At 34.8% G+C, this 210,773-nt stretch overlaps 9 protein-coding genes, 3 long non-coding RNA genes and 1 pseudogene across 15 annotated transcripts; 6 read left to right on the top strand and 7 right to left on the bottom strand.

Annotated features, from left to right (window-relative positions):
* Positions 1-1,584: 1,584 nt before the first annotated feature.
* LOC119067331 (neuroglian) lies at positions 1,585-33,247 on the top strand. 3 transcript variants are annotated; one of them, XR_005085917.1, is made up of 8 exons: positions 1,585-1,747; positions 5,860-5,989; positions 22,706-23,598; positions 23,725-25,974; positions 26,040-26,250; positions 26,340-26,446; positions 26,742-26,949; positions 27,886-33,247. XR_005085917.1 is itself a non-coding variant. In XM_037170235.1 (7 exons), the coding sequence occupies exons 1-7, from the start codon at positions 1,687-1,689 to the stop codon at positions 28,017-28,019; spliced, it is 3,786 nt and encodes a 1,261-aa protein (XP_037026130.1). In that variant the 5' UTR covers positions 1,585-1,686; the 3' UTR covers positions 28,020-28,279. The 3 variants fall into 3 exon arrangements, 1 of the variants encoding a protein (XP_037026130.1); XR_005085918.1 differs by having other exon boundaries at positions 26,742-26,942; positions 27,884-28,017; XM_037170235.1 differs by lacking the exon at positions 26,742-26,949 and having other exon boundaries at positions 27,886-28,279.
* Positions 33,248-39,821: 6,574 nt separating this feature from the next.
* LOC119067277 lies at positions 39,822-45,262 on the bottom strand (annotated as a pseudogene).
* A 2,690-nt stretch (positions 45,263-47,952) lies between these two features.
* LOC119067332 (cohesin subunit SA-1) lies at positions 47,953-53,211 on the top strand. Its single transcript, XM_037170236.1, has 14 exons — positions 47,953-48,214; positions 48,285-48,371; positions 48,941-49,271; positions 49,342-49,815; positions 49,898-50,331; positions 50,399-51,023; positions 51,101-51,311; positions 51,379-51,551; positions 51,618-51,803; positions 51,864-52,020; positions 52,093-52,223; positions 52,302-52,478; positions 52,571-52,782; positions 52,845-53,211. The coding sequence occupies exons 1-14, from the start codon at positions 48,210-48,212 to the stop codon at positions 53,074-53,076; spliced, it is 3,435 nt and encodes a 1,144-aa protein (XP_037026131.1). The 5' UTR covers positions 47,953-48,209; the 3' UTR covers positions 53,077-53,211.
* Positions 53,212-55,993: 2,782 nt separating this feature from the next.
* LOC119067335 (protein yippee) lies at positions 55,994-56,957 on the bottom strand. Its single transcript, XM_037170240.1, has 3 exons — positions 56,733-56,957; positions 56,487-56,646; positions 55,994-56,291 (listed from the first exon to the last, which is right to left on the bottom strand). The coding sequence occupies exons 1-3, from the start codon at positions 56,848-56,850 to the stop codon at positions 56,189-56,191; spliced, it is 381 nt and encodes a 126-aa protein (XP_037026135.1). The 5' UTR covers positions 56,851-56,957; the 3' UTR covers positions 55,994-56,188.
* Positions 56,958-58,371: 1,414 nt separating this feature from the next.
* On the top strand, positions 58,372-59,621 carry LOC119067334 (NIF3-like protein 1). Its single transcript, XM_037170239.1, has 4 exons — positions 58,372-58,646; positions 58,701-58,832; positions 58,902-59,287; positions 59,355-59,621. The coding sequence occupies exons 1-4, from the start codon at positions 58,447-58,449 to the stop codon at positions 59,558-59,560; spliced, it is 924 nt and encodes a 307-aa protein (XP_037026134.1). The 5' UTR covers positions 58,372-58,446; the 3' UTR covers positions 59,561-59,621.
* A 1,205-nt stretch (positions 59,622-60,826) lies between these two features.
* Positions 60,827-63,195, bottom strand: LOC119067333. The gene is made up of 7 exons (XM_037170238.1): positions 63,082-63,195; positions 62,670-62,840; positions 62,503-62,597; positions 62,213-62,417; positions 61,970-62,141; positions 61,712-61,906; positions 60,827-61,635 (listed from the first exon to the last, which is right to left on the bottom strand). The coding sequence occupies exons 1-7, from the start codon at positions 63,082-63,084 to the stop codon at positions 60,893-60,895; spliced, it is 1,584 nt and encodes a 527-aa protein (XP_037026133.1). The 5' UTR covers positions 63,085-63,195; the 3' UTR covers positions 60,827-60,892.
* Positions 63,196-65,844: 2,649 nt separating this feature from the next.
* On the top strand, positions 65,845-71,877 carry LOC119067330 (cytoplasmic dynein 1 light intermediate chain 1). The gene is made up of 8 exons (XM_037170234.1): positions 65,845-66,135; positions 67,678-67,868; positions 67,946-68,149; positions 68,212-68,408; positions 68,565-68,794; positions 68,874-68,985; positions 69,062-69,217; positions 69,302-71,877. Exons 1-8 carry the CDS (start codon positions 66,056-66,058, stop codon positions 69,542-69,544), a joined length of 1,413 nt encoding a protein of 470 aa, XP_037026129.1. The 5' UTR covers positions 65,845-66,055; the 3' UTR covers positions 69,545-71,877.
* A 4,169-nt stretch (positions 71,878-76,046) lies between these two features.
* Positions 76,047-99,170, top strand: LOC119067326 (NADPH--cytochrome P450 reductase). 2 transcript variants are annotated; one of them, XM_037170232.1, is made up of 9 exons: positions 76,047-76,771; positions 84,167-84,340; positions 84,412-84,604; positions 84,672-84,818; positions 95,948-96,072; positions 96,141-96,699; positions 96,770-97,306; positions 97,392-97,549; positions 98,562-99,170. In XM_037170232.1, exons 2-9 carry the CDS (start codon positions 84,174-84,176, stop codon positions 98,704-98,706), a joined length of 2,031 nt encoding a protein of 676 aa, XP_037026127.1. In that variant the 5' UTR covers positions 76,047-76,771; positions 84,167-84,173; the 3' UTR covers positions 98,707-99,170. The 2 variants fall into 2 exon arrangements, with proteins under 2 accessions (XP_037026127.1, XP_037026128.1); XM_037170233.1 differs by lacking the exons at positions 76,047-76,771; positions 84,167-84,340; positions 84,412-84,604; positions 84,672-84,818 and adding an exon at positions 95,486-95,874.
* On the bottom strand, positions 77,090-78,355 carry LOC119067328. Its single transcript, XR_005085916.1, has 2 exons — positions 78,262-78,355; positions 77,090-77,259 (listed from the first exon to the last, which is right to left on the bottom strand). It is a non-coding gene; the product is annotated as an uncharacterized LOC119067328 (long non-coding RNA).
* LOC119067327 lies at positions 86,629-101,616 on the bottom strand. Its single transcript, XR_005085915.1, has 4 exons — positions 101,604-101,616; positions 93,117-93,124; positions 92,421-92,422; positions 86,629-86,757 (listed from the first exon to the last, which is right to left on the bottom strand). It is a non-coding gene; the product is annotated as an uncharacterized LOC119067327 (long non-coding RNA).
* Positions 101,617-103,063: 1,447 nt separating this feature from the next.
* On the bottom strand, positions 103,064-124,434 carry LOC119067325 (mycosubtilin synthase subunit C). Its single transcript, XM_037170231.1, has 8 exons — positions 124,003-124,434; positions 107,588-108,192; positions 106,364-106,513; positions 105,657-106,175; positions 105,172-105,567; positions 104,769-105,114; positions 104,230-104,493; positions 103,064-104,167 (listed from the first exon to the last, which is right to left on the bottom strand). Exons 2-8 carry the CDS (start codon positions 108,180-108,182, stop codon positions 103,840-103,842), a joined length of 2,598 nt encoding a protein of 865 aa, XP_037026126.1. The 5' UTR covers positions 108,183-108,192; positions 124,003-124,434; the 3' UTR covers positions 103,064-103,839.
* Positions 124,435-142,158: 17,724 nt separating this feature from the next.
* Positions 142,159-169,802, bottom strand: LOC119067324 (G1/S-specific cyclin-D2-like). The gene is made up of 5 exons (XM_037170230.1): positions 168,980-169,802; positions 153,948-154,184; positions 149,436-149,610; positions 144,831-144,976; positions 142,159-143,075 (listed from the first exon to the last, which is right to left on the bottom strand). Exons 1-5 carry the CDS (start codon positions 169,217-169,219, stop codon positions 142,866-142,868), a joined length of 1,008 nt encoding a protein of 335 aa, XP_037026125.1. The 5' UTR covers positions 169,220-169,802; the 3' UTR covers positions 142,159-142,865.
* Positions 169,803-184,174: 14,372 nt separating this feature from the next.
* On the top strand, positions 184,175-206,472 carry LOC119067323. Its single transcript, XR_005085913.1, has 3 exons — positions 184,175-184,295; positions 190,470-190,475; positions 206,463-206,472. It is a non-coding gene; the product is annotated as an uncharacterized LOC119067323 (long non-coding RNA).
* The last annotated feature ends 4,301 nt before the right edge of the window (positions 206,473-210,773 follow it).

The following is a 210,773-nucleotide window of genomic DNA, read 5'->3' as shown; positions in this document are numbered from 1 at the left end:
GTTTTCATTACCAGAAGAAAATTATTTTTAAATATAAAACTGGAAAAATATAATTCCTTAAATCGCATCGGCCTTTCTATGTTTTCGTTTTACTACTTCATTTTAAGTGGCAGACATTTGCTAGGCCCACCGAAAGGGCCAGCGACGAAGTGATCGTGCAATCAACGTATTAAACAAAAATTCTTTTAAGAACAGGTCATTAGTTCGATAGTTGCCCATCTACGAAATTATATTCCTTGTCTATTAAAAAAAAAGTTTCCAATGTTGGTTCAGTTTTTTAAGTAATAGAGCAATCAAGCAATATATTAATTTCCATATTTTCAAATTTTTGCGAAGATTTCGTTCATTTCACTTAAAATGAACATAAGACCGATTTTCTGACGTAAGACCTTTGACTTTTATTACAATCATGGTTTATGCGCCCGAAGTGCCACAAAGAGGTCCAGTTTGCACTGCAACTTTTCAACTACGCATCACTTTCAATCAACAGAGAACGCACCACACTAGAAACAGCGCTGGTTTGTTGATCCTAAATTGTCAGCTACCCCCTTTAAAGTGAGGATAATCGTTATATAGACGGGAACTATACATTTTTCGTATCAAATGAACTGTCACCTCCGGATACCTTGTTATTCCAGTTTGTACCACCGCTTTTTATCAAATTACCGCTTCCGCTTCCGGATCATTGCAAAAAAAAAATAATTCAATTTCATCGTCGACAATTTCATTAATGCTGGCAATCATAACTTTATCAGAAATGCAATACAATCCGCAAGATTACGTGACAGTGTTCCACAAAAGTTATGAATTAAACTGAAAATTTTCAAACAAAAATTCCATAGCCAAGTCACATTATTACGGGGATACATTTTCATTTGTAGTAAAACGTCGACCCAATACGACAGTATGACACCATTTGCTAAATGAAACTTTGATTAGAATTTCTATTGGGTTGCAGCTGAAAATTGTGCACTGAAACGTGAGCGTGCTATTTTATTGCAGAAATACGAACTCAGATGACCCATCGATGCAATAGTGTTTTCCATAATATAGTTGAAAGTTTACAGTACTGTTCAAAAGGCCGTTTAAACTAAATGAATTTGAAATTCTTACTTTGTTGGACGGCTAGAAGTTTCTTCTAGCTCTGATTGGTACGAGAGACCTCAGGCCGAGGAATCATCACGGAACATGGCCTATATTTCGTATCCTTTTTTCATTTAAAAAGCACTTGTTAAGCAAGGTCAGGAGCGCTTACCTGAATTTAGGAATAGTGGAAGTATTGACAAAAAATCGTTCTACATTGCAGGTCGATTACCCCTGATATTATCATATCTTTTATAGTTAGTCTGTTGTCAATAATTGATATTGCCTGTGTTGGTGTGTTCCTAGCTGCGTTCTTAGTCACTTTAATATATTTCTGTTTTGATGGGAATCGGTTTCGCGTCAATAAATTTTATTGAATAAGTTCGCATATGCACTGTTCAAGTCTGTGAAATCATTTTTATAGCTAATGAGATGTACAAATCAAACATACAACAACAACATGAACCAAAAAATTTTTAAATAATTTTTTTTCCGTCTTTTATCTTTCTAGGATTCATTTGCCAACATAGAACCGAGTCATCGGCAAATTGTATATCTACGATATACAGAGTGAAATATCAAAACATATATAAAACGAAAGAAATGTGGCGACACTCATCGTTATTGGTCATTGTTGCGTTGGCCTTACAAGCTCAAGCATTAAGTGAGTATACGAAACTTTTTTTAAAACGTTTATACCATCGTGTACACACATTATATGCATATAAACATAAAATCTTATAACAAATACAAAATGCAAACGGTTTTCAAAAGCGTTTAAAAAATTGCGCAAATATTGGATGGTATATGAACATGTCTCGGCAAAAAAAATCTTTCCTTTAAATCGAGAGTTGAATAACCAAATTAAAGACTATTTTGTTGTGCGGAATTTATTCTAATTTTCTTTTCTATTAAAAACGAAACATTTTGTTCAGAAAAAGCGGAAAAATCAATTAACGTCTTCGTATATGTACGTACTATGTAACGGTTCATGTACTGTGATGATGGTAAATACATATATGCACATTTGTGGGTTTTGTTCAATCTGACAACGTTTGAACATTTTAGACAAACAATTAACTTCAATTTATGCCAAATTAAGAACTTAACTTTGTCTGGAATCTTTCTTTTCTCTCTCTCTCTCTCTCTCTCTGTGTGACTAGTGTAATTTTCGAATTTTTCAGTTATTGCAATGTCAACGGAATTTGACCATGATTTGTGGGATATTTTTAACTTAACGATTTAATATTTTTAGATTGGTGTTGATGGTGGAAATTTGGTAGTTAAAAGTTGTCGGTTTTTGTTTATCGCCCTCTGTCATAGACAGTAAGTGTGGGACATAGATTACTTTGCTGAGAACATCGTCGCCACCAATCACCAGCATTTAATACTTTACATTGCATGATGAAATGTAAATGGCCTGTATAGCCTACCAATGTAAACTATTGGACGGTTCCCAAATACAAAAAAATATCCGTTTTTTATTTGAGATCCTACACGAAGGACAGTCATTGTTTTTACTGAATTTCTGACTCTTACCTTTCCGGAAATCTTCTCAACTTTTCTAAAGTCATCCAACTTTTTGCCTGATTTTCCAAATTTTTTTTTAACTAGGAAAAACTTGAGAAAATGTGTGAAAATATGGAAGATGTTTTCCAAAAAATAGTCTCTGCATACCACTCCGCTCTACACATTTTCAATAAAAACAACATTAAGTGTTCATAAGTGTAATTAGTAATTAGCGTGCTTTTCCAAACTCTTCTGTATCTTCTCTTGAAAATCTGTCATTTGTTCACGACCTTTTTCGGGAGTTTTTGACACGTTTGGCAGGAATGCCATTTTCTTTAATATTTAAATTTTTACTCTCAGATTAGGTGTAAAATTTAGACAATAGGTCGTATAAGATTCAACTCCATATGATATCGCAAGAGAATTGATTTTAATAAATTCCATGCAGACGACCTAAATTGTTGTAAAGATTAATCAAAATCTAATTTCAACTGGACCAAAAGTTTGAATTGCGTGTACCTTTATCTAGTATAATAGTTAAACAACAACAGCACCTAAATCCATCAACGTCGTTGTTTAATATTGTTTTCGCAATTCCGGGCCATAATCATCACCTTTCCATGCATCCATTTAATGTCGTTTTGAAGGTAATTATTTCACAGTGCGTTTTTGATTATTTTTTTCGCACTTGGGCACACAATTATACAGAACGTATTGTTGAAGCGTACATACTAAGCATTGACTACTTGATTTTATTTAGTGCGTCTCTATACATCACATTGCAATGTGTATATAGTGCTGGTTGCTTGATCGTTCAAATGAATTCATGTTTGCATGTGAATGTTTGTTAGAAATTTTGGTAATATTTTGCATTGGAAAGGTGATTATGGCCCGAAATTGCGAAAAACGTTGTATCTACCACGGTAGGTATGCCGGTGTTTTTTCGCACACGACGTCTTGTCGACCTCGGCTTCGCCTCGACATCTAGTACGAAAAAATACCTTCACACCTACCTTGGTAGATAAATAACTATTTCACATTCATTTTCAAAACAGTGATTGCTTGTGCCTTATCCATTTCGTAGGATAGGTTTAATAATGTATGCGCGTCTATTTACGTGAACATTTCGTATCATAACAATACAAGTGTGCATATTCACACATCACGTAATATTGACATGAAATTGTTGGACCCATTGTTGATGTTTAAGTTTTTATTATTGAAATTTCTAAGTAAAAAACAGAACATTTTTAGGTGCAATTTTTCTGTTTACACAGAATAAGGCGAGCCAAAGGTAATAGGTGCATTCACACAGGCAAGAGAAACAAAGATTTCCTAAGAGTTGTGTACAAAACTTTTGCGGCAAAAGTGTCGAAGATGGTCACACTCAACTCTCCTTATATCAAAACAAATACAGTAGGTTAAGGCCAACAAAATAACTCCAACCTGTTGATATGTTGACTCTATGCTGTTGGCACGAACAGACAGTATTCCAAATTTTAGCAAAAAAACTGGCCTAACGCGAAAGAATGCGAAAAATATCTAATGCCAAGAACACCTTATTCGAAAAACACCTAATACGAAATAGAAGTTTATTTTGTTTTGTTCTCTGACATTTAACTTTTAACAAATTTCATATTAGGTGGATTTTGCATCGTTGCATGTAACCTTTTTATTAGGGGAACGTCCTTCGTTGATCTTACTTGGGTACTGATCGGCTTATTGAGCAACAAGTAAAATAAATCCAAAGTGGGATTTTTTCGAAAGTGGATATATTTTTTAGCGACTTTTTTGATTACATGCCCAATTGTCTGAAACCGCAATCGTGTAATTTTAATATTCTTTTATCGGCTAGTGAACTTCCACCAAAAGTCGAAAGAGGGTGTTTTTGTCCGTTATTTACTGCCGCTACAGGCTATGGACATACAGGTGTGTGGCTATATTGGATAGGTATTGACCAGTAGATACGAGGATACAGATATCTTACATGCTCTGTACGTTTGTTCGAAAATGACAAAAATAATGTTTCAGTCAAAGGCCGCAAATTTTGGTGAGCTTCAAAAGGGAATTTCTAGCACCTGACGAATATTTATCTTTAGATCAGTAGATATAGACATCGTGTATTTTTCTAAAAACAATATTTTGCGATCGAGTGAAGGAACATCAATCACTTTGTACCCAAAAAAGTATCCTGAACCTGTCAGTTCTATGGGAAGTGGGGTATCATTGTAAAGCTAGGTCAAACCTCTATCAGGGTATCCACTAATCTAAAGATAAATATTCGTCAGGTACGATATATCACCGTTTGAAGCTCAATAAAATTTCCGGCCTTCGACTGTAACGCATTATTTTTGTTATTTTCGAACAGGACAGGACTGGTAAGATATCTGTGCTTGCCCCGTATCTGTTGGACAATATTTTATCCATTGAACCCCCACACATGTATGTCCATGGCCTGTAGCGGCAGTAAATCACGGACCAAAAAACACTTTTTCGACTTTTGGTGGAAGTTCACAAGACGATAGAGGATATTAAAATGAAACGACTGCGGTTTTAGACTATTGGGCCTAGCGCTATCTGGGCATGTAAACAAAGAGTCGCTAAAAAATAGCTCCGACGGAGCCTGGTCCACTTTCAAAAAATCCCTTAAAATCTCTTTAAATAAGAAAAATAAGCACTTGGCGGTCGTGAAAGGTTTCTATTATCTACTCTATACATAATTTGTCAGAAATAGTTACTTTCATATGTGAAAGGAGCGATTAACTGTTTTTCCACCAAACAAAAACGTCAATTACACCATTACACCATTTTTCAAAACAAAAACAAAGGTGACAGCTCGGGAAAGAAAATTACTATTTTCTCCTTTGTCAAAATAGGAGGAAAGGAAACTTACATGTTCCGCCCCGAACTGTCATCCGACGAAGCGACAACAGACCATCATTTTCTCATGGCCCTTTCAGTGGAGTAAATACGGATTATCACACCGCGCAAGTGAAAATAGATATCCATTTTTGTATTTATCTTTAAAGAAGCCTTCATTTTTCAGTCTTCTGAATCCTAATATTTATTTCCATTAGAACATCCATGTGTGCAGAAGTTTAAACTTGAAACTTTTACCAGACTTGTATTCTTTCAAGGGATGGAAACATACCCGAAGACCAAAAATTCCAGTGTTTATACTTTAATGTTGTGCCTTCATCAATAAAACTATTGTGTTGTTCAAATGTACTTAAATGACAAAATATCTTTTTTCTCGTTTCCGTACAGTTCATTCACCACCACGAATCATCAAACAACCCCCAACAGACGAATTGCTCTTCCAGGTAGCACAACAGGCTAATGAGAACGACAAACCATTTATTGTAGAATGTGAAGCTGAGGGTGAACCGGCTCCAAAGTAAGTTTCCTTTTTCTATAAAATTGTCTTCATTTTCCTGATGCAAATAAAATACATTTCACCAACGAACGTTGTGTCAGACAAAAATTGATTGAGAAAATCTGTTTGGCAATATCCCTTGTGCTCAACATAGTGTTTTAAATCGAGTTTTTAGTTTAGTGAATAATTTTCAAAGAAAAGAAGAAGAAAAAAACTGTCGAACATTCCAAATCACCCACAATTTTTTTCATTTCCAATATTATGTAGCACATGGACTGTTATACTGGTTCTGTATGCATTGTAGTCATAGTCTATAAAATAATTCTATCCAACATATGTTTGACACAAATAGTTTCTTCTATTCCTATATCAAAATTTATAGCTTTGTAAATACTTTAGTAAGCGTCTGACACACATATTCTGATGTGTTATTCGATTTTCGCTGTGTGTTGTGCTCTTTATTTAATATTTATGTCGAGTTTTTTTTTTGCTGGTTACACACCACCAATGCGATCTATGCTATTTTATTTTAATCTCGCGATTTATTTATAAAATCAAAGGAAGGAATAAAACGAAACACAACAGGCAGAAACGAGACAAAGAAAGAAATAAAAGAAAAATCACACGCATAGCCAATGTTCTTTTTGGAGAGAGAGTGTGTTTCAAACGTAAAAAAACATTAAATTTAGAATCAACAACGACCACACTATTTGATTGGAAAATTCGTTTGAATAAAACATTCTTGCACACTATGAGGTGGTTGTGTGTTTTTGTGCGTGGTGTCAGGTGTTGAAAAGCATTGTTTAATTTGTACTATACTATCTATTGAGAGAAGAAGAAAAAAAAATCGGAAAACGGAAAATGTATTCTGCATCATATGGCACAGGAAGATAAATTATCGAATGTTATAAAGACAAAAACGAAAAAGCAGGGCAAACGAAATCATTTGATGTTTATTTATAACTCATTCGTGTTTTATTTCCTTCATTTCGGCTGATTAAGTCCGTGGAATTTTCGTATTTAATAAAAGAATACTTCAAAATCGAATGAATCACCGGACCACCTATACAACAATCGCACAGAACTCGAAATTTCAGTACAAACCATTTTTCAAAGTCGAATTTTATTATTTTAATTTCGATGCATGATATCATCATCAACTGTGAACGCATCTCTAATTAATCACATCTGAATTTTATCAATGTTTTCCGAAGCACACACATCATTGGACCAAAGATCATTTAGGTCAAATGGTACACTCAGATATGCAGTGCACTATTTATGGTTATAATGCTATTCTTGTAATTATTTATGATGTACCACCGCTTATCCTTAATAATCCACAACTGAAATCTGAATCGTTGGAACGTACGGAAGAAGAAGTCAGTGTGGTCATTCTAAAGAACATAAATTTAGTGAGCGCGTTAGGGTTCCAGATTTACTCCGATATTGTTCATTTCACCCTTCGGAATAGGTACAGTGGGAATGAATCCCATGAGCGGGAAAGAAGAAGTTTGCACATAATTTCAACAGAGGTTGACTTGTCCACTGAAATTTACTAAGCTTACGTTTACGACTGCCCGACGGGCACAGGAAGTACAATAATTGTTCACTCTCTCTCTCTCTCTGCCTGTAGCTCAACACGGGCCTGTAATTGTTAAAATAAATCTGCTTGCTTCAAGTAACTTTTCATGGTCAATGACTTATTTTCGTAAATTTTCTTTTTTTATTCTGTTTTTCAATGAAGTAACGCAGAGAGTATAACACCTTTAAAATTATGATTGCTGGTTGGTTGCGTAACGACAATATATTGTTTAACAGTTACGTTTTGTGTCCCTCTTCTGTCCGTTTAAATTTTATTTGTTAAATTGTTAGAAATGTTGGTGTGACATATTTCCTTCGTCAAAAATGTAAACAAAATTATCGAATCTTTTGTAGATGACGATTGACGACCCTCATGCTCACATGACACACACACACACACACCAATTTACATCAATTGTAATGACTGTCCTTATGCTATTTTTTATATAAATACAATGCTCCGGATAAATTGAAAATATAACCTTGTCGTCTTCTGCATAAATTGCACATTGTAGACGTAAAGTAAATGTATTATACGACATAACGAACTGCATAATAACGTATAACGTGCAGCAATATTCTTGTCGCTTAAGGATTATATAGAGAGACGTTTGAATTCAGTTTAGTTTACTTTTCAAGAATCATGTTGTTCTTGGGATACAAAATAAACTTACAGAGAAGAATCATGATGTTATTTATATGAGCGAAATAGTGGTTTACATAGCTAGGGATAAAGTGTCGAGGTTTAGTGGGAAAGTTTGTTGGTCCGAGGCAAAGCCGAGGTCAATAAAAACACAAAAACGTCACTTTTTTTATCCTGAATTATGTCGAGTCTTCGTGATAAGTTTGTTGATCCGAGGCGAAGCCGAGGGCAATAAAAACACCAAATGTTGACTTTTTTTAATTGCTGAAAGTGTGGAAACTAATGATTGAATAGTGAAAAGTAGTGTTTTTCGACTCATTTAAAACAATGACGGCGACTGCCCTACTTTGAAGAAAATAGTCAAACAAACAAAAATAATTAACTTCCGATTTTCTGTTGCCATAGAAACGTGTTAGGTGAGTGTAATTAAAAGAAAAAAAATATTTCTTAGATAAACAAGCGAACTCCTTTATTGATTTAATAAATAGAATAATTTAGATACAAAACACCGACTCACACCAAGTCGTTGTTACTCACATTTATTTTAAACGATTATGTAAAATGTTTCGCTGTTCATTGCTTCATTGAGATGTTGTCTCTATAATAAAATATATTCAAAGAAATCTTCACTGAATATTCAGCATTTAAACTCTGTCTATTCTGATTGTATGACACCATTTTCATTTACCTTTTTTTTCGCTTTACAAACGAGAGAGACTGGTTACACTAAACAACACACATAATATTCTGTGGTCACTAACGGCCGAATGATTTATTGCCAATCGTCAATAGAATTGTGACTTTTATTTTAGAGATTATGTGTGTGCTGTACGACATCTTATGTGTATCAGAACATAAAACGACATAATAATTAACTTAATACGTTGTAATGATATGCTCCTAATTTCATCGTATTCGTATGATAATTCAATTCCAAAATCAGAGTTAATAAAAATCTCAATCTATGACCCTAATGGTGGTTTAAAGTTAATTAAATATTTGGTTACACGAACTCTAACACACTGATGGATCGCATTTTCTTTTTGAAAAAAAAAAATTCGCTTTTCTGTCTCGCTCATCATCATATCAACCAAAGCAAACGCACAAAGGCCCCCACAAATCAAATTTAATCAGAAGATTTTATTTTAATTTTCAATCAACTTTGTGCTATATATATACAATTTTGGGTTTCGAAGAAATGGTGTGCATATAATATCGTTCCATTGGCGATGGGATGAATGTTTTCAAAATGTCTAATAAATTCTAATGAAATTAAAGCACTTCATTTCGGTGTTTAACCTTGGCTTCAATTTTTTCTTATTAATAATGTGTTATGGGCCATATATGAATACACAAAGCGATAAGTGAAGTAAGTAGAGAAATATTTTTGCATTATAAAGTATATATTGCTGACGCTGTGTACGATCACAGGAGAACATTTTTTTTTTCGTTTCGATTTTATATTCGATACGGACGATACCCTTTTATAGAGTTAATCAATTTACTCGTTTATTCCAAACAGCATTAATTGTTATGTTTTTACAAATATTGGTATGTTTAGCCTTAAAAAAATGAAACAAATGAGCAGTAGATATGAAAACGTGTGTTGCTAATACTCACACTACACATCTGTTGTTTCAGAAGGAAAACGTACAACAAAAACGTGTTAGATTCCCCTAAAAACAAAATTTTGTAATTAAATATCAAAATCCTTGAACCGTAACGATAAATAAATTTAGGGAAGTAGCCTTACCGAAATTAAAAATTCAAAAAAGTGAATATGTTAACAGAAAATACGAAAATTCATTCACCGCGATTATGCATCGGGCTTTTTTTGTTTGTTTGTTATTTCTTCGTGTGAAATGGAATTATTGCTGACAAAAGCATAGCTCTGCTGGTTGAACTTTATCAATTTATTTGCAAAGATTTGTTTTTTTATGAAAGTTTGTTCAGATTGAAAGTCTTTTGGTTGTCTGTGGGATCTCTGCGGGACATAATTCAATGCCTCAGTAGTGACGAAATGAAAAACTTTCGTTGTCTTATTTTGGAAAATCATTGTGTGCAACTCAGTGATAAATGATTTTGTAGGTACTTTATGTGTATTGTTAATCGAGGCCGCAGGCACATATCTAGGGATTTATGCAGCCGAAAGATTTTCATAAATTTTCTATAACAAAGGCAAGAACAGTTGTAATTTCCGTCATTGACTTGTAAAAATAATGTTTACATGCTTATGTACGGTAAACTGTACATTACATCACTGTTTCAAACAGTCTGTTTGTGACATTGAAAATGCAGTTACCGTGCACAAGCACGTAATAGTATATTACTTCCGAGGTTCCAAGTTGTGTATTTGATAAGTGGGGTGTTACAGCAATGGAAATGAAAATGAAACATGCCGTAACACGTAAAATAACTTTGGTTGTAAGTTATTGTTTTGGCTTGGGTGATTACTTCACTCGTCTTCGGCTCGTTCCGCAAAGCTTACACTTGCCAAAACAACAGAGCAAGCAAGGACGTAAACTATTACTTAAAAACAAGAGGTAACGTGAGGCTTACTTGACGGGGCGAAATTTTAACTCGAGTTTTTGATTAAAATACCTCACTCGACATTGGGACAAATGATGGAAATGACTTCTTGTGTATTTCGCCTCGCCATTAGTCCATAATTTGTCCCATTGGCAAGCAATGTACGACTGTTCTACCGACGAAATAGCGTCATCACTGTGCCAAAAGTTAGTGTGCTGCGATGTGTGTTCATTATTTCGTATGGAAAAAATGTGTCCTGCGGGAGGTTTACAGTTTCTAGGGCCTCCGTTCCGTGTTGTCCTACATTTTCCCATGAAACATCTTTTGTAATGTGATATTGATTGATTATATTGATTAGGCAGATTCATCTCAACATGTATCTAACTTGAACGCTTAATGTTCATCGAGAGTATGTACGTCCATTTCCGCCAAATTTTCCGAAAAAATTTGGTTTTCCAATGAGTTTTTATGATTTGACAAAATCGTGCGTGTAAAACGGGAATTTCTGTAATGCAATCACAACATGCACGTTGCTTATTTAGTATGAAATGAATTTACAATACTAACACTCTGTATGGGTGTGTGTTTAACCTCTGTATACGCGTCCATAAACAGCTACTAAGCGATACCATGTATTGTGTGTGTAGCAGAGTTAAAAAAAAAAACGGCGATAGATTATAACATGAAAATATATAGTGCTACGAAAAGTGTTTATTTTAACTTTTATTTCTATTCCCTTCTATGCAATAAACACAATGTAGCATGGCACAGTCTTGTTATTATTTAATTTTTTTTTTCCAACTTATGTTACTCGGTCACGTTGGTTTTTCCATTGATGTCATTGAACTTCTTCCATAATTGATTTGGAGGTGCGCGAAAGGTATATATTAATCAAATAATGTTACTATATTGTGTCAAGCAATAAAAACGAACAAACATGAAAAACCGCTTCGGGATGAATGAAAATCGGTTTCTATATTCAGAATCCAGTGACTAATTTTGTGGAAAATATTTCCCCAAGTTTTCTCACAGTTTCATAGATTTTCCCGGATTTTCCAATTGTTTTGATAAAATTAGAGAAAACTTAGGAAATTTTTGTAAAATTTTTAATCTTAAAAATAGTCCCTGGCAGAACATCTCAATAATTAGCCGACGATGTAGAAAAAAAAATCACACAAAAAACGTTCTCTCATATTTCTAAATTGCTAAACGTTTCAATTTTGTACGGACGAAATTCCCAACGAAAATTGTTATATACGAACAAACAGGTGTTAAAAATTTGGATATGTAATGGAACTGAGCGGTGCATTAAACTTACAAAATAAAATTTAATAAAAAGAAACAAAACGACGTGTGGGCAGTATATATGGTTTCGGTCACGATATATTTACATGTGAATATATAAGTAGCATGGGATATTACAATTTAAGGCTCACATTTCGTAATGTTATAATTCAAAATGTTGGATTCAATAAACAGAGTGAATATAAACGTAAATAAATTTCTAATAGAAAAAGCCATCTGTTCTGAAGATAAAAACTATACCAAGGACAATACTTTACACAAACAATATTCCCAACATTAAAATTTCCCATACGAAAACCGAAGAAACTAAATAAACCAAAAAATCATTGGCCGTTCAATTTCAAAATAATCAACGCGCATAAATATAAATAAGATCAAAAATACACAACAAATTTTTCGGTGTGTAAAAATGTGTGCTTAATAAACCGATGGGAGGATTTTCATCATCCGGTAAATATACAATTCCTATGCCAAAACGACACGTTGTGTTTATGTTCCCATCGCAAAATCCAATCGTTCGAGAGAGAGATAGAAAGATGGTCGGTAGCGAGTTGTCCAAAATAACAAGAAGGAGAGATACGAACGAAAATAATATTAAAGTGTATTATGGTAGTTAGGACACACAAAACGTTTGTAAAGACATTAAAAACAATTTTTTTTTGGGAAAATGAAAATAATAATAGAGTTGATTTACTACAAAATTTTTGTTTATTTTGGCAGAATATTTGAAGCCATTTGGGAATATTATATTGTTTGTATAAGTGTGAACCGTAGCTGTTATAAATGTGTGGGCCGGTCGGCCGTATAAACTCTTCCACGATTAATAATATAGGAAAATCTAAAAAAAAAAAATATTTTCGCTGAAATGAGACAATTTGATAAATTTAAATTTCTGTCATAGTTCATTTTCCGAACACGGCTAACATTTTGGACATAATTTCCAAAACATTCAACATGTAATCGAAAAGAAAGAAAAATTAATGGCTGAACAGCGTTCGATATACAGCATTCCATAGCAACAAAATCGGTTGGAAAAATAACATTTATAATAAAGTGTATTTCTGGATGTGATATGTCCAACAGTTTTGTTTCTATTGACTACAAAAAAATCCAATTGATTCGTCTTTCGAAATATGTTCTGCGATTGTGGATTCAGTAAATAAACTTTTTCTTTCAAAATGTATTTGTTGTGTCATCTGTGATTTGTTCCAGAAAAGTTTTGCCGAAATTTTCAAATTTCTCGTTTAAATGTTTCAATGTTAAATGAGACGTTCACAATCGTCTTTCATTTCATTCTAATGCAAAACTTTGATTTTTTTTTAGTAGTAACGAACCACGGCAGAGTAAAAGTAACCCAGGCAGGAGCGCTTGTTTGACTAGCGACCTGAATAATCTCTAAGCCCTATGTTTTTTGCGAATTAAATTTTTCAACTTTTGCCAATGGACATTTGAGTTCATTTTCATACAGTGTATTAGGTCACTCATTTGACGTTTCAATAATGAACCGCTCCTGCCAGGTTTACTTTTACTCTGCTGTGAACGAACCAAATCGATAACAATCATTACACCAACTGCTAGTGCACAATTATGAAATCTGCTACTTCGTTTGTTTAACGTATCATCTAGTGTTTGAAACAAAATCCTTTACTTCATTTGTTTTGACATGCGATTTGATACCACTGTGCTCACTGCTCATCTCTTATTTTTGCCATGTTGTAGATATGAGATGACCTGGTTCAGTAAATGCGTCGGAATAGAACCACGAATAAAGATAATAAATTGGCAGACAAAAAGTCTTCGTTGGAATGTTTACATTGTTTAAATATTGCCGTTTTTTTATAAACATTTTGCAAAGGAACTCGACAAAAAAAAAACTACGAATCAACCCTCTCTACATGCGACACGATGCATAAATTAGCAATTTCGATTTCGAATTTGTTGTTCTTTAAGCCTGAAAGCTACACTTTACTTTTACCCACACACACACACACAAAGCAAAGATCCTCCCTGCAACCAATCTAAATAATAAAGTGAATGCGATACAAGTTGAAAATGGGGGAATGTAAGAATGCCAATAAACCACCGAACACCATACCGATTCATTCGCAATAAATTCTATATTCGGTTTACCAGCAATGATGATTAACCCCTTTTGCGACATTAACCGTTTTTGTGCAGGAACAAAAGCTTTTACTTTTCTTTCTGCTCTGGTTTCCTGCTTTTAGGGTGTTCGGCAATGAATTCGTCTTTTATTTTATGATCATAATGAACCCTCTGTTTAAACAGAAAAAAGCAGCACCACACAGAATGCAATGAAAAGATTTTTACAATCGCAAATGGTTTTTTTTCTCTCGGTATGAATGAAATACCATAGTGGCCACAGTGGAACAGTGTTTACGCAAAGCGACTAATAACATCACTATTATTAGACCATTCATTTGTTCAAACCATTTTATTTTCAGTATAAAAGTGAACTCAATATTGTTTCTGGCAATAACGCACTGCGATTTCTAACATTTTGTGTAAAATATGTCGCGTGCTAAAATTTCAATTGAATTTCGATATTTTCGTTTATAATACATAAAGGTATGGAATGGAAACCGTAAATAATGTAATTCAATATTAATGGGACATACGCAGCTAAGTTGTATGTTTATTCTAAACACACATTTGGCAAACAACATTTTGGAAGAAAAATTCCCTCATTTTGGATTCTTCCCTGCTTTTGTTTTACTCCGTAGATGTGTGTACTTATTAGCTCGATTTTTATTACAGTTTAGTGGCAAATATCATTAGACACATGACATTGCAGTTAGACGATATATAGATACTCATATACGTTCATTTTGGGGGGTCCCCACCAAACGTAAACAAATTATCAACGTTTAACACGCGACATCATTCGCTAACCATGTTAAATAAGAGGGAGAGACTTTACACAACGATTTGAGAAATGGCTTTATTTTGTCGTTTTTACGTCGGACTGAGGGCATAAGTCTAAGAAAAAAGGCTCCGTTCTTCCAAGTTCCGTTTCAGACTTTTTACGTGCGTTGTGCGTTCGAAAGGTAATTTCCCATTGCATTTTTCGACACGCAAGTCTGAAATAGGAAGAGCTGTCCAATTTTCCCGCAGAATAAATTTGTTGATGGGAAAAATTATGCGAATTGCGAGTCGGTATTTGTAAATGGAAAATAATTGTTCATTGCGTGTTTTGACTTTGAACTGCAAACAGGCATGTTACGCCCAGTTTTTTTTTTCAAACAATTATATCAGAATGCTCCAACCGAGAATCAGATAAATCGTAATTCCAGTAGTGGAGAGCTGGTAATTCAATTAAAGGATACTCTGGGTGCGACCGTGCGACTACAATATTTATTGTATTTAACGCTAGTGCTTCTCAAATTTTTCGTGTTTTGTTTTAGTAATGAAATGGATGAAATATGACAATGGTTGGTTCTTCATGGAATTGTCTCAGACAAAATGTTCCTGCGGATACACAAAACTCAATGAGCCTTCAACATCAACAATAGAACCTTACTGTCTTGCTGGGACATTTTTTGTTGAGACGTGTGAGAAGGTTGCTTTTCGAGCCTAGGGTTAGGAATGCAGTCTACATACCTCAAGGAAAAATTTCCCAGCAAGACAGTACGGTACTTGGTTGTCTTGTGACCAGAAAATGCGAAAACCCGGTTTTGAGCAAGCCAGTAATGACGCATTTTCAAGACAACAAAAATTGTTTCATTTGCGAGTTATAGATAAAGTCAGCCTCACACATCAAACCAACCATGGTGAAATCAACGAAACTTGAGCAACGTAAAAGGGTTGGCAAAAGCAACATGAAAAAAGAAGAGTAAAATCTGAAAACCACTTCTAACCGCATTGCACGCTCTTTAATCCTTTAAGGAAATGTAATTACTCATTTCAGATGTGCGGTTAGTATCATTACATTAGCTTTGAATATAATTGTGCGCTCACATGAAACAAGATCTCGTAAATGAAATAACATTTCCGACCGACTCCTGTTTGTTTGAATCCGTATCCAAAACGTTAAATTACAAACCATTAATCCTTAGCGTATATATACTTGATGAAGACAACATCATTGAATCGAAATGAGTTCCGTTCTATTTCTTCATTTTTTTTACAACTTTTTTCTTCAGCGAAATGAAAACATCAATCAAATTCTTTGGAAATGTTTCCACAACTTTCGACCGAAAAGTACACAATTCACATTTAATATTATATAAATATGTATACAATACACACAGTCTGATGAGTTTTATATATTGCATTTTCGGAACAGACAAACATAAAATTTAATTTTAAAGCAATCACGGTGTAGTCTCTCATGTTATTTCAGACAGAAAACGGTTTTCACATTATTCGACAAAGAACGAGAGAAGGAATTAAATTCGACTAAGCAAAACATTTCTGGTGGATTTTTGTTTTTTGCATTCAGATTTATCGGAACATCGATCGTCAGCGTCTGGATTTTTTTTATGCATATCGACAATAAATAAGAGGGGTCTTGTTATCAGTCAATCTATTATTGATGTTAGGGTGGGATGCTTGTATTTACATATCTCGAAAAAAAGGAAGAGCACAATTATGTTGCAAGAGAAATAGGTTCTCAATAATAATATTTCAATCTAATGCCTAGTCTTGCAAATAGAAGTCTAAAAAGTCGTTGAATAAAGGAAACTTTAAAAAAATCTTCCATAAGCCTAAATACACACTGGAAAATTAACGATTTCTCTCACTTTTCTACATAAAAAGTGTAGTACTTCTCACAGGGTGGTACAAAATTCATTTGAATGTTTTCCCATATTTTCTCATGTTTTCCGATTTTTTCTCAAATATTATTTTTGGTAAATTTTGAAGAAGAAAAAATTATGAAAAATATGAAGAAAAAAAGGGAAGAGGTCTTCCCAAAAGTAGTCCTTGAATAGTCAAGTTTATTCTCATGGATGGATGAATCTTTCTTGGAATAATTCCTTGGTTACATTTTCTCACCATAGCTGAAAAACTAAGTCCTTTTATTACGAGACAGTCCAAACAATTTCAGCGGGAGCTTCTAATCCAAACTTCCTACTTTGAATCACCCTACATACTAAACATCACATCATCGATTCTATGTATATAACGATAAAGGATATGGCTTACGGTTCCTAACCAACAACTAAAAACTTTTTTTTGGTTACTTCGCTATAACATTTGTGTACGTAGATACATGTGTTGTGTGTATATATACGATCAATACTTTCGTCTTTTCAAAGCGAATACAAAGTTCCTTTCTTGTTTTTCGAAACAAACGGCAATTTGGGAAAATTATACGTGAAAAATTACAATATTTTTCCGGGCGAAATGAAAAAGAAAAAAACAGAAAAATAAAATTAAATAAAACTCCAGCTTTTTCTGCTCTGCATACAATAAGGTCAACGTTCAAACGTACATAGTGAAAATTAATTTTCCATTTCTTATGTTATTTCCTATATCCCTTGGGCTGACTGGTACATATACAACATGTATATTCGTAGAGGGACAGCAAAGTGATGTCATTTTCAATGTTGTCAATGGGAAGTGCAAAGTTTAACGACTTGTGACGTTATGAATATGAAGGATATTAAGGTAGGAATATTATAGTGTAGGCGAAGGTGCGCGCTGTTTATATAGACGCTAAAGTTTCAATAAAATAGTTTTTTTGTGCCTTTTATGAGTCAAAGAGACGGAACGGATGGGGAGCGAAAAGGTGAATTGCACGTTTTCATGGAGTGTTATTCCAATATAATGCAGTCAAAATTCCATTTCTAATGGCCAAATCGTAGTAATAACGCAAAGGTTTTTTCCTTTCTTTCTTATTATGAGTCATCCAAAGTGTCTATATCATTATGCATAATCTTAACACAAAAACATACGAAGGAAAAACCTTGGGAAAACGTTGCACGTGTTTGATTGTAATTTATTCTCGATTTTAATAAAACGTCAATTTATTGTAATGCCGTAGAATAAATGCGATGCTAAATAGACAGAGGTGGATGGGTTTAAATTATGAACAGGGTGAGTGAGGGGTTACATATTTTAGTCAAACACATATATTTCACTCGCATGTTTGACGTAAAATTAATGGTATAGAGCGGATCAATGGATGTATATATCGCTCACTATTCGAAAAATGTTGAACCGTTACATTGTTAATCCACCGATAGTTCGCAGACTGGCGATTATTTACTTTTTCTTTGTATAGCCCTCTAGTCCTCATGAACTTAGTCATAACATTTAAGGATGTCTTACAACTGGTATGGGTTCTATAAAGTCATTCAGTCAATTAGTCACCGTTATTTAATTGAGTTTATCGAAGTGGAAGGAATGATACGCAGAACGAACGAATGATGGTTGATTCAATAAAACAGAAAATTATTTTTGCGAATTTTTAATTCAATTCCGCGAAACTTGAAAGATTCATTACGGATTCTGTTTGAAAATATAATTTTGTAAAATTCGTTTGGATAATGACAACCGCTTTTATTACATATTCTGTTTCTGGCAATATCTTTCGCTAAATGAAGAAACGTTTTACTTAGTTTGTCTAATTCTTCAGAGCCGCGACGAAAGGATAATGAAGGTTGTTTTAGTCGGTGATAAGTCAGCACATTTGTTTATTGTGTAGAATGAATTTTGATTGATTGATTACACACCAACTTTTGTCCATTTTCTCGTGGATGAAGGAACTTGAATTCCGAGACAAAAAATAACCGTATTTGCTCATAAGGACTATTGAGTGTCTAAGTATAAGACTTACATTTTTGAAATCACTTGCTCAGCTGGCTGGTCAGTCAGGCAGAGAGAAAGTATTCTATAATGGAATTTTCATTTTTTTTTCATATGAAAATTTAATGATCGCCATGGAGTCTAGACGATTATTTCACATAAACTGCTTCTTCCATGTACATAACAATTTTATACAGCCTGTGCAATGCATACACATTTGTGATAATATATATTCAATAAATTGTATGTATAGCGCACGACATTGCAATGCTATACAATAATACACAGAGGACAATTTTCGGGCTTTGATTAAAACCTTTTTGAGAAATTATAATCGGAACAATGTCTACTCCTCGTATCACATGGTACAACTTTGAGTGCCAACTATCATTTACGTTCTGGAGTCTGCTACTACTCTTAGAAATTATTATTTTTTATTTTCCGTCATACATCCACTAAAACAAGGACATTCTCTTGATCGTTTTGATTGTCAATGAATTCAATTTTCTTGCGTAGTATGAGAGTGGATTCTAACGTTTTAACTTAACATTTCTGTCGGTGCTTGTGTATCATATCTATATCTATATTCTTATACTGTTTACATAGGATAACGAAACGCATCGCCTCTCGCCTATACATCATTGTTTCGGTCGGTCTTTAATCAAATATTTATCGGCACAAAATTTTATATTTTATGAATACGAAAGCTAATGTCAGAATAAGAATTTATTGCGACAAATGAATGAATCTTTATAAATGATTGTACCGTATTATGCGTCCACGAATGTTTTACTTTTTACCTAAATTGTTGTCGAAAAAAAAAATGCCGTCCACAATAAACAGAATATTGTTTCGGTGCCATATCAGGATTACAAATAGGTATATTATTGTGTACACAATAAAAAAATGTTTGGCTAAAATTATATTATATTTTGTTGTCGAAACGTATAGCATCACATCCGGACCATCTGTGTGTATTAAATGTATTTTTATTCCATGTCTTTGTCCATCTAGAATTATTAATTGTGCAATGGTTGCTGCTACTATGTAGGAATTGTCGACGAATAATCAATCTATTTTAAGTTTTTTTTTTAAATAATGACTCTGCCACCAGCCAATATATTTCACGTTATTATGTACGTACGTTATATGGTAACGAGCTTGCAAAATGTTTAAACAATTTAAGCGAATGAAAAAAAAATCTGCTTCAGTTGAGATTAATGAATACACTCGCGGCTATGGCATCACAGATTGCGGTTTACTATTAAGTTTTATTGTTTGTTTAGTGTTTAATCAGGTATGATTAAAATGGCAAATGGACTTAACGAAAGAGTAATAGATTATGTAGTGGTGCAGAAGGCACTATACAAAAAAATAATAGAAAACGTAGGCTCTACAGGAACATTGTTATTAATAGTCACCGCAATTTATTAGAGCGTAGCGAGTTGTACTGCTTCCTTCAATGGTCAATTTTTCATCGATCTCCAAATTCTATTGAAATAGGCTGTAGAAACGCTGATATTGTTTATGCCACTTGCAAACTTTAGATGCCTGTGGCATAAAACGTTGTATACATTTCGATGCAAAGAACTTTATTAGGCTCACGGTGTTCATTATGACCGTTACATATCTAGAGACTAGTAAAGTACTTTGCACTTCGATTGTATAAACAACTATTTCACTTTCTTTAACCTGTTACAGACGGCTGTCATCTGTTATCGACAACGACAAGGTATGACAGATAAGGTCTTATATAGTAAAAAAAACATGTTCAAAACGAATGAAGTAAAAGATTTCTGAAATCAATTTCTCGTCGAGCAATTTTGCGTTGATTGGATCGACAATTATGCTATTTTTTCCGTGGTAATCCAAAATTCACTACAGGCTATGTAGAACGCATGGCGGTCGCATCAACTCAAAATTGCTCGAGTGGTTTGGGCCCAAATTAGATCAAAATATTAACCAAGACAACAACCACTTTCAACAAAAATGTGAAATTGAATTTTAAAACGAAATTCCATTGCAGTTAAGTAGCAATTAATGTCAACAGCGGAAAATAAATTTTCTCTTGACTATTTTTAGAGCGGAATTCAATTTCTTACATTTTTACTCGGCCATTATTTTTCGGCTGCTGAAAGGGTTGAACAGAAATTTCTATATCTTTAACACGATTTATACTAAGTAGATAGATAGATAGGAGTTTTGGAGGGTCCAACCATCGGTCGAACAGGAACCTGGATCTACGATCCTTTGTTCCAAGCCCCCTTTCCTTCGTTTATTGAAAACAAAAGAAAAGTTAAATTTTACATAGTTTGACAACAAAATAGGTATTTAAAGTTAGCATTCCTGTAGAAATAGAGTCACAGTTTGAAAACAATTAAATTAATTAGAGTTAAAGTTAGATATAAATTGTATGAAAATCAAGTCAAAGTCAAAATCATAATCCAAATCACAGCCATGGTAGAATCGCATAGGGTTAAAGTCCAAAAGATCATGGGTCGTCTTCAACCATTACACGTCGTCATTTGCCATACAGCATCGTATCGTATCCTGTCGCATACCTTTCAGCACGCAAACCTCTGGGTTCTCTTAAGGAAAGTGGCCAGATAGCTCATGTTTAAATTGCTGAGGAACAATTCTTCACCTTTGAGAGACGGTTTACCAAAGAAAGTATTCCTAATAGCCCTATATCTCCGGCAATTACCGATCACGTGCGATCCTGTTTCATCGTCCAAACCGACAATTATGCTACTTTTTCCGTGGTAATCCAAAATTCACTACAGGCTATGTAGAACGCATGGCGGTCGCATCAACTCAAAATTGCTCGAGTGGTTTGGGCCCAAATTAGATCAAAATATTAACCAAGACAACAACCACTTTCAACAAAAATGTGAAATTGAATTTTAAAACGAAATTCCATTGCAGTTAAGTAGCAATTAATGTCAACAGCGGAAAATAAATTTTCTCTTGACTATTTTTAGAGCGGAATTCAATTTCTTACATTTTTACTCGGCCATTATTTTTCGGCTGCTGAAAGGGTTGAACAGAAATTTCTATATCTTTAACACGATTTATACTAAGTAACGAGTTGCATTCTCAGTTCTCAATACATTTATTACATGAATAGTCAGTTCGTATACCACTTACCACAGCCCACTGTTTGAGGAGGTGTTTATTCTCGAAGTAAATAATAAGCTTGTTCGCTTCGCTCCAAATTAGTTAATGAAATTCCCAGTTGCAATGAAACCACACTATTTTCTTTTGCATTGCATAGAACAACAGGGAGCCATAGATGTAAAATACACCTTCGAATTGCTTTTATTTCTCTATAATTCATGGGAATTTAATGGAATTTATTAATCCATCAACTCACATTAATATCAACATATTTGTCACTGATTCGATTATATCTATGAAATATAACCAACAGAAAATCACATTACAAGACATAACCATGACTCTGCCACATTATATACTTGAAGTTACATTCCCTTTGATTGCATATTTAGATGATAAATTGGGTGTGTGAATGGAACGTTGTTCTTCGGTTTGAACAACAGAGAATACAATGAATGATATTCGGTTGTCGTTTAGAAAGAAATTAAATTTATTTTAACTGAAGATAATTAACGCATCGGGTCATTGGATAATCATTAATGGAGTTTAGACGATTGCACTCTGAGTTAAGGCCCTTTTACAAAATAGACAAAGGTTCGAAATGAACGTAGTTACGTACGGGAACAGATGACGGACCCGATGCTTTCTGTGTGGGATTTGTTGATCCAGAACGTAATATTTGAGGTTGAACTACCCGAAAAATCTCTGTTTTTCTATCAATGTTATGATTTTTTACAAACAAATTTAGTGATTTCGGCTGAGGCTAATTTCTCGTCATTGATTCATTTCAGATACCGATGGATAAAGAACGGCAAGAAATTCGACTGGCAAGCATATGATGACCGAATGTCCCAACAGCCCGGCCGCGGTACATTAGTCATAACCTCACCGCGTGACGAAGATTTGGGTCAATATCAGTGTTTCGCCGAAAACGAACACGGTGTGGCTACATCAAATTCAGTGTTCGTACGCAAAGCCGAATTAAATTCGTTTAAGGACGAACTTCCGAAAACGCTCACTGCCAACGAAGGTGATCCGTTTAAGTTACAGTGTCAACCGCCAGATGGTTGGCCGAAACCAAATGTTTATTGGTTGATTCAAAGCACGGATGGCGGCATCAGAAGTATTAACAATTCTCGAATGACCTTGGATCCAGAAGGAAATTTATGGTTTTCCAATGTGACACACAACGATGCATCGAACGATTTCTACTATGCGTGTTCGGCGACATCGGTATTCCGAAACGAATATAAACTGGGCAATCGTGTACTGTTAGACGTTGTCCAAACGGGCATATCTCCAACTCAGAATAGACACGCACCGGTTCGTCAATACGTAACAAGGAAAAATGAAGTGGCACTGCGTGGAAAACGAGTCGAACTGTACTGCATTTACGGTGGTACGCCGCTTCCGCAGATATTATGGTCTAAAGATGGTCGAGCTATAAATTGGGGTGATCGCATAACGCAAGGCAATTATGGTAAATCGTTGATTATACGGCATGCAACATTCGAAGACGCTGGTAGTTATACTTGTGAATCGTCGAACGGTGTCGGAAACGCTCAATCGTATTCCATCAAATTGGAGGTATTGGCTGTTCCCTACTTTACAATTGAGCCAGAAATTCAAAATGCTGCCGAAGATGAAACTGTTGAGTTCCGTTGCGCTGCTACTGGCTTCCCAGGTATGTGCATTTCATTGCTTTTATTCGTTTAGTGGCAAAGTAGGAACGGTGTGCCTTTCTTTTGCATTGTCACTCTGCGACGTTACTAGTTCCAAATTTATCACAAAATTCTCAATAATCTTCCAGAGCCCACCATTAAATGGATACACAATGGAAAGCCAATTGCTGAATCACCAGCGAATGATCGAAGAACAGTGAGCACAAATAGCATTGTCATCAAGAAATTGAACAAAAAGGATACGGGAAATTACGGTTGTAACGCAACCAACTCACTGGGCTATGTGTACAAAGATGTCTACTTGAATGTGTTAGCACTGCCACCAGAGATCACCGAGCCACCGCGCCAAGAAGCTACCGTCGATGGACGAACTGTATCGATGATTTGCCGTGTGTTCGGCGCACCGAAACCTGAAGTGAAATGGATCCGTAACGGTTTGGAATTGACCGGTGGACGATACAAAACACAAGAGAATGGCGATTTGTTGATCACACAAGTGGGTTTCGCCGATGCCGGCGATTACACGTGTCATGCTGAAAACAAATTTGGCACAAAGGAAGCGAGTGGTAGTTTGATTGTGAAAGAACATACTCGTATCACCGACGAGCCACAAGACTATGAAGTGGCAGCCGGTAATCCAGCCACATTCCGCTGTAATGCCGTTGCTGATTCGTCACTGGATCTGCAGATAAAATGGTTGAACGATGGCGAAGAAATTGACTTTGAAAATGAGCCACGTTTTGTACGCACAAATGACTATTCTCTGACTATCTCTAAGACTGCCGAACTCGATTCGGGTATTTATATTTGTGTGGCTAGCACTGAATTGGATGAAGCCCGAGCTCAAGCTACATTGATCGTTCAAGATGTGCCAAATCCACCAAGACTGAAAGGAGTACGTTGTAATTCTCATGATGCTGCCGTTACATGGGAACCGTTAGGCGACAATCGTGCTCCCATTTTGCACTACACCATCCAATACAATACCTCATTCACACCAGATAGTTGGGAAGTAGCCTTCGATAAAGTACCCGCAACCGATTTTACATACACCGTTGCAATGAGCCCGTGGGCCAATTATACATTCCGAATTTTAGCTTTTAATAAAATTGGACCATCACTTCCGTCCGGACACAGCGAACAATGCTCAACTCAACCAGACGTTCCATATAAAAATCCAGATAATGTTGAGGGTAAAGGTAACGAACCTACCAATTTGATCATATCGTGGACACATATGCCAGAAATCGAGCACAATGCTGCACACTTCCAGTATCGCGTTTACTGGAAACGTGACATACCGGCTGAGAAATGGAATACCGAAGATATTTGGGATTGGGAACAGTCGAACATTTTAATCAGAGATCAGCCGACGTTCCAACGGTACCGAATCAAGGTGGTTGCAATTAACGAAATGGGAGAGTCAAATATGGCAGCCAAAGAAGTGATTGGATATTCGGGCGAAGATCGGCCGACGCAGGCACCAACGAACTTCACCATGTTGCAAGTGACCGGCAGCACATCAGCAGTTCTTAGCTGGAATCCAGTACCGAACGAAAGTGTACGAGGCCATTTTAAGGGCTACAAAATTCAGACGTGGACAGAACAGGATGGTGATGAAAACTACCGTGAAATCCACGTTAAAGGTGATTCCAGTCAGGCATTGGTGACCAAATTCACACCAGACGCAAACAATTTTGCCAGAGTATTGGTATACAATAGCCGATATAATGGACCGCCGAGTGCAGTTATTGACTTCAGGACACCAGAAGGTGTGCCCAGCAGTGTACAAACATTTGAAGCATATCCATTGGGTTCGTCGGCGTTCTGGTTGACATGGAAGAAACCATTGCAACCCAATGGTCAACTGACCGGTTACAAGATCTACTACGAAATGGTGAATGGAACCAGATTGGAAGCGAAACAAGAACGTGAACCACACATTAATGATCCACGTATTACCGGAGCGAAACTAGCTGGATTAGCACACAGTACAAAATACCGAATCCATATCGCTGCCACCACAAAGGCTGGTGAGGGTGAAGACTATTTCATCGAACAAAAAACTTTGTCTGGACTTTCCGTACCACCAGATGTTCCCTATTTCACAACCGAACATTTGCCCACTGAGAATGGATACGCCAATGTATTGATCACGTGGAAGCCGAATTTAGACGGCAAACCCGGCTCACATTTCTTCGTCAAATATCGCATTAAAGGCGAAAGTGTATGGATAAAAACCGATCCTGAATTGCAAGAAAATTGGTTGGTTGTGCGACCATTGGAACCAGACTCGACTTACGAATTTGTCGTCGTTGCTGTCGATGGCGAGTATTTGACCGAAAGTCCAATCGAAGAAGTTAGCACTTCTGGAAGCGGTAAGTTGTCATTAAAGACACCTGAACGAATATCTCGTTTTACTTATTGGATTATTCGGTTGCAGAATCCATATTAAAAGTGCCAAGCGAAAATGTAGCGACAGCCGGTTGGTTCATTGGCATGATGTTGGCTATTGTATTCCTGTTGTTGCTTTTAATTTTAATCTGCATAATCAAACGCAACCGCGGTGGCAAATACGATGTTCATGACCGTGAACTGGCCAATGGTCGGCGAGACTACAACGACGAAGGTGGATTCCATGAATACTCACAGCCGTAAGTCATTTCGGATGAAACACAAAATACAAATTAGTCTGTTCAGAGTAGCAGCTTTACTGATTGGAATTTGTTGTTGGTTGTTTTAGTTTGGACAACAAAAGCGCAGGACGGCAATCGGTGGCATCAAATTTAACGAAACCTGATCACGAAGACGACGCCGATTCTATGGCTGAATATGGTGAAGGAGATACAGGTAAGATTGTTACGTTTACTACGTTTGGTAGTATGGAATTGTTATCCTCCGTTGAGACTGGATCCGCACCATAAAATTGTCAAATTTGTATCCGGAATTTTTACTAACTTCTTTGTTGAAAATCATTTACTAACCCGTGTGGTTTTCGAACACTTGCAACTAAACGAACACGAGTCCCGCGTATAATTCTAGTATGTGTTTTGTGTGGCTGGTTTTGTTTTTGAATTTTTGTTTATTTTGTTTTTTGTTTGATTAATTTGATTCATTTTGTTTATCGTTTCTTAATCATATTCAGGTCAATTTACGGAGGAAGGCTCATTCATCGGACAGTATGGCAAGAAGGGAAAGCCTTCTTCGAATTCACAAGCGTTCGCAACGCTTGTATAACAAAACGCTCGACATAACTTTTTACATAATTTTTTTTCAACGTTTTTATCATTTTGTTTTTTAAAAAAAATTTACCTACCACTGCTTTGATGTTTTCTTGCTAATATTGAATTGAGGTAAACATTTTTTTCGTTTTTTGTTTTAATTTTAAGTTTAATGGTTGCTGAGTCGTATCAATGTCTTTATTCTATAGTCCGTTTACAACTCGTTGTCGGAAGAATTATCACTTTTTGCTTTCCTATTTTAGCCCTTACACAGGGCTTTTGGGAATTTTATTTCTAAAAATTCGGAAATGAAGCTGTGAACACCTAGAAGTGGCACTGTATTATAAGTCACTCATTTGTTTCATCAACTGTATGTGTGGAACAGAGTGTATTAAATTTCCACTTCTCATTCTGCATTGTAAATTGAAAATTCTCAGTGGCCTTGATACGATCGATAGCTCGGTAAAATTGACGAAATTCGGTTCCGAAGCCTTTACTGGTCATCTAGGCACATTTACTGTACCTACAAATGCAAGTGCTGGAGGATCTGAAGGCCAGTTATAATATTTCTCAATTAATCCTTTTTACGAAATTTCTGCACTTGTCAATAACGCTAAAGCAAAATCATGCGACGAATTCACTTCACTCAAGTGAAACACAAACAATTTGTGACATTTCCCTCATTCACACAATCTTCAAATTTGTCTAAACCGCCGTGCGCACATCATCAATAATAATAATGTTTCATTTGTTGCATACAGTGGACGTCAGTGAAATTTAGATAGGAATTTCCTTTTGCTTTTTTTCAGCTGGTCCACTCATACTTAAACAAAATTGGTTAAATATTTGCGTTTATACGGTTGTAACAGTTACACGACTGTGGGTGATAGTTTAACAGTTTTGATTGTGTATGAGTGAGTGGATCAGCTGAAGCAGATTGCTGTCTAAATTTCACTGACGTCAGCTGAATGATTTTACCACCGAATTGAACACGGCCCATTACATCCGTCAACAACCGAAACGCATCAGCTAGCAGTGCACCTAATTCCATGTCTGTGTCAATTTTAGGTCAATTCACCGAAGACGGCTCGTTTATTGGTCAATACGTACCTGGTAAACCGCAACAACCGGTCAGTCCTCAACCGACTCCACATAATTCAACGCAACAGCCGGGCGCCAGCTCCGTTGCTACGTACGTATAAATGAACACAATTATTGAAACAGAAAAAGTGAAAATTAAACGGAACAGAAAATTGAGTTTAAAAAAAAAGAGAGATGAAGGAAAAGAAAAGTAAAATACAAATGGAGCGTTTGAATGTTTACGTAAAGAGACATTTCAATCGGACTAGAGTTTCTTTTAAAATTAAATAATGAAAAAGTTTTCTTTGTTTTCTTTAAAATCCGAGTAACGTAATGAAATGAATCTCAAAACACATGAGATTCTTTCTCTCATTTTATCTTTTAATTAGAAATTTTATAACAACTGAATCTGAATTAAGAAATTACGAGAAATGATCGATGGATATCCTGTTGATCGGATTCATAAATTATAATTTTTCTTTTGATGGTCATTTTATGGAAAATATTTATAAAGAAAAATTGAGGAAGGAAAAATTAATTTTAAAAAAATTATAATTAATCTCTCAAACTTTAAGTGTATTTGAAAAATATGCTTTCAGTGTGTGATTTTTAAAGAAAAGAAACAAAAAAAAATTGAAAAAAAAATTCTTTTTTAAAAAAACAAACTATGAAAACTACATATATTCTGCTTAGCCGATGAAAAAATGAGGAGTCACTGTCTTGTTTTTAAATTTTTTTATTTTTCTTTAATTTCAAAAATCTAATTCACGCATTAAATTATTGACAAAAAATGGAAAAAATGTATTTGATAATTTTTAAATTATTGTCGCGACTTTGTTGTTATAAAATATTAACGTATTATTCACATGTTCTGTCTTATTATTATAAAAAAATCGTTTTGTATTTTGCCTTAGATGATTTTTAAATATAAAAATAAATAAAAAAGGAAAAAAATGGTAAAGAAAAATGAGTAGAAAAAAATTTAAAAAAAAATATTTTTTTTATTCAAATGATTGTGTTCAAGGAAAAACTACGGACTTTTTTTTCGTTTTTTACTGTTGTGAAAATAATTAATTTTTCTGTTTTTCTATTTTTTTTCTTTTCTATTTTCGGTTTTTAACCGCAACATTCAAGTAATTCAATCTTCAACCGAACATTCATCCCCCCAAAATGTCACTTTTCTACTGTGTGAGCATAATAATACAAATTTATTCTCACCGTCCTCCACTCTCCCCACGAGGGAGGAATCAATATGCATTCATTCGTCCAACAATTGTATTGATATATAAGAAACCAGCATTTTGTAATAACATTGTCATCGATCAGACTTCAATCCGAGGAAACACCGTAAAATCACGATGAACCAAGAAATCAATCGAAAAACCTATTCAAAATCAATGTAACGAAAAATTGATTTTAAAAAAATGTAACAACGAACCATGTCATCTACAGAGTAATTACTGCATTTGCTCTTGTTAGTCATTGAAGAAATGTAATTCACATTTCTCATGACCGATAAGAATAATTTGATAATCAGAACATTGAAATTTTGTCTAATTTTTTCGATTTCCAACTTTTGGATGCGTTCACTTTCTTTATCCAAAAGAAATTTGATTTGATTCGAAAGATCTGAATTCGATTAAAATATTACAGCCAATTGATCAATTTTAAACACCTCTGTGTCCGTGGATCGAAGTCTGAGTCGAAATCATTCAAAAGTACAAAACTTCATTTATTATGTTCACTTTTTACGTCATCCGTTGTATCTAACGGTTTGACGAAAACAATCAATAATAATTCAGAGGCGGCTTTTTTTTGCAAACAAATGAAAGTTTGACATAATGTTATCCAATGACAGCTTTATCCCTATCAAGAAGATCCATAGGATCGATGGGATACAAAACTTAGGATTTATTTATTTATCAATATTTATATCAATCAATTTGTCGAAAGAACAGAATCGTTGGCGCCTTTTCCCTCCCCTGTAAAACATAGAACATAGATCCAAGAAAAGCTAAAAAGAAAATTATAAGAAGAAGAAAAGAACCAACTTCCGCTGTTGATATATCATCAAATAAAAATAAAATCATAAATTGTTATGCACAAATCAAGTACGAAACTTCAGAATGAAGTACCAGACGAGAAAATTAAGTGAAAAGAAAAAAAGAATTTAATTTTTTTACAAATCTAATTTTTTTAAGGAAATAAATTTCGTTCTCTCTTTTTTTACGATTTTACAATAATAGTTTTTATATTTAAAAATTCAATTGAACGGCCCTCGTTCATTTTTAATATTATTCAAATGATAATTACAATATTTTTTGCGGTTAATGATCTGAGAACGTTCTTAAGTGTAAGTTTTTTTATATGTAAAATAAAACACAAAGTAAATAAAATGCAAGCAAATCACATATTTAAGGTTATATTTTAGTGCTTAAATCATTAAAAAAAATATTTTTTTTGTTAGAAAACAAAGTGTAGCCAGGTTTGTCGGTAGAGTTTTTTTTAAGTCCAATTTGTGGAATTTGTGGGAAAAAACTCTACCAAGAAACCTTTTACCTTGAAATTTCCGTCTTCATTTTTTTTTAAATCACATCGTAAGTTTTTATTATTTTTTATTTAATAGAAAACGAGAAGGAAGAAGGATCTTAAAGAGCACATTAAATGTAAATAATGGTAATGATAAAAAAAACAACAAAGAAAAAGAAGAAGAAAAAACCAATTTCCTAATTACGATTTTATAAGTTTCTTCATCGAAAAGTAATTTTATGGAAGCAAATTATGAAATTGACTGGCATGGAAATGATTTTAACCGGAACACTAATTGTTGCCTTCATTGCAAAAAAAAACAAAACGGTAAAAGAGAACTGGATGATGCTCAGGGTTCCGGTATTCGGGCCGATCGCGATGTGTTTCTGAAATCGTTTGCAGACTGGGCTCTTCTATGATAATTTTAGTTCTGAAAATTCCGAAAAATTCCTAGGAATATTTTCAGAGTTTTTTTTTGGAATCGTCACAATTAAAAATCCCAAAATTAAGCCCTGCAGCCAGTATATACCTTCACGTGACTTTAGAAGTGACTTACGAAAGCCAATGTCAAAAATGACACAATGTCATCATACAATCCGCACACGCTTCGTTCGTCAACCTAATTTCATTCAAGTTGATCTAGACACTAGTCGAAAATATAACGAAAAATCATGGAGGACACTACAGTACATTCGGCATTTTTTCTCTATCATCCTTCCATTTACTCTGTTTGTTACATTAAAGAAACGAAAACATTTTCCATTTGATGTCGAAAACAGTCAATCGGGCTCCATGCAATGCCTATATACCTAATTAGGCCACCGAAATAATGTCTGAACTCGCAATTGATTAGAAAAAATCTACCTGTTTGTTTGAATGGAAATTTGCCGACTTAGGAGAAAAGATTGGAATGATATGCTCTCCGCAGACTTCAATTAGTGTTGGTTCATTTTCATAATTTGGAAACCATAATTGAAATTTCGAAAAGATTTTTTGTTTATTTCAAAATGGGATCGCACGTTTTTTTAATGTAATTTACCTGCATGTCACGGAAAGAGGAAATAAAATTTGAAGGAAGATAAACTGCAAAAGAAAGAAAACAAATTATATCTAACTATAACGCTGCTAAGACATCATCATTTTTTTAGATTTTTTTTTTCGTTTTGTTCATAATGCATTTTTACACATACACAAACAAAGGCGCATGAAAGTAGAAATTAGGAAGAAAAAATTTAATTAATTTACCGAACGTATCGACGAAAATGCGAATTAATTCTGTTCTTCTTTCAAACAGTGAGAAGGACACAAGATTTTTAATAAAATAAAAAAAAAAAAAACAGAGAAAAATTGGAATAAATAAATTTAATTATTTTTAGTTTACAAAATTTCGTTTTATTTTTCCTTTTTACTTTTATAATTTTGCCACCAAAAATAGTAGATTGTATATGCTGTGCATGGGTGGAATGGCGTTCGATATACACTTTTTTTGTTCTTTGTTGATATGGAGAAGAAAAAAAAAATTGTTTCAAAAATCCACGCATGCGGATATTTTCAGCAGTGATCATCCGAAATGACTAAAGTATTCTACGTATACCATCATGTCCCCATACTGTTCAATGAAAGTTTAGTGCTCTAGCTGGCAAATTTGGTTTTAGTTGGTGTGATCAAATGGAATCAAATGAGTGCACACAAAAAAAACACAGTTGGTCTGGTGCAGGGTCGGACTGGCTACCAAATGGCACATCGGACATTTGGCAACACGCTGATCAGAAAGCGTAAAAATTAAGTGACAGGCGCCAGTATAAAAATTTTAATTGATTAAACCAAAAGGCGCGACCGACCTTCCCCGATTTCACCATTATCAGGGCGGATCTGGTGTACCTATACAATTACCCACAAAGGTCCTAAAATTTTTGGAGAATTTCGAGAAATTGGGATTTTTTGAAAATGGACACAAACAAGCGATCGAAGTCCATGGAATTTCAATGGAACTGATTCGTTGAACACTTAAAAGGCTCACATGCACAGAAGAGCCAGTTTATTCAATGGTAAAACCACTTACAACGATATCTAGTGAGCTGTATACACGGTAGGTATTTTATAGTTCAGTACCAATTTGGCAATTTCTACCACATAAGAAGTGTTGACAAAATGCACCTCACAAGAATGAACATGCAAAACTATAAATGGTCCTATAGATCGCCGTATACTGATTCTGCTGCAGCTATATTTGAACAGGTAACAGACTTTTGTTTAAACGTAAAAATTGCTTATTTGCATTCCCATTATCAAACAATTCTACATAGCGGACGGCTTTTCGCTTTTTCTTTATTTTTATAATTCACATTTTGCTTTTAAATGTCGATTAAGCTTGCGAATAATACAGGGTTTGATATTTAATTTTTGTTATGATGAATAGTTATTTATGAATATGGCAAAGAATAGACGAATAAAATGTAAATGAAATAATAAATAAATGGCAGATGGAACGACGGTGAACGATAAGCGGGTTAGATGTCTTGTATTGTCAGTAAGAAAAGGATTTGAATTCCATTTTTTTTTAAATCAAATTATCTTTAATGCATTTGATTTGGTGTTTTCGTAAAAGAAACTAAATTAGAAATGATAAGGAAATTACCAAGAGATTCGTTAGCATATTCAGTTTATGGAAGGGTCAAGAAATGGAAGAGAGAGAGAGAGAGAGAGAGAGACAAAACCATAAAAAAATTTAAAAAAATGAAAATTAAACAAGAAAATGGAAATAAAACCAAATTGAAATTCTAAAAAAATTGTCTGACACAATTCTCTGAATTTTCAACCAGAAAATACTTAAAATTTCACTGCCATTACAACGTTGCATTTACAGCCAAACAGTTTTCTAACTCAAAAATATAGAATTTTTTCAATAAAAAACAAAACATTTAAAAACAAAAATTACAAAAAAAAAAACAAAGTTCTGCTTTTAGTGATCTATATTAAACATAAAAATTGTGAAAACTAAAATGAAACTTGCTGGAAAAAGAAGACTATATTTAGATAAACGATTGCAGCGGAGGCCAAACAAAGGTTTCCCGCTACAATCATAGTTTGCAGAACGAGGTCAGAGACGATCTGATATTGCGCACAAAAGAATAATTGGCAAGCAAAAGATAAGTTTGATCGACAGGGCTTGCAGTATTGGGTTTACTGGATGCAGAATTTATATTCTTGGCAGATCTACATTTCCTTTGTCATGTACCATGAAAATGACGTACCTCTAGGCTAACTAGTCCTAAAATAAACTTCATTTCGATACTAACGCCACTAATGCTAGAATTCAAAGAAATTAAACAACTCAAATTTCGTTACTAGTATCGAAAATGGCTATTCCCGAGGGACAGTAATCGTGTATTTTGAGAGCAAAAGGGTTTTCTAAAACAAAATTTTCAAACGATTTTCCTCTGATTTACAAGCAAAAAATCAAGGAAAGAAAGCGTAAGAAAAGTTTTGTTTGATTTTCAAAGTTTTCCTTTGATTTTCAAGGATTTTGTTTGATTTACAGATTAATTGATTTTGAAGGATTTTCTGAAAATTTAAAAGAATTTTTGCTACTCGAAACTAAACATTGCAATAGCCATAGTTCACCTCTTATTTTTGAATTGTTGCCCATAACAGATGACGAACCGTTTATAACAGGTTTGTCTGAGAATCGCACAAAAATATTGCATCCAATCAGAATGAAAGCCTCTACTCAAATAGCCCTAACATCCACTATGTTTGTCGTAGGTCGCTTATCCGCTGCCTGCCTCGTCGAAACAAACTATACATAGTTTCAGTATGTAATTGTGACCGAATGTAAAAGAATTATAAAATTAAATAAGCGTTAGATGAATGTAATTTATAAAGAAATCAAATAATTCTTATAGTTGATTCAAGACAATTTCAGTGTAATAAGAGAATTTTTAACCTAAATACAAATTATAAACAAAACATATTTATCCACAAACAATTTTTAAAACAAAACAAAAATGAAAATATTTATAAAAAGAAGAAAATATATTAATGCCCCTTGGATATATATAATGCTTTATTTGATCGCAAGAACTATTATTAACGAATATTATATATATTGTGTTCGAAATATATTGGATTTTCTGTTTAAAAACAAACAAACAAAAAATATTTAAAATTAAATTGCGTTTAAGTAGAAAAGAACAAAAATGAAAAAGAAAAAACGAATGAGGAAGAATATCAAATTAAACGTTACTCACCTATAACTCCCGATTTAAGTTCATCAATGAAAATTAATAATTAAAAAAGGAAATAAAACAAAAAAGGAAAAGTGAAAATAATAATATATTTTTGGACCGTATATTTTTGTACATCGTAAATTACAATAGATGTGTCATTTAAATTCTCAATTAAATATTTGATAGACAAAAGAAGACGAAAAAAAAACTATTTGAAAACAACGTAATTTTTTTTTTATTGATAAACTATCCAAAATCAAATTAAAACAACAACAAATAATATCATGATAATAGTCTGGGAATATTTTTAATTGAATGTTGTAATTTTGTGAACAGAATTTTTACTGAGATGTAACAATCACACGTGTAGCTGTCCCCGTATCCTGCACACCATACGTTTTTTTTACACATCTCATACAGTGGTGTAATGGATTTTCATAGATATATATTTTACAACCCTAGGGCTGTAATGTGTCTATTCGTAGTTCGTGTTCAATGTTGTGTACATAACTAGGGATAAAAATGAAGAGTCATGTTTCTGAGTGAGTAATGGACCTTGACCTCGTCTCATGATCAAATTTCACACGTGAACTCGACTTGACAACTTTTTATCCATAGTATGTTTAACTATTAGATTATGGAATTTGTTCATGTTGACAAGTGGATCGTCACCAGTTTCGAGTAGGGTTTGATTTTCGTTTTGTGCACGTTGTTGACAAATTCAAAATTTTTTTCTTGTTTTGTGAAAAAGGACTTCACCTAATTCACCAAATAAAGAACTTGGACAATGCAATGTGTGCAACATATAGAAACTAGATTTCAAACCCCACCGAAATCCCATGCACCTACATAAAAAAACTACATACCGAACGAGCTAACCTTAATCTATGTTATGAGTAACAGTGGCGGATCACAGTTTTTCAGACTCATTGGCAAAAATGTAAATTTTACGCCAAGATTCCTTTAAAGCTACACAGTACACATGTTTTGAGTACTAAATTTAAAAAAAAAATCCAATGAATTCAGCAAGATCACAACTTAAATGTAATGTCCAATTCATTCCGTCACTGTGGATCAATGAGTTAAAAAATCATTGACTGTTTTCGTTGTTAATATTCACTTCAAAGTTTCCAAACCCTTTTATGACACCGACAAACTGCTTGTATATATTTTTTACTAAAAATCGGTTGCGACCGACCTATACCCAGGTCACAGTGACCGTCACACTAGCACAGTTTGAAAACCGATTTAAAGAAAATGAGTATCCCCACCAGACACAAAACCTCCGCATTAGTACCTCAATCAGGGTCCACAGAATTTTCATATTGTAATGAACATAGAGAATATTTACATTTCAAGACACTTAAAGTAATAAGCCGGGTATACAACACTGATTGATATGAAATGGTTAAACACGAATTTCTGTCTCTCGATGTTGTATACGGGGCTTACCATACAGTAGAGTTAGAAATACCTAGAGAGAGGGTTCGGAGTGATGTTATTTTTACATAAATCTCGAAATAAATCTTTCATTTCTGTAATTTTTCAACGTAAATCTTTTTCTATCTTAAACTGTGTATCCTTAAAACGGAAATTTATCTTTTTCCTGACATTCTTGGGAAGAACCTCATTTGGATGTGAAGAATTCAAATCGAAAACTTTACATTGCTATGAAGAACAGAAATTTTAAGATCGTATGCTAGAGATTTATTCGTTACAACCCAAAGTGTTTATGTCAATCATATAACTTTGTTTTTCAAATTTACAACTTTATTTCCATTGATCCTGTTAATTAATTAGACTTAACCCATGTCAAACAAGCCTGAATTCATTTAGTTCGTCGATTTTTCTTTTCTTTTTTCACCAGTGAAACGCTTACACAGCTCGCTTATGATCATGATATAAATTGAATTAAAATGAAAAAGAAAATAGAAAATAATTTTATCATTCCAACATGAAGACGATGGAATGGAAATTATATTTAAATAAAAAAAGAAAATTATGATAGCATATGCCTAAGGGAGTTCTGTTAAACGATAAAATTGAGGAAAGGAAAATAAGTTTTCTGTTGTTTAGAAATCGCTTCGTAATAATCCACTAAGTTTAAGCTTTAAAAAAATATGAAAGTGTAAAAAAGAAACAAACAAAACGTTGAATTTATAATTGTAAAATTTTACTACAGAAAAACAATTTCTCTAAAACTAATCTTTTATGCTTATTGTGGTATAACCTTGGCATTTTCTTCCCATTTCACTATAAAAGTTGACCCCCCCAATCATCACAATATAGACACACAAACAATGTAAAATGAAATTTAATATATTTAAGATAAGAAAAGGAAAGGAAAACCATAAATTTAAACTAAGATGGAACATTTGCAAAGACACATTTGTATCTTTAGACGTTTTAAATTTGTCTCTTCTTTATAATTATCTATTCCTTGAGTTTGTGGAACAAATCAAAGAAATTATTATCGGACTGGAAAATTACAACCGATCAGTTCATTATCTAATTATAAATTTATGAAACATTTTTTTTGTAGAATTTTTGTTTTAAGTTGCCTATTGAGAAAATAAAATTTAAGAATAAAAAAAAACTGTTTGGAAACTAAAGCTTAATAGCTATTTTCATAATAAGGTAGTAAATGGGATTGTTTTGCGCACTAGATGTCAGATCTAGTCGCTTCGCTCGTATCGGCAACACATCGTGTGCGCAAAACCCCCATTTACTACCGTGTTAGGAACAAGGTTTTATCTCCTGTAATGTCATAATCACCATAAAAAACAAATTAAAAAAATCAAACTGAAACATAAACACGCCATGACACCGTCACTCATTCATATTCCCTACAAATAAAACACACATCTAGTGAACTGTCAAGAATTTGTCAATTTTCAGTGAATAAATGAGAAATTATTGAAGTTTTCCGTGAATAAATGTGACATTATCGAAGTTAGCCGTGCGCAAATGACCATTTATCGAAGTTTTCAGTTAATAAATGTACGTTCTGTGAATGCACGGCAGAGTAAAATAAACCAGGCAGGAGCGGTTCATTTTCGAAACGTCAAATAAGGGACCTAATATACTGTGTGAAAATGAACTCAAATGAACACTGACGTAAATTGAAAAATTTTATTCGCAAAAAATTTAGGGCTCCTAGATTATTCAGGTCCCTAGTCAAATCAGCGCTCCTGCCTGGTTAACACTCAAATTGTGAATATTATGACATTACAGGAGGTAAATGAAATTATAATTCTCACCTTCCTCATAAAATTACAAATGTCAGCGTTCTATTATTTTGTGAACCAACTTCCCTGGAAATTTCATGGATTTTATTTTAGGCGAAGGACCAGTTAGTTTAACATGTGTTAAGCTTAATTCGCACTTCACTCCGTTTAAAAACAACAATGGAAACCGCTCTCTCTCTCTCTCTCTCTCTCTTTCCATTATTTTTCCTTTAACTGTAAACTTCCCATGACACCCGAAAATTAGTGTCGGCAACCAATTCACACCATAAGTCCGCTGCAAATTCAAATGAAACGCACAGAAACCAAATCAAAGGCAGCGTTGTGTTTGGTCATTTTCATATAAGAATGCGTTGAGATTTTTTTTTTTAAATCTTCAGAATTCTCTGCAGTTCTGTAGTTCTAGGGTAGGGAAGACAGTGGACCATGAAGACGTGATTTATTTTTAGGAACTGACCTCTGGTGACTTCAAACTTGTTAAAAGTTCAAACGTCAGCCGAAAAAAATGCCAAAAACGTGAGATATGTCTAGTGTCTAGAACAAAGAAGAGCTAGAAACGTAAGGATTCGACAACATTTTGGATGGGTTACTCCATAAACAGTCACAAAAATTATTTCATCCTGGAACGGGACCAATAAAATAGTTATGTCACACGAAAATGCTTTCGTAAAGTAAATAAATATTTTCATAGGGAAAACCATCAATAACATCCCAAATATGGAACTTCCCATAATCCTTGAACCGAAATCAAGGAGAGGGGAAGTAGTGACGAGTTGTATGTATAAGAAACACTGGAATTAGCATCCCAAATTATAGCTAACTATCTTTTATTGATCTAGAAAAAACTTGAAAAATCCTTATATGGACATACATGACTTTCCCAGTTCATATCCCAGGCTCCCGAACATGGATCATGTCCGGCCGGCTGAAATCAGAAGCACTTGAATGTAGCTTTCGAATGTCACCACTTTTATGAAAAATAAATTCGAAATGGCCAGGGAAAATGGCTTCAAAGTTGATGAATTTTCCGGGACACTTTTTAGGTGAACCCTAATAACGACTCCATTCCAACTCCTCTAAAAAAAGTTCTTCCATGAAATATCGGTAATGAGCCATACCTTCCAGAACAGAAGAAATTTTTCAAAAAAATATTGTATTTTCGGAGATATTCGACTTCGAAGGTTTTCATATGAATGGCTTTTCCGGCCGGAAAAACGATTTTCCATTTTCCGGAAAAAAAATTTGTTCCACAACGTTTCGTGGCAAACAACATGGAACAAAGAAAAATCTTAAAGAACTTTAGGCACACGGAGTTACACAAGTACCTGAACTAACAAGCAAAAACGGCTTGCCGCCCTGTACCTAGTTCACACCAAGTGGTCTAACTCACAGAAAACGTTGAAGCACTTGTGGGTCCCCAAAATCGCCCATCTTCGACTTAGCCTCACTATTTTGACTATCTTTCAGGGATTTTTTTTTTTGAAATCGGATTTGATTTACTCAAGATATTGACGTGACGGACAGACAAAATTTTTTATGCGGATTCGTCATCTATGAACATAGGTAAACACTTTGCCCTTACCGTCTGCTTCGAATTCCATCAATTACACACGGCATCGTAATCCTATAAGCCCCTTCGTACTTCGTATGGGGCTAAAAATCTGGAATATGTGACCGATGCCATTTTCCAAAGTATCTGTCACACTCATTTTTGTCTTTACTGTTGATGATTCCATTTTCAGCTACATTGAAGTCGTACAGGCATGGAACGGTTATATGGTTAATCGGGTAATAGCAGAAGGGTTTTTAGATTTTTTTTTTGTATGAACAACAGGATTTTCAAAGACTTTCGTCCCAAAGGGTCTTTAGAGAGTCAGTCCGAATAAAACAATTTTCCATTTTTTTTTTACTTCACCGTCACATGAATACTTTACTTACTTAAATCTTAATCTCGTTAAAAATGATTATTTTCCGTTAAACTCTCCTTATTTCTACATTTAACATCTCTCCATCCCTTCTAGTTTATCTTTATCTCTATCTCTTTACAGTTTCGATTTCGGTGGAATGACCACATCCTGCCACCAGCTGGCACGTTCCAACGCTCCTTGATTTGTCATAAATTCGTGCTGTAGATTTTGGTTCAACTAAACGAAACGAACAGGGACAATTAGGGGGGGACGAATGAATGGAAACTTTTCCAATTCAGCCTACCAATCCGTCTGATTTTCCCAATACTGAATTCAGTGCAAAGTCTGGTGGTGCCAATACATCTACAATCGATACCGATACGTCCTTGATGTCTGCGCAACACTAAGGCAAATTGTTTCGAACCACCGGTGGCAAAGTTTCCCTGAAAAGAAAAAACAGTTCAGTTAACAACATGGACATCTATTGGGGCTAGAAGTTCCTCGACAACAAACTGGTAAAAATTCAATGATCTCACTCACTTGTCATATGTTTATCTATGCACCAGTATCCGTAAATGAGGAAGATGGTATGCAAGTACGGCTGCAAATCCGGAGTAACATCACTCTTCGTCAAATGTTTTCTGAAAATCAACATTAACGGACAACCGTCAAAGACACCAATTTCAACGACTCATAGGAAGCTTTTCAATGCATAATACTCGGCGTATGCACGCGTAAAATCTCTCGCTTTGTACACTTGCACATTGTTTCGGGCAGCGAACTCATGAACGTCCTGCTCTACCTTTTGGGCCATTGTCTTTGATATGTTCTGCAGCAACCAGCACATAAGCCATTCATAGCAGCAGATTATAACTAAAACGAAATAAGCTCGGTCAACAGGTCCATGGATCGGCGGTTGTATTGACTTACATTCGAAACTATTCACGTCGCACTTCGTCAAAATGTTCTCGAAATTGAAGCCAGAAATTTCGTTGCGATTTTTAATGAAACTGGTCGTTCCAGCTGGACTTTCAACGCCGTTTTCCCATTGTCGAATCAACCAATTGGATGCCTGTTGACCCAACACATTATGGTCTCCTTCGTCTGTTACGTATGCGTCGTGATTTTTTCCCAATTCACCCAAAATGGCCGCCTTCAAATATCCGTGACCGCCACACGCTTCTCTTTAGATTCGAAATAGTGGAAATTAGGAAATCGACTCGAATCGGACAACCTTGTTTGCAAAACAGTTACCTGGCTTCTTGAATAGCATCTCGGGCGGTCCAAGTCAATAGTGGTTTCGACGATGAGACTAGGGCATGGATCTCCGACACTTTTTGAGTCTGTACGGGTACTGTGGTTAGCAAAGAGGGAACATTTAGGATAAAAAGAGTCTTACCAGCAACTATAGGCCGTTGGAATCGGCCTGAGATTTCTCTACCGTTTATAAGTACATGTCAGTTAAGGCGAACACGGAGGCTCGGAACACACAAGCAGCAGCAAGATATGGAAATATTCTCCATTGCTAGAACATAGTGGACCGGCTGTTATGAACTTATCATCCATTGGGCAATCAAATTTCTCATTTTTACTTACGCGCAGCTGATACTCGATAATTGGTACCTCAGGTCCACTTCTATCCGGACCAAACTGTTTCCGTAACGCTGCGTACCGAATCAAAATAACGGCGGCATGTGACAACGTTCCCACACTTTCTTGCATAATTCCTAACCGACCAGCAGAGAATGACTCCAGCGCTGCACCCAACATTTTACCTGCGATGCTTTGTGAGCTTAGCTGTGCGTTAGGTAGCAAAGCAGGAGGATTAAAGATCTCACGTTTTTGAATGATTAGAAACGTAGGCTGAATCATTGCAGTGTTAGGCAGCTAAAAATGCTTTCAGGATTATAAACCGCTCATTTACATATCGACCAACACCTACACACTCGACGGTTGATTGAAGAGTTATATTTTTAGCCGTCAAGTGCTTACACTTAAATGCAACGTACAGACAACATTCCAATGTATGTTAACAATCGAAGACATCCCGAACTTTGTTTCTCACAAAATCACCAATATTTCGCAACGGAAAATTCAAAACCAGACACTTACTTCTTACTTAACAGCCGGAATCCAGTGTTCGCAAGCACTTTTCGTATGACGATCGGCGTTATTGTGTGAGCTTCCATTTGAGAACTTTTCTGATAGCTGCTGGCATCGCCGGACCCTTTTCAAGGTGATCGGCGAACGTAATATGTGGAGGCACGTATGGAAAAAGGCTAGCCGATAGTGGGCCGGATTCGGGTCGACAGATGGTTTTGGTGATAGTTTTGATATTGCAACGAGTGTGGGTGAGAGATGATCGGACAGTAGTGAAGTTTTTGTTTTGATTTGTCAATAAAAATTTTGTTTTTGTTTTGACTTTTTATCGTCGTCGTCCGATTTTTACAATTTGCTATTCAGTCGAAGTGCTGTTTATGTTCATTGTTTCGTTGGATTGCTTGAATGGCGAATTATATTTATAAGTTTGAGCGCTAATAAAAGCGGCGATCAACGTAAAAATTGAAATTGAACTAAAGAAACATAAAAAAGCGACTAATCCATAAAAGTTACTCTGTCTATAAATGCGTTTTATAATTTTGGACCACTGATACATGTAAAACAGGAAACTTATAAGAAAAGTTACTACTTTTGAATGATCGGGAATTACAAATTTTAAAAGATCATCCAAAGTATAAATAACGGCAAACGAACTGCCGAGATCTTTTGGGAAAAAAGGTGCTAAAGTGTAAGTGAAATATTTGAAAACTTTAGAAAACTTACGAAGCTTTAACGAAGAACACGCATTTTGAGAATCGCTCTGCTTCTCAAATCTCTTGTAGAAATTTCTCACATCTTCATACTCTAATGCATTTCCATCAGCAGCCAGTGGTTGTGAGGAAACAGCGTAAAATGTTCGATTCTTTAAGTTCTCAAAAGTTGTGTTATCCAAAACTCTTCTTTTTTTCCAATCTAAAATAACCGGCATTTCCTCATCTTCTTTAAACGGGCCAAAATCGCTTATCAGGCTTCTTAGTTGTGTTAAGTCCTCAGCCATGATGACCCATGCCTCGTAGTTATTGATATATACCTCACACCCATGTACTAAAATTATAATAGTTGAAGGAAGAAATCGTGAAACATTTTTCATCTTGTGAATACAAGAAAATGCTTACTTTTCCGATTGTCGTCGTTTTTCTTTTGCACAATATTTCCCATATCTTTCCGGTTAGAAAAGCTAGGTTAGGAAGAAAGACGAAAAATTTACGTTACTATCGCTATCGAGCAAAATTTGAATATTTTTTCGGATATAAGCAAACAAAAGTGTTTTTCGACATTTTTGACGAAATGCTTCAGTATTAGTCATCTATCACAATAGCACAACTATTTTTTCTCGTCTTGTAAAGGATGTGACGACCAACTGGTATTCATACTCCTGACATTATTTGATATAATTTCTTCACTTGTAGTGAGTATGAGAATAGTCTGCATTCAGACTATTGCGAAGTTTAAAAGGAAAACACGAACGGGATGGCTCAGTGGTTACGTACTAGCCTTCCACCAAAATTATCCGGGTTCGAATCCCGTGTCAGACAATTCCACGTGGAATTTTTATAGCCATTAAATATATCGCATTGGCAACGTCCTAAAGTTCACTCAAGCTTCATAATTTAGGTAGTTGCAGTGTGTTTGGTGGCTGCAACGATGTACACACCTACATTTAGGCGAGATATCAATTAAACACCTAACTTTCCTCACAGAGTATTTTACAACCTTCGAGGAGTGGTTCGGAAGTCACGTTAAGCCGGTGGTCCTGTTATTGACAAACCAAAAATCAAATCAAATATGCATTCAGCGAAGTCAATGACCAAAGAGTAGCTACATTATTTCATTGGGGAGGTACCGATGTGTGGGATATATCTTACGAATTTTACGCACTCTCCCTAGCAACTAACGAAAAACTTAGATTACATTCGCCATTACAAATGACAAAAATTGCATTAATATTAATTCTGATTCCACCAGAAAATCATCAAAGTCCTCGGACAACCATGGCACGAAGACCATTTTGTGTGCGGCGGGCCATGCATGAAACCGATGTCGGGCGAATCATTTTTCGAAAGAGACGGAAAGTCATACTGTAGAGAAGATTTCGAGAACATTTTTGCTGCCATTGTTGCTTTGGTATTGCTTTAAATGCAAGGTATGGTTTGTAGTTTGTTTGTTTATTTGCTAGAGAATTCTAAATATAATTTTCAATTTTGATCAGGCTTGCAAGGAACCAATTACGGCTAACACATTTACACAACCAACCGTTATGTACATCATGTGCCTAAACTAATTATTAGCATGCTTTTTAACACGAAATGGCTTTCCGATAAATTTTCAATTCAGTCAAAAATTATTATTTTTTTTGCACTTTACCACTTTAAATTTAAATAAATATTCTGAAACGGCCTTTTTGTTGTGAAGACGAACTGATAAATAGGATTTATCTATCTAGAACGATAATCTCGAGCTTATCCCTCTAGGGAGTTTTTGTTTATCTCGATATATCTTTTCTCGACAGATAAAATATGGTATGCACCTATTGCCAGACTGTTATTTTGACGTGTAGACATTATTGCCCACGGCTTCGGCTCTGGCAACAATGTCCTGCACATCAAAATAACAATCTTGGCAACAGGTACATAATATATATTAGCTTATAGTAATGATAAGCTGTAAGATAATGTGTTGATGCTTGTCCATGCGCAACAACTCCTTTAATTCCTTGAGTTTTAAGAAATAACTTCACTCTGGCAAATATCTATGACATGTCATAGCAGTGACGTCGGTTCACAAAAAAAATAGAGCGCTACCGTTACGAAATGTAATAGAATTGTACAAAAAAATCCATCTGAGCTGTCTCAGCCTGAATTTAGTCGTTAAAATAATTTTGGCGATTTCTTTCTGTCATCATTTTTTCTTCCAAAAAATGCAACTGTTTGCGGTAAGTAAGCTCACACTTGAAGCACCTATTGTAGAATGTATAAAAATTTATTGTTATCAATGCCGCCAGATCAAGATAATGCTGTAAGAATAACAGCTCACAAAAGGATAGCTAAGCAAGTATTATGTACCAAAAGATAGGAGGGCAGACTGGCGGAAAAATGGTAGAGAAAAGATTTGATAGATTTATTGTGGGATTTAAGGCTAGCAATTGAAATGTTATAATCATCACACAAGAAATCACATAAAATTCAATTTCATTGATGAAAATTTCATCATTTTACGGAAAAACAAAAATCCAATTCGATATTTACCTTAGTTAAAATAAATTAAATTTGTCTAAATCGCTTGCTGTTTCCGTTTGGATGTTTTTAGTTCACGATTTTGATCGTGTGTTGATTTTTTTTTTTGTTTTCAACGACCCAACACCTAAAAAACACAAAGCACTTTTTCACGATTTTCCTCAAAGAATGAAAAAAAAAATTATTTGTCCTCAATTGAGTTACAAACAATTATTTTTTTTTATTTTTTATCGATGGAGAACCTAATTATAAGACACTTTGTCTCGTATCATATGCCAAAAAAAGTTAAAACTTTTTTTATAAATCATTTTGAAAGTCACTAAAAACACGAAAATTCGAATCGAAATACAAAAATTTTTGATGACATACTGTATTTCTATTCGAATTTTCGTGTTTTTAGTGACTTTCAAAATGATTTATAAAAAAAAGTTTTAACTTTTTTTGGCATATGATACGAGACAAAGTGTCTTATAATTAGGTTCTTCATCGATAAAAAATAAAAAAAAAAATTGTTTGTAACTCAATTGCAATGGACATCGTTCGAGTACCAATTAGTGTGACCACTTTCTTTATACAAAATTTACTGTTTCAGTACAGATTCGATGCGGCTACTAAATTAAATTAATTTACAGAACTTTTGTTTGCGTACTGTTTGTTCAAAAATGAAATGCACAGTTTTTAGTATTTCGAGACAGTTGAAAATTTCAATCTGTCAGATAGTAAAGGATGCGTTTAATTAACCGGCGCATTAACTGATTTGAAATTTGAATGGTTTTTTCCACAGCTACAGATTTTTGCATGTTAAGTTTCTTACATTTTTTGCAAATAGCATTTTAATAGTAGGAAATTTAAATTTCGTCAGAAGAATTTGCGAACGGAAAAATGTAAATTTATTTTTAGTCTGAGTATTGTTCTACATCTATAATTTCTCTTAGATCGTGTCTTTATTCAAAGAAATCGATGGTGTTGTACAGCGGCTAACTGTTAAAACCCAGCCACTATTGAGAATTTTAAATAAATCCAAACAATCCAATCCACAATACATTCCATAACTTTTAACAGTTGTCAAAAATACTATAGCTGCATATATTAGCGACTCTTTTTCAAATACCGAATAAATTTGCTTCAAGTCAAGTTCAATTTTTGCATTGATCAACTAGTTTTGGTGATCTTTCTAGTAATTATTACGCACTACATGGGAATCATAGAGTTGAATTAACCTATACTTAACACACATTTAATAGTTGCTTTTGTTAAATATTCAATACACAAAACCTATTCTACAAAATCAGTCCACTGAGCCAACAACATGTATATCTCAATTTTAGTTTTCATTTCCATACTAAATCGCAAAACGAAAAAACTGACAGATCCTAACAAAGGAGAAAAAAGCTCTCTATGACGTATAAATTTATACGACTAATGGCGTGGATTCTTATGATCTGGAATTTTTTATATTTAAAATGTTTGTCGATTTATTTGACTGGGTTTTCGGTAGGTAATCAAAATTCCAGATAATAAGAATTGTTCTGCTCGTTCCAAAGTTTTTTTTAGACCCGTACGAACTACTGGGGTCTTATAGGTTTACGCATACGTTTGTAACACGTCGAATTGGACTCCCTGAGTAAGGGGAAACCTATTGTGGTTGTCTAGAGATGCCAAATCAGTGAAAAAAATGTCCGTCTGTCTGTCTGCACGATAACTTGAGTAAAACGCATCCGATTTTGAAAATTCTTTTTTTTTCCGTTTGGTTATGTCAAAAGACAGGCCAAGTTCGAAGATGAGTGATTTTGGATGGATCCCTCCCGAGCTGTGGCCCAATAAGTGCTTTACGGTTTTTCGAAGATATCTCCGGCCATTTAAACGTTACACTTGCAAGTGATTCGTCAAATAAAAGGTATTTACAATACCAATCGACAAAAAAAAAAGATTTTGGAAATCGGATGACCGACTCGTGAGTTAGACCCCTTGGTGTGAAACAGGCACAGCGCGGCAAGCAGTTTTTGCTTGTAGGTCGGCCACATTTGAACATATTTCGTCTGTTTTAGCTTTATTAGATAGGTATTGACCGTACCAATCAGGAAAAAAAAAGTTTATGAAATTATGTTCTCCGGAGCGTGAGCTTCTTGGAGTGACCTCTTATCTGGCTACTCGGCCGTACAGTGAACGTGGAGTAATTTGTCAATATCGCGAGTATATTTTGACCGAATTTCATGAATTTTTTTTTGTTTGAAAGGTATTAACGAATGTAAAGCGACGGCACTATTTCCGGTCTCCTAACAAAATGGCTGCCGGCGGCCATATTGGATTTTAGTAAAAGCGATATAAAGTGGGAAAATTTGTACTTAGATAGTTTCTGTATAATATATAATAGCATATGCATTTGTGGAATGTTTATTGATAGTGAAATATAGGTAAATATAGCGGTATATAGCTGTTTAAATAGGAATTTATGAAATTTGACTACGTACGAGGCTGTCTATATTGCCTCCGGCAATTTATTTGTTGATGATAGCAAGGCAAAGAGTGGATAATGCAAGTGATTTTAAAGCTTTAGCTTTTCAGCAGAGAAGAAATGAAGAGTTTCACAATAAAGGCTTTTGATACGAATAGGTGTTTCGTACGGGTCGGCGTTAGCTATGTTTTACAAAAAGAATCAGATATTAATTAATTAATTTTTCCAACCCATATGTTAACCAAATTAATTAATAAAATGTTTTAAAAAAAATTAATTTCGCTGGAAGCTTATATATTCGACGTTATTATGACAGCACATTATACCCGCCACCGGTTCGAAATCATTTCGGTACATTGGTGGTATTGTCGGTAATGAAATGAAAGGTATTACCGGTATTATACAGTTTGTATATGGAATTTCAACCTAACAAACACGAAAAGTCTACCAGTCGTTATACCAGAAAATTGCGTTCGAAGTGTCACACGTCTGGCTCATATTGTTTTTTTTGATGGACGCTTCGTGTGTACAAACATTCGATAAATAAACAAAATTTGTGAACAATTGCCGTAAATCATAAATTCAAACTATTCTCAAAGTAAACAAACTTAATCATGATGTGAGTATGCTCTCCGCATTTCGTCGAGAAACGAGTGAATAAGTGAATTGAACTAAAAAATTGCTTTCAGGATGCCACGGAGAGGAGGTGGGAAAAGAATCCGAATGGATGATCCCATTCCACCTGATTGTGAAGACGAACCATTCCAAATGCCGAGGTACGTTTCAAATATTTGCGTGAAAAAGTTTTGGTTTGGCTGATTGTTGAGGGTAGAATTCAACGAAATGACAATTTAGGTTAGGCGCGGCAGTGGATTTGTTATACAATTTTCTTGTATGTTTGTTTACAATGGCGAAGCGAATGTTTCTGAAAGAAAAAGTTTTGTGGAAAGTTCGGGATTAGGAGAAAAAATCGGCACTAGTAAGAGCTATCATTCTAATGACACTATGTCATTGATGTACTGGGGCTAATCGGTAAACTGTGTTGTTATCACACAAATTTCACGATAAGTTTATGAATGTGAGCTTCGGGATCGGAACTAGCTTATGCTGGACATTCGGTTTTATATTTCATAAAAAGTGCATCAGTCTTGCTAACCCAGAAACGAAGCAACTACAACTGAACTACACTGTTCAGGCAGTTCAAATTTTTTTAATTGCTGTCACGATACAATCAAACTCTAATTTCTCTCCTAAACAATAATGGGTCCGGTAATCCATTCAATGGATGCTTCCGAACTGCCAAGCCAAATTCGTTTTGCTAAAATTTTGTCACATTCATTTGCAGCACAAGCGAACCACAATTAAACGAGAGCTTCTCGGACGAACATGGTGAAGGCGACTCACCCACAACGAAAGCCGGTCGCATGACTCGTTTGCGAGCACGAGGTGGTGTCCGAGATCGACCGCCCATCATTGACGACGATGACGAAGATATGTTCCGTGTTGCTCCGATAGTTGTTCGAGCAAAACGTAAAGTGGGACGCAAACCGGCTGCCGAAAAACCACCGAAAGAACCGAAGGAAGTTGTCGAAAAGGTTGTGGACAAGGAGCGCGATGTGACTCACGACGAGTCCAGTTTGTACTACATTGTTCGACATTCCAAGTCGCCGATTACCGTAAGAGTTTTGTTGTCAAATGTATCATCGGTTCATCACGCCATAAGTGTTTTCGTTTCATCTTTCACAGAGCATTGTCGACGACTGGATTGAACAATATAAATTGGATCGACAGAATGCATTGTTGAATTTGATGCAATTTTTCATCAATTCCAGCGGATGCAAAGGACACATTACCAGTGACATGCAGGAGTTCATGGAACACACAGCAATCATTCGAAAAATGACCGAAGAGTTCGATGAAGAGAGTGGCGAATATCCGCTGATAATGCCCGGTCAACAGTGGAAAAAGTTCAAATCGAATTTCTGTGAATTCGTTGAAACGCTGGTGCGGCAATGTCAATATTCGATAATCTACGATCAGTTTCTGATGGATCACGTCATATCCCTGTTGACCGGATTGTCGGATTCGCAGGTTCGAGCGTTTCGTCACACAGCTACGTTAGCTGCAATGAAATTGATGACTGCCCTGGTGGACGTCGCACTGCTTGTCTCAGTGAATTCGGACAATGCCAGTCGGCAATATGAAACGGAGCGACTGAAGGTGAGTAATCCTAAAAGAGAGAAGCGCTTGATTTTTTGAAGACCCCGAATCTAACCAATTTCCGTCTCCAAACGATTTTCAGACTCGCGACAAACGGGCTTCCGAACGTCTCGAATCACTCATGGCCAAACGATCAGAACTGGAGGAAAATATGGAAGAGATCAAAAGTATGTTGACCTACATGTTCAAGTCGGTGTTCGTGCACCGATATCGTGACAGTTTACCCGATATCCGAGCGATTTGCATGACAGAGATCGGTGTGTGGATGAAACGTTACTCCAAAAATTTCTTGGACGACTCGTACTTGAAATACATCGGTTGGACGCTACACGATAAGGTTGGCGAGGTGCGATTAAAATGTCTGCAGGCATTGCTGCCGTTGTATGATGACGAAGTGTTGAAGGGGAAACTGGAATTGTTTACGTCGAAATTCAAAGATCGCATTGTTGCGATGACGCTTGACAAGGAGTTCGATGTTGCTGTGCAAGCCGTTAAGCTGGTTATAAGCATTTTGAAGTAAATACATGAGAATCTAAACGGAGTCGCTTGATCGGTGTACTTATCGTAAATTTCTCATTTCCAGAATTCATCCGGACGTTTTGACCGACAAAGATTGTGAAATCGTCTACGAATTGGTTTATTCATCCAATCGTGGTGTTGCACAAGCAGCTGCTGAATTTTTGAATGTTCGCCTGTTCCGTTTGGAGGAAGGCATCGAAACAGTACAAACTAAGAAGGGTAAAGCACGCCTTCCCAACACTCCGCTCATCCGGGATCTGGTCCAGTTTTTCATTGAATCTGAGCTCCATGAACATGGCGCCTACTTAGTGGACTCGTTCATCGACAGTAATCCCATGATCAAAGACTGGGAATGTATGACTGATTTGCTGTTGGAGGAGCCAGGTCCGATGGAAGAAACATTGGACAATAAACAAGAGTCGACGCTGATTGAATTGATGGTTAGTGCGGTGAAACAGTGTTCGTCTGGCGAACCACCGGTCGGACGTGGAAATAATCGAAAGACTGCACTGACGACAAAGGAAATCAAACAAGTTGCCGACGATAAGCAGAAAATGACGGAACATTTCATTCAACATCTACCGGATCTGTTGGAACGTTACAGTGCCGATGCCGAAAAGTTGACCAATCTGCTGGCCATTCCCCAGTTCTTCGAATTGGAGATTTACACGACTTCGAGACAGTTGCATGTAAGTTCCCAAAATTCTATTTTGATTTTTTGCTTAATTCGACCGGGTCAACTCATTAAATTCCTCGGCATTCGCAGAAATTGAAAGCGCTGCTGGAAATTCTTGGCAAAATAATTTACGCACACACCGATCCCGATGTGCTGGAGACTTGCGCCAAAACCTTGGAGTGTCTGTGTACCGAAGGAACGGCCATTTATACAACTTGTGATATTGAACGATCGAACATAATTGACGAATGTGTCAAACGATACATGGAGGCTATTGACGAATGGAGGAATCTCATCGAAGGTTTGTGAATAATAATAGATTCGATTCCGACAACACCGTTCCAACGGAATGCTTTAACAATTTGTAGGTGAAGAAATTCCGGACGTTGACGATGTATCGAACGTAACCATCGGTCTGCGTAAAGTGTCCATTCTGTATTCGTGTCACAATCTGAACGCTTGCGGTCTATTCAATTCATTGTTCAAAGACATTGACGAATATCGATCTGGTGTGATTGGCGATAAAGGACTGTCAGCTGATGTAAGTTGCACCGCTTCAGTGTTGCGAAAATGGTTTTTTTTTTTAAATAAAATGTATTCGAAACAGGCACTGGTCTACTGCATCGACTCCTGTTTCTTTTCGATATCATGGGGTCTCTACTATCTGGAAAACGTTTGCGAAAAATCGTCCTTCTTCGACACAATCACCGAACTTCGTACTAATTTGCACAAATTTATGAGCACGTGCACGGAGCTGGTCCGAAGTAGTCAAAATGCTCAGATTCAAGCGGCTGTAAGTTGGACGAACAGTCAGTGTTCCGGTTCGGTACTTAATATTTCTTTCGTTGTCCAGGCTTTCAATTCCATATGCGACCTGTTGATCACATTTTCCGATCAATTGAGTACGGACAATTTGGCACTCAGGGATCTCGAGTACGTGGCATCGGTCAGTCAGCAACAAGTTTTAAACGATTTTGTGCAGAACAATGTTTTCTCAACGCAACAGGAAGGTAAAATTGACTGGTGACAATTCTGCTGGGAACCTGCAATGCTGAACTGAAATATTTCTCGTCCATTTTCAGACGGGCCAGATGAATCTCGAATCGAGAAATTGCACAAAAGGAGAAATTTTCTCGCTGCTTACTGTAAGCTCGTCGTTTATAATATGATTCCAGTGAAAGCTGCTGCTGGCATATTCAAGCATTACGTGAAGGTAATGGACGAACCGCTACAGCGAAATCGATCTTTTTGTTAGCTTTGAGTTCTAATTTCCAACCAAATAAATTTCCAGTACTACAATCAATACGGCGACATAATCAAGTTCACCGTGGGAAAAGCTCGTGAAATAAACAAAATCAATTGTGCGTTAACAATGTGCATAAGCTTAGTGTCAACGTACAAAGAAATCCAACAGACTTACGATTCCATCTACGTTTCGAAGAGCTGTCAGGAATTCACCGATTTGAAGGTATGGGCTCTGAACAGCCACTGTCTCATCTAGACGAACTAGTTATCGGATAATGTTGTAAACATCTTGGCTTTTCGATCGATTTCTACTAGGAATTGGCTAAGCGATTCGCTCTGTCGTTCGGACTGGATGCGATTAAAAATCGTGAGGCGGTCATTGCACTCCATCGAGCCGGAATTTTATTCGCCGTTACGCATAGTAATGAGTCAGTTGACGATCCGACATCATCACCGCCGTGCCTACTGTTTCTGGAAATTCTGAATGAATTCACCAACAAGCTGTTGAAGCAAGACAAGCGGGTGGTGTAAGTTTCTGGAAATTGTTTTTCGCTCGTCCGCAAGTTAATTCCGACGTTTCCGATTACAGTTTGAATTTCTTGGACCGACGCGTTGCATCTGGAATGCCATCCAGTCGCGGTGAGGATTGGCAACCGCTGGTACTGTACCGAAATTCGTTGTTACATGGTGAAACCGATCAAGTGCCGGTGACATCGAAACGAGCCTACACTCGAAAGCAAAGGAAAGATCATCATAATGATGATGAGGACGACGACAATGACGATGATGATGCGGATGCAGATCCGGATTTCAGAGGTTAGGAAGAACCGTAAAGGCCAGCATTAATTTCGTCTATTTATTACATTGTACTAGTGTTCTCAGTCAATAGACCAATCAAGTGTCGTTAGATATTCTTTCGTGTAATTATTGAAAACTCTACAATAAATGTAATTTCACTAAATTGGTCTTTGCCTTTCCTGTCCTGAAATCAGATCGTCACGTAGCGACACAATTCGTAATCGAGCGATACTATTTGAAACCATCATTCCGGAAAGGCTGATATTTTCTTCGGCATACGTGTAACACGGCCTATTGCAGAGTCCTCAGGAGTTTCTTCTACAGATTCTCTTCAGGTGGTCCTATTACGAATCATCGCGGGCAGCAACTCTCGCACACGTTTACATTTTTTTTTACTTTCTCCTCTTGTAAAACAAATAACTATTTCCATGCGTGCGGTGTGATCAACCATATTTTCTTCCCTCAATAGGCTATGAGAAAATTGAGTTTGGTTGACGAATCTCTCCATCTACCATCCAGCATAATTCACTTTCTCACCCGCATAACTCGTATAAATTCACTTATCGTATGGCGAATTAATGTTTTCGTTTCGTGGAGCAAAACGTTGTGTTCATCTCTGGGAGGAATAGGAAAAAGGAAAGTCCAACTCTAGCGAAATTGCAGCCAGAGCGCTCTCGTTGGAATTTCCTATTTCATTTCCTCCACTCGTTGAACAAATAACTATTTCACATCTGTAGCCATTTCTGAGTCTAGGATATTCCGTTACTGACGCTGATATAGATCTTCGTCAGCTGTGTAATTTTTTCGGATTTTTGATAGCCGACTACGTCTCCTTCGAGCTTTTTCAGTTGACGGTTGACAGTGCGGTGATACTGTTTTACGTATTTGACCCGACAAATTACCGAAACGTATAGAAAATTTAACTGTCTGCCACCTAGCCTTACTTCGGACGCGAATGGATGCAACGAGTCTGAAAAACTGATCTATAAATTTTCAAATCGGATGTGAATTTGAAGTTATGTGATCTGATCGCATTTATAGATTCAGTTCAGGTTGAGAACAAACTATGTCGGGCTCCAATTCTTTATAAATGCAATAGTGCATTGTGTGAAAGACTTTTCAGTTTTGCGAAATTCACTCTGAGAGCTGATCGTTGACACTTAAGTATTGAGAGCTTCAAAACTCAGCTAATTTTACAATCTAATTAATTTCGACCAATAAAAAAAGGGAAATAAAGTGTTGTCGGACTCATGACTAAGTGGAGAAACTCCAGCATTTCCAGAACTACCCAACCCATTTCGATGATTTTTTTCCGTGCAAGCTATTCAGGGTTAGTAGTAGTTAAGTATGATCGAAAATATATAGATGAAATTTGATTTAACTAAAATTTTCAATACAAAAAATAATCCGAGCCCAAGAAGCTGGATAATGAATGTTACGCCGTTACGGTCTCCACTCTCCAGTTAGATGTTTGCTCCTGCTGAAGCTTAACCTAAGGGCTAAGTGAGCTGAGAGCAGGAGCAGTGAAGAACGCTGCGAAGTGAGCCCTAGAACGTTTTGAAGGCACAAAATTTTGAAAATTTCTCGCTTACTCCGCTCGCCATCATTTATATCCTGAGCGATTCTTTTGAATTTCGACTGACCGAAATCGGCTCTACTTATTCCGGGACTCTTTTATGTATACCTAGTTAGGCCTTGGTGTCTAGGCCCCAAAACCAATCTCAGATATTTTTGATCTTCCATACTTGGCTGGTTGTAAGTGGCCAAATGTCGAAAAATGGGGTTTCGTAGTCCGGATTTCATATCCGTAAGGTGGCGAGGACACGGGCGTGTATATGTTCGTTGAAAAGCTGATGTCGAGTACTACCGGGACAAATATTAATTTCAAAAAATTTGATGATAAACGGCCGAAAATATAACCTCCAGAAAATTTCTCAGAATATAGAAAATCTCGGTGAACTTTGATGAGAGCTGTGGCTAATGCATAATTATTTGATTAAATTATTACTTATTTTGAATGTGGAGTACCTCAGATTTACATCGATACCCATATTTAGTAGTTTGGCACATCACTACGTAACAGATGAAAACTGTGTGTTTCACTCTGCCAAACTACTAACTATACGTATCGCTGTAAAGCTGAGGTCCTCCACATTCATAACAAGTAATAATTTAATAAAATAATTGCATTAGTGAAGTCACAGCACTCATCAAAGTTCACCGAGGTTACATCGATTTTGAGAAATTTTCCGGAAGTCATATTTTCTTCCGTTTAGCACCAAATTTTATGAAGGTAATATTTGCCCCAGAAGTATTCGAACTCAGCTTTCCAACGAACCTATACACGTCCATGTCCTTGCCACCTTAAGAAAATGACATCTGGACTACGAAACCCATTTTTCGACATTTGGCCACTTGCAACCAATCAGTTATGGAAGATCAAAAATATCTGAGACTGAGACTGGCCTAGGCACCAAGGTCTAACTAGGCATATATAAAAAAAGTCCCAGAATAGCACCGATTTCGGTCAGTCGAAATTCAAAAGAATCCCTTTTTGCTTAATATCAATTGCTCAGGGCGCTGAAATTGTTATTCCAGCCCTGAGCCAAAGAAATACATAGGAGACACAATTGCATAAACACTGTTGCAGCACCTATTAGTCGATATGAGTAACATTGGCAAATCCACATTGACACTGCCAGCCAAAGATTTCTTAGAAGTAACTTCTTTCTGTGAAAAATTCGTTTTTACAAGAAAACTACCCAAATTACAAGGTCATGATATGTGCTAGCTCCTCTTAATACTGTCCAGACTTTGTAATGGTTTTCTCGAGTCAGACAGGATTGGCCAGAAGTCAACCCTTCGGAATAATAAGGATGTCCATGCCAAAATGTCGAATTGGATTGAAACTCAATTTTATGCGATGCTTAATGCTAAGTAAAATTTCATTCAAATTTTATTTCGTCTCGTTATGATTATAAAAGTTTTGATTTACACAAAGAATAAGAAAATGAAATGAGGGGGAAAAAATGAGGAGCAAAAGAAACAAAGGATTTCAACATAATGAATGATACACAAGATTTACGGTTGTGCCAACTAATCGGTAAACTTAATATCTAATGTGTGTGTGCTTGCTTACTGCTCGTAATTATTTCGACTCGGCGTTGATGGTAAGTCCTGAAATCCTTCTGATTCTGTGATTAGAGCGTGTTCTAAAATCACTTTGCCCTCTTTGTATCTGCAAGAAAATAGAGAGAAACATGTTTAAACGAAGCCAGACACTATGACCTAGTTTTGGAATATTCAAGGAAATTATCGTTCACACATTCAATAAATATGTCTCGAGCACAGTGTCCATCCCTTGCTGAACATATTTATACAAATTGTCCCAAGCATACGGAACGATTTTACAAAATTCAAACTTTTTGTTTACCTTTGATTGTCCTCGGTAGCAAATTCGTACATCCATCCCAATTTCGCTCCACAACTTTTACACATAACATCTCTGACCATATGCCGTCCCGTCAGCATTACACGATCCTGGACATTGCTATATGTTAAATTGACAACATATTTGAATAGATAGGCGCGTCCTGAAGGAAAAAGTAAAAATTAAAAACTAAATTTATCGAAAGAGTCCATTCAAAATGGTAGAATTTCGTCTCTTTTCTTCACCAACCAGTAGCACCAGTAAATCGTGTACTAATCAAATGGCCTTTATTTGTCAGATTCGTGTCGCAGGCAATGCACGAGTAAAGCTTAACGCCATTACTGTGTTCCAGGAAAATTTTTCCCATCTTTTCCGTTTAAAATGACCAAAAATTTCTTCACTTCTTTGTTTTGAATGTCGATTAGATCTTACTTCGTCTTATTTACGAATCGAAAAACTATAATAACACGCGTCAGCTGCTTTTGTGTTTCCAATGTTTCAGTTTTTCAATGAAAATGAAATGCGTGACGTTGGCAACATTCACATTTTAACATTCCTTCACAACATTTTACGAAAAACTGGCGCTAAAACATTGTGAGTGTAATATAGGTCTTCACAGCACTGCTCCTAGCATGAACACTGAGTTGACAAGTGTCAAGTTTGGAGGCTTTAGTGATAAGAACCACTGCTTAGGATTGTTTGTATTGCATGTTTTAAGGCTTGATTAAAGTACTCCGTGCGAGAGAGATAAAATTGAATTTGTTTAATTTTTCCTTGTAATTTTAATTTTAAGTAATTATGACAGATCGCTCTCTCACGGCTCTCACACTTAGTACTTTTTGTTGAGTGGAAACCATACTTAAGTTATGCAACGAAAACAATCTATCTTTACAAAAGTAACGCAGTGCCTACTGTGATTTCATCATCCTCCCAATATTTTCTGTGTTCATGCTAGAAGCAGTGCTGTGCCTTAGGTGTCGTTTTTTTTCTGGCTTTGCAAGTGTTTCATGACAAAGCGCCTGTGAGAGAAACAATTGCTTCATATTGGTCCCCACTGCGGATTTGGAACGCCGTGAAGAGAACAGCTATAGGAAATATCCCATATTTCGTTGGAAGGGCTGACATTTGACCATTTGAGGTTTAGGAAAATGCCAGGACGCTGTTTTACTTGTTTTACGTGTTACAGCATGTTTCATTTTCATTTACATTGCCTAATCACGTAAAGCATTGTACTTACGAGGTTCCAAGTTGTTATTTGACAAGTGGGGAATACCCTTCGGGTCAGGCTGTAACATCCCATTTATCAAATACACAACTTGGAGCCTTGGAAGTAATATACTATTACGAACTGATCAAAGCCCTTCGATGTAATGTGCAAAGACACCAGCTTTGTTTTTTCACACCCAAATTTAGTTGCAAGTTAACTGATGCACTTAAGCCTCAATTCGGATACCCCACAAGAGGTGGACGTTCTTGAATTGAACGTCATAAGATTCTTAGATTTGTTTTGATGGGCCAATTAGAAGAATTTGTCTTTGTTAGAAGGTTCAATGCAGTCAACAGTTTCCATCTGTCCCTGGATGCCTAGAATCTCGAAAGAGTAAAGTATTTTTTAAAGGACTATTCATCTAGTTGCTTCGTCAAATCGACTGCTACTGCCTGGTTAACTGTCCGATTTTAGTGCTCCTAATTTTGTAAACGATGGTTGGCTAGAGCTGTTGTTATCAATCATCATCTGAGAAATAAGTTAATTTACAAATTACAACAAATGTAATAAATGAGGGGTCTTCAGTCAAGAAAAGTGCGGAAACATGATGTACATCAGTATGTACACCTCCACTCAGGAATTATTTTTGAAATTACCCCCACTACACTCATTGATGGTTTATGATACAGAAACTTCATTCATTCACGAGAACATAATCTGCCGATCTGAGGTTATGTTGTGACAATAAATACAGAAATGAGATATTTGACAACACGTCTATCGGCAATCGTTAAACCTGTCCTAGCTAAATCGCGATTTATACACAAAGTCATGCAAGACGAACCGAAATTTTTTACTTTACCGGAAATGGTTAGAGTCCTCGAAGAGTTTGCTCCGCTTAGTTTAGCCGAAAAGTGGGATAATGTGGGTTTATTGATAGAACCCACCAAACCGAGGTTTGTGGATGATTCAACAATTCGGTCGGATCGCAACTAATTTCTCCATTTCAGAATCGTGAGATCTGCGCTCGTTGTAAATGATCTGACGGAAAAGGTACTGGAGAATGCCATCAATTCATCAGTTGATTTGATAATATCGTATCATCCGCCAATATTTGTTCCTATGAAGAGAATTAGCCAAAGGTGGGACCATTGTTTTGTCATTGTGAGCACTGTTCGGCACTGACTTTTGACTCTAATTTTTCACTCTAGCAACTGGAAGGATCGTATCGTAGCAAAATGTTTGGAGAACCAGATAGCTGTTTACTCTCCTCACACTGCCTGGGATGCTGTCGATGGTGGCATTAACGACTGGTTATGTTCGGTCATAACTGGGAAAGGTGTTCAGTTCGACAGTCGTCCTATTACTCCAAACATAACCGATCCGAATAGGGGTGCTGGTCGTATCATTGAAATGAACCAATCGAAACCTTTCGAATCGGTTGTGGAAACCATTAAAGCCGGATCGAACCTCAACCATGTACAAATTGCCATCGGATCGAATCAAAATATGTGTAGCGAAATTAAAACGATAGCACTGTGTGCCGGTTCGGGCGCTTCTGGTCTTAAAGGAGTGCCAGCTGATTTATACGTTACGGGTGAGTGCGGAAACCAATTTCCCGTCCATGTGTGGAATGAATTTTTTCCCTTGTCCATTTTCTGTAGGTGAGATGTCGCATCACGATGTGCTCGATGCCGTTCACCGTAACATTAGTGTAGTGTTGATGAACCACAGCAACTCCGAGCGGGGATTCTTCGAAGTATTTCGATCCGAGTTCTACAAACGATTTTGCAGTGACTCTAGTGATCCTAAGTTGACGAAAATTTTGTTAGATTCGGTAGACGATCAGGATCCTTTAAAAACCTACTGATAGTTGTCGTGTTGTCGTATTCATTAAAAACACATTTTGAACAGAAGTTTTCGTATGTAGAGAAGCGATTATATCAAACGTAGCGTAGCCACCAAAAATTAGAAGATTTCTGTCTGTCCGAGGCTTTTGGGGTAAAAACGTTTTTGCCAAAAAGAAATTCAAATTCAAAGTGTTTCATAGAAAAGCTCACTGATCAACGCATTTCGTTTCTATGATTTTTCTACACCAGCACCATACTCATTTCAATGTACATTAGAAACGAAAACAGACTTTTCTGCATTTTTCTATTTCTCGGGTAAAGACAGAAATTTTAAGCACGTAAAGCAACGGGGTCTCTAAGCCGAGGGGGAAACAACAAGAGCGAATGGTGGGACAGGCTACATTCGCCATCGGAGCGAATGACTGGAACGAACGAAGGTAAATTATGAGCGAATGGAGGCAAAAAATGGTCGAACGGATGGAAAATATAAGCGAATGGAGGGACTAGATGGGGGACAGGATTTTCCGTTGTTGTTTCCCCCTCGGTCTAAGCACGGTTTTCTGTAAGGAAGTCAAGGATTTGCCAAAATTTTGTTATGAAAACTTGGGGCTTTCTCCAATGTTTCTCGGTATTTCGATCCAGTTTCTGTTCTCTTCCGATTTCGTCCAAAAGCGTCAAGGTAGAAGATTTTACTTTTGTTTAATTATTGGTTTCTGTGTCGTCTAATCCGATTCACTAGGCAAGAATCGAAATTTCAGTGATAGTGATGGTGGCAAAATGTCTTACATGAGTCTCGATTTAGAAGAATAGCCGGGTACTTTCCAGTGAAGAATCACCAAGAAAAATCGGCAAAGTTTGAAGAAATGCCGAGAAAAAGTGCCAAGGTGTGAAAAACGTCCAGAAACACAAAAAGGAATGGAGTCTTAATGACGTTTCTTCACGTTCTTCACACTGGTAATTTTTCTTAGCATTTCTTCACACTTTGCCGATTTTTCTTGACATTTTTGGCTGATTTGTTAAATCGCCAAATTTTGAAGAAACACAAAGAAAAATCGCCAAACGAATGGCAATTTGATTTTGGGAATACTTCACGGCTATGCCGGGTACTGAAAGCTAAAAAAACATCCATTGATCGGGACAGTATGTGTCCAAGTCCTAAATTTACTGTTATTCGAGTCCACTCGGAAAATTTTTCGAGGTAAAACTTCCGAACCATAGAAACGGATGATCAAGTTCCAGTGATCTTCCCCTGCCCATCCCTCAATGCAATTCAATACACGTCTCTCTTATTTCATAATTGTATATTTTCAACATTAAAATCCATGTTTGAACGTCCCAGTCACATATCAATATCAATTCACGCGCGTCAACTGGAATACAATCGCCCGAATCAAACCATCCCGCACCGATTCATTCGGTGAACCAACATTGAATGTGAAGCATACATTTTCGCATGTAATCAAGGGCACACAAGTGCACATCGGATACCAGCCGGATTTGTTGAATGCCACACCGATTTTGTAGACCTTGTTCCGTATAATGTAAATGGGTCGATCGAACGAAATTTCCAGCAACGAATCGAAGCGGACGCGCGAAGAGGAATGTGTATACGTTAGCCGGGATCCTTGTGAATCGAGCAGATGAGCGTACAGTAGTTCGGAATATCTATCTGGTATCAGTCCAGCATGACAGATTTGATCGCCCAGTACCTGAGTAGGTACTTGGATACCCGTGATGCATATGCTTCGGTCGACCATAAATGTTAGAGAGCAGTCCGACACGCTCGTGTTGAAATAATCAATTGATTCGTGCTGGCGAATCGTTCGTGTGGCGTAAAATTTTCGGGTTTCCATTACGTTTCGTGACGCTTCCAACGCACTACGTGATGAGGTCGGCTCCCGCAGTCCATTTTGTGTTAATGCAATTTGCTCTTCGCTGAAGCCGTAAAACGGCTGCACACGAACGACGTCCTGCGGAGGTACGACCGCCAAACACGGTTCGTACGTTCTCGGCTTTGTGCTTAAACTAAATCCGTCGGGCATCGGACAAATGTCATGTGTTGGACTGGATATGTTCATTAGAATGGCGAATGCCTCTGATTGGACGAAATGAGAAGCGTTAGAACATTAGAAAATTCGGTTGACTGTGCATAAGGGTTGCTTGACAATTACCTGATTGATTTAGGATATTTGTTCGGACAACATTTTCGGCAAACTGTTTGGGAGTGAGAGTCAAAAAACGAATTTTCCGAATTGCTTCTCGAAATGTTGTATGCCGGTCGTCGACATTGTTACGCATTTCATCCTGTTGTTGGCTGGTCGAAGTACCTTCACCAGCATTATTGAGTTGTTCTTCTTCTTCTTTGGCTGATGGATTGGAGAAAAGTCCATTAACTGGATTCGAATGAAAGGGGTGCTAAATTTACTCACTAATTGGTTTCCGGTAGTCATGTTTGTCGGCATAGTGCGCCATTGCGTTGAATAAGTCCAATTCAGATTCGATGTGCAAGTATTCTTGGTCTAGAATGGTCAACAATGTTGATAGTTCGATGTCCTCGAAGCTGGTATCAGACAGAATGTCCATCGTTTTAGAGCAAATAATCTGAATGCGTGGGAGAAAGAGAAAAAGCTTACAAATTCCCAGTGTTAATAGAATACACAGTCGGTACAAACCTGTAGGCATCGTTCAGCTAAACGAGGCTCTTCGAATAAATTGGCGAATTCGAATGCTCGGCAAACATTTTTCGGACATAAATCCGACCACAAAAATTTCGTACACACTTCGACCACGTACGGAATCATATACTTCTTCGCCACATAACACAGATCGAACGCTCTATCCACGCTGTTGATGCTGATCTTGTCGGTGTAAATGTACCTGAGAAATGGATTTTTTTTTTCATTGTCGAGTGTTTACTCTCCCGCCACAATCTTTAGTCAGCAATTTGACACAAACAACTCACTCCATCAATGATTTGAATGCCTCAGGCTGCACATCCAATATTTCGATTGGATCATTCTTTTCAGGAAGTCCGCCATTGAACATAGCATCGAAAACCTTTGAATGTGAAAAGGATCATTAATGCGACACGTTTGACACAAGAAAAACTGAAATGCAAAAAAACATTACGGGTGATGCCATTGACATGATGAGTTTGTGTGCGGGCAGCATGATTTGATTCGGTTCGGCTCCGACCAAGAAATGGCAATCGGCCCATTTGCCACTTTTTAGCAAATGTTCACCTCGGTCTTTCAGTTCATGGCAAGATGTTTGCCAGTCGATTGTTGTGTCCATTGCAGCCTAATGAAATTTAACCAGAAAATAAAGGCTCGGGCAACGTTTTTGTTGTTTTCGTTTTATCAATTTTTTTGATTGTCAACAGTGTCAATAATGTTTTGACAACCTATTCGACAGTAATTTGGTTACAACAAAATCCATCTGGAGATGTTTTTGTTTAGAATTTGTAAATTAAGAGAATGGACTTTCTAACCGTTCCACACAAAAGACTACACATTTTACACAGAAAATATGGCAAACCTACCATTTTATAGATTTTTATTTGTTGCGACTCATTAATCGCTTTGATTTATTCCGACCGATTCGTACGGAGGAGCTGCTTTTGGATAATGGTAACAAATGGATAATTGACTGGGTATAATATTTAATCATCCAAAAATAAAATGGTACGTATAATGATAATTAATTTACAAATGGGTAATTTTTGTTTCCTAGTTAAATGCGTTTCAAACGTCTGCTCTCTCTTTTTATTTTAAGTGAAAAATAAAAAAAATCTTTTTGACAGCAGACTACACACACGCAGTGTTGTCGTCAATAAAATAAAAGAAATCAAAGTGCTTATTAAGCACTGCCAGCACTGCTTAGCCAATGTCATCAATGAAACAACAACTTCATTATAGTTAAGGTATTGTGAAATCATTCGACTCACAAATATCACAAATTTTATGGAGCGGATGCGTTATTTCAACTCGCCCTCAGACGAACTCATTTTCATTTAAATTTCACCAAATCTGTCCAAGACTCTGACACTCACGAAGGCGGGTGAAACACAAATTTTAACAATTTACACATGTTTTAATAAACACATTCATCATAGATTGTATGAAAAGAAAACTTTAAGAAACAAATTTATTTCTATCAAGTTGCCATTTAAAACAATCTGTAATGAGCGTATTTAACAAAACCTGTCTAAATTGTTAAAATTTTGTGTTTCACCGCCTTCGTGATCAACTCAGAAGTGTCTTAAACTGTTCTTTCAGAACCTTGAATCTATCGAGTTCAACAAATACTCACCTGCATAAAATTGTAAATTGTAAATATTTGTTTAATCCTGAAACAATTTAATCTGCAATAGACAGTTTGCGCAAATGACGTATAATGTATAAACAAATAAGTTGGATATAAAAGTCACATTTTTATACAAGAAGTACTGGAAGGTTACTTATAATTTCCAATGAATTTTTTTATCGAATTGGATCTATAAAGACAATTTTTCTTTCAATTAACTGCCAATATATTTCTTCTTTAAATCAATGACATTATCAGAGCTGTTACAAGAACATTTTTAATTACTAATTTAGTCTAAAATTAATGAAAATCGTACCTAAAAACGTTTTTTTCAAAGAATGTCATTGTGAATTCGCAATGACACAATGAAATTCTCAGAAAAATTTGACAGTGAGACATTTGAAATGTCAAAGACTGTACATCTTAACAGTACGTCAATACAACAACCAAAATTCGGCACATGATAAAATCTTAAACAACATCGGAAATTTAATCAATTTCAAAACCCGACCACTCAAATTTAACACACACTATACTTACAATTATGTGCTTCGTCAATAAATAATTTGAAAGGATTCTACTTGAATAATTAACTAAATTAATTTAAAAAAATTTCTAGGAACACTTTCATGCATTTTTTTAATGTCTTTTAGGATTCATGTAAACGAACACCAACTTGATACGCTTTAAGCTTGATGTTGCTTTCAGTAGATTGTTATGATCAGAGCGAGAGAACCGAAGACTAGTTAGTTATAACTTACCTTGGGGTACTTGTCAAAACATTGCTTTCTCTTTCAAGATGTTACGTTGAGAGCGAGAGGACCGAAGACCAGTCTATTATAAGTTGCCTTGGGGTACTTGTCAAAATATTTCTTTCTCTTTCATCATAACACTCTGTTGAAACAAACTAAACTTGTCGATACACCGATTTTTTTCGTTTATTAATGCACGTAGGATTCTTCCTGATGAATAGTAAAATTTCCAACTTATAAGTTGACTTATAAATTAAACGTCATTTGCGCAAAATTTCTAATGTTTTTACTTAAGTCTGTAATGAGCATACGCGATATACGCTCTTTAATAGGGAGACAGTGAGCTGGAAAAATTTGTTTACCTTTTCAGCTGTTGAGGCGTAGAAAATTAATCACATTTAAAATGAAAAGTAGAGTCTAACGCATCTCAGAGCTTATTTTAAAGGAAACGTCGGCCTGTAGAGCAGTTACAATTTTTTCAGTACTTCATTCTTTGCGCTCTATTTTCAGGTGATATAACTTTTTTCTGGTAAAATATCCTTGAAATGGAACAGCAGAATTAAAAGTAACTCTATGCCTTCTTGACAAATCGGTCGATTGACAATACCTAGCATCGGTTTCGACATAATGTGGATGCAGTTTACAGCTAGTTTATTCATTCAATCAAAATTATAAAACACGTTGCCGGTTATTGCGTCTTGTCCACTTTAGGCACACCGGAAAGTGCTAAGGGAGTCGAGCAATACCTCCAAATAAATTTCTAAAAATCAAAAGTCAAATTTTTGATTTTTAGAAATTTATTTGGAGGTATTCCTCAACTTCCTTAGCACTTTCTGGCGTGCCTACAGTGCCTGCTCGAGCATTATCCGTGCATTAACGTGCAGAAAAATATACTTTGTAAGGGATTTTTACATAATTATGAGGATGTCAACACCATAAGTGCTGGATTCGGGGTACGTGGACAAGAAAAAGAAGTCTATTGTCTAGGCATGCACAAAAAATCAATGATCAATATCTCACTCGTGCTGAAATTAGTTTGATCAAAATAATGAGTGCGACCGAGTTAAGGAATCAGCCATACCTGTGGTTTGTATGTACGTTCATTGCAAAAAATTAGGCAAATTCAAAGAAATTTCAATTTGATGGGTTTTATGTGAATTGACTGTCATCACTGTCAGCACACCTGAAAAATCTTCATTATAAAATTAAATGCTACAGTTGGCTGCGCTGCACTGTCAAACTCTCACAGAAAATGACGTCATAGGGCCAACTTCACTCCATATAATGAAATGAATGACGGTGCCAAGGAATACGCAAAATATTCTTGTGTGAACTAAATTTCTAAGGAAAAGTATTTTCGACACACCAGCACATTTGTGAGAACATTAATAAAAGTTTTGTGTTTGGGAAAGTAGGAAAGGGAACAAATTGTTTGGAAATATTTTTTAAGTGAAAATAATGGAAATTACATCACAAATGAATAATAATAATGGAAGTGCACGGAAAAAGGATACAAACGATGCAAAGGAAAATTTGTGGTAAGTGATTATGGTTGTTGATTGGGGGTTTTTGTGCAAAATGTTTTGGCACCGCGATTAGACTACCACCGGGGGGATCGTGGCTTGTCCAAATATGCTCTCAGGTTTTGTACGAGTTGTGCGTGGCACTTGAACGAAAAAATTCATAATCCGCGGATGTCAGAGCGCACCTGAACTCTAGTGAAATTTTTATTATTATCCACGAAAATGCTGCTGGTTGACGTAAATAGTCTTGTCTCTAATTGATTTTTGACAAAAAAATATGGGTTGGGTAGTAACGACCGAATTGAGTGATTTTCGACTGATTTTGTTTGTCTAATATTTATGATCTCATTTTGAACATTTTCCTTGACAATATTATACACCGTCGTCGTCGGATGAATTAATATTTTGACACATTCTTCGTCTATATGTGTTCTGTGTAAGGTGGGACATGAGTCATTTTCAGAAATTTTGTATTATACAAATGCATTGTGTAAGAAAAATGTGAAAAATTTGTCAAATCTTTGATCCGACAATTTTGCTTAGCCATTTTTTTTATGTTGTTAAATTGTCGACTCGGACTTTTTGTCTGCAAATTCTTGCGAATTGCATTTAACCATTTTTCAAGTTCCGTGAGACTTTCTTGACAGCACACACACATAATTTATTGAACAACAACAACAAAACAATGCGAATAAAATGCATTTTTATTGTGCACAAAAATATAATTAATTTCATGTTTTACGCTATGCATAATACGCTGCCGCTTTATCAATTGTTTTGATTAAGTTAGGGTCAGAGTTAGGCTGGAGATTTATCTGAGGATTTAGCTGAATGCATTTCCATGACATTCGGACGGTTTCGCTAAAAAAAATCAAATATGTGCGTCCTGTACAATCGGGATATTATGTCTATAGTAGTAGTAGTAGGTAGATATGGTGTTTTAGAAGAAGCGGAGTTTTTACTTGAAACTTTATGGGCTTAATAGAGAAGACAGACCTAGTATCCAATAAACAGGTGACCTCAGTTGTGCAATGAACCTATGCCTGCATGTATACCTAAATTCCGATAGCAAAAACCTTGAAGGCTTTCTAAGGAAAATATTTCCGAATCCTCAGCTCTTCTGCAGTTCGAGTAGCGCTGACATCCAACCAAAACCGATTTTTTTTATATAAATGAATATAAGTCAGTCGACTCGACTTGGCGCCTCAGACGGTCATATGGTCAGTATACACAATTTGCTCATAAAAGCTGTTTGTGAATGAATCAATGAATAGTTAAGAGTGCTGTGCCGTCACACAATATTATTAATCTAGCCAAACTGAGTCACGTCAAGCCGACAAACTAAAAACAATTGTCAGTAATTTTCACAGTTCCGCATATTCCATATTCTTTCCTTGCTGTCTCCTCGGTTTTTGGCGACTAAAAGTAGGTATATTCGGTTGTAGCTACGATTCTCGAATTACTTTCATTTTTACTCAACCCCATGCTGTGTGTACACATACTAGATGGTCACTGTATTGAAACTTGTTGGTAAATAAAAACCCATTCCATTCACAGGTCCGAAATATTGGCAGACGTGCAAAATCAAGGCAGCACAAAATTACCGTCAAACAAATCAGTTCTGGTGTTAGGTGACAATTCTTCCGGTAAAACAACGCTTATCGCAAAATTGCAGGGTGTTGAGGATCCGAAAAAGGGTTCAGGACTTGAATACGCTTACATTGATGTCCGAGACGAGTACAGAGACGGTAAGTCTATCGCATAGTTAACCGGCAAATGGGACGGAATTTCGTTGCTAAATTTTTACTTTAACTTCACCGCACAGACTTAACTCGATTAGGCGTTTGGGTATTGGATGGTGATCCAGGCCATTCCAATTTGCTGAAATTTGCCCTTAACGAATCAAACTACGCTCACACATTAGTAATACTCACAGTGTCAATGACCTCACCGTGGAGTTGGCTGGATCAACTGCAAAATTGGATGAAAGTTTTGGCTGATCATGTGGACCAATTGAAAATCGACTCAGGTCTGTCAAACTATAAGAAACATTGATGATCAGTGGCTGAAATTTTTCTTTTTCTAATTTAGATGACAGACAGGAATCACGACAGCGACTTGTTACCGCTTGGCAAAATTATTGTGAAACGGGCGATCATTTAGATCCTAGTTCACCGATTAAGCGAACGGTTCGTATTCCGTCGGTGGACGATGAAGATGTCTTACCACTTCCAGATGGAGCGTTCACGACAAATATAGGCCTGGATATGGTAGTTGTTGTAACAAAGGTGACTATTGCATCGACTACAATTGATTGAAGTGACGGATCTTACTGTTCCACTTGGAAATGGGTTTCGATTCAATCATTTTTGGTTCAAGCTGTTTCATTGTTTCAATGACTAACTAGTACTTAACGATCGTTCATTACCGTTTCCACCCATTAGACTGATTACATGACTACATTGGAAAAGGAGTATGATTACAAAGACGAACATTTCGATTTTATGCAACAATGGATCCGACGATTTTGTCTTCAACACGGAGCGTCGCTATTCTATACCAGTGTAAAGGAAGACAAAAATTGTGATCTGCTGTACAAGTATTTAACACATCGAATTTACGATTTACCATTCCGGACACCTGCCTTGGTTGTGGAAAAGGATGCGGTTTTGATGTAAGGCATTTTTGATATGAAAAAATCAATTTTGGTTTGGCTCCTCCCACTGAATGTGGATTTCCAATATTATTTTTAGACCCGCCGGTTGGGATAACATGAATAAGATTAGTATTCTGCACGAAAATATGCAAACCTGTAAACCAGACGAGTACTACACAGATGTGATAACGGCTCCACCAACGAGAAAGGTATACTTTTGAGTCAATTGATTCTTTCGACCATTGTTTAACCCAAAAACAAACTTTGTGCCACTTCCGCATACAGACTGTCTCGAATCGTGAAGTCGAAGTGCAAACAGAAGATGAGCAAGCATTTCTAGCACGACAGCAACAATTACTTATGCAAGGGCAAAGTCCATCAAGTAGAGGCGAATCGCCGATGCGCACTCCCAGTGGTCCAAAGTCGACGCCTAGAGCGCCGGTATGTCCCAATTTTTTTTTATTTTTTTTAATCAGAATTTCCGAAAATCATTGTCACGCTAACCATACGGTTCAATTTTTGCAGATTGACGGCAAATTGAATTCCGGTACGCCTGGCGGTGAAGGGGTCTTAGCGAATTTCTTCAATTCACTGTTGAACAAAAAAGCTGGATCGCCTGGTAGTAGTCCGAATGCGGCCGCTTCTCCTCGTTCACTGAATGGAACCGTAGATATTAGCGATATAACGGCAATGCGATCTGATGCGGCGGCTGAATTAGATCGGTTGACGCGTAAGAAAGAAATGGATTGCACACAAACAGATTGTTGAGGCAATGGGAAGTTATTGGTTCTGTTGGATGTGTGGATATGAATTCTTAAGATAACCGTACTTGATGGCAACAAAACAGAAAACAAAAAGAACAAACAATAAAATATGCCACGGCCAACCGATCGGGTATAGATTTTCTTCCGTTTAATCAAAATGCTTTACGGCTTTCTGTTTTATCCTCATAAAAACTACAGAAACGAAGAATCTCTTCTTCGAGTTGGCTATTGTGATTCTCTGCTGTAAGTTTGTTTCTTCAAATATTTTTTTTTAAATTTTTTCTTTTTAAGTTAGTGTTGTGGTTGATCTTTTTGATTTGAAAATGGAAATTGAAAGGGGAAATTGTGCGAGTACTCACCTATTTGGGGTTAATGAGCCAAAATGTTTAAAATTGATGAATAGATTTGATTTTGTACAAATTGTCTTGATTTCTACATGAATGTCTACTTTCCGTCACTCCATAATTTCCAAGATATGGGTTGTTTCCACTTAACCTACTTCTGAAGTAGAACCGATTTATGGTTTTTCGGGATAAGACAATTTTATTGAACCAGGGCGTTACATTTTTCTGGTGTCTCTGATACAGAAGAGAATATTTTTCTAATCACGGAACGACGAAGCACGACAGATTATAAATCATTTTATTCAAACAACTTTTCAGTCAACTATTCAAAACAGTTAACTTAAAAAAATTACCAGTGAAATTCAGTGCCGTTAACTGTATAACAAATGATTTCAAAGTATTGTGACACCGTTGCCTTCAATTGAGAGAAAGGTTTACTTCTCTCAAGTTCTGTCTCTTGTTTGCCATAAAAGAAAAACCGTGAGGGGGAGGTGTCATATCATTTCGATAAAACGTCGTCAAATGTTTAACCTTTCAGAGACGGTTAGTCATTATATTGTCGACGATGTCGACGATGATGTGAAATCACCTCTCCCTGCGTACTCCAAAATTTATGGAGAAAATTTCAAAAGTTTACCCTTTCGTCAGATACAGATACACTGTGAAGCGTCGGTAGTTTGTGCATGGCGTCTTGTCGTTTCTGAAAAGTTAAAAATTGATGACACGATTTTTTTTGCTTTGTAATCACCTGATGCAAGCAAAAATGAACGCACGGGTAAATTTAGCTGAAACAAACTTGCGAATTTTTTGTTTGTTTGTGGAAGAACTCAATTTAATATTTAAAAACAAAGTCCTCTAACATGCATTTAGCGATTTATTCTGCTTATCCAGTGATTGTCGATTATGATTTATGACAGAAGAAAAATCTTTGCAGAAGAAAAATCGGTGAACAATTGTTTGACTGTTAAAGTTCTTCGGTTAACATGTTTGCCGAAGACATTACTTTCGAGTTCGCTTTCAAACCATAAAGTGCCATTTAACGGGAGAATTTTGTAATTTTATTTTATTTTTTCCTTGGAAAAAGTCAATTTTCCGAAAAATTTTTATTTCTTTTCGAAGAATGTTTTTTTTTGGCATACTGAGAATTACGATAACGAACACTTTCAATTCAATTTTTGTTATTCGTTCCACATGCGGAATTCTATGTGTAAAGTGGGGCCTATTTTTAGGAAATTTTGTTCCTCAACTTTCTTAGAGTTTCCTGACTTTCTAAAATTTCTAAAAAACAAAAATCTCACAAATTTCTCCTTTTTGAGAAATTTGTTAGAAATTCAAGAAAATTTTAGAAATGAAATTGCTGAAAAATAGGCCTTAGTGAAGGTAGAGTGTTGGCATACCAAATGTGGATATATCGCATGTGCAAGTTGGATGAAATGAACATTGGATGTCCAGGATATCGTTATGTTCTCACACTGTATAGCCATCGGAAGAGTCACACGCTTTACCGTAATATACCAATGGAATCAATAACACGCTCATTTTATATAATTTAAATGCAAAATACACAAAAGTTTTAATTTAAAAAGAGTATAAAACGCATAAATCTTAAAAATATTTTTTAATTTATTTGTCAAGATGAAAAAAAAAGAAGAAAAAATTAAAAGCAAAAAACAAACGAATTACGTGTTTAGAAAACATCAAATTTTTGTTTTTAAGTAAACGAAAAGGGAAAAAGTTTCTAGTTACTTTGTTTAGACACATATTGAACTTATAGGACACATAAAAGAGAGAGAGAGAGAAAGTGTGGTAAAACTTAAATAACCAATTTATTAATTTGAATAATGTTATTTATGTGAAGAAAAGGAAGAAAGTTTTAAGTAAAATGCAAAGATAAGAAAGTTAATAAGTAAAACAGAGGAAGATAATCGTGAAGACGAAGAGTACTATTCTATAAAAATTAGTTAATTAATTAACATTAAAACAACAAAAGAAAGAAAAAAAAAGAAATGAAGAAGAAGAAAACAATGTGTAATATAAAACAAGAAAAATTATCCCTAACAACAAACAATATTTATAAAAATTAAGTATTTTTTAAGAAATATTTTTCCAAAAAAGAAGAAGACAAACAAACAAAAAAAAAACTCTTAACCCAATGAATTACTTGTGAAGTCAATAATTTCTGTTTTACAAGCTTACAAGCTGACATCAAGTGCCGCTTTAAAATTATGAGTCAATACAACAGCAAATTTTCCTTCTATTTTTTAGGCATACGAATTTTACTCCAACTTACATTAAATAAACTGTTGTTCAATGTGCCGCTTATACACTCAAACCGCTTTCATTTTTAATGAATTATTTGATGCTGCAATAAGATATGGCACTCGAATCTAGTCGTAAAAAGCTGCTATATGAGTATAGAAGCAATTCAAATTAAAAGGAAAACTTTAAGAGTAATCATCAGAGCACTACAACAAGCTCATATCAACATAAAAATATAGGAACATAAAGGTAAACACCCAGACCCGACGATAGAAGTCATCCAGTTTTTGGTGTTCGAAACTATCAAATTACTTCGCCATTGACCTGTCACAGGTGTCAAGCATATTGACAGTTCTACTATCTATTACTTCATTTGATCGAAGATTTTCAGAGATTGATTTCAGAAATCTTTTACTTTACTGGTTTTGATCATGCTTTTTGCTATTTAAGACCTTATTAGTCAAAGCTTGTCGCTTATTATTCATGCCGTTGTCGCTTGTAACAGGTTAAAAACTGATATCTGCATCGAAAACCGTATTTTCCACGTTTCAGGCAATACTTTCAACACTCTTAGCATGTAAAATCCATTACCTAAAGATTAAAAGTCTCGTCTTCGCAAGATCAACAAAATTCACACGAAAATTTTGCTGGAACCGCCACATTCGCTAAGAAAAATTGCCAATTCAAGTTCAAGTTTTTAAAATATTTTGGAAATAGAAACTAAACAAGACAGATCAGAAGTGTTTGAAGAATGAACTGGCTACCATGTTGATGTTGAGCCGGAAATATCATTGATTATATCGGAACATATGATCTAAAAAAAAGGATTGAAAAATCAAGCGGAATGATAGAGAGGAATCTGTTTCGGCAGTTGCGTCACTTTGAGAAGACTGCGCAGGATCTATCGCAACTTCGCCTCTATTGAGCCTGTTCTGCATAACATAAGTGGCCTTTTTTCGAATGAACCGTTCCTCACACTGGACAGAATCCATTTTGTTCGAAAAACGATGTTTGCAAAACCAGTTTGAGATTCGGATTTTAATCATCTCAAGCATGAAACAGATTGTTAAGCGTGATCAACCAAACATATAAATCGTTTTTCAAATTAATTGTATCGGGTTGTGGTGCCTACAATTTCGGATATTTTTTGTGTGTATATTTTCGCCATTTTGTGAATGTTAATTTCTGCGCCCGGGAGTTAAGTGTCTGAGTTGGGAAATTGAACAGACGAAAATGCTTTTTGTTTTGCTGGTTTGATCAAATACGTACAGGAATTGCTAATTTCACTTGAAGTTCATGTAAAACTCTATGGCTTTCATTGGATTTTTTATTTGTTGTTGAAAATGTTTCGATTTGATTGATTTGATAAAATAATTTATTTTTTGCTATTCTGCTAATCAAAAATTGAAGAGAGGTAAAATGAATATAAATTTACTCATTTTTTTGTAAAATCCTAATGGACAAAAAAACTATGAATTCAAAAAAAAAAAGAAAACAAAAATTACTGGAAATAATTATATCATCAAATACAACTAATAAAAGACAGTTTTTTTTTCAAATGTGTCTCATTCCTGCTTTTGACGTTACCATGGAGGATCCCGTTTTTTGAAATTCGTTTTTGACGGTCGTAAAACGTTATCTTAAACAAAAATTTGTTCTACGATTTGCCGCTAAAATGCACCAATTTTTATATAAACTTAATTGAAAACATTAGGTAACGTCAAACGTCAGATTTTTCGACGCTAAATGCAAATACGGTAACGCTAACGCTCATATCCAACACAAAATCTCAGAACTACGGTGAAGTAATATAGTTTAAAATCAGATTTATATTTGTCGAGAGATAAGACTTAGGAAAACCTTGTTTCTTCATGATTTGAAATTCTTATCGCTTAGCAGATACAAGTCAAATGGAAAAACTAATTACTCGACCGTAGTCCTGAGATCATATTCACTGGCATTCTGTTTGATCAAAATCCGTCGAGTCAAAATTTAATTATTTTTTTAATTGACAGTTCCACTGTCGTTCATTTACATTTAACGTTGGATGAGCGTTAGCGTTCCCGTCTTTGCATTTAACTTCGAAAAATCTGACGTTACCTATTAATTTTACCGGAAACGGTCAGCCGCCCACGACAGAGTAAAGTTAACCAGGCAGGAGCGCTGATTTGACTAGGGACCTCTGAATAACCTAGTAGCCCTATATTTGTTGTGAATCAAATTTTTCAATTTATATCAGTGTTCATTTTCATACGGTGTATTAGGTCACTTATTTAAAGTTTTGAAAATGAACCGTTCCTGCCTGGTTTGTTTTACTCTGCCGTGTCATATTCTACGGGAGGCCAAATGTATTATCAACAAACATCAGAATGCAAACAAACAAACACCAAACATTACCAGCTGCTTGAAATATATATAGTCTTTCACATGACTAGACATAAAAAGATGAAAATAAGAGATTTCGTGTGAGCTTTGTTGATCCGAGGCGTTGCCGAAACACGCGAAACAATACTTTTCATTTTTATCACGGAGCTGTGCTTTCTCATTCCGTACGATCTTTGTGATGATTTCGTAGACCCGAAAAACCAATTTTTTAATTAGACAATGGTGCGGAACAACTACAGGTGAAAATACCTTACATCTAGATCCAGACTAAGTTTAAATGGAGATCCTAAACCAATCACAATTCATTTGAATCAAAAAGATTTTTTCAAATTCACGTGAAAGGAAAACAAAACTGAAGAACCTTCACCACCCGGATGACCCGTAGGTAAATTGATGGCATATAACAATCCTATTCAATATAGAATAGAGTTAGGAGACTTAGGTAAACGTGTACGTTTCGTATCGATCACTGCTCCGCACTACTACTAACAAACTAAGACTCGGAACAGGTCAGCTATCCCTTGATCTAGAATCTCAATTTTAGGTCGATCTGAGAATATTTCAATCTGAACCTACAATCGCTAAAAGTTTCTCATATGCAGAATGAGCACCAGTACAAACAATAGTGTTTTGTATTGTATACAATTCAAAGACAACCTACACACAGTGCATTTCTACGTTAACGTCATCTACGCGCAAATAACACGTATGAATAAAGTAAACACATTGTTAAGAATGTGTTTTGATTGTTTATCATACAATAAGTGTGTGTTAACAGATCCAGCTGGTGCTCATTCTGCATATGAAAAATATTTGCAGGCTGTACCTGAATTTACCTTATATCTGGAAATTAGTTAAAGTTCAAAGGAATCAGATTTCAGGTATATCTGGGATTTTTTCAGTTATACATGAAATCTGACCTTGTTTACTTGAACTTTTACTGTTTCAGGTAAATTCAGGTCGGGTAAAAAATTTCACTTCAGGTTCAGTTGTAACCAAATTCAGATAATCTGGGCTTCAGGTTGACTTGACCCATTCCAAGCCATGTAACAAACAATGATCAGTAGTTTTTCCAATTTTATATTCTGTTTCATTTATTTCAACACGTTTGTTTACAAATATTATTCTTCTACTTATGACAGTAAACAGTAAAAAACTGAGAAAAAAAAATCTTTAAGAGTAAGACTGCGCAGCTCCAGTACTAGTACGCAATTTTTACGATTCAAAGGAGCTACAAAAATTGGTTAGTTTCAAAATTGCGTTGAATGGAACAACAAACTGTAACTTTCAGTTTATTTAGCGATCACAATCTAAATTCAAATCAATGACCAACTTGACAAAAACTAAACTATACCACTCTAAGCGGTTGAAGTGTCAAACCGGTGCACTATTATAATACACAGTGTGTACATCTCGATGTAAACACTAATTATTTAAAGAAAAACACCAACACCAACACACACATTCACATAACTCCGAAGAAATACCTACATAAAAGTATCATTCAAATATTGATATCAGTCAGTATCCATATTCCAATTAGATTGAAATGGATGGAACAGCACTCACACACTCGTCCAGCAAAATATTATATTCCATTTCGATTTTAATTTCGTTCTTTTTTAATTTTTTTGTTATTTCTACTTTGACTTTTTAGTTGTTCGGACGTGTTTTTCCACCACAATAAAAACTATACCGAGAGGGACTGGATTATGATAAAAGTGTCTTATGTTTTTACACACAATTGTTCGTACTCATATGATTTGATTCGGATTTTGCCTCGTCATTAATATAAAAACTCTGTCGAAAAAGTGTTCAAAATTCCAGTATACAAATATATAAAAGTTTTGCCATTTTTTTTCTCTCTTGTGTATTTGCTGCTGGATTACAATAATGTGTCCACAGAGTGTAGTATGAATTGTGTGTTGGTTTTTTTTGTTTGAATAATAGTCCAAAGTGTAAAATTCATTTCCATTCGTTGTTGTTGTTTTTTTCAACTGGTCTGTCAAAGTGATATGAATGTGTTTTAATAGTGCAATTCAAATCGTTCATCAGTCCATTATTGATTTATACACGTGACATTTTGAACGTGTCATTTAATATTCGTATTTCGTATAAATACAACAAAAATAGTGCTGTGGTGGCTGTGATTAAGGGCAGAATTAGAAAATCAATCCATTGAGCGATTTTAATTGAATATTCGGATACGAAAATTTAACAGCGAAATATAAATCAGAGAAACGGTACGTATAAAGGCCACTTTCGTTATTTAATACATAATCAAGATCAGTTTAGTCATAAGTGTAGTCTCATAAGTATAGTCTCATGGAACACATATATATATTCTCAATTGCGCAATAGTGTTCGTTGGTTGAAGACAAAAAAAATCAACCAGATGAGATTTCTGTATACTACACTACAGATACAAGTCGTTTTTTTTATTATGTGCAACACATATGATGGATTAATGATACATTTTTACTTGACGAATATGTGTGGATTTAATCGTCCAATTGATTACACTTTTTCATATATTCGTAAATTATCATTGTCTATCGGTCAGTCTCACAGAACTTGACTTGTACTACACTATTAGCCTTTCAATCTCAATTAAAAAATTTGAATTTTGTTTATTCATTAAACATCGTCCATTGAAACTTTTAATGTTTCAATCATTGACAGAACGCGTGTGAATGCGTGTCGCTGTGTGTGTGTGTGGACCATGTTGAAGCTAAAATAAATAAGAAAAAAATTCCAAAGTAAAAGAACGAAATTTAAGTGAAAACGTGTCTCTCTTGCACGGATTATACTTCAACATGAAAAATCTTCTAAAATCGTAAATGAAACAAGTGGTTTTAGGCAATATTAATATTGAATATTGAATATTAAAAAACTAGTCGTTCAGTTTGAAGGGATGCTGGGGCAGTTTAAAAAAATCAAAAATGTACTAGTCGGCAACAATAAAATTTGTTCTAAGTTATTGCGACCAGGCTCTCTTCACTTTATATATGGGCTGACAACAAAAGCAAATCGTCCCGAGTACACCACTTGACAATGTTAATTGGAATGTAAATTCTTTGCAAATTCACTCCATATTCACTCGTTTAAATATTCATAAAATTTTAAACCTTTTCCAGAACTGCAAATTAGACCTAATAGGCAGAATTATTCATATTGCACGTAATCTGCAAATAAATGAAACAGAAAATTCCTATCAGTAAATTGGAAATTGTGATTAGGAAATTCGACTGACAAAAGACCCTCTGCCTATTTTGATTCTACAAAAAAATAAAATTCCTAAAGTTAAAGGCAATGGCTTAAATAATTAATTTTATGCAATCGGTGTCATAATAAATGCAATTGTTTGTACCAAGGTTCTGAAAGAACAGGTTAAGACACTTTCGAGTTGATCACGACGGCGGTGGCATCAGCATTTTCCTGTGGGTCTGTGAAACTTTTTATGACGATTCAGCTTTATATGAAGATTTCAACCTATCAAAAAAAAATGGTTTTCAAGTAATGAGTGCGTTTAACAATTTTGATGTCACCCACCTTCTTTCAGAACCTTGAACTGAACGATCCGATTTCTAATTTTTTAAGAAATCGAAATTTAGGCAACATCGACTGTCATAAAATAGTTCTCTTTACATTGGTCAATGGCCAAAATTCTGTGGTATTACATGATATCTAAATGGTGTGTTTTATGTCAATTTCTATGTTGAAGTGTTATTACTTGTGCGTCTTAGCCTCCGTGTAATAAAACCGCTTACGTGTTTACTGTCGATTTCAGTTTGAAATCAAAATATGTCACGCAAAACATTTCTCTATATTGCTAGTCATCCACTGTAAACAGTTAAGGTAAAAAGGTTAAGTTCAGGTAGAGGCTCCATTAATTTTCTCGATGCACTTGATAATGCACTAACAAACACACATCGCGATCAACATTGAAACGAATTTACTGAATTTGTTGAATGGAACGCATTTCTAGGTGTGTTTCTAATCGATTTCGCTATCCAGAATATACAATTGTATATTGCTACTAGCTATTACTACACAATTTTTCGTGTGTTTTTCGGATCATTTGGCAGTAATATCTCGCTAAAGATTCAGAAAAATCTGCTTGTCTTACCAAGCAGAATTTTAGCGAAAATCGAAATTATTCTCAAATGTGTGGAACGATACAAAAATCCATACTATAAATGAAATTCAATCCATAGAATTGTAATTTCAAATGATTTCCTTTTGGATTGGTATTCAATTTAATGGAAGAGATGAACGACCCATTTTGTTGACATTGAACAGCGACAGAAGCAGTGAATTATTTTTGAAGACATTGCTAGTCGCATTTTTGATTTTTAAATAAAATTGAACCGTCCAAGTTTTCACAGCGACAGACACGTTAATGTTGTGGTACAGTTTTCTCGATTATAAATGTTCGATCAACAAATTGAGGTAAAGTTCAATTTGATTACTATACGATAGGACAGTCTTGTATGTCATAATCATAGTCAATCTATGTGAGGTTTTAGCTTCATTTTTACATGGGTCGTCAGTGAAAGTTAGACATGAATTTCATTCAAATGTTACACAGCTGGTCCCTTCATACAAACAAAAGTGCCTATACTTTTCTATACGGTTGAATAGTTACACGCACGCGCGTGGTAGTGGTAATACCGTATGATAGCGTATAAACAGTTTTTGTTTGTACGAGTCGATCAGCTGGTCGCTGCAGTCGGATTCCATAACGTGTTTTATTCTCACGGGGATTTGTTTCTCTGTAACGACGGTTCGAAATAACCTTCGACGCGATTAATAACGTAATGGTGCAAGTGTGAAGATTCTCGGTTGATGTGCTGTACATCCCGGGCTGAAATCTCGTCAGATACTTGAAAAAATTTCTACATTTCTCGATTTTCGCAATGTAATGAAAATAATTCCTGAAGGATTAAATTTTAATTCCAAAGAAGATTTGATCTCGTTCAGGTAATCTGTGTCAGATACAAATCTAGATCTTTGTTTTCTATCTCTGTTATCTGATATCTGACTACAGTTTTTCTCGAGAACTATTATGTGAGGTCTTACAATAGTCATTGCGAACATCAAAAATGCCCAACGCAGTGGAAAAACGGGTTAAATGTTAATTGATAGATGGTGAGTGTTTTTCGAGTTTCAAAATTCTTCTGAAACAGCAATTCCTAGTTCCCACAATGACATTGTTGAACTTCTCACATTAATAACTCATATTATGGAAAGTTTGTTGCATTTATTTATTGATATAGAGTTAAGCTCAGACAAATCTTCTTGTTGAATATTTCATGAGTCGAATATATCTTTGCAATGAAATACAATTACATACAAAACGTCATTGAAGCGGAATCTAATGCACTAACCTTGGCTGCTACCAATTACTTAGTCATGCTTCCTCCAATAATTGGAAGTCAATACACTTCCTATACAATACTGTGTGTATAACTGTGATGGAAAATGCACGCAACTAACAATTTTTTAAAGTGAGCTAAATTAACAATTCGTATTATCACACAGCAGCGTCTGTTCAACTTTTTCATTTGTAATTTGTTTAATTACCGATATGGCATACACATCAGTGTATGGTGTAAGAAGTAGAAATGTGTGCGCCAATGTGCAGTGAAAGCCATTCCTTACAATAGTTTCCAAGATTATTCAGCTGAAACCTGACCCTTAACTTTACTCGACTATTTACCCTATGATCGCTAGGATAGTGAGAGAGATATAGAGGTCAAACGTGAGGATAAACAAGGTCAGACGTTAAACGTGACGTACACCCACAGACAGCAGTATCAATATGAATGTGCTTAACATGTACGAAGTACGTACATGGCATATACGAAGTCTTTTTTGTGGATGGGGAAACTGTGGTATGTAGAGGGAATAAAAGTTTATAAGTTAAAATTTTCGAGTGTAACCTTATGATCAAAAGATAAAAACTGAAAGAAACTTTAAATAATTCTGAGGAAAGTAAAGCAACAAACCCAGTTCAGATTCAGAATTCAGAATTCAGAGAGAGAATATCAACAATGTGTTACACACTTGCTTGCAAACCGAATGATGTGCTTACATGTAACTGTGTATTCACCATCCTGGGATTATAGCCCAAGCCGAAAAGGTTCTAGGAATTTTATCAGGATTTAGGATTCTGCAATGGACGCAAGGGGTAAATCACTTTTTTTGACTAGGATTATGTGGGTATACCCCTCGATAGGGCATATTTGCATGGAGATTTGGATCAGCTGCTTCCCAGCTGATCCACTCATACAAACAAAACTTCTTTACAAGGATGAAATAGATCCACACATTAGTTTTGTTTGCATGAGTGAACCAGCTGGAAAACGGCCGAATAAAATTTCTATACAAACATCACTGACGTCCACTGTAAGTTGTAGAAATTACAGAAATCTATAAAATTTCTATAAAATAGGTGCCGGCTTTGGTTATAATCCTACAAGTCAAAACGGTAAATTTACCAACAAATACATAACTTATTGCTACCGCTGCTGCTGGTAATATACCTTTCTAAGTTACCATAAATAAATGACAAACTTTCCATAATTAATTACGTGTAGAGTCTTTGTTCCGACAGCCGGGTTGTGTGAATAAACCGTCCAATAGATATGGAATGGGACACTATTGATGGAAATGATCCTATTTGTGTGAAATTTAATCCGTAGATGCGTAAGTTACGCTACGTTAGTTTAGATTAGAGTTTTGGGTGGTTTCTTGGTAATTACACAGACACTAAGATTGACTAAAATAATCAACCAATTATTTTTGACAGAGAAGCCATTATACACTGAATCTCTAATTATTCCTACACAAAAACGTCCGGTTGCATTTTTCAGATTAAATTAAAGTAAAAGTACCTGGTCACAATTGACCAATTAACTAATTAATTTAAAATCATTTCACTTTCCCGCCACTGTAACCCATTGTTTGTCTAAATGTATTGAATTGCAATATTATACATTCATGTAGGTCAAACAACGAACTTTACCGTTTCCAACGGGCCCCGTGTAATCTATCGTTCACAATCAATTAGAATAATTTTAATTTATTTCGTTTCTTTCTTTCTTTGTTTTAATTTAATCGATCGTGGGCTTACTAACGGCAGCAAGTCAAGACGGGCAACCAATGTAATTCCAGGTGCGCGTTTTCTTTGTTTTTACTAAAAATAACCGAAAATAAAATCTTCGCGTCCGTGCAAGGATTATTGTAAATATCGACATAAGTATACAATTCGGACATAAATTCAATTTTTGTGTTTTGTTTCATACTCTCGTTTTCATAATATATTTCAAAATCCATGCTCAAATGTCGTTGTTCTTCACACTAATAAATCTAACCTTCACTCAAATCGTTATTTTTATAGAAGTGTGAATGGGATTCGTGAAATAGTTTATTCCTAATACAATAACGATATTTTCGACTGTAAACAATTTGCAATTCAGACGAATATAATTTAGTCAAACATTGTTTGGTTCGCTAGACTGATACGAATCGTTAACATCAGAACAAGTGAGTTCAAGTGAACCTGAACGAGGCCTGTATTATATTAGCAAAAATTTAGAGCAAATATTTGATAGGAAAAGCTGCTCTCTTTAAGGCTTAATTCTATGGTCCAGGTCAAGATCAGAAAGTTAAACATGAACCTTATCCGACTATCAGTATCTAATAAAAGACTATAGACAGACAAGCGCTGCTTTTATTTTCACCAATGGCTCAGCGTGACCTCCGAACCACGCCTCAAATTATGCAAATACTCTCTGAGGAAAGACAGATGCTTAATTGATATCTCGCCTAAATACAGACTGGAAATGTGCACACAAATTCATCGCATTTGGTTTCGTCATATGAGTCATGTAGTGTACATTGTTTCATCGTGACTACCCAAATTGTAAAGCTTGACAACTCACTTCAAGCAAAAATCGAGGCTGTCACATAGAGTACTAATTTGTTTCTAGCAAGCTTTTGTTTTCTCTTGGGTCGAAAGTACCTTATGATACAACTAGGGCAAACCAGAAAATTGATTTAGGTTTCAAAAGGATGTGAAATCCATTTTACATAACTCGGTATGAAAATGAAACGTCTCGTTTTCGTGTGTTCGCCTCGGATCAACAAAATTCACACAAAAACTCTACTTTCCAGCTTTTTATCCCTTGTCAGTTCCAGTACCCTATTTAGAGTACCACTCAACTCATGCTTGAGTAAAGTTTTAGGACGTTAGTAACGCAATATAATCGCTTGACAAATCCATATCTAATTGTCTGACACAACAATCGAACCCGGATCATTTTGGTGGAAGGCTAATGCATAACTACTTCTATTGAGCCATCCCGTGGTGTGACTAACACACACTATTATACTTTCCGAAGAAAACTTAAGAGGTATTTTTTTGAAAGTGGACCAGGTTCCGTCGGCGCTATTTTCTAGTGACACTTTGTTTACATGCCCAGATAGCCCTTGGCCCAAATAGTCGAAAACCGCAGTCGTTCAATTTTAATATTCTTTTATTGGCTGGGGAACTTCTACCAAAAGTAGAAAAAAGATGGTTTTTGTCCGTGATTTACTGCCGCTACAGGCTATGGACATACATGTGTGTGGGCTCATTGGATAGGTATTGCCCAGGAGATACGGGGCAAGCACAGATATCTTACATGTCCTGTACCACTGTTCCAAAACAACAAAGATATTGAGTCAGTCAGAAGCTGTAAATTTTGATTAACTTCAAAAGGTGATATCTCGTACGTGGCTATCTATGTATGTAAACAAAGCGTAGCTAGAAAATAGCTCCGACGGAGCCTGATCCATTTAAAAAAAAACCCTCTAACCCATTTCGATTTTTATTGAAAATTTAGTTAATTTTTTACGTCACCATCAACATGAACTGAACCTTAGTCTAAAGACTGAACCAGAATTAAACTAATGTTAAGTGTACACATCACTGAAAAAAATGCCAACTCGAAGTGATGGCTCTCAAAGCCTGAACATTTTACCAGTTTTTACGAGCCCATCAACTAGCATTGAAGATTAGAGATACTAAGCGCAAGATTGATGGGTTTACAGTGAAGCATATGTTATGTTGTCGTAAATTTATTGCTTATACTCATTCAAGAATCAATGGTAGACTCAACTTCACCGTGTTGTGGTGCTTGATGCATCCAAATCGTAGACACGTTGTAGACGATCTTGTTTTAGTTTTCTTTTTTTGTTATTGATGCGTTACTAAAAGGTGTAATTTCGAAAGAAAAATTCGATCTGTTGAATTCGGCATGACCCTCACACATAAAAAAGTCATTAATTTTACGCGATGCAGCGATCCAAAAGCAATAATTCAAAAATATTTGACTGTTGGCCATTCAGTTTTTTTTTCGTTTCTCTCTCCATTCGAGATCAGAATATTGCGTACATTAAAAATAAACAAACAAATTTCTGTCTGTGATATAACCTTCTCGTGATGACTATCAATTTAAATATGTTTGTCTCACAGTCTAATGTACAATGTACATTGTACATGACACTACAATATTGCGTTTTACGACTGTAAGACAATCCGTTGGCTAACCGCACCATCATTAAATACATTTTGCCTTTTCAATTTCCAGATAAAAAATGGATCAAAAAGAGGAAGACGTTTCCGCCGTTCCCGCAGCAGAGGAACCATATTTAGGCACACTAGATATAATTCTACTAGTTGTATTATTAGGTGGAGCAGTATGGTATCTGTGGAAAAAGCGAAATCAAAAAGAGGTCCAACCGGAACGAACATACTCGATACAGTAGGTTTTACATATATTTCTGTCGAATCAAAACCATTCAGCTACCATTCCACAATTTACCAAACTTCCAGACCAACAGCCATAAACACAATGCAAATATCGGAGAATTCGTTCATAAAGAAACTGAAATCGTCCGGTCGAAGCTTAGTGGTGTTCTATGGTTCACAAACTGGAACGGCCGAAGAATTTGCCGGCCGACTGGCCAAGGAAGGTATTCGGTATTCGCTGAAAGGCATGGTCGCCGATCCAGAAGAATGTGATATGGTAAATATATCTGGCAGAGTTAATGAATCCCATTTCGACTAATGAATGGTGTGCGTTCCGGATGTAGGAGGAACTGTTGCAGTTGAAAACAATTGAAAAATCGTTGGCTGTATTCTGTTTGGCCACATACGGTGAAGGTGATCCAACCGATAATGCTATGGAATTTTGGGAATGGATACAGGGCGATCTGGATTTGACTGGACTGAACTATGCGGTGAGTGACTTTTTACAGTCGATAGTAAAATTGTTATTATTTTATCGAACGCGTAGTCTTACTGTAACCGAATTTTTCATTTCTTTTTTAATTGAGATAAAAAAGCCCATCAAGGTTGACCATGTGTGTGTGTACGGTTTTATGACACATAACTCTGGTGGATGAGATGTGTAAATAGTAATATTGTAGAAACTCATGCAACATACACACTATGACCGCTCAATGTGTTATGTCAATTTTAGAGCTACCAAGAAATCAACTTGCGCGCTACACTCTCACTTTCACATTTTATTATGAATTTTATTTTGTGTTTTTCGTTCGAGTGTGTTTCGCAACACTCTCCGGTTGGTTGTGCTATTGTATGATGGGATCGATGTATCAACAATTGTGAATTAAAACACGCGCTAATGCATTGCAAGTGTCATTAAACGGGATTTATTATCGTTAATTACGACACTTCGGCAGATATTTCATATTTTTGACCTCTGCCGTATTTTTTTAGCCAACATCAATGATCTTGTAACATTTCTTGCACTGACTGCACCGCAGTGCAATCGTTTCAGATGGATTGAGTTTCATCTTTGTATACTCGGTTGTAATCTTACATTTCGTGGCCTTTCTTTCGTGTCGAATTTATTTCAATTCCAAAATTGATAAACAACCCATCCCACTCACGTTCTCATACCTACCTTATGTACTGACACGAAATCATTCAGAAGCATGTGTTCATTTAAGTTCTTTTTTTTGTTGAAAAATGCCAATTTAACAAAGCGACGTTATCTCGCACTTATTAGTGTCGTTCGTATCTCGTTTCTTATCACGTTGAGCCACTGTTGTTGTTTCAAATAAATTGGCATTCGAAGCAAATTTACCATGAATATTTATTGTTTCGTTTCATTGAGTATGTTCTTAACCTACATTTACTGTCGAAAAGTGTGCATTGTCATAGTGACTTTGAATGAAATTGAAGAAAACATGTAATCGTAATCTGAGCGCCTGAGTACCATCAGCAATCGAACTATCAACAAAGACAAAATGAAACACTTCTCCATCCATTCTCAACATTCCAGTTTCGATAGTATCGCACAGAATCTCCCATTTGTCATTTCCAGTAAAACCGAAAAATTTCCAAAGAATCTGACACATTTCGAAACTGGCAAACACATTCTATGTCCTATGCTAACATCGTTGATAAGGTGGACATTATTTGCGTGCGTCTCTGCACTTCACTCGTGATTTTAAGGGAAATATTACGCTTCTTTTGTGAAACAATTAAAACTTTAGATTGATAACTAAGTAAAGGCTTGATCCGTTTATATCGCATGTTGATTGAATAACATGAATCGAATTGTATACGTTGATAAAGTGTGACTCCTTTAAATTCTCACTCTGTGAAGTAAAACCTAAAGTTATTTCTGATTTTTTGAGCTTCATATAACGTCAATCTGATCTTTTAGTTGGAAAGATATAGTCGAAAAACCAAGTGTGATAACCACTGACGCACTGAAGAGTAAAAATCAACTTCTCTTAGTCCAAATTAAGAGAGACAACCCACATTTTGATATTTTTGACAAATTGCTCGTCATGGATTGCGATTTTTTGCGCAAGAGTGATTACGACAAAAACATCATTCTTCATTGAGCAATAATCGACTAATATCAGGGATTATGTTGATAGTGAAAAACATTGAATTTGAAAAGAAAAATTTGGTTCACGGGTAGGGACCGAACCCACAATCTTCAACTTGCCGGGCTGATGCTCTAACCATTGAGCTACCGTGGACATCTTCTTTTCAAATCCAATTTTGAACCGTTCTTTCAAATACTACGTCACAGCTCGTATCGTGTGTTGTACACAAAGCTGATCAATTGTCGAACTTTCTTCAACACACACATACTCAACATGTAACGCTGTCGTTTTCCGTACATACGAACATTTACTGTCTCCTGCATTTCTCCGGTTCAAAATTGGATTTGAAAAGAAGATGTCCACGGTAGCTCAATGGTTAGAGCATCAGCCCGGCAAGTTGAAGATTGTGGGTTCGGTCCCTACCCGTGAACCAAATTTTTCTTTTCAAATTCAATTTCATTCCAATACAGTTTACGATTTCTGATAATTATTGTACCAGTTCTAGTTACTTTAACTAACCATTAGTCAAAAATAATGAAAAACAGTTTGTTTTACTCAAGTTACGACAATGGGGTGTCGTCGAAATTTTTTCCGTTTTCTGGCAACATCTTCCGAACCATAAGTGATCCATGGAATTAAAGAATCACAAATAACCAGAAAACGTATTTTTGTACATTTATCCAGAAATATTTTTTTTGGAAAATTAGGGAAAATATGAAAAAAGTTTAGGGACACGTGGTGAAATTAAAGAAAATATGAGAAAATGTTTTCCCAAAAATTCCCTGAAGGGCGTAACTACCATAACTCTGGAACTACTCAACCAATTTTCTTAAAATTTCAAGTAACTCGAGCTTCAAATGAAAAAAGGTATAAGAAAATCGGTTGAGTTATGGTATTTAGTTACGCCCCTAAGCGGTGTTTCCCTCGATATGATATGTCTTAACTCGTAAAACTTTTTGTAAAAACTGTGGTGTTTGCTACTTATTTTTTTATGTTTTTGAATGACACCTTTGTGAAATGAAATAACAACACGTCGATTGTCGGATTGCAAATAATTTCTAAACTATTTTTGGAAGAAAATTTTTTTTTTTTGCCAAAAGACGACCAATCAGTCCCACGACCTGACCCATTTACATAAAGCCATTCAAACCATCTAAGTCAATAAACCGAACCTAATATAGCCATTGCATTAATAATATCGATCACATTTTCATTGGAAACTCGCTCAAAGCTACCGAGTACAAGAAAAAGTATCTCGATTTTATTTTAGCGACATATCTTATCACATCCAATTATATAAAAGTATTTTCATACTTGTGCTGTGTTGGAATTGTTGCTAAGGAATGGATTCTCGGCGGTGTTAATCGATGTAATAATCTACAGTATTATATTTGTGAAAGTAGTTAACGATGTAATCCATAAAGATAATGCGTGCGCTAACAGGTATCAAATGAATCTGATCGGTCGGTCGAAGATAAAAAAGAAATGCAAGCAGCAGCAGCAACAACAAAAAGTGAGTCGGAATGATGGCACATATAAATTTGGAACGAATTAAAAACAATTTAAACGAGATCAAGTTTATCATATGGCCGCTCTATGATATAATATGCGCTATGATATATAACGCGATGTTTTTGGATGATGATTTTTTTTCCTCGTTAATGCGCAAAACAAAATATAAATTACATGACCATGGACTATACGAAAATTTTAACCTTTTCCTACGCAATCATTTCCGTGTCTGTATTATTATAGAACCCGTCTATTATCTCCGAAAAAAATATAATTTGTGAACATCAAAATGTTTATCGGTTCTGTTGTACCTTAAGTCAAACATAACAGTCGATAAGATACTGAAAGTGATTTTTTTCCCTTGAATATACAATTCGATAACACATCAGTGACTGTTTTGCGGGCATCTCGCAAACACTTTGGTTTTTATTTTTTCCTTTTTTTCTCAGATCTCACTAGTGTGAATGAAAATGAAAAAAAAAAAAACGATTTTCTATGTTTGTTGTTTATCACACGAATGTAAATAATCCACAAAGTCTTAATGCTTATTTTTCGCCTATGTCATTCAAGTTTGTCATTTTAGTTAATGATAAGATATCGGTGTTTTAGTTATCAGACGAATTTCAAGATCTTTATTTATTTCGCATAGTAGAGAATGAGAAAATCTATTGTTGTACGCTTGTTAATGTTGGAACAAAGTCGACGATTCAGGAAAAGAAACAGCACTATGACTTGACTATTTCGTTAGACCAACTATATTCGATATCTGAAATTCACTTTATCTCTATACTGTTGACGGCAACAAATAAATGAATTACTCAGAAACGATTATGTGGTCTTTCGGATTTCGGTCAAAGTAATAAATTTTTGTATTTTTCCGGGGTAATCAACGGTATGAAATGGATTGATAGTTTGATTGTTCCTTGTCCACCTGAATGAAATAGTTCGAAATTGTTATATCATTTTCTCCTTTACGTGATTCTTTACTTGACCAAACTCAATCGGAGAAGTAGTTAGTCACTATGCTGTGGAATTTTTTTTTGTCCCTTAGGAATCTAATGTGAAATGGACTTCTTAGCAATGGGTTCAATCAGGTTACCTAAAGCCACATTTCCTTGTGAGACCGCCAATAATTTTTACTTTGGTGTGTCTATACAAAAGACGTGTTAATGAATTGTAATATGGAATATAAATACTTGTACTTTTCATACATACATCAATAAGTTAAGGATACTTGGAGGCTTCATGACAGTGTAAGTTAAGGAAAATATGTTTCCCAAACTGGTCGAGAAAATACGAGCCGTGAGTAAAATTCATTCCACTTAATCGATCTCTACTTGGGACATTAAACCTTACTTTGATTTAGACTAAAATTCCGGTCACAATCTTAATGTAATTGCCCAAGAGCAATTTATTTTGTTTTGCGTTCACTTTGGAATTCTGCAATTTGGTTATTACACCGCAAATATTTCATCTGAGACATGTACAAGAAAGATCTTTCGAAACAAAAAATAAACATTTTGACCGCGGGAAATTCCCGAAATGGTTTGCTGTTCGATTTCGATTGAATTTTTTGTTTATTGCTTTTGTGAATATCGCACTTGCAAATATTATTATAGTAGGATAGTAGGACACACCGAAACCTATGTTTTAGTTTTAATTTTCTCAGGCCTTCGGACGACTATACAAACACCGAGTTTGGTATACATTCAAGAAGTGTCTCTAAAAATCACCGTTTCATTCAATTAAAACTCACACACTGATCCAATTTCTAATTTCACAATGAATGGGTCAAATTATCGAACATCGTTACGAATGATTCTTAACCTCACCTTCGACAAAACACCATTTCCCAGCAAGACACCCCATTTCGATCTAAAAATCACCTGGAAATAATTGCACTTGATTTGACCTTGGCCTCAATTGTGAAAATCGTAAATAGTTCATGTAAATCAGGCAGGGACTGTTTTCAGGGAGTAATTTTCTTTAATTTTCACGAAAATAATTTTTTTGGAAAATCGGAAAAAATAGGAAAAATTTAGGAAAATATGGAAAAATGATTTCAGGTGATGTCTGATCTGTTACCGGTTCTAAAGTTAGAAACTATTTTTTATGATTCGATGACTCTTTCATCCACAAATAATTTCGTCCTAACATGAATATATTGTCCTCAATGTCCTAGATTTAATGTCATGCCGTCATATCTAGTGCTTCAAACTCTAAAAGATCCATGCTATGTAGGTGTGAGCGAAACCTTGTAGAATTTATTTAAAAAGAAGAAAATCGTTTCTACTTTCGTTAACTGTATGCAATCCATAATGTACGCAATGTTTTATCGCATTTCAATTGCACAAAACTATCCAAGCAACGAAAGAACCGATTCTACTAAATGCTGACGATTTGCTTTAATTTCCTTTATTGATTGGTTCAAATAAGCCATAATGCAACAGGAAAGGAAAGCGTATATGCGTTAATCCAAGCAGTTTGTTGCAGTCGATTTTTTACTTTAAATTAATTTCGGAATAAAATTATAAATATTTTTTAGGGTTATAGGTCGTTGTCGTAAGTTCCCATAAGTGTAGTACTTACAATGGCACTGTTGATTAATTCGATATTAGATTGTGGGGAAAAGAGTTAACGTATGAATTCGATTGAGATTGACGTCTTGCATGCTGTTTCACATTGTGCCGTGGAGCTGAGCCGCCAACTTTTCGTTTTTTGATGATTGGTAAAAATTAATAATTACAATCGAAAAAAAACTGATAGCTCATCGCAATATAATGACATCTTCGTGACGCAGGTTTACATGCAGTTTGATAAGTAGTTGTAAAAAAATTCAACAAACTTTTGAATAAAGAAACGGTGATAATTAGGGTCTGTTGTACGTAGACTTTTTGTTTTCAAACGTATTGTTTGATGACGTTAGCTCATTTTATTAGCATGCAGACTCTCAAAAGTACTCTAATAACAACAATTTTTTATGACTTTTTGTCAGTAACAGTCAGACACATCGTTTAGCTGTTTCGCAATTTCGCGAGAAGATTTTATTTAAAATTTTCTTTTTAGAGACTTCTTCAGACATAAACACGAATTGGTTTGAATTGTTGTTTAGGTTATGCCAAATTTTGTTGAACATATGTCCAATTGGGACAAGTGGGTTGGCCTGAAGAGGCGCCACAGTTTTTTCGTAGTACTTCATTCTCTGCGGCTTATTTTCATGTGAGCCAACAAATATCACCATATGAAGTTGGTTCACATGAAAATAAGCACAGTGACAGCAGTAATTTTATGACAGAATGTACTAAAATATGGGAAAACTCTATTACATTTCTTCTTAGTTTCTAAGCATCATTCTCCTATTAGGAGAACATTTGTTATGTAATGACAAATGTGAAGTTGGTTCATTTGAAAATAAGCCGCAGAGAATAAAGTACTACGAAAAAACTGTGTCGCCTCTACTGGCCAACCCACTTGTATATTCTGTATATCGGTAATTCCAGCTAATTTGACACTTTTCGAAATATTTTCACCAAATCAAAACCGAATTCAGTAAACTTTTTTTTCCTTGAAAGCTATTAACCAGACGCATCTGGGGGAGATACCACGATAAAAATTTATGAAACGTTATGAAAATTCTAGTTTATTTCACGAAACCTGAAGCGATTTTTGCTGAAAGCTATTGACAAGACGCGTAGTTTGACACGTCTCGGGGAGATATGACCAAAAAGTTTTTTTTTTGTATTCGACTTTCCAAGATATTCACAATAAATCTCAAATGATTTCTATAAACTTGTTTCCCTGTAGAAATGTACGCTATAATTCCACAATTGCACCAAATGACAGGTTACAATATTTTTGGTTCATTCTGCTTCGAAATAACATTTTTTCATATAAAAACTGAAGATCGGTTTCATTCGAAAGCTACAGCATATGACTTCACGAGAAAAATAACTTTGGCTCTATCAGGTTAGTTGGGTGAGTGAAGCAGGTGAAATCGGCTTCCCAGGGGTGATATGTGTCATCCTCGAATTTTGACTCGTCGAGACGAATTTTGACTCGTCGAGGTTATCTCGAAAAATTTTGTAACCATTTTTTTAAACGGTTATGACTCAAAGCAACATTTTCCGTGGGGCAACAACCAAAAATTTCGCAAAAAAATATTTCTGGCTATTAATGACCACCAAAAAATATCATTTTTATATACATATCTACCACAAATTTTGGGCTACCAACCTCATATTTGCCTTAAACTGACCATACCTTTCAGGAAAAAAAAAAGTTTACCGAAATCAGTTTAAATTTGGTGAAAATATTTCGAAAAATCTCAAACGCAACTAACCGCCGACTTCTTCAAGTCACACTTCGCAGGCTAAAAATTCCAATTCTTGTTGGCGTGAACTGGGTCTACTGAGTATTAGAAAATTTACAGACTGATTTGTTACCGCAAAACATAGCCAACACAGCTCACTTTATGCCTCAGAAATGACGAAATAAAGCAACTAACCCTGGAGTTAACCATTCGTATCGAGTCAGTAGTGCTTTCGTAATTGAAAGGAAGTCCTTAATATACGTTGAACGAAATATGGAATCCATAAACATTAGCCGCATCAACTTCCAGATAAGAAAGATTTAAATTTTCTGCTGATGAAGCAAAATATTAAGGGATTCCCCGAATTTAATTTCCATGTTGCTTCAGTTCAGTTTTTTTTTATTGTTTCTTCATCACATTGAAAAATATAATATTTAATGATCGTGGGACCTAGAAAATCATTCAGTGCTATCATAGCACATATAGATCTGTTTTTATTCATTTTACTGAGACGCAATAGAGTGCTACACAAAGTCAACGGTTGTACCGGTGGGATTTTAAGTGGAATTTTTGAAATGTTAAAAGTATTTAGATTTTAACGAGTCCTATCAAAATCAGGACTTCTGTAAGCAAGTCACTTTCATAATAATAGCAATCATACTCAATCCTGTCCTGTCTCTTTTGTGATTTGAAATTCTTCTTGTAGATAGAGCAAAAAAAAAATAATCTACGTGATTCGTAACGTGAGGAATGTACCCAACCGATTCTGGTGAGCTCTACCACCCCGTCGCGAACTTCCATTGGCTGAAACTGCCGTGTGACAATTTCACCAAATCCGCATCTCTCACGAAGTTCGCTAAATGGAGAGGAAAATGGATCACGTTTCATGATTAATAACAAAGCACTTAACGTGTGATGAGAGTGTACATGACAAACAAAGAAAAATCATGAAATTAGTTCTAAATTGGGCATTTCGTGCAAGTCATTGTTTAAGTGCAATCGATTGGTTTCTGATAACAGTTGAGTTCACAATGTCATACTCATCTCATATTGAATTGAATGGTGTTACTGCCTTACAACTAGCCTCATTTTGCCTCATTTTCGACCAACATTTCGTAATATTTTATTAATTTCAATTTAAACCTTCTTATCATTCGCGATTTGAGTCACTCATAGTCATAAAAAAAAACAAATTTAGCGACAACACATTACACTCTTACCTTAACAACAAATCGACACCGTCCGCACTCGTATAAATGAGTGTTAAGATCAATATCCATCCGTCCACAAAGCTATGCAATGCGCAGTCATTTTCGGCTATTTCTTTTCAAATTATATTTCGTTCGGTCAGCATGACTGTGCCAATTTTGGTGTGGATATTACGTACGTACATTAATATGCCCGTAACATTGTTCATACACAAACACACATAAACAAATGAAATCTTTGGATTCTATTAAATTTTTATCATCATCAATTTACGTATTACTTTCCATTGAAACGTAAAATCATGACCATTGATTAAAGGCAATTTGTAGGTAACAAATATCGAATCAGTTTCAATTTAAGGATTCGTCAATTTTAATGGAATCTAACAATAATTAATAAATAAATTAATTCGTAATTGGTTAGGAAAAAATTTAATTCAATTAATTGATTCGCAAAGCCTTATCAAAAATGAATTTCATCATTTCGGTGTAAAAATTGTCTGACCATAAAACTTCAGTCGACATATTTACATGAGTATAGTAACGCGATGATTCGTATGTTAAATTGGACCTTGTAATTTTGTCAAATAAACCTGTTAGCCTAGTAGCTTTACTATAATCAGAATCCACCAACAACAAAATCGTTGATATCTCAGCTGGTTTTGTTCAAAATGTTTAAAATTAATCGGAATTTCAAAAGTGTTATGTCGGCGATTGAACCCCATCGTTTCTGTGTATTTTTAATTGTCGTCAGTATCGTTATCAACGAAAAATGTTAATAATGGAAAGAAAAGTGCTCTGTGTTTGTCTTACGAGTGAAGTTGACCGTGACAGGATGTACATAAGATGTAGGTATAGCTTTCAATAGTCGACCCGTGATGGACATGCTTAATTACGCAATTTTTTTTATTGTTCTCTTTATTGAGAATTGTTGTTTATTGTTCTGAGCGTCGGAGCAACGAACCGATACCGCAATCGGTATAATTTTTCATATATATACCAAAATCGGACAGTGTACCATACACCCGACTTACACTTATAACAAGTCATGTCTCGTTATATACTTCATGTAGCTGTAACATGCTGTTACTCACTTGCCCCTGGAAATAAGTCATTACTTCATTGACAATGTCTACTTGACGAGTGCAATTAAAACTCCTTTTCAGAGACCTTGTGAGTAAAATATCTTAGGTAATTGTTTGGAACTTTAGGTTGTGCCTTGTGTGGTTACATTCTTCGCCTTCGTCTAGATGTTTGTCCAGTATTTGGTTTCTTTACAGATTCTTAAGCTTATTGCGCAAATGAATTCCTAACCGAATCGAAATTGCGAAATAGGGATCACTTAACTGGAAAATTGTTCCATTTGACGATTACATTCCTCTTTGTGCATTAATCAAACATTCAAATAAATTATTATCTGACACAAATAAATATCAGTGACGGCTTTATTTCATTAATTATTCATTACGATTGACCTAAATTGTCTCGGAACAAATGCAATATAATGCATTTTATTGTACATTGTTACTACTGAAGGAAACGTAAATTTAGAACAGTACAAAAAAAAACTGTCTAAAATTAGGTAACAATACGATACGACGGCAGTTCAAGTTGCCTTCTTTGGTTGAAATTTGACGTTTCGAAATGACCTCGGCCCAAACCTTTAATCAAAGTGAACTAGACTTGTGCTCAGAGAATGTGTAAAATACATGGGATGAATAGTTCTATTCCAAATAGATCTCTGCCACTTACCATTAAGCACATTTTCTTCCAGTTCTTTCAGTTATTGCAAGCGCAGAAGTAGTCCTAATCCACTTTACCTACCAATTTTTATTTGTGAACTTCAGGCCTTTTATTGTGATGTGAAATTGAAACTCTAAGAAGCTTAAAGCTAAATCCGTTCTCGCACCATCAGAGTTATGTCTCTGTTCAACAGAAAAACGGACCATTGTGAACTGAACTTTTTGTGATGTCATATGAAAAACTTCAAAGTTCTGTCATCACACCACAGAGATAACACTGTCGGTATGTGATGATGTTTTCTGCGATGTAAATAATTGTAAATTTAAAAATGATTTGCACATCTAGGCTAACAATCCAAGCCGTAACGAGCTGCAATATTTTATTGTGGACTTAGTGGTAGAGCTTTCTGTTTAAATCAAATTCGGAAAATATATTGTTTGCATCACCAATGTGCTAGGTTATGTAATGTAAATTCGTTTACACATTTCGCGTTGCTGTTCAAAGTGTAGAAATGTTTCCACTTCGAAATTGTGAAATGATGTTACATCGAATGATTTGTCGCGGTTATCACTGCTTGAATTTAAGTGACTCGGTGTACAACAGGTCAAATGTGACCTATAGCTTCGTAAATTACATGCGACAGAACATTCCTCCGGTACTTAATAACCATAACAAATGACATGAGTGGATACCTTTCCGTTTTAACTAAAATCGAATTTTATTTCCAGGTTTTCGGATTGGGCAACAAAACGTACGAACACTACAACAAAGTAGCACTGTTCGTGGACAAACGTCTTGAAGAATTGGGCGCAACGAGAGTGTTCGAATGTGGTCTAGGAGATGATGATGCCAAGTGAGTAGTGCAATGCAAAGGTAGAAACTCAGGATTTTCTGACTGAAATTTTCTTTTCGTTGAAACAGCATCGAAGATGACTTCATCACATGGAAGGAACGTTTATGGCCATCGGTCTGCGATTTCTTCAATATCGAAAGTACCGGCGAAGATGTGCTTATGCGCCAGTATCGATTACTGGAACAAACGGACGTAGCTACCGATCGAATTTATACAGGCGAAGTGGCCCGACTACATTCGCTGCAAAGTCAACGTCCACCGTATGATGCCAAAAATCCCTACCTGGCTCCAATCAAAATCAACCGAGAATTGCACAAAGGTGGCGGTCGCTCGTGTATGCACATCGAATTCGATATTGAGGGATCGAAAATTCGTTACGAGGCTGGTGATCATGTGGCTATGTATCCGGTCAACGATACCGAATTGGTGGAAAAACTTGGCAGATCGTGCAATGCCGATTTGGATACCGTGTTTTCGCTGATCAACACCGATCTGGAAAGTAGTAAAAAGCATCCGTTCCCTTGCCCGACCACATATCGTACTGCGTTGACGCATTACTTGGAAATCACTGCACTGCCACGTACCCACATTCTGAAGGAATTGGTCGAATATTGTTCGGATGAAAAGGTAAATTGAACTTGAATGCATTCCAGTGCAACGTAATTTCCACTGAGATTTTCATCTTATCCATCCACAGGACAAAGAGTTCCTCAAGTTGATTTCGTCAACATCAGTGGAGGGCAAAGCCCAATATCAAACTTGGATTCAAAATGCATCTCGCAACATTGTGCACATTTTGGAGGATATCAAGTCGTGTAAACCTCCCATCGATCATATCTGCGAATTGCTGCCCCGTTTACAGCCACGCTACTATTCGATATCGTCATCGTCCAAATTGCATCCGACTACTGTACATGTGACAGCCGTTCTAGTTAAATACGAAACGCCAACCGGTCGCATTAACAAAGGCGTTGCCACAACCTTCCTAGCGGAAAAGCGTCCGACGGATGGTGCCGATCCGCCACGAGTGCCAATTTTCATTCGAAAGAGTCAATTCCGATTGCCCACACGCGTCGAAACGCCAGTTATTATGATCGGTCCGGGCACTGGGCTCGCTCCGTTCAGAGGATTCATACAGGAAAGAGATTTAAGTCGCAAAGATAATCAATCGGTCGGCGATACGATTCTGTATTTCGGTTGCAGGAAGAAGGCCGAAGATTTTATTTATGGCGAGGTGAGTTTGCTCGTTTCGAACGTTGCATTTTCAACCGGCGTGGATGACAATAATCTGATGTGCATTTTTGTCCGTTACATTCTAGGAACTTGAAGACTATGTGAAGAAGGGAACCTTAAATTTGCGAGTTGCTTTTTCTAGAGATCAAGCCCATAAAGTCTACGTAACGAATTTGCTGCAAGACGATGCTGATCTGGTATGGCAAATTGTTGGCGAGAAAAACGGACACGTTTACATTTGCGGGTAAGTGACTTTTTAGCACATTTTACTGTAAAATGAAGCGGGACAGGCAATATGAGAGCGACTTGTAGAATGCTTGCTACTTGGAACTGTTTCAAATGCAAAGTCGTTGCCTGGACGATTTTGTATAACAATTTAATTCCAAAACCGCATCCAATTTTATTTTACGTTAGCTTAGAAAGATCATCCAGGGCTCTGATATACGCAGGTACTTTTGACTTCTTCTTGATTGGTAGCACCTGTTGGAACAAGAAGACTCCCTAAAAATTAATTTCTTTCTCAAATTCAAGCAAATACCCGATTTTTCACTAAATTTGTCGAACAGATCGCATTGAATCGATTGCTTCTTTCATTTAAAAGAAAATCCTCTAGTGCATCTACTACTTCATTCATACCAACATATCAATATCTGCGCGTACCCATTAGGGTGGATCGATTTAAAAATTTTGACATAGTGTTCCATGACCGTTAGAGCCTCCTGATCATTTTCTAGAAGAAATTTTTATGGATAAAAATTAGAATTGCCCATTTAAGTGTACAACACTGCACTTTAACCATTGAACAAATTTCTAGACATTGGTCTCAACTCGGCTTCATGACCAACTGTTAGTGACCAAAAGTTGACCGATGGGCAGATAATCTTATTATTTAAGAAAATCCTGAAATGATTGTCTAGGATTTTCTGAGAATTTTCCATGACTTTTTTTGCGACTTTTTTTTGAAGGTGCAGTTTCTTTGATTTTCAAAGGAGTTCCCTGGTCTTTGAACAATTTTCTAATGATTTTCTGCCACCCGACTATAATAGTAGATTACAGCAGAGACCATGTAAACGGCTGATTAAATACATTAAGCCATTGTGGAGCAAAGTCCGTAATTGCGCTTAATATAATTAGGTCATCTATCATGGTCTCTTCTATACTGTCCTTTAACGTGAGTCGAGTAATGTTAAACCGTCAAATCTAAGCCAACTCCCCGTCGAATCGTCTGTGTATAACGTTCCATTGTTTCATTTTAGTGATGCAAAGAACATGGCAACCGATGTGAGGAACATTCTGATGAATATCATCAAAACGAAAGGAAATATGTCGGACAGCGACGCTCAACAATATCTGAAAAAAATGGATGCACAAAAGCGTTACTCGGCTGATGTTTGGAGTTAATCGAATCGTGGTCGCATTTTTATTTCGGTTTCGTTGCGACACACAGACACATCCACACACACAAAAAAAATGGTCGTTTTCTTTTCTAAATCAATTTCCTGATCAAATATATTGAAGTCAGTTAGTGGAATCGAACAACAAACAGACATTTTTGTTTAAATTTTCGCTGAAAAAACATTTGCTGCTAGCTAAATTCAATCCAAAACAAAAAATTTAAACTAATTTTACAGAAACGCACTGTTAAATTATTATTCTTATATAATCGAGTCATAGCCTAGAGATGAATGTGAATTGGATATAATATTGTGTTGATAACGTGAAAAGTGTCGCATAATTTTCGCCTAACACAATGGATTTGTGTGGGATGTAGTGCCTTTTCAATTTTTTAAAATTTGTCGATAAATTTGAAATTTAGTTGGATCTGTTTGGGCTGCACAACACTTTGAATTATTATTAAAAAAAAATTAATTATTTATTTCATCATTTGTCTTGTTGGCAGTTAAATTTGGATTTTTTTTGTCAATTGATTTTTTTTTTCTTTCTTTTAAAATCAATTTGTAACTGTGCCGTGTGAATAATATATTGCACATGGGGGAAAGGAATTCTTTTTTTTATTTTTAACAATTTTTTTTTAAATTTTGTCGTTTTAAAGTTTAAGTCATGTTATGAAACCAGATTAAAAAAAAAAACATTTTCCGTTTTAAATAAAATCTTTTTGTTTTTAGTAATTTTTTTTTGTCAGAAAGAAAATGGTATTTTTGTCAAGATTTTCTAGGGAATCAATTGGTTAAGTTTATAATATAGCAATTATGATCGCTTCGCGATTTAGATGTTTTTTTCAAAATAAATAGAAATTATTTTAATTACAAATTCGAATGTCGTTTCTATTGGCCAATTGACCTATTTGTGGCTGTACCTATCAATTTCTAGAATATACAAGATGCCCTGCATGTCATGTAACTCCATTTAATTAGGTGAATCGTTACGCTTCGTTGAAAGAGTGATCGATCACGAAGGAAACGTAGGACGACGCGAATATAAGAAAGCAGTGGAGACATGACATACGCAATAAAAATCACAAAATCGATTGGAAAAGTTCAAAAATAACTATAAAAGAAGGTTTTTAAGATTTTATCAGTTAGGACCGACCATTACTGATCGATGCACACGGATCCTTTGTACTACCCTGTCATCATTAAAATCTTGAGGTCCACTGTGAGACATCATCTCCTAACCCTTAATCGCATTAATCACTGGTCAATAACAATCACAGAGCCTGTAACTCACACTCATAGTCCGCTCATTATTGACTTAGTCCAGTCTCGAATTACGCAAGGCTAGCTCACACATGATCATTTTTCCAAAATTCGAATAACGTAGCAAATATTGGTCCGATTGAAAAACTAAGTCCTGAGATCATGCGCTATACGCTAACACTTTATTTGACTGAAATCCGCCGAGAAAATTTAATAATTTTTTTTTTCTACATATTGCTAACACTTGACCTGATATGTTCGCGACATAGTGAAGCGTTTTTCTATTGATAAGGTAAAAGAATAGTGGCTGTAGAACCCCCAGAAAGAAGGATCGGCATTTTGGCACCAACATTTTTCCAAGACTTGCAGCACAAAAGTACTGGGTTCATTTATTTGTCGGACGATAGTGTGTGAGGCCAGCTACAACACCCCATACTCAGTTCCGCAGAACATCGATGCTGTAAGGAAGGCGGATTCTCCGAACTTTCACAATATTTTTGGTTATAACTCTCGTGGATCTACTCGCACACGGCAGAGTAAAAGTAAACCTGGCAGGAGCGGTTCATTATTGAAACTTCAAATGAGGGACCTAATACACTGTATGAAAATGAACTCAAATGAACACTGACATGGGGCTACTAGATTATTCAGGTCCCTAGTCAAACAAGCGCTCCTGCCTGGGTTACTTTTACTCTGCCGTGACTCGCACCAAGCAGTGCGTATACTCTACCTGTAGTACTTTCCAAGGCCGACATTCGTACAACGTTACAGTAAATTATAATAATGTTTTCTTGAGTTATTGCCGAAAAACTGTTTTCGGTACACTCTGACGTGTACTCACTTTTGAACACTTTTCAAGGAAAATATATTTTTTTTAAATAATGGCAGATACGTGTTCGCTATAATTGAATGACGAATCGAATAAGCTATCACTCAATAAAATCAGAGACCGCTTGTTCCCAAAGTTAATAATAAAATCACCTGAAAATTCACGAGAATAAGGCAAAAAAGCACAATAGTCATTTGTGTACCTGTTTTGGACGATTGATTTTAGGCAATTTCGCGGATTGTAGGCCGAACGAAGTGAGGCTTACAAGCGAAAGTGCCTTAAATCAACCGTCCCAAACAGGTGCACATGTGAGTTTTCATGCAGAGGGCCGGAAACCCGAGAAAATTCGAAAAATTGCCCTCATTTTCGGCCCCGAAGCATGAAAAAGTAATACTAAGGCAACAGCACAAATATTTTCATGTGTCGGGGCCGAAAATGAGGGAATTTCGAGATTTTTCTCGGGTTTTCGACCCCTTACATGAAAATTTTTTTGAGTATCTGTTTTGGACGATTGATTTTAGGCACTTTCGCATGTAGCCCTCACTTCGTTCGGGCTACAACTCGCGAAATTGCCTAAAAACAATCGTCCAAAACAGATACACAAATAACTATATCACTTCAGAAATTGCACAAAATTAAAAATTTCGGCCTGATTTCGCAATTTTCACAGTAGCTCAGCCTACATGCCAACGAGGTTCACTTTACTGTGGTCGACGTTAAACTTTAAAAGAAAGCAACCACCATCTATGAAACGAAACCTTGGCAATACAACATTAGATTTTTTGAGTTTAGGAATATGCCTCACGAAGCACACGATTTTGTGGCCGTCGCCGAACTAGCATTAGTCTGGTGGGGAGAAGACTTTTGTTTAGTTTTAAGGTAGGCTCGGACTACAAATCATCCTTTCTTGCATTGTAGGTTATGCGTATTGTCCATGGACGAGAAAACCTATGTAGAACGCATTTATAATTTCGCATAGGAATTTGAATCGAAAAGACTATCATTGGGCGCTTTTTTATATATATTTTTCCCCACACTCATTTAATGATGAAGTTGAGATGATTCAATTGTTCGTCGAAGTGATTTATTTGGCTTTGTTTCTATTTGAATTATCGTATGCAGAAAATGTTGTTTTCGTCAGAAAATACTATAACGTCACAAGGGACGAAAGAATTAAAAGGTATAGTATTAAAATAGTGTGTTCATACATCAGGCTTAGGAAACGAAGCATGAATTTAGTACTGTTTAATTCGGTCTTTGCTCGAGTGGCACTCTCAATCGACGTGAACTGTACAAAGGATATTCCGAGCAAACGTAATTTGCCGAACGAGTAGACCTGATCCGAGTTGTCGCAAGTTCGAAATACGCCAGTTAGGTCTTTTTGTAACATTTCATTTGATCAACGCACTTCAAGCAAAAGTGGTACTCTAAATAGCGTACTGAAACTTGACAGTGCTGCAAACAAAATTTTACACTGTAAAAAGAGTGGAGATAAAATTTCATACAAAAAGTACTCTATTTGGCGGCTGTCATAAATAGCACTTTTGCTTGAAGTGCGTTGATTTGATATATGTTTCGGTAAATTGCCAACAAAAAGTGTTTTGTGATTATCACTTATTCCAATTGTTAACAATGAATATGGATTAATGACCACGCTGTCGCACGATCTTCTATCCTTAATCTGTCATCACCTTCAGACCATCAAACACCTCAAATCTAAATTACGTCGTTCTTTCCCATTTCGTCGAGGTCTCGCAAAAATGAAAATAACATAACACTAGACAACACAGGTTTAGTACAGAAATGGGTGACATGGTGGATAGATCTCGGTGGCTTGAGTACAAAAAGCATACACATCCATTGGTCCCAATGCTGTCTGAAGTTCCGCTAAAGCCGCTTTACAAAAAAGAGTTTTCGTATGAATCCTGTTGATACGAAGCGAAGCCGAGGACAATTAATACACGAAAACGAGACTTGATTTTTTTTAAGATTTTTCAGATTTTTATATGTTCAGGTCGTCGAAAGAAGTACTTTAATCATGGAAAGGCCAAAGGACTCAAGTTCCTGCACAAGACGATGTCGCACTCAATAGTAAGCAACTGGTTTCGGTCTCTGAGACAAGATAGGAACTTCTTGAATTATATTTGTGTATCGCATCGATGTACGCCTTCATCTCATTAAAACAACTTCAATTCGAATTAGATAAGTAGAGTTCTTCTAGTGCGGGAAAATCGTTTCAATTTCTATCGGAGTAAAATAAAACGTCTGCCGATTATAATAAGAATAAACTTGTAATTGTAATAGGTTTCTCATAATACAGATGAGCTTAAACTAAAATCTCTACTTATAATTCTAGTTAATTCTAACATCTCCATTTCCTAAATGTGCAGAAATTACATTTTTGATGTCACTTATTAATGTTAACACGTTAAAGCCTATCAACCTACCTAAATTCACGCTTTTACAAATCCTGCCTTATTGGCGACCAACTGGACAAAACCTAAATTGGGCATATTCAACGACTGGAATGATTTTGCTTTTGCAGGGCTGTCTTCAATCGATCCAGAAAAACATTTCAAAGAAAATGCCTTGTGGGTGGATACCACGTAATTTTGTTATTTAAATTACAGTTGATGTCAACCGAATTTGTGTCTAAGCTGCTTCACCAACTGCTCCACTCATACAATCACACTACTTATACGTGCTTATGTGGTTATACCGCGCGCGTGTGTTTGTGTATGAAAGGACCAACTGTTAAAACAGCTGAAGCAAACATTGACACAAATATGGTTGACATCAACTGTACGGAAGGCTGAGACAAAGAATTCTTTGTCGATTCCAAATTCTTTTTGGAAGAAATGGTCAAGCACTAAACTCAATTAGAAAGATACCGTTCCACAGCGGTCTACTTAAAATTAAAAGGAAATCGATCTATCTAATACTTCCGGAAGTTCTGCATTCTATGTACACAATGTGTGGTGCTTGTATGTTTAATAAATAATCGAAAGGTCATGTGTGAAGTTTGTGACAATTTTTTTTCCTTTTTTTTTAATATTTGATTTCCTTCCAATGTACGATAGCCCGTTGTGAATCCGGTGCCCTGCCAAAGGGTTTACTACCATCACGATAAACATATTGATTCACTTGATAATCTAACATCACTTGATAGTCGAAAATATCGGTGCCCAGCTGTTGCGTCAACGGATTCGTGTTTGTTGTCAGAATTCCGGCGAATTTTTTGCGCGTAGCCAATTTCAACACTTCAGCCTCCATAAAACGCATTACGGCGATGTTCTCTTGGGCCGTTAAATGGGACGATGTGCCCATCATAAATGAATGCAAGATTTTGTTGATGCCTTCGGGAAGTTGATTATCTCTGCAGGAATTGAGAAATGAAAAAGGATTTTCTTCTGTTGCACAAAAACAACATTCGTTTACCTTATCGGCCCCTCGACATGTTCCAGAAATTCGAAAACAATTATCATTTTACTGGTTACCGTCAGCTCAGGTTCATCTCTAGCGTCAAAGTTAAGCGCAACGCCTATAATCTGATTATTCTCGTCCTTTACCACAAAACTCAGGTCCTTTTCCACCATCAGTTCCCAGATTTCTTCAATGATGTCTCCATAATCGGTGAACAGAATGTCTGGCTTCAACCACTGTTCAAGGTCGGCTTTCTCAAAGAAACTCGATGTTATAATCCTGCAAAGCAGAGGACGAACCAATTAACATATTTTAGTCAAATAACGATTACCGGCCTAATTTTCCAATCTTTAGACAAATTAAGCTCCGATCAGATTAGTTTCAGGTTGAGCTCAATCCGATTGGAACCCTGAGATTTTTCAGTTTTGTTATATCGGGATCTGAAGGCTTCAAATAACCTGAGCTGATCTGAACTGAATTATAGATTTCTTGAGAGCACTTTGTCTCTATACTCGGGGAGCAATAAGTTCCTGCACACGAAGCGACAAACTTACTCAATCGTTTGGTTCTTGTGATGTAGCGCCAATGGAGCAGCCGCTAATTGCATGAATTCTTCGTCAACGAAGTCTTCGTTCATTCGATCCAAAACGTCCTCGAGAGTTTTTGCTTTAAGGAAATCCGTTATTCCGATTTTGTAGCCTTTATGTCGCAATTGTGACACCGTGAAAATTGAGTTCAACGAATTTCCGCCCAATTCATAGAAATTGCTTTTCGCAGAAATGGTTGTACGGGTGGAACGACCAATCACTTCACCGATTGTGTGGAAAAGATCATGTGCCAAACTGAGTTTGTACTCGGAAATGCCCGAAAAGTCATAGTCGATGACGATTTCAGTGTCATCTAGAAATTGATTTGATAATTTTGTCATCACACCTTTTAATCAAACAGCACACTCACCGTTATTGTTCGTATTCTCGTACATTTTCAGCAAAGATTGACGATCAATTTTACCATTGACCAGCAATGGAACCGAATCGATTATTATCACTTGAGGTACCATATAGTCGGCCAATTTCGCTTTCAAAGCATGTTCGAGCTGCGCCTCTTGCCGTATCGCTGCATCGTCGGACAAGGTGACAAACGACAACAATGCCTGATCTATCTCACCCGCATGATAGCATAGAACAATAGCTTTGTCGATGCCTTCGATGGAAAGGACATTTTTCTCGATTTCCGTCAGATCGACACGATAGCCTCGAATTTTGATTTGTGAATCTGTTCGACCCTCGTAGATGATGCAGCCACCCTTTCGTACTGATGCATAATCACCAGTTCGATACAGGCGATCGTATTCTAGAAATGGTTTTAAATAAATGAAATCGTCTGTTTCAGGATGGCCACTGACCGTTCAGTTTTCGTAAATTCAATCATTTTGAACTCACTTGGGTCACTTGCCAGCGGATTTACGATGAATCGATGAGGATCTCTGCCATTGACATACCCATCAGCCAAATTCAATCCGGATACGAACATTTCTCCTGTCTCGCCAGCTTTGACCGGCGTTAAATCGTTGTTTAATATGTAAATCACAGTATTGTCCACTGGGTATCCGATAGGAACCTTATCGAAACATTGGATTTGCGCCTTGCTTTCACAGATGAAATATGTTACATCGCCCATTATTTCGGTGGATCCGTAGAAATTGCACAAAATGTGAGTTTGTTCTTGGAAATAATCAAAAAACGATTCCGCCAAAATGGTGGACAGAATTTCCCCCGAACAAACCCAAATCTTGAGATTGAACAGAAGACCAGGCTCATTTTTCAATTCAAGATACATTAAAATTGCTCGTAGTAATGTGGGCACCAGAACCAATCGCTCGATTTTGAACTGTTCCAGAGCAGCCACTAATCTTTCTGGATCTTTCGTAATTTCTTTTGGGATTACTAAGATAGCCATACCTACAGGAAACGACAGCAACCGAATTGTAAATATGGTAAGACGCTAAGCGACAGACAGGCACCATTTTTTCTTAAATATTTTCCGAAAAAATTTTCCAAAGAAAATTGAGGGAAAATATTTTTTCACAAAAAATGGTCCCTCCAACACATATCTCCACTTATTGAGAGAATTAAAATTGTAGTCATACCGTTCAGTAATGGGCCCCATATCTCTGAAATTGAGTCAACGAACGTCAGAGCAGTTTTAAATATTCCAACTTTTTCGCTATCTGAATACGGAAATGTTTTCCATTGCCATTGCAGTCGGTTCAGAATAATCGAATGCGGTAGCCGAACCCCTGAAACATTTATTTTAGCATTATACAGACACCAAAGCAAAGCGAATTAACTGGACGGCAAAATCATGTTTTTTACTACTTCTGTGGTTGGATATGTTTGCATCAGGTGTACTTTCACTTTTTTCCGTTTGCACAACACTCGTTACTGACATTCGAGTCTTAAAAATATTTTATATATGGAACGTTAACCTGCGTTCTAAAGTTTTTCATATTCAAGAAAAAAACGAATTCGTATTTGATACACTCGGTTGACTTAAGGCAAAATGCAACCGGTGATTCTAATATAAGAGAAGCAAAATTTATTCTCGAACATTTCGAACGATGCACTTAAGGTGAAACTTCTTCAACTAAATTGTGCATTTCGGGTACAGAAGATATGACTTCAAGAGTGGTCTTTGTGACGCATGAATAGGGCAAAGAAATAAACTACCGTGAATCCTAATTTTTTTCCAAAGTCCAAAATCCAAAGTTTTTGAACTCCCGACAATTTTGTAAGTTTTTTGAGTAATTAAATTCCTAAAATTAGACGAACAGTGCTATTCATTTCATTCATCACTGTCTTGCTCGCAATACATATCGAGAATATCGACCGCTGTAGAATGATTTGTTCACGAAGGATGTTTATGCTTACGTGGAATTTACTCGTTTAAATAAATGTACAGTTCCGATTAATCAGAAAAATGATTGTTGCTTTAGGGTGAAACATATTATCAAATCCTCGAGCGAGTAGTCACCTCGGTCCAAAATTTTGCGAATTTTTTTTTAGAAATAATTCCAAAGAAAAAATTGTCGAAAAATCAATTGTTAGAGAAATACACCGGATTCACATGGTACCAACGATGTGTGTTAGTCAATCAATTCAGTCACCGTCAGTAATAGTATATTACTTCCGAGGTTCCAAGTTGTGTATTTGATAAGTGGGGTGTTACAGCCCGACCAGAAGGGGAGGGCTGTGTTCCCCACTTGTCAAATAACAACTTGGAACCTCGTAAGTACAATGCTTTACGAGATTAGGCAATGTAAATGAAAATGAAACATGCCGTAACACGTAAAATTCACTAAATTTGAAAATACCTTTCGGAACACCTGTCGATCCACTTGTGTACAAAATAATAGCGATACCATTACCATCCTGTTTCGTTAAAGCGTTTCCATCGCGGATGTTCTCGTCATTACAGGCGACTGATTGCGTGATCAATTCATTGAACGACACATAATTCGTTCCCGAAAATACCGAACAATCATCGTAACGGTCGTAGATAAGCAGTATTGGTCTAGCCTCGCCAATGATATGCTGGATGCGATTATGTGGAAAGGTTGGATCAATTGGAAGATACGAAGCGCCCGCTTTCCACACGGCCAATAGAGTGGCAATCAAATTGTCTGACGGTGTCATACAAACTGCAACGATCCAGTCGCCATCCGAATTCGGTTGACCGTTCGAATGGTGGATCGTTTGTAAAATGTATGCGGCTAAACGGTTGGCGGTTTTATTCAGTTCATCGTAAGTGGTTATGCGTTCGCCATCCACTGAATCGCTATAAATTAACGCCGTTTGGGTTTTATTGTTTGTGTTTCGTAGATTTTCCTCAAATATTTTCTGTATGGGTCTCAGGCTCAGTTCGCGATTGGCTCCTTTCACAATTGATAACTGTTGCAACGATCCCATTTCGATTTGTCTGCGGGGAAGAAAATTGAAATCTTTGTCAGTATTTTCGTGCAGAGTTCTGGTGAACTTTCGAATTGGCAATTTTATGGAACTGACACACAATTAGTGGCTTTGGATAATTTGTTTTGCTCTAGAATATTAAAAATTCCATTGCACAACAGAGTAAATCAATAGTTGCAACCAGTTTAGTCGATATAAGACATGTTTTACGTGACAATAAATTTGAGTTGGACATTAATTTCCATTTTCAATAAACTACGCCTGTAAAACTACTTGCGTGCACCATACGAAAAGAATTGGCTTGTACATTCAAATAGCATGATATCATGAAAAAGAGTTGACAGATATCCGTTTCCAAGACATCTTTCTGCTAATTTCATATCATTAAACATGATCTTTCAATAAAACCTTAGACTGATGTCACCAAGACTAAATGTGTCCTAGAGAGCAAAATGGAAATAAGATTCAATTAATCAGATAGAAGAAACTTGTAGGAACAGGTGTTAGCTTTATCTGGGGCTACTAAAATTCGTTGAGGAGTTCCACCCAGTCCTGATCCAAACCCAATTAAAATATTCTGTAAAAATTCATTAAGTTCATTGAAGTGTTCGATTGTTTTCATGGAATATCGCTGAATAAACGCTATGTTTGGATCTTTGGACCCGGTTTTGGAAGGGTAATTAGACGTTCACTTCTGCTATGAAATTATATCTGAGTCGACAGACTAATTGCTCTCAACGAGGCCGACATTTTCAAGATGAAAATTATAATTTTTATTATGCGCGGGGAAACAACTAAAAGAAGTGTGGGGTCCAAGGATATTTTCCAACATTTTCCTAAATTTTCACACATTTTTTTAATAATTTTCCCAAAAAATGTTTCCAGTAGTATTTGGAAAATGTGTAGGAAAATTCGGGAAACTCTACGAAAATGTGAGAGTACGTTTTCCCAAAGAAAAAGACAAAATAGAAAATGGAAAGATTTTTCGAATTAGATAAGGAAAATAACTGAAATGAGCATGGAGGTGGGGAAACTGCCGGAGACGTTATATTGCCCCTCGATTATTCAGCTGAATTATAATTGTAAATCGATTTTAATTACATGAACTGTTTCGGTGCATTAGCCCGAAGTAAAGTAAATTTTCCAACTTCAACTGCATTGGTTTTTAATGCATTTTTCTCCTCATAATTAATACATTCAAAATGAGCGTATAAATTTTCATTAATGTAGCAGTGACAGCTTAATTATCATTTTACAGACTAAATTTGCTATAAAAACGATTTTTTCCTAACGAGGACAGTATCTTTGACACTATTTCAATCTGAGAAATACTTGCAAAAAAAAATTTTACCCACAGAGTTACGTGGCGTTTAAAGAAGGCTGCATGAGGTAAAGGTCATACTTAACATTTGCAACGACTCTCTATTCACTGTTTAAACGTCACTCGTATATTACTTCCAAGGTTGCACAGACCATCATTTTTGCTGTGAGTTGGAAACTTTTTGGAATATCTCAGCCGGATGACCAAAAATGCAAGTATTTTTTTTTTTAGGATACTATTAACAGGAAGAAGAAGTGTGTTACTTTAACGAATTATAAGAAATATGACATTATCTTGTCACTGCTTCTCAAAAAGGTTAAAATTATCGAACTATTCGAAACGAATTAAAGTTAATGAAATTTCATTTTTATTATAATGCGCTAATGTGAAACATGTCCCCTTTCTACATTTACCTATTCACATTTTGTACAGTATATTTTGGTTGCAAAACAATAACTTTGATCCATTGCGAAGAGATTATCCGACGACAATGTGAGTTTTCATTTTTATTGTTTTGTAACCGTAATGATTGAGTCATCAAAAGTTTTCACACAAAAAAAAATAATAAAGAAAAAGGTCGGTCTACGAACTGCACACATATAAAAATTGGACTATGCTCCGTCTATAAAATCTCTAAGGGGGAAACTTAAGTAAATATCGAGTTGCTGTTGTTGTAAGTATTAGGGAATGATAGAAAAATACTGAAATGCTCCGGTAAATTCGAGAACAATCAAAACTTAGGCGTGGGGTAATTTGGCACACAGTGCTAAAAGAACGCATTTTCCAACTACGTAAAAGGTGAACTCGCACACGATTTTTCGATACCAAAATTTCGTAAAAGGAGTCATTAAGTCGATGACATGGCTAAAAATTATTTGCAGCAATAACCTTGCGCGTGCGAGTTCACCTTTAACGTAGTTTAAAAGTGCGTTCTTTTACCCGATACCAAAATTTCGCATAGGCTCCGAGCCTCTGACAATAACTACCCCTCGGTTAAACCACCGCCGGCGTTCAATTGTTTCTGTAAAATTTACTAATTTCCATGAATTCGCATAGACTTCACTCAAAAGTATAAGAAAACCGTGAAAATTTGAGGAAAATTAGGGAAACATTGTACTATGACAATGAAATTAGATGAAAAAAACAATAAACGATCGGTTCTGAGCAGCATTCTCTTAATATAATCATAAAACAATGTTAAATCATACACTATGCAATAGCAATATACTTGAAACGAAACAATTCACAGATTAAATCGTTACATATAACGATAGGCTTGCCGTTTGAAAAGGTTAACCCGACATTTAAAATTGATATTTGTGAACTGTTCTCGTTCTATTTTACTACTGTGTGGTCATCTAATCTATAAAATAGTACTTGAGAAAAATAGAAGCTCACACCTCCGATTCTGCCGCCAAAAAACCACATAATCAAGAATGTATTTTGCTGTGTACCGTAGAAGCTACAAGACAATCTATATCGCGCTTCCTATCACTATACGAAACTAGTCTGTACAATAAGTTCTTTCAGGCAACATACTGTACAGCACAAAACGAAACCATAATATCGGGAAGTGTACGGTGAAATATCATTTCCGTAATCAATTTACTTAAGCCAAAATTGGTTGAGTTTTGCTACGAAGAAGTTTTGATTGAGTACCACTCAAGCGAATTAAATAAATTGATTTTCATGAGCACTACGAATGGCTTTATAATCTGCAACAACATGTTAGATTTGTACCACATATTCATACTCATACAGCATTGTGTGTATCTCATTGAAGTGGTGTGGTAGGTCAGGCAATAAATTATTGGCAATTTCATCATCACTTTTAATGCATACACATACTACGAATAAGATTACGTCTTGTTTATGTTCTGCATACGGTGCGGTATAGTTATTATTATACCTGTTTCCGATGTCGTTGAGGAAAAGACAACATGTTTTTTCCTCGTCTAATTCAGAACTGTTGCAACACTTTTACACATAAATTCAGTGGAACGGCATAGCTAAGAGTTTGATTACTTATTACAAAATCAACCGCACCATTAAAAAGTCTTTAAGCGCTCTGACCATTTAAATGAGGCGAGTTTAGTGCGCCAAAAACGAAGGAAAAAAAGTTAATTGGTCGACAGAATGGCATTCTAAAAAATGAAACTGATCCATCATCGTTACATTGTGAATTTATGTTTCAGTTTTGAAAAAAAAAAACAAATTGCAAATGCATCAAGTGCAACCTTGCTAGTAAAAATTCGCTTACAATTCATAAAGAAGAAAAAATAAATCCGCACCCCACATCAATCACGTTTTTAGTTTAAATTTCCTTATTAACATTCATCTAACGTTTTATAGGTAGGAACATTCTCATATTGTCGGACAATTAATTAATTTGTTGCTCTTTTTTTCGTTTTCAATTTCAACAAACCAAACAACAGCTTAACTGTCCGTATAACAAATATCTATCTATGCCATATACGTACCACTAGTTGTAGTTCATCGCACAGATTTCAATGTCGCTTCAAATTACAATTATGTTAAGCGAATTGTAATTAATTGATGTTTAGCAGTTAAAAAAAAAATCAGTCTTAATTGATATAATTTGTTGTAAATATTTTCTTTCCTCTCAATTAATTCTTTCCTTTTGCTTTTGTTTGGTTGGTTGTTGTTGCTGCTGCTGCTGTTTCTCATTTCGATGGCACATATTACCTTAATCTGCCTGGAGGTGTCTATTATTGTATAACATGTTTGATGATTGTTTGGTGTACGTTTCCTCTCTCTCTCTCTCTTTTTCAATCTATGTTTCAATATCACTCTCTGTTCTTCGTTATCTTATAAGTTGATCTTAATTAAATTTACTTTTTTATATATACAATTTAGTAACCAATTTTGCTATTACTTTCAATTGTTCCATTAACATTCTGTGCAAATTTCCGCTCGGATTTGATTACATTGTTTAATTGAACTTTAATAATATCGAATTTATATTGCTCATTGAAAATGAAATTAAAAGTGGGTTTCGTTTCAAGATCTCGGGTCTGCATCAAGTACACTACACACTGTCGATCCATGCTTGGATTATTTGAGAAAAACAAACTTTCTTTGGATATTTGTTCTAAAATCATTCTTCGAGCTATCTTTTAACCTGTTACATAAGCATATGATCAGTGTTATTATCGGGTCTATTACTTCGATCGATCAACGTATTTTTAATCTGTTGATTTCAAATCTTGTACTTCAATTTTTAACATGCATTTTTACTATATAAAGTACCATATTACCCAGAGCTTGTCATTTGTCATCGTTTTCGATAACAGATGACAGGTTACCGATTTCGTTAACTAGTCCTTATACCATTGACAGATAATAAAATATTGCGTTTCTATGGACATGATAAATCGCGAAGGTCAAAATTAAATTATTTTCGAAACGTCAAAAGACTATTGTTACCTGCACACGGTTGGTTTGAAACGAGATTAAATAGGGACCGCCGACCACCAATATTTTTTTTTTCATTTTTATAATGAGTGATGGACAAGAACATCACACAGGAAAAAAATAGCTCGAACCCTTGAGCCGTTTCTGAGAACCAGTGGAATTTCGTTTTCGAGGGCTCCAGATTTGCGAGTAGAGTGACTTCGATTGAAAACTGAATCATCAACAGCACTTGTTGTGGATGTTTGGTATCGTTGAAAAGCTTATTCATCAGGCTACAGTAATAGGCGCAAATAAGTTTGAAATAAGGCTACCAGAAAGGTACAGAAGTGGCCAAATTTCACCGAGGGTAGGGGAAAAATTAACTTCTCTGAAAATGTAACTTAAAAGAACATTTTCATTTTTTTTCGCCATTCGAAAGAGCTTATTTACCGCTAGAATCAATCTGGACTGGCTGGTTCGGTCACTTTGTCAAGGATATATCACTCTTCGAAAATGATGAAATTTTGACTTTCAGCTGTTATTGCTCAGAGAGCAGATGATCGAAAGAAATATTTTTTACACAGTATATCTTAGAATTGTTCCCTCTACCGATCCCCATTAAAATTTGTGATCAGGCTGTGTCTAGCTGCTTGTGGTAGCGCATCCACTGGTTCTCAGAAACGGCTCAGCGGTTCGAGCTAATTTTTTCCTGTGTGATGTTCTTGTCCATCACTCATTATAAGTATGAAAAAAAATTATTGGTGGTCGGCGGTCCCTGTTTAATCTCGTTTCAAACTAACCGTGTGCAGTAAAAGAATGCGTGCAGAATTTCACCCAAGTTTTAGCCCCGTGAATTCAAAGAATAGCTTAAACTGAAGTAAATTGTATAAGCAGACACCAAACTCGGTAGTCCTTTATGCTGATTTGTCTGCAATGGATGTTGCTTCCATTATTTTTTTATTCATTTGACTCATGGGTCGAAAACTAGAGGAAAATATTCATAGAAAATCAATCCTTTGTCAAAAGAAAATCCTTTAAAATTTTACGAAAGAAAATCCTGAATTCGTAGAATACTCAAGAACATCCACGAAATCATAAAAAATCCTTTAAAAGGGTCCAGAAAATCGTCTAAATAGAAAAAAATCATTGAAAATCGAAAATATTATTTGAACATTCATCAACAATCAGTAAAAAATCCGAGCTCGAAGAAAACCTTGGAAAACGATAGGAAAATTCTTTAAAATCATTGGAGGATTTGTCTTTTTGAAAATCATTTGTAAACCAAATTTACAAATATCTGCCCCTCGACCATCCGTACGACTTCAACTTCGATGAGTGTCGCTCGATCCATACATACACTAGGCTTGCCTTCTATAGGACACTTCTAAGCCTCTCAAATAAAATTGTTGGAAATGAATGATTTGCGTGTGAATTTTCGCCCAATTTATTAAAACTCAGTCAAAAATATAAATTTTTGGTATTTTCTGTCATTTACGTCGTCTGTTTCGACTCTAAAATCGTTCAATTGGATTTTTCCTTGTTACGAATGTCTAGAATTCATACCAGCGCCTCTGGGCTTAAGAATAAAGCGACAAAAAAATTTATGAGCAAGCCCATTGAAAAAGTCTTTGCCTTATTAAAATAGGCATTGTTTTAAATTGTTTCTTATTGCAGATGCATAGAATTCATTACGGCGCGGCGCGTCTGATCGCGATCAATAGGTTATATGATCTGAAATTTCAGGTCAGGTGTGAGAACAGATTTCACTTCGACCTGCATTTTTTTAGACATTGTAATTAAAATTTGTGTAAGAAATGTAGGCTATTCTAAAATCTGACCTGACATGTTGACTTTGTTATTATATTTCGACATGTTGACCTTATTATTATATTTCGACATGTTGACCTCATTATTATATTTCAGATATTAGGTCAATGCAGGAAAGGTCAAAATTTATTAAAACATTTTTCAAGTAAAATTCTGGTTGACCTGTCCGGTTGCAAACTTTACTATTTGGAAGATCATAGAATTTCACTGAACAGTAATATCTTTTAAAAATATGTGGGTTTAAGTTCGAAGGTAGACGAGTGTTGGTAATAAATTTCAGAGAGTGAGTATAAATCGGCAGCGCGTTACAGGTCCAATTTTTGCTGAAGAAAAATAGAAACAAACTTCAGGAAAATAGTTATCAAATCAGAAAAATGACTCCCCAAAAATTGACCTGAGGTCGCTGTTAAGAGATTTTTTTTAAATGCAAACCATCTCATGTTTCAAAACTATGCTAGAAGTAAAACAAACTCAACAAACTGCTAACAGCAACAACAATCTTAACGTTACCTTATAAATATATAAGCCTGAGCTTCTATGGAAAAACTAATGATCCAGATCCCAAATGATAAAATATGTTTATGAAAGTCTCATTTCAGTTTTTTTTAATGAGTCACCTTGCCTCGTATACTTGTTTCGTATTTTAAATCCTAACAGCGAAACAATTCACATTTGTTTTCATTTAGTAGATTCGATGAAGAGACAAGTTCAATTACCATATTGTACTCACACATAATGAACGATAAAATCCTTTTCAATGATTTCAATTAAGTTATTCATCTTCAATCGTGTTAAATTACCGTGAGTGCACCTGTTGCAATCATTAATTTTTCTTTCTTGAATACATTAAATTGGACATTGATGTGTAAAGAGAAACGAGCCCATTCATAAAATGCAAACCGTAAAGAGAGGCAACTACCAAAAAAAAGAAGATAAACCAAAATATACCTATATAGGTATGTCGGAGGTATCCCAATAACTATGACATGCAACGAATTTGTTTTCCTTTATTAAGTGATTAACCTTGCCTCATTATGTGTAAAAAAATTGCTATAAAACGTATTATATGTAAATATAACAGTTTCAAGTGTAATTTGAGGAAAGAAATCTAATTTGTTTTGTGTTTTGTTTGTTCTTCGGTTAACAAGGTTGATTTCATCACATTTACAGCGATTTCTTATTTAAAAAAAAAACTGTTTGAATGATCACATATGAAAGCGAAAATCTATAAGTGAATCATAAAACCGGCGAAAAATGAATTATACAATTGACTGTAACCATTTTATAATTCAATTGAAAAATAATTATGTGAATTACTGGGTCACATTCTGTAATGCCGTGTAATTATAATGCACGCGGGAATACATATATTTCATACGTCGTCTGTGCATCACCTTTGGTAATGCCCCCCGAAGGATAATTATAAAGCGCACGGGTACTAATATGTCACAAGTCGGTGCTTATGCAAATACTAATTAGAACCCACCGCTGTTGATGCGCAGATTGATGAAGATTTTTTTTTTTGGTTTTATTTAAAATGCCTGATCTTGTCTTCATACGTGTACAAACTATAAAAATTTATCACCTCCAGGCTACGGTCGAATGCAATTCGTTGACTTGATATTTCAATTTAAAAAAAAACCTAAGGAGAACACTATTTTACCATAAGCGATGTTTCGCTACTGCAGTCACTCTACCGTAACTAGAAAATTGATAATATAGTTATAACTGAACAGGGTGCGCAGTCATTCGGGACGACAGAAGAAATAAAAATAATTAAATGAAACAACAGTGAAATAAAACTATGGCGCTCGTGTTATATATAGGTTGTCGGACGAACTTTGAATCCAATTTTTTGATGTTGTATAACTTGTACTCGATCCAATAATGAAACAAGAAGTCTTAAGAATGCTATTTATTGTCATCCTGGCTCTTTGAATATACAGAAAACGATGTCAATGAATCGATATCGAGCTGAATGTCGACTAATTTTTTTCTAACATTTTTTCGCACTAGTGTGTTAAAGTGTTTTTTTGTAGTAAATATGTTGTGATTGTCGATTTGTTCTGCCTGTCCGTGGCTCGTAATAACAGTCTTATATTTAGAGTGCAAAGCAACATCGTCTCGATACTAACTTTTTCCTAGCAGAGACTTCTCGGGAAGCCCCAGCAATTTATTTATGCAACCCAGCACAAGTGGTTTACGCGAGTTGAGTAACTTCTTGCAAACTTATTAAAACGGTGTAGACTGGAGGAGGTTGAATGTTTGAAACCCTTTTTTTTCATTTACTGAAGTTTTCACCGTCATAGAACTGTTAAGCTTCTTCTATCTTAGCGGGATGTTTTAGGCATTTTTGATTTTTCTGACTATGGAATGAAGTGAAATTTAGGAATCAATTTTCTTCAGCCGTTTCAGTACTTATACAACATGTTGTATTGCTGTATACAGACGTAAAGGAGATTTCCTTGCATGAGTGGATCAGGTGAAAAACAATTGAAGCAAATTGATGCCTTAATTTGACTTCCTTAAACTTCAAAAAAATAATCTTCAATTGGACACCCTGTAGTAGTGTAAGGTAAATGGTAAAAAATATTTACTTTTCAACAGCTGCGTATCGGATAAATGTTGCTTATATATGTGATTAATTCTAATGATTGTAATTGATTTTGCAACACATTTTGTTGTTGTTTTTTTTATAAAAATACAAATTTAAACAAAAAGAAGATTAATAAATTATAGACTCAATTACAATGGACTTTCAATATTTACTTCTTCAAGGTTCGTTTTCAATGCATTTTTCTACAATAAAATAAAAATTGAAAAACCTACAATCGTAAATTGGTTTTTTTTTCTTTGATTTTCAGTGTCGCTGTCCTCACAATACAATATACATGTTCCATTTAGTCGAACAATACTTTTGTCTTCTTTTAAATAGCTTCATAACGAAACAATTGGAATCATTTAATTATAATTTATTGATTTTCATTTAATTGATCGAAGAAGAAGCAAAAAAAACGGCAACATAAATAAAAGATTAGCGTATAAATTACATGCTTAGTGAGAGAGCCGTGTTGAGCGATTCAATTGATAGATACACCAATCTTAGGCGAAGAAATGCAATTTGATTTGTTTTATCCTGACCGGCAAAAGTTTTGCTGATTTGAATCGAAGGACGTGCCGTATATTGTGGTAATATTACCCAAATTTCAAGTTCAGTCGAATTAGATTTAGTTAAAATTGTGCACACAAAAAAAAATATGGCAAGGTCAGTGGAATTATAACCGATTTAAGTGTGTAATGTGCGTCAAATTTAAACGATCGAATTACATTTCTAAAGTTTAGATTTTTTTATTTATAAAATGGGAAAGGCAGTCTTCTCGTGTGCATATACAAACCTTACTTCCCGTGCACAATCTTCGATAATCGTTTGCGAATTTCGAATTTGATAAACTTTCAAGAATTTTCTGAATTAGTTAATGATTAAGCAAAAACAATTCGTATTAGTTGTATCATTTGTTTCCGTTGAATTAACGAGTATAATCGTCAAGTACATAAGCAACGAAATCCAACAGAAATATACATTTTTACACTTGGCATTGCTCCGAACATCTTTATTTATTTTGTGCAGATAATCAAAGAATGGGTGCCCTGCCCTAATGTAGATCATTTTCTATATCTTGCTGAATTTACTGGCTGTCTCAGAGTAAAAGTTCCAGTTAAAGCTTAGTACAAATTTATGTTTAAATACAGTGACATTTTTCTGAACAATTTCGCCTGAAGTGCCAAAATCTATAGCAACACAAATTATTCGACATACTTTCCCGCACTTGTATTGAAATGAAGTTCACTTGCGTTGATTGCGTTTCAATTTTATTTTTTAACTGACTTCGGAGTTCCTGTATTGTAGTCGTCAATTGAAAAAATAATAGTGTGCACCTTGTTCTAAATCTACTATAGCGGACTAAGCACTCTTTCGCATTAGTACGGAAATAGCAAAAATGTTCTAATAGAGTCGTAACAACTCGACTCTCTCTCAGAATTTTTCTCGTTTGAGCTGAATACAATGTACGGAAAAAGATCCACTTTCTGCATTATTTGTAACACTAACAGCTGTTGCTTTTGAGTTGACTTTTCATTCAATTATTATTTATAAAAGAATTAAGCTAATTTAATTGATTATGTAAAAAAAAAACTCCTTTCGAATTCAATGTTCTTACAAATGTCCCCATTACTTATTCGTAATTGCGCTATTCGTAACCATAATTCGAATTGATAATTCGAAATACGATTTTTTGCAATGTAAAATATGACATTTCGCCAACAAAACGTATTATACAACAAGCTGCATAAATATCTATTGCCTCTCGTGATTACGCATTCCATATGGAACATTCTTGACATAACCAAGGCAATAAAAGCAGTATTTTTTAATGCACATCTTGACATAAAGGATAGTGATAACTGGTATTGTACAAAATATATGATAAGCCCTGGCTAATGTGCAGTTACGTAGCAAACGGCATGATAATGTAAGTGTAGTAAAGGATCAATAGCCCTTAATGTATATGACGAAAATCAGTGTGAAAATGTTCCTGAAGGAACGTCAGATATTTTACTCACCCGGAAAATCAGTCATTATATTTCTAGGTCGATTGTCAATGTAGGTAGATGGAAATGTTCAAAATTTTTAAACATGTTTGTACGACGAGAGAGTAAAGTAAACTGGCAGGGCCGGGCGGTTCATTTTTCGAATGTTAAATTAGGTAGGTAGATAGGAGCAGTTGACTTTTCCTGAATTGCCACAATGAATTTCAACTTCAAGAGAGAGTAAATTTTCACCCTGTTAAAATTCAAATTTGGTGCTTGCTGATCTTACCACTGATCAAAATTGTCATTTGTAAACATTTGCGCTACTTTATCAAAATCTAAGCAAATTAAGCCTAATTTTTGAACTGACTGTCGCTCGTCACTCTTCAAATAAACTACCCTTGCAACGTGATCGATCAAATTCCAAGAGTAATTTTTTACAATAAAAGTTCTGATTTTCTGAGCATTTTCATTATTTTTTCAAAATATGTCCTGACTAGTGTTAAAAAAAATCAACATTTCAAAACGCGATGCGAAAATTAACGAATGATCATCACCGCTTAAATTGGCGAACCCTTCTGTTCGAATTTTATTTATCACGAGTATTTGTATCTATTAATAATAACGTGCAGCAAGAACTACATGGATAGTTAAGCAAAATTTATTTTTAAGTTCTTGATAATCGAAAGTCAAAAAGTGTGCAATCTAAATCTACGCATCCTAAACGGTTGAAAAAAAATTACAAAAAATAGATGGATTGGGACGATAGGAATATAAAGCCACGCTACCGTAACGATCAAATAAATCAGCCAGTTTTGTTGTTAACAACTTTTTTTATTTTTATAAAAATTAATAAATAAAATTTAGCAATAACTGACAGTTAACAAACAGAAAATATTTGAAAAAAAACAATGTCAAATTAGCAATTTCAGTAGATAAATAAAATAAAACATGGCACGGATTATGTTCGGGCCAATTAGTTCGGACACGATAATTAATGAAGTACAAAATCGTTGAGCGGTGCCGCTGAACTTATATGTTCAGTTGTGCAAAATTAAGAATTTAAAATATTCCAATTTTAATTAATTTATATCATAAAGTTAAATGGTCGAGGTTAAAGTTTCTGTGTTGCCTGTCTCTCTATAGGAGCCCAGACCAAAAGACCTAGAAATTTGACATTTGGCATACTGATTCCTAAGAGTTAAGTCAAGTACACAACTATCCGCGGGAATTAAGTTTTGACAGAAAATGAACGTTTCAGCTAGCATAGAAAAATGTATGAGTATTTTATTGGTAATAATAGTTGGTATTCTTGACTTAAAGACGTAAAAAGTACGCGCTATATTTTTAAATATCATGCGTTATTTGACGCGCTAAATTTAAATGTCAGTATTTTATGCATTTATTCAAATTATTTTCGGTGCGTTAGCTTTCGGACGAATCCTTTATTTTTGAAGAAAGCGTCATTTTTTAAATCAAATTTTTTTAGAGAGAATTTAATAGTTGTTGCGTCAAATTTTTTTTTTTTTTTGAAACAATGGTTTTTGACGCTTGAAACAAAATATTATTTTTGACGAGGAAAGTTCTAAGTTCCACATTCAATTTCATGAAAAGTCCACTTTTTTTGCAACCGAGCAAAACCGGGAGTACTCCCATAATAAAATCGAACGAAAACAAAAGATTTACAAGAAGGTAAACGAAATAGCATATTTGCTCAAAATGAATTGCATTCAATAAAATTGAAATGCATTGAGACTGATATTATAAACAATGTAATTGCTTTGTACGGAATAACAACACGTTATCTGGATTTAATTTTTTTTTTTAAATTTTATTTTATATTAATTTGATCGGTATCATATGGAGTGTATGGTTGATCCGTTGATGTATACATTATGCTCTTGTTTTTGTTTTTATAAATAATGAATTGAGCAAGAATAAGTTTTGTTCTTTTTCTAGAAGCAACAAAAAAAACGTTTACCAAGGTTCGTACATTTACACTCTAGTCAAGTTTAAGGAAGGTATACATGATGTACAATGATGATGAAAGTTAAAGTTTTATTTGATCAGAAACAGCTATACTTGTTTGCTTGGTGTTTACAACTTGTTGTGTTGCGACTATGTCTTTTTTATGACGCGAAACTATAACACATCTGTTGATCTACTATCAGACGTCGAGCTTTCAATGGAACAAAGAAGGAAAGAAAAATCGAAAAACAGTTTTTTTTCATATTCTCCATAGGTCTGTTCAGATTTGGAAATGTATAAATCTGCGTAAGCATTTTGTTCCAGTCTTGAATTTCAAGATTTGCTCTTACATTTCAAGTTCAGATTTTCATTGGTATATCAAACATTCAAGTGTGTAATTCGCATGACCTTCATCGGCTGGTTAAAGGCATTTTGTTTTCATTAATGTCCAGTATGTTTTTGCAACGTGAACTTCTTAATGTGTACTTTCGTGTCACCCATGTAAAGAGACCAGGTGCCCTTATGCATATATGAAAGACGTACCGCAACCGCTACCTTAGATGAAAGAGTGTTTTCTAGTAAAAATTGGTAAAATTAAAAGCTTAACAAAATGCTCAACTTGTTCTGTTGACCATTACAGATGAAAATCTAAAAATTAATTTTAAGCATGCTTTTGCTTTCGCTAGGGTCGAAAGTGGCCTATTACACACCTAGGGAAAACAAGAAAATTTGCTTAGGTTTCGGAAGCACGTAAAATCCATTTCATGCCTCCGTATAAAAATAAAAAATCTCGTTTTCATGTGTGTTTATTGACATCGACTTCGCCTCGGATCAACAAAATTCACACGAAAACTGTTCTTTTCAACCTTCTATCCCTTGTCAAGTATTTTTATCATTATTGATTCCTCTGGCAAGATTCCCATATTAAGTGTTAGAGACGATGCATCGCGATGGAAAAATTAGAAATTAGACTTATTATTGAATTTTGTGCGTCTTTACCGGCTACTATGTGTGAAGGCTTACGCCGTCGACATGAGCTGCAACCTTTCCACTATTCAAAGAATAGGCTCCTAATTTCACATCATTCTCCACAGTTACTCGCGTTCTTCACTGACTAAATAATATTAAATTGTCGACAAATTATTACGAAAATAGAGGCTATGCAGGCGGACGTAATATCACCAGCTGTAGAAAACAATTAATTTTCGACTAATAAATATGGATAAAAATTTAAAAATTAGATCAATATGGTTTCTGCTTAGCGTAATGCCACACACCGTTGTTACACACATGTTGTTTCCTAATTTGTGGCTCATCAATTATGCATTCGTTAATCAAATTTTAACATTTTCATAGTTTAAGCAGTAACATTTTCTGCAGCCAGTAACAATGAATTTGTCATTATGATTTTTGTCTTTACTTTAACGAATAGTTTGCTGTATAGCTAGTCGTCGTTTCCGACAACAGGTGACTATGAGTTTCATGAGTTTCTAGATTTTTAATTCGTTAAAAGATGTAGTATAGCGCTTGGCAATTGAATGAGCAATGATTCTTGTGATTCTTTGAGCGTGGAACGTGATTACCGTAATTTATGTAAATTAAAATAAATTTTGGCTTCCATGGAACATTATTGATTAATTCTCGTCTGTAAATTTGTTTTTTGGAGGAGACCAAATTCTTATTGCATTATTCAACGATGAGCTATTGATTGGCGGATTCGATTATTTTACGAACGATGCACGCCCGTAACAATGTCATTTTCAATTTAGTTTGTGAATAAATCGAGCGTACGACGATTGTATTCTAGCTCTACCAAATCATCTCTATTTTATACCATTAACGGTATTTTGATACACCTATCAAAAATTAGGTATTATCACATTTTTGTTTTATGTAGGATCTGATATTTCTTATCCCAAACATTCTGACAGCTGTTATATTGAATGAAATATTTGAACTTTTTCCCAGTCGAAATTTTTGTCGCACACATGTAACGATTAGTTTACTGGGATACCAACCAAAAAACCATTCAATATCAAGACTGTCAAATCTGTGGATCTAGAAATTATGTAGAATCGATTGAAAACGAAAATGTGATAGTTCGTTAATTTTTTTAAGTGTACTAATTATACTAATGGTATCAAATATTGCAGTATTTTGATACACCAAATATTCTTTTAAAATGCTGGGTGCTTCGTCTCTACACAAATTGCTTGTTAGCATTTACAATTACAAAAAACTCCTAAAAATTCTTAAAAAAATTTCCTCAAAATTCGTTACATTTTGAATGTCGAAATCTGGGAATTTTTGAATTTTTAGCAATTCTTAGAAATTGAACTTCTAAAACTAAGCCCTGATTTACACAAATTGTTTTTTTTTACAAAATGTTAATTTAATCTCCTGAGACTGCCGATAAAATGCATCTCTGACGTCAGTTCACCATACTCCCAAAGAAGTTAAGATCTCTTTCAGCCAAAAATTACATATTCAAAAATCCACTCTCATATTTTAGATGCAACAACACTACACACTACTACGTAAATTCGATCGTAAACTTGTAGGTGATAAGAGGTCAATTGAATTAATTCAGGTCCATCAATATGCAAAATTGATCAATTGTTCTCTTAAATGTTTGTATGACCGTTTCTGATTCATTTTTTTTTAATTCACAAAATTTTAATATGGCTGGATGTTAACACATACCCTGTTTATGCTTGAATATATCCGTAAAATTCCTGTACTATGAACTGATTCGATTGAATGCAACAAAGGCAAAAACTTTTTTTAATTGCAAAAAAAAAAACACTTTCCACACAGGTCAAAAATAAAAGCTCGACAAAGTTGTCTTTAACGAAAATAAAACAAATTTTAACTCAAAAATTACAACTTTGTAAATTTGCAAACAAATTTCTGTTTTCTGTTTTAACGGAAAAACCATTCAAAAATTCAAAACACAAACATTGAGCAAAAAAAAATAACCCGAACTTGTTAACTGAATAGCGTCCTAGAATTATACTAGCAAAATATTCTGCATTTAGCCCCGCTATATATGTTTCGCTGAAAGAAAATTCCCTTTCCATTCAATCGTTTCATTCAACGTTTTTACAATACGAAAAAAATAGCGTCTATATAACGCGATTCTGTGTACTTTTTATCAATTCCAATTTGACCGCGCGCAGCAAACACTCAATAAATAACTTTCGTCAGTTAAACATCATAGGAACAACAATGTGTTTTTGATTGAATTAAAAGCCATCTCGTAACAACAAAATATACACAAATCGTACACACTATACTTATTCCTCTCAAATAATAATAGCTAGATATATAGAGTACACGCTTGGAAATGCATAAAAATTAAGAATCTGAACTATTGTCTACGTTTTTTTTTTAGGCGATATTCTGGTTCTCTTGTTCAAGAGAACAACGCTCGCGGTTACGTTTCTTTTCATTTTTTTTTATTTCTTGATGAATTTTCAGTTTTTCAATGTTAAATTACAAATATTTATCAATTTAATATGCAAGTTTCCCTACCAAATTAGCTTCAAGACCAAGTTCATTCCGTTCAGTTATTGACGTAAATTGATGATATGGTGACACAAAATTACAATTTATTCTCAAAATTTTTAGAGAAATGTTGGTTAGTCAACGTTCGCGAGTCAATATTTGAATTGGTTTTGGGTAATAAAATACATTTTTTTGTGGTAAATTGAGTAGATTTTTTTTTTTTTGGTAAATTGGTATAAGGTTAATATCGAAGCGAATAAATGTTCTGGTTTTTTGTTTTCTATTCGCTTCTCTTTTCTATCAAAAAGCATTGATCATGGTAATGGATAAATTGAAGTTATATAATACTTACTTTGTGATCGAGGTTTCTTCGGGTTTTTTCTCTAAATTTTTATTTTTTTCAATTTAGCAAGTAACGTTTACCGAGGTTGCATCTGCAGGTCAATAAAGTTCTAGCTTTACAAATTATTTAAATTAAGTGAGTCGCTCAAGTAAGTACGACAATGTAATGTGATACATTGCTGGGTACGATCAATATAATGGGCGGGTTAAAGAGATTTTAATATCAAATATGAGTTAGGAAATAAATAAAATGTTGTCCTTTAGCTGTTTGAAGCTTCACACGAAAACGAAAAAAACAATTCTCCGGAAACGCATTTCATATCAAACCAAAACAGTTTACCACTGCAGAAGTAAGGTATGTTCCCAATTGATCAAAGATCGAATTTCTGTATTCTTTCATCTTGTTTGGCCATAATCACGTTTACAGTGCATGCGTTAGTTCTCCATATATTTTTGTGTTTATCTTACAGGGAAACGCACTTCAAGCATGAGTTTTTACTCTAAATTAGGAATTGAAACTTAACAGATAACTGTAAAACTCTGTAAAAAAGAGACCATTTCATACTGACCAGTACTCTAGTTGGCAGGTGTCACGACTATGATCACTTTTGCTTGAAGTGCGCTGTTCAATGGCATAATTCTTAGTCACATTAGAGTATATTACGCGATGCCGTTGTTAGTTGTGTATATATAACAATTATGAATTGTATGAAGTAAAAGGACTCAAATGTTCATTTACCAACGTACAAATGTAATTTTTTTAATGAAATATTTTGGGAAAAAACGAAAAGAAAAGAGGTCATTCATGGCTTGTATTGTCAACGAAGTGCTGGACGATTCGCTAGACACTCAGAATTAAATACGATTTTAAAGTTCCTATCGGTTTAATTCACAACAACAAGCAATGAACTTATCTTAATACCTTCGTCGAATGGAAAGAGAATTTCATATATTGATTTGTCATGCATGTCTGCTGGTAATGAATATGTTAGATCTAAGAATAAGTCGATTCATATGGTTTGCCTTGTTTTATTTCTATTATGAAAAAATCCGCTGCTCTCCCATACAATCCTATACAAAAAACTGAAAAAATGTTCCAACGGATGCGGAAGTGGACCTATGCACATACCAAACTATACGCTCGGGACGGACAATGTAGTCTTGATCGTTTGCATAATTTGAACGAATACGTTGTTAACATGATGCCATTTAGTGGTAAGTGTTGGAGCGCCTCGAGAATCTCAGATAGTAGTCATTGATACATATTTGTTCTAGATGCATTGGTTCTTACCAATTTTAATGTTTGTTTGTTTGACCTCACTATTCACTTAATATGACTTCGAAACCACGCCCCAGAGTATGCAAATACTCTCAGAGTGGCTGCTTAAGAGGTATCGGTGCTTAGCTGAAAAGCATACATTAGGGCGAATTTTAAATAATGGATTTTAGTTTACTTTTGGTGATATATTTCCATCTGAATCCTTTTTGAAAAATGTACGACCGCAATTCCGACCACGAATGTGGTAGCTTTCAACAGAAAATAAATTTAGGCTACAATTTTAGCTAAGTACCGATGCTTCTTAATTGATAATATCAATTTGATATCTCGCTTAAATGTATGCTAGCTATATCCACACAAATTCATCGTATTTGGATACATCATACGAGTCATTCAGTGTGTACAAGTACATCGTTGCAGCCAACAAAAACACTGCAGCTACCCAAATTAGGAAGCTTGAGTGAACTTAAGGATGTTAGCAATGCGATAATCGATAGAAAAATTTCATGTGGAATGGTTTAACTAGTACGCGCGGTGAACTAAAAAATACTCTGCCAACAAAAAGTCCTTTAATAATTCTTAAAACTTAAAAATCATTTTATGAGAACATCATAAATTGGAAAGTATAAAAGTACTTGGAAATTCAAGATAATCTGCAAGTTGTAAAGTTCTTGAAAAACCTGCGAGAAACTGGATAGAAAGTCTACTTACGATCATAGAAAATACACAAAAAATTATTGAAAATTCTCAGGGAATTTTCTTTTTGAAAATCCTTTATCAATGAAGTTTATAGACATCCGCCCTTCAACTTGTACGAAACCACTGAGCCATTCCGTCCCACTTGTATCGGTAGTGACAATAAGAAAACTGATTTAAGAATCCAACGCTGAACGTTGATAGCATGAAACTGTAGTCTGAAGACGCCGATGGAAGACACTTGCGCTTGATTTACTGCATTCATCAATGCTTGCTGGAAATTTGGCCCAAGCCAAGGTCACCACCATTTTTTATAGCGGGAAATTCTTATGATTCTGCTCAATATTTACATGGGATAAGGGACCATTCATAAAGTGCGCACGTGGTGTGCGGCTATTTTTTTACCCCTCCCCCCGTTTCGCACGCGTTTTTCCATATAAAAAGTCCCAATTTTAGACACCCCTTCCCCCCTTAAGTGCGTGCGCACTATTTGAATGGCGCCTCACACTAATTTGCACAGTAAAACGAAATTAGGAGAACTGGTTGTAAAGATCTACGTGAGAAGATTTATTCATTCATTTTTATTCGAGTTTACTTCTTAACGCTCAGCGAAAGCGAAACAACGGTTTAACATGTACACGATGCGCGATGCAGTGAGAGAATTCGCTATGTTTGATAAAGTCTTTCATCTACGTCGATAGCCGTTCTTTTCCTATTTCAACCACTTTTTTGATGTATTCAGCATGTAATCATTTACATAAAGTTGCTATAAATCCCTTTAAACGCATTCAACGATTTCTCTGTCTTCGACCTACAAACCTGTTCAGGGGGTCAATTTTTTTTGAATAACCACAAAGCGGTGTAGCTAAATAAGAAGCTACTGTTCCGTTGAGAGTATTCGTTCAGTCAGTTTCATTGTAAGATTGTATCAGAGTAGATCTGTGGCCAGGCGTCTGTATCAACAAAAATTGTTTCACTGAAATTTAGCTTTCATCATCATCATATTGTGAAGGTGACTATTAAAGCGCAGGGAGACAAGCTGTTGCTATAACTGTTCAAATTGTGATTAGTGATTATATAATTTGAGGGAAAAATCTTTTGAAATGCATCAATGCTAAATAATTTAAGCTTAAAAAACGCAGGAAAAAAGGGTAATTTTTAAAAATTCAAATATGTGACCTAGATAGCAGTCGTTTACATTACGAAAATGAGCAAAACGAATTAAGAGGCACCGGTACTTTGCCGAAAAGCATACATTAGGGCGATTTTTAAATACTGGATTTTAGTTTACTTTTTATGATATCTTTTCACCAGAATCCTTTTTCAAAAATGTACGACCGCAATTCCGACCACTATTGTGTTAGCTTTCAACAGAAAATAGATTTGGTTGTAGCAATTTGACCAGCTCTGAGAACAATGAGCAGTTTATGAAAATTTCATTAAACTGCTTACTTTTCTCAGAGCTGGTCAAACGACTACAACCAAAACTAATTTTTATTGAAAGCTAATAGATTCGTGGTCGGAATTGCGGTCCTACATTTTTTAAAAAGGATTCTGATGAAAAGATATTAACAAAAATGAATTACGAAACACGCAAACGTAGGCTACAATTTTAGCGACGAAAAATGCAAGATAAAGATGTCGAAATTTCGAGTATTAAAGCTTTCTGGTTTGTCAATCCACGCAATTAGTGGCGAATTCGTAGAGCTTTTCTGTCTTAATTTACATAAGGGACTTAGTGACGTCACTGAGTCTTTTATGCAAATTATGGCAGTTTTCTATCTTTTGTTCTTATTCTATGTCAGTCCGTTTTTTTTTTCATTGATGTTGTCGTTTTTTTTTTAGTTTAAGAAAACGACTTCCGTACGAAAGGTATATCAATTTTTGTCTTCATTTCTGTACAAAATCAAGAAAAAAACGTATTGACAAAAGAGAACAAAAGAGATAAAAGCTCAATCTGACATAGGCGAATTTAACCACTGCAAACGACACTCAACGTCTTAGAGAAATTTGAAGCAAGGTTCAGTTATTTGGGAACGAGCATTTCAATTTGTCCTGCGTCTTACTTCGCAAAAACGGACTTGAATGAATTCGCAAATCTTTTCAAATTTTCTGTTTTACAAAATTACCTAGCTCAATAATCGAGGAAATTAGTTTCAAATTTCACTACACACATAACGAATTAATGCTCACCCCATTGTTCATTGTTAACAAAATCTTTTCTAAAGAGGCAAAATAAGAAATTCTTTTGAGCATTACTATACGACACTAGGCGAGCAAATAAAGCTATAAAATTTAATTGACACAACAATGATGGTGTGTGACCGTTGACGGCGCTAGTTTACATCTTATGCTTGCAATTTTATCGATCAACGTCAAATTAACATATAAATATGCAAAGTTAATGAATAATCAAGGCTTGATTAGCAATTACACTTTTCGCTTACAAAATAATTTGATTTTTATTGAAACAAGGCGTGTTAATTCCTATCTAATAAGATATTGCAATTTTAATTGATTTTTAGACTATACGCGGACGGATCATAAATCGTAGATTAGGTGTCGTACAAAATCACAGAACCTCCTCTTAATTTAAAATAGAGATAATTTATGGATTTAAGTGAAATACTGGTGTGGTCACAGTGACCTGGTGGTTTTTGTAGAGGGCGGCACCACGAGTAAGAATAACATAACAAGAAAATATTTCGATGGGAAATTTTTTAATTAGATCAATTTTGGTTTTTTTGGGACCTGCAAGAAGCTTCGAAGACTGTTTGGACCCTACTGGTGACTTGTTTGATCACAAAAATATAGTTACTGTTTAGCCTGAGGTCTAAGCTTTACAGCGATACCAATCATGACATTCATGACTACCAACAAACATCTTTTATGAAGGAAAGTCATTCAACTAGGTCGCTGAGAATTTTAAAGGCTATATCATACGTAGATTACTTTTATTTTCTCTTATAAAGTATTTTTAGTTATTTTACATAATTTAAGGAGTTATCAACAAAATTTGCTGTAGAAACACCAAAATGGCGAAAAGCGCGGGGATCCAGGGGGCGGCAGCCCCCTGGTATAAAAATAAAAACAATTTAACAAATGAAATTACTGTAAACATACATTCACTTGCTCACAATAGTACATTGAATGACAAGGGGCGAAAGTAAAAAAATTCAACCGTGTGCGAGAGTTGATGCCCGCGCCGAAGGCAAGGGCCTCAATCGCACAGGTTGAATTTTTTTACTTTTGCCCCGAGTCGTTCATACTATTTTTTTTGATACCAACATCGAAAGTTGATACGTATCGCAAACAGCAGAACAAAATGTTGAAATATGAAGGCATTTAGCCAGAAAATGCGGGGGTCCAGGGGGCGGCAGCCCCCTGGTATATGAAAAATTTAATTATTTAGCCATCACAACAATGACACACACAAAAATTAACAAATAACTAACAAATCATTCAGCAACAAAAAATATCAACTTCGTATGTTAATTTCAATAAGAGCACTGGCGCACGCTTTATTTCAATTTTGATCGCAGTACACTTATTGACAAGAGTCGACTATTACATTATGTAGTCGACTTTCGCATTATGTATATTGACTTTCGCTTTATGTATTCTTTCTTTCTCCCCGCTCAAACACATAACTTGCATTTTTTTACTTTCGCCCCGAATTTCGAGGGCGAAAGTATCAACTTTCGATGTTGGTATCAAAAAAAACATTTGGCTATCGTCAACACAACACTACACTCAATGCGTACTTTCAATCAAGTGAACATGCGTTTTCGAGACATATGAGGACCGAAAGTAAAATGATGACAGTGACATTTACTTTCAGCCTGCAAATACGCAAGCCCACGGGGCGAAAGTAAAATGATGACAGTGACATTTACTTTCGGCCCAAGGCCTGAATTTTTTTACTTTCGGTCCAAGGCCTGAATTTTTTTACTTTCGGTCACCATTTGACGACCGAAAATACAAACTTTCGCAGTATTTGGCATAAAAAAATCAATGTTGCAGTGCATTGTTGCACATTGTTGCACAGAAACCAAATAACCGTAAACGACGCATGAACATTCTAGTTCAATTTTGAGTGTCGACTCAAGGCTACGTAAAATAATTTAGTGTTGCAAAAAAAAAGCAAAATGAGCGGATCCGAGACCGAAGACGACCTTTTCGATATTGTGATGGAGACTGAGATAGTAATTCGGAACCTTTTACCTAAAAAATCAGCACCAATTTACGAAAAAGGGTTTAAGTGATAAGCGAAGACATTGCGGTTGGATGAACGAAAGCATGGCCGAGAAATATATCGAGACATCGATCAACAACAAACGAAAAATTGCACATATCCTGGGTATCCAACCCACATCAACAGTCAGTTCAGTTGATGTAAGTGATGCGTCCACATCTTCTGCGAGCAACATAATTTCTGTCGACACTGCTGTAGTCGATTCGGTGGTTGGACAAATGGATGAAGTTGAGCCAGTCAATTATGTCGACGGTGCACGAGTGAATTCGGTGATTGAAATTACGTTGAACGTTGAAATTACTTTGAAATTCTAAGAATCATCTCTTGCGTCCGAAAAAGTTACTTTTACGGACGCAATCAACGGCCGTAAAAGTAAGTTTTTCGGACACGGCCATCTTGGTGTGAGCAGTACCAAAAAAACGCACATTTCATCATTAGAGTGAGTGATGAAAAGCGTCGAATTATGATCGTCAGGCGCAAATAGTACATTACTATGCAAGGGAAGTAAAGTGATATCTCGTATCCAGATGAGTAAAAGTAACCGAGGGCTTTAGCCCGAGGTACATTTACTCATCGTGATACGAGATATCACTTTATTTCCCGTGTGTAGTATAACGTTTTCCTATGCGAGTGATGTAATAGTACATTGAATGACAAGGGGCGAAAGTAAAAAAATTCAACCGTGTGCGAGAGTTGGAGCCCGCGCCGAAGGCAAGGGCTCTAATCGCACAAGTTGAATTTTTTTACTTTTGCCCCGAGTCGTTCATACTATTTTTTTTGATACCAACATTGAAAATTGATACGTATCGCAAACATCGCAACAAAATGTTGAAATAAAAAGGCATTTAGCCAGAAAATGCGGGGGTCCAGGGGGCGGCAGCCTCCTGGTATATGAAAAATTTAATAATTTAGCCATCACAACAATAACACACACAAAAATTAAGATATAACTAACAAATCATTCAGTAACAAAAAGTATCAACTTTGTATGCTAATTTCAATAAGAACACTGGCGCACAGTGTTTTACAATTTTGATCAAAGAATTCTGCATAATATGAGCGGATTTTGTTGACAGCTCGACTCATTTCTCTCATTTTCTGTGACGTCAGTCACTTTCGCTGTTCGTTCAGTTGCGTTCGCTCTTCGTTAAGTACTTTCTCCCCGTGGGATGCATTTTTTTACTTTCGCCCCTCATATGCGGGGCGAAAGTATCATTTTTCAATGTTGGTATCAAAAAAAGGCTATTGCCTATACATGTAACAGCCTTATTACATGCACCAGCATAGGAAAATACTTTTTGACAGAAAATAAAAGTAATCCACGTATGATACAGCCTTTAAAATTCACATCGACCTAGTTGAATGATTTTCCTTCTTAAAATATGTTTGTTGGTAGTCATGCATGTCATTATTGGTATCGCTGTAAAGCTTAGACCTCAGGATAAACAGTTTCTATATTTTTGTGATCAAACAAGTCACCAGTAGGGTCCAAACAGTCTTCGAAGCATCCCGCAGGTCCCACAAAAACTCGTGGTGCCGCCCTCTACAAAAACCACTAAAAAAAATTCAATATCTCCGTGTTCCATCAGCTATCTGTTCTTTTAAATTCTTTTATTGATTAACCAACTTTTTCCAGCCTCCTTCGGGGTAGGTTTAATGTGTAAGGTTCCACAGCTAACAACCGAAAGATGCATTAGAATATTTTGTAAACCGTTTTGGTTTCGACTAATGTTCATTAAGCGTCCTTTGGAGGGCCCTTTGTTTGTTGATCTTTTTGTATCAATGTCGTAATAGTGATTTTGATACTGGAATTTGTTTCAATGTCAGGATGATTCAACAGGGAAAATTACATTAGCCCGACAAAATATCGCTGGTTATTAACGGGAAACTTTTGAAGCTTTCAGAAAACTTACGTTCATTACTGCAGTTACACATAGCGAAGTAATCCAAATAATTTGAAGCAGAAACACTAAATTCTATTCATATAACAGTTCTCAAACTCGCAACGGTAAAATTGATTTGATTCAATTCTTACCTTCGTACCGTTGCTATTCAGCAATTAAGCAAAGTTTTTTTTTGACAACTCTATCTCTTGTTTATTTCTCAAATATTTCTCATATATGTGTGCGTGTATAATAACGTTGGTTGCATATAATGTGTTGTGATTTTTGTGATTCGCATAAAAATAATTATTAATTGTGGTAATGTGTGATGAAATAATGTTAATTTGTGGTTGCGATGATTGCATTTTCAAAAAGGAGAATATAAGAATGGCAATATGTATGTATGGAGAGCCAATAATCTATCGACTGTTCCGTTGCGTGTAATTTTAAATAATTGTTCTACAGTTTTCTATAGCAACATGGTAGGTTGGTAATTTGGCTAGAGGTGTTCTCGTTCCGACCATGTCTTTTTTATTAAATTTACAATAATATCCACGGAATATCCAACACGCAGTTTAGGAACAAAAATCAAACCAAAGAGAGCTTTTACCTGTCACTTTCACGTTGTAACTCAGCAAGTGTCAAACTCACTGAAGTCGCTATGTATACGAGCAGGTCTCCGACGATAAATTTATAACAAAGCTTTACATTTTAGACATTTAGCTTTCCCTACTAATTGATTTTATTCGTTCCACATGTATTTCATCGCATAAAAGCATCGATTTTCTTTACATTTATTCCACTCCACACGTAGACATTAGACAGTTTGGGCCAATGACGTATAGTTTATGAGTCAACTTATAAACTGGAAATTAGAAGTAACCTTCCAGAGGTGACTTATAATTTCCAACTTAAAAGTTGAATCATAAATTATATGTCATGTCATTTGCGCAAACTGTCTATTATGACAATCTGTACGGATAGTGAGGCAGCGCTAACAGCAATATCTTCTTCACCTTTTAGTTCGGAATTAACTCAAACTCTAGAATGCCATGATACATGAACGAATTGGCAGATCTAAATCGTATTGTCAAATGAAAAAGCAGAAAACTTAGCTAAACAGGCCTCTTAGCGAACCTATTGGACCTCAACCAATAGTACCAACGCCTTTATCACACTTTAATAGGATAATCAATAAACAATAAATTCATATCACACTGGAATTCCACAGAAGGTTACAGACAGTCCAAAATATGGATTGTGCTTAACAAGAAGACCTCAAAGTTCTTACTGAATGTCAGCGGAACTAGATTCAGAACTCTTATAGGAGTAATGACTGGACACTTCAAAAGCACCTTACCACGATTGATAAACGTACGGACACAAGTTGCGATGCGTGTGGAGAACGCTCTGAGACAATAACTGTCCTGCTCCTACATACGTCTCGACAGAATATCCTGGACTATATAAATAGAACACATTCGATATTTTTACCGTTACTCTTTGACATAAGTGTTATGGTATGTAGTGTGCTTGTGAACATGTAGTTTGAAATGAAATTGGTGCAGAGGTGGACCACGAACCCATAACCTTTACAACCCATAACTGAGCTACTGTGCAAGCTATGGCTCGTTCGAATCGTCTTTCAATTCAAAGAAATAGGTATCTTTTCTGTTAGTTTTCCATTTTCAGACTGAACACCTGAAAAGTAATAGTATCTCAAGGGGTCGTGAAAACAGTTTTTGAAGAAGTTAACGAGATTAAAAGTACATGTTCAGCACAGAATTGTCCTGAACAGTGCGATCATTGGCCTTGAAAATGTTACTTTCCTCCTCCTTTGTAGTAGGTGGAAGACCTCACTCATTTGACTTCATAAAAAGAACTGAAATTCAATTGCTTTCACCGAATATGGGCTCATTGTAAACTTTACAATGTAAAGCAGAGATGCGCACTGTTCATTTACAGTCAATAAATGGTCACTCAAGATGTACTGTATACTTCCCAATAGATCACCGTGTTATTTGCACATTTTACAAAGGTTTCTTTAAGTCGGATAAGTTATAAACCGCAAACTCATTTTTTTCTTTAAAAATACACATTTTTGCATGCCTATTTTTGCGCACAAATGTAGGCTAGAAATTCGCCAAGGGGTGAACGCTCAGGTAAAACATCCACAGAAAAAAAAATCCTTAACAAGGACTTCAAATGTTACGTAAATGTCGATACTAACTAATATACGAGTGGCACCATTTCGCGTTAATGTCAATCTACGGTCTGCTACTCAAAACTTATTTGGAGCACATGCGAAACAGCCACAAATTAATCGCTATTAGGTAACGTCTTGGTGGCGCTCAAAATCTATAAGCTTAATGTCGACATGTGTACCAAGTGCGGCGAATTATTTGTGCCACTCTTGTTTCTTGGCAACATCTTTCATATACCCTGAAAATCTTTGATTTACCTGATCCGAGAATTGATCCCCGACTATTTCGGTGACAAGCTGTCGCCGGACATATTCCTAGATACTCACAATATTCCTTGACCAACTACAACAGTTTCTTCTGACTTTTCGTTGAGTAAGATATCCAGTAAAACACAATGGAACAATTGATTTTTTGTTTTTTTTTTTTTTATTCATTTTACTTTACAAAATAAGATCAATATTCTGGGTTATAAAAATATATTTGAAAGTTTTTTAATCGACTTACAGTAAAACGTAATAGTTTTCCTTCTTTTAAAGATACAAATATATTTTGCTTTTATTTACAGATTTTCACATCTTTCCTTCTTCTTCTTCTTCTGTTTTTTTCCATAAATTATTTATGTTTTTCATTTTCTTCATTTTTCTCTCTTCATTAACCACCAACTCGATATTTTTATATAATAATTAACGTCCATTCGAATTAAAAACTGACTCTCTGCAATTTGTTTCACCAATGTGTTTACCAATCAGTGTTTAGCGACACGACATTGAAATTTTTAACGAAATTCCCAATCTTTTAGGCAAATACTATGGGAAACGCAATCCTAATAAAATAGCCCAATTAATAAGCAGCTAGACATTGAGTGGATATCTGTGAAAAATCCTAGTCATTTTCAACCACATTTATTGTCCCTAAATAAAGCTCTAGTGAATCTACTATTTCGTATAGAGCTTACGAACACGTTTTCACAAATGCTCCTCGCAATTCTCACAGAAAGTTATTTTGTCAAAAATTAAATTTTCTTAGAAAAATGAAAGGCATTCGTCAAATGGTTTTCAACAGATCATTTATACCATTCCAATGAAGGATCATAATTTCACGATAATATCATTGACCAAACTTATTGTACAGAATGAAACAGAAACAAATAAAAATCCATCAACGATATTATTCGCCCAAAAGAAAAGTACCCCCGTACGCTCATTCCGCAATCAACTTTCTTCAATAATTTTGACGTGGTGAACTAAATTCTTCTCTTGATCCGGACCGATTTTATCGGAAACCATTTTAATGGGCAACGTAGCTTGACTTCTAGGCTGGGAATCGTGAATCATAAGCGGTGATTTTGTGCAACTAGATATGGCGTTGTTATGCAACCCACAAACGAAACTCGTAGCATTTGTGTTAGTTTCTATTCCGACTCGGACAAAGACAATTTACAATGGTGAAAGGCCTCCCCGCCATTTACACTGAACATCGCAAAAGAAAGACAGGGATTAATCGGTCCGTAAAATCTGCAAAATGGCAGTTTTGAATTCAAATGGACTTAAATAATGGATTAAACAATGTTTTGTTTGTTTATTTAATATTTTTTTTATATATTTGTATATAGTAGATATATATATACTAACATAGTATACGTTAATCTGTAAAATTCATTTCGCTCGGTTTACATTTTCGCCAATATTTTTTATAAATTTCTGTATTGGCGAATTGACTATCAATTGAGGACACTTTCTTTCATAAAATCTTAATTTGTATAGGAATTTAATGGACATTCAACAGTTTCTATATGTTTTTTATTTCTCTTCTTTTCTACAGGTTTTCTCATTCATTTTAATATGGCTCGTTTTGTGTTTTATTCTAAGTTCATTTTTTGTTTGTTTTGTTTGTTGTTGAGGTAATATTTTCATCTAGTCACTTGTTTAACGAAAATTTATACTTATTTTGACTGTTTGTGTGTGAGCTATTGTTGGGAAGAGGTTTTTTTTTATAGATAAAGTAAACCCAAAATAAATACCAACCACTTTGTCCATTTCTTGAACCACTCTGTTAATTCAATTAAATTTCAATGATGTATACATTTCACATGATGTGCAAAACTTACACATTTATCGAACAATACGCAAGTCTAGTACTTCAAGCGAATGTATACACACTACTATGAGACTATGAGCTATGCACTATGCACTATGCACTGAGCAATGGATCGCAAAATTTAAAATATTTTACGCCCCTGATATTATCCATTTTGCCCCTTCGGTAAGACGGCACTGTAAACTCTGAAATCATAGAAATTCGCTAAGACTGCTCGTATTTATTTTGGGTTTTCTTTAAAGCTGTGTTCAGTTATTTGCTTGGTGTTTTTCTTCTATTAATAAAAAAAATTTATGTACAAAAAGATAATTCTTAAAATTCTAATATTTTATTTAAATTCTATTTTTAAAATAAGAGTTTTGTTTTTCATTTAATATGCGGTTTGTGTACAAACTTGGGACGTACAATGTATCAGGAATAGAAAATGGTTCTTATTCCGGCAACAAAGCAAATTTTTTTGTGTCACCTGTTTTATCGAGCAAAAAGTAAGCGATGAGCTCTGGCTTAAACTAACGAAGTAAAAGATTTAGTTTCAATATGTTGGAAATATTTAGATCAAAATAAGTAACAGAATCGGTATTTGATTATATGATTCAGAACCTATTTTTGGAAAATTAATTTGCTCATCTTTTCTTAATTTGCTATGGGTTTTCCCAGATTATTTAAAATTCCTAACAAGTTTTGCATTTAGCAAATGAATTTTCTAAAATAGGCTGTGATGTAATTTTCGTTTTCGAACTGTTCTATAAAGCAGAAGACACATCGATACTTTAAAATGTCTTTTTTCCGATTGCAGAAAAGTATGAAAGGCTCACACAGTAAATGACTGTTACAGTGCAAGAAAATAAACAAAAATCACATTTTCGACGAATAGATTCCAATGAAGTTATTCAATCCACGTGCGTGCGGTATACACGTATACGTAAATGTATTAGCATTGGTGATGCATGTGGATTGAATATAAGGAGAATTGGATTCAAATCTGGTAGCAAGCACGTCAGACAACTAACGCACTTTTAAACTATGTAAAAGGTGAACTCGCACACGCAAGTTCATTGCTGCAAATGCTTTTCAGCCATGTCATCGACTTAATGACTTCTTTTACAAAATTTTGGTATCGAAAAATCGTGTGCGAGTTCACCTTTTACGTGGTTGAAAAATGCGTTGTTTTAGCACCGTGTGCCAAATTACCCCACGCCCTTTAGAGACCATTTTTTTGTAATTCAAATTGTATTCAATTTTCCTTCAACTGAAAGATTTCTTTTCAACGTCCTTCTCGACCATTTTCAATCCTTAAACCATCGCACACCCCTAGTGTATAACACTATTTAGATATTGTACTACTTGCTTTAGCTATTGCATTTTTCGTTTTCATTTTTTTTTGGCAATAAAACACTAAAATATTTTTAGCGTTTATAGAGGCAGTGGTCGAAACGTTTCAATAATTTTTCTTTTTTCTTTCGTATAAATTTCTGAGGCGACTTATGATCAGATAATAGACTCAAGACATCAAGAAACATATAGATTGTGCTGCTTGAATCTATCTAAAGGAACATCAACTTAAGTTTATAAAATTTGAATAATCATATTTCTTAAAAATGAAATTTTGATTTTATGATACATTTCTTTCGACGATGCTTGATAAAGACCCTTCTTTCGACTCTCTTCACGATCCATTCTCTCTCTCTCTTATATAACACTAAAATATATTTATATAATAGTTGTAACATTGTTTCATATTTGCGGGGTCTCTGCTTGTATATAAAAAATAATTTTTTTTTCTTGTAGACTTATTGCAGATTTTTTTTATTTGTTTTTTTTTCTTGTTTTATAGATGAAAATTGAATTTATATTTGCACTTGGATTAGATTCGGATATATTTAGGTCTACATAATTATGAACTTAAAAATTATTATTTTTTTTCTCATTTTTTTTATACAAAATTTCATAAGTTATACAAAATTAATAAGTTTGCATCTATCTCGTCAATTTTTTTATTTTTAGTTTTTTTCAAAGATAAGCGTATTTTTGTGTGTTTACGTTCAAGGTTTTTAATTTTTTTTTTTTATAAAACATAAAATACAATCATTTTGCTTGATTTTTGTAATAATTTGTTTGTTATTGAAGTAATTGGGCCATATCTAACTTGTTAGGTTTCCATGACGAAATTCAATGTGCACATGATACAGTTCGACGATTTACATATTTTCGCTTTCTTCGCATTTAGGGGAGAAGTATTTAAACCGATAATTACAAAATAAAGAATTGATCGCTAGAAAATTGGAAACGTGATTGTTAAATACTTCAGCCGTGTCAATTTTCTTACTTTCTAGCGATCAATTCTCTATTCTTTGCAATCGATTCATATTTTCCTTTTACAAAATATTATTTTCAAATGATCAGTTTAATTACAGTTTTTAACATTTAAAATGTGTCATTTGATTTCTCAGAAAAATTTGACAGATAGACATTTCAAATGTTAAAGCTTGTACATGACTTTTTCAGTTTTAGTAACACTCCAGAGATGGTTTCCTTCTACACCGAATCAGCATTTTACAATCTTTACTGATTTTAACATGAAATATCTAGTACTTTTCCTAACGCATGCTCAGAGACTTTAGCAGAAAGAGATGCGTTCTGGAATTGAATTCGCTTAAAAATTGACCAATTATAAGAAAAATACAACAAAAAGCACTACTTTCGGCGCCCTCGGCATGTAAAATACATTAGATAACTTAGGTTAAAAACTGTGTTGTTCTTGTGTGTTTATTGACCTCGGTTACGCCTCGGATTCACACGAAAACTCTACTTGTCATCCCTAGTTATGTAAAATACTATTTAACAGAATAAAAGTTTTCCGATTGTTTAAAAGAAGAAACATTGTACATTGAACGTTCAGTCCGGTGGTTCAGATCGTTGACCGCTTGCTTCATCCGCAAGAGGTCTCGGGTTCGAATCTCATTAGGGCGCGTACAGCAAAAATTTTATTTCCAAATTTCAATTTGATCTATCATACTTTGCACTCTTCAATTTCAAAAAATTAGTCTAACGGTCGGTGTGTCCGAAGCAATACAACATCCAAAATAATTGCATTTTACTTATGATTCGCTTATGTCACGTGTCTGAAAAAGATCTTTGTCTCATGTTGAAACTTTTACTCTGTGAATAAGACCAAAAAAGTTTTACTTTTTGTTGTTCACGTGCTGTTCAAAAAACGTCAGTTCTAACCATATCCGCTAACATTCTCTTGACACTTTCCCAGTGAGAAATTCACACTAGTACTGGCAATTAGGGTTTAGATGCTACTTGAATATCTAACTGGAGAAAAGGTGAAGACACGTTCAATTAGTGAATTATAAGAAAAATGAAATTTCATTGATTTGTCTTCATTCGTAATAGGCTGACGTCGGTTTTTCTTCTGAAGTTAAAAAAACCTTCTACTGAGACATCGTCAGACTAGTCGAAACGAATTTAAATCAATGAAAATTCACTTTTATTATAATTCGTGAATGGAACATGTCTCCTTTCTGCATCGAAATATTCATGAATTTCCTTTACAGAAATCTTCTATTTATATTTCCATGGGTGAATAGCATCTATAATAATACTTTGGCCAATTAGATCCCGGCTGGCGAACGGTCAGCTAACTTTATTCTTTTAAGTGGGTTAGGTCACGAAAGTACATTTAAAGCTTTCACACGATCTTTGCATTTTCTTGTCTCCTATCAAATGTAAGATGTCCATGATTCAATCCGGTTAAGGGATGTATCTCCCGCATATTTCTTGCAATTTAGTGACTATTTTCTAGATTTCCATGAATTATTTCAACTGAAAAACGAAACTTAAAATTCATTTTCCATTTGTCATCGATGCTCATCTATAAAGTCTATAGCAATCTGTCTGACACAATTGAATTTCATCCCAATAAAGTCGGAAAACAGCCGATTAAAACGTACATCTAAAATGTATACATCTAGACTTCAGTACTGAAATCTTGCAGACATCGTCAAAGTTAGCATCAAAATAACAATAACGCGTTGCTATACGAACGCAATTCTTTAAATTCATATTGTTATTTTGACACCAAATTGTCGATCTCAACCATTTCTATATTCGTCTATCCGCGGCGTTTGCTTTGGTTTTATCACCTTATTACTTCAGTATAGTTTTGGCAATCAAATTTTAGGATGGTGAAAAGAATTGTGGATTCTCAGTGACACGAAGCGAGCCGAAATTTGTTATATTCCGTTCAGGTTATGGGCCTGACTTGTTGAATGGAATTTTTGGATAATGTTCCGTTTGAGACACGGACTTCGTTTAAGAGAGAATCCACAGTTCTTCGTAAATATTATACTAGCCAAAACGGTTATTGTATTTATTTAATGATTTTGTTGTTGTTGTTGTTGTTTTGATGAACTAACATCTTCCGTTTGTAATAAAAAATAAAGCAAAATCAATCAATTTTAAAACATGATTTTCGAGCCATGTCTGGATAATTTTATGTATAGATATTATTAATTAATTAAAATGGAAGCTACATTTTTATTTTCTAAAAAAATCACATTATTTTATAGAAATCCTTTTTCAAAAAAATAGTTTTTTTTCATGGGATTTTTATTCGTCTTTTAAAACATTAGCGTAATGCCTTCCCCCATCACGGATTGCATTATATATAATAAAGTTTTTTCATATTTCTGTTTGTTTACTTGTTGGTTTTTCTCTCTTTTCAAATATTTTCAGTTTCTATTTTACATTTCGCTTTTTTAATCCTTAAAATCTAAAAAAAAAATTAAAGTTTTTTGCATTTTGATTTCTTTCTTCTTTTTTCGCATTCTTCACATATCTTTCATTGCCTTTTGTGCATCTTGATCTAAAAATCTTGTTAAATTTCTCTTAAAATTAATCGATTAGATTTTTACCCAAAATTTGTTTTCAGTGAAAAGTTAATGAATGTGCGAGTAATCGAGCGAGTCAAAAACAAAATTATTTCTTTCATTTGTCAAGTGAAATAAAATTCGAAATCCTCGAAATACTAGATATCAGAATCGTAACCGAAATTTTTTTGTTTTGTTTCATTTTCTTTTATGAAAAATTCTTTAGTTTCAGAGAATATTATATTAACATTCTCAGCACCTTCATTACCTTCATTACTAACGGATGAACCGAAAAAAGATAAAAATTTCTACATTCTAAATATTTACAGGAAAATACTACATGACTCAATCATATAAGATTTCTTCTTACCCTACTTAAACACCCCTTAGACCATTAGAATACAGTAAAGAGTTGATTTTGTCACCCTTTTAAAGTTTCACGTCCTGAACGTCTGTTGGAGTTCTCGTTTGAGATTTGGAGTGTTTGTTATCGTTTGGTGTGTACTGGGGAGGTTCGATAATATTATTTTGCTTAATATTTTGTGCTGTTATATTGATGCAATAGGAGGCAGGTAAATGATGTTGAAATTGCTTTTCAAACACGTCTTCCATTTCGTGCATACAGTCCCGAATGTCCTCCTGAAAAAATATCAAATGAAAATTAGTTTGTTGATTTGTGTGTACATTTACATTTTTGTGGATTTTGTTTGGAGTTTGGGCAGTGGCTCTATTCGGGATGAAAATGTCGGGAAATCCCTCTCTAAAAAAGTTATATTGCTGTCACTCCCTCTGGAGTTACTAATCGGAAACAAGAAATAGGATTCTTAAACGTATGTACAAGAATCATAAAACATTTCCACCGAGTAACATTTTAGCAATTAACCAAAGCCAACTCTATGCCAACATTCCAAACCGAGAACCAATTTTAACTTTAGTCATCAATTTATGTTTAATGTTCTGTTTTGAAGACTCGTACGAAGTACTGGACTTACAGCTTAAGAAAAATGACTTATTCGCAGTATTTTAACCCAAAGAAACTTAAATCATTCTATTTTAGCGAAAATTACTGCTTCCCCGCTGTACAGTGTTAGATGGAGGTTTAAGATTTAGGATAAAATGAATTGGTCATCTAATGTTTGAAGGTGTAATATCGGTACGGCTTTGCAAACGTAAAAATCCCATGTTTCGAAACAATGCTGTTCCTCTCCGAATCCTCTTATTTCTTTCATTTTGTATGGTTCTAAGGAGAGAAATCGAAGAAACCAAGAAGAACATCTTAGTCTAAGTTACTTAGATGCGAAAGTGGGATTTTTAGTGTGCAAAACAGTACTGTATATGAATGTCAGTCAGCTTCTAGAGCTGAGTATTGTCATATTAACTTCGAAAATTATATTGTTTTTGATGTAAAAGTGGAGTTGTTAGGACTGACGTTGGGACAATTTTATGACGAGTTGGAAGTTTGTAGCCCGTGTAGAAGGCACGGTCGCGAATATCCGTGGAAATGAAAATCACCGCAAATTGTATCAGATAATGACTCATTTCCATGGACTTCCTAGGAGTTAGTATAGATAATCGCATCGTTTACCAGACAGAAATGTATCGTACGGGTCTCGTGAGTCGCCCCGCTAAACATCTGCCATTTTTTTTTGTTAGATATTATTTTTCTTAATCGAAATGAAGCCATTACAAAATCGTTTCTTCGAATCGGCGAGATCATTTTTGTTGTAAAAGAAAATTATTCATTTTATATCGTAACCAGATCGTAGAGCTAGATTATTTAGACATTATTTGTGTGGAGAATGTGAACTAGAATTTAATTTTTCAAGTTCAATGCGACCTTAAACTGTTAATTAAAAAAAATTGTGTTTCAACTTTTAATAAGTTCAACATTCCTTTTAAACACAAAAAATTTATTGGCGCAAAATATTAAAAAAAAGGAGAAGCAGTGCGTAATGTCAAAATTGGTAACATCTGCAAACACAAAAATTTAAGTTCTTTCGCATTTTTTTTACGTTAAATGATAATTTCTGAGTGGCTGTTCTCCTCTTTTTTTATCATTTCCGTCCACGGCTCGATTTTTTTTCGCAATGATATTATAATTAAATATTTTGAAAAAATATGATCATCTGGTTACATACAAAGTAACAAACGTTATGCCATACAATATCGAACGTAGTGAATTTAAATGGTTCTCTCTATCCAGGGGGTATACAGTTTGTACATTTGCATGAAGTTTTTTTTTCTCTGCTTCTTTTCAATTCAATCGTGAAAATGATATCCTCATCTCCATTCAATAATCAACGCTCTGGCAGTGGTGGCACATTTTATCGATATATGGTAATGGGTGTCGATATGATAATGATACGAAAATAACGAAAGAAAAACGATATTTACCTGCTTTAGACCTGTCCAATCTGTTAGCAAATTATACAGATCCATCGAAGTGATTCCGGTTCTTCTATGCCAATTCATTCCATTTAATGAAGCTGCAATACTCGACGCGGCTATGTTACTGGACGAATACACGAAGAAGTTGTGTTCTAGAAAATTTATGGGGCAGTTTTAGAATTTTGTTTTTTGCTTTTTTGAGAATTATTTTAATGGAATTACGACAGTTTCACCCACAGCACAATTTTGTTAACAGTAGATTACAGCAGAGACCATGTAAATGGCCGATTACATTAAGCGTAAAGATTGCGGTCCCGAACGAAGCGAGTAGTAATTAGGTCCTTTACGTGGTCTCTTCTGTATTATGCTCAATCATTAAGTTTATTGTTCCAATTTTCAGAACCTCGAAATTTACAAAAAAAAAATTCTAAAGAATTTCCGCCAGCATGAAACGTTTTTAATGTCATAAAGACTGGCAGGTAATTGATCGCAAGGCTTGTGGAGTCGTAGTTCACACGAGGATCCTTTCCATCAAAAAAACGCTTATGGAAATGAACCGACACGAGGCGTATTTTTTTCAGCAATCCACATTGACAACTCGAACTCGATTCTATTTTGAACCGGGCCGGTTACTCTTGTTTCGCTGGCATTGCAATTAACTTTAGAAACGTTTTAATAATGACATATACCTCCCACAAATTTAATTATATTTTTTTTGGCTTAGCAGTCATATTTATCCAATCCATCAAGTTGACTGAGGTAACAAAACGAAAGGAAAAAAAAAATGGTATAACGTTGCGATTTCCAGCGAAAAACCGAATAAAATTAATTATTGAGTCATAATGATAAGGTCTTGTAACGTCGGTCCAACATGCCCCAAAGTGGTTTGCGAAAAACAGCTTTATATTTAGAAAAACGTATCGGTCTACGAGTATGAATCGATGGAAGCAAAATAAAAATTGAATTTACTTCACTTGAGTTAGAAAAATAGAAACAAATTTTCCTGTGTTCTTAACTCCAATTACTCATAAGCTTTTTAGCTGAAGATATCAAGTTACTATGTTAATTTACGAGCGAGATAAAGGGTTTTCACGCGTCAGTGAAAAGCCTCACTACCTTAGTAGAACGGAATTTCAGGAATTTCAAGAACTTTGAGCATTTCGAAGAATTTTCACGAATCAAATTCTTTCATTCGTTTGGACTCGGACTGAGAGTTCAACGCCTTTTGATTATCTCAGCGCAGGGCCTACTATTCTGACATTCACAATAATTCACAGTAATAGGCCCTGCGCTCAGATAATCAAAAGGCTTTGAGCTCTCAGTCCGAGTCCAAACGAATGAATGAATTTTGTGCGACAACAACTTGTTCTTACAAGTTAAATGAATGGCTTGGCTACCGTGTCGTGAGACAGGGTTAGTTCTATTCAAATGAAGATTTCCGACCTTGAACGGCGAAGCTTTTCATTGATTTGACAATGAACCGGATACGAGCAACACGAGAGATGGTGTGTTTCGTTCACCTATTTTTTTTGTTGTTGTTGTTGTATCTAGTTCTTTTTAAACAAAAAATTAGAAAATTAGAATATCGATTTTATGGAAACCGAACTAACTTGAAATACGAGAAGCTCCAAACAAATTCTACCGATTTACTTGCTACTTTGCATAATAATAAAAACTTTTATTCCTAAATGAGACAACCTAATGCTTCGTGTGTTGTCTATATTATACTAGACCGACCGAAATGGTCTCTTTATTCGATTCACGATGGATTATATTCCGATAAAATATAATATGCGGACAACACGAACTGCATGTTTCAAATGATTAGATTTTGACGGATTTTGTTGAGACAATAGTATCTATCTATTAACCCATCGCGTACACCAACAACAACACCAACAATAAAAAAGAGAAGAAGAACGAAAACGAAAATTAATTTCGAAAACGTTTCAGTTTATAATTTTTACAATAATTGCAATTATTAAATATATTTAAATTTGATAGTCTGCTCACGTTCATACATATGTAAAAGAATTCCATCCCGAATACCGCTTAATTATAAAGAGAGTGCGTATTGCGAATTGCTTATGTTTCTTTTTTAAATATATTTTTACGCAAGAGACCTTGCATAAAAACATACAGAATTAGCTGCCTTTTTTCGTGCTTCAATACAAGATTGTGTTATATGTCTGGAGGTCAGCCAGACGCACGTTAAATCATTGCTAAATACTCTAATCTCCGATTCGGTTTGATTTCGAGTCGATGTGTTCAATACAGAAGAGAAACAAAAAACCTAATGCTTCGCTTAGAAACACATGTGCGTGCGTGTATTTTTTGTTCACCTCTCCACATTTCATTCAAGCGTTAGGTGTATTGTACATCAGATGTTGGCGAATTATTTTTTTTTACTTCCTCTTCGCAACAGTGGAGCAATTATAACAATTTCATAGCTGGGTTGAATGTATATTGATTAGGATTGTACGGGCGAAACAGCTTTGGTAGATTGAAATTTACGGAAGCTAAAGACTTAGTGACTTAGTTTTGGCCAAGCAGATGACATGTCGCTAAGTCTTACAATTCGTTTCTTGAATTCTAGTCGGGAAAAATTAAACTGGCCATCAAAATACAAAAGAAAATAGAACGAATGGTGCGATACTTAGACGCAGGAAACCGGAAGTACAGGTTGGAATTCACTAAAGATCGGGAATGACTAATTTCATTAGGAAGGACAGCTTACATTATGTTCAAGGTTGAAAATTAAAACTCATCGTTAAAACACATTCTGAGATTTGGAGGGACTCTTCTTAAAATTTCAATGAATTGATGTCTTGTTACTACCAGATATTTATCTATGATAATATAAATGCATGAACTGGGTTCCCCAATTGGAGTTTCATTTCACCCAACTTCATCAGATCAGGTGATTAAATATTTTCAGTTAAATTCAGTGTAATTTGCAGTTGTTAGTAGTCTTTCATACATCACGTCAATAAGGGATAGGGAAATCAGAGATAAACGAACGACTGCTAAAAATCAGTAAAAACAGTGGACAACTATTTTGTACAACTTCATCATAGCGTCAATGGTAAAGTCGGTGTAGCGTTTTCTATAAAACTAATGTAATATCTACACCGCAACAGCAAAAAATTAAACAAGAACGAGGTAAGCCATTTTACAAAGCTTAAAGCTCCTTTTGAAGTTTAGTTGAAATTCCAGTTTTCTATGGGAATCCAAATAAATCTGATTGTTCCTCGTATAAGTAACTATCAAAACATTCCTTACTTTCCTTTTTCGACTTAACACCGACCGCGGTAGTTATGGCCCTCTTATCTTTTAGTGTGGCCCGAGAAAAATGCGATTTTTTTTAAGTCGTTTCGTTTGAGAACAAAAACAAATAACACAAAAATTAACCGTAATCGTGAATTGTTAATGCAAAAGTATGCAGACACATACCATACTAAGCATAAAACAATTTTTATGTAGCATTTGCAATCATCTGTCCAATGTTGTACTGAGTACACATTTTGCCTGTTGCTTTTGGTTGGCTTTTATACCTTATTATCCCGAGACAATTGTGCGCACAACATTGTACACTGTACACTATACAGTATAGTAATATGTTTAAAACATTGTATTTATATACGCTTCGGCTGATTAATAAAAATTCGAATTGAAAAATTTAAACATTTATCTGCAGCAAAAATCCTCAGCGGATGAATTAATAAAAGAATAAGTGCATATGAAAACAATATATAAAACCTGCTCCCATGATCATGTCCATCCAGTCAACGCGGCCGTAAATTTCATTATGCATGCAGGTCACATAAACATATAAATTACAAGTCTCTCATTAATCAGTTGCAATAATTCCATTTTGATTGGTAAACACATTCCAGAAATTGTTTAAACTTTTAAATTACCATCTTGTTAAAGCATTATAAACCAGCAAATCGACATCCGAAGACAGAATAACTCTTGTCCTTAATGGTTTCATTTGTCCTTTAAAAGTTAACCATAAAAATTGCTATTGAGAATTTCAGATAAAAATTTTCGCACGATGTTTGTCTGATGTTGTGTCTCGGGTTTTGTGTTGGATCGCGCAGAAATATTTTCTATTTTTATATTTTTATTTATACACACCCCACATACGATTGGAAGAGATTTAATATTAAATATGTTAAAAGAATGTTTTTCTTACGAACTTGCTTGCCTTGACTATGGAAAAGGTAAAATTAGTGCGACTGGTCAGTTTTTAATCTTTATTCTTAGTTGGACTGTTTTTTTTTGTTTCTTTACGTCTTCTTATGTGCAGTTATGTGGAGAGACATGTTGACTGCATTTTTACATTGTGTATTTGGTAAAGAAGAATGTTTTAAATGATAGTTCGTAAACAATAAAATGGTTACAATGTACTGAATGCTGAGTGTATGCAATGTGTTTGCATCTTACATTCATTTACAATAACACTCTCGCTGTATACAATCACATTCGGTACACACCATTTACTCGGAAGAATTGACCTCCATTCTCGTTTAAATAAATCTTTTTTTTTTCTTGAAGCCCAATTGACAGAATGCAAAATATAAAAATTTATTGTTTTTTTTTGCTCACCTCTTGCTGCTAACGAAATGAATGCTTGAGCGTGTTTTCTTATCTTATCAAGATTGATGTCAGTACAATTTCTATGCGTAATTGGTAGACGGCTTAAAAGTAGTTCTAAAAAATCGAGTGGTGTTATTGATGATATGTCCCATTTTAATCGACTGAGGACAATTAGTTCCCAATGCTGAAATTAAAAAAAAAAAAATCGAAATCAATTAGTAAAATTAGCATTTGAAATTGCATGCAAATATGGTCAGATGCTGCGAATTCAGGAGAAAAAACTGACTATGAGCATGAGGTATCTTTTAACAGACGAAACCTTTGCGGTAAAATCGAGGATTTCTTTTATGGACTTTAATAGAATTATAACGATAGACGACTGCGCAGCCTGCGAGAAATGATTAGAGAAAACATGTACTTTTAACAACGAAGTCCTTCAACTTTTCGGTATTTGTACACCTGTTACATACGGCGATCATCTGTTATTGTTAGACAGACGTCAGGAATAAACGACAATCTCTGACAACAAGCGATCTTCCTAATGCAGCGGAAAACATATTGTTTAAAAAAATGAGGTAAAAGATTTGAAACCGATCTATTGAAAATGCTTAGTTCAAATGAAGTAACATATCCGAATAACATCCTCCAAAATTGCGTGCGAATTGCACTTCAAGAACAAGCAGAGGAACAGATTTTATTGGCTGTCATTTGGCCTCTTATTTTGTATGGAACATCCTCATACAATAACTGAATTTATATGACAATTTTGGAATACTGCGTCGTGGAGGCCTCTTATTTATAAATTCCAGCAATAAAAGGAAAATTTCGAAAAGAATTTTTCTTATCCAATTTCCGATTTAAAAAAAACTCTCATTGCGACGAATATTAATTGATTCAATTCATTATAAACGTAAAAGACCGAGAAAATTTCCGATTCACAGATAATGATTATTTATGACCATCGATTTAAGTAGGTAATAAGCATACAATGAATATAGTTTCGCTGCAAATAAATCCTCGGAAATATTTCAATGAGAATTTAAACACCGTCCAAAAGGAATAATTGCAACAAAAAAACAGTTTTTTTTCTTTACAAAAATTGATCCTTCCTAGAATATTATTATAACAAAAATGAGCTCGTAAATACATGCCATTTTTTAGCCGTCATTGGGTAGAAAGGAAAGCATTGAATTCTTTTTGTATTTTTCGTTTTGTTTGATTTTCGTTCGAAATCTTCTCGTTTTTTTTTTCTCTACCTTCCTTGTAACTCTAACAACTCTTGTGGTCTCCGAAAAGATTTGTTTAGATATGTTTTAAAGAATTTTTATTTTTATTTTTCAAGAAAATAATTGTTTATTCTAGAATGGATTCGTAGTTACGTTAAGTGGATATTATATTATTTTTCTCTCTCTTCACATGAGTATGTGCCTTGGACGTTTTATTTATTTAAAATTTACACAATTCTGCAAAAGACTGAGTCTTAGAGAGACCCCTAACTGACGACAGTTTAAACACAGAATTGAAAAGCTTCATTGCCACAAACAATTCGTCTTTCTAAATCCTTTCAATTGACTGAGAACCTAAAATTGCTGTTTTGCTTTTATGTCCTTCGTAAATGCGTTCGAGTCTTATGATCACATATACAAGAATCTTTTTTTCTTCAAGTCACGATTGACTGACAAATTGGCAATACACCATCATCACTATAAAACCAGTGACCTGCTTCACACAGGACACAGCATCCTTGTAAATATAATTTTGTTGAGTTATTCTAATGTAGAACTTGTATTTAGGAACTAAATCATGCGGGCACAAAAATATTGTCTTCGAAGTACTTGATTTAAGAGAAAATACGTTGTGTAAATACTGAATCTAGTAATTGAAAAATTTAAGGAACACGGATGAATGAGGATGGAACTTGTGGAATCTATTACTAAGGTGAACTGTTTCTATCAATATTTGTAAGGACCTCTTCAAGTTGCCACGATTTTTGATCAGAATATTCGTGTTTGGATGGGTATTGCTAATTGATGTCTTAAGAGTGACATCTACTGAACGTATAAAATTTAATTGGGGCAATTCCGTAAGATGTCCATCGTTCTAATGAAACCTGAAGGCTCCAACGAAACGGGATTCCTTCCTCGGTTATTTTTGTTTGAAGGTTAAACATGGAAAATCCTTTGTTGTGTTTTTTTTTTAGTTTGGAACATTATTTCAGATTTTCAGAGTTTTAAAAGTCATCGATGGTCCCAGTCAATAAAGTGTTTCCAGGTGAAGATATTTAGTCGGAAAATATGGGAATCATTTAATTGACTGGGAACGTTGATGGCTTTTAAAATTCTGATAAATCTAAAATTGTCTAAAGATGAGCAAAAATCGTTAAAAATTGAAAAAAAAAATCTTTTAAAATTTTGAAGAAAAACAACGAAAATCAGGCAAAAATAGTGTTTTCTCGGAACATGAATTAAATTGAACAGTATTCAAACGAGGGGACGTAGTGCCAAAAAGCACTCGAAACGTTCGTGGTCCTTTGTTACTCATTTTTTTAAAATTTACTTCTATTTTCATTTAGAAAAAAAAATCTCGATGTACCTCTTCCGTGTGGAAATTACCCCTGGTTTGATAGTTGCTAACCGAAAGAAATAATGGTCGGTTGTATTACTTATCCTGCTTAAAAATAATAAAAATGTTAAACATCAGACGAATTTAAACTTGAAGAAATGCGTACATATAAAATATATACGTATACGTACACATCGCCTGTATATATAGAAATACTTAAACGACATCACGATTATACGATTATCAATGTACAAAAATAAAATGTTATGAATGAAAATTGAATGCAAAAAAAAAAGAAATCTTGAATGAAATACAAACGAGATGCCAAATATTTGTACAGGGGTCCAAAAATACAGCAAGTATAATAAAATATACTTTTTTTTCGAAATCCTGTATGGTTGATGTGTTTTAAAAGATATAATTTATGTTTAAACTATCACACATTCCTTCATTGAATAATGCCATCGTCTCAGATTTCTTTTTTTCTTCGTTTTTTTTTTCATTTGCTTTGTTTCGCTGAAGAAGAACAAGTAGAAGGAGAAGGCACAGGATGATCTCGAATAGAACATCCGGTGCAAGTATTATTATTTGTAAAGTGATTTTTTTGTTCCTTCGTCTTCCATTCCGTTTTACCATTTATATTACCATTTTGAGGAGTCGTCTTCAAATGGGAAGTAGTGCAAATTACAGTTTGCCTATTCTTATATTATTTGGGCATCTCAAAGCAAGTGGATTTTAATGCGTTAAGACAAAATTACAGAATTTTCCGTGGAATTTAGTCCCCTTGCATGAAAAATTCGGCACTGTTGAGTAGGTAGTTCACAGTTTATTTCTGGACACAATCAAGGAAACCTGTATACTTTGCGCGTAAACTTTGTAAATGCCAGAGAAATCATAACCGACGAATCACTGGCAGAATGGTCTTATTAGTTCGTATTGAACAAATACGTCAAAGTTGTAAATTTGTAAATTAGCGAGGATGTGTGGGAGAGTCCGGCACAACGTAAAGACCAACAATAAATCGATAGACAAGTAGAAACGTCTAGATTTATTTCGTTGTAAGGGCCCCAAATTTTAAACTCAGAAGGTGCACGAAGTGTACTAAAACAATCAACAGTTATTTAAATACTTTCATTTCTTGCGCCCTTTAAATTGTTGCCCCTAATTTGTTTATTAAAATTCACTAACAAAACAAGTCACATCAGTGACGATCGGTGAAATGTGTCCGCTCAATTGGAATGTAAATCTTTTTTTTTTATTTCTTCTTCAATCCTTCGCATACTGAACACCCTGTAATCCATTTAAGTGCAAAAAATTTTTAACAGCCATGGGAAGCTCTTTCTCATTTTGGTTTTATTTTACATGTATACACATATTCAAAAAGCATCACCGCCAGTGTTGTCGTCTGGTGTTCATAATACACATTCTTATATTATTATATATATATATATATATATATATATATATATATATATATATATATGTATATGGAGAGACGGTTCGAAATCATTTAGATGAAATCTTACAGTTCTCGGAACTGAATTGCCTCACAAGCAGCCGAAAACATTGCTGCGTTGGTTTTTATTTTCAAATAACATAAAACGACTATCGACCATGCTTTCAATGAATGTTTTTTAAAAAAGTGGTTGTGAATGTTTGTGTAAGCGCCACGGGTTTTCGTTATAGTTAAGGATTCAAATTGTGTTCAAAAATTTGCATGTTTTCTTTTCTGATTTTTTTTTCTTCTTCTTTTTTTTTGTTTATAAATGCGAACTATGAATCCGATTATCGAGACTTGAGGAGACCTTGTATTTTAATTTGAATTCTTAGGTTTGGTTTTTTTTTCCTTTTCTTTTTCTCCTGCTTTGTTTTATTTATTTCCTAAATAGAGAACCGCACACCGATTCATTTATTTAGCATAATAAAAGATATGACACAATAATCACTTCGGATACTTACTATTAAATCCGTCCGTGTAATGCTATTATCTGTATAGAATACTAAAAGATCAGCGGGTAGGCCCAGGCATCCTGGTTCGCGTAGTTTTGAAGCTAATAGCAAACAGGCTGCGGCCAAAATTTGTAAATGATTTTTCTGTACGTGTTCTAGTGTTGATTCGGTCGATGCAAGAAATCGATCCATATAGTTTAAAGCTAGCAGAAATACCTCCTCCTGACAATTGTTCTCTTCGCAAACCTGAAACGAAAAATAAATAATTTTTTTTATCAACCAAAAAAATCCATGAGAACCATTTTTCTCCATCGCATCGTTAATGATCGATTTCATATCCTATATCATTAATCAGATCCTAATCTACAGACGATTAAATTATCACTTTAAAAGCGACACGTTACCTTAAATTAGTTATTCAATGCCATAATCCCAGGTAACAAAAAAAAATGATTTTAGGGTTCAAACAGAAATTTGTTGTTTTTTTTTGTGTGCACTGTTGGTATAACGGTAGGAATAGAAGATTTATGTAAAGGTTACACTTTTTGAGCTAAAACGTTTTTTTTGTGTGTGTTTGCCGCGTTTAAGTTTTTTTTAACGGAATACCATAGAATTTGCATTTCTCAGAATTGTAAAAAATGTTCCCTTTGTATGGAATCTCACTCATTCACTCACTGAATGAAATTCAAAATAAATTTCAATGAAATGAAATGTTATGAAGGGGTTTGTTTTGCTCGCATTTTGTTCTCAATGTGGTTGCTAATTGAGAAAGAGATGTTAATGAGAGCCATGTTTCTTCGTTCAAAAATTTTATTAATTCCGCATTTCGTGTGACTTCTTTTCGTATCTAAAAATGTGAACAAAAAATATTTAATCTTTTTGCTAAACTTAGTTCATTTAGATAGGAAAACTCGGTTGGTCTGTAGAGGCTGTACAATTTTTTTCAGTCCTTCATTCCTTGCCCTCTATTCTCAGGTGATATAACTTCACTCTGGGAGAAGGTCAAAGAAATGTTATGGCTGTGAAGTTGGATCACAAAAAATTAGAGCGGTCACATTTGTAGTTGTATGACAAAATGCAATAGAATTATACAAAAATCTATTACATTTAAGCTTTAATTTCTAAAGAGCGTTTCCCTATAGATTCAATAAAGCTTTTTCCACGTCAATGTGCATATACACTCGTCTATACCATATGAATGTTTGATTAATCGAATTTCCGTCGGCGAAGAATGGAATGCCAAGATAGAACGTTCATGCAGATTTCCTTTAACGTACTCTTTAAGAACCTATCTTTAGACTGAGTGTCAAATGTAGTTGTTAAAATTCTAACATTTATGCGATTGTGGATTGAAAATGTAGAGTTAAAGAGGAACAGACACCGCTCCAGTAACTTTGTTGATTGTATTAAATTGGCAACGGTATAAGTTTGTTAATCATATTGCCGGATGACACAATGTTTAAATTCAGACGAAACACAAAGAAATCATTCTCGACGACATCAACGAGCTTCACTTTGCAACTACTTACATAACTAATTATATTAGCGTATCATTTAGAAGATCTATTAGCGTAAAAAGCTGTGCTGTACCACAAAGAATGACAACTTGTAAGCACGTTCACAATCGTTCTTTCACATAATTGTTCTAAAGTGTTATGCGAAGTGTGATTTTTGGAGGATCATAGAGGATATAAACAGAGAAGAAACATTTTATTGAGACTTCCAACGAAAATAGAACTTATCAGCAAAAGAATGGAAAAATCGAAGGACAAATATAGCGTCTTACGACATTTTCTGGGGAAACAATGTCCTTGTTATATGTCAGGAGTTAACCCATTTCGATGTCAGCTTCGTAAAAAAAAACCCTGTTGAAGGAAGTCAGGATAATGTGTACATACATAGCACATTCGATTAAAAAGCCACATTTCAATTTGTACAAAAAGCTAACCGAACGGTTTGAATTCGTTGCTGCAACAAGGGCAAACGAAGACATGTGCGGCCCCTTTGCTGACCCAATCCTTTTCGTAGATTTTTTTATTATTTTTTTAAATAAAAATATTCAACTCATTTACATTCTTATGCTTCGACATCTCTAAACATATAATTATAAATTTTTTGTCGTGTCGAGGTCTTCTTCGACCACTATACGAAACTCGATGGCCATTGCTTCATAGATTTTAATTTTCCATAAATTTAAAACTTGAATAGTTTTACGTACAGTATGAGACCGACAACATAAAAACAAAAAATTCGCATTTATTACATAAAGGACGCTTTGGAATGGGCTATTGTGTGTATATTATATCGCTTATGTCACCGCCGGTCATCACATTTTCGTTATCGATACAATGCGTAATGATACTACTACCGATGCAGACCTCAAACTAAACGCAAAATGTTTGGCAATTTCTTTTTATTAATGATGTTCTGAGCGCCAAGCATCGTTAAATTGAAGCGTTTGCCTAAATTAAGTCGTCTATTAAGAGTATGAGGTGAGGTGTATATAAAGCACAACGAAATGAACGATTGAGAATACAAAATAAAACAGTTAACCAGTTCAAAAGTCTCGCAGGTTGAATGCGAAAATTTGAATCTCTTGAAAACATGGTTGTTAATTAAACATTCTATTGTTCTAACCTTACACCATTCAACGTATAACACTTTAACATATTGAATCATTAATTTGTCGAGCCTATAAATAGATCATTTATTTAATCAGCACATTTTTTTAGCGAAGTAAAAGACGTCAAACAATAATGACTAGCTAGATATGAAGGTAGCTGGTTATTTGTTTACTGAGGGAAGAAACTAGGAAATTCCAAGAAGATCGACGTCTCTCGATTTGGAATTTACTAGTTTCTTGCAGAGGTGAACACAAAAACGAAACAAAAACATTAATTGGTTACACCATTTTTCGAAACCGAGGCGACAGCTCGGTGTAGAAAATGTCTATTTTCTCTACTGTCAAACATACAGGGGAGGAAATAGACATTATTTCCAAAAACTGTCATCAGACGAAGCGTCAAAAAAAATATATTTTGTCATAGTCTTTTAAGTGGAGAAAATAAGGTTAATAACACCGTATATGCATGAAAAAGCTTAAACATTACCAGCTACCACTGTTGTTGAGCAATACCAGCCTAAACTCTATATAGAGTTGAACTAATATTCGTCAGAATTATTGTGATATGTCCACGTTTTATGTTTTGATTATGTGAGTTGTTTGCGCATTACGTTTAATTGCCAGTGGAAATGTACAATTAACTGACAAGAAAAAGGTTGCTTTTTTATAGGAGAAACCAAATTTAAAATAAATAATTTAACCCGTTTGAATAAATACCGAAAACAATATCTCGCGTTTTAACCTTGTCTCTTCGACCATTAAAAAAATAAATAAATACAAAACGGTCGGTTGGCTTTACCTTATTTTAAATTTATTTGAAAGATTTCGTTGGAAAGAATTTCAAATGATTCAAAAATGACCATGATCAATGGGCTCAAAGGATCATTTTCTTAGCGTCTCTATAAGTTCTTGTTAGGTTCAATCGATTCACTCATTACAGATTATACAAAATGAAAGTAGTTAGACCTAACGAGTCGGATCTTTTATTTGAGGTTATAAAACGTGACACATTTCACGTTTTTTTTTTGTGTTACAGACATGACATGACATCGGTTGGCGGAGGAAAAAAATCCGCACCACTTTCATAGCAATAATCGCTCATGATTTATCTAATTTTTTTTGTCTATTGCAGAAACCCAGAAGTAAATTTCTGTAAACTAATCCGCGATTTTCGTTTGTTGGTTTTGAATTAAGGCTTTTAAAAGCAAAAAGTGTTTGGTGGTTTTTAGCAGATATATGGGTTGACTGGTAAGTCTAAACACGTGCGGTTTTTATATGTTACATCACATTTTATTTCGAAATTGAAATCTTTCAATTTTTTTTTGTTTTAAGAAATTGTTTCAAGGATCTATTGTAGTATTCTGAGACTTCATAAAAAAAAAAGATTTGGGTCCCAACGATTATTTAAGGCTATTACGGCTGCTTGAACATAATCGGTTTTAAATTTAAATAAACTTTTTTTTGTGGCGACAGATTTTTTTTTATGTAACCGAGCGGCTCTAGTGCCTTTCAAAGCTTAGCGTTTCCCATTTTTATGGTATGCAAATCTTTTTTATGTAATTATATGTTAGAGTGAATACTGGAGTGAAATTTATGTTCGTCTCTTAATTATTTATCACCAAACCAATTTCGCAACCATTCTGAATCTGAACGAACGACTCTTAGAAATCATTTATCAAATTGTCAGACAGAACTTTTGATTGTGTTGTAGAATCAACAAATTTGGTTATTCAACAAGTCCGACTTATTTGGGGGAGGTATGGTGGCTATTAAAGATTTTCTACGCAGAAATGTAACGCAAAAAACACTCGTTATATGCAGGTAAATTTGTGTAGGTGCAAACATAAAAAAAAAAAATTTACAAACTTTGTAGACGCCTTTCATGTACAGTCACTTCTCAAACATTTTCCACAAAATTAATCTTTTGTTGGTTCATTATTACTTGCGATTACGACACAATCAGCTGATATAGACACAGGTATTGAAATTGAAAAAGAAAATTTTTTCGCTTAAAAATAGATTCGTAAGTCGGTGCCTCGCTTCATATGTGATAATTGGTAATATCCAAAATCACTTAACCAGCTTAAGATGTGATAATCTTAAACTGTTTCTGTTTGTCCACTTTTATCTGAAAGTGACGAAACTTACATTGACCAAGAAAATGAATCGAAGCTTATCTAAATTGTGAGTTCAGGGTTCATGATTCAGCTGTTCCTGTTAATTCCTATACAAAGATATTTTTTAAAGTAAACACATGCAATCATAAAACTGGTATGTACATACACTGACGCGGGTTTTCCAGTCGGTATATTAGAAATTCGCGTCTACGATTGACATTGAATGTATTTCCTAAAGCTTGTAAAAGCTCATTCTTAACTAAATGAAAAAATGATTTATACGTTTTCTTACCGGACCAACACGACCCGCACAGGTCGGTATGACATAATTTGAAGCTTTTGAAAAGCATAAAAAAAAGATCGAATTTCTCATATACCTGGGAAAAGCAGCGACGAAAGTGTTTTTCACTAGAAAATTGTCAATCATTGAACAGACCACATTCAGGTGCTGGTACGCCAAATTAGCTATTCTTAAAGTTAACTTTGAAATTAAAAGTATCATCCTAATTATCGCTGTTTATTCTATGAATTTACGCTTTTCCTATTGTGTCATTAACCTACCAACACGAACATTATTATCGTTAAAATTGAGAAAGAAATAGATTTCTGGTGATTATCTCCATTTCATCATGGCCTTCCGTATGGGTGCGATTGAGTATGCCAAAAATATCCGTGAATACACGAAAACTATCACCAGCAATTGAGCTTTGTTGTCAACTACAGTGAGTGATGTTGGAAAGCTAATAACAAAGAAGGCACAGTCATCGTCAGTGATTTATCACCTTGTCTGATGATCAGTAACTTGAATATTTCATTTGAATTTTCTTTTTCCGGGATTTTACTTTGAGTAGTACTATGAATTGGTATTCCGAGCTCTCGCACACAAACTGTGAGCTTCATTAGAAATGACAAATTGGTCATACCAAATGAGCCAATCTGCGAAGAAAATTTTTATTCCCATCTGAACCTAAACTTTTTTGAAATGACTTTTTCAAGAACTACCTTACATCATGAAATAATAAATTCTTTCAGAGTTATAGCATCCACAACACCTATGGAAAGTGAAGTGATATCCATTTCTATTGGGTTAAATGAACTCAATAAAATTTAGTAAACAGTTCTGTAGTTCGATAAAACGATCGGTATTTGACTGCAACAAAAAAAGCAATAGAACATAAAGATAGGAATCGATTCAGTGTCGTATATCATTTTACTATGTCGCAATTGTAACTTTTTCCAGTGTAAACATAAACAGCTAATTAAATTAACCAATAAATCGTAACTAAGTTCTCGCAGTTCAAGCACAATACTTTAGTATTTTGCTGTCGCGTCATCGATGGCATGTTCTTTTTAATTTTTAAAGTTCGACTTTACATGAAAAGCTCCGAATGGGAAATGAATCCGTCATAATTCCTAAAACACAATACGTTTGCTAGTATATAAGTGTCGATTTTTACGTTGCTCTCATAAAAATATATTTTTTTTATTCTTTTCAATATACTTTGATTCGAGAGTTCAATGCCTTTCCCAAATAAGTTGTCACTTGTCACATGTGCTGCTGATATGTTTTCAACACTCATACTTTAAAATAATAATATTAGTCGTCGTATACTAACAATACACGAACTTAAGTAGCATATGATGATGATGATATATATAGCTCTCTCACTCACTCATTCGCTATATTTACTTTTTTATGTTCCGACGACACTTATACCGAGAACGCATATATTTAAATTATGAATTATGAATGAATGGTATTGTATGGTGGTATTTACACTGATGAACTCTGCGTACATGATTATGATTATAAAAATGCGAAAATGTAGTCACCATTAAAGAAAAGAATAAAAGAAGTTTGTATTAATGCGATTAAGATTGTGCAGAAATTATATACTTTTATAGTGGAAAGGAAATGGAAATTCCTTCATATTAAAGTCACCACACATTCGGTTGAATCTAATGCGCAAAATTTCGTGCATATCATTTAAATAATTTAACAAAATTCAAACGAAAAGAGGACTCGACGTTTGGTATCGCCAAATTGGGCCGGGCCGGACAAGTCGGCATTGCGCAAAAATAATTACATTGTGCAATCGGAATTACGAAAGCCGGAAATTATGTTAGTTGATGAGACAGAATTCGTAGTACCACAATTTTGTCACTAGGATTCGCTTGGACTTAACATGTAGATCTCTTAGGATGAAGACCTTGGACATTTTTTGTTTACAAAGCGGCAACCCTGTTTATTAAAATTTATACTTTACTGGACACAAATTCAAGGTCAGTTAGGGAACAATGATAAGGTTTGTTTTGCTTGTGGTCGGTTGTTGCAATGTAAATATATAAGTTAAATCATTCTAGAACGACAATCACAACCGGCATTGAGGGCTTTTTAATTTGGATTTAGACTGATTTTGCCCGGAAAATTTGCTTTTCCAATTGGTCAATATTTCTTTTCGGTAAGAGGAAGAAACGAGTTCGAAAATATTAGATTTCGCCCTTGTGTGAACTGTGTGAAGTTTGTTGGAAAGCCTTGTCCAGTTACGTAAATTAATTTAATGGGGGACTGGAGCAAACGTGGTAAGGATTGTTAAGCAATAAAAGGATTAAAAGGATAATTTCTGAATCTATCGTTTTGTGTTCATTGTAACGTAATAAATCCCAGATATTTTTAACGCCATTCAAAAACGCCCATTCATAGCATTCTCATAATGGCTAGTTACTAGTGTGCAGGGCATACACATAACGTCTATCGTAAAAAATGTGTTCCGTTTATGGCAAGCAAAGAAATTTACACTCAGTCAAAGACTTTACAACGTTATGACAACGACAAAAGTGTATAATAAAAACTATGTTAGACACATCAATAAAGTCGGAGAATACAAAGTGGATCTTCAATTTAAAGTTCTACCGGTTTCTCGAAAAATTTCGTTAAAAATCGCTAAAAATTTGAAAAATAAAATGAAAATGGTAAGCTGGTTACAACACAAAAACGAGTTTCTTAACTTATTCTCTCCTAACGATGTTATCTATTAACGAAAGTTAAATAAAACCATTTTTTTAAAAGACACACATCGTGCCGGTCGCATATTTAAATTAGAAAAAAAATGATATCTTTTACAAAAATCACAATTTTACCTGTGAAACAGGCTATTACTGCCACTTTGTTCTTTATACCTGATGTGTACGCCGAAGGTCTAGTACTAAAACGGGCATTGCGAAATATCGTTTTTATTCGATCAAAAAGTTGATCTCACTGACAGGGCTCCCATATCACACCAAATTCTCAATTTTCTTTTCTTTCTGTTCAGAATTGCAGATACATAAATTGGCACTAAATAAAACGATGAGTCAGAACTCGAGACCGATCCATAATGTAAATTTTAATTTGGTCACACGCAGTCAAATATTTATGAAATTAGACAGAATCATATGGCGAAATAAATGAATATTATAATTTGGCACGCCCCACCAATTTAAAACTAAGAATGGAACTTTGAGCTAATGGATGTTTTAAAGCAAAAATACGATTTATTACCAGTACCGATGGTACATTTTATAAAAGCGAAAAGGGACGGCGTCTCACGCCAATCATTACAATTTGATCATAAACGACAATGCAATAGGGTTAGTAATGCAATGTAATTATATAACTTCTAGCAACTCGATCTAATTCATCCCTTTTTCACTCCACATACATTTGTCATACATGTACCATTATGTAATTAATGAATATGCGTAAAAATAATATTTCATTGATTGAACTTCGTTTCGAATAGTCTGACCATGTCAATAATAGTATGTTACATACCAAGGATCAAAAAGGTGTGTTTTAGACCCAGGTCCAGGGATGGAGCGACGCGAAGCGGAGCGGAGACTAAGGACGTTTTCACCACCTGGGTCTAAAACACACCTTTTTGATCCGTGGTTTGTATACTATTTTTCTTCCTGGAGTACCAAAGTCACATTCCGAACAAAACATAACAACAAAACTGAACAACATACCGGTGCAAAAGCATTCCATATTAATGCCGAAAGTAATCCGTATGAATGCCTAAAGAAGTCCGTTCCGTGTGCATGTATTCTCACAAATGTCGAAAAATAAGCAATCTGTAGGAATGCCGAAAGACATCCGAATGAATGCCGAAAGCAGTCCGTATGAATGCTGAAAGCAATCCTTATGAATGCATTGTCACAAAACACTAAAAACATTACATTCGCGTACATACAACAACTTGACACATTTGGGAAAGAATAAAGATAGGATCGAAAATGACATAAGCGGGAATGAAAATTGAGAGAAAATAGTAGGGGAGAATGTTGCTCTTTCGGTACTAAATTTGGTGAGTGAATGTGACGGTTTTGGTACTACAGGAAGAAATAGTATGTTACATACCAAGGATCAAAAAGGTGTGTTTTAGACCCAGGTGGTGAAAACGTCCAGGGATGGAGCGACGCGAAGCGGAGCGGAGACTAAGGACGTTTTCACCACCGTGGTCTAAAACACACCTTTTTGATCCGTGGTTTGTATACTATTTTTCTTCCTGGAGTACCAAAGTCACATTCCGAACAAAACATAACAACAAACCTGAACAACATACCGGTGCAAAAGCATTCCATATTAATGCCGAAAGTAATCCGTATGAATGCCTAAAGAAGTCCGTTCCGAGTGCAATGCATGTATTCTCACAAATGTCGAAAAATAAGCAATCTGTAGGAATGCCGAAAGACATCCGAATGAATGCCGAAAGCAGTCCGTATGAATGCTGAAAGCAATCCTTATGAACGCATTGTCACAAAACACTAAAAACATTACATTCGCGTACATACAACAACTTGACACATTTGGGAAAGAATAAAGATAGGATCGAAAATGACATAAGCGGGAATGAAAATTGAGAGAAAATAGTAGGGGAGAATGTTGCTCTTTCGGTACTAAATTTGGTGAGTGAATGTGACGGTTTTGGTACTACAGGAAGAAAAAGTTTTTTAATACTTCAGAAGAAAAAACATGGTCAGCCCATTGGGAATGAAGATAAATAAACGAAAGTTTCATTTTAGGTATAATTCACTAATTCGACACGCCCCTTTCTGCATTTAAATACTAATAAGTTACTAAAGATCTTTTAAGAGAAGGGTTTATTGTTTTAAGTTGGATTTAGCATAACAAGGTACAAAACAGCTAACTATACACATCGTTAGTGTGTTATTATTCCGTATGTGCGTCATAGCCATTTGTAACTGTAAAAGTGTATTCACTTTCATGATGAGATGCACTTCACCTAAAAGCTATTGACACACTAATGTACCGTGTCTCCCAAAAGCTTTTATTCACCATACTATAACTAGAGTCTGTTCGAGATAAGAATTCACCAGAATGCAAAACAATTAAGTAAACAAAGCGAAGGAAAAATAAATGAAAAATTAACGCAAAACGATCCGTTCAAATTAACGCTTCTTGTTTTTCGTTAATGTTTTACTTTCAATTTCAAACAGTTTGTTTGCTCAAATGCAAGTCTATACTTATAGCGTGGCTCATCGAAAGCATATCGTTCATTTATTAACACTTCGAAAGATGATTCCGGTGGGAACTGTTTCCAGGTTTTTTTTTTAATACCAAACTGCTTTGGCCTTATAGATTCATAGTAAACGATAATGTCCTCTGCCCATAGAAAAGCTCAGATTTTTTTTATTTATTTTCTAAACAGGAAACTAGGTCCATGAAGAAAATGACGAGAATTCGTCATGTCTTTGTTCTTAATATCAGTCATCATAAAAAACGTTTCTTAAAAGAGACTTCTGTTCACTCTCACTTCTTTAAAAACAAAACTATTCTCTTTTCTCAATTGAGAGATCGTTTTAGCGTGGGATACCTGTTCACCTGTCTATCCTTATCGGATTTCCAAAAATATAACCCACAGACAGACTTTCTTCAACGCCATTAATAAATCCGATCGGATGAATATTAAATGGCATTTTATGAATGTTAATTGCATCCTCATTGATAGCGTTAATCGAATGAATGAGAAAACAATTAGAATTTACAAATCACCCGATCATCCAACATTTCCTAAAAATAATTTTCCAAACAAAAGAAGTTGAAAAACTTAATTTAATTTGCTAAAAATATAGAGGTTTTCGAACTGTTACACGAACCACTTTGTTTGTTATATTCAACAAAAAAAAGATAAAAGAAACACAGAAATTGTTCAAATAGAATTTGGTCAATGACTGTTTGCCTTGAAAATTTTTGTGCGAAAAATGTACGTAAAGCATTATTAAATGCTATTGCTAAAAATTTTATAGACAAAAAAAGAGTTATAAGCGAAAAAATTGCCAAAATGATCAAATGAAAAAAAAAACAACAAAAATTGGTTCTCGCTTAAAGACTTTGATATCTTTTGATGGTGGTTATTTCTGTTGTGATCATGAATTCAATTTTTTTTATTATTTTCGTCTATATATCCGCGTCATCATAATATAACGTCTAAAATACTCCCAATCTGAACAAATGTATAAGTGTAATTGCACGCAAAAACGTACCACTGCTTTTACATATTGATATAATGTGTACCTTTTCGTTATTATTGGTACCAAACCGCACGTTTTGTTTTTGTTCCAATGTTATATAGATTATTATATTGTAAAAAGTGATGCCATTTATTGTGTGTAAGTACATATATCTTTCATCTTCCATGGTAATTATAGACGAACATTTTATTTATTTATTTATTAATTTATTTGTAGCCATTTATACACATTGTTACGCAGTTATACTATTGGGATTATTTAAAATTTAAATCATCAAACGTGCTATTGCAAATTTTTTCTCTTTTAAACAGTTTTTTTTTGCTTCTTACATTTATACATTCTGTGTGTTTGTGTTGTTGTATAGATCGGCTCTTTAAAACTGAATTTTATTAGCATTTTTGTGATGTGAAACAATCTTTTTTTTTATCCCTCTGCTGATCCGTTGATTTTGTTTTTTTTTTTGTTTTTGTTTCATTTACTTATTTTTTCGCTCTTCATCTGTTCCTGTTACAACCGAAGCGAAAATCTTTTGATTATGTATACCATCAATTTAAAGAGCTTTTAAATCGGTTTCCCTGTCTTTTAATGTAAATATCGGAACGTTTTATTCAGTTTTACATATTCGATTCGGAAGAATTTAATACAAGAAAAAAAAATCCAACAACCGACAATAACAACAACAAATTTGTAATATTTGATTGGCAATGAACTTGAACTGCTATAAGCACATCAAAAGTTCGTTTCATTCAAATGCATAAATTGATTTGTACAAAGTTGCGCAATTAATGTCTGTAAGATTTAATATTCATTGACAGTTTATCTGATTCGAACTGGGGGCGATTCTGTGTGTGTTCTATGGGGCGATTGGTATGGTACACGATTAGATTATGGTATGTTATATTCTTGCTAGAATATTCCAAGTAAATGTTAACAGAGTAACAGAATAACAGAGTCGCGTTCTGGACCGACTTTTGGTTTTAAAGTGTAGTTGTTACTCTGTTAACAACTACAAAAAATATTCCTCCTGGTCGGTAATTTTCATAATTTCATTAGGCTTCACATTGGTAAATTACCGGCATTATTTTCTCACAGAAGTTTCCTAGTTCTATTATGCTTCAAAATGATCATTGAAAGGTTTCTGCTGCGTAATCTTCATCTACGCCACATCTCAATATCTCAACATGCGCATCGTATTCAAAAGACTGGTAATTATAATGAATTGCAACACAAAAACAAAGAAATCGAAGTTAGGTTTACGTTTCATTAAATTCTTTTGTTCTTGCGTTTATGTTTGGACAGTTATTGTCTACGATGGACTTCTGTCTGTACCACACACAGTCAGGAATCCGAGTTATGCATATTTCTAAGATGTAAATCCTAAAGTGACGACGATAAAGATGACGTCATCTTCATGTACGGATATTTTTGTTTTTTATGACTAACACGTTTGTTGGAATGGATAAATTTATAATTTATCCGCAGCTGGAGAGGAGAAGCTGTTTTAGATCATTTTTACCGTTACAAGTATTTTGAAAAGCTTATTTTATCCTTTGATGGTAAAAACGATAGTAGTGACAACATTAGCTTCATCGATCAACTACTTGATCCTTGTCATTATTAAACAGACTCTGTACGGAGAAAAGTCACAAGTTATACATTATAACGTCCTGCAATAATGTCTTTTGCATACAAGTAGTGCTCGAACAATTCACGCCGTAAGTGTGCCTAAAATTTGAATTTTAAGTGAACGATTCGATGAAAAAGTGAACCAAAAAATACATTTCAACGCTTCATTGTATGAAAATGACGCTACGTTAGAAAGACCTCCGCACTTTCCATTTTGAATTTCGACCGCACTTACGGCGTCAATATCCTTTCATACATCAATTTGTTCAGGCATAGTTGAGAGGAAAACTATACGTGGACGTGGAACATTGACTTCATAACTCTTTTGTTTCGACTGGTAATGTCAATAAAGTCATATCTAAGAGTAAGTAACAGTATGAGTGTGTAGGAGACAATATGCATGAACCTCGAGCATGAGATACGATGTACCTTTGCTTCTGAAAGCTAGATGTTATCAACGAAAATTATCGGCTAAAACTATGAAGTAACAATGCAGAAAATAATTCGCAATGAGTACGTTCGGTATGTAATTAAAATTTAAAAAAAATCAACCAAATCCACACGTTGGCAAACACGCATACCGTTTATTATGTTACTGGCGAGGTTAGCCGGTGTGTGCGGATTAACATATTTTACATATGTCACCGAACACCAGATAGAAATCATTTATTTCCTGCAGATAGATCGCTGATTAGCGCAGATTTAACGCTCTAACAATTGAATCAAATAAAAAAAAATTCACAGCAAAAAATGCGATTGCCAAATCAGTTTTAGCACCGAAAAAATTGCGAGAGAATTCTGCTTTTACAAAATTCGAATGGGCAAAAGTACCACAGGCATGTGACACTTTGAACGAACTATACTTAAGCTGCAGTCGCAGTTCACCGTTTTGGGTCTCCGTTTAGAAAATGCGCATGCGCAGAGAGACAATTCTCTCTGTACGCATGCGCAATATCTAAACGGAGACCCAAAACGGTGAACTGCGATTGCAGCTTTATAATAAAACCAATAAAACGCAGATTTTGGTTTTTTGATTGGTCAGGTTGAATTTCCGTGTAGACACTAGCTGTAACCACATACATTACCAATCCATTTGACCGATTACCAGCTGGTCCACGGAATAATACTCATTAAAGGCCTATACTTCTTAAATTAAATTAATTGATTTCTGATTTTATTTAAAAAAAATCTTTGAAACGAATAGAATAACTTCTACGACGTGGAATTTCCCAGAAATCTGTTAAATTTACATTTAAAATGTTTGTCGGTTTATTTGACTGGGCTTGCGGAAGGTAATCAAAATTCCAGATCTTAAGAATTGTTCTGCTCGCTCCAAAGTTTTTTTGTTACAAAAGAATCAGATTTTAATTAATTGTTTTGGAGAACTATAGGCATATTCGGTGTTAATTATAGCACTGTAATGTACAATCCGGCACCGGTTCGAAAACATTTCGGTACATTTGTGGTATTGCCGGTAATGAGCTGAAAGGTATTATCGGTATTTCACAGTTTAAAAATGGAATTTCAACCTAACAACAACGAAAAAATCACCACCAATTGTGTTCGAAGTGTCATACCCCGAATCCTCACCTTTATTTGAATATTACTAACATTTTATCCCGTTCGTTACATAGAACACGTACTTGTACCGATGCGATGGTAGCCACTTTTAGTATTGCACGTATTTTAAAGTTTACTTTCTCAGTATTTCGTTTTTGCCAGTATACAAGAAGAAATAAAAAAAATCTCTCCTGTTCGACGAAAAGTGTACAAAAGAGCTCTTACCAGTTCAAAATACAAAAGCATAAAACACCTCTAGTCGAAAAGAAGTACCAAAAAACTCTACTCACACATACCCACGTTTCGTATTTTAAATTGCTTGCGTATATTGATAAGCTATGATTATCGTAAATGATTATGAAAAGAGATTAGGGACAAGAGAGTAATGTTATCTAGAATTATTACTTATTTCTATGAATTTTTTTTTGTTGGTTGGTTGGTTTAGTGCTGCTGATAATGCAGTAATCATATTATTACTTTTTCGTCATTTCACACGACTCATGTGTGTATTAACATAAGTGTATGGTACACACATAATGTACTACTTTCAGATATAATGTAATAAATAACCGTCCACATACCTCCATCATCCATTCAGCGACGATTTTCCTCATTTTCGGCGTAATATCCGATTGTTCATTGAAATATTTGAAAATTTTGTCTTGGGACACATTGTTCTCAGCTCGTAGCAAATTTTCCAGACATCGATCGGCTAGAAATGTTGGGTCTGGACATGCCGTATTTATTTTTTCCATAGGCACTGTTAAGACGGTATCACTGCGATTATTCGATCGTACCTTCTCGGTGCACAGAAGGCTCATAGTATTTTGTTGAGCGACAAACCGAGAGTGTTTTTTTTTGTGTTGCGTTGCGTTTCGTTTTGAATATTATATTCTTGGAAAACGTTTCTCTTTATGGTTAAAACTTTTCTTCCTTTACAATTAGTAAATTCTTGTAATTTGTCACGAAATTGATATGCCTTATTATGGAAAAACACACTGTTCAAATTCTGCTGTGTTGCCAATTTTTTTTTTTTTTGAACGATTAATACATGTATGTTTTGGTATCACTTTAATTTATATCATTTTTTGTTATATATAAATTTATATATTATGAAGATACACAAAAAAAACTTTTTTGCTCTTCTCATGTATATGGAAAATGATAAAAAAAGTTCAGTAAAATCAAGTTAAATGTACAAATTTGCCCGTTTAAATGGTAGAAAAATTGGTTGGTATCAAATTGAAAGTAATAAATTTGTTGTAGGAATATATTCTTCGTTTATTATACTGAAAGATGTGCAAAGAAAAAAAAATAATTTTTTTAAAACAAAATATATCACACGGAATTACAATTGCTCTTTATTCTTCTTTCAGGAGTCACACAAAACTAAATCAACTGAACCGGCATTCTCATCACCGTCCCATGAGTTGCTGTGTGTTTAAAACCTGTACACTTGCACAGTCGAAAAATATAGGATTTTAATAAAATACACTCTCAAAAAATGTATTCACATAATTCTCGTTTTCGTCCACTAAAATGTTTATACCATATACTATACACCCCGAAACAGCTGTTTTTCAGAGTTAAATTAAACAAAAAACCGAAAAAACATGTGAGCACTCTCCTGCTTTAATAATATTACACTCACCAGTGTATACACACACTCCACGACCTCACTACACCGATCTACAATGCCATTCATCGATAAAAAGATCATTTTTAAAGAGACGACAGCCGTACAACTACATTTAAACGACTGGGAATAAAAAAAGAAACCGGAATCTTTAGCACATAAACATATTATTTATGTGAAGTTTACTGTGCAAGTATATGCTACAAAAAAAAAAAAATTAAACAAAATTTAAAGACGAAAATTAGCTAACACACAACTTTAAAGTATGTATAATGTATATGTATATATAGGGTAGGATACATACGTAATGCATGTGTTCGCAGGTTTTACAGACTTGGAATTTTTGTTTATAGTGTAGATTATACATACGTACAAGTATATGAAGTGGTTGTATATCGAACTTTATAGAACTTTGATGTTAAGTATACACAACGCAAAATTCTTAGTGAGGGAAATAACCCGAAAAAAAAAATTAGTTTGATCTGTCATTCGGAAAAATGGGTAAATGTATGTCAGAACAATTTATTAATGAAAGTCAGTTACTAATCGGTGGTGGAGTTAAACAGTGGTAGATGGCGTACTGGTTTGCAGATTTTTATTTTGAAGAGTGTGGCGTTTGGAGTTTGAACTTCTTAAAAGAAGTTTTAACATCATCGATGGAAAGCAAGTTTTCGGGGGTGTAGCGAGCAAAGTGTAATTTTTTACTTTATACTTAGAATATCTTGTTTTGAGTGTTTTGTGCGTGCCTAGATTGCTGAGAAAATGTTACATCTGACTAAACTAAACTAAACTACATCTGACAAGTACATTCTTCCCACTTTGTAAGGACCTAGTCAACCTACTATTCAGCCCACTGGTTAATTCGATCGTCTGGCGGCGATTTAGCTCAAGCACTTTTAGTCATGTTTCGGGATCGACGGTAAAGAAGTTTTGCAACCAATTCTACCGTACAATGCACAAAGACCTCAGAGAGGCAAATTTGTGAGAGAATTTCATATATTTTCTCTCACGAATTCCCCTCTAAGGTTTTTATGCGTTGTACGGTAGAATTATGGTGGATGTCAGAGGTACACTGACAAAAAAGAGTTGACAATCTTACCTGTTGCAGGTAGCTTTATTTTTCGAATGGAGAACTACAGCTGTGACAACTATTGTAGGTTACATGGAGACAAAATTACCTGCAACAGTTACGATTTTTAACTCTTTTTTGTCAGTGTCTAGATAGAACTTCCCTATATTCAGCGATATGGGTGATTCATATTGCAAATCCCCTTACTACAAAGTACATAGCTAATATTCGGCTGACTAGTAACTAAACAAGCTTTATTTTTCGAACAATCGCCTAACATCTATTATACACATAATCAGTCTCTATAATACAGCATACAATGAGTAATAAAGCGACAAAGCTTTTTTTACACCTCTCTAAACATATATGTACACGGAGAATTATTGTTATCACACAAATCGCGTAGGTATACATTTCTAACCTACTTAAAATTACATTTTTTTCTTCTTTCAAATAATGTATAGGTACACTGTCTGTGTGTATTGTGTGTATAGTTTCAATACACGAAGTGCTGTCTTAAACAGCTGTTTTGGTTATGTGTCTTGCTGTATGGTACATATATATGAAAATGTTATGTATATTGGCGGCATGGTATCAGCGTTAAAAACCAATATATGAACTCATTCAGCGAAACGCCAACGGACGATAACTATACAATTTGTATGAATATTACACACGTTGAAAATACACTCATATGATGAGGGCATTTAATAGATAAAATGTATCGCAAAACTTATTTGCATATGCGTACGTCTCGAGCTCTTACTCTCATTATGAACGTTTTTTTTTCTTAGATATTTAATTGTTGTACGAAAATAGAATTTTTGGATGAGAAATTATTTTTCGTCAATTAAGTAGCCAATTAAACTAATAAAAATTCTTGATAAAAACCGTAGCATTCCCAGGCCTAGGAGTACGAGCACTATCTTCGTCTTTTACGTTCCAATTGAATCATCCGATGAAATTCATTTTTAAATAATAATATACAGTTGTCGGAAGGGTAGTTCTTCAATGATCTCGTAAACTGCAAGGATCTTACATTTAAATCCTCGTTCAGAAGCATTTTTTTTCGGCTCTCTGACATTAATTTTATTTTGTTGTCCTGCCGACAGAAACCGCGGCTTTAGTTTTTTTTTGCATTTTCTGGCCGCAAGACAACAAACTACCGTACAGTCTGGCTGGGGAAGTTAACATTCCACACCTTCGTCTCACAATATAACCTTCCCTCACGCCTCAACAAAGAATGTCTCAGCGAGACAGTGATGTACTCTTCTAGACACATACTTTTCGGGATTCGATTGTGTAGTGGCATTGGAATCATTCGACTGTGGAGGGGGTTAAAAAAAGATGTTGTATCGATTTCTATTTGATTATTCATTTCAGTAATCTAAGATCTGGGATGGTACAATCTTGTTTCTTAGTAAACAATCGTGGAAGAACTCACAAAAGAATCAAGATTTTGTCAGTGGTTTTCCATTTCTTCTTTGACATTCCTGAAAGTACAAATTTACAGTGAATCTGTCTTGTCCTTACAATATGTTGGATGTTAAGACTAATGAAGTAAAAGATTTTGTATATTAAATTGTTAAAATAAGTGAAGTAAAAGATTCGACAATTGACAGGGCAGTTTAATAAAGAATTTATTGAATGTCTGACAGACTGTTATACTTCAACAATGGGACGTTGAACTTTTGACATTTTTTGTATTTCGATTAAGAATGTTATTGTAAACAAAAAAATGTTTTACACTATTGCCGAATTTTCAAGTTTTATACTTTTAATTTATATTTCAATTACAACTTCGACCCAAATTCAACCCAAAAGCAAACCTTTTTCGTGAGAGAAATGAGAAAAAATGGCATGAGAAGAAAAGAGAGGCATATATAGACGTATAGTCTTTTTTATGTTTGACTGATCTTTGAAAATCAGAAAACAATTAATTAAGAATATAAATGTTTATAATTTTACGATAGTGTAGAATAATTTTCTGCTTAGAATTATGTTGTCTATCGAAATTATTGAAACTTCAGTCCCCCATTAATAGTACTAAGGTTATTCGTCCATGAAACCACTAGAAAACTGTATATAGCCTGCCATTTGGTTGTTGAAATAGTATGTTGTGTTACACAAGGTGTTACAAGTATTGTAATGTTGATTTTTTCAGCACTAGACCCAATTGGGTCGTGTGCTGGAAAAATCTCATCATGCTTTGTGCCAACAGAGAATTGAAATAGACAAGAGAACAATAGTACATTACTATGCAAGGGAAGTAAAGTGATATCTCGTATCCAGATGAGAAAAAGTATCCGAGGGCGGTAGCCCGAGGTACTTTTACTCATCGTGATACGAGATATCACTTTATTTCCCGTGTGTAGTACGACGTTTTACTATGCGAGTGATGTAAAGGTTATTGCCTATACACGTAATAGCCTTATTACATGCACCAGCATAGTAAAAAATCATTATTTTCATTGTAAACAATCACTCTTCAATCGATCACATTGCTTTGCATTTTCTCAAACGAATGCTGTATAGGGAAAGGAAACCGGACGGCTTTTGGCGATTCCGGTTTTCGGTAATACCGGACACTGTAATATCGGTATTACCGGTTTTTTTGTTTAAAAATCCAAAATTTAATAATGCACAATTTTCTGATTTTCTGACGGAGAAATGCTAGTTGCATTTTGGGGACTTTGGGACGTATCAGAGTTGATGATTTTTATTTATTGTAAATATTTGTTTTTGAAAAGATCGTTCTTTACTGGTTGCAGCCTTTTTTCGCTTTTAAATAAAAAAAAAATGATTTTCTGATTTTATTAATCAAATTTAGATTCTTGGATTTCAAAAAAAAATGTCTAAAATTTAGTTTAACTTATTGTTGTTGCTTCTTATGAATTTTGTAAATTTATTTTTTGTTTTGAAAGAAACTACGTAATGAACATAAATGATCGATTATGTCGTCATTTAATCTTGATCGTAGTTTACTGCAAAAGTAACCAGCAGCCGATAACGCTCGCTCACACTCAACGTCGTATTTCCGACCAATTCCAAACACTTTTCTCATGTTAATGACTTTCGGATGCGTATTATACCAAGATTCGGAATTCTTCCCGTGAAGAATGAGATTGATATATCTTCTATTCCTTAGTGACGTCCACTCGTCAAACATCGTACAAAATCTTTCGCTTTTCGCTACCAAACCCTTTATAACTTGCTTCTGATGTTGACGAACTTTTTTAGAGTAGTCGATTGTCAACTTTTTGAATGATTTGGCAGTCTTCGGAAGAATGTAGCCCCGAGCTTTCAACGATTCGCGCAGTTCTTCAGATTTTTCGAAAACGTTGAACGTCAGACCGTCTTTCGCCACCAACGTAGCTACAACTTCATCCAATGACTTTTTGCTTCTTTAAGAATTAAAACGTTCTCCGATTTACTTGGTTCCATTATAACGACTACGACAATTAGGTTAGAGACAAAATCGTGCTTTATTTATGGTCTTCTTTAATTGTATTGTACGTCATGCAGACACAAATTTTGCTTATAGCTAGCAATTTTGATTTTGAAACCAAATATGCTTGAATTTTCGTATCATTTCATGTGAATATTTATCGATTTTTGAAAATTTATTTTTTCAGTAAAAACCGGTATCGTTAGCTCTGAAACCGGCAATCGGGATCCCGGTATTACCGGTACTACCGAAATCGTTTATACCGAAATCCTTTCCCTAATGCTGTAACAACTCATACAAATTCCATATCAACACAGCTTTGAGTGTTGTAATATCACCTCAAACGGGTGCTGAAATAAGTCACTTTACAACACTAAAATGAGTGCTGAAAAGAGTCGTATTTCAATTCTCGGTGGCACAATAATCTCTTTTCCACACTTTGTGTATATACCGGCATTTTTTTTAAACTAATATAGTTGCCATTCACCATTTTTGGCGTATAATTGCCGGTCGTGAGGGTTTTCCTTTACATATGATTTTGCTATTGGTAATCATGTCGGTGATATCCTATGTTTTTGTTATTTTTGGCTTTAAAAAATGTTCGCACAACATTCTACAAGGCGCCGGTTAGAAAAAACAATATATTAATTTCTCCAATAACATTGACGCAGTATATGTGTATTAGACTGAAAAAAAAATTCGAATGGAAATTAAAGCCTCATATAGAAATTAAGAGTAAAGTAAACAAGTAAGGTCACTTGAAAAGGTTTTTGGTTTTGAAAATTAATTCATTTTAAATGTCTGTAGCCACCACACACATTAAAGATATACAATTTTTCAGTTTATAACCACATTATGTGAATGCATATCGGAAACTTTGTTTACAATGGGTTCCATTTTAAAATTTATTGTATCCGTCGTCCGTCTCATAACTTTTCTATTTTATTGCAAAACGTAAGCTGGCTTATCAATAATTCATAAAAAAAAAACTTTAAATGAAATTGTACAGCAAATAATAAAAAAAAATACACACAGAGCGTTGCGTGGCATATCCAATACATAACATTACATTCATTGAAATATACTCATCACAATATTGCTTGGGTATTATTTGTATATTAAATTGAATAAAAATCATGCATTACTTAACATTCTTATCAAAGAAACATCCGGCGCCTTAAACCTTACTCGGTTTTATATATATAATGTTTTCTATATATAATAATCAAAAGTGTGTTATTTTATCGGAAATCTCAAGAAACATGTTTCAGTCGTAACTAATCAATTTTTGTAATATTTGTTAAAATAGCATTCGCATTCAAGTTTTTTTTTTAAATTTTGTCAATTGGCCCATTGAATGGACACACCTAACTGAATCTATGCTACTTACTTATTAGATACACGTGCGGTTCTGCGAGCAAGAGCAGCCATACGCATATGTCGACACTAGTGTCGAAATAGGTACTTTTCCAATACGTGCATGAATGGCCGATGTTACGCATGAATGATGCAGAAATTGGCAATAAAAGTCGAACACTTTTGTAGGCAAATGCATTGACAGGGAGCCCACTCAAAATTCGGCCTCCTTTTTAAGGAATAAGGGAGGATGTTTCGATAATTTAAGGAGCATTTCAGGAGTGTAAAATATAAGAATTTTGGATTAAATTTGATGAATTCGAAATTTTGTTGACTTTCCAAAATCATATTAAGAATTTATGAAGTCATGAAGTAGATTTTTTGGTGTTTCTTAGAGAATATTCTTTGGAAAATATTTTCCGAATTTTTTACAAATATTTTATCAAAGATTTTTCCAGAAATTTTTTACTCTAGATGAGATAAGACAAATATATCAGGAAGGATGTGAAAACAGCTAAATTTGTAGTTTATTCATTTAATTTTATTTGACTTTTTTTAAATCTTCTATTTTTGATTTTATCTCCTTGCTACTTGTAATGCCTGCATTTAAAATCATCTGTGCCTTGGCCGCTGATGATTTATCTAATTTAAGTTCGCTAACATAGTGTTATTACCATCATCAATTAATTCTATTTAAAGTCTCATCTGCTTTTTCAGTTTCGTTGCTTTGAATTTTGAACAAATTTGAGATATCTTTCTTATGATTTTCGTTTTTGCCGAATCGTCGAATCGTTCACTTGAAATTCAAATTTTAGGCACACTTACGGCGTAAATTGGAAAATCTTCCACCTTATCGTCGGTAGACAAAGTATTCTTAACTATCGGAATAGCCGCAATCGTTTCTTCTAAGAGCTGCTCCCGAATGTTTAACAAAAATTTATTTACGCTAAATCCTCGCTCAGGATCATCATTCCATGACTTAGAGATGAATAGGCATTGGCTAACTTAACCAGATGGCCAAACCTTTCTCAAACACGATCCACACCAGACGAAAGTTAACAATTGATTGCCAGCAATCAATTGAAACAAGAAGGTTTTGCAAGTACCCTTTAGTACTCTCGATCTCATTTGTTGAAGTATTTAGGTTTCATGAGCTTTTTTTTGGTGAAGTAAGCGAGGAACGGTTTTGCATATGGAATCACAGTCAGAATTAAAATGTTATTTCGATTAGTGAAACTAAAAATAAGGAGTTTGAGGAGATTATGGAGGTTTCAGGAGAATTTTTGAAAATCAAAGAGATTTAAAGAATCAAGGAGGAGTGGGCTCCCTGCATTGATCACTTTCACATCCAATAATCAAGATCACCCATTTAGCTACTTTTTCCTTTGTTAAGAAAATACTTATCTACCTATCTATTGTGAGTAACAAGCTTTCCGTCTGCGGCTCGTTTTGGCGCTGGTTAGTTAAACAGATATTTTGTAATTTGTTTTCGAAGTAGGTTTTCAACCGAATTATCAATGCATTTTCAGAAACACAATGTTCATTGTCACACTCGTTCTGCTACAACTAGTGCCAACTCGTCACAAAATTTTATTTTTGTAGCACACGTCCAAAATTTTGAAATTCGAAAAATAAGGTCTGATAATAAGGTCTGAAAAACTTTGACTTTGTGCAACAGTATTGTCACTCAACAGTATAAGTACATCGATTTTCTCGATAAAGGCAATGAAAGGTTTACTTCTCCTAACTGAGTTGAGAAAATTGATCGAGGTACTTTTCACCATTAGGATGAAAATGGTCGAACGAAGGAGTATGAAGCACTCGAACATGAGTGCTTAATTGAAAGTTGCATCGACCTTTTTCGTACCCAAATAACAAAAGTTCTTTTCACTCACACATCAATTTGATTTCGATAGTTGTATCTAAAGGAGTTAAAGATATAAGAAATGGTTATGCAGGAGTTGGTAAGTTTAATTGCTTTTCTTAGTTCGCTGGCGGTCCAACTTTATTCGGCACCCACTCATAAAAAAAAACAGAATCCTGCATTGTACAATTTTCGAGACAGATCTGATAAAAAATATTTCATAAAGTTTTGTGGTAGGAATTTCCGAAAAAAATGTTTTTATTTCCGTTACAATGTAGAGATTAGTTGTTATTTCCACAAAAAAAAAAAAAAAAAAAAACAGAACAAACATGAGTACAAACAATGATTCGGCTAAAACGTATGCGTGAAAATACTGTACATCGGACACAACGAAATAAAATTGAATTGCTCTTCTTCAATTGCTCACGTATTCGATTGATCGCTTGATATATATAAGTCAATTTAGAGGAATTTCGCTTGTACGGTAATCGAAATTAGTGTTATCGTCATTTTTACCATAGCTAAACAATGCGAGCGTAAGATTCATTAACCTTAAATTTATCTGATATGTTCGCTCTGTCTCTCTACAGATAATTTTTGGCGTGTCAGAGTACGTGCACGACAACTTTACCTTGTCATGCGGGTTGATTCATAGTAGAAACTCAAAATTTTCTTTTATTAGCCTACAAATGAACATACGGTCTCATTATTTTATTCTTGAATTTTAAAATTTTAATCGTTCGGACATGTTCAAAATTCAAATTTTCGTGGGTATTTGTTGAATCGAGGCGAAACCAAGATTAGTAATCACATGAAAACGGCGAGACTTTATATTTTCCTCGATATACTTTAAATGTTAAAGTCGTCTACAGTGTTAAGATATAAAGAGCAATAAATTCGATACTCCAGACAATAGACAGTTTGCGCAAATGACGTACAGTTTATAAGTCAACTTATAAGTTGGAAATTATCAGTCACATCTTCATACAAGAAGCTATCAAGCTATGGAAGGTTACTTCTGATTTCCAACTTATATGTTGACTTATAAATTATACGTCTAATGACCATGTTGTCATATTGCAGTTATCCATACAAATAAGTAAAAATCCCCAATGAAAACGCATCAAAAACTCTCCAGTTGGCGACTACGCAAATTTTGTTGTCAAAATAATTAACAGCTAACTGCTGGCTCATTCATTATTTTTTTATTTGCCTTTTACAGGTGGTGCAGAAAACGCGATGTGTCCCATATTGCACAGATGGATACTTTCAGCACATATATTAACTTCACATACCTTCAGCTTGAATGGAAAAACTTAGGACTGCTAAAAAATCGGCATTGTGCGACGTGGTGGACAATAGTCATTTACATAAAAATGGATAAACAGTCGAGATGAAGCCGAGGTCAATAAACACACGAAAACGAGACGTTATTCCGAGTTATGTAATATATATTACACACTTGTCACGAAGAAGTCGAGGCTTGCACTCTATTTTATCACATAAGCGAAAACGAGACAACAACATAGACCTGAAGTGTAATTTTTGAATTATTCTTGTAGATAAGTAATTTTGACATCCAAACACCGCGCGAATGTGATAATGGATTTTATTGCCTATCCACCCGGAATATTGTTGTTACACGTACATTTCCCACCCGCGGAAAGCGGTCGTTACATATGGGAACTTTTTCATTACATCACCAGCAGATTTTCAATACTTATCAGTAAAAATGTATCACATGAAATATAGGTTTCTTCCATCGTACGGTAAAAACGAATTTTGACAGGCCGAAAACAACCGACCGTCATCCATAGAAGCAAACATAACCGCAACTTAAACAAATTTGTTCGTTAAAACTTCAAAGTGAGGTTGTGTTGGCTTCTCTGTGGATGACGATTGACATTTTGAACGGCCTTGGAAGAGACCTATTCTTTAACACTGAAATCGAAACAAAACTCGCGATGTTATTTTAGTTTTGATATCACAAACTTTGTCACTTGAATTAAGTGCACACCAATCTAAGCAAATTCATGAAAAACTTTCGAAAAAAATGAAATAAAAAACACAAAAATAAAAGTGACGGCCATTTTGTCTATAGCCATAATTTAAATTTTTTCAACTTCGACGAACACTAATGGCCGCACAATTTTATTTTTGCATTTTTCACTTATTTTCAAAAACACTCAACACTTTTACTTATATTATCATATATTCACTTCACTTCACAGCAAAATTTATTGAAACACCACCAAAATCGACAAATATTACGCAAAATAGTAATCTAGCACTTCACAAAAACAAAACAGTGGAAGTAGTTTGTCAACATGTCACCAAAACAGTAGTGTTGCCAGTGATGCTTTCGGAATTAATATAATGAAGAAGTGTAAGCCGATTTCATCAGCAGACTAGATTCGTTTTTAAACGTTTCAATGCAACAACAGATATTTTTGTTGGTTTTGTTGTATCGGTAGTTTTTATGTTTAGTATTAGTCTGGCAGTGAATGAAATAGCGCGACATAAATGTTGTGAAATTGTGCATTAATTTAGAATAATCTTTTGATATTCAAGAGTCTGCCAGTTGTCTACTGGAACAGTGTTCCAGGAACACTTTTGGTTTTGAACTCTCAGGTCCTTGGGTGGGAAAATGTACTCGTAACAACAATATTCCGGGTGGATAGGCAATAACGCAGCATACATTGGATGCTGCTTGGTAGTTCATTACACTCGGAATTAATTTTGTGAACTCGCGAACTCACTCGTGTGGTTTTAAGCAACTCGCTTTGGAAACGGTTATTTTGACTTGTGTAGTTGCATACCTCGCCTTTGGCTCGGATATGCAAACTCTACAATTGTCAAAATAACCGTTTCCAAAGCTTGTTCCTTATAACCACACTTGTGAGTTCGGCTCGTATCACAAAATTGATCCCTCATGTAATGAACTACCTCCGCAGCATCCAATGTAATCTACTATTATATGCCTCTGTGTGGTATGTCTAACATTATGCATCAGCTCGGAGAGGGAGTTTGGGTTTATGTTTCCATCGACACATAAAAAAATGATATTCACCTATGCCCAAACGTTTATTTTGACGAGTTGGATTATGATCCGCGCCGTCGGTCTAGGATCACAATCACCAACTCGTCAAAATAAACATTTGGACACAGGTGCATATTTGAACGGCGTACGGCGTTTTGCACTAACCGTACCTAATTTTCCATCGAAAAGATACAATCAGGATACCTATGAAATTTTAGGATACACAAAATAAGTACGGTTAGTGCAAAACAGCATCCATTTATTGACCCGTAAAAATATTTTTGACGGACGCAGCGTCTACAATATGTTTTAAAAAAAATCACAGCCCTAATTTTCATAAGAAACAACTATAGGAACAATTTCCATAAAAGAGTTGTTTTGGTATTTTTTTCCAAATTGTTATAAGAAACAACTCATCGATAAATAATACCAACAAAAGCAACGCACTACAAGCATGAGTGGTACTCTAAATAGGGTACTGAAACTGGACGAACAAATTTTGGCACTGTAAAAAAATTCGAACAATTTTTTCATACAAATTAGTACTCTATTTGACAGCTGTCATTAATAGCACTTTTGCTTGAAGTGCGCTGACAAAATACTATTTGCATAAAAACAGTTTTTTTTAATAAAAGCTAAATTCGACTTTATGGGTGGGTTAGGCCCCTTGACTGTTGAAGTTATCAAAAAGCATTGAAACCATCTCTGATTTTAACCTCAAATCTCCATTCTTTAAATGGAGAATGGCGCTGCAATGGCTTAAAAATGAATGCAAACAATAAAATCGAAGGCATAGGTTAGGAGACTTTTCCACAGAATAATTGGTATTTTTATGGTGTATACAGTACTTGTTGCACGCATGCGGCCTGCACGCGAATATGTCTATGTCATAGATACCGTGGCATTTATGAGAGGTTAATATGTAACGCATACTTCAAGTCTGTTTCTTCATGGGCTAATTATTTCAAATTTTCACGGGCATTTAAGATATTAATTGGATAGGTGTACCAGAATTTGTTCTCATTGCCAGGATATAATTTCGAAAGATAGTTACGTCGCGATAACATTTTCTAAGCATTTAAACGTTTGCGTAGTATTCGACTGTTATGTTTTTAATATTATGTCTACCATAGTCTACCGGTATAAATATCCGAAAATGCGAGCACCGCATTTCTTCTAATTATTAGTGCCGGATTACTCTGATTTCTGTTATCCTTGCCTCTCGCGATTTATAAATCCAACTTGTTCAAACGATTGGAAGTTTTTTTTTATTCAAACGTGTGATGTATAGCAGATATGTACGTGTTGTATATACGCCACCAATTTTTTTTTTCTAATATCAGCTGTGTTAGCGACACAGTAACAGAAAAATTAAAATTAGTAACATTTTAATTTTAGATTTTCGTATGTAGTACAGAGTCACATTATCATATACAATATTCATGTTCACTGGTATATATTGTGATTGTAAATGTGGTTCGGTTTCTTTTTTCACTTTACAACTGAGAATAGTCAATGTATATGCCGGTTGAGACATGTTCACGATCCGTCATACAGATAAGTTCAGTAAACCTAGCGACTGACGACGAAATAAAGATTACTATCGTCGATCATATAAGTTAATTTTTGGCAGCAGAAGATTGTGGTCCGATATGCTTGTCACCACGCTCATCTAATAATGGTCGTCTCTGTGCGGTGAACTATATACTATACAATGTAGACGAGACGACTAATGATATATATTTTCCATTCGTTTTTTACACTTAACGGCCTCTGAGAAATCTCGGTATGAAGTGGATTTAATGTGATAAGCACATTGTGCAACTTTGTGATTTTTAATTTATAAGGTGGACGGAATTGGTGGAAAATTAGAGGGGAAATTACCCACAAAAAATTTAAAATCTCATCACTGCAATTGGTCGAACTAAAGAAACCAAATATTTATGACTAAGAGAAAGCCCAGCAGCTATTTAAATTTTTAAATTTAAGAATTTTTGATTAACCTAAGACGAAAAATGGATGATTTTCTGAAAAATAGATTATTTTAGCAGCCAATACTTCAAGTCCTTTATTCCAAGCGTATGAAAATCCACAAATCGTTTACTTTTGTGATTTAAACTATTTATTAGTCTCCCTTTGCATCAGTTGAGATAAAAAAAATTGAAACTGCAGCTTTCATGTAAAAAATCTATAACTTCATTTGTTCAAGGCTACGTCAAACTATACATAGAAGACAACACCAGATAGTAGATTAATCTCATCGTAGAGTGCCGAAGAACTAGTTATTTGTGTACCTTTTTTGGACTATTGATTTTAGGCAATTTCGCGAATAGTAGGCTGAACAAAGGACTACAAGGGAAAGTACCTTAAATCAACCGTCCCAAACAGGTACACATATAAACTTTCATGCGAATACTAGAGAAAAGCTCAAAAATTTCACTCATTTTCGGGTCCGAAGCATGAAATAATATATTTCGTGCCTAGGACTAAAAAAAGTCTTTTTCATACCTAGGTCCCGAAAAGTGCGACTTCGTCGGGTCCTAGGTATGAAATAGTTATTTATCTACCAAGGTCGGCTTCGCCTCGGATCGACAATCGACATCTAGTGCGAAAAAATACCTTCATACCTACCGTGGCAGATACAACGTTTTTCGCAATTTCGGGCCATAATCACCTTTCCAATGCAAAATATTACCAAAATTTCTACCAAACGATCGAAAAATTCAATTTTTCAGAACTTCTCAGAGAGACGTATTTGCCTCTGTGGCATTAAAACGTTGTATGAATCTCGGTGCAAAGTACTTTATTAGACTCTAGATGTGTTATTATGACACGAGGCCGCAGGCACTTTGCACATATATACTTTTTCGGACGCAATCGATTGTGCATGATAGTTGATGAAATTGTTGTAGAGTTTGTAGAGTGATATCTTTGCTTATGTTGTTGTGATGTAGTATCGTGTCATTATGATCTTTAAGGCACAAAAAACGTTGTTCGTAACTCGTGATGAAAGCAGATATTTTCAGGACACGTCGAAAGCTTGTCCTAACGAGACGAAGCTTCCGACTAGTCCAGACAAATTCCACTTTTCATCACTCTTAACGAAAAATACTATTTTAGTACATGTCTACAGTGTCTGAAGGGAAAAAAAATAAATTAAATTTTTAACTTTCACAAACAATAACTAAGAATGCAATCGTTTCGTCCGTGAATTCTTTTGCTCACTCACGAAACATAATTTTACATTTTTCCTACGAATGCGGGCGTAAAATGAGAGCAAAATGCAGACTTCATGCACATAGTGCACACTTTCAGCTATAATTTAGATACCAGATATTTTTGGTTGATTTGTGACGTAATAGATATTAGGGGTTGTTAGCAAAACGGCCGCAAACTGTAAATTCAACGGTAAAGCGGTAACGCTTTTGCTGGTGCGAATTAAGTGTTATCGTTCACTTTATCGTTGAATTTAAAGTTAGTAGCCGTTTGGTTGCATTTCTTAACGTTTAAATACAGTTGGTTAACTTCACACCACTGCAAGAACCTGTTTAAATCACGTTGTAGAGCACTAGCATCAAGCACGTTCTTAATCACCTTGAAGATCTTCAGATCGTCAGCGTCATCCATAAACAGTAAGAACAAAAGGGGACCAAGATGGCTACCTTGAGGAACGCCAGATGTCACATTAAAAATTCGGGATGGGTAACCGGCTAATTTGACGAACTGCGTGCGTCCACTTAGATAGGACGAAATCCACGCTAACAATTCCGAATGAATACCAAAATTTTTCAGCTTGTACAGAAGAACCGAATGCTTGACTCTGTCAAACGCCTTCTGGAAGTCAGTGTAAATGACATCTAGTTGATGTTTGGACTCCATCACTTTAGTGGCATGACTCACAAATTCAACTAAATTCGTCGACGTAGACCTGCGTTTCATAAAACCATGCTGAGACTTTGAAATCACTCGATTAAACTTCTTGGTTAATCACACACTAGCTTCAAACAACGTTCCGATAGTCGGCAAAATAGCAACGCCTCTGTAGTTTTCAACGTCACTTCTAGACCCACTTTTAAAAATCGGTGTCACATACGACGATTTCCATCTAGTAGGAAACTTCCCAGTTGACAGAGACGAGTTAAAAATACGGAGGAGAGGAGAACACTTAGGACTTTCAGCACAGTTTTTCAAAATATTATTCCTAAGAGTTTTCCATGCTTACAAGCTTGTAGACATGAAAAAATCGGGAAGTGGACTTTTTAACAAATGACCAAAGAAATCAATCTTACTTCAGTCAGTTAATTAATTACCTAAAAAGGAACGCTGAAAAGTTTTCGTGTCTTCTGACATTAGGCTCAGGAGTTACATCATTTTGCCGGTTTTTGGAGTCCTTACACAATATGCCAGTTCAGTCACAAGTGAGCTAATGAGATTTATGGATGCCCACCCATTGTCCCTGTACTCAATTCAATAAAATTTAATATGACTTTCGATTAAATGGTCGATTTCCGAGGAGCACGCGTGTAAGATATTTCGTTTAAAATACTTTAAAGTCTGATGATAAACTTTCTGTTGTCTGGATTTTTTATTTTAAAACGGATAAAATTGACCAAATATTTGCATATTGGAAGAAACGCCAAATAAAATTATCAAACATTTTCTGACAATAGTTTTCGGAAAAAAAGGGAAAGTGACAAATCAGCCATAAAAAGCAAATAAAAAAAAGAAGTCAAACAAAATGTTCAGATTGTTGCAAATAGAAAGATTAAATATATTTGTAGGAAATAGGTCAGGACAAAAAAAAATCATTTCAAAAATTCTTATCAACAAACTTATCTCACACTCATGTTCGTGGTGTTTCGGTATTTCTTTTCCAACAAAAATTGAACAAGATAACGATTTTCTACAACACGAAATTGTTTTCGTATGAAATATTATGCGAAAAAAAAACGCACACATATTTTGCGCTGAGAGAAATATTTTTTAACAATGAACCAGCCCATGTATGCATCTCGAATCAGGTCCATATAAAGATGGTTTTTGTTTTTATAAAAGACTTGGCTAATTAGCGATTTGCAAACATCTTTCTTATGCTTAACATTACCAATAAAAAGTGATATTTTATTAAAGATATCAGAAGTGCAACATTGTAGCTGATGAAAACATGTTTTGACTTTGTAATGATATGAAGAATTTTTTTTTTATTCCGAGAGCAATTGTTAATTGTGTGTTGCAGATGAGATGAAATTATTTTTAACGGTCAAGTGATGGTAACATCGTAGTTAACCCATACAATGTAATCGATAAATCTCATGATACGATTAATCAGAGATCTAACGTCCGACATACCAAGGAAATGATTGAAAATTAATAGCAAATAATGTCCGCCACGGTTTATATCACATATTTTCATGTTGTGAATTTTACAGTGCAGTTCGAAAGTATATCATCTTGTCATGACCAACAAGTAAGTCATACCTTTCTATACGTACGTATTTAGCGAAATCATCAACAAAATGTAAGGAAACTTTTATATCGTTGTTTCACCACATGCGGAAAATCGCATGTAATTCCGGAAAAATTGAATTCTTGAATATTCCTTTTAAAAAAAAACAACAGAAAATGTCTTGAAGCCTAACTATAATTTGATTTTTTCGGAACAATGAAACCAGAGAAGCCAGCACAGGAATTGTGATTTTCGATCGATTCAATGTCTATGCTTGTGGACAAGGACAAAAGACCGAAAGTACTTTTCCATGTTACATATTGAGTTTATCGTAGAAGCCGCTCAATACTTGTCCACAGATTATTTCAACACCTCCTAATTCAAAAAAATGTGGACATACACATCTGCTGAGCATCGGATAAAAATTCAACTCTTAATTTTACTCCGTCTTCTTTATTTTACATAACAGCGAAACGCTTTTTATAATTCACTAGTTTACCACATGCAGTCACTTACTGTGAAATTTTCTTAATTATGGAAAGAATGTGGACAAGAAAACCATAAAATAAACTCAATTATTTTTTGTTGTTTTATTAGTTCCTAACTTGTGTCGTAAAACTTAACGAAAAAAAAATTGCCTGATTTGTGGCTGCGAATAAATTACCATACAAAGTAAATGGGTGAAAAAGATGAAAGATGAAAGACTTCGGGAGGCTCACAAAAACTAAAAACGAATGAAAAAAAAACTGAAATAATAAAATGCATCGGTACAAAATGCAGCAATCTACTGTGTACACCTTGCATATATGTGTTTAATTTCCATTGATAAGATTAGATTAGGCATTAAAGAGCCGTGTGGAAAGATAAAGCAAAAAAGATTAGTTTTATCAGGTTGTTAGACTGTATCGAATGGAACGCTTGCTTAAGGGAAAAAAATGGAGGAATTCTAATTGCAAAGTAGAATTGATATTGACAGTAAAAATCGTATAAGTGCATTGGACCTACGAGTTAGACTCTTAAAGAACTAAGTAAATTCCAGTAGACACTTTTCATTTAAATCTTCAAATAGTCGTAAAGTTGATCAGAAACTCTAGAAAAATTTAAAAAAATCTTTAGGACATGTTTTGTCACCAATAAAATGGAATTAAAAAATTTAATAAAAATGGGAAACTTCATTTACTCTTTGTTCTAGATCGGCGGTATGTTAGGAGTATCGTTCCAAATTCATTATGTTACCAAAAGCTTTCTAGAGCTTTGAGGCTTTATTGATTTATTTAGTGGAATCTTTCATTCGTTTCCGAAAGGTACTTACAGTCTATAAAACTGTAAAATGCAAGTGACGCGACTGTCCAGGGAAAATCCAAGTTTTCTAATTAGATTACAAAGTTTAGAATAAAAAGCTTCATATAATGAAAAAAGCTTTCTTATATCGGGAAGGTGTGGAACGGATTGTTGGTCAAATAAAACTTTCATTATGCCCCACCCAGCAATATGAAGCAGAAAATTATCATTAAAAAAAAACTTAAATTGAAATAAATAAATAAATAAAAGATCAACAACACAGTCCGTGGTTGTTGTAAAGCATACAGATATAATTTTGAATTTCTGCGCTTGTGTATATTTTATACCTTTCCATTACCTTATGTTCGGTACCATGTTTTTAACTTGTATATTCATTTTCTTTTATACATTCTCAGATTGCCGGCTCTTTCAATTTTTATTTTTCTCACGATGCATGGCTCTAAGGAATTCATCGTCTGGCCCAGACTCATCATCAGTGTCTGGAGGCCAGTGACAATATTTATTATTTTCTTTTGGCGAATGAAAACAGAAATCTTACCATAATGTGTGTTCGTTGTTATACCACCTTCATAACATCATCCTATTAAATGAAAATGCAAATACACTTTAAAAAGTGGTATATAATGCGATATAAGCAAGGTATTTGGCTTGTTTCTTATTGAATGGAATGTTTTCGGTTTTGCAGAAAAAGGGATAATAAAGTAGGGATGAATAAATAACAATCAGAGTATATCGGTTTTCGCTGTAAGTATAAATAAGAATAGTACACTGTTCATGCGTGATCACTTGGTTTATTTGACTACACTGAAAAATTCGACTCAAAAGACAAAGGAAACAGAAGTAATAGTTATTTGTAGATTTTCACTCGAGCCTCGTTTAAACAAATGGACAGATCCGAACAAATACGAAATTGCTTCTTGTCGAACACGCTCAGAATTTGGTGGACCTTAAATGTTTGACTTTATACATCTAAAGCGTTTCTTACTTCAAAAAATTGTTGTAATTCAACGCAATTTTACACAGGTCACAATAGCCTACATGATTAAAACCGAATTAAATGGAATACAATGTATCATTGATCCCAACACTACCCCTCAATGATAGCATTGCATTTCTCATCTACCCCTCAATGGTATTATTGATCAAAACAAAAATTCATAGCCATCGTCCTCTTCAGCACAAATTAAGTTGGCGTATTGAGTTGGAGTACTGTTCGGTTTTTCCGATTCAATTTGCTTTTCCAATTCCTTCTTGAAACCAAAACAATTCGATTTCAAATGACCAGATTTTTCGCAATAAGTACAGATCTTTGACCTAACACCGAACGATTGAATTTCTAGAATTGTATTCTCCTGTTCGGCCAATGATTCTATTCGTTTCTTGTATTCGTCGTTTAACTTTCCAACAATAAAAGCGAATGTAAGGTCAGCTTCTGGCCTATTTTCGAGCGCATTTATCAATGAATCGTAAGAATCGGGAAGACTGCGGAGTAACTTTGCAACGACCAAATTTTCGGCCAGCTCCTCTCGAAGTCGTTCATTTAGTTAATATGTTCTTCCATGTCGTCGTTTTCCGTCATTTTAAGATTGCATATTCGCTTCAACAGGGATACTTTGTTCGACAAAGATTCGGCTTTTTGTGACGATTTTTCAGTAACAATCCGATGGTCGCTCTTGCCTTATCGTCTCTTCTTTTCCAATCTGCCGTTGGATTTTCCGGTAGATCATCGTTGACCACATCCCAGACTCCGTTTTTGATTAACAATAATTCAATTTTATATTTCAATATTTGATAGTTTGAGTTGTTCAATTTGGTGATAGTGATCTTGTTCGTATCGACCATTTTGTTCGTAGATTTTTCCAGATATCCAGAAACTGTATCGGATCGTATGTTCACTAGTAGTTCTACCTGACTACGGACTGAACGAATGTTGGCGAATTTCTCTGAATTTCTTGAAATTTCTCTGAATTCACCAAATGTTTACTGCTGGTATGCCCATAACCTGTTAGCAGTGGATGCTGATTCCAAATGATATCTACTGGCGAACGATACTGATAAGTTCTACTGACTTCAAACAATTCCACTCTGTGCAAGATATTTATTGAGAATGAAAACTCATTTTACACAGGCCACAATAGCCTACATGATTAAAACCGAATTAAATGGAATACAATGTATCATTGATCCCAACACTTACATCTCTATGCAATGGATGAATGGAGGCGACGTCGCACTTGCAGCCAATTTACGTCAATCCAAAAACTGTAAAGGTTTAAGTCATAACTGTGAATTGCTGGAAAAAATTGAGTTTGAATTGAAAACCGTTATAATCGAAAATCGATTTTCTAGTGGAAAACGTAAGCTGTAATCTAATTTATTTCTCTGACTTTGATTTTGATACAGATGATGAAGCTAGAATCAACGAAGGAGTGGAAGAGCAAAAACGTCGGTCAATAGGACAAGAAAATATGTTCAGTTTTGTAGCATCTATATATTGAGCAAAGTGATGGAAAAGTTCGACAGGAAAACGTATGGTGGACAAAGTAACGATTACAACCGTCACGATAACGAACGGACAATATAAAGTTTTCGCCTTGTTGTTAAGTTCGAACGAAATTGGCGAAGACCTGTGGTGGATCGGAACAGGAATGCGCGACGCAACAACAAATGCAAAAAACGCATTGGAACGATGCCGAAAAGCTGCTTAAAAAAACGAAAGGAAACGATGGACGCCGTACCCAGAAAGGGCAATAGAATTACCGCCCACAATTAGGCACTAAATTCGGAAACGATTTACGAAGCCTAAATAGTTGTAATTATACAAAAGCTACGGGAAATTGCAATGTCACGGCTTCAACGAGACGCTTTGGAACGATATATAAATGAACGAAGAAACGAAAGCAACGAAAGTTATGAGTAAAGGGAAACACCGTACCGAGGAAATTTTTTATCTAGCGGAAATAACAATCGAACAAAACAAAAATTATAATCTTATTCCCTACCTAACATAATATACCGAGCATTGATTGTAAGCGTCCAAACGATAACAAATTCGGCAAAGTCTGTGACACGATTATTCGGATGTATTCGATCGAGTAACAATGAATGATAGCCAGTACAATCGATAACGAACCGATCCGGAAAATCCTTCAGAGAGTCTACGCTAACTTTATCACCAGTAGTCAGAATTCCACCAGCTGAAGTGAAATTTTTCAGATCATCTGGAATCGTCTTTATGGGTGTCATTTTAAGCCAGCTAATGAGTTTCTCAAACAAATGTAAAAAATAAGCTCGTTGTCTGGTAGCTCGATGTTGAGAACTTGTCCTGATAGTTTGAAAACCAAAATCTTAAATTTGAACAGAAACTCAAAAATATTTGGCATCTTTTGGAGGTCTGTCAATTATGTAAGACGTGCGTCAATCGGTAGGTAAATTGTCAGTCTGGTCAAGACATGATATCTGTTTTTCGATTCCATCTATATCTTCCGTTACTAGGTCTGGTCAGCGGATGATGTCATTTTTTACCTTCGCCAGTATAGCCTACTAAGGTGTTTGGGGTGGACTATTTTTGTTAGTAGTCCCTAGAGTACATAAACAAGGCACAAGCCTAAATAATGCTTCGAATTGAATCGTTTGTCCGAAAGTCTCAGTTTAACATTTTGTCATTTTAAAAAATGGCAAAAATGGGTGTCAGCTGACCAAAATATATGGAAAATGGCAGAAATATGTATATGGAGTGTGACGCAATTTCAAGAATAGTGGTTTTATTGACTCGAGAATATCCCTCAAGACTCTTTTCAAAAAGTACCGGATATAGAGTTGAGACTGGACCAAAATATTTGAAAGTTGCAGAAATGGGTATATGGAGTGCGACTTGACCAAAATATATGAAAAATGGCAGTAATGTAGGACCTGACCAAAATATATGGAAAATGACAGAAATGGGTATGGAGTGCAATTTGACCAAAATATGTGGAAAATGTCAGAAATGAGTATATGGAGTGCAATTTGACCAAAATATGTGGAAAATGTCAGAAATGAGTATATGGAGTTTGACTGGACCAAAATATATGGAAAATGGCAGAAATGGGTATATGGAGTGTGACCTGACCAAAATATATGGAAAATGGCAGAAATGGGTATATAATGTAGTAGTGTAACCTGAAAGTTGTAGAAACAGATAGGCATAGTGTCATATTGGTAGATCAGTATTTGCTTTGCTAGGTGTTAAGTGTTACGATTATTGTAGCTCCATTTAAGTCGTATTTCAAACTGTATTCATTTCCTACATGGCCGTCCAACTTTAAATAAATTCAGAATTACCTTCGTACAATCAAATAAATTCGCTTACTACTTTTCATATCTTCTTTAAGTTCCGCGAATTTATTCTGAAATGTTAAACTCTTGAATTTGCATAAATGAAACGGTGCATTTTATAGATATCCAAAAGCAATTGTTCCCAAGAATAATATAAATATTTCTCGTTCATTTAAAATGAGCTGCGAAATTTTGTTTTAGGCTAATCCTTAGCCAGTGTACTGCAACTTAACAATAAAATACATTTTTTTTTAGCGGCACCACCATTATATTATTTCATCAAGTAATACGTTCAGCAATAAAATTCCGCTTCGTCTAATTTTCTCCGTGGGCACGCAGCATGGTGTGCGTACATTGTCCTGCAGATCAACTATCTCAAAGTTGCCAATTTTTATTTCACGAATAACATTTCAAATGGTGCACGACAATGAAACGCTTGCGGTTATTTCTTTTTTGTATTTGTATCTTTTAGGAAAATGTTTATGATTTCGGTGATGATTTTTTTATTATTTTATTTTTATTCTTTTTCCAAGCCCAAGTAATTCTATCTTTGCATGCTCGAAATCCCAAAATTCAACCGAACTACCAGAACGAAGAAAACTGAAAATCGATGTCCGGTTAAATTTGAATTTTATAATCGATTGAATAAGTATAACTAGGTGTATACTTATATAATAAGAGCCAGTTCCTGGAATTCGAATTTATATTGTTATACGAGAACGTCGGCATCGTGCTTTTAAATCTTTTCCATAAAGAAAAAAAAAATCAACAGAACATTCAGAAAAAAAGAAGAAGAAAGAAATCTCTACTTAAGCAAACCATGAGCCCTATACTTTATATTTTATTTTTTCGAATATAAAATACACAATAAACATCGTAAAACATAACATACTTACACGAACAAAACCACTCTTCCAGCACAGGGAGGCTTCATCAGCAAATTTTGATAATGATTTTGCATTCGAACTTCATTTTGATGGTCTTATGAATGGAATGTTGTTGAGGGAGCATCCTGTGCTTCTTTGTATTTTTATAAGAGATGCACGGCGCAAAAAGAAGATCAGAGACAAAAGGCGATTGCCCCAGCTAAAGAATGTGCCAATTAGAAATAATTTATAAGAACTGGATTTTGAATTCTGATACTTGGCTCATTTTATGTTGTGGGTTCTCGTATGGCTGTTTGCTCTTTTTTTCCCTGTGTATTTCAATTATATCTGTATATATATACACGATGGCATGCACATGTATAAGCATAAATATAATATATCTATCTGTATATAGATTGCGAAAAATAAGAACCAGGCGAATATAATACAACACATACAACAATCATGAATAATTTAAAACTTTAAATACCGCGAAATCGTATTGTTCATTTTGTAATGTGTGTGGCATCACGGGCTGCACAAAAATTTATGAATAAAAATTTCTAATAAATGGACGAAAAGAGTATAGAGGTAGGAGATGTATAAATATTGGATGTGTATTGTGTTCCTTTAGTAAATTTTTATTATTTATTTTTTCTATTCTGATTCCTTCTGTACTCTCGATAAGCGAGTCCCAAGATGTCTTATCTGTTGATCGTTAAAAATTGATCTCATTCATGTTACGGTTGGTCCAGTTATTATTGGTCCGACTGTCTGGACTATTGTATAATTCTTCATACTATCTCCAGATTATAATCGAGGCTTTCACCAGTTGACCAATTTTTTCAACAAGATTATGCTTCAAACATCTTCACAAATAATATTCTCGATATACTAGATTAAGGTGAATGTAGCCCACATAATGTGAGAGTTGTTCTAAGTTGGTTCTAAGTAGAAATGTGAGGGTCATCTCAAGTACTAAGTCTGTTGCTGCAAAGATTTAAAAAATGTTCCCATTTTTCGCAACACCAAAAGCTTTCCGTTAAAATCAATTTTGAGTAACATAAACATTAAAAAAAAAAAATCTATTCATAGAGCTAAGGCTACTGTTATTATCGTTGCATAGTGCGGACTCCTTATTCCTGATAAACGTGGAAGAAAAGGCTTCGAATCGAATTTAAATTTTTGCAAAAAAGTGAAATGACAAAATGTGGAAGGTTTTTTTACATTAAGATGTCGCTTGGGTTTTTATGTTTTGTTGAGTTGAAGTATAGTTAATAAAGGTCGTGAAAAATATTTCTGTTTGTGTCACCCTACAACCCACAACAAACTTTTTTTTTGAAAGTTACAACCCATTGAGAATTGTCACCGTGCACCGTCCCATACTCATTCTTTCTCGACAGTTACGATCCGAGGATGACGAATTCTTCAGGCTTAATTCATAGAATGGGAAATTGTAGTCATGATACCCGTTACGGTTACTTTCTTATATGATTTCAATGATTTACTAATTAATTGATAATTTTTGAGTCAGTTATAGGAAAAAAATTAAGCTAAATGTAGAAGTAGGAGCCCTGCTTTACGAAATCTTTCTTTCATTTTTATTAACCAAAAATCGAATTTTGAATGGAAAGCAATCAATTATCAAGTGAACGCGAACGGAGAACCGCTAACAATTCCTAAAAACTCTAAAGAGTTAAATAAAATAAAGATCAGGTCGTCAAATCATAACCATATAATGATATTATAAGATAAGTGGGAAGTGTTGTGCTACCAACAAAAAAAAAAGTCATTACTGTGGACGTGTAACCCGATGACATCATTTAATATTTAAGACAAATCCAATGGTTTATTCGAAATGAAAAGTCGAATATCAACCAAGGACCATCTACAGAATAAAAAAAACATTTTAGCACCAGAAAATAATAATCAAAAAGGCCACCGAATAATTAAAGAACCCATATCATACAAAATTTAGTACAATGTAACAACTCAGAAAGAGGAAAGAAAAACACATTAAATTGACCTAATATTGAAATCATACAAAAAAAAATTCAAATTCACTAATTAAGCACAATAAAACAGAAGAAAGAATTAATTTTCTGATGGCACTGACATTTTTATTAACCAAAACATGCAATTGTCGCCGATTTCTGAACATTCTGATGTGCTTCCACTCGGTCCGATTGATCGGTATACGAAACAAAAGAGTGAGAAATTAAATTTGATTGAGCTTGAATTTATTTTTATTTTTTTTTTCGTTCGTTCATTCGAAAACGAAAAGCTCTTCTCATCAGAGCGGAAAAAAATGCCAATTTTATTGTGAATGTGAAGAGAGTGACCGGGCGGAGAGACAATCATCTTTTGTTGAATGGGAGAGATTATAATAGAATTGCCACGTTATACAACACCGTTTACGTATGTGACTTAAGTCATATATAAGTTCATTTCTTGGATTGTGACTTATAGTCATTTATAGTCATTTATATAGGCTTATCGTGCACACTCTCTCCCATATGTACATATACTCTCTCGTTCCATTAAATATTTACAGTGAATTTTAAACTTGTTTCGGTGTTTTTTTTCGTCTTCTGTGAAAGAGGGGTCGAAAACTACATTAACTTTATTAAATTTAATTTTAGACATGGTAAATATTCATTTTGCGACGATGAGTAAGGAATGAATATTCCGAAGTGTGGAATTCTTGTGTTGAATTTTGATTTGGTCAAACAAATTTCATGGAATGGAGTTTTGAGTTTTGTAAAACAATCGTTTCACATAAAACATTAGCGCAACTAAATAACAACATTCTAACAACTTTATTAAGGAGTACAGGAGTACTGTAAGGAGTACAGAGAGAGCCTTATGCCACAGCCACAATATAGTACCTATTTCCGTTTTTTTTAAAATATTATTTCAGCGACTCTGTCATACGTTAAATTGATATAAAAAAAATAAGTTGTGCGGTTCTGCGAATGCTCTGTAATAGGACACACAACTATATAAATCTTTCTCTTCAAAATTTACTTATTTAACCAGCTCTAATTAAGTATATATTTATATAAATGAATACCAGTCTTTTAACAGTAGGAAAACGTGTTTATTTGCTGATTTCTGACCACGTTGATGTCTAACACTTTATCTTTATATACAGCTACTGATGTGGTCTTTCTTTGGATTATGCTAATGCATAATAAAACTTGCCTAGTGCCTTGTTTCTCCGACCATTGTAGCGGAAATGGGGTCTTCATCTAGCAATGGCAGACAACAGCCCAATGCACAAAGGCTTAAGTGGAGACCAAGAAAAGTACACACTAAGTGTGTTGTATTAGGGCTTGTTTGGTATAAATATTTCGCTGTAATAGATTGGAAATGTCGGTAATACTATATATAGAACTAGAAGGCACGTGGAAAATTGTTTCTGCGGACTAATAGAGCAAATCCGGATGCAGCTTTAGTTTATATTTTACTGAAAACTCCTATATTGACACTGAACACTTCGACTTTAGCTAGGGCGCTTTTTGTAATCGTGTATAATCGTGTATTAACAACAAAAAATACATCAAGGGTTTTCAAGGATTTTTGTTGTTGTAAATTTCAACGGATTTTCAAGTATTTTTACAAGATTTTCAAAGATTTTCTTTGGGTTTCAAGAATGTTTTTTGAGAATATCTTAGGTTTGTCTTCATTTTTTTTTTAAATTTCGGATGAACTTTAGACTTTTCAAGCTGGCTAAAAAATGTTATTAAGAACTTTTCAGACGTATAGTTTTATCTGAATTTTCTTTTATAGAACCGTTTGATAACTAATGAGGATTTGTTTCATGTAGTTTTGGAGAAAAATATTTTAACTTTTAACAAAGATGGAGAGAAAAATTATAATCCAATCCCGTCAGCATTTGTTCAAAATGTATTTTGAATTTGAAACGCATTAAAGCGATTACATGAAAATATTAAAATTTTAGTATACCGACAACTTCCGCTGTGCACTGTGCAGTGTGCACATATAGAGAAAAAACAAAAAACTGTTCTAAATACACGCATATATGCACATACACACAGGCTCACACATACATTGCTATGTATGCAACAAAATTCTTATTATCACCCGTACATAGTACATTTCAAATGCAACCGAATTCATACGTAAGCCATATTATTCGTATTAAGTTTCATTCATGTTTCTTAGTTTTTGCTTGCTCGTTAAATTCTTCAGTGAAAATATTTATTCTGCCGTTCAAATAACCATGGATAGTCAACCACATATTCGAATTCACCACAAATTGCCTTATTATTTAAAGACGATTCGTTCGTTTTTAGAAGAATCAAGGACACAAGATTTTAGGCAATTCTTGTAGACCAGCAGACCAATCTAATGTTGAATTCGACTTCATAATCTCAAAGAATGATCTGCCATTTTTACCTTTCCGAAGAGCTTTTAAATCAACTGATTTTTTTTGTTGAAATCTAAGAGCGGTTAGCGGTCCTGGCAAGATTTTTGCTCTGTATTTCTAACCGTTTCAATATCACTAACAGCGGCTCATCCACATTATTTATGAGATTTTCAACAATTTACATGTAAAAATGCTTACGAATTCCCCTATTCGTTCTTCAAATGTGATGCACGAATTTGGAAAAAGGATAAAGGAAAATGAAGAAGATAAAAACCGGAGTCCATTGTTCGATATCGCATATAAAGAACTGGTACGATTCTTTTGTTATTGACATTAATTTTGAAGAGCCAATAATGCAGATTTTGGTTTAGCGGGTAGTAGAACTCCGTAGCGGGTGAATTCACTTTATAATAGCACTCTACCATTACACCCGTTTTTGAATTCACTTTATAATAGCACCCGTTTTTGCATTCAATGTCATTTTGTAATTACAACCAAAAATGAATGGAAAATTTTCCAGTGAAGAGCTTTCCGTACAGAATTGAATGCTTTGTCGATTGCGATTCAGAATTTGAATTTTAGGCGAATCAGTGGATGAACAAATTAATTGCAAAATAAATTTCAACCCACTCTGATATGACAATATCGCGAATCACCCATACACGACGTTGCGGTTGGTTTGTGTTTGACACATTTAATTTTAAATTTTCAGCGGACTAATGGGCGTGAATTACCGAAAGAGCATCGAATTAAAAGTATTTCTAATAATCCTTCCAGCAGATGGAATAAAAAATAACCTTTGAACATTTTCAATACCTATCAAGAGATTTAAAAATATCCATCGCAAACTTACTACTTACATAAACAACGTACGCTGAATATTACAGTCACGTACGTTAAAAGTAAATAGCAAAATTTGACACTCAACTATTTGCTTTGTGAATGCAATCCTTTCATACGGATCGACGATAGTGAAATTCCACTTGACCACTAGATGCGGATCAACCTGCAAGAGCAGTTTTTTTTTTTTATTTCATTTTTGTTTATTTTGTTTTGTATGATATTACCTTTTTACCACGAACTTGCAAGAGCAAGACTGGCATTCAGAACATTTATTAAATCGTAATTATCACAATAAATGTTTGTTTTCTAGAAATTTCGTAATCTTTAGTTGCCTATATAGAATTTAGATGAATTTTTGCAATCCGATCACATAATGAAGATAATAATAAGACTGGAAATAAGACGCAGGAGTACCCACATCCCGGTTTAAACGTTTTACGGACAGGTTAGGACAACCACGAAGGCGGTGACACCAAATTTTATAAACAGATAGTGTGAGAAATCAACTTGAAGAAAATATTTTTCTGGAAAATTCAGAATTTTGATGTTGTTAAGTTCCATTTTACATATGGACTTCGCAGCCGTTGACGCAATTGTGTGTAACCGCCTTCGTGATGAACTCAGGGTTGTCTTAACCTGTTCTTTCAGAACCTTGGCTGTAATATGTTATCGATATCGGCTTCAAAAAAAAACGTCAAGCTATCACTAATGTGTTCGTATAGAGCAAAAATGATATTATTTAAAAAATGAAGTAAAAAATTTGAAACAATAAAGTCTTGATTTTTTTTGGGCAAATGAGGTAACAGATCCGATTTTAAAACTGTTGATGACGGCCTTCCAGTGTTCCAGCTACAGAGGTCGTTTAAATTAGCAAATTTTAAAGTTGGTAAAATCGACCCACCCTAATGTAAAATACTAATAAATCCACAGTACGAGTGAGAGAAAAGAAGGATATTCTGCACAAGCCTGAAATTTCCGCTTCTAGAATTTTGCTCCTGTCACTTTAAATGCGTGCAAGAAACCAATTCCATCAAATATAAAAACTTAGAATATTTTTAGGACATTTTCCCATTATTTCTTACATTTTCCGGAATTTCCTAAATTTTTCCGGTTTTCCAGAGTTTTTCCCAAAAATTATTTTTGGAAACATTAAAGAAAACATGGGAACATGAAAATAATGGAAAACGTTTTCCCGAAAATAGTCCATTATAAAAGCAATTCACTTAACATTAACGTAGTGTATTTACCAAACTTGTTTTGGTAGAGTGGACAATAACTTTATTCACTTAAACCTTCGCAGTCGGCAAGCATAAAATCTATTACCTCATTTGATTCAAAAGATTTGTTTCAATTTTTTTTTTCATTTATTTGATTTGATGTTTTGATGGTTGATGACATATAAGGCCGCATTAGACAAAGCTTGTCGTTTATCTCAGATGACTTTATCGATAACAGATAAAAGCAGTTGTTCTTTGTATTCGTCAGGTCGTCTTCTATATAATTTTTCAAAATTTAATTTCAATTTTATCGAAACCATTCTTTGATTTGGTTACAAAACCGCGATGGCAATGATAAAAAAGCTCAATTTTACATGAAAATTTGAATAGAGATGCTCAATATGTCGCTTACTTTACATAAATACAATTCGATTCTTTTGATTTTCATGGCCATGACACCAACAACGTTTATAAGTGAATCGAAATTTATTCATGTTTTTAAGATCAGGAATCAGTTTACCAGTTCTTAAAGTAAAACTCTTATTTACCAGTCAGGAAATACGATTGGGTAATAATGTCAAATCAATAAATTAACGAAATTATTGCCAATACAAAAATCAAGATTTCAGGCCACATTCCTTAAAAAAGGTCTGAACCGTGTTCAGAGGCGGTGAATTTAAAAGTTATTAGTTCTCCGAATCTTAAAAAAAAATTATTGCCCCAGAAATGATGTGCGTTTATTCAAGTTATTCTCGAAACTTCCAAAGTTTATTATCAATTCCAAGAGAGTGATATACCGTGTTAAATACCGTCTTATCTATCGGTAAAAATCTATCTTGTGTACCTCCATATTTCATACAAAAAAAAAGTTCGTATAAAAAGAACCGATCTCTGCCATTTATTCGAAAAAGTTTCACACAAATGGCATTTAAAACGACTTTGCTTTGCGCAATATACCACTATTTCAATAACTCAAGGCTAAATGTTACTGACCCTGGTGTGTATTTGCTTTTCGCGTTAATTCTTTATGTTATGTCGTCTTTGTTATATATTTCAATACTTGCTCATATTAGCCAACTACCAAAAAAATTCATGATTAGAATTGAGATTGAAGTTGAAAACGTCATGCAAATTATAAACGCACAATTACACACTCATATGCAGTCTTTTTTCTCTTTTCACCGGTTTGGGCTCTTTAAATTTTAAATTCGGCTCCATCGGGGTTTGGCTTACAACTTCTCTACGATTGAATTAACAAATGAGTATAGATCCTTAGTTGAGGATTTATCAGAACCATGTTTAGTTATGGAAGGATAGGGTAGCTTAGGAGAGGAATTTATAGATCCTGTCAGGGAAGATAGTGAGTCAGGGATCTTCTTGGCAATGACAAACAAAATGGATGTCTTTTTTGATCAAAAACAGCCAAATTTTAACACGCAGCTATGACATGGAGTCAGCAATATAGTGTTAGTATCTGAAACAATCGATTTTTCTACTTTTCTCATTCTTCAAAAACGGCTGCTGACATTCATTAAGGTTTCTACAGTTCGAAATTTATTCTTCAGAAAAAGAATTAATTTTGAACAAACGGATATCTCACATTTGAAAAAGTGAACCGAAATGCTGCTATTTAAATCTGAAAGCGCTCGTTATATTGACGCAGTTTTATTAGCATTGGATCTGGCTTAAGCGATGGCTTCATTTGAGAAAAGAATTTAAGTTTGAGTTTCCATGCAAACTGGACGTGATACTTCTGCATTTTAATCTTAACGCTTAAGCCCCAATAGCCCAACTGCGAATTTTCTCGTTCAGATTTAAAATAAGTTTAAAGAATAAAATAGCTACCAAAAAAAATCACTCTGTCATGTTGAGCCGAAACACCGTATCGCATTTGTGTCTTTGTTTTTGATAAGCTTGCGAAAGCTTTAAACTCCTTTTGTAGGCCACTGATATATTGCACTTGGCATCCAAAAAAAGCTGAAAGCTTTCGAACCATCTGCAAAGCACACAAACAATGAGATTCAGTATCTCAGCTTAACAAGGCAGCACTGAGGTTCACTAAATTTCCTTACCAATGGCAAGTTACCACTCATCAATTTGAATTCGACTTTTTGTTTGTAATGACGATGCTAGGGATTGCAAACCGGTTTAAACCAAACCGGTTAACCGGTTAACCGGGCAATTTTAGCCAAACGAAACCGCGGCTTTTAAGAATAAAAACCGGGGTTTTCGGTTTTTAAAAGTCGCTCCACGGCAGAGTAAAATAAACCAGGCAGGAGCGCTTCATTTTCGAAACGTCAAATAAGGGACCTAATGCATTGTATGAAAATGAACTCAAATGAACACTGACATAAATTGAAAAATTTTGTTCGCAAAAAATATTGGGCTACTAGATTATTCAGGGCCCTTGTCAAATCAGCGCTCCTGCCTGGTTAACTTTACTCTGTCGTGGTCGCTCCGAAAGTCCAAAATTGATTTAAAAAAGAACTATGGCAAGCTTGTTTTTTCTGCCTATGTCGTATTATTGGAGCTATCATTGTCTAATTATGACATGAGGAATGTGTTATATGAGGTGAAAAACATTGGTCTCGGAATTTTGCATTTTTAATGATGTGGAATGTGTAGGGGCCGTCCATAAAGGCAGTGGCGCTTCTTCATAGAGACCAATTGGACCATGGCGCTGGTAAAATGGGGCGCTGGAATCTTTCGAATACAGTATGAGGAAATTACGCAGACCGCTCAAGTCTTTATCGTCATCCCGTCAGTGTAGAAATTGATAGTTTACTTTATTGATTTAGATCATATCTCTAAACGAGGAATTGAAGGAAATACTAGAAGTTGAAAAGTTACAAGGAATTGACTGGAAATACGAGAAATTTGACGTAAATGAAAGGAAATACGGATAAGTATGACAAACAAATGATGCAGGTTTCCGGTCCTAGCTATTCGGTTTGTAAAATACAGTTCACTCACTGATTGATCCTTTCATTTACTTTCAATTTCTCGTATTACCAGTCAATTCTTGTAACTCCTTCAATTTCTAGTATTTACTTCAATTCTTATTATTTACCGGATACTTCGGCAGCTACGACACTGCAGTAATTTCGACGGTTTTTGTTCGTTTTCTTTAAATTTGTAGGAAATCTTAGAAAATTATCGGAATAAAGAAAAGGAAAGAAAAATTTTAGAAAATTGTTTCTAAAAAGTAGACAATGAATTGGATAGTAACAGAAAATATCGTGGAATTCTTAGAAATTATTAGGAATTATAGGAAATAATAGGAATCAAAGTGCAAATCCGCCAAAAAGGAATGTACTTTTCTCCTCGTCTCTGGTTCAATTTACAGTCGGAGAAACATAGATTTCGGGATTTTATGGATTTTATTTTCGGGATGCCTCATCATCGTTTTCATCGTTTTTCTGTATTCTCTCATTTCGCATATAATTTCAAATGGCAATTGAGAGAATTACAGAAACGATGGTATCTCTAAAAATCCCGAAATCTATATTTCGACTGTAACGGATTTTTTTTATTTTCGAGCTTAACCGCAGAATAATGTGAATGGATTAAGGGACTGGCAGTTTTTGAACCTTAATTGGAATCCTGCTTTTTTCATGTATCTCAAAAAAATGTCCTACATGTCCTGCTGCAGGACACGAAACATACATTTGGACACTGGATTTCCATTTACTTTTGATTGTACCTTTCCACCAGAATCCTTTTTCAAAAATGTAGACCAATGACGACCGCAATAACGACCACGAGTTTGTTAGCTTTCAACAGAGAATAGATTTGGCTGTAGCAGTTTGAACAGCTCTGAGGAAACTGAGCAGTTTATGGAAATTTCGTTAAATTTTTCTGCTCACTTTTCTTGGAGTTGGTCATTGACCAGTGGTTAAACGAATACAACGAAAACTAAGTTTTATTTAAAGCTTACACATTCGTAACACATATTGCGGTCGTACATTTTTTAAATCAGATTCTGATGAAAAGATATTAACAAAAATGAAGTACGTGACACACAAATGGCTGTAATTTTAGCTAAGCATTGATGCCTCCTAAAGAAAGAAAAATTTTCTCGGGGTATTTGTTCAATCCTGGAAGACTGAATCAGATATGATCAAGGGTAGTGTTTGGTAAAGGCTTGCTTGAAGTCGAAGACGCATGTCTCAATTTTTTTACTCTAATCTCACAAATAAATTTTGACCTATAAATATATTTACAAAATAAAAACAATCAAAAACGAGGCGCTAGATTGTAGTGGTCCAGGGCGCATAAAGGACGTCCGCGTTTTCTACTGGATTTTCGATACCCCCCTCCCCCCTTGTCACACTAATGTCCGTTTTCGAATACACCCTCCCCCCCGGTGGACGTCCACTTTTAGTTAAAAACGAATTTTCTTAATTCGAAAAATATGAAGTAAAACTTCACTTCGATTATCCTTTGTTCAACCTAACAAGTATTTGTTTAAATTAACAAAATTGTAATTATGCAAAAATCTGCGTTATTGACGCCTGGAAATATTTGCTGGAATGATGGATAATTATTTTGATTATCGATAGTTACCATACCATACCATACCATACACTTCAATACTGGACAAAAGAAGGTATTCCCTAGTTCGAACCATCAAACGTCCCACTTAGAAGCACGATTTTCGTAACTTTAACATAAATGTGTCACGCATTACACTCCAAATTAAATCGCAATTTCGTTTCAACTGGTTTGATTTTCTTTAAGTTATATTCGGAGAAGAGACGTACTGCAGCCGTGCATCGGAGTCGCAGTGATGATGGAAAAACTGTCGGTTTCTCACACAAAGTTGTTCCTCCGTCACATCAAATAACACCTTTGCTAAACTCATTTAATTGCACCGATGCGCCGATGCACTGAATTTTTTTTAAGTAATGAAACTATACAGAAACTTCAAGAAATAAAGTGGACGTCCGGATTTCGTTATACCCCCCTCTCCACTGGTCACAACGAGTCCGTTTTTAGCCAACACCCCCTCCCCCCCTAAGCGCAGACGTCCTTTATGGACGGCCCCTGTAGTAGATAAATAGAAGCACCGAAGGCATGAATAAGGCAGAAAACAGAAGTTAGCGACAGTAGACATGGTAGACAATTGGTAGTCGCGACATCGAAAACGTTAATAAACATAAGATGGCTGTGTTTGAGGACCGAGTCTAGAGACTGTTTATCAGTGTTGACACTGAGAGAACATTTTCGAATCCTGGACTTTTATGTACAAAATTACGTTCTAGAAGTCAAATCTCTCTCCAAACAGATTGTAAACAAATTAATTTCATTTTGAATTAAATACCACGTCATAAACGCGAAAAAAAGTATTAAAACTGTGAAATTTAGAGAAAAAAAAAACGTCTTAATTGTTACAAACAGTTATTATCAACGAAGTACTAGACTTTTCAAACCATTTTTTTTAGATTCTACTTGGTGCTAAGAACTTAAAATTCATTTAAAACTTTGGGAAGTGATTATGTCGATATGAATACTTTCAGATGAACTACCTAGGGCCTGATAAAAAATATCCGCAACTTTTTCAATAACATCCTCGTAGCCGTAAAATTCAATGAATTGTTTCGTTCGGTAATTTTTCATTTTCGAATTTAGCATTGGTCGTATACATGCTCAATGCCGTATGTCCATTGTCACAATGTTCGTACACAGTGGTACACACAGTCGTTATAACTAATATTATGTTTTGTCTCTGACAATGAAACGGTATTCTTCCGAGAAATTGAATTTGTGTTAAATGCATTGAACTTTTCATGATTAAGCTTAAGCCGAAATATTATACGCTATTATTCCCCCCATCCCATTCAATTTACATAACTAATAGTCCATATAAATCAAGCAAATTTTATAAATCGTTCACGTCAAGGAGCTATCATCGGTTGCAATATTATTTACACAACAACAACAACAAAAAATGCATCATATCTCTCCTCCATAATACAATAAACATACTTTTCAATTTGATTAAATAAAACAATTTTTTATTATTGTTCGACCACTTCAAGGAAGGTTCCTCTCGGACATTTAAAAAAAAAAAATATTTCACACAATGTGGTTTCGCTGTTATGGCTGGCAATAAGCGGCACATTTAAGAAACTATTTTTTTTAGGTACGGTACGGTGTAAAAAATAAATAAAAATTTCTAAGAAATTGGGTTCAGTTTGAATGATTTTCACTTTTTTATTTTATAATAAATATTTTTGTATTTTTGCCGTGCCGACCGACAGTATGAAAATATTTGTGGAGCCTGTTTTCTGATCAATCTCGTTCGTTAATAGATTTTTTGTTGTCGATATTTGCTTTTTTAGGTAATAATGAATGGGAGAGAATGTGTAAAAAAAGAAAATTTGAGATGGAATTTTGAACAAGGATATTACCTTACCTTCTTCTTTTTCCATATTTCATTTTTTTTGACTCGTTTCCATTCGGTTTTTTTTCTTCATTTTTTTTTTGGTCTTCTTTTGAATGTTCTTGCTTATTGCTTCATTTAGCATGGCGATTCGGTTTCGCACTGATCAATTTTGAGAATGTTGTATTCGTATAGTCGTGGCGTAGCTCCTAATTGGTGCTAATAAAGCAATTAAACATTTTTTTTACATTGAGATTCGTTGAGAGTTTCCATGGTCACTTATTACTTGGTTGGTTGGGTACAATGTCCTGCTAAATATTTTTTTTTGGAGAGACGAAAGGATCATTTTTTTCTCATTATTATTCTTTCAACTGATCTTTAAAAGTCTAGAAGAGTTCAAAGTGTATCTAATCTCCAGTTGGTCAACTTTAAAAGTTTAAAGTTTAAAAGCATTGTATTCCATTCAGCAATCTGATTAGGTTGAGAATAAAAATATTCTCTTAAAAGAACATGAGATCAGGTTAGACCTGAATTACCTGAAATATTTTTTTGACCTGAAATTTGTGTGAAAATTTTTTTAACCAATAAAGCTCACAAATTTGACTAATCAACCTGAATCTGAACAACGACCTAAAATTCAGGTCAGGTAAAATTTAATTTATTTTTCAGATGGAGCTGACTTTACTTTTCGTAAGCTTTTGTAAACTTTAAAATTGTTTTAAAAAAAATAAAGAAAACAATTTTCAGATTACTGTAAGCCACTAAAACTCATTATTAGCTCATTTATTAATAAACACGAAAAACTCGCGGATATCAACTGACTTAAATCGTCCAGTCATCTGCTATCGACAACGATGACAAAAATAAACGATTAGTTGCTAGCTAATGTCCTTTTATCTATCGAGATATGTGAAAAAAATATTGAAGTAATAGATTTTGCAACAAACACTAGCACTAGTATATACTTTACAGTCATGAAGAAGTAGATTTAATGATTTATCTTACGTTTTGCTATGAAAAGGGCACTAATTAGAGTTCCTCGCTTATTTTTGACGACGTTGTCGAAAACAGATGCTTTTCTAAACTTCCTACTATATTTCAATATTTGTGCAACTGGACTCCAGTATAACTAATTATTAGACGAGAATATTAAATGTTAAAAAATTCTTTAAATTTCAAGAAAATCCTTTAAAATCGAGCGAAAGTCCTTAAAAATCGTGGAAAAATGATTGATAATCCTTTGAAATGGACCAAAAAATCCTTTCGAATCCTTGAAAATCCCTTGGGAATTTTCTTATCAAAAATCCTTTTCCACTTAAAATACACAATTATCTGGCGCTTGGTTACAGTACAAAACTTGCAACATAAATAAAGATTTGCACCAATCTTCATTTCTTATACGACATAATAAAATAACTAGGACATAGTGCTCGTCCCTGATTTTCCTCGCCGCTTGTTACTAACAGATGAGTAAGCCGTTTCTATAAGGTTAAGAGGAACGTGTTCGTATTTGATACAGTTGGCAAATTTGACAGAATAAACCGCATTCCTTTATAGAGTAATAAATCCGATTCGAGTTAAAGAAAAAAAAAATTATTTCAATATTAAGCACTCCATACGTCATCAACGCTTTTACTCTGAATGAATTTTATCCTTCCTTTATGTTATTTTTTCACTTGTTGAATGGCAAGCATACACATCACCTACTTTATATATAGAGGTATTAAAAACCGCACAGCTTGAATAATATCATATACGTACGCAGTACATATTTATATATGTTGCATATTATAACATTTTTCTTGTAAATATTTTCTCACGCTTATATGGTATTTTGGCATCGTTCGTTTTATTTAATTTTTCGGTATATGTATAAACACACTCTCTATACACATCCATTACATTTTTGTTCTTTTTGCCATTTTTATCACTTAAAAAAAAATTCCATGTATTAGAGGATTCGTTATATACGAAAGAAATTTTTGGGAACTTTTGAACGTTTCTCCCAATCAAAAAAAAACATTGTATACGGCTAGGACATTAATAGAAAAGAACGGTCACTTTTTTAGGCATGTCAAGTGTGTATCTCTTTTGTGTTTAACTGTTGAATGGAAGTTATCGGACAATGGCATTAACAATGAAACGATGTATCGAACGATTGAAACCCAACGAAAAATTCGTGAAATTATGTGTGTACATAAGTAGGATTTGCTGTGCTTCTTCGTGGAATTACCTTTGCTGTAGAATTTCTTTGTGGACACGATTAACTTCTTCCCCTCTTTAACCGTCGTTTTATACCTGTTTTCGTTAGTAGAAAATTGTATGTCACTAAGGGCTAAAAGATGGAGATAACAGAAAGTCGATTTACAGGCCCATATAATAGGAGGGTCTAAAGTATCGTCTTATTATAAGACTATTATACAAACTTTTTAGAACTGTAAATGAAAAGAACAATTTTATCAATTTAAAAAGTTAGATGTAAAGTTGGGGTAGATTGTAGAAAACGAGATTTTTGTGGTGGCCCCTATTTGGCCAAATTCATTAAAATCGAATTTGTATGGTGTGGTGAATTTTTAGCATTGAAAGTGATGTGTCACCTGGATATCATAAGCTTCGTGACCGACTACCCCAAAAATTACAGTCCTGCAAAGATCATTCGATCATTTAAGTAAATAACAAAACTTATTCGGGTGGTCGTATGTAATGTATGCGCAAAATATAGCCCCCATCTTAAATGCTCATTGAGCTTATATTTTGTCTGCCTGAAGAAATATCGCTTTCCTACATGTTTTTTTTTGTGAAGGCGTACAGACAGTCAAATGTGCCGAGACATTCATATTTTCGATTAACTAAACAAGTGAAGAATTTTGTATTTTTTCTAAAATCACCTGACGACCTAGCCACACATTTATGTATATTTTGTCCATCCAATGCAGATGAAACGTATTATAAATGCGACGATAATGCCGGCTATTTTTTCTTGTTTTCATTTCTTTAAATATACACTCCATCGGTCGTTACTTAAATTCTTTTCGGATATAAAATATGTCGGGTAGAAATTCTGTTTTTAAAACTGAATTTTAATAAAAAATGGGAATAGAACACGCAAATTAAAATTAAATCGCAAAAATAGAACTTGTTCGTCTCGAAGATATCAATTTTCGCATCAGTTTTTTTTTATTATTCATTTAAATGCTATGTTATGAATTAAATACCTCGTATACTACATACTAAGTATATACATACGCATACCCACTCAATTTTTCGCTCTCTCACACAATGTGTTTAAAGTGTGGTCTTTAAATTGTTACATCGGTGTGTTGATGAGTGTGTATTTATTGGAAAGAAAATTTTTGTTGAATGACTTTCCTCTCTGTGACAAAATAGTCATAGCTTACGTTCCAATAGCAGCGTTGAGCAAGTGTGCGTTTTTATTTCCAAAGCAATATGCCCCTTTATGTGGACTGTAAAACTTGAAGAATTTTTGAGCAAATTTTCAGTATGTGTTTTGTATATAACAACTTACATATATTTACAGACCCGTGTCCCTTATATAAATACTGAACAAAAAATCTCTCAGGAATGAATCATTTTTGAAATACCACGAATGGATTGGCTAAAATCGAAACATATTTTCCAGCACAGCCAATCATCGGTTCGGCCTTTTTTGTGTTAAACGTATTGATCAGTGCCCCTTCATGTATCGACATAATGGTACCCGTGCCAAGGGTGACCGGCACAAAATGCGTCGGAGTAAACATTCTGGAAATTTAGACAAAATTTACACCATCTCTCCTAAGTAAATCGATGCCCTAAGTAATGTGATATGCACCCTAAGTAAGACGCAAGTCTCAGTGAAAGGTGTATGCTTGCCAGAGTTCATCGAGGGATTTGATGAATTGGCAAAAAAATAGCTTCGAGAATACAATGACTTTATTGAGATATTCTGAAAAAAAAAACAAGAAATTTTGATTCTGTTACTTAAAATAAATGCCCTGGCCGAGTAAATCTAACGATCACCCCGAGAAAACATTATGTAATCTAGAAAGGATTCGATTTGTTCATCTGAAATTAATTATCCAATCAATTATTCACGACACTGAAAGCAACTGCCTCAAAGAATTAAAACGTTACCGGCGTTAAATTGACGCTAGTGGCAGAATGCACGTAAAATTAGACAGGTCCAAAAAAATTATCGAGCAGCAGCTATTTAGGTCCCACGGAACATGAAGGCGAAAATGGCATTTATCAATTTTAAACTTTGCCTTGCGCTTTCTGTTAAAAATCGAAGATACATGTCTAAAAACATGCGAAGTATCAACGGAAAGTAATGCATTCGGAAATGATGAAATGTAAGTAAAATGCATTTTTGAGGCTAAGCTGAAGTTGAAATTATACTAAATAACTGTGGATACACATAGCAACGCGAGTTTGGCATAAAACTCTTTTGTTTTCGGGTCCTTTTCCAATTGTTTAGAAATGTTAAACTTACGAAAGCTACGCTGTAACTGTAAAAATGGCGTTTTCTTACATTTTTGCGTCATGTTTAATTTTTGAGTTAATTTTTTAGGCGATAAATGTTGCTGTTGTACTGACCTGCTTCATCAGATTTAGAACTTATTGGAAAATTCATTTCCAGTGTGATGTGTACGATTTTTTGAGCTCAACAACCAGATGGTATAAAGAGATAGTACCAAAGAAAAATATCGCACACATCGTGGACCAAACTCTGAAAAGTTGAGATAAATAAGGTCTGCCTTGAGTATGAATTCAGCTATAAAAACATTCAGCAGATCACTTAAATAAAGGGGACCGAATTTCAGTTACATTCGATGCAGCCATGGCGCTGCACTCGAACAGTCCTCTTATTTCTGCAGACCTCTGCATCATTAGATTTTAACTGTTTTACCGATTTATCGATTGTTCCGGTCTGATTTGACCAAAGTCACCCAACTGCCCCATTTTATGTGACCTTTTTTTATTAATCGGAACGATAAAGGCTATTTACTCTCAACAGAAAAACAAAACTTTCGGTAAGCTCTCCAACTCTGAAATACGATGTCTGCTTTATTGACAATGGTTTTTTAGCTGATTTACATTCATAAAGAATGCCGATGAACGAAAATTTAAACTACTTGATGATGAAAAATATTAAAATTTTATTCGTTGTTAGAGGACGCACTGACGACGGCT

Source organism: Bradysia coprophila (assembly GCF_014529535.1).
Source record: "Bradysia coprophila strain Holo2 chromosome X unlocalized genomic scaffold, BU_Bcop_v1 contig_12, whole genome shotgun sequence".
NCBI lineage: Eukaryota > Metazoa > Arthropoda > Insecta > Diptera > Sciaridae > Bradysia > Bradysia coprophila.
This window is presented reverse-complemented; position numbering and strand designations above follow the sequence as displayed.

Excerpts from the sequence above, each read along its gene's own strand:
- LOC119067324 (XM_037170230.1), bottom strand. The coding sequence starts at position 169,219 with ATGAGCCTTCTGTGCACCGAGAAGGTACGATCGAATAATCGCAGTGAT. Across the intron at positions 144,977-149,435 it reads CATTTCGTTAGCAGCAAGAG|AACACAACTTCTTCGTGTAT; the intron begins GTGAGCAAAAAA and ends TAAATTTTCTAG. Across the intron at positions 143,076-144,830 it reads ATTGGACAGGTCTAAAGCAG|GAGGACATTCGGGACTGTAT; the intron begins GTAAATATCGTT and ends ATATTTTTTCAG.
- LOC119067335 (XM_037170240.1), bottom strand. The coding sequence starts at position 56,850 with ATGGGAAAAATTTTCCTGGAACACAGTAATGGCGTTAAGCTTTACTCG. Across the intron at positions 56,647-56,732 it reads ACGATTTACTGGTGCTACTG|GACGCGCCTATCTATTCAAA; the intron begins GTTGGTGAAGAA and ends TTTTTCCTTCAG. Across the intron at positions 56,292-56,486 it reads GCTACCGAGGACAATCAAAG|ATACAAAGAGGGCAAAGTGA; the intron begins GTAAACAAAAAG and ends ATTTTCTTGCAG.
- LOC119067332 (XM_037170236.1), top strand. Across the intron at positions 51,804-51,863 it reads ATGCTCAGATTCAAGCGGCT|GCTTTCAATTCCATATGCGA; the intron begins GTAAGTTGGACG and ends TTCGTTGTCCAG. Across the intron at positions 52,224-52,301 it reads TATTCAAGCATTACGTGAAG|TACTACAATCAATACGGCGA; the intron begins GTAATGGACGAA and ends ATAAATTTCCAG.
- LOC119067333 (XM_037170238.1), bottom strand. Across the intron at positions 62,418-62,502 it reads GCATTCAAATCATTGATGGA|GTACATTTACACCGACAAGA; the intron begins GTGAGTTGTTTG and ends TCCATTTCTCAG. Across the intron at positions 61,907-61,969 it reads TGACTACCGGAAACCAATTA|CCAAAGAAGAAGAAGAACAA; the intron begins GTGAGTAAATTT and ends CCAATCCATCAG.
- LOC119067326 (XM_037170232.1), top strand. The coding sequence starts at position 84,174 with ATGGATCAAAAAGAGGAAGACGTTTCCGCCGTTCCCGCAGCAGAGGAA. Across the intron at positions 96,073-96,140 it reads CTAGGAGATGATGATGCCAA|CATCGAAGATGACTTCATCA; the intron begins GTGAGTAGTGCA and ends TCGTTGAAACAG. Across the intron at positions 96,700-96,769 it reads AATATTGTTCGGATGAAAAG|GACAAAGAGTTCCTCAAGTT; the intron begins GTAAATTGAACT and ends ATCCATCCACAG.
- LOC119067331 (XM_037170235.1), top strand. The coding sequence starts at position 1,687 with ATGTGGCGACACTCATCGTTATTGGTCATTGTTGCGTTGGCCTTACAA. Across the intron at positions 25,975-26,039 it reads AGTTAGCACTTCTGGAAGCG|AATCCATATTAAAAGTGCCA; the intron begins GTAAGTTGTCAT and ends ATTCGGTTGCAG. Across the intron at positions 26,447-27,885 it reads ATATGGTGAAGGAGATACAG|GTCAATTCACCGAAGACGGC; the intron begins GTAAGATTGTTA and ends TGTCAATTTTAG.
- LOC119067325 (XM_037170231.1), bottom strand. The coding sequence starts at position 108,182 with ATGGGATCGTTGCAACAGTTATCAATTGTGAAAGGAGCCAATCGCGAA. Across the intron at positions 106,514-107,587 it reads ATCGACAGGTGTTCCGAAAG|GGGTTCGGCTACCGCATTCG; the intron begins GTATTTTCAAAT and ends TAAATGTTTCAG. Across the intron at positions 106,176-106,363 it reads ATGGGGCCCATTACTGAACG|GTATGGCTATCTTAGTAATC; the intron begins GTATGACTACAA and ends CGTTTCCTGTAG.
- LOC119067330 (XM_037170234.1), top strand. The coding sequence starts at position 66,056 with ATGGAAATTACATCACAAATGAATAATAATAATGGAAGTGCACGGAAA. Across the intron at positions 67,869-67,945 it reads CCGAGACGAGTACAGAGACG|ACTTAACTCGATTAGGCGTT; the intron begins GTAAGTCTATCG and ends TTCACCGCACAG. Across the intron at positions 68,795-68,873 it reads GAAAAGGATGCGGTTTTGAT|ACCCGCCGGTTGGGATAACA; the intron begins GTAAGGCATTTT and ends TATTATTTTTAG.
- LOC119067334 (XM_037170239.1), top strand. The coding sequence starts at position 58,447 with ATGAGATATTTGACAACACGTCTATCGGCAATCGTTAAACCTGTCCTA. Across the intron at positions 58,833-58,901 it reads ATGAAGAGAATTAGCCAAAG|CAACTGGAAGGATCGTATCG; the intron begins GTGGGACCATTG and ends TTTTCACTCTAG. Across the intron at positions 59,288-59,354 it reads AGCTGATTTATACGTTACGG|GTGAGATGTCGCATCACGAT; the intron begins GTGAGTGCGGAA and ends CATTTTCTGTAG.